Source organism: Asterias amurensis, chromosome 13 (genome assembly GCF_032118995.1).
Source record: "Asterias amurensis chromosome 13, ASM3211899v1".
In the NCBI taxonomy this organism is placed as follows: domain Eukaryota; kingdom Metazoa; phylum Echinodermata; class Asteroidea; order Forcipulatida; family Asteriidae; genus Asterias; species Asterias amurensis.
The window spans coordinates 4,840,867-5,076,940 of record NC_092660.1 but is presented as its reverse complement, the minus strand read 5'-3'; the positions used below and the strand labels follow the sequence as shown (position 1 = coordinate 5,076,940).

The 236,074-nt window shown below is 37.6% G+C and overlaps 8 protein-coding genes and 1 pseudogene across 10 annotated transcripts; 5 read left to right on the top strand and 4 right to left on the bottom strand.

The window, feature by feature from the left end:
- Positions 1-920: 920 nt before the first annotated feature.
- LOC139946427 (uncharacterized) lies at positions 921-12,112 on the bottom strand. Of its 2 annotated transcripts, XM_071944070.1 has the most exons (3): positions 12,004-12,112; positions 11,494-11,685; positions 921-6,524 (listed from the first exon to the last, which is right to left on the bottom strand). In XM_071944070.1, the coding sequence occupies exon 3, from the start codon at positions 6,507-6,509 to the stop codon at positions 4,884-4,886; it is 1,626 nt and encodes a 541-aa protein (XP_071800171.1). In that variant the 5' UTR covers positions 6,510-6,524; positions 11,494-11,685; positions 12,004-12,112; the 3' UTR covers positions 921-4,883. The 2 variants fall into 2 exon arrangements, with proteins under 2 accessions (XP_071800171.1, XP_071800172.1); XM_071944071.1 differs by lacking the exon at positions 11,494-11,685 and having other exon boundaries at positions 12,004-12,071.
- Positions 12,113-14,941: 2,829 nt separating this feature from the next.
- Positions 14,942-44,446, bottom strand: LOC139946180 (uncharacterized). The gene is made up of 32 exons (XM_071943801.1): positions 44,317-44,446; positions 44,064-44,139; positions 43,376-43,465; positions 42,168-42,425; positions 41,389-41,640; positions 37,470-37,592; positions 35,985-36,119; positions 35,014-35,328; positions 34,238-34,369; positions 32,475-32,612; positions 30,540-30,686; positions 29,911-30,216; positions 29,326-29,634; positions 28,674-28,967; positions 28,376-28,516; positions 26,994-27,152; positions 26,606-26,709; positions 25,462-25,675; positions 24,782-24,893; positions 24,304-24,450; positions 23,765-23,954; positions 23,530-23,572; positions 22,851-23,017; positions 22,118-22,334; positions 21,421-21,531; positions 20,716-20,879; positions 20,305-20,418; positions 19,487-19,557; positions 19,110-19,150; positions 18,650-18,746; positions 17,878-17,983; positions 14,942-17,507 (listed from the first exon to the last, which is right to left on the bottom strand). Exons 1-32 carry the CDS (start codon positions 44,353-44,355, stop codon positions 17,436-17,438), a joined length of 4,884 nt encoding a protein of 1,627 aa, XP_071799902.1. The 5' UTR covers positions 44,356-44,446; the 3' UTR covers positions 14,942-17,435.
- Positions 44,447-48,811: 4,365 nt separating this feature from the next.
- On the top strand, positions 48,812-122,594 carry LOC139946174 (receptor-type tyrosine-protein phosphatase S-like). The gene is made up of 44 exons (XM_071943794.1): positions 48,812-48,984; positions 57,372-57,476; positions 64,545-64,658; positions 65,402-65,518; positions 66,608-66,865; positions 67,658-67,780; positions 67,932-68,183; positions 69,716-69,838; positions 69,994-70,251; positions 73,630-73,752; positions 74,991-75,125; positions 75,987-76,301; positions 76,484-76,618; positions 77,743-77,880; positions 80,120-80,266; positions 81,118-81,423; positions 82,092-82,400; positions 85,013-85,306; positions 85,460-85,600; positions 86,472-86,630; positions 87,323-87,426; positions 88,309-88,522; positions 90,312-90,414; positions 91,637-91,786; positions 93,070-93,262; positions 94,626-94,668; positions 97,872-97,953; positions 99,419-99,504; positions 100,266-100,369; positions 101,391-101,481; positions 102,953-103,029; positions 104,073-104,109; positions 104,823-104,920; positions 105,477-105,596; positions 106,221-106,411; positions 107,638-107,773; positions 109,238-109,387; positions 110,592-110,685; positions 112,456-112,532; positions 113,866-114,000; positions 114,919-115,047; positions 115,917-116,068; positions 116,897-117,032; positions 117,885-122,594. Exons 2-44 carry the CDS (start codon positions 57,404-57,406, stop codon positions 117,957-117,959), a joined length of 6,297 nt encoding a protein of 2,098 aa, XP_071799895.1. The 5' UTR covers positions 48,812-48,984; positions 57,372-57,403; the 3' UTR covers positions 117,960-122,594.
- Positions 61,782-63,203, bottom strand: LOC139946068 (uncharacterized). Its single transcript, XM_071943667.1, has one exon. It carries the CDS (start codon positions 62,808-62,810, stop codon positions 61,782-61,784), a length of 1,029 nt encoding a protein of 342 aa, XP_071799768.1. The 5' UTR covers positions 62,811-63,203.
- Positions 122,595-125,985: 3,391 nt separating the features above from the next.
- LOC139945932 (beta-1,3-galactosyltransferase 5-like) lies at positions 125,986-135,785 on the top strand. Its single transcript, XM_071943453.1, has one exon. It carries the CDS (start codon positions 126,568-126,570, stop codon positions 127,645-127,647), a length of 1,080 nt encoding a protein of 359 aa, XP_071799554.1. The 5' UTR covers positions 125,986-126,567; the 3' UTR covers positions 127,648-135,785.
- A 6,880-nt stretch (positions 135,786-142,665) lies between these two features.
- LOC139946009 (dual specificity testis-specific protein kinase 1-like) lies at positions 142,666-188,983 on the top strand. The gene is made up of 11 exons (XM_071943591.1): positions 142,666-142,805; positions 152,137-152,737; positions 156,815-156,936; positions 157,583-157,631; positions 168,155-168,304; positions 175,796-175,875; positions 177,265-177,349; positions 178,814-178,897; positions 179,703-179,789; positions 180,846-180,948; positions 181,393-188,983. The coding sequence occupies exons 2-11, from the start codon at positions 152,222-152,224 to the stop codon at positions 181,935-181,937; spliced, it is 1,821 nt and encodes a 606-aa protein (XP_071799692.1). The 5' UTR covers positions 142,666-142,805; positions 152,137-152,221; the 3' UTR covers positions 181,938-188,983.
- Positions 188,984-192,041: 3,058 nt separating this feature from the next.
- Positions 192,042-196,410, top strand: LOC139946066 (uncharacterized). Of its 2 annotated transcripts, none has more exons than XM_071943665.1 (5): positions 192,042-192,153; positions 192,988-193,296; positions 193,851-194,021; positions 194,517-194,664; positions 195,850-196,410. In XM_071943665.1, exons 2-5 carry the CDS (start codon positions 193,019-193,021, stop codon positions 195,964-195,966), a joined length of 714 nt encoding a protein of 237 aa, XP_071799766.1. In that variant the 5' UTR covers positions 192,042-192,153; positions 192,988-193,018; the 3' UTR covers positions 195,967-196,410. The 2 variants fall into 2 exon arrangements, with proteins under 2 accessions (XP_071799766.1, XP_071799765.1); XM_071943664.1 differs by having other exon boundaries at positions 192,043-192,162.
- Positions 196,411-196,559: 149 nt separating this feature from the next.
- LOC139946063 (hydroxysteroid dehydrogenase-like protein 2) lies at positions 196,560-205,710 on the bottom strand. The gene is made up of 8 exons (XM_071943661.1): positions 205,674-205,710; positions 202,915-203,078; positions 202,274-202,487; positions 201,277-201,380; positions 200,666-200,767; positions 200,145-200,348; positions 199,402-199,611; positions 196,560-198,732 (listed from the first exon to the last, which is right to left on the bottom strand). The coding sequence occupies exons 1-8, from the start codon at positions 205,685-205,687 to the stop codon at positions 198,485-198,487; spliced, it is 1,260 nt and encodes a 419-aa protein (XP_071799762.1). The 5' UTR covers positions 205,688-205,710; the 3' UTR covers positions 196,560-198,484.
- A 145-nt stretch (positions 205,711-205,855) lies between these two features.
- LOC139946067 (aminopeptidase O-like) lies at positions 205,856-225,498 on the top strand (annotated as a pseudogene).
- The last annotated feature ends 10,576 nt before the right edge of the window (positions 225,499-236,074 follow it).

The following is a 236,074-nucleotide window of genomic DNA, read 5'->3' as shown; positions in this document are numbered from 1 at the left end:
GGTAAAGCTATTTTAAGGCACAGTTTTACGCCTTCTCTGAATGTCCACAAAGAGAGATCTGTTATATAAGATTGTTAATGTCAAAAAGAATGTGGGTTGTTTCTAAAACTTGATGCACCGTTACTGACCGTTACACTAAGCCTTTACAATCATCGTCTTACGTTTTCCATAGTGGATTACTGTAAAACTATCTAGCCATGGCTTCCCTTGAAATACAACAAGGGGGATAATCCCATGGGATAAGAGGCTCAGGGATTACCAGTTTTAAGGAGCTTTTATTTTCCCATCTCGCCCTTGGGTAACAACGCCCCCCCCCCCCCTCTCTCCCTCTTTCTCTCTTTCAAAAAGAACACTTTATTTGTGTTTAGTTCACAAGGGGTTTGACTAAACAAAAAACACCCGTATGTCAGTGGCCTTTCGCGTCTATTTACACCCAAAAGTGTGTGTAATAGATGTAGCAACCATCACTTGAAAACGTAACAAATCCTTGCGTAAATATTGCCTTATTTTGGTTGGGTTTTTTTTGTTTGGGAAAATGGCATGCTTAGTTAGGTCATTGGGTTGCAAGTGGATAGCACTACTGAAAAAAAAACCTTTTACCAATCACAAAGATGTACCTTCTGTGTGTGGAAGATTTTCCCCATGAAATTGGTCCAGTTTTTGCCATCTGTTCTTTTCAGAAACACCACAACCCATGAAGAGAGTTATATGCACATTGTGTCTCCACAAACCTAACTAGAAAACGAAAGATATATTTTTTGTTCTTCTTCAAATTTGCTCGCTAATTTGAAATACAGACTGCCTGACCGATGTGTTCATCTACTCGCCAGCCTTCCGGTATTGAGACATGGTTAATTATTAACCCTTTATTCGACAGCAGCTCCATCTCTCTTACACAGACAAAACGAGTAAACAAGTGATTTAATTAAATTTCCACATCAAGTGTGGCTTTTGCAGTATGGACGAAGTTCTTTTATCTAGATATAAACAAGCCATATTCACACGTTGTTGTTGGTTCATTTATGTTTTGTAAGTTCATTCCAGTCATCTTAGGTTTTCAAGGAACGCTACAGTCGACCCGTGAAAATATCATACATCACTTTAAACATGCACTGTGTATTTTGAGCTCACTAACGTTTTGAAGCCTTATTCAAATGTTACCAATAACAAGTGTCACACCATTACGAATCTGTATTTTCACAATGTTCTACCACACTTGTGCCTTTGATGTTACAAGCCTTGGATTTGTCAAACGAAGTATGCCACGAGAATATTTGCAGATTATTTTGTTCTGTTTGCAGGTCAAGCAAGAACGACCAAAGCCCTTTTCACACGAAAGCAATTTAGCTGGGGTTCCTTGCATTACCTCTCATCGTAATGGTTTTGTTGCTACAACGTAGCATGGTTTCGGTTATTTTCCCACACATTATTGGATTACTCCCATAAAGGCAGTGGACACTATTGGTAATTACTCAAAATAATTATTAGCATAAAACCTTTCTTGGTGACGAGTAATGGGGAGAGGTTGATGGTATAAAACATTGTGAGAAACGGCTCCCTCTGAAGTGCCATAGTTTTCGAGAAAGAAGTAACTTTCCACGAATTTGATTTCGAGACCTCAGATATAGAACTTGAGATCTCGAAATCAACCATTTAAACGCACACAACTTCGCGTGACTAGGGTGTTTTTTTTTCTTTCATTATTATCTCGCAAGTTCGATGACCGATTGAGCTCAAATTTTCACAGGTTTGTTATTTTATGCATATGTTAAGATACACCAACTGTGAGAGCTAGTCTTTGACAACTACCAATAGTGTCCACCGCCTTTAAAGGAACTGGACACTATTGAACTTTACTCAAAATAATTGTTAGCATAAACGAGCAATAGAGAGCTGTTGATAGTAAAACACATTGTGAGAAAAAGCTCCCGAGGAAACGTAGTTTTTGAGAAAGAGGTAATTTCTCACTCAAGTAATTAAATACTTCAGCTGAAGCCTTTTATTATGCATCTTAAAACACACAACGTAATGCAACAAGGGTGTATTTACTTTTAATATTTTCTTGTAACTTCGATGACCAAGAGCCCAAATTTCACAGGTTTGTTACTTTATGCATGTTTTGGGATACACCAAGTGAGAATACTGGACGTTGACAATAATTACCAAAGGTGTACAGTGCCTTTAAACACTCTGATCAGCTAGCCCCCACAGCGTGACTTTAAGTCAACTGTGCCACACTAGAGCCTGAATCGTTCTCTGGTTAAATATTTATTTATCCCTTGAAATGGACCGAACTAAAATCGACCGTCTGCTCACATAAACGAAGCCAAACAATTCTTAATTTGAACAGCCAGGGAGTCTAAAGTGAAATATTACACATGAAAGACACCATTGAATTTACATTGGCAAAACAAAAATGACCTCATGATTCGACCCTAGGAGAGTCTTTTTTTCAAAAAGGAGTCTTAAAAATCGCTAAAATTATTTTTAAATAAATTACTAGATAATTAAAGACATGAATTTCATATTATGTTTTAAAAAAATCATGAAAGAACACCTCATGTTCCAATACAGTTCAGTACAATTCAGTTCAATACGGAACATTGGATAGTGCCAAAGTGGCAAAATGCATTCTGGAGACCTAAAAACTGATTCACAATAAATCTGTTCAATTCGTGCCAGTTACAATTTACTTGTACCATTATTAGAATTATTTATATCAAATAATAAACCACATGATGTTATACACTTGAGAACATCAAAACAAAGACACATGTTGATATTTAGCAATAGATACATTGACTCGAAGACTGTTGTTATAACTTATTTACAGTATTTACAAAGTTAAAATGGAGAACGAGACCAGTGTTTTAAAGACAGTGGACACTATTGGTAATTGTCAAAGACCAGTCTTCACAGTTGGTGTATCTCAACATATGTATAAAAAACAAACCTGTGAAAATTTGAGCTCAATCGGTCATCGAACTTGCGAGATAATAATTAAAGAAAAAAATACCCTTGTCACACGAAGTTGTGTGCGTTTAGATAGTTGATTTCGAGACCTCAAGTTCTAAATTTGAGGTCACGAAATCAAATTCGTGGAAAACTACTTCTTTCTCGAAAACTATGTCACTTCAGAGGGAGCCATTTCTCACAATGTTTAACACCATCAACCTCTCCCCATTACTCGTCACCAAGAAAGGTTTTATGCTAATATTTATTTCGAGTAATTACCAATAGTGTCCACTGCCTTTAATTATAAAGTGACCCATCAAAGCCTGCGTCCAAATCGAGCGAATTCGGCTACGGCTAGAGGCTGTTGCGGCTAATTCTATGGCAATTGCCTGCAACAACAACAATGGAAATATTAATTTTTGGTTTTTACCCATACACCGATGTGTGTTAGCACTGTATACTCAGTACTTTCCCGAGTCCTGTAAAAACAATATCACAGGCATATGATACTCGGGTGGGATTCGAACCCACGACCCTTGCAATTCTAGAGCAGTTGAAATATGATTGACTTTTTGGCGTCCCCACTGCCGAAGGCACTACTGAAGCCGTCTAATTGGACACGGTCTTTCAGATTGCAAAATGTAAACGCCCCTGATGGATGTTGGTAACTAGTTTGAGGAATTGTTCCTTTGATGATACATATTACAAGCAATGAATTTGTCACACGAAGTATTTCACGGGATAGATACTTGGCTACATAAAGGGCCATTGCAGATTTGTTCTGTTTGCAAGAATTTATGAAGACCTTTTCACACGAACACAATTTAGCAAGGATAACATGGTTGAACATTGCAAACTGAACTTCGTGTGAACGAACAACAATGGACTGTCAAAGGACCCCAGTGAACTCTTCTCATTGTCAAAATGGCCGACCCTGTTTGTTATTCTATACCTTATATTTTATTCAAAGAACAAATCTGCAATGGCCCTATAAAGCAATTTATCTTTCTTAACAACTGTGTCAAATTCCATGCTTACCACAAAACGCACAACACCATCACCTATGGCCTATATACTACATGTATCACTGTTGTAATTTCAATGTAAATTTTAAAGTTACATTTCCTCTGTCTTCTTTGTTGCTGTTTTAAATATAAACCATGAGTAATTCAGCTTTTTGCTGCATTTCATGTTCTTTTTTAATAAATCATTTTGAAATGAAACGAAATAACATTTCTGTCTGTGCGGACGCGTGACACGCGCGGCCCAAGCAAAATGGCCAGATATCATCGAGACTAAATACATATGTTTATTGTCAGAAGCCCTCACTAATAATACAGAGATATAAATTTTATCTTATCGAGTGGTTTTTATGACTGTGTGAACAAATATAGCCACCTCTAAAGGAAAGGTTTTAGAGCTTTTACATCATCACAACAACATTACACTGCGTTGCCATATTTCTCAGTAAACATAAAGTTACTTGTGTCGGCAAGGCAATAGGTTGTTCTTTGCTAAAGTATCAAAGGTAATTTAGGGAGCAGTTTGAGCTCTTGAAATTGATTTTTTTTTTAAATTGGACGTACATCTCGACAAAGGTGTTATACTTTTTGAGTACTATATTTGTCAGTAAACATATCAAGCTACTTGTGGTCTCGGCAAGGTAATGTTTTGGTTTTTTTTGCAAAAATATAATTAAGAGTAACACTTTAAACTCTTTAACTGTGAAATATTGAGAGCTCTGAAATTCCATTGTGACAAAAAAAAAGAGTGACAATGGCAATATTAATAAATGTGAATTTGAGTCAAGCTTAAAAGACACTTTTTGTTTTTACATCTACATTGATTATAAACTTGCCGCAAAGAACCACAGTCACACTGCAAACTTACTGCACTTCACATTTATATAAATTATACAAAAATTCGCTTCAAATACTCCCCGATATTCCACCAAGCTTTCGTCTGTTAATCACTTTAGTTCCTTCGGGTTTTCTCTGATTCTTCTCCGAAGCAGCAGCGTTTCCGTCGCCGTTAGCTCTGCCGTACCTACGGTATAAATCCTGCTTGGCCTCCTCGAATTGAAACCGGCCGTTCTCGATGAAGCTCGCTCGTCGTTTCATCATCAGTCTGAACTCCTTCGCCTTGACCAAATCGGCAATGTTCTTGAAACTCAGGGGTTTGGAGTCTATACTGTCTCTCGGTGACATGTCTGCGATCGACCCCAGATTGTCTTTGATGAAGATCCAGCCCCGGCTGCGCGGATGCTTATCGAGGTCGTTGTTGTTCCGCTCGCCCGCGATGATGTCCGGAGTACCGACCCCAGACCTCGGACTTTCCTTCCCGTGGCTGATGCCCGATGATTCCTGCCCGTCGTCACCCGACGATCCACCGTCATCTGCGGGGTTCTTCGTGAGTATTGAAGTCTGAAGTGAGCTCCATCTTTTACTGAGTAAGCGTTTTCCCATTTGAGCGTTCTGCTTACCACCAGCCGGGACTTTCAAGTCGCCCATGACTCGCTTATACTCCATACTCACGTTAGAGTTGATCAGTTTTTTCCTGTTCAACACGTGTGCATTTTCACCTACTACGTGCACATATTGACCCTCCTCTGGTAGGGAGCGGGTCTGTAGAGCCCCCGGTGCACCGAGGACTCTACGGGTATCTGGCCCGAGTTGAGACGGTGTAGGGAGAGACATCTCCGGTGTAGCAGCCTGTGAGATGGACGGCAAGACAGATGTGGATTTCCTTCGGTTTCTCGCACTCGAGCTACTAATCAATAGATTGCTTCCGAGAGATGAGGACACCAGACTGACAGATTCTCCTGCATAGCTTAGTCTCCGCCTCCGGTTCTCTGCTCGACTTGGGTTGGTGTCGGGTAATGACGGCGGTGACGATGATAGTGGCAGTGATGGCGCATGTTGTGACGAGAGCAGCACAGTCGAGTCGACGATATTCAAGGCAGGTGTTCTCTCCCGTTGTTTCAACAGTATGGGCCTCTTCCTCTCCCGGGCCCCTGGCAACGCTGCGTCTGCTGCCAGCTGCATAACTACGCGTGGTCGATGCAGCCCGATGTCAGAGTGTGACGGTGGGGATGATGACGGTGAGCTCAGGGCGTCGAGCCCGGTGCGACTACATCCTGTCCTTCCCCCGCTCGAGGCCGGACGACGAGTTAAACTGCTAGGGTTGTGTTTGCCCAAACTCTCACTCTGCACTAAATCCGAGCTCAAGAACCTCTTACTGAGCGAGGGCCTTTGATGTGACCACTCTTTGGGATCCTCGTCACTAATCTCAGTATAAGCCGACTCCTGAGCGGGACAATCACGTCCACTACTATCGTCCCACCACAACACCCTCCGCCCCGTACCAGGGACATGTCGACCTAGCTGATTAGCGTAATCACCCTGTGCGTTGCTAGGTAACCCTGATTTCTCATCCAGTTGTAAATCTGTCTTTGTGGAGTAGACCACCGATGGGACGGAGAACCTTCGTGCGGGCTTAAGTGAAGGTGGCCTCGGTACGTGGACCGGGTTGGCCCAGCGGGCTTCTTCGTCCATCCGTATAGGGGGTATCTTTTGAGAGAAAACAACCAAACACAAAAATGGGGATAATCTTACACTGATTCGCCAAGTAGTGACAAAAGCCGTGACAGGGAAGCGTGAGTAATTGGCTTTGTAAAAAGTGACACAGACAAACTAATGTATAAAAAAAACCAATCCGTTTGTATTAGGGTTCCTTTTTGAACTAGTGGCGACAGGAGCTAATTTGAGAATCTCTACAAAATCTTTTGTCTAACAGCCTAGTTTGAGTTGCAGAAAAGAGTACTACAAATTCCATACGCGCAAGCCAACATGCACATTCCATGTGCAGTAGGTTGGCTGTATATTTAAAGGAAAATCTGTTTGTTGTTACACCCATTGGATACGTCAACAATCCTTGATTTTTGACATGTACCTTTCAGTGTATTGTGAACCTTAAACCGCTCATGAATAGATTACAAACCAAAGAATACTTTCATAAAATGCTAAAACATGATTCAAAACTGCTACACTGTGAAACCTTTTTAGCGAGTACGCTGTCATAATTTGGTAAAGTGCCGCCATCGTATAACAAACACTCTGACTTATTGACGCGTTATCCTTGGGTAAATTATGCAACCCCCGCTAATGATTTATGACTGATCTTTTAACAGATACTTATTGAAGGAGTGTTGACAGCAAATACTTTGTCGTTTTAAATGGTTCAAATGCATGCAAGGCAATACATAATATTGACAGTAGGGGGGGGGGGGGGGGTTTGTGTTGAGCTGGAAAGTTATTTAGGTTGTTGTCTGTTTGCTTGTTAGTTCTGTTGTTTTAATGCTACTTTTTTACGAAGTGTGGAGTTGAGAACAACACTGAGGTCCACATAATGTAGGGACTTGAAACACTTTGTGGACCTCAAAATCCCCATCACACTGTAAATTTACAGTGTTGGAGAATAGAATTTTCCTTAAAGGCACTGAATGGACACCGGTGGTAATGTAAAAAAAAAAAGCCAGTAGTCTTGGTGTATCCCCCAACAGTGTACATAAAATAACATCTATGTGAATATTTTGGCTTAAAGGAACACGTTGCCTTGGATCGGTCGAGTTGGTCTTTAAAAGGGGTTTGTAACCGGTTTTTTATACAATGCATATGATTGGAAAGATGTTTTAAAAGTAGAATACAATGATCCACACACATTTGCCTCGAAATTGCGTGGTTTTCCTTTTACTGTGCGAACTAACACGGTCGGCCATTTATGGGAGTCAAAAATTTGACTCCCAAAAATGGCCGACCGTGTAAGTCGACGAGGTTAAAGGAAAACCGTGCAATTTCGAGGCATGTTTGTGTGGATCACTGTATTCTACTTTTACAATATCTTTCTACCCATATGCATTTTATAAAAAGGTCATCGTAGTTGCAAGAGAGAATTAAAGAAAAACCACCATCAATGCACACACTTCTGTGCTTTCTGATGCCTGTTAGAAAAATGCTTCAGAGTTGAATTATTTAGTTTGTTGAGTGAGAAATTACCTCTTTCTCAAGAACTACGTTACTTTAGAGGGTGCTTTTCTCATATTTTTTGGTATTATCAACAAAACTCCTTTGCTCGTTACCGATAATATTTTATGCTGAACATTATTTTGAGTAATTACCAATAGTGCCCAGTGCCTCTAAGGCTAACCACTTAACGAACCAAGGTTAAATAAACTGAAACATAACTGTTTAACTTTTCACTGGCTTTAAAAAGCATTATTTTTTTTATGGCAGGATTTAGTCTTGCTATGGAAGGGTTTTCGAATCATCTTTATGTAATAGCTGGTCCGGATTTGGTGGTGCGAATTCCAATGTTGTCTGCGTGTAAACTAGCCATGAAGAGCTGTTAGTATCAAACATCATGAGCGAAACGGCCTGCCTCTGATGTAACGTAGTTTTTGAGAAAGAGGTAATTTCTCACTCAAATAACAAAAAACTTCAGCTGAAGCCTTATATGAAGCATCTGGAAATACACATGCAACAAGGGTGTTCTTTTTTCTGTCTTTCGTTATTCTCTTGCAAACTCGACGACCAATTGAGGCAAAGTTTTCACAGGTCGGATACACCAAGTGAGAACACATGGTCTTTGACAATTTCCAGTGCATTTAAAATGAAGTTGCAAAGGCGGGTCCCGTGACTCAACGGTAAGGCAACAACAACCCAAGCTGATTCCATAAGATCTGTTGGGGTTTCATGCCAAGCGCTCAAATGTGCATTACGCAAGAATCCTTTACGATGTCCGTTTTTAAGGGTTCATAATTGGTCAAGGTGACTCATCATTATGAGAACTTTAAGTATGATACTGCCAAAGTAGAAAAATAAAGAGAGAGGGGGGGGGGGAGCAACTTGTTGTCGGTGAAATTTCTATTGCATGTCTCAATTATTATGTAATTAAAATATCCACGCCAGTATACTCAAACTACAGTATGCAAAGTTCTCTTGTGACGTTTATGTTGTTGGGTTTCTTTGAGCCTCATTAACCTTTCTGAGATAATGGTGGATACTTTACGAGTGCACTGTTTTGGTTTGGGTGTATACAGTCGAATTTAGCTAAACCTAAGTGTCGTAGTAACGGTGTCCACCATACCTCAAAATGGCTCATGGTATAGCAATGATTTGACTTCGGCTTATTTACTCCATTGGTTATTTTGAAAGGCGTGCGCTTTCGGTACGGGATTTGCCACATGACCGACGGAAGCCATGAGCCAAGCATGTTTTTGAAAAAGGAGCAAAATCTTTCGGCCAATGATGTTGAAGCCAGAAGCCCCAAACCCTCGGTTCAATACGTGCACGTGTATTTTTGATATATTTTTATGTAAACTTTTCACATCCAGAAAAAGGATATGACCAATATAACATTGAATTGAATTGAATTGAACATCTGCATCACTAGCAACGGGGACAATCTCAATACATGGTCCCCTTTTGTAAGAGTCGATTTGGCATGATTAACACTGTACGAGTAGAAGGTTTTTAATAACATCCACAGAGCAATAAATTTCAGACAAGCACAGGAAATTATTAATTTGCAGCCACCGACAACGTGAGCTAAACAACCGTTGTTTTCTGGCTCGTCACGCTAATGACACACATTATATTTGTGGGTGATAAATTACCGTGGAGCAATATTGAGCATGATTAGTTGTGGGGAGTCGAAAGTACACATACTGCACGGGACACCCAGCAAGGCTGTATTATAGACTATGGTCCTTATACCATCCAAGCAATCAGTGTAGACTCAGAGTTATTTTTTCAGAGAGTGGTTTCAAGTAATAATTCATTACAAGACGTGTTGGGGAGACGGCATGCTACTAAGATCATTCTTAGAACGGAGCGATTATGTGTAAATTAAAAGCTTTGAGTTATCGTCAGGATCACATCAGTATTACACGTCCATCAATCATGTTCAAAAAATGGCATGCTCCATGTTTTTGTACGCAGTGTCGGTGGCATGCGAATTTCTTGTTTCATACTGTTCATTTCGAAACAACACAATCAATCGAAATTCATTGAAAAATCATATAGGTAATCTAAAAAAAATTATATTTCAAGGAAAATCTTGCCATTTTTAACCTTGTCACTCAAATTTAAAACCAATATTCAGCAACTCTGCCATTGAATTTCACATGCTTGGTATTATCACCCCAACAAGGTCAGTCAATATAGTATGTTGATTGGAAATCTGACAACTTGAAAAAGTATGTATTCATCGTATCCAATGCACACACGGACGGGTGAAGTTCTTTATGGTGTTTTAAAAGCTGGGGTTTAAACTTTTTTTTTGAAAATAATTTTTTTGTGTGCAATATTGCATCTGATCGGTCTCTGTGCAGTGATTTTGGTAGATAGATAAATCAAATCAAAATCACAAGGACAGTCTTATTTCAAATTTACTTAAAAGGATTCGGGTACTTTTTCAAAATGTCCACAGATTTACATTAAACTTACAGGGTTTGAAGATAATGATAGTGGAGAGCTTCCTCTGAAATATTACTAACTAAGATTGTGTAGTTTTTGAGAAATGAGTAAAACAAGTCACAAAATAATTTTGGTCTCATGAGACCAAAATTATTTTAGCATGTAAAATCCCCTTAACCAGTTATGATATTATACCCAAACCATAGCATAACTGGTTAATACGTTTTTACATGCTAAAACTGAGACGAAAGTTATTACTTTTACTCATTTCTACAGCACCTTAGTAAGTAAAATTTTAAGGGAAGCTTTCTACTATCATAATCTTCAAACTGTGTAAGTTTAATGTAAATCTGTGGACATTGTGTTTTTTGTTAGGAAAAAGTACATAGACCCTTTAATGTATTTTCGACACCAGAGCTTCCAGCAGCGACTCCAGGCTTTGGCAATGTCTGCCTGTGGGAAGCCCCGTATTGAAATCGCAGCTTCTCGCACATACTGACGAAGCCTACAGTCGGAACTAAAGCCAAATTGTAAGCCATGGTATCGAAATAAGTTTTAATTTTTTATTTGTATTTAATTATTTAATTATGATTATAACTTTGTTCCGGTGGATAGTTTGGGTTTTTTCAAGAGGCGATATATGTTTTCCAATAACAACATTTTTTTCATTTTTTTTTTCTTTCTATAGATTTACACAATATTCAAAAACCATCGCAACACTAATAGTAATAGATGCAACTACGTGGGGAATTTCACAATGCTTACTGGTTCGCAAAATTCATAATCAGTATAATTTTCTCCAGAGAAATATCCGCCTGAAATTATTGTTGAGATAAATACCCAAAAATCAGACATAATTCCTAATTTCGATTGTCACGCTTTTAGCTGTGACCCAAATCACATCCCCCTTAAAAAAACATGGATATTGCTCTAAACCCTGACCGACGAATTTTGTGAATTTTTCTCAGGGTTGTTCGTATCGTATGTTATGTTATGTTATGTACTTAAAAAATGTTTTTTTTTTATTTGTTGCATCTATCACAAAAAAGGGTCACAAACTCACCTTTTGTGTTCGACTTCAAATTCAACTTCGATTTCTGAAACGTCGGGCAACAAGGCGAGAGTGCTAACCACAAGTTCAACGTTTTGTTGATAGAAGTTGTTTCGATGAACTCAAAGCGAGTTCCGCATAATCAAGTCCACCGTGATCTTTGTCCTTCATCCACGGTCTCAAAATCACATACTGCCCCATGAACTGGAATCAGCAATAAGCAAAACGAGATCTACATTGAGTGTCCACACAAAGTAAAGTCACACCTGTCCATGTGTTTCAACGCGCAGAGGTAATGATCACTTTATTAAAAGTAAGTTTCACTTCACAGCAATTATTATTGTCACAAAATAGTCAAATCACATTCTCCTTACTAAACAACACAGGAATGCAGAAGCTTACATCCAATAATATTATTTCAGTTGACCATTTCCAACTTGTATTTTTCGCACAGAGCGAGCCCGTGTGAGCCAGAAAACAAAACTACAGACGACTGTTTAGTTAATCCTACTAATTACTTACTTCATTAACGAGATTGGTCTGTAACAGTACACCAACCAGGAATCAGTAACTGCACTGTACATCTGAATGGAACGGATTGGCTGAAACATGGAATCTACCAACTCAAGAGCCCCGCTCCAACATTCAAGTAACACTCAAAATTACTATTGAAGTAGCCAAAAACTGGGTTAAACTGATAACTTGAAATGTGTAGAGAAAATTTTTTTTTTTAGAGAGAACACTTTTTTTTTTCATTATTTATTTTATTTTAAGCGGTTATCGTTGATCGAATGCTGGATATTGTCGTCATCAAAATACAATTAATATTCCGAACAAAATGTTTGTTTACATTCCAGTCAAAGTCCCCTCCGCCATTGAGAAAAAAGCAAAGGCTATCTATATTCTGTAAACGTTTCTTTGGAACTTCTAAAGTGGAATTTGAAATTGTGTAAACAAGGTATTGTAAGGTATACGCTGCCGACACCCCCCCCCCCCTCTGCCACCACCCTAGTCGCAAGAGGGCGCTGGAGCTTAATGATGGAGAAAGCACGCCAGAAAGAAATTTTCATGGCATTGGTTATGGCAAGAACGTTAAACACGTTTGTGGAATCTACCTTCTCTGTCACATTCCAATACATTCGCAGACCTACCACACTAGGGACTTATGCAAGGAGAATTGCGAGAGGAACACTATTATGGCTACATACAATATTGGCAAATTCAGTTTATTCAGCTTCATTTTCCATAAAAATTATCTATTTACTTTTATAGAAAAAAATATACTATAAAATAAAAATAGTTTCACTGGCCACGACCAACATGCTTAGAAAACTCGAATAATAATATTGGCAAATTCAGTCTATTCGGCTTCATTTTCCCCAAAACTTTCTTTTTATTTGTAGAGAAAAATAAAATGATAATATAACAATAGCTTCACTGGCCACGACCAACATACTAGAAAACTGGAATATATCAGTTATGGTCAGTACTATGAACTGTACCGTAACTGGTCGGCAATATCGGGATGAATTTGTCCTCGTTGCGAACTTGAGAACTCGGCAAAACATTTCCCAAACAACCCTATAAAGCAGAGCAACTGGGCGGAGCCAAAGTTTTGCCGCCGAAATTCTCTACATACTTTTCATGAAGGTGTCTATTGATATGCAAATGAGTTTCGGGCGCTGTTGTTCGAATGCTCTTTTGGCACAAGAGAAAGGATGATGTACTGTGTGTACATTACGTTTGAAAGTAAGTAAAATGGCGACTGGACTGCAGTGGATTTAAACGGCTCCTATCTCAGGAATTATTGTGTTTCTCTCGACGCAGGACAAACTCATTCCAGCATTGTCAATTACGGGACAGTTCATAGTATTGACTGGCACCTATAGGGACAGTAACCTTTACCTTGGAAAGACTTAAATTTGCCGAAGCTGTTGTGGTGGTTTTAGAGAGGTCTTGCACCCGTGAGCATGGCTGGCGAACACGGTACGCCTTCGCGCTGAAGGGACCCCAACGAGGGACATTGCCCATCGCCTCTGCTGTCGAGGTAAGGTATATAATAATAAGCTTGTGCGTGACGGAAAATATTGTTAAAAGGCAGTGAAAACTATTGGTAATTACTCAAAATAACTTTTAGCATAAAACCTTATCTTGGTGACGAGTAATGGGGAGAGATTGATAATACATGTATAAAACATTGCGAGTAACGGCTCCCTCTGAGTTAACGTAGTTTCGAAAAAGAAGTAATTGTCCACGAATTTGACTTCGACTTCAGAATTAGAGGATAACTTTCCGTATGGCGCCACCACTTTTTCACTCATTTTTACAAAAAGGGATATATCAATCAGGTAAATTAGATACTATATTATTTTATTTCGAATGAAAAAGTGGTGGCGCCATACGGAAACTTTTCCGATTTGTTAATTTATGCACTTGTTGAGACACACCAAGTGAGAAGACTGGTCTTTGACAATTACCAATAGTGTCCAGTGTCTTATAAAGGAACGTTACATAATTGTCTTTGCTAACAAACCAGTTGCTGGCAGTGTAAGCACTTTATGTTGTCCACCATTTACATAGTTGGCTATTTTATCAGGAATTTTACCGACTGGGCTATCTAGTTTTGAGTTGGCGGTCTCCATTGAATTTTCTTCTTGCGCACAAAACCCCCCAACAGAATCCATAGTGATTTCTGAGACGCAGCACACAATGAAGACATGATGTTGGGGGGGGGGACACACAATACCTCATCTCAGGACCAAATGGGTTGAAATGTTAAAATAATGTGCACTGGACGCAAGCAACTTTTTTTATATGCCTACAAATGAAGACCATGCTCTCTAACATGAGCGATTCCCTGCTGAAATGGAGCCAGATAATATAAGCGTATAACGTCCAGCGAATACTATACTCGTTGCTCACAACAGAACCCATTGCTTGCCCAGTAGTCTTTGACTGTAGGCTCTATAGATTTGGGCAAACCACGTGATCATCACACCTGCAAAACGAGATACAGGTTGTATACGAATGACTCAAATACCTATTTAGCCCAACGAAAGAAACGAAATGAAAAGACTTTGGTTACGTAATGTTTTTAAATCTTGAATTCCAATATGTAGAATACGTAGCGTGTAATGTTGTTCGTAATTGAATGGCCATTTATTGTAGAAGAGATGAATCTTAGCGGGCATCTGTGTTTGTCACTGTTTGAGGATGATATGAGACTTTTTTACATCGTATTTTTCTTTCCAGAACGGCTTATAAAAAAATTAACATTTAAAAAACACTCTTCGTGCTGACAATTCGGAGTAGGCTTGCTTGCGTACCAACCATTTGCAGAAGTCCGCCCCCTTGAGTTTCCAAACCTTGTCCAAACCTGTCTTCCAAACTCCCATCCCAACCTACCATCCAATGAACTTCTCTTTCAACCAATATCGACTTTTGTATTTGTTTGTTTATTTGTTCAGAAATATATTTAATATTCATATTTTGATTCCTATTTCACGGCAAACGAACAATTGAATAAAAATATTTAACAAACGAATTACATCAATACAATATTAATTTTAATTCTACATTCTTTCTATTAGGCCTACTGGTAACACGTTTAAGGAAAAATGTATTGTGTTTTATTAGTTCCCCACCATAGTATTATCGCGAGAATAGAATAGTTTAAATAAAAAGTATAAGTTATATTGTTCATAAGAGTACTTTATTAGAACTACATCTTAACCATTAAAACTATTAATTTAATAGTACAGTTCATCGGCCTCTATGTCATGGGAGTAGTTAAATATACTATAGATCGCCACCGGAGTATAATGTTTAGACTGAAATTTTCTTAATTTTTATTTTTTCAAAATGGTAGTCATTCTTAAGAATATTGTATTAAATATATGTTATCTAAATCGACCCATTAAAGTTGTAGTACTTAGTAGTGTAACGGTTAATCAGCCTCTATGTTATTTAGGAGTAGTTTAAAAAGCAGTGGACACTATTGGTAATTACTCAAAATAATTATTGGCATAAAACCTTGCTTGATGACGAGTAATGGGGAGAGGTTGATGGTATAAAACATTGTGAGAAACGGCTCCTTCTGAAGTGCCATAGTTTTGGAGAAAGAAGTAATTTTTCCACGAATTTGATTTCGAGACCTCAAGTTTAGAACTTGAGGTCTCGAAATCAACCATCTAAACGCACACAACTTCGTGTTGCAAGGGTTGTTTTTCTTTCATTATTATCTCGCAACTTCGATGACCGATTGAGCTCAAATTTTATGCATATGTTGAGATACACCAAATGTGAAGGCTAGTCTTTGACAATTACCAATAGTGTCCACTGCCTTTAATAAACTAGATCGACGCCGGATTAAATATTGAAAGCGAGACTAAAATACTCTACATTTTTCAGAATAGACGTCATTTCTTTCATAAGAACATTGAAACATTGAATATACATTATCTACATCGCTCAAGTTGTAGTAGGCCTACACTTCATCAGCCTCGTTGTTGATTTATTTTCTAGATCGATTTATACAAGATCGCAATTGATAGCGATACTATGATAAGCCATATCTTTCATAATATCATTTTATTCAGTCTATATCTTAACTAAATAAAACTATCCAAGTTGTACTAAACATTATAGCCATGTCCTTCTATATAGACCGCGTATTGTATTAATTAGTTCTTATGCTAGATATAAACTGCTGAGTATATGAGATTAATGCAATATGTACCGATTAAAATAACACAACGTTGTACTTGTTATACTTTAGGCTATAACTTGTATATATTTTCAAACTTTTTATACATTAATGAAAAGATAAGTCATGGGTCATTATATTGGATTGTTAAAATTCCCCAGTCGCCCCTCCCCTAACCTATTGTTTATCATCCGAACGTATCGCTGATCATTCTTGTATCATTAGTGTTGTAAGGTTTGTGGTAACGCCATGCATGCATGTAATGATATTCTCTAAATGAGTTGGGGTGGTTCTGAAAAGAACCGTTGGTTTCAACTCGATTTAGATCAGAAAAAGAAAAAGAACAACAACAATCTTGTACTCGTTCTACCTTATGGTAGCTTGTAGACATTTGTATATACATTAATGAGAAGTTAGGTCATTGATCACATGTTGATTTGTTAAAGTACCCCAATCACCCTCTCCTATCCGAATTTCTCGTCCCATTGTATAATTTAGCATTCTTATATCGTGTATATATATAATGAATTATATCTTATATCGTATATATAGTATAGTTAGGTTATATAGAAGAGTTTGCGGTAACACCATGTAATGACTATCTCTAAATGAGTTGGGGTGGTTCTGAAAAGAACCGTTGGTTTTGATCGTCTTATAGTTAGGTTGGCGGTAACACCATGTAATGAAAAGAACCGTAAATTTCAACTCAAATCTTACATCACCAACCCATAATATCGACGATAATAACAAACAGAATATCAGCAAATTACAACTATTACGACAAATTGTGAGGAGGAGTGATGTATGGTTTAAAAGAATCTGAGAGTTTTTTTAATTGTTTTTTTTAATGAAAGTTCGCCCAAGTTCAGGCTGAAAGCCACTCTTATATAGGGAACTACTAGAGGAACATATTTAAGATGAAATAACCTATAGGGGAGCTGGAGGTAGGCATTGATATTCCTCTGAGAAAGCAGTCTAAATTAGATGCAGGATGAGAAGGAACATGTATGCACCCGTCAAGGAGTTTCAAAGAGATGCAGCACGTGGAATAAAGCTGTTGGGACACCGGCTTTCGGCTCCATCTCTTCGCGGTCAATACTCTCGCTAGTTAGTGCACACAGCTGAAGAAAATGACTTAAATTCAGAAACTTGAGTAAAGAAGATGCTGATCTGCTTCATCTATGCCCGGACGCGATTGTTGAGATCCAACGGGAGAAGTTGTTTTAGTTGTCATCTACCTCAAGTTGTTTTAGTTGTCATCTAACTCTGGTCTGATGACGCTGAAATTCTCGTAGTGTGGTCGCTGGAAGGCCATGTAGGTCTGCAGTAAATCATAAACCATTACATAACATTCAGCCGTTATTGAAATCGCCTGTTTCTTTGTACAGGAACAAGTATATGGCTTGCCGGAACAATTATGTCAAGCAAGAAAAATGTTTATTGTTCAACGACACCGTAAGCATATTTACACCATGGGTGTTGCCACTTTAGGTAGTATCGACTAGCATCTTCAGGGTGTAAAAATAACACAAAATTTGACGTTTTTGCAAAAATTAGTATTATTTTAACACCCTACGCTGTTAATTTTGAATCTCTCTTCGGTATTTATATGTGACAACATCTATGGTGTCAATTTGAACACCCCATTTTTAAAACTATTTTTTTTGTGTGAACATGATTGAATTACTCACGTGGTTAATCTGGCTTTCGTTCATTCCACTCAGGACCGTCACCAAGTCGGAGAAGGAGGGTCGGTTGGTTGGATTTTCTTCCCAGCATCGGATCATCAACACGTATCTGCAATCACGTTCCAATATTGAAAAGGTAACATTAATTTATTCATATCCCAAAAAAAATCCTGGGGTTTGAGGCATTGCATGGTTAGGTATTAATATATATTTGGTTTGCGGTAACACCATGTGTGTGTCTATTTGCCAGGTAGAGTTTGTTTCTTTAATAGAGAACTGTCTTGATATTATATTCTACTACCGCGAAGTAGATTTTTCGTATTTTTCGGGTGACTTCTTAGTTCTGAAAATAACTGTCCTGCTTTTTAACTACTACCTGGGCGGAAGGTAGAAAATCGGTTGGAACCCGACTTTAGCTTAATATAGGATCGTTATTTAATAACTTGTGTACCACAAAGTGAGTTCTTAATAGGTCTCATTGTTTCGACTAGATTGCTCTAGTCATCGTCAGGAGACTGAATGTAGTGAAATATTATTTTCGATTTCTTTTATTTTTGTATCTTGAATTATCTTCGCAAATTGACTTCATCCCCAAATAATTATTGTTACACAGTTGACATCAGCATACTGTGAACATCCAATTGTGAAAGGTAACGTTTCATTGGGTGCTTCAATTAGTATAATACAATCATCTTGTAAGAGACACATCGCTGTTTTCCCCCATTATTTTGTCTTTCTTTTATTGATCTTTCTCTTCATCATTAAAACTACGTACATTTTCTCGTCACAATTTTGTGGTTTTGACATACGATATCCATCGGTAAGTTGACTTGCCAAGTCTTTGGTTCTAATAGACGGATATGGTGTGCCACCTGCAAAATAGACATGATACAAACAAACAAGACAAATAAGTATATTAAAGCACTATACACAAATAAATTAAATTTATAACTGTGAATGTGAAAGTTTCAACATCCTTCACTCGTCATGAATAATAACAATAAAGAACAAATAAAGCGCAAAACATTAGCAGGTCGATTCCACCTCAAGGCGCTGGAACAAGTAAATAAAAGTCTGGACCAGACAAAAAGTAAAAAAATTAAATAATGAGTTTTTTTCTTGTTGTGTTGATGGTGGGAATTACTACACAAAAGAGAGGGTTTGAGCTGTCCAGAACAAACAATAGCTATAATGCACGTTATGAAAGGAAATTTAAACTCGATGTCTCATCTTACCCAAAGTTGCGATTTCCCATAAGAGAATGCCATAGGACCATCTGAAAAATAAGTAGTTAAATATTGAGGTTAGTGTTGGAAATCTGTTATTTTTGAACAAAATTATTTCTAATGGTAAACCTGGGGGCCCGGGTACAAGTAATTGTTTTCATGAATTGTGGTCCATTATTGTGATTTTGATAGCAACATCCTTTGTAATCGGTGCAAATTGTCTGCTAATTTCGGCGACCCCCGAATGACGAAAGATTTACTAGCATTGTTTATTTGTTATTTTGTGTTGATGTAATTATTTGTTTGTTTTTATAGTTAGCCCCTACGGACATAAAGCTGTTAATAATTTCCCGAGGAATTCAACTCGGTGCTGAATGATAACTTACACATCGCTCTTGGTGGTGTACGTCTTCAGCAAAATAGACTCGATGGATAACCAGCGAGTTGGTACTCGTCTCTGTTTAAAAAGAAATAACGACAGCATGTTCACCTTTAATGCAATTTTTTAAAAATACTTTTTACATTTTCTTTTCAAAAAGAGAAATTATTTGTATGTGTTTTTCTCATTCAACTTACTAATCTTTAAAGAACTTGTAAACTTCCTGAAGACGAGCAGAGGATACTGTTCGTAACGTCGAGACTAAACCGGCTGTATTCAGAACCACCACTCCTTCAACAGAGTTTTTGCCCATGGTTGTACCCACAAGTTTACTATTAATATATTATTTTATAGTTGTTCATGAAGTAAATGGTGAATCAAACTGAAGATTTTGTGGCCAGTTTGAAATAAAATGCTTGGTGGCCGGCTCTGAACAAAAAAAAGGCCCTCATTTTCCTCTTTTTTACTTGGCCTAACTTTTGAGATACAGCATTCTGAAAACATTTTATGAAGTGGCCAAATCATTTTTTGGGGTCGTTTACTTCAACATGGGCGACTTTGGGATGGGGGCGACCGTACATGTTAGAATCTAAAATACTTAATTAATCTAAATAAAAAATCTAAATAAACATTGGATAACTGGCCTGAAGCAATAGTTGCGTTTACTTCCGGAGAAATTAGTCTTATTTTTGTTTATTATTCACCGGAAGAGGGCGCTAAATCGAATGTTTTTTAGGCTAAATTGGAAGGACCGTGCTAGTATTTACATCTTAATCAAAACAGGGTCTTGAAATGATGAAAACTGAATAAAATAAACAATTATACCATTGATGTTTGAACATAGATGTCCTCTCCCCGGGAAAGTCCAAAATCTGACACTTTTGCCACAAATCCACGGCCGAGTAGGATATTTCTGGCGGCCAAATCGCGATGGATGACCTGAAACTCAACAAAACACAAACGGCTCACTCTAAAAAAAACTCCCATTGACCTTGATTTCAGATAACACGGGTCCTGCAGTTTAACCCGGATTTGGGGTCATTGAACTGACGCAGATTTTGAATCCAAATCCCCGACCACGGGTCAAACCCACCGCCGGGACCCAAACTCGAGTCATTCTGACCCGCAAGTGTTCAGGATGCAATTCATGAACACGGCCATACTTAACCAAAATTAATAATTTATTAGTAATTTTTTGCCAACGTTATCATTAATAACAACATTATGATAATATACCGCTGATGACGCAAGATGTTCCATTCCCATGGCAACGTCAAGAGCAAACTTGATGAGTTGCTCTGACGTCAGAGATGGTTCAGAGTCGGTGTCCGGACGAGATGATCTTAAGTGTTTACGCAAGTCACCGTTGGGAAGGTATTCCAATGCTACGTACAACACATCTACAACAAGTACACGTTCGAGAATATAAAAAACGTTTAAAAAGTACATAATTTTTATAAAAATTCCAGTCGGCAAAAACAAAACACAAAATCCCATTTTGGTTGACCAGTGTCCGGGTTAGAGCAGGCCAATCAACCCAGAATCCAAGTCAATTCTGACTCTGGAGTTTCGGGGGGTGTGACGAGTTTACCCATGTAAATCAATTTTGAGAAATCTGATCACTGGGCCCTGTACTCTTTTGGTAATGACTCAAGACAAATTAGCATAACAAATTACTAACTATCAAGCTGTGAAAGTGTAAAACTTTGTGAGAAACGACTCCCCCTGAAGTAATAATGGAGTTTTTAAGAGACAGATAGCCCTCTTAAACATTTTTTTCTAGGGATCTTAAAGCACACAAATAATGTTCAACAACGGTGCTCTTTCTTTCATTTTCTTACTTGCAACTTCGATGACCAAAATGAGCCCAATTTTGCACAGATGAATTCTACTAAATGTGCACAGATTGCACTTGGGACAAATTCAAGAAGCTTTGATTACCTTGGTGTTGGCAAGCCCCTATGAGCGAGACGACATTGGGATGATATCCAATCTTGGTCATGGTTCGAAATTCCTCCAGAAAATCCTGTCTGTCAGTCGGGGAAGCTTGACCTTAAGATGAATTTCAGGATAATGGCATACATAAACAAGTGTCATTAGGTAAAGGCTCCATCGTCAATATTGCTTAAAAAATACTTAAATCATGCAGATATTTTATGTCTTCATATATTTCGTTCCTGTTATGCTTTTGTACACTCTTAAAATGTCCTGGTCCCTGATCAGAACCAGGTGGAGCCGGACCCATTTTAAAGTATTTACAACCCGGGGTCAAAATGACCCAGAAATTTGTCAAAATTACGTATAATCCGAGTTAAAAAAAAAAACCACTATGTATCACTTTCAAAGTCAGTCTATCCCGACATTATGGAGGTTTAGTTGCACGTTCCGTGAGCAACGTGAACGTCAGCAAAATTATGTCGTAAAAATTTCACGTTTTTAGCCTAAGTTTTTCACGACAGGTACGTACGTGCGCTTAGACGTCGTAAGTTAGCATGCAAAGTGCATCCAAAGTGGTGACATCACCTAGAAACAACACAATTTGTTGACGTTCACGTTCGTTTGCTTGCAGAAAGTGAAGCTAAACCTCCCTAATGAGTCAAAGTATAAAACACTTTCAACTTTCCAATACTTTGTATACCTTTCAATATCTTGATGGCACACTTGGTCCTTTGGCCGCCTTGGTCTACAGTTCCAGACCTCACTTCACCGAAGTTTCCCCTTCCCAGTACCGTATCGTCAACGTCAAGATCGCGCCGGAGGATCTTCCATCGGACAGCCCATGAGGGCAGTCCTACATCCTCGTAAACAGCAGCTTCCGTACTTGAATCCATCGTTACTTCATAATCTATTGAGTTCTGATTGGAATGTTAAAAATGGAAGAACACATTATCAAGCCTTACAGTTTTGCAGGAATGTTAAGGATAAGGATACCAAATACATTTAAGAAAAATGTAAAAAACGAAAAATGCCCCAAAATGCATAATTTTTGGACGGATTCGCCACTTCGTGAACACGGCGACAATATACGGCTCACGTTGCGTTTGATTGTGAGATATTAGCTTCAAAAAGTATTTGTTATCAACAAGAATTGAAATGAATTGGAAAGATAATTTTGAAAGTTAAAAAAAGTGTGGTTTTCCTGTTAGATTTATTCTGTCAAAAACTAAAACGACAGTGTTAGTTCACAAAGTAAAATAGAAACACACACTTTGAGGCATAGGGCCTATTTGTTTGGATCATTTTGTCATTATTTACAAAACATATCGAACCATAGTTAACCAAACGCAATAATGTCCTTAAACCTTTGTGCACCTTGCACTGTCTGAAATGTTTTAAGCAAGCTAGGCCTATTGTTAAGTGATTATCTTTACCATTTCCACTGGAGCACCAACTGTTCGAGTGTCTTGCGCATTGTGTGATTCACGTTTCACCTTTGACCTCATAACAAAAACAATCACCACAGCAACGGCAACTATCAGTAGCGTGCTTAAAAGGCCGATTACAGCGAAGATAGCAACATTGTTCGATGGCGTTTCCCCTTAAATAGAGCCAAAAAGTGAGAGCAAAATGTGCTTCTTGAGACAGAACAATTTGCATAATTTTTACAACAATGTTTGTTTTTGTTATTTTTATACAGATTCCACAAAAAACTATCTGGTAAAAGCTGGAATGTGTCAATGAAAAAAAGTGTTCTGAGAGTCCAAGTTAGTTGGTAAGTACAGTACTTCAAGAACTGATTATGTTTCAATCTTTTGTCTAACCCTAGACGGACAAAGAGTTATGTCCGAAGATTTTAAATACTTCCAAAGCTCCTGACAAAAATTAGCTGTTTTCACTGAAACGTAGTTATTTATACCCCCGTACTGCGGCACAACTTACTGCCAAACTTATGGTACAACTGTTTATCGAATGAATTTACACTTCAACCAACGGTTAGTCCGTTATAGAATGATTGCTATTATAGTCCGCCTATAGTTTGTGACGCATCACAACGGTTCAAAGCGATCAATTAAGCAATGTTTAAAACTGCCACGTGCTGCGTTTCCTTACCTGTTATGATTGACTGCATCAGTGGACTAGTAGAATAAATTTCCTGCATCGAAAAATACGGTGGTCAACTTATCATTAACGTCTCATACGAAAATTAATTTTAAAATGTTAAGTTCCTTTGTATCACTCAGCCGTGTAAATCACTGTCTTCGATTTATGTTTTTAATTCCAAAAGTAAACGGACTTGTAGAAAAAAAGTATTAAATACTTTTGAATCACAAAATCCATTGTTTACCGTTCCATTGTCGAATACACTATAAGCTCTCAAGAAAGCTGTGTATCTTGTATTTGGTTTCAAAGCGCCATTATCACCGACATGTTCCCGCCTCGACTGTCTTCGTTTCCGCCTTGAAAGGTTACCTCCTCCGCAAGACGTCAAGCCCCCTACTCCAATCTCAACCTCCATACTGTTAATAATTTCGCTTCTGGTGTCCAAAAATAAGAATAACATTATGAATGGAAAACATGAATTCTTGCAAAATGCTGTAAAGATTAGGCCACTATGACGGCTCTAATACTTTACACGATACGGTGAGTTGTAACATGAACGTCTGAAACATACATTATTGAAAAGGTGCTCATTACTTTCGGTTTATTCCTTACACGATGTTATGTGTTTCATTTAAACACAACTTGTCATAAATAAGCATAGTGGCGGTAATCGTGTAGTTTATATTTCGTTTTAGGGGGCAAACAAATTATGGATAACTAAGTCACCCTGAAACATTTTATAAGTGATACTGATGTTGAATATTAAAACTTGATTTGAGTCACCCTGTGAACACCACGGCAACGTAAGGCGCCATTGACTCCTGTGCTTCCTGGTAGGTTCCGAGTTGATCCGGATGGTACAAGATATCAGGATCCTTTCCATCGATGCCTTTATTTCTGTTGAGCTGTACCAAAGTTAACTCCAAACAGCTTTTATGAGCAAGAAAATGAACACCAACTAATAAGTTATACTTGGCTAAGATGTCTGAATATCATACTGGGTGGTTTTGAGTTTGAAAATGTTGTTGAAACTTGTTGACATGAACAACCATCGGTGTATGTCTTGATGTGTCCAAAGTACCTCCATGATGTGTCATAGGTGTTTTGTTTTGATTTTAAGTTGTTTTCGTAATAAGTTTTCGACTCGGAAGTTGCCACCCCTTCCCTGCGTTTATACCTTCTGTTGATTGAAGTATAATTTGTGTAATGTTGGTTGTGAACCATGATCTTTGGTTGGTGAACCCTGACCTGGGTCAATTACCTTATTGGTCCATTGTGTTGGCTGGTGGGTGCAACTACTACCTTGAATGAACTGTCGGTTACCGAGTCCAGTAAATAATCAGATACCACTGGACGTGCTGGTGCTTGAGGTGCTGAATTGTTAAAACGGAGATAAAGTGAGTAATTATCTCGTCCAAAGACACAAGTGCAACAACCGGGACTCGAACCCACACCCAGAAACACCAGGGCCCAATGTTATGACTCTGCTTACCGTAAGCACAGAATCGGCGCTTACGGAAGCAGGGGATTCTGTGCTTACGGCAAGCCTATTTCACGGGTTATCGGCGAATTTTGGCTTCTGCGCGTGCGTACTCCATGTTACTAGGCATTCTACGCTTACGAGGCTAGCGCAGAAATTCGGCGTTTGCACGTAAGCGCAGAATTCGGCGGTAAGCAGAGCCATGAATTTGGGCCCAGATTAGAAACACTAGAGGTTAAGTCTGGTGCTCGGCAACGACACGGCACTCCACAAAGTCTCTTTAAACACGTACAAACTCATAACAGTTAATGGTCCAAACATGCAAACAACAATCCTCTGTGCATTTCGAACGAAACAAATATTTAGAACACAACCTCTAAAACACAACTTGTTGCACAAAATGATGAATAAAACTATACACTAACTAAAACCCTTTGGTAAAGTTTTCCTATTTGATTTACCTGAAGGTGGAGAATTACATGTGGCGACGGTCGTTACACTTTGGGGTCCCTTTCCAACGGTTGTTGAAGCGGTGATTGCAAACCTGTACCGAGCGTACGCCTGAAGATCGATTTTGTCGATAGAGTATGACCTTTGATCTCCTAAAACTTCAACTGTATCAGTCTTACTCAAGTCTGGATCTAGACCATCATAGAAGTGCGCAAGCCTAGAAATCTGTCAGGAAAAAAGTAAAACATGAATACAATTCTTTAGAGAGACACTTCTATCATCATCACCATCTCATCCCTTTGTTGTTTTTGGGGTTTTTTTTGTTTTTTTAATTCAAAATGCAATTTGGTCATATGACCGATATTTGTTGAATGTTTTTAAATAAACCATAAACCAACCATAATCTAGACGATAACTATTAAAACCGACCATAAGTTTGGCTTCTGTCACAATCACCAATGTAAGACTGGGATTAAACTGAGTGTCCTGCGGGGATAGCAAAGCGCCAGAAAGAACAATCCAGTGCAACAGTTTCCCAAGTCAGGCATTTAATTTCGTTCTTGAAAGGGCACAGCAAGTTTCCTCTGGTAACGGGCACTTCTATGAATTGAGTGAGGACAATAAAAAAATTGTATTGGAACTTTGCCAAAAAGGCACCAGAGCAAAAGCACAGGGCACCACGGCAATTGATGTGGGTGCAGTGAGTTATTTTAAGGCCTGCCAGGTGGCAACCGGGTTGGTGGAAGCAGCCTGGTGTGGCGCTTTAGGACGTCTTTGAAGGGCTGCCTAGATGGGCAGCCTTGAAGGGCAGCCATGAGAGCATGGGGCATCAGTTACAATGTAGTTCCCATTAAAGATGTCCTTGTGCAGGCGACCATCATATAATAATGCTATAGTAAGTGTTCATCTACATATTGCAGTCCAGTGAGACTAGACAGGGCAAGATGTCCATATTTAACGTACAGTATAGAGCAAGCAAAATGAAAGATCATAAAGTTTGAGATTCGCAGAATATACAAGAAAAACAAAATTGATTGTCAGTTCTATAGTTTGCGATTCTATCAAAACCAATTCCATAACAAGATTTTCTGTTGTCAAGCTGATAAATATTTGTTTTTTGATGACAACAATCTATAGCAGACAATAATACCTTACCATGTAATTCAAGATGATGCCATTCTCCCTTTGAGGTCGATCCCAAGTGACGACACACGTCTTGCCCGTGTTGTTCAATTCAACATTGAGTGGAGATGTTGGTGCTTGAAAAAAATAAAATAAAAGCAATCAGCTTGTTGTAAACATGAATACCAGACAACAATAATCGGCGTTGTAAAAATTCTAAAAAACGATTCTTCCAATCTGAGACTATCTTCTTCCATTATCAGGCCACAAACGCCAGGTTGTGGCTTCATTTATTCTCCAAAACTTTGTTATTATTCAGATTGGGGTCTACTTAATTCACACTACTCACGCGTGTCATTCTTTTTCTCTTCTGTTATACTCTTTGGTTTTATTTCCTTGATTTTCCTGAGTTAATACTTACTGGATTCAGCCGTTTTCCCGGTAATTGTCATTGAATCTTCTCCCATCAGCTGAACTAAATCTTCCTCGTTGAACGCAGTTACAAAAAGGTTGTAAGTTGTGAAGGGATTCAGTTCAGTCACCAGCAGGGAGAGAGGCGCTGGATTGCCAGGACCTGAAGCTACAGATTCAGTGTAACGTGGAAAAGATTATTCTCTGTAAATGACATTTACTCATGATGAGTATTCAAGAAACAAAGTCATCTTGACAAAATAAACCACCTGTTTACTTCTCTACGGATTTCACAGGGCTACTTAAAGGCTGTGGACACTATTGGTAATTGTCAAAGACCAGTCTTCTCAGTTGGTGTATCTTAACAAATGCATAAAATAAAAAAACCTGTGAAAATTTGAGCTCAATCGGTCATCGAAGTTGCAAGATAATAATGAAAGAAACAACACCTTGTCACACGAAGTTGTGTGCTTTCAGATGCTTGATTTCGAGACCTCAAATTCTAAATCTGAGGTCTCGAAATCAAACTCGTGGAAAATTACTTCTTTCGCGAAAACTACTCCACTTCAGAGGGAGCTGTTTCCACAATGTTTTATATTACCAACCTCTCCCCATTACTTGTTACCAAGTAAGGTGTTATGCTAATAAATATTTTGAGTAATTACCAATAGTGTCCACTGCCTTTAAAAAGGCACTGGACACTATTGGTAATATTGTCAAAGACCACTCTTCTCACTTGGTGTATCCAACATGTATAAAATAACAAACCTGTGAACATTTGGGATCAATTGGTCATCGAAGTTGCGAGAGAATAATGGAAGAAAAAACAGCATTTTCGCACAAGTTGTGTGCTTTCAGATGCCTTGAGTTTGAGACCTCAGCTGAATTCAATTAAAATATTTTAGTGAGAAATGATTTCTTTCTCAAAAACTTTGTTACATCCGAGGGAGCAGTTTCTCACAATGTTTATACTATCACCGGCTCTCAATTGATCAAGTAAGTTTTTATGCTAACAATTATTTTGAGTAATTACCAATAGTGTCCAGTGCCTTTATTGCTTAACAGTTTTCTGTTTAGGGAAAAAAGCAGGATACCAGTTACAATTGGTACACGTGAAATGGTATTTTGGCTGGTAACTTTAATTTAGTAAGCAAAAAATTGTTTATTAATTTTGTTTTTTACCCATACACCGATGTGTGAATAGCAATGTATGTATACTCAGTGCTTTCCCCGAGTCCTGTGAAAAAATATCATAGGCATGTTACTCGGGTTGGATTCGAACCCAAGACCCTTGCAATTCTGGAGCAGTGTCTTACCAACTAGATAATTTGTTCGTGCTTTAGGCAGCTCTATGAAATCAGGCCAAGTGCCCAGCAAGGAGTCATGACTTACTCTGGTAGGTTTGTGATGAACCTTCAACTGATACACGATACGATGCTATAGTTCCTCTCTTCATTTCAGGTTCTTCCCATGCTACAGTAAGGCTCTCAGACGTGGCTTCGGTTACTTCTGGGTTTCGAGGCGCACTTGGGGCTACAAAAAATGTAAACAAAAACGGGTTAATGAAAATGTTTATTGAATTGTACTTCAGATTGTTTCCCTGTCTGTTCAACCCTGTGGAATGTAGCGGTAACTCCCAATCACAATTCTAATTTTGCTTTGAAAATGATTATACTGTGTGTGTTCTTACCAGCTTGCTTGGTTGTGACTGAGGTGATAAGTACAGACGGTATACCATTTCCAACTCTGTTCCGACAAGTAACTCGTATTGAGTATAAAGTGAAGGCTTCCAATCCAGTTACTTGATGTGATTGAGACTGTTGGGAAGGACCTGGTGTAGATTCCATCCATATGCCTCTTGGATCTTCTCTATACTCCACTGTACATGTGAATGGTAGATTACCATCATATGTTACTACCCAAGTCACATCAATTGCCTCGGAGCTCACAGGAGTGGCAGCCACGGGGCCCACCTCTGGAACCTCTGTGAAAGCACAAAATGGGAGTGGCAGATCAAAAATCAATATCAAATTCGAAAATTAATGAACCATTTTTTAATACATTCGGCAAGAGAGCACGGGTGCGCCGTCACCTTCCTGACTTGAAGAATTCGACGTTATTGTGAAGAAAAAAACATCTCAGCAAGAAGACACAGAAACTTTCACATGTGACTTTAGTATCCTTTATGACAATTGTAAATCACTATTTCATTGACAATTCCAATCTATGGCCATACATTTGATGATCATCACACACAGCTTCATAGTCAGATTGGTCATCATTATTAGTCTATTGTCAGCCAATCAATTTGATATTTAAATTTCATCATTAGTTCTCCTTACCTATGATGACAACTTCTGCAAACCTTTCGTCCTTTTCATCTGTTAAATCATTTTGAGTCTCACACGTGTAATTTCCACCGTCATCTCTGATAAGATTCCTCACGGATAAAGAACTGGTCAGTCGCCCCTGGTCGACGTCCGTTGAGCTTGAAACTGTGTATTTCATACCATCGTCTACGATCACCACCGAGTAAGGATCATACCAGTTAATAGTTGGAGCAGGATCTGCATACACTATGCAGTCAACTGAGACAGTTGCCATCAATTTACCTTCGACCTTTTCAGTTACCGAAATGATCCGTCCAGGTGCTACAAAAGATGAGAAGGGAAACTTTGATAATTCATAATCAACTAGTGTTGCTGTAATATTCGATCTGAGGACAATACTTTGAGCTTCAAAGAACTGATTGTCACTATAGACAGTCTGGCGGGGTTGCCCAGGGCATAGAGAAACAAGTTGCTACATGGTCAAAAGGAATATGATATACCAAAGCTTCATTGAGATCTCTTGAGGCCTTTTCGACAACTGGTGCCTGAGACCCATGGCCCCTAATGACTTTGTCGTGTTAAAAGTGTTTTGCTTACTAAGAACATCCAAGGTGACATCTCCGTGTTCTGTCAAAGGTACTCCATTAATCCTGGTTGTAGCTGTGCATGTATATGTACCACTGTCTGCCAGAGAGATGTCATTTAGAGTCCGCTCATATTTGCCTTCAGAGGGATTTCTTAATGTGGTGCCCCGAATCTGTGCGCCATTTTGAAAAGTGATATCAACTGACCCATCAAGATCCCTTGAATGGAGATTGACGGAACAAACTAAGGCTACGTTGTCTATTCCTTGTGTGTCCAGGACGGGAAAGGGGTCTGATGTCAATGTAACAGTAAGAGCATCTGTTCCAGAGAAACAATACGGCAATCACACTATGATTATTACAAGGCTGGTGATAATTAAATGGATGCTTTGCATAACTAAACATTGTATGACCGCACAATCATTTTACAGCAAAAAAATGATATGAAAAAGAGGACTATTTAAACATAATCTTTACTGATGACTGCATTTTCTTTGAAAACAAATGCACGTAAAAGATGTAATTTTCACAATATATTTTTTCTTTGGGAAAACACATTACTAACAAATTAAAAAATGATATGATTCCAATATTTTTTAGAGGTATATTTTATTGTAACAGATCACATTAAGAGTAACTTACTTTTATCACAAGATTTTCCTGGAAATTCTTGATTACAGCTGCATGTACCGTCAACATTGTTACACATGACATCGTTTGTTCCAGGTACTGGTGCTACACACGTACAAACCTCAATACATCCTAATCCATAGTAACCCTGATTGCAGACTGGGAAAGTTACAAACACATAAGTAGTTAATCTTTAGTAACTATAGGGAGCTAAGACATGATTCCAGACGTGCTACCGTCTGAAGCCGTCTAGGCCCAGATATTCATGGTGTTGTGCAAGATTGAGGAAACGATCTCATTTCAGAGAACTTTTTATGCAGAAACTAAAATAGGCTTCAATTTGTGTGCACAGGTTGAAACTGATGCCCGCACATTTGGGCTAGCATTTAAAATACACACATTTCCTTATTACAAAGAAGTGAATTTCTTGTCATGTTGATTCTATACCACACTGGGAAAGGTGCTCCAACATTATTACCCCCGGTCACTAATGGGCCAATCGATTCATTCCTTAAAGCCATTATACACTTTCGGTAAACAGTATTGTCCAAGTCCCACACTTCGTGTATCACAACTTATATATAAAATAACAAACCTGTGAAAATTTAGGCTCAATCGGTCATCGGAGTCGGGAGAAAATAATGGGAAACCCACTCTTGTTTCCGCACGTTTCGCCGTGTCATGACATGTGTTTAAAATAAAACCGTAATTCTCGCTATCGAAAATTGATTATTGCTTTAATGTTTTCTCAAAAAGTAAAGCATTTCATGGAAACAATATTTCAAGAGAAGTCTTTCACGACTTGACTTCTGCAATGCCATTCTCAGCAATATGCCAGAGTATCAGATCAAACTTCTAAACATTCCACGAACACGCCATTCATGGTGAGCCCGCTCCTTCTCACACTCTGGCCCATCACTATGGAACGAACTCCCCCCTAAACGCCGACAACTCACTACATATTCCAGCTTCAAAACCCATTTGAAAACTTATTTGTGTGCTTAACTATATTCTTTGCTATCCGGCTTCGGCATCTCTCCTGCGCCAGGAGTGTCTTTTAGACAGACATGGCGCATTATAAATTGCCACTATTATTATTACTATTATTATTACCTTCTGTAAACCCTGTAAATTCTTTGTAAATCTGTGAACTTTTTTTTTTTTTTTCTGTACCGAAAATGTATTATGGCTTTAAACCATGTGAGCTTCATTCAGAGTAACAGCCTGTGTTGCCAATATGAAGCGCACCAAACTAAAATCAATCACAAGAACAATCTCTGCCCTCCTCATTAGTAAACATTCAGTGTAGCTCACAGGCCTGCATGCTTCGTTTTTGAAAGGGCAAGGGCACCAAGGCATTTTCTCCACGGAAAAAAGGGGCACCCTAATTGTGAATTTCTACTGTAGCATCTCAAGTGCACCAAGGCAATGACCAGGGAGCATGGAGGCAATCGCCTTCATTGCCTCCATGAAGTATCAGGCCCGAGCTCAATATCAATCGCAATGATGCAAAGCCCACAGTTCAAATGGCGTATTCTGGTTGCACAGAGAGAGTTTTAAACTCCATGAACACCATGGTTTCTGAATGAATTGCATTTATTTCTTGTGTACAGAGTAAAATCACAGACAGTCATCCTACAAACATTGTACTCCTTATTACTTTAAAACAGCCAGTTTTTCGTTTGAGTATCTACCCTTTTAACAAGTTTTGCTCCTTTGTGTTTTGTTATAGTTTTTAACTGTACATGTAGTTTCTATAGTTAGTGTTGCTTTTTACAATAATGCATTTTTATTTCCGTGTCAAGGGCCTTGAGACCTGGCATACGGCGCTACTCTTTTATTGTTATTACCTTTATATTAAACTGAACATAAACATGAGTCCAGAGCTTTGAATGCTAATGCCTACATGCAAGGGTTATCATCAATAAAGATAAGAATACTGATTACCTTGACATGCATCATTTCCAGTTCCAGAGTAGCCAGGGTTACATGTACAGTCAAAACTGCCAGCTTTATTGGTACAAGTAGCATTCCCGACACAGTCGTGCATCAATGTAACATCCGTATCCGTACATTCATCAATATCTGTCAATGATAATCATATACTTTAAATTAACAGACTATAGACAATAGTGAATCAGTCATGATATGTATCAGACAGATTCGCTTGAATCAAATTCAACTCTTGTTTTATGATAAGTCTGATTAGTAACATAATGAAAGAACAATAGCAGTAAGAATGGAGGCAGGGACTCGACAAAGTGTGGTTTGAAGCGGGTCATGTAGTCTGGTAATACACTCTTATTGAAAACTCAAATTAATACTAGTGAGTATGGTAACCATAGAGGGCACATTTTGTTAAGTTGGACTGAACATCTTACGTCACTTAGCCTGAACATCTGACGTCACACAAAAATGCTCCAGAATAACGCCAGATACCTGCATGATCGGACGTTCGGATCTTCACAAATGTACCTCGATAGCGCATTAATTTCACATAGAGATTCAGTCAGTTCATGTATGTAGTACATAGTGAATAAATCAACACTATATGTCGTACCCCGCATTGTGCTTGCTTACGCTGCATGCAGAGGGTCAAAAGTGCAAGCTGACACTTCATCATCTCGAACCAATCAAAACACGGATAAGGAAAGCTTGTGTCACAGCATGTTTATCCAATGAAATCATTGTATCCGATGGAATCATTGTATCCAATGGAATCATTGTATCTAATGAAATCATTGTATCCAATGAAATCATTGTATCCAATGAAATCATTGTATCCAATGAAATCATTGTATCCAATGAAATCATTGTATCCAATGGAATCATTGATCAAATGAAATCATTGTATCCAATGAAATCATTGTATCCAATGAAATCATTGTATCCAATGAAATCATTGTATCCAATGAAATCATTGATCAAATGAAATCATTGTATCCAATGAAATCATTGTATCCATTGAAATCATTGTATCCAATGAAATCATTGTATCCAATGAAATCATTGTATCCAATGAAATTATTGATCAAATGAAATCATTGTATCCAATGAAATCATTGTATCCAATGAAATCATTGTATCCAATGAATTCATTGTATCCAATGAAATCATTGTATCCAATGAAATCATTGTATCCAATGAAATCATTGTATCCAATGAAATCATTGTATCCAATGAAATCATTGTATCCAATGAAATCATTGTATCCAATGAAATCATTGTACCCAATGAAATCATTGTATCCAATGAAATCATTGTATCTAATGAAATCATTGTATCCAATGAAATCATTGTATCCAGTGAAATCATTGTATCTAATGAAATCATTGTATCCAATGGAATCATTGTATCCAATGAAATCATTGTATCCAATGGAATCATTGTATCCAATGGAATCATTGTATCCAATGAAATCATTGTATCCAATGAAATCATTGTATCCAATGAAATCATTGTACCCAATGAAATCATTGTATCCAATGAAATCATTGTATCCAATGGAATCATTGTATCCAATGAAATCATTGAATCCAATGAAATCATTGTATCCAATGAAATCATTGTATCCAATGAAATCATTGTATCCAATGAAATCATTGTATCCAATGAAATCATTGTATCCAAAGAAATCATTGTATCCATTGAAATCATTGTATCCATTGAAATCATTGTGTCTGTAAGACCAGTGTCTGTCTTGGACTAACCTTCACAAGTGCCATCAGCAGTATATCTGTAGCCATCGTTACACACACAGTTGTATCCTCCATCCGTATCCTCATTAACACAGTAGGCATTGTCAACACATTGAAACACGTCTGTTGCACACTCATCCAGATCTGCAATGTGAATGATATGATGGTAAGAAAACAATATGAAAAGGATATTTTAAATAAAGACAAGTGTTACTTTGATACAAGGTTGAAACAAGTTTGGATTATTTCCTTTAATAAATTGTTATATTTTACTTTTGTTTAAAGACACTGGACACTACTGGTTATTGTCAAAGACCAGTCTTCTCACTTGGTGTATCTCAACATATGCATAAAATAACAAACCTGTGAAAATTTGAGCTCAATTGGTCATCAAAGTTGCGAGACAACAATTAAAGAAAAAAACACGCTTGTCACACGAAGTTGTGTGCTTTTAGATGCTTGATTTCAAGACCTCAAAATCTAATTATGAGGTCTCGAAATAAAATTCGTGAAAAATTCCTTCTTTCTCGAAAACTACATTACTTCATTGGGAGCAATGTTTTATACTATCAGCAGCTCTCCAATACTCGTCACCAAGTAAGGTATGCTAATAATCATTTTGAGTAATTACTAAATAATGTCCACTGCCTTTAATGTTAAATACTTTTATCCATCCTGTATGATTGAATGTTGATTAAATATTTTTTTCCCATCGAATATGGTGATCAATGACCAAAAAAAATGTTACATTAAATCTTTCTACACTGTGTTCATTCCTAGTGACTCACCTACAACGGAGAGACTGTAAACACTTGTTTTATCTTCGATGGAATCAGATGGTCGAGGCTGGATTTTGGTGAAACAGGTGTAGTCACCGCTATCTCTTGGATGTACATCCGTAACTGTCTTGCTATAGACATGATGATTGGAATCAAGTGTGGTTGGGTATTCATTCCCATCTGGGTATCTTAGTAATACAGAGCCAATCAGGTCTGTTGGTAATACAGTCACAGTGCAGATGAGTTCCACATCATCGATGGCTTGAGTGTCAAGAACAGGTCCAGTCATACCATCAGCTCGTGTCAATGACATCTGAAAGTCAACTGGAAAGCAATCATGTAACACTTCATTTAAGTATCATTATTGAATTATCATTTAATATTTTATTCTAATAATAACAAATAACAAGTTCTTATTTCACAATAACGTATCCTTTGCATTAGTGCCCTGGTCATTAGTTTTAAAAGTTGCATCCTCCAATCAAAATGACAAAGATCTACCTGGATGTTGTATAAAACAAAAAATGAATGTTTTTCATTCGTGACAATGAGAATATTTTCATTCGTTGATTTGAACATTCCATCCTTCAACTCATGAAAATATTCGGACCATTACACTCATAAACAATCATTATTTTTTATACTGACATTATAATTTAGTAATTTCTTTATTTAATTGCACTTGTTTACTACAAGGAAACTCGTTTTAAATATTGTTCCCTCCCCACCCAAAAACATACCCAAACTGGTTTATTGTATCTGTTCTGTGCAGTTTACATCATTTGAGTTCAAAATACCATAATTGCATTGTCAAAGATAGCTTGGTTGAATTCATGTCCAGATAAAATGCTATCGAGGAGGAGAGTGATGGACACAAAGATCAGTGGAGAAAATAAACTTCAAATCAATCAAGGAGTCTCTCAATTCTTCATTGTTCACCCACAGAGTCAAAGTGTGTTACAAACAAACCTAGTATTTACCTTTGTCACATAGAGCGTCATCGAAACCAGGTATAGCATCACATGTACAATCACCAGTCACTTTGTTACATGTACCACGTGATACACAGGAACATTCTGAGGCACAATTCAGTCCATATTTCCCTTCATTACATTCTAGAAGAAGTCAACAAAATTCAATAAAATTAAAATCTGTAGGTCATACTTAATTAAAGGTAATTTGTAACCCGCTCTGTGAAAATAAGTCAGATGTAGGCAATTTCAGGAATTGAGATATATGCATGGCTGGAAAGAACACATCAGCAGCAGTAATTTGGTATGTGTCTATGCTTTGGGGTGTATCGCGTTGCTGAGTTACTCCCGTTTGAAATTACACCATTTTTTTGAAAAACAAATTACAAGTAAAATGATACAAATTAGACAGAAGTATGATCATTTTTAATTTTTTTTTTAAATACATTTTCGCGTTGCTGAGTTACTCTCGTTTGAAATTAGTCACTACACCAATTTTTGAAAAACGAATTACAAGTAAAATGATATTTTAAACTACCAATGTGTGCAAAAGGATACAAATTATGATCATTTTTTTTTTTTTTTTAAATACATTTTCCACATTAAACTGTCCATAACTTAATATTGCATTGGGCGAGATGTGACTCATTTTCACAGAGTGGGTCACATTTTGTGTTATGCCTGAAGGCAAGAAATATTAGAATGTTTAAAACAGGCATTCAATCACGACTGAATACAATTATACAAAAGTTTGCTATTTGTATCCCTTTCTTATCTGCCTAGTTCTTTTCAAAGTTGTTGGTGTATGTGTGTGGGTTTTTTCTTCTTCTTCTTTTAAGTTGAACTGTATGGATTTTAATGCTGGCTTTTTATCCACAATGTGTCCCTTTGATTACGTCTATTTTTGCTAAGTCTCATTCTTGTTGGTTAAGTGATGGTTGATTGTTTGTTGTTTGATCATTTTCAACTCTTGCTCAGTACCGATTGTGTGTTTTAACTGTTTCACCTTGTAGCTCTTTTCAAAGAAATGTTTTATACTGAACATGTTCTAGTGCAATTCAACCATATGGTTAATTGTTCATTCCTTTATGTTTTTAAGAGATAATCCAATAAATACATTTACCGTAATTGAACATAAGTGGTATTTATTGACAGTCGACTCATCTACGAATGTCATGGCAAAAATAGTATGAATATGTATTGACGAAAAGTCAAATAGGTGCAATAGGAGTAAGCTACATTCCTCACTGAGAGATGGTCAATGTAATGCACATAAAATAACACTGAGTAGCGTGTGTGGTGAGGATGAGAAAATGACACAGGAAAGCTGGTCTTGGGTTTGAGTCTCACTGCGTCGCGTGACAAGAAACACCATCACCATTAATCTCTTTTACAGCCTTTCAAACTCTATACATCTTTATACATCCTCTTGTAATTATTAATTTACAAAGTACATCTAGGTTAATTAAGTTAAGAGGTGAGAGTTGACTCTACCTATACATGTGTCTCCATTTCCAGTGTAGCCAGCTCTACATGTGCACGTATGGCTGCCTGGTGTGTTGGTGCAGTCAGCATTCACGTCACAGACACTTGGATCAGCTTCACATTCGTTATAATCTATTTAAAATTAAAAATATAATAATTTGCTCTCTGCCTACCTCTAATTAATACTCTTTGACAGCTTTTTATCTAAATGTCACCATCGAAGTATTAGTGTTTGAATTACAAAAGACTCATCGGTGTGTTAAAACAAAATTTTGAAATGTTAACAAGTTAACAATATTTTTTAGTCGTTAGAATTAATAATCAAGTAGTAAAAAAGTCCTCCAGGTCATCAAAGCATGTATTTATTTCATGGTTTAGTGTTATCTAGCTATGTTTTTCTTTCTGAAGGGACATCTTCGAGCAAGTCCGACTGGCACATTTAGTTGACCCGTGATTGTCCACTGACCAGCACACATATGCCCAGTTCTGCACATATCTGTACATGTACTCAAACGACTCGTTTGGAAGTCTAGTCAACCATCAGTACCATGGTATTCAACACTCCATTAACTTACACCTTTTTGCTACATGTATAGTGTCACTGGTTCCCTTCTGTGCTTTACACATGTTATCATGGAAAAGGCTATCGGGACCAAGGACGAAACTGTGGTCCAGAGGCTGGTTCCAAATGAGTAGTAATGCTTGACTAGCCTGGGTTCGAGTCAAAGTAGTCAACCTTTATACATTTATGAATCTTCTTTGTCATCCAGGTTATATAATATTGATATTGTTATAATCGAAACAATTTTACTAACTATATATTCGTGACAACAGTTTCCCTTTTGCCGCCACAAGATCAGTTGGCCTGATGATGTGTTCAGGATAGGATGTGAAACTGTCGTCACAAATAAATAGTAAGTCCAGTTGTCTAGATTATAACCATATCAATATAGGTCAGGAAACTTGAACTGACAAACTACTCCAAAGTGAGCCAAGTTAGAAAAATAAGCAGATAATCAAAGACCAAATCAGGCTGGTCCTTTCTCACTGTCATAAACAAAAAACAAAATTAGTATTGATTACAATTGAAAGATGTAAATTAGGTTGAAATTATTACTAACTGAATTAAAAATCAATTATTTAAAGTTTGTTATCAATCTAAACAAATTAAAATGTTAATTACAGCACTGGAAACAAACAATTTGTTAATAATCAGGTTTTCATATCCCATAAGTTTGTTAGTAATGTTTCTGATAATTATTGACGTAAGGTAGACGTGAAGATGATTATGATCACGATGATTCTTGACTTAAGTATGATGACGATGACAATGGTGAACATGAATATGATTATGATTATGAATTCATGGATGATGAATAATGATTATGGTGATGAACTGTCAGCAAAACATGGTTTCAACTACGGGGCGTGTGTTGAAGATCCTCTTTAAGAAAGTGTTGGAATTTTCAGAAATTCAATTTATTTTTACAAGATCGTTTACGCTGTGATATGACAAAGTTAGTCCTTGTTTAGACGTTGCTTCAAGTTGTCAGTTTACAAAGTAACTCAAATTTCCAAAAACGAAACAGGTTCAACAGTAACAGCATTGGAGGATTACACTTTATAAAAAAAATAGGTAAGCTGTGTCCGAACTGCATCTATGACAACGACTGTTGTTAAGGGTGTTGCCAGAACGTTCCAATCTTCAACGTATGATGACGTCGTGAAACAGCCGTAGCCGACAATTCTGGAATATTTTTCAGGTATACGGTGTGCCATAAAACATCAAGCTTACTGATTATAGCTGTTTAAGGCAGTGGACACTATTGGTAATTACTCAAAGTAGTTATTATCATAAAACCTTTCTTGATTACGAGTAATGGGGAGAGGTTGATAGTATAAAACATTGTGAAAAACAGCTCCCTCTGAAGTGACGTAGTTTTTGAGAAAGATTTAATTTTCCACGAATTTGATTTCGAGACCTCAAGTTTAGAATTTCCCAGCTCCTGCAACTTCATCCATATCAGACGGACAAGTTCCAGCTTGAAATTGTGGAGGCTCGTTATCTAAAGAGATAGATTAAGTTAAATTTAATACTACTCAGAACTGATGTAAAGTGAATTCATTATTGCCAATTCAGATGAGTTGTAGCTCCATAAGTTGGCTAGCAAGCCCTGTTAATAATGGCATTGTGCTGAAAATGAGCTCTCACAGTTTGTAATGACTGCTGTCTTTGTCACATCCCTTGGCATCACCTTAAGATTTAAGGGCATCACCTTAAGATTTATGGACACTGAAAGAGTTTTGCTGGATGAGGAATTAGGTTGATGTTGTTCCCTACCAAACATTGATGATGAATATTGAGAAATTTACAATAATCTTGCCATGACACCAGATGCATGAGACCATTTAGTTGTCTTTCCAGCAAAAAAATCCCTGATGGCAACACGATGACAACAATGAACTAATTGCGGGTCTTCCTTTCTGGTCTATTCCAAAAACGAAATCTAATCTGATGATTCAAAAGAAATTGTGAAAAGGTTCAACCGGTTTTTCTTGATGAAAAATCTAAACTAGTAACGACAACCATTCCGAGAGAAAAGATACAGGTTTTGGGTTTGTTTGAAGAATGTGTTTAATTCAGAGAACAAGTAATGGAAGGAGAATTTTGAATAGACCGATGAGAAAGGCGGTTATTAATCTGAGATGCAACAAATAAAGTACAAATAAAGTAATAACAATGAACAATAAGATGGCAGCACGATGACATCGATGCTTTCATCCGAACTAATTGCGGGTCTTCCTTTTCTGGTCTAATCCAACAATTAAATATAATCTAATGATTTTTAAATATAATCTAGAGATATTGTGACTAAGGGTCCATCTGGTTTGTTCTTGATGATATAAAGAGAAATCTATACCAACAAAGACCGCCATTCAGAGAGAAAAGACTAAGGTTTTGGGTTTGAAGAATGTGTTTAAGTCGGAGAACAAGTTATGGTAGGAGAAGCTTGAATAATCAGATGAGAAAGGCGGCATTTAAATATGAGATGCAACAAAAGAAAAAGTAGAAAACAAAGTAATAGTTAAGTACAATAAGATATACTGAACAAGAAATGAAGAACTGTCCGTTACACAGGTACAGGATTTAACTTTTAAGAATTGGATTAATTTCTTGGGACATATTGAATAAGAAATGGTCAGGTCAGGGGGTCAGGTACATGTGTGCCAATGACTTTAACGATCCTTTTGGAAATAACCCTTCAAAAGGTGTTGATGAAGGTGGGATAAAACAATAGATTCAGTGAAAATTGAAGATGATGACAGAGATGATTATAAAGATGATGGAGATGATTATAAAAATGATAATGAAGATGATTATGAAGATGATTATGAAGATGATTATGAAGATGATTATGAAGATGGTTCTTAAGATTATAACAGAGATTATCAAGTGGATGATCATACAGATTGATTACGAAGATGATGATGGAGACGGTTTTGAAGATGATGATAAAGATGACTGTGAAGATTATAACAGAGATGATAGTAGATAATGATCGAGAAGTTGATAATGAAGACGATTTTGAAGACGGGATGATTATTATTGATTATAGAGACATTATGAAGATTATGATGAAGACGATTATGAAGATGATGATAGAGATGATTATGAAGATTATAACAGAGATTATTAAGTAGATGATAACAGATAATGATTAAGAAGTTGATGATGGAGACGAATTTGAAGATTATAACAGAGATTATTAAGTAGATGATAATAGATAATGATTAAGAAGTGGATGATGGAGACGACCTGAAGAAGGGATTATTATTATTGATTATAGAGACATTGTGAAGATTTAGATGAAGATATTTATGGTGATTAACTGTTGAAGAAGATGAGGTCAAACAAAACTTAAGTAACCTGTTACTGCGACTTCAAAAATGCAGTTTGGTGTAGCCTGATTTCTAGCTGCATCAGTAGCTGTACATATGACATCTTGAGTACCAATCATAAAGTCACTGCCAGACTGTGGTGTACATACAATAGTTGGAGCAACACCAGTATTATCAGTAGCTGATGGATTAATCCAAGTCACCATTTTGACTGCCATCCCAGCTTCTGCAATTTCATCTATATCTGGCGGACAATCTTGAAATTGTGGAGGCTCGTTATCTAAAGAGATAGATTAAATTAATTTGAACAAAAATACTTCTCAGAACTGATTCAAAGTGAATTCATTATTGACAATTCAGATGAGTTGTAGCTCCATAAGTTGGCTAGCAAGCTCTGTAAATAATGTCATTGTGCTGACAATGTGTTCTACCTGTACACGTTGTTCCATCTCCGATGTAGCCAGCTTTACACGCGCAACTTATAACCGCCGTCTGTGTTGATTATTATTTGCTACTTAAAAATGATGATGAAGATTGAGAAATTTACAACAATTTTGCTATGGCAGCAGATTCATGAAACAAGTATAATTTATTTTTTCTCACCACAAAGGTTTGACAAGAAATCAATGATGGCACCACAATGGTGAACTGAGTGGGGATGTTCTTTTCTGGTCTAATCCAAGAATGAAATCTAATTTAATGATTTAAAATATATATTGATAAGAAGGATCTATCAGTTTTTCTTGATGATATAAAGAAAAGTCCAAACTGTTAAGGAAGATGAAGTCAAATAAAACAAAAAGTAACCTGTTATTGCGACTTCAAAAATGCAGTTTGGTGTAGCCTGATTTCCAGCTGCATCAGTAGCTGTACATATGACATCTTGAGTACCAATCATAAAGTCACTGCCAGACTGTGGTGTACATACAATAGTTGGAGCAACACCAGTAGTATCAGTAGCTGATGGATTAGTCCAAGTCACCGTTTTGTCTGACATCCCAGCTTCTGCAATTTCATCTATATCTGACGGACAAGTTCCATCTTGAAATTGTGGAGGCTCGGTATCTAAAGAGGTTATAAATTAAATTTGGAAAACATAAATTTTGAAACCCCTCTCATCTTAGTGACCTTTAATCCATTACTGACAGCTCCATAAATTGGATAGCAAGTCATCCAAGCTTCTGCCACTTCATCTATATCTGACCATTTGGGTCCTAGCGCTATGATCTGACGGACAAGTTCTTGAAAAATATATATATATTGAAACCCCTCTCAACTTTTTGAAACCTAATCCATTATTGACAGCTCCAAAAATTGGCCAGCAAGTCATCCCAGCTTCTGCCACTTCATCTGACAGACAAGTTCTTGATATTGTGGAAGTTCAGTATCCAAAGAGATAGATAAAATTAAATTTGGAAGAAGAAAATATTTGGAAACTCCTCTCAAGTGATTCAAAGTTAATTCATTATTAACAATTAAAATATATTTGTAGCTCAAGTTACAACTTGAAATCGTGGATTCTGGTTTCTATATATGAATACCAATGACATAAAAATGTCAAATGAAACTGGCTTGAAAAACTTTTTAAGAAAAGATTCACAGACAACTTAAATTATGGCTGTATATCTATCAATCAACTTCCAAATCACCTTGAAGAAATTCATAAAAGGTAAGAGACAGGTTTTTTGTGTTAAATAAATGCATTTATTATCACATGACTCAATCTTCAGTGTAGTCTGTTTTATGTATGCATACATAGCTGCCATCTGTGTTGGTGCGGTCAACAAGTCTGCGACCGACCTTCGTCTATTGTCCGTTATTTTTTTACATAATTAACGAAAATTTAGGAAAATTCACAATGCAGTATTCTGTCACTGTGTGTCAACTCAGTCAGACAATAAACATACAGTAGGCTATGGTTTAGACAACTGGTTTCTTTCCTGAAAGATCTCACAGGAATTACAAGGGCAAACCGACATCACAAAAACACAATAAAAGTAAGAAAATTCTCTTACCATCACAAGTATATCCATCTCCAGTATATCCAGCGTTGCATGTACAGGTAAAACCTCCAATGTCGAAAAATGCATCGCTACTACACTGAGCTGTAAACAAACAAGATCAAAAACTTGCGTAACTGCATCGAGTATAGCCTCAACAAGAGAATTGATTCGAACTGAGTGTTCTTTTTTATAACTTGATGAGATTTTTGACCATGAGACGGTCCATCTAAATCTAGTAGGTGCATCTAAATCTCTTAAAATTATGGAGGCTCGTTATCTAAGACCAATGACTCTATCAAAATGTAAACTAAAACTTTCAAAACTGTTAAAGACAGTGGACACTATTGGTAATTACTCAAAATAATTATTAGCATGTAACGAGTAATGGGGAGAGGTTGATAGTATAAAACATTGTGAGAAACGGCTCCCTCTGAAGTGGCGTATAGTTTTCCAGAAAGAAGTAATTTTCCACGAATTTGATTTCGAGACCTCAGAATTAGATTTTGAGGTCTCGAAATCAAGCATCTGAAAGCACACAGTTTTGTGTGACAAGGGTGTTTTTTTCTTTCAAATTTATCTCGCAACTTCGACAACCATTAAAATATTGAGCTAAAATTTTCATAGGGAGCCGCTTCACCAATTGAGCTGTCTACTTATCTAACTGATATTCGACAATCAGGGACAACTTGACAATATTTACCTTGACATGTTGGAAGCAGTATCAAACAAAAGTAGACAAGACCTACCATCGCAACTTCCATTGCAGCTCGAGATTTCTAGAAAAATCAAAACCGTATGAAATAATTTGAATGGTACAACTTAACGAGTAGGCATCTCATGCATATTCTGCTGAATATATTAAGCATGGGTTTTTTTTTACGCAAAGACCCCCTTCCCACATTTTACTGAGTCGTTGTTCGGGAAAAAAGAAAAGTCAAGGGAGTTTTACTTACATGTACATATGAAGTTGTCGTGTTTTTATTCGACTCCATGGTGAAACAGACTCATACTAACACAATTTTTACCAAATTATTTAGTAATTTTATTTTACTTCCGCGTAAGACCATGGTTAGACATCAGACATTCAATATCACTAAAGCTATCGTATGTGGTGTCAGCACAGCAATTCACATAAAGAACTTTGTATGTATGGACCGACAGCCTGTTGCCGCTACAAAAACCCACCTTGCAGAACTTACCATTAGAATAGGTGGGCTTTGCGGAACCGCTCAACCATGAATTGTCAGTCCCCGAGTCCCTTGCCAATGAACTTGACACCCGCTTTCCACGCTTTGCAAAAATTAATGTTCTATAAGACAAAATTCACGGTTAATCTGTTTTACGCTGTGCAACAACTCCACTGCACATCCTGGAACATCACTTGTTTAATCATCACTTGTTTACATAGAGGTGGTTCCATCAATGTATTCTTTTATAAAGCTACCTTTGCTCAAAAAAAAAATGAAAGTGAAACTAAATCTGACGGATTGACTCATATACGGAATGAGTTTGTTCAGGCTAATGTATTCAATAATGATGTGAAACTTAGAATTTCACTTCAAATCTTTTAAAGGAACACGTTGCCTTGAATCGGTCGAGTTGGTCTCTGAAAAACTCGTTTGTTATAAAATGCATATGGTTAGACAGACGATTTAAAAGTAGAATACAATGATCCACACAAATTTGCCTCGAAATTGCGTGGTTTTCCTTTTACTTTGCGAACTAACACGGTCGGCCATATTTTATGGGAGTCAAAAATTTGACTCACATAAATGGCCGACCGTGTTAGTCGCCGAGGTAAAAGGAAAACCACGCAATTTCGAGTGATACTTGTGTGGATCCTTATATTCTCTTTTTAAAATATCTTTCTAATCATATGCATTTTATAACAAACGGTTACAAACGCTTATCAAATACCAACTCGACCGATCCAAGGCAACGTGCTCCTATAGTTACAATTGGCCGTTTTGAGAAACTATAGGATTAGGAGTTCACTGTTGGGTTCGCGTGTATACAAACAATTTTACCCAAACCTTACAGCGATATAGTATCGTGTCCACCATACCTCGAAATGGCTTATATGTTAATACAAAACAAAGTTGAAAATCAAAAATTGTGTAACCTATGTTCTTTTCCATTTCTAATTTGTTTCCACATAAATTGTATCTATCCACAAAGTATCATTATATTACGTTCTTGTTACCTTTAAAGGCAGTGGACACTATTGCTAATTACTCCACATATTTATCATCATAAAACCTTTCTTGATTACGAGTAATGGGGAGAGATGGATGGTATAAAACATTGTGACACTAAGAAACACTAACAGCTACCTCTGAAGTGACATAGTTTTTGAGAAAGAATTTTCCACGAATTTGATTTCGAGACCTCAAGTTTAGAATTTTGAGGTCTCAAAATCAAGCATCAGAAAGCACACAACTTCGTTGTGACAAGGGTGGTTTTTTTTTCATGATTATCTTGCAAATTCGACGACCGATTGAGCTCAAATTTTCACAGGTTTGTTATTTTATGCATATGTCGAGATACACCAACTGTGAAGACTAGTCTTTGAAAATTACCAATAGTGTCAAAAAATTGTAACCCGTAATTTACAACTTATAAAGTGCCGTGGATTGGTCGTGAATGTGTTGACTCCTGGTGTCAATGTCCACGACATAGGACACAAGTCTTTAAAATTAAGCACAGTATACCCAATACTTTCCCGAGTTCTGTAAAAACAAATGCACACAGATATTACAAAGGAACCTAAGCAAAAACTAATGTAAATGCAGAAAGTGGCAGGGTAGCCGCTAAAGCGAATAACTGATAAAAACAAGTTTTTGAAAAAAACTGATTGTCATAAATGTTGTATTAACTTGGCAAGAGTTTTTAAACATCAACTCAAAGCTGGAGTTGATGATGTTGAGACTGTCCCGGAATAAACCTAATTACTGATTGAACAGTCCTGTGTTAACAGTTATTAATTGAGAAGGAACTAAAGGCAGTGTTATTTTTTTTAGTAGGAAAATAACACTGACATGTTTGTTCTGGTTTTGTTTAGCAGAAAAGTTTCATTTCCTGATTAAAATAAAGTCTTTTCTAACGTTTTAATTAGCATCACTGCATGATGAAGAATAGACACATTGACGTCACTATCCATGGGAGAAAATCACTGTTCCACCAAGTCATTAACGCCATATTCATGACAATAATTCACGATGTTGGCTTTAATGTCGTCAAAAGTCAAGCCTTGTGACTCGTGAATTTTGTTAAAATTGCAACCCGTAATTTACAACTTTTAAAGTGTCGTGGATTGGTAGTGAATGTTGACTCCTGGTGTCAATGTCCACGACATAGGACACAAGTCGTGAATTTTGTCATGAATGGTGACTTAAATGTTTGGTGTCCCATTATCAGGTGCATTATTTTAACCCCTTTCTACTCGGGGGGGGGGGTGGCAAAGAATTATGGACCGTTAAAATTCAAACAAATTTATTATTGCCCTCTACGAAAATTTCCGCTTTGGGGTTCCACTTCGGTTTTTGGAAACGTATACACATGTCCATCACCCATCATTTAAAGAAATTAATTGGCTACCGAGAGGTTGGCTGACATAGAAGCGGCAAAGACCCAGCGGAAGGCGACGGACGTGAATCGCAAATCCTTGCACGCGTTGGCGGCAAAACGACGGCAAAAGGTGGAAATTAGCGAACGGCTAGGAGTGACCTTCAGCGACAACACGAATCCATTTTAAAATTGCTCTTGTTTTTAAATGCTTGGAAAAAATACTCTTCGATATATTTTCACTTAAACACAGCGGACACTATTTGTAATTGTCAAAGACGAGTCTTTAAAGTTGGTGTATCTCAACATATGCATAAAATAACAAATTCGTGGAAAATTACTTCTTTCTCGAATACTACTCCACTTCAGAGGGAGCCCTTTCTCACTATGTTTTATACTACCAACCTATCTCTATTACTCGATATCAATACCAACTAAGGTTTATGCGAGTAATTATTTTGAGTAATTACCAATAGTGTCCACTGCCTTCGTGTGACAAGGGTGTTTTTTCTTTCATTATTATCTCGCAGCTTCTACGACCGATTGAGCTCAAATTTTCACAGGTTTGTTATTTTATGCATATGTTGAGACACACCAAGTGAGAAGACTGGTCTTTGACATTTACCAATAGTGTCCACTGTCTTTAAAGGCAGTGGACACTATTGGTAATTGTCAAAGACATAGCCTTCACAGTTGTTGTATCTCAACATATGCATAAAATAACTAACCTGTAAAATTTGAGCTCAATCGGTCATCAAAGTTGCGAGATAATAATGAAAGAAAAATCACACTTGTCACACGAAGTTGTGTGCGTTTAGATGGTTGATTTCGAGACCTCAAGTTCTAAACTTGAGGTCTCGAAATCAAATTCGTGGAAAATTGCTTCTTTCTCGAAAACTATGGCACTTCAGAGTGAGCCGTTTCTCACATTGTTTTACACCATCAACGTCTCCCCATTACTTATTTATGCTAATAATTATTTTGAATAATTATTACCAATAGTGTCCACTGCCTTTAACTGTCACAATACACTCCTCAACGATTTCTTGAGCAAACAAAGTTCTAGGTCAAAACAATTTCAGTGTACATGTAGCTGGGCCAATAATTTGGAACAATCTACCTCCTATATATAGCCTACTGCCCTTTAATTGGGGAACTTCTTTTACATGTGATTTTCTTTTTACGATCTTCCTGAACATCGTGTCGGCTACTGTAGTAGGCATAAAAGGCACGACAAAGATGAGTAGGCCAAGCCTAGGCCTTACTTGAAGTTGATGATGTGGCCTATCCCAATTAACATTATAAATAAAACAACAAATCTGTGACAAATTTGACTATTATATCAGAGAATGGAAGTCCTTGAGACATGTATAATTCTGTAAAAAGCTTGTCAGTAATAATTAAGCACACAATGAAGCTCTAGGGAGTTTTCTCATACACATCTTCTGGACACGTTTAAATAATGTCAATACCTGTGTTCTCACTTAGTGTATTCCAACATGCATGAATAAGAAAACGTGTGAAAAGATGGGCTCAACATTTGTCAAAGAAGTCGCAAGAAAAAACCTCATTAAAAACACCATTTATTTTTTATATGCCTCATGTACAAAATGTGTGTGCTTTCACAGATGCCAGAGAAAGGCTTTTGCAGGCACGAAGTATTTCTCAGATTCGCATCATTTCAGTGAGATTTAACCTCTTTCTCAAAAATTACGTCACTTCCAGAGAGGAAATCGTTTCTCACAATGTTTTATACTCATCAACAGCTATAATATAAAAATAACTATTTTGAGCGTTACCAAACGTGCCAGATACCTTTAACGAAATAGCGCCCTCTGTTGTTTATGTCGCGAAACCAACAAGGAAGTAAGTAGTCGCCCAGCGCCATAACTTGCGTACGTTCACGGCACGGCACACACTTTTTCATACATTCTTGGCCTTTTCACTTTTATTTCCGTGAGTTTGTGTCACCATGTCTTCCTTGAGATCGGTCACATTTTAAAGGAGTCAGTCATTTCAAGAGTTTGTGGTGAGTTGATGTTTAATAAGAAAGATAGGTAAGTATGTTTTGTTCATTCATGTTCATGTGAGTGAGTGAAGTTTTATTTTGAACGTTCAATTCATGCATGATTTGTTTTGCGTTATTTTGTTGGGAATGTTTTGGGTAGGGTGGGGCGTATAGCGGGTACATGTAATATTAAAGCACACTCCTATAGTTTTTTGGTTTTTTTTTAACACCAACCATAACCCTTACTAAGGGTTATGGTTGGTGTTCATCGAATGGGAAAAGTTTCCGTATGGCGCCACCACTTTTTCATTCGAAATAAAATAATATAGTATCTAATTTACCTGATTGAGATATCCCTTTTTAGTTTTTGTAAAAATGAGTGAAGAAGTGGTGGCGCCATACGGAAAGTTATCTATCGAATGTTCCCTGGAAAAGATTCCGTATCCTGCCACCACTTCTTCGTTTATTATGAAACAAAATATCGTAGCGTCATACGTTATCGACCCTCATATGTTTTCGGTCCCAAACTTTGATTCCCGTTTACCGCGAGATTGTGCAAGCTGCACCGGTAACAGAAGCTATGCAGTTTACTCACAGTCTGTATTTTCATCAGACTTGATCTAGCCCAGGTTGGACTCCTCCGTTGCAGGCAACGCGACGGAGTCCAGGGTATAAAGGTCCCGTACCATTAGGAAAATTTTTCAGAAATCTGTTAAAAATATTTTTACCTAAGTCGGGAGTCTGAACTTTTACTCACATGTTCCTTGTAGTTGGAACTCAAAGTTCGCATTATTTAAAACTGTTGAATTTTCTCTTTTGGTGTTAATATTTTGTCAAAAGAAAATTGAAATTAGCGTGTTCAGATTCCACGTCGTGCACTAACTTCCGTGTAAACACTTTCTTGCACTGATCACTAGCGGCCTACTATTATTTGCAGCCAAATCGCTGTCAACCTGCGTTAACCGAACACTAAGCAGATGGATAATAGTCGGTGAGCAATTTACACTAAGCGCAGAACTATGCGATACCGAGCATTGACGCCTTGTGCCAAGACTCCATGAGCCGGAAGCGTATTTTTTTTCCTAGGACAAATGAGGCCACCTTTTACCATAAATTAGCGCAAGCTAACCGTCCCAAGAAAAAAAATATACGCGCGCAGGAAAGCGCCCTCTGTTGTCCGCACATGTACAAGGAGCACTGTGAAAAACAAGATGGCGGCAGACGATGTTGCTGCACGCTTGGATTTTTATTTATTTTTTGCAAGAACTTGATATTTGTAACCGAAATTCAACCCGAAATTTATTAAAATTCTATTTAAGCTGGAATATGCTATGCCTCCTGGATTTTAAAGTATACTGGAGGAGTTGAACATTGAAGGCGAGTTTAACGGCACCTACCCTGTTTTGACAGCGAATAGCGGCAAGATAATGCATTGTACTCAAAGCCATGCGCACTTGGGCTCACAATATCAAGTGGTACACGATGATCAACATCGCCAGCTCAGAACTTCGACATAATTTCGGATATAATTTCTTCCATGTATATATTTGTTAGCTTTTTATTTGAAGAAGAAAAAAACACGATCTACAACATGGATAGATCTGCATCATGAAACTTACCGATCTAATGCTTTTGAAGTTGTGGCCTTACACACCTGGATGGATTTGTTCTTTTATAAACAAACATCACACTTTTTGGGTAAAAAATCAAATGTATTTATTATTATAGTGTAAACTTTCTCAACGATCTTGACAACTTGTTTTCGAAGCGCGCACACGTTCTCATAATGAGTTGGGTTCCGTCAATTGTAGTTGCGATAACGTAACCCCCTCCCGTGTCGCAACTACGTCAATTGTGGCAATTGATCCTACCATTTATTGATAGGCCTAAGCAGGCTAGTGGTTAAAGGAACCTGACAAAATAGCGAGTATACTCCAGAGGAGGTTTCTGCACAGTATAGGAAGATGAAATCAATGGTGCTGGGGCCAAGGATACGGAGTGTTGAACCAATTTATGGGGCTAGCTTGACTGAAGTTTCATCTTTTGACTGGACAAGGCCAAAGGGCAAGGTAAATAGACCTTTATCACGCTGTCACCATCTTGATCATGTTCCCAGTTTCCAATAACAGTAATGAATGCTAACATTCATTGCGCATGGCACCATACTATTATTTCGTCCAGCCTCAGTTTGGTTACAATGAGTTGGAATGGAGTAAAATCAAGATGGCTACACTGTGATAAAAAATCTATTTGCAACCTAAGGGAACTTCCACCAGATGTTTTAATAACTGGCATTTGGTCAGCAGACCAGTGTTACTTGGGAGCATCCTGCGATTGGAAAAAATTTGTTTCGTAATCAGTGAAGCCACTTCCTCTCAAGAAGGGATTTAGTTTGTGTTTCAATGGATGTTGGACTTTATTTTCCATTATGTGATAGAGTGTAGCGAGCAGTGTTGTTAATAGCCCTGGTAGGATGTCAGTACAGTTAAAATATAAAGCTTACTTATTGCAAACAAAAATTTGACTTAAATTGTCTATAGTTTTTTATCACCTGATTTGACAAATGTTGTCATCCAAACAAGGATAAGAGTTAACAAATCTCAACCAATCAGGCTGGTAGTTCAGGACACAATGAAATAATATGTCAGTTAAAGTGCAGCTTCCACAATGAGGTTAAAATATGAACAAAATTTGTTATCAATATTTGTTTGCAATGGTACTGGGACCTTTATACCCTGGACTCCCTCGCAGAGCAGTCCAACCTAGACTATGTTGTCAACAGCCCATCTTCGTGGGCTGTAGTGTTATGGCTCTCTTATCACAACTATGGTTTGTTATTAAAGGCAGTGGTGGACACTATTGGTAATTACTCAAAATAATTATCATCATAAAACCTCTCCTGACTACAAGTAATGGGGAGAGGTTGATAATATAAAACATTGTGAGAAACGGCTCCCTCTGCAGTGACGCAGTTTTCAAGAAAGAAGTAATTTTCCACGAATTTGATTTCGAGACCTCAAGTTTAGAATTTGAGGTCTCCAAATCAAGCATCAGAAAGCACATAGCTTTGTGTGACAAGGTTTTTTTTTTCTTTCATTATTATCTCGCAACTTCGTTGACCGATTGAGCTCAAATTTTCACAAGTTTGTTGTTTTGTGCACATGTTGAGGATACACCAACTGTGAAGACTTGTCTTTGACAATTATACCAATAGTGTCCACTGTCTTTAAAGACCGATGATAAAAAAAAAGAGACAATATGGGGGTTTTCGTTTTCAACGACGCATGGTTCTGCCATTGTTAGTAGTTTTCAGCTCAAATGTGTCGTTTTCAGCACAATGCAGATTCATCCCAAGTACTGTCGAAGAAAATATGGGACGACGGTCCTCAAAGCCGACACATGCGCAGATGAAGCAAATTAATAATATAAATAATAATAATTTGGGGGGCTAATCATCCTTACTCCACTCGCAGCTAGAGCTGAGTTGCGAAGGAAGTGGCTACAACTTCCTGACTCTTGTTACATGTTCGTACAATATCTTATAAATCTACAAAATGCCTTTTTCCACGAAGCTACAATGTATATGAGGAAATTGTGTCAAGGAACATGTACGTTGTAGCATGCTGACATTTCAATTTAGAGTTTTAGAGTTTGAAGGAAAGAGAGTATTTTGTTTTTAAAAGCAAATTTAACCAATCGTGTCTGGTAGTAGGAACCAGGGCCAAATTTGATAGAGCTGCTTAGAAGATTGATGCCAGACACACCCAAAAAAAAAAAAGTAGGAAAAACCTCCAGAAAACCAGGAACAGACTTTTTGCTGATAACATTTCTTTTATAAAGGAATACTACATAGTTGTTTTTTGCTTACAAAACAGTTGCTGGCAGTGAAAGCATTTTATGTAAACCACCAACTACTAAGCTGACAAACCTGTAGAAGTTTTAGATCAATCGTTCATCTGGCTCATGAGAAAATAGTGACACAAAAAAACGAATACACATTTTGCATGACATTCGTTAAGATTTGTTTTTATATTAAACGCCCACTGAGTCAACAGGAAATTAATTTTATTTATTTCTCATCAACCATGACATTTCAGACAGAAACAATTCAAGGGAAGTTTTTTACTATCATCATCATTTGACTGTGTGCATGTTTTTCGATGTTTTTCTTACAAATTCTGTATTATTAAAGGAACAGGATTGCCTTGGATCGGTCGAGTTGTTTTTTGAAAACGATTTTAACTGTTTGTTATAAAATGCATATGGTTAGAAAGACGCGCTGTAAAAGTAGAATACAATGATGCACACAATTTGTCTCAAAATTTTGTGGTTTTCGTTTCACTATGCTAACTAACACGGTCGGCCATTTATGGGAGTCAATTTTATGGGAGTCAAAAATTTGACTCCCATAAATGGCCGACAGTGTTAGTTGACGAGGTGAAAGGAAAACAGTGCAATTACAAGGCATGTTTGTGTGGATCAAATGATCTCGCAACTTCAACGACCAATTGAGCTCAAATTTTCACATTTTTAAAATTTTTTTTATGCATACTGTATGATGAGATACACCAAGTGAGAAGACCGGTCTTTGTCAATTACCAATAGTGTCCACTGCCTTCAACCTGAATATGGAATCCGGATTCATGTTTTGTTAAAATTATTTGTTAAACTTAATAGGATTCCAAAATACCCACTTTTAATGGGCTTGATGGGCACCCGGGTGTACACATCCCGTATAAACTTGTACACACTACAATTGTGCATGAGTAAAGTTCTTAATATAATTTTGTGCACGTATTGACATTCATTGTAAGTGAAGCGGTGCCAGGTACAACCCATGTTCGGTTTACAGAAAATTTCAGACATACAGATTTTCAGCCGACTTCCTTGTACATTGTATTTGGTTTTTCAGCTGTGCCGTTTAAAGTTGAAAAAACACAGAGAGTCTATCCGTGCCTGGCCGTTTTCTCTCTATTTTCCTTTTTATTGTTTACAAACTGTGGAACATTTGTATGATTATTGCAGAACAAGTGTCAGAGTTTTAACAATAAATTTCACAATTTTAAGAACAAATCTAAGAAATTTGATGTACACTGATCAGATTTGACCAAGTTTTATAGCCTTAAATTTGTCAGCATATTTTTTTCTAACAAAGTGTTCACATAATTTTAAGGTGGCAGGCATGTTTTTTTGTTTTTTTTAGTTTATAATTAAACATGGTTGTCGGAAAGCTAGACAGACAGCTCCCTTTTCTACTGTGGTTCACTTTTGTACCATTATCCAGATGAAATAAGATATAATGAAAAAAATCAAACTCCACAAATTTAAGGAAGTGGTTCTTTGCATCTTCGCATCAATTGTTTTGAGGCTTTAGTCATAAAGGAAGTTTTAAAATAACAATGTCTGGAACCCAAACCTATCAAAAAGAAAACCGGGTAACATTAAAAAATTGCTAACTTCCAGTTCCTTATTTTTAAAAGTGATAATAATGACAGGCAGATACTTCACGGAGGCAACAAAGGCAATGGGAGACTTTGGAACGCTAGGTGGCAGCAGACTTACCAGGTAAATTTCCATTGTTGACGTAGTTCTGAGCGTGCGCACATAACCGAGAACAATGGATTTTACCTGGTAAGTCTGCTGCCACCAAGCGTCCCAAAAGTCTCCCATTGCCTTCATGCCCCCTGGTTATGCCTTATTGCACCTGAAATGCAGTGGAAATTTATAATTTCCTCATAGGGTGCCATTTACCAATGGAGACAATGCATTGGTGCCCTTGCCCTTTCAAAAACGAGGCATGTAATAATAATTTTTTTTAATGTAAAAAAAAATAAAAATTAAAGCTCTATAAAAGAGAGAGGCAAGTTTTTAAATTTAAATTTCCGATGATGAATCATGCTGGGCAAATAAAATTTCTTCAAATAAAAGACTCTTCATTTCTGTCTTTTTGTAGATAAACTACACAATGTATGCATTTTAAAGAAGCTTTATCTACTTGCATTCTAACAGTTGTGTAGTCATGATTTTGAAAGTACAAGTTTTCACATAATTATTATTCATAAAGATTGAAACTAAATATTGTAGTGAGCAGTATTAAAGTCAACAGTGCAACGTGAGTGGTACTTTTTAGGTATTTCACAATCGTATATTTTATCCCAATTCAGTTATAAACAATTATGTAGTTTTTAAAGATGCTTTCTGTCTCAAGTGCTTATAAGGGTTTTGTTAAGACAGGTTTCATAAGTTTTGATTTTATGAAACCAATTTTGTGGAGCACCATATAAGGGTTCTCGGATACTGTGGTGAATTTGACAGAAATTCCGGGCAAACCCCTTCTTTTATATAGAAGTACATGTAAGTGTAACTGGATTCTTTTACATTCGTTACACAACACATGGGATGTCTTTTTTCCGTCCCATCTGAAGGACAAAAGTGTCTTGCTTAAAGACACTGAATACAACATGATGAAATAACAAACCTGAGAAAACTTGGGCTCAGTCGGTCATCGAAGTTGCAAGAGAATAGTGAAAAAAAAAAAAAAAAACCCTTGTTGCATAAATTGTTGTGCTTTCAGATGCGTAATAAAAGGCTTCAGGCCTGAAGACTTAAAATTTTTATTTGAGTGAGAAATTACCTTCTCCTCCCGCTATGAAATGGTAAAGCCCTCCGTCGCCCTCGGGTAAACAACTCCTTATAAGGAATGCTGTGCGCATCGCGCGTATCACGTGATGTGTCACAACTGTTTCAGCCGTTGCTCTCAACCAATAGGAATGAAGAAACTGTCTTAAAAGAACAGGTGCAAAGTTGCGTGTCACGCCCATGAATTAACACTTTTTACCGGTCATAAACAAAGGTTTATACACACCCACATGATGCGTATTTATGAGTGTACATTGTACATGTACATGTAGCGCCTGCAAGCTGCTTGTGCCAAAATACCAAGTGTCCGGCAAACGGCCACAATATTTGACCAACTTTTGGTCCAACAATCGGGTCAAAGAAAAAGTTTAGGATTGAATTGCCTTTTTTTTTTTTACCAATGTTTCCCATTTCCCATGTAAACATAGAAACTACAACTCAAAAGCAAAACCATGTTATTCTGTTTCCGTGTTATTCTTAGTAATTTTTCTTGAATTTTACCTGAAAATAACCTACCAAAAAAACCCAAGATTACAATGTCTGGGCTTATGGTCTGATGGTATGGTGACGACTATACAGAAATGAATGGCCTATAAAGGGTTATACAAATTTAAATTACGGGTGTTATAAGATTTGACCTTTCCTTACTCGAATAGTGACTTTTCCCAGTGGATGGGGGTTTCCCTCCCTTCTTCAAAGCTTAGTTCTTTTTGTTATAATTCATCAAGCTACACATCTACATTCTAGTGTTAAAATTTAGTATTAATATTTATATTTATAGTTGCTCTTAAAATTTAAATTACAAAGCGGTCATTGCAGTAGCTCTACATGTCTGGGTAGAGATGCATTGTATCCATATAGCTGCTGGAATGTTCATTCAAATCCATACACTGAGAAAAAAACAACAATGGATAAGGAAGTACTGCTTTTAAAAAAATAACCTGCAAGTTTGCAGTATCATGACAAACTGTTGAGTTCCGACCTGTTTTATATGCTAAAACTGGATGCTGTAGTCACGCTATTTCTACTACTGATAGACATACATGTAATCTATGAAGTTTCATATGGTTTTATGGGAGGGTATGAAGTACATGTAGAACTAAAATAAGAATTATTTATTCAGCCAAACTTAAAAAGTTAAAAACCAAAAACTTTGGGAATTGTAGTGCACCTCAAGCTCTCTAGTAAAAACAATCCTAAAAATTACATTTTTTTTAAAACTCTTACGAAGAAGATTTATAACAATTTATAAATATAAAGGGGCCCACATTACTGTCCATAGGCAACAGCAATTTTTAGCAGTAGTTCCCTCTAAAAGTGAGGACAAAAACTATCGGTTTACCGCTTACTACCTTTAAAATGCTTTTAAGACGATGATTAGAAGGGAGGAATTGGACAAAATCTGCTGTGGGGTGAAATTTGTGCTGCATTATGGATCTAGTGTGTTTACACATTCTGTCATAATAGATTGATTCCAATAATTTTGACTGGTCCTCGCATGTTTAAAACGGGCATTTGGCAAGCACACCAGTGAAAGAGATAATGCTGATGTAGCAATTGAATTGGTGTTCAAATTAAAAGTAAAGTTTTGACTCCAGGAAACACTCATTTAACAGAGCGTCAAGTCGGCAAAAAAACAATACATAAATGTGAAGGTTTTTCCTGTATTTGTCTAAGTTGTATTTACATGTATATTATTACAGAGGTGCTGGTTGGTTTCGGTTCTCTGGACTTGGAATTGTTTTTTCCAGTTTGCATGATTCAGTATTTTTTTTCTCTAATTTGTTGTTTTTCCAGATTTCTTTGCCTGAGATAGCGGTTGGGTGATAATGGCATCGTTGAAGTGGTGGGGGCGGGGGCTTGTACCACTGGCGTTAATTCTGTTTGCAGTAGGATGTAAAGGTAAGACTCTGACATTCAGAAATGGAAGTGTCGTGGCCGAGCGGTTAAAGAGCACCGAATTCAAACTCTGGTGTTTCTGATCAGCAGAGTGTGGGTTCGAATCCCCAGCTGTGACACTTGTGTCCTTAAGCAAGACACTTAACCATTGCTTTCGTCCTTCGGATGGGACGTAAAGCCGTTGGTCCCATGTGTTGTGTAATGCATGTAAAAGAACCCAGTGCACTTATCGAAAAGAGAAGGGGTTCGCCCCGGTGTTCCTGGCTGTGGCTGCTGTATGCGCCATAGCACCTTGTAAACCCTTATAAGGTGCTTAATAATAGGGTCTCAGAATTCATCACTGCAATAACCTATCTTTCTGAAAGTTTGTATATACTCAGCGCCTTGAGTACCTTGTTTGGTAGATACGTGCACTATATAAGACTTCGATATTATTATTATTATTATTATTATTATTATTCAGGAAGTTCAAGGGACACGTTGGATCGGACAAGTCTATAAAAAGCTTTTGAAACCTTTGTTATATGGTTAGAAAGATGTTTTAAAAGTAGAATATAAAGATCCACACAAACATGCCTCAAAATTACATGGTTTTCCTTGTACCTTGGGAACTGAAATGGCACACCCTTTTTTTGGTAGTCAAGTTTTTGACTCCATAAAATGGCCGACCGTGTTAATTCACAAAGCAGGAAAACCATGCAATTTCATAGCATGTTTGTGTGGATCATTATATTCTACTTTTAAAACATCTTTCTAACCATGTCGAATTTCGTTAAAAAAATGGTTTAAAACGCTTTTCATAGACCAACGTTACCAATCCTAGGCAGTGTTTTCCTTAACCCCGTCTTTCAGAGATGCAACTTTTAAAAATTAAACCGGAAATCTGATTTGCGTCATCATACCCTCGGTCTCCTCTAGGTTCCCTCACTTTCCCCGCGCTTGTCACCAACTGATTCAGTTCAGTGAGCACACACTCCATGCCCACTCCCTGTGGGTTTCAGTTTAGGACTTAGTCCCACCACGGACACCAATCTAAGCCCAGCTTCTAGTTCCCGCCTTCACGCACCACTGAGCCAAGTACTCAAGCAGCATCCATCAACAGAGTCCAGCGTTCTCCTAAACATGATCCGAGCAAACTGAATGAAATGTTGAGATCACATATTCATGATGGTGTCACTGCAAACCCCCCCCCCCAGTAAATACTTCCACCATACAAAAAAAAAAAATTCTACTTTTGAAACATTTTTGACCCGACTTGTGTCCGGATATATGTTTTATATGATGACTAATGAATGGCAGAAAACCAATCAAACATTTGACTTACTTGACTTACTTGACTTACTTGAATCCACCGACGCCATCACACAACTGGGGAGGAGACGGTGGTTCTGGTTACTGGGGCAGACAGCTTAGAAAAGCTTATGTAGAGCCCCCCGACGTTCTTTAGGAATTTGTCCACATGTCCCTTGAAAATGTTCACACTTGAAGCTTCAATTGCCTTTCGAGGGAGAATGTTCCAGTAGTTGACCACTCTCTGGCTAAACCAGAACTTCCTGAGGTTAAGGTTGGATCTTGATTTGTACAGTTTAAGTTGGTGACCCCTGTGCTGCACGGTTGACAAATCGAAGAAGTGATCAGGGTTCAGGCCCTCAAGGCCCCTGAGTATCTTAAAGGTCTCGATAAGATCTCCTCGCAGCCTCCTGCACTCCAGGGTGGTCAATTTCACTTCCCTGAGTCTGTCAACGTAGTCTAGGTGAGATAGACCTCCAATCATTCGCAATGCTCTCTTTTGAACTCTTTCTATTAGGTCAATGTCCCTTTGAAGATGAGGCCTCCACGCCTGTACACAGTAATCTAGGTGAGGTCTAACCAGTTCTTTGTACAGTCTGATGATTGTTGTTTTATCTTTGTTCGTGATGGTTCTGTTGATTAGCCCCAGGGCTCTGTATGCGCTTTTGACTGCCTTCGCACAGTGGGTACTTGCATTAAGTGACTGGTGGATGATTACCCCAAGATCTCTTTCTTCACTTACTGTCTGAATTATACTGTCACCAATGGAGTAGTTGTGCTTGATGTTACTATGTCCGAAGTGGAGGCACTTGCATTTGTCGATATTAAATAACATTTGCCAGTCATCAGACCACTGGTAAAGGCGATCGAGGTCGTCTTGAAGAGCGCGAGCATCTGCTGGGGTTTTCACTTTTCTGAAAACTTTGGTGTCGTCAGCAAACTTCAGGACCGAACTCAAGATATCCTCGTCAATGTCGTTGATGTAGATGATGAACAACAACGGGCCAAGAACAGAACCTTGGGGGACACCGCTTTTAACTCCTGACCACTCCGATTGGGCCCCGTTCACCACCACCCTCTGTTGTCTGTCGGACAGCCATGCCTCAATCCAAGCAGCAGTTGGGTCACCTATCCCATGTGATCTAAGTTTCGCCAGTAACCTCTGGTGTGGAACTCGATCGAAGGCTTTACTGAAATCGAGGTACACTGCATCAACAGGGTTGCCATCATCAACGGTCTTTGTTACAAGCTCCAGAAAAGTTAGTAAATTGGTCAGGCAGGAACGACCTCTTAAAAACCCGTGCTGTGAATCACTGATCAATCTGTGTGCTGTCAGGTGTTCTATGATGGCATCTCGGAGGATGGTTTCAAACACCTTACTGACCTGTGAGGTTAGGCTGATCGGCCTGTAGTTTGCTGCTACACTACGTTTGCCCTTCTTGAAGATGGGGGTGACGTTTGCTCTCCTCCAGTCTAGTGGAACCACTCCTTCTGCCAAGGACTTCTGGAAAATTTGGCTGAGGGGTACAGCTATCGCGCCCGAAGCTTCCCTTAAAACCACAGAATAAATATCATCTACTCCGGGTGCCTTGCCAGGCTTCAACTTCATTAGCACTTTGAGAACGTTCTCCGCTGTCACCTCTACAACTCTGAGCATGTCGTCGTTCGGTCCGCCAAACATCCTCTTGGGATGTGGTATATTGTGTAATTGTTCAAGTGTGAACACAGATGAGAAATAGTCATTTAACACCATAGCTGTTCTCACGTCGTCTGTAATGACTTCACCATTTTCTTCCATCAGAGGACCCACATGGTCCCTTATTTTCGTGTTGCTTCTCACGTATGCATAGAAGGCTTTTGGGTTCTGTTTGATTTTCTTTGTCAATCTTGACTCGTACTTTCTTTTAGCTGCTCTAATTTCTTTAGTCGCAAGGTTCAAAGCTCGTTTGTACCGCAAGTGGTCTGCATGTTCTTGGGATTCTGTAAACCTCTTCCATAGGCGATATTTGCTCCTTCTCACTTTCTCTACTTTTTTGGTCCACCACAGAGGCTTTTTCTTGCTGGTTTTTCTCGTTTTCTTGGGTACAAACTTCACCACAGCTTCTTGGAGCAGTTCTTTAAAGATGACCCAGGTTTCATCGGCTCCTTTGTCACAAAACAGCACATTCCAATCCTGTTCAGACAGATACTTGTTCATGTTCTTGTAGTCCCCGTTACGATAGTCAAAATATGATATCTTCCAAACCTTTATTTGCACTGATGTCACAAGGTCGAAAGTGATGGCGTTGTGATCACTGGTTCCGAAGGGTTCATTTACAAGTAGGTTTTCCACCAGGGCTTCGTTAGAAGAGAGAACCAGGTCCAGAATGTTGTTCCCCCGTGTCGGTTGGTCAACATGCTGGACGAGAAAACAATCCTGGACGAGATTAACAAATTTAACTCCCTCGGCTCCTGAGTGGAATGATCCCCAATTGATGGAACTGTGGTTAAAATCCCCGCAGATGATTTTTTCTCCTTGTCTATCACAGGCCATACTGATCATGTTATGCAGATCAAGTTCTTGTTCGGAGTTTGCTGAAGGGCTGTGGTAACAGACTCCCATCAGTATGTTACCATTGTCTGTAGTAAGATTGCACCAAACCGCTTCAGCGTCATTGAAATTTGTTAGTTCAGAATCCATGACTGCAGTTAGGTAGGATTTGCAGTATAAAATACAGCCTCCGCCTTTCTTCCTCTGGCTGTCCTTTCTCATAATGTTGTAACCATCCAATTTAAGCACGACATCATCAATCTGGTCAGACGCCCAGGACTCGGTTATCATCACAAAATCCGGGTCTAGTTCGTAGATATAACACTTCAGTTCTTGCATTTTGTTTATAATGCTTCTTGCATTAATAGAAAAACATTTTAACTTGCTAACATTGTTCCTGTTACTGGATGCATCACTTGTGCTCCTATTTACAGTAATATTTACAGTTATTACCTCATCATCTTGGTTGGGGTTCGCTTGGGAAGTATTTACTTCCCCCGAAGCGGCCGAGCCTGGGATGTCCTCTGGGACGACTGTCTGATTCCTCTTGTGATCATGCTGAGGGGGGGCGCATCCCGAAATTTTGACGTATGGGCTTTGTTTGATGACTCTTGATCTGCGTTCCTCGGGAGTTGGGCTTCTCCTTCGAGGGAGATGATCTGTCCCTTTTTTATCACGAGGTTCATTTCACCACTCTCACGTCTCCCCCGTAGTTCGTCTCTTAGGGTCTTGTCTTCTTCCCTTTCCTTTCTTGTTCGGTCGGGACCGATGAAAACGTCTTTCCAGCCTTTCTTCTCGCTAAGCTTCTTGGAAACTCTGAGCACTTGATGTTTCATGTCCTTAGTGGCTACAGAAGCGATGACAAGTCTTCTATGGTCAGGTATACGCACCCTCGGAAGCCTTTCCGCCGAGATGACCACAACATTCTTCAACCCTAATACCGTGTGAATCAAATGTTCGACAGTATGCTTATCACTGGTTGAGGGACCGGTGTTGGTTAAATCCTCTTCATCTGAGCTAGCGTCGCTATTGCCTTCTTCTTCAGGGATCTCTTTGAGACCTGTGATCACTAAATTGTTCTTCCTCAAATCTCTTTCCTTGGCTTCGTAAATTTCCTCTCTCACTATAGCCTTGATGTTTTTCTTGAACGTCAGTTCATCAATCTTGACCAGTTCTCCGACTTTATCTGACAACTGAGAAATCTCCGCTTTCATTTCGTCCTGCTGATCTTTCATACTATGGACCAAAATCAAAACATCCACAGCCTTGGCGTTGCATGCTTTGCAGAACCAGTGTAGCTGTTGCCCTCTTTTCGTGAGGAAGTTGTATTCTTCTTCAGAAATGGATTCACAGGAAATATGATGCCAGACTGAGCAGTACTCACATTGCAGTGCTTGGACTCCCTTTTGAACATTCTTTTTACAAAGTGGGCATTGGTTATTCCGAGGACCTCTGCTGGTGGTGGAACTAGAAGTGCTACCTGAGGCCTTATTGGTTTGGCTGATCGCATTGGCCATCTTATGAGTTCTTACTTGCAAAGTACACTATCCACTTTCCACCGTAAAAACTACTCCGATACTACAGTTATTCAAAGTTCAAAAGTAGCAGATGACAAGCTAGTAGTGAAGTATTTGTACAGCGGAGTGAATTACATGAGGTGTCGGAAATAGGCGACTATTGGTTAGGGCGCCTGTACGTTGAAATCCTATGCTGTCAAAACTATTTTAGAGTTAAAATTTGACATTCATACCTGGCAGGATGCGTGACACCGGTTACACCACTGAATCAGAGAGTTCTTGCAGATTCACAAAATAGTCTTTACGGGGTTGGATGACTTAACATTCATGAGAATTTAGTGGATTTAAAACCCCAAGATCGGAACGAAGGGAAAGAGCTGTTGCTATCTTGAAGGGCGCCCTCAAAGAATTTTAACACTCAATTGCCGTCATTGACAAAAATGATGCTTCACTGTTCCCTAATCAGGGTTCTCCACAGGGTAAAATTTTGTCCGGGCGCTAAACCAATCCTGCACTATCATCGAATTGCGCAAACCATTCCTGCAATGTTTTCGATTTGCGCACATAATTCATGCACGATCTCCAAATTGCGCAAATTAATCCATATCTATCAGCACATTGTGCACACTACTCCTGTACTATCGGCAAATTGCGCAAACGATTCATGCTCAATTAGCATTTGGTATTTTGAGAATTTTTTGGACAAAACCGCATGTGGAGAACCCTGCTAATACATGCAACACATCCCGCCGCATCCTGTTTTTTTCTTTCTTCTTTTTATCCATACTTTCAAAAGGACTGGCCTTGGGACTTTGCTCGAATCTAACTTGATGCTCTCGAACACGTGTAACCTTCTGTTTCATAAAACAAAATTTTTGAATGCCTAGAACCAGTACCAGCCAGTCTTTTTAGTGTAATAATCCGACCCTGTTAAAGGCAGTGGACACTATTGGTAATTACTCAAAATATTTATTAGCATAAAACCTTTCTTGGTGACAAGTAATGGGGAGAGGCTGATGGTATAAAACATTGTGAGAAACGGCTCCCTCTGAAGTGCCATAGTTTTTGAGAAAGAAGTAATTTTCCACGAATTTGATTTTGAGACCTCAGGTTAAGAACTTGAGGTCTCGAAATTAACCATCTAAACGCAAACAACTTCGTGTGACAAGGGTGTTTTTTCTTTCATTATTATCTCGCAAGTTCGATGACCGATTGAGCTCAAATTTTCACAGGTTTGTTATTTTATGCATATATGTTGAGATACACGTACACCAACTGTGAAGGCTAGTCTTTGACAATTACCAATAGTGTCTGTAATAATACTATATTGGTAGACATATATTCTGGAGTAATGTAATGATTTATTGTTGACGTGACTGATTCATACCATATACAAGATTACTGTTTACTGGAGACAGAGATTGACCTAGTGACGTATTGAGGTCACAGTATATTAATGCGCTGTGTGTATATAAAGTAGTACCTTCACAGTGTCCACTGCCTTTAACCTGGGTCCTCATGCAACACACTAAGTGTGCGGTGGGTTCAAACTGAAGAATTGGTGGTCTGTTTGATTTGAAATACTTAACGGCCATCTTGGAAAAAAATTAAAAAGGCCTTCATCCTCATCTTTTGGGGAAAAATGGACCATAGAATCATGTATGTCAGCTGAATGTATTTTATCTTTGATGAATTGTGTATTAAAGTCTTTCATATTATGTGTTTTGTTTACAGCTCAGTGTAGTACTTCACCATGTGCCAGTGATGCAACTTGCACGGATGGTGGCATTGGAGGTTTTACCTGTACATGCAACGCTGGATATATTGGAGATGGATTGACTTGTGACGGTAAGAGTGTATTCTTACTTTTATTGCCTTTTTGTGATGTCATTTTAGGCCTTCATTTAACATACCACCTATTTGCCCTTGTAATTCCTATGAGATCTTTCAGGGTAGAAACAAGTTGTCCAAACCAGGTACATGTACATGTACATGTAGTTTTATTGTCTGATTGAGTTGAGTGTAATGTGGACACAGTTTGACAGAATACTGCATTTTGAAGCTTCCTAATTTTCGTTTTTGTAAGTACATAGCAAATGGCGTTTCTGGACAACACTGTACACTGTGTTAAAGGGTCTATGTAACTTTTATAGGACAAAAAACACAATGTCCACAGATTTACACTAAACTTCCACAGTTTGAAGATAATGATAGTAGAAAGCTTCCCTGAAAATACTATGTGCTGAGGTGCTGTAGTTTTGGAGAAATGAGTAAAACAATGTCATGAAAATAATTTTTGTCTCATGAGACGAAAATTATTTTAATCATTTACAAACGTATTTTCATGTCATTGTTTTACTCATTTCTCAAAAACTACAGCACCTCAGTAAGTAAGATTTGGAGGGAAGCTTTCCACTATCATTATCTTCAAACCCTGTAAGTTTAATGTAAATCTATGAACATTTTGAAAAAGTACCAAAATCCTTTAATATGTTTTCATTTTCATTTTCCACTTTTTGAAGAAAGTCTATTGAAAGAGTATTTGGAACTTTTATTTGTTTTATTTCATTGCAAGTATTGTTACTCCATAGACGAATGTAACGACTCAAGTGTCTGTGGCGTGAATGCTGACTGCACCAACACAACAGGCATCCCTGTGTGTACATGTAAAACAGGCTACACTGGAGATCCAATGACCATGTGTACAGGTACAGCACATTCTCATCAATATTTCATTTATTGCTTTTATCAACAATAGGCCTAAATACCCTCATCTTGAACCTTTTGGAAACTTTTCGAAGGCGATTTGATGAAAACTTTAATAGTGACTCATTTCTTTAGATAACCAAAAGCAGAAAAGTATTTTTATTATTTTTTATTATTACAGGTGTAAAGGTAAAACACATTCTCATCGTTATATCATTTATCAGGGTTTTTCAATGATACCCTAAAGGTGTTTTTTTGATTGAAGGTTATTTCAACTGATCTCCCAAGATACCTGACAAGAATTTTTAAATGAACAACTTTGATGCAAGGATGATTAATAGAATGATGAATGTGCTCCTGGTTCAAATGCTCCTGGTTCAAAAGAAACTGGCTAGACCTGAGATTGAACCAAGTATGCTGGTAGAGTAACAATAATAATAATAATAATAATAATAATAATTAAAACTTATAAAGCACCATCTATCTAAGACTAAACTTATTCCGAGTACATTCTCATTGAAAAGAAATGTATTGCTTTTAAAAAAATAATAAATACCCTTGTCATGTACCTTTGTGAACTTCTTAAAGGTGATTTTGATGCATATTAATGAATAAACGATCATGTATCATTTAAACTTACATTCATAAATACCTTGGGCAGTTTCGCTATTCCTATTGGTGGAGAGCGCGTCACGTGGGTGTGTATAAACCACAGAGGGCGGCGGAGGGCCTTATCATTTTATAGCTGGAGGGGTGTTGTGTTGAAAGAAATCATTGAACAATTATAACTTTTGCATTTATTTTACTTTTTGACCAAAAGTGTGCATGTTTTTTGACCGAAAAGGTATTTATTATGGGAATCAAAGTTTGTTGGATCGGTTTTCAACTAGTGGTTTAAACCCGCCGAGGCCTGGATCTGGATAATTTATCTCGACTTCGTCTTGGTAAAATTATCAAGAACCAGGCCTTGTTGGGATTAAACCACTAGTTGAAAACCTCTTTACCACACATTGATTCCCTTATTGAAATTTTTCTTTAAGTTTTAAAGTAAGTTTGTATGACAATGATGTCATTGGTCTTCCTACATGTAGATACCGAGCCGCCACAATTTCAAGATGGAACTTGTCCGTCAGATAGAGATGAAGTTGCAGGAGCTGGGATGTCAGTCAGAATGGTGACTTGGATTAATCCATCAGCTACTGATACTACTGGTGTTGCTCCAACTATTGTATGTACACCACAGTCTGGCAGTGACTTTATGATTGGTACTCAAGATGTCATATGTACAGCTACTGATGCAGCTGGGAATCAGGCTACACCAAACTGCACTTTTGAAGTCGCAATAACAGGTTACTTATATTTTATTTTACTTCATCTTTATTCTTTTGGAACTTTCTTTATATCATCAAGTAAAACTATTGGATCCTTCTTATCCAATATATCTTTGAAATCATTAGATTATATTTAGGTTAGATTTCATTCTTGGGGTGTCGTGGCGGAGTGGATAAGAGCACCGAACTCAAGCTCTGGTGCTTTTGTTCAGCAGAGTGTATGTTCGAATCCCGGTCGTGGAACTTGTGTCTTTGAGCAAGACAATTAACCAAAGCTTCTCTCCACCCAGGGGTGAATGGTACCTGTGGGGACAGAGATGGTTCTTGTCATTGATTTAGCTTTAGTGTGCTACATATTTGGCAGCACAGGCTGCATACATGTACTCCCCAGGGAGCTGAGATGGTTTAAGCATGGAGGTAGAAATAAAGGAATGATTTAAGGCCCAGTGACCAGGGGTAATAATGTTGAACCACCAAGAGCGTCACTATAAGAAGCAACAATTATTATTACTAGAGCAGGAAAAAACACACTCGGTTCAATGAAGACCATTGTCACCATTGTGGTGTCATCATGGATTTCTTTCTCAAACTTTTATGCTGGAAAGACAACTGAATGGTCTCATGCATCTGGTGTTATGGCAAGATTATTACATGTAGTTTATAGTTATTGTAAATGTCTCAATCTTCAAGATCATTTTTTTTAAAGTAGCAAACAACATCGACCCAATTCATCATCCAGCAACTCTTTCACCGTTAAAACTGTGACATTTAATAATATTGTTATTGTGATAATCAATTATTATTTATTAGATTTTGATGAGTGTACTGAAGGTCCAAATACATGTGACGTGAACGCAGATTGCACCAATACAGACGGCAGTTATAGTTGCGCATGTAAAGCTGGCTACATGGGAGATGGAACAACGTGTACAGGTAGAACACATTTTCAGCACAATGACGTTATTAACAGGGCTTGCTAGCCAACTTATGGAGCTACAACTCATCTGCATTGTCAATAATGAATTCACTTTAAATCAGTTCTAAGAAGTATTTTTGTTCAAATTAATTTAATCTATCTCTTTAGATAACGAACCTCCAGAATTTCAAGATTGTCCATCAGATAAAGATGAAGTTGCAGAAGCTGGGATGTCAGTCAAAATGGTGACTTGGATGAATCCATCAGCTACTGATAATACTGGTGTTGCTCCAACTATTGTATGTACACCACCGTCTGGCAGTAACTTTATGATTGGTACTCAAGATGTCGTATGTACAGCTACTGATGCAGCTGGGAATCAGGCTACACCAAACTGCATTTTTGAAGTCGCAATAACAGGTTACTTATGTTTTGTTTGACTTCATCTTCTTTAAAAGTTAATCAACGTCAATACCTTCATCATAATCTTCATAATGTTTCTATAATCAATAATAATCATCCCGTCTTCAAAACCGTCTCCATCATCAACTTCTTAATAATTATCTATTATCATCTACTTAATATTCTCTGTTATAATCTTCATAATCATCTCTATCGTCATCTTCAAAACCGTCTCCATCATCATCTTCTTAATCAATCTCTATTATCATCCACTTGATAATCTCTGTTATAGTCTTAAGAATCATCTTCATAATCATCTTCATCATAATCTTCATTGTCATTTTTATGATCATCTTCATAATCATCTTCATCATCATCTTCATACTCATCTTCATAATCATCTTCATATCCCCATAATCATCTCCCTCGTCATGTGTATAATCGTCTCTGTCATCATCTTCAATTTCCACTGAAACTATTGTTTTATCCCACCTTAATCAGCACCTTTTGAAAGTCATTGGTAAACCTGACCATTTCTTTTTCAATGAAAATATGTCCCAAGAAATTAATCAAATTCTTAAAGGTTAAATCCTGTACCTCTGTGTAACACAGTTCTTCATTTCTTGTTCAGTATATCTTATTGTACTTAACTATTACTTTGTTTTCTACTTTTTCGTTTGTTGCATCTCATATTTGAATGACGCCTTTCTCATCTGATTATTCAAACTTCTCCTTCCATTATTTGTTCTCCGACTTGAACACATTCTTCAAACCCAAAACCTTAGTCTTTTCTCTCTGAATGGCTGTCTTTGTTGGTATGGATTTCTCTTTATATCATCAAGAACAAACCAGTGGAACCTTCTTTTCACAATATCTTTTGATTCATTAGATTAGACTTAATTGTGGATTATACCAGAAAGGAAGACCAGCGTTTAGTTCAGATGAAAGCATTGTTGTCATCGTGCTGCCATCTTATTGTTCACTGTTATTACTTTATTTGTACTTCTTCTTTTGTTGCATCTCATTATAATAATCGCCTTTTACATCTGTCTATTACAACTTCTCCTTCCATTACTTGTTCTCCGACTTAAATACATTCTTCAAACAAACCCCAAACCTTTATCTTTTCTCTCGGAATGGTTGTCGTGACTGGTTTGTATTTTTCTTTATATCATCCAGAAAAACCGGTGGAACCTTCTTTTCACAATTTCTTCTGAATCATTAGATTAGATTTCGTTTTTTTGATTAGACGAGAAAGGTAGACCCGCAGTTAGTTCTTTGTTGTCATCGTGTTGCATCAGGGATTTTTGTGCTGGAAAGACAACTAAATGGTCTCATGCATCTGGTGTCATGGCAAGATTGTTGTAAATTTCTCAATATTCATTATCAATGTTTGGTAGGGAACAACATCGACCTAATTCCTCATCCAGCAAAACTCTTTCAGTGTCCATAAGTCTAACTGTGGTGCCATGGAATGTGATAAAGACAACAGTAATTAAAAAATATGACATTTAATAATATAGTTGTTGTGATAATCAATTATTTATTAGATTTTGATGAGTGTACTGAAGGTCCAACTACATGTGACATGAACGCAGATTGCACCAACACAGACGGCAATTATAGTTGCGCATGTAAAGCTGGCTACATCGGAGATGGACGAACGTGTACAGGTAGAACACATTGTCAGCACAATGACATTATTTACAAGGCATGCTAGCCAACTTATGGAGCTACAACTCATCTGAATTGTCAATAATGAATTCACTTTGAATCAATTCTAAGAAGTAATTTGTTTTGTCAAATTTAATTTAATCTATCTCTTTAGATATTGAGCCTCCACAATTTCAATCTGGAACTTGTCCGTCTGATATGGATGACGTTGCAGAAGCTGGGATGTCAGTCAAAATGGTGTCTTGGACTAATCCATCAGCTAGTGATACTACTGGTGTTGATCCAACTATTGTATGTACACCACAGTCTGGCAGTGACTTTATGATTGGTACTCAAGATGTCATATGTACAGCTACTGATGCAGCTGGAAATCAGGCTACACCAAATTGCACTTTTACAGTCACAGTAACAGGTTTGAGATCATCTTCCTCTTCCATCGGTCTGCCTGTCTTGAGGATTAACATCTTTTTTCCAACCAGATCTTGTCTATTTTCTTGCAAGTCTTCATCTTTACAAATCTTCCTTTTTAACTTGTAAATATTGAGAAAGCCAACTATCACCAGAAAGTGTATCTGTCATGCAACACAGGAAGGAAGTCTCTAAAATAGTTCAAACATTCAGACATACACTGTAGTGTGAAAGTTTTTACACATTAGTTTTAATTGAAGTGACACTTAAAGACACTGGACACTATTAGTAATTGTCAAAGATCAGTCTTCTCACTTGGTGTATTTCAACATATGCACAAAAAACACCCTTGTCACACGAAGTTGTGTGCTTTCAGATGATTGATTTTGAGACTCAAATTCTAAACTTGAGGTCTCTAAATCAAATTCGTGGAAAATCTTTCTCAAAAACTACGTCACTTCAGAGGGAGCTGTTTTTCGCAATGTTTTATACTATCAACCTCTCCCCATTACTCGTAATTAAGAAAGGTTTTATGATAATAACTATTTTGAGTTATTACCAATAGTGTCCACTGCCTTAAACAGCTATAATCAGTAAGCTTGATGTTTTATGGCATACCATGTACAGCTGTACGGCTACGGCTGTTTCACGACGTCATCATGCGTTGAAGATTGGAACGTTCTAGCAACTCCCTTAGCAACAGTCGTTGTCATAGATGCAGTTCGAACACAGCTTACCTATTTTGTTTATAAAGTGTAATCCTCCAATGCTGTTAATGCTGAACCTGTTTCGTTTTGGGAAATTTGCGTTACTTTGTGAACCGACAACTTGAAGCAATGTCTAAACAAGGACTAACTTTGTCATCTCAGCATAAACGAACTTGTAAAAATAAATTGAATTTCTGAAAATTCCAACACTTTCTTAAAGAGGATCTTCAACACACGCCCCGTAGTTGAAACCATATTTTGCTGACAGTTCATCACCATCATTATTCATCAACCATAAATTCATAATCATAATCATTGTTCATGTTCACCATTATCATCGTCATCATACTTAGAGTCAAGAATCATCGTGATCATAATCATCTTCACATCTACCTTACGTCAATAATTATCAGAAACATTACTAACAAAACTTAACGGATATGAAAACCTGATTATTAACAAATTGTTTGTTTCCAGTGCTGTAATTAACATTTTAATTTGTTTAGATTGATAACAAACTTTAAATAATTGATTTTTAATTCAGTTAGTAATAATTTCAACCTAATTTACATCTTTCAATTGTAATCAGTACTAACTTTGTTTTTTTGTTGATGACAGTGAGAAAGGACCAGCCTGATTTGGTCTTATTTTTTAACATTTTAATTTGTTTAGATTGATAACAAACTTTAAATAATTGATTTTTAATTCAGTTAGTAATAATTTCAACCTAATTTACATCTTTCAATTGTAATCAGTACTAATTTTGTTTTTTTGTTGATGACAGTGAGAAAGGACCAGCCTGATTTGGTCTTTGACTATCTGCTTATTTTTCTAACTTGGCTCACTTTGGAATAATTTGTTTGTTTTTCTGGAAGATTAACAATTTTGTTTTAACAGGAATGTCTCCAGTTGACAAAAAAGAGACTGTTTTATTGGAAAATGTTATACTACTGTTACTCATGTTAGTAAAAGGAGAAAGTATTATTCAATGTCTGAAAGGATTCCATCAAACAGTCGACTTCCACAACAACATTTCCAAATGAAGCACTCCACTGTTTTTATATTCATTTTAAAACCATTATACACTGTCGGTAAACAGTATTGTCCAAGTCCCACACTTCGTGTATCACAACTTATATATAAAATAACAAACTTGTGAAAATTTAGGCTCAATCGGTCATCGGAGTCGGGAGAAAGTAACGGGAAAACCCACTCCTGGTTCCGCACGTTTCACCGTGTCATGACATGTGTTTAAAACAAATCCGTAATTCTCGCTATCGAGAATTTATATTGTTTTAATGTTTTCTCAAAAAGTAAAGCATTTAATGGAATATTATTTTGAGAGAAGTCTTTCACCATTACCTTCTGTAAACCCTGTAAATTATTTGTAAATCTGTGAACTTTCTTTTTTTTTTTTTTCTGTACCGAAAGTGTATAATGGCTTTAAAGGCAGTGGACACTATTGGTAATTACTCAAAATAATTATTGGCATAAAACCTTTCTTGATGCAAGTAATGGGGAGAGGTTGATGGTATAAAACGTTGTGAGAAACGGCTCCCTCTGAAGTGCCATAGTTTTCGAGAAAGAAGTAATTTTCCACTGATTTGATTTCAAGACTTCAGGTTTAGAACTTGAGGTCTCGAATTCACCCATCTAAATGCACACAAATTCGTGTGACAAGGTTTTTTTTTTCTTTCATTATTATCTCTCAAGTTTGATGACCGATTGAGCTCAAATTTTCATAGGTTTGGTATTTTATGCATATGTTGAGATACACCAACTGTGAAGGCTAGTCTTTGACAATTACCAATAGTCTCCACTGCCTTCAAAAGAAGAAGTTAAGTTTCCTGACCTATATTGATATGGTTATAATCTAGACAACTGGACTTATACTATTAATTTGTGACGACAGTTTCACATCCTATCCTGAACACATCATCACGCCAACTGATCTTGTGGCGGCAAAAGGGAAACTGTTGTCACGAATACATAGTTAGTAAAATTGTTTCAATTATAACAATATCAATATTATATAACCTGGATGACAAAGAATATTCATAAATGTATAAAGGTTGACTACTTTGACTCGAACCCAGGCTAGTCAAGCATTACTACTCATTTGGAACCAGCCTCTGGGCCACAGTTTCGTCCTTGGTCCCGATAGCCTTTTCCATGATAACATGTGTAAAGCACAGAAGGGAACCAGTGACACTATACATGTAGCAAAAAGGGCGTAAGTTAATGGAGTGTTGAATACCATGGTACTGATGGTTGACTAGACTTCCAAACGAGTCGTTCGAGTACATGTACAGATATGTGCAGAACTGGGCATATGTGTGCTGGTCAATCGACAACCACGTGTCAACTAAACGTGCCAGTCGGACTTGCTCGAAGATGTCCCTTTAGAAAGAAAAACAGCTAAATAACAACACTAAACCATGAAATAAATACATGCTTTCATGACCTGGAGGACTTTTTTACCACTTGATTATTAATTCTAACAACTAAAAAATATTGAACTTGTTAACATTTCAAAATTTTGTTTTAATACACCGATGAGTCTTTTGTAATCCAAACACTAACACTTCGATGGTGACATTTAGATAAAAAGCTGTCAAAGAGTATTAATTAGAGGTAGGCAGAGAGCAAATTATTATATTTTATATTTTTAATAGATTATGACGAATGTGAAGCTGATCCAAGTGTCTGTGACGTGAATGCCAACTGCACCAACACACCAGGCAGCCATACGTGCACATGTAGAGCTGGTTACACTGGAAATGGAGACACGTGTACAGGTAGAGTCAACTCTCACCTCTTAATTAACCTAGATGTACTTTGTAAATTAATAATTACAAGAGGATGTATAAAGATGTATAGAGTTTGAAAGGCTGTAAAAGAGATTAATGGTGATGGTGCTTCTTGTCACATGATGCAGTGAGACTCAAACCCAAGACCAGCTTTCCTGTGTCATTTTGTCATCACCACACACGCTACTCAGTGTTATTTTATGTGCATTACAGTGACCATCTCTCAGTGAGGAATGTAGCTTACTCCTATTGCACCTATTTAAATATTCGTCAATACATATTCATATTATTTTTGCCATGACATGCGTAGATGAGTCGACTGTCAATGAATACCACTTATGTTCAATTACGGTAAATGTATTTATTGGATTATCTCTTAAAAACATAACAAAGGAATGAACAGTATGACAACCGATATGGTTGAATTGCACTAGAACATGTACAGTATAAAACATTTCTGTAAAAAGAGCTAAAAGGTTAAACGGTTTAAACACACAATAGGTGATGAGCAAGTATTACAAACAATCAAAACAACAAACAATCAACCAGCACTTAACCAACAAGAATGAGACTTAGCAAAAATAGACGTAATCAAAGGGACACATTGTGGATAAAAAGCCAGCATTAAAATCCATACAGTTCAACTTAAAAGAAGAAGGAAAAAAACCCACACACATACACCAACAACTTTGAAAAGAACTAGGCAGATGAGAAAGGGATACAAATAGCAAACTTTTGTATAATTGTATTCAGTCGTGATTGAATGCCTGTTTTAAACATTCTAATATTTCTTGCCTTCAGGCATAATAACACAAAATGTGACCCACTCTGTGAAAATGAGTCACATGTCGCCCAATGCAATATTAAGTTATGGACAGTTTAATGTGGAAAATGAATTTTAAAAAAATGATCATACTTATGTCTAATTTGTATCCTTTTGCACACAATGGTAGTTTAAAATATCATTTCACTTGTAATTTGTTTTTCAAAAAAAAAATGGTGTAGTGGCTAATTTCAAACGGGAGTAACTCAGCAACGCGATACACCCCAAAGCATAGACACATACCAAATTACTGCTGCTGATGTGGTCTTTCCAGCCATGCATATAACTCAATTCCTGACATTGCCTACATATGACTCATTTTCACAGAGTGGGTCACAAATTACCTTTAATTAAGTATGACTTACAGATTCTAATTTGATTGAATTTTGTTGACTTCTTCTAGAATGTGATGATGGGAAATATGGACTGAATTGTGCCTCAGAATGTTCCTGTGTATCACGTGGTACATGTAACAAAGTGACTGGTCAATGTACATGTGATCCTATACCTGGTTTTGATGACGCTGTATGTGACAAAGGTAACACACTTTGACTCCTCTGTGGGTCAAATTGAAGAATTTGGAGACTCCAGGGCCCAATTTCATAGAGCTGCTTCAGCACAAATTTTTGCTTAAGCAAAAAAATCCTTGCTTAGTAAAATCAGATTACCGATTAAGACTCCACTCAATTGTTATGCTAAGTAAACAACAGCTAAACACCAGTCACAAGCAATGTATATGGCATGACATTTTTGCCAGTAACATGTGAAAAATGAGCAAGCTATTTTCTTTGCTTAAGCAGCTCTATGAAATTGGCCCCTGGATTGATTTGAAGTTTATTTTCTCCACTGATCTTTGTGTCCATCACTCTCCTCCTCGATAGCATTTTATCTGGACATGAATTCAGCCAAGCTATATTTGACAATGCAATTATGGTATGTTGAAATCATTACACTTATGGATACAATAAACCAGTTTGGGTATGTTTTTGGGTGGGGAGGGGATATTTATAACGAGTTTCCTTGTAGTAAACAAGTGCAATTAAATAAAGAAATTACTAAATTATAATGTCAGTATAAAAATAATGATTGTTTATGAGTGCAATGGTGCGAATATTTTCATGAGTTGAACGATGGAATGTTCAAATCAACGAATGAAAATATTCTCATTGTCACGAATGAAAAACATTCATTTTTTGTTTTATACAACATCCAGGTAGATCTTTGTCATTTTGATTGGAGGATGCAACTTTTAAAACTAATGACCAGGGCACTAATGCAAAGGACATTGATACGTTATTGTAAAAGAAGAACTTGTTATTATTGTTATTATTAGAATAAAATATTAAATGATAAATTCAATAATGATACTTTAATGAAGTGTTAAATGATTGCTTTCCAGTTGACTTTCAGATGTCATTGACACGAGCTGATGGTATGACTGGACCTGTTAATGACACTCAAGACATCGATGATGTGGAACTCATCTGCACTGTGAATGTATTACCGGCGGACCTGGTTGGTTCTGTATTAATAAGATACCCAGATGGTAATGAATACCCAACCACACTTGATTCAAATCAACATGTCTATAGAAAGACAGTTATGGATGTACATCCAAGAGATAGTGGTGACTACACCTGTTTCACCAAAATCCAGCCTCGACCATCTGATTCCATCGACGATAAAACAAGTGTTTACAGTCTCTCCGTTGTAGGTGAGTCAATAGGAATGAACACAGTGGAAGATTCAATGTAACTTGTTTCAACCTTGTATCACATTAATGCTTGACTTTATTTACATGTTCTACTCTTTTGTAACATTGAGAATAAAAACTATGTATTACAATGTTACTATTTCCATATTCATTCTCTTACCATAACATCATTAACATTGCAGATCTGGATGAGTGTGCAACAAACATGTTTCAATGTGATGTCAATGCCTACTGTGATAATTTGGATATAGACGGAGGATACAACTGTGTGTGTAATGTTGGCTACAGATTTGCTGATGATGGAAGCACTTGTGAAGGTTAGTCCAAAACATGCACTGGTCTTACAGACACAATGATTTCATTGGATACAATGATTTCATTGGATACAATGATTTCATTGGATACAATGATTTCATTCGATAACAATGATTTCATTGGAAACAATGATTACATTGGATACAATGATTTCATTGGATACAATGATTTCATTGGATACAATGATTTCATTGGAAACAATGATTTCATTGGAAACAATGATTTCATTGGATACAATGATTTCATTGGATACAATGATGTCATTGGATACAATGATTTCATTGGATACAATGATTTCATTGGATACAATGATTTCATTGGATACAATGATTTCATTGGATACAATGATTTCATTGGATACAATGATTTCATTGGATACAATGATTTCATTGGATACAATGATTTCATTGGATACAATGATTTCATTGGATACAATGATTTCATTGGATACAATGATTTCATTGGATACAATGATTTCATTGGATACAATGATTCCATTGGATACAATGATTACATTGGATACAATGATTTCATTGGATAAACGTGCTGTGACGCAAGCTTTCCTTATCCGTGTTTTGATTGGTTCGAGATGATGAAGTGTCAGCTTGCACTTTTGACCCTCTGCATGCAGCATAAGCAAGCACAATGTGGGGTACGACATGTAGTGTTGATTTATTCACTATGTACTACATACATGAACTGACTGAATCTCTATGTGAAATTAATGCGCTATCGAGGTACATTTGTGAAGATCCGAACGTCCGATCATGCAGGTATCTGGCATTATTCTGGAGCCTTTTCGTGTGCCGTCAGATGTTCAGGCTAAATGACGTCAGATGTTCAGTCCAACTTAACAAAGTGTGCCCTCTATGGTTACCATACTCACTAGTATTAATTTGAGTTTCAATAAGAGTGTATTACCAGACTACATGACCCGCTTCAAACCACACTTTGTCGGGTCCCTGCCTCCATACACACTGCTACTGTTCTTTCATTATGTTACTAATCAGACTTATCATAAAACAAGAGTTGAATTTGATTCAAGCGAATCTGTCTGATACATATCATGACTGATTCACTATTGTCTATAGTCTGTTAATTTAAAGTATATGATTATCATTGACAGATATTGATGAATGTACGGATACGGATGTTACATTGATGCACGACTGTGTCGGGAATGCTACTTGTACCAATAAAGCTGGCAGTTTTGACTGTACATGTAACCCTGGCTACTCTGGAACTGGAAATGATGCATGTCAAGGTAATCAGTATTCTTATCTTTATTGATGATAACCCTTGCATGTAGGCATTAGCATTCGCAGCTCTTGCTTCATGTTTATGTTCAGTTTAATATAAGGGTAATAATAATCAAAGGGTATCGCCTTATGCCAGGCCTCAAGGCCCTTGACATGATATAAAAATGCATACTTGTAAAAAGCAACACTAACTATAGAAACTACACGTACAGTTAAAAACTATAACAAAACACAAAGGAGCAAAACTTTTTAAAAGGGTAGATACTCAAACGAAAAACTGGCTGTTTTAAAGTAATAAGGAGTACAATGTTTATAGGATGACTGTCTGTGATTTTACTCTGTACACAAGAAACGAATGCAATTCATCCAGAAACCATGGTGTTTGAGGCGATTAAACTCTCTCTGCACAACCAGGATACGCTATTAGAATGTGGGCTATGAATCATTGAGATTGAGCTGAGGACTGATACTTCATGAAGGCAGCGAATGCAATTGCCTCCATGCCCCCTGGTCATTGCCTTGGTGCCCTTGAAATGCCCTGGGAGTAGAAATTCACAATTTCCTCGGAGGGTGCCCATCAGTTTCTCTCTGTGCAACCAGAGTATGCCATTTGAACTGTGGGCTTTGCATCATTGCGATTGATATTGAGCTGAGGACTGATGCTTCATGGAGGCAATGAAGGCGTTTGCCTCCGTGCCCCCTGGTCATTGCCTTAGTGCCCTTGAAATGCCCCAGTAGAAATTCACAATTTCCTCAGAGGGTGCCCATCAGTTTCTCTCTGTGCAACCAGAGTACGCCATTTGAACTGTGGGCTATGAATCATTGAGATTGATAGTAAACTGAGGACTGATACTTCATGGAGGCAATGAAGGCGATTGCCTCCATGCCCCCTGGTCATTGCCTTGGTGCACTTGAGATGCTAAAGTAGAAATTCACAATTAGGGTGCCCCTTTTTACCGTGGAGAAAGTGCCTGGGTGCCCTTGCCCTTTCAAAAACGAAGCATGCAGGCCTGTGAGCTACACTGAATGTTTACTAATGAGGAGGGCAGAGATTGTTCTTGTGATTGATTTTAGTTTGGTGCGCTTCATATTGGCAGCACAGGCTGTTACTCCGAATGAAGCTGACATGGTTTAAAGCCATAATACACTTTCGGTACAGACAACAACAAAAAGTTCACAGATTTACAAATACAGGGTTTACAGAAGGTAATGGTGAAAGACTTCTCTTGAAATATTGTTTCCATGAAATGCTTTACTTTTTGAGAAAACATTAAAGCAATAATCAATTCTCGATAGCGAGAATTACGGTTTTATTTTAAACACATGTCATGACACGGCGAAACGTGCGGAAACAAGAGTGGGTTTTCCTGTTATTTTTCTCCCGACTCCTATGACCGATATACCGAAAGTGTATAATGGCTTTAAGGAATGAAATGATTGGCCCATTAGTGACCGGGGGTAATAAGTTTGGAGCACCTTTCCCAGTGTGGTATCGTATAGAATCAACCTGGCAAGAAATTCAGTTCTTTGTAATAAGGAAATGTGTGTATTTTAAATGCTAACCCAAATGTGACCCGCTCTGCAAAAAAGGGGTATTAAGGGACGATATGCTACTTACATTTAAAGAGGCGTTCAATGTAGAGATCCTGAAAATATGTTCACAACATGATTTTGTCTTTCTTGGTTTATTGGCTTCTATTGCATAAGTACTACCATTTGTTATTCACAGAAATATATTTCCATTTTTTGTTGTTGAAACAACAAAGGTTTTTGTATCAATTTCAGGTAACTTCCCTTAAATGTTGCTAGGTTTAAGGTGCTGTATCTCTGAAGGCACTTTCATTAAACTATAAAATATGAATATGCAAATATCAGTATATCTCCAGAACGCAAAATGCCACAGGGTTCAAACCTACCCAAAAATAAAGCTTAACATAACACCAATTCAGCTGTGTATGTAACTCAATTTACTTATTTTGTCCCTTAATACCCATTTTTGCAGAGCCGGTCACTAATGTGCGGGCATCAGTTTCAACAGGTGCACACAAATTGGAGCCTATTTTAGTTTCTGCATAAAAAGTTCTCTGAAATGAGATCCTTCCTCAATCTTGCATAACACCATGAACATCTGGGCCTAGACGGCTTCAGACGGTAGCACGTCTGGAATCATGTCTTAGCTCCCTATAGTTACTACATAGCTCTGGTTTAAAAGATTAACTACTTTTGTGTTTGTATCTTTCCCAGTCTGCAATCAGGGTAACTATGGATTGGGATGTAATGAGGTTTGTACGTGTGTAGCACCAGTACCTGCACTAAATGAAGTCATGTGTAACAATGTTAACGGTACATGCAGCTGTAATCAAGAATTTCCAGAAAAAGCTTGTGATAAAAGTAAGTTACTATTAATGTGTTCACAAATATTTGAAGCATACTTTGTTAATAATTTATTAGTTATATGTGGTTTCCAAAAGGTAATTATGTAGAGACACGGTAAGGGAGAGCCGGTCCTCTAATTAATAAAGGACGAGCAGTCGCCAAAATACAATCAACGATAATAAATGAACAAGCCAATGATGTCAAAGCGATAATAAACTTCTCCTGTGTAGGTTTATTTCATTTAACCCATAGCACACAAACAAACAGTATGCATATACATTACAGTTACACAATGCACAGTGAAAGTTCACAAAGAGGTCAAACATGTGGCTTCCATGCTACACACACTCGGACGGACGCACTACACACGATCTATAAATAATCCGATCCAAACATGACCCTAAAAATCACAGTGATTCAGGTATATGAGGGTTTAAGCATAAAACAATACTCAAAGAAAGCTCTACGATCCTACCGCTCCCATAACAATAGGTTTTTGGAGCATGGCCAGAGCCATGCTCCCTATAAAAATAGAGAAAATTACCACTCAAATAAAGCTCTTCCAACAACGAAGCTATTTAAAAAGAGAAAGATCATCACATGACAATCCCAAAAGTATACTTCTTAGAAGTTAAACAATGAGGGCGCACTTGGCGAATCGCTACAAATACATAAGTGAAATATATATTTTTTAGAGAAATGCTGCCATTTAGTGAAGATTTGATGGTTTGTTAAATAGTCCTCTTTTTCATTTTTTCTGTAAAACTATTAAATGCAGGTCATACAAGTTGACCCCAGCATATGTGCAATTAATACCAGTCTTATATTAATCATATTATTGTGATTACTTTGTTTGTATGCAACAGGTGATCTTATTGTTACATTGACACCGGAGCCCTTTCCCGTCCTGGACACACAAGGAGTAGACAATGTAACATTAGTTTGTTCCGTCAACCTCCATTCAAGGGATCTTGATGGGTCAGTTAATATCATTTTCCAAAATGGTACAGAGATACCGGGCACAACATTAAGAAATCCCTCTGAAGGCAGATATGAGCGGACTCTAAATAACATCTCTCTGGCAGACAGTGGTACATATAGATGCACAGCTACAACCAGGATTAATGGAGAACCTTTGACGGAAGACGGAGATGTCACCTTGGATGTTCTTGGTAAGCAAAACACTTTTAACACGACAAAGTCAAACTATGGTCCTCGGTCTCGGGCAACGGTTGTCTTGACCAAGGACGTTATGATGAAATTCAAACAGGACCTTTCAAGCGGCGCAGAAACCAGTGTCACAGAACTTTCGTCTTTTGTAGTGTTAAAGGTCAACTGATATCCGCACAGCCAGCATAAAATCACTGATGTATGTGTTGGTTACCAATCATTTTCCCTCGCTGTCATGAACCAGCCCCTAAACATTTTTTGTTTTCTGGTATAACAGGGTATATTGCTCCATACCCCGGCCTTCCAGTTTCACGTGTAACGTGCAAAGTTTAAAATTTCGGAAGGTTATTTTGCAACGGACAGCATGCACGCGCAAAGTTTACAATGTTATTTTTGCACTGTCCGTATGACCAGCATGGGGCCTTGACAATCACAATACATAGAGTGCATTATAAAACCTGGGAGTTGGTTATAGCTGTTTATACCACCCTCCAGTTTGAGCTTCTGATTGGTGGATTAGCGCAAACTGGAAGATAAACAAATTTAAGTACTGTGTTGGCCTCAAATTGATTATAACTGCACAATAATACTCAAAGTATGACAAATCTCTACCCAGAATGGCTGTCCACTGATTATGAATTATCAAAGTTTTCTTTTTAATCTTTTCTAGCACCTGGACGAATCATTTCGGTAACTGAAAAGGTAGAAGGTGAATTGATGGAAACTGTCTCAGTTGACTGCATAGTGTATGCAGATCCTGCTCCAAATATCACCTGGTATGATCCTGACTCAGTGGAGATCGTAAACGATGGTATGAAATACTCAGTTTCAAGCTCAACTGACGTTGACCAGGGGCGACTGACCAGTTCTTTATCTGTAAAGAATCTCATCAGAAATGACGGAGGAAGTTACAAGTGTGAGACTCAAAATGATTTAACAGATGAAAAGGATGAAAAGCTTGCAGAAGTTGTCATCATAGGTAAGGAGAACTAATGATGAAATTTAAATAATGACTAATAATTGTATTAATTTTGGTTTTTACCCATACACCGATGTGTGTTAGCACTGTATACTCAGTACTTTCCCGAGTCCTGTGAAAAAATATCACAGGCATGTTACTCGGGTGGGATTCAAACCCACGACCCTTTCAATTCTAGAGCAGTGTCTTACCAACTAGGCTACCGAGGTTGCCCGGCAGCTAGAGGCAGTTTGAATCCCATGTTTTGGCAGCGGGTACCGCAACGATATAATAGACGGTAAGACACTGCTCTAGCATCTAGAATTGCAAAGGTCGTGGGTTCGAATCCCACCCGAGTAACATGCCTGTGATATTTTTTTTTCACAGGACTCGGGAAAGTACTGAGTATACAGTGCTAACACACATCGGTGTATGGGTAAAAACCAAAATTAATATTCTTTATCCCCGATGCAAATTTAACATCTATTAGACTAATAATTGATTGATTGAAACTACATTGATATTAATTACCTATCTTACTAACAGAAAGTTGTGTATTATGACCACTGAAGATAAGGTCATTGATTGGTTTTGCACAACTTTATAGTAAGTTATAATAAAAGTCACATGTAAACCAAATCTGCCTCAGTGTTTATCCAAAAAGAATGTATGTGCCTAAGCGCCTGCACACACACTTTTGGAAACAGTTTTTTTTTCTTCACTTCTGGAAACATTTATCTAATAAATAACGTAATCGCTGACATGTACACGTTGTATTATACCATTGAAAAGAGGACAAAATTCTCTGTTGTATGATGTCAAACTCGTCTCACTTTATATTTGCCATAATGATTTACAGTTTTGTGGAAACTTGAACAACTGAAGAATAAAAAAGGGTTGCTTCTTGGACAATACAAAATACTGATCATAAACCAAATTTGAAAAGAGTATCATGGCTGGATTGAGTGTTTCCTAAGCTTCAAAATGATACATAACTTGTCGTCATGTAAGTGTACATGTACCATTTTACATTACATGTATAACAGTCAACAGCAAAACATTTTATTAGAAAATTGTCTCTGTCTTAACGGCAAAAATTCAGCTCAAACAGATCGAAATTTACATGAAACTCAGCGAAGTATGGCTGACTGTAGTGTCAGTTGAAGCAAAGGATTGTGGGATACATTTCTCAGTCTAAAAACTGTCCAAAGGGGTTTTCCAATAACGAGCGTAACAAGCAAACATTTCGCCACGGAAAATCACGTAGCTCTGCGTTTGTAGCATTTCTTTTTTTACCACGGTTTTCCACGCAGCTTGGCAGATGTGGGTTAAGGCATGTATATATGAACCAAAATATCCTTTGCACCAAACCAAATGTATTCTGCTGATTGGCAGTGCCTTGTTACATCCCAAAGTCAGTAGTATTTCTCGAGTGATAATGCCCTCTAGTGATAACATGTTAATCATTGATAAAACATGTACGGTACGTTTAATAACACTTTTTGAGTACATACTGTACTGTACATACCATATCATGGCTCTGCTTACCGCCGAATTCTGCGCTTATGATCGCGATTCCCCGCTTTTTACGTGCAAGCGCCGAATTTCTGCGCTAGCCATGTAAGCGTAGAATGACTAGTAACGTTGAGTACGCATGCTCAGAAGCCCAAATTCGCCACTAACCCGTGAAATACGCTTGCCGTAAGCACAGAATTCCCTGCTTCTGTAAGCGCCGATTCTGTGCTTACGGTAAGCAGAGCCATGCAATTGGGCCCTGTACATGAACCATTATGGTGCTTTCGGAATACATGAAATAAATCAAACATGTACGACTTTGGCACTGAAAGAGTTCAGGAAATGTGATTAACATTTACAAGTAACCAGAACAAGATCAGAACTCTTATGACATGACCGTGAGATAACATCATTGCTTTCTTTCACTAAAATAGAATATAGTGTTTGTGATAACAGGTTTGCAGTATCACAGTATACAAATATTGACTGCTTTTACTCGTGCAATGGTTAAAACTATGACTCCCGAGGTGATCCCTGGAGCGCAGCCGAGGGAAAATAGAACGCTACGGGGATCACCAAGGGAGTCATAGTTTTAACCATTGCACGAGTAAAAGCAGTCAATATTTGTTTTATAACACCCCAATATTTCTAAGTACTGTACTATTATTATTAAGTTACAGACCTGAATGCTACAATCCACGGACGACGCGAATACAGATTGCAAAAACTTTTACTGTGCTGCATGTAGTGTCGTGCAATCCGAAATGGTTACAGACTATTAATTAATCATCCTCGTACACTCAACGGCGTCTGGGTACTGCACGCCGTGTGCTAGTCTTCGGACTAGCGCACGGCAAACCGAAACACTATCACACGGCAGTCGTCTAGCAAAACTAAGACATGTCATGTGACGTGCTCTAAATCAATGAGTAGGCAGAATACTTGTAAGGGGTGTTATAATAGAAATTATGGACCTCAAAGTCAAAACTCTCACATGATTGTCCTTCTCATGGTAAAACAAAAACAAAATGCAGTTCAGGAATGTATTAAAATGGTTGATTAACTTTCGAAGTTGATGTTGATTTTTGTTCTGTCACTCCCATTTTGTGCTTTCACAGAGGTTCCAGAGGTAGGCCCCGTGGCTGCCACTCCTGTGAGCTCCGAGGCAATTGATGTGACTTGGGTAGTAACATATGATGGTAATCTACCATTCACATGTACAGTGGAGTACAGAGAAGATCCAAGTGGCAGATGGATGGAGTCTACACCAGGTCCTTCCCAACAGTCTCAATCACATCAAGTAACTGGATTGGAAGCCTTCACTTTATACTCAATACGAGTTACTTGTAGGAACAGAGTTGGAAATGGTATACCTTCTGTACTTATCACCTCAGTCACAACCAAACAAGCTGGTAAGAACACACACAGTATAATCATTTTCAAAGCAAAATTAGAATTGTGATTGGGAGTTACATTCCACAGGGTTGAACAGACAGGGAAATAGTCTGAAGTACAATTCAATAAACGTTTTCATTAACCCGTTTTTGTTTACGTTTTGTGTATAGCCCCAAGTGCGCCTCGAAACCCAAAAGTAACTGAAGCCACTTCTGAGAGCCTTACTGTAGCATGGGAAGAACCTGAAATGAAGAGAGGAACTATAGCATCGTATCGTGTAACAGTTGAAGGTTCATCACAAACCTACCAGAGTAAGTCATGACTCATTGCTGGACTTTTGTTCTGGTCACGATCAGGGCCTGAGTTCATAGAGCTGCCTAAAGCACAAACAAATTAGCTAGTTGGTAAGACACTGCTCCAGAATTGCAAAGGTCATGGGTTCGAATCCTACCCGAGTAACATGCCTGTGATATTTGTTCACAGGACTCGGGGGAAAGCACTGAGTATACATACATTGCTATTCACACATCGGTGTATGGGTAAAAAACAAAATTAATAAACAATTTATGCTTACTAAATTAAAGTTACCAGCCAAAGTACCATTTCACGTGTACCAATTGTAACTGGTATCCTGCTTTTTTCCCTAAGCAGAAAACTGTTAAGCAATATTTGTTGCTTAAAGGCACTGGACACTATTGGTAATTACTCAAAATAATTGTTAGCATAAAAACTTACTTGATCAATTGAGAGCTGGTGATAGTATAAACATTGTGAGAAACTGCTCCCTTGGAAGTAACATAGTTTTTGAGAAAGAAATCATTTCTCACTAAAATATTTTAATTGAATTCAGCTGAGGTCTCAAACTCAAGGCATCTGAAAGCACACAACTTGTGGGACAAGGCTGTTTTTTCTCACAGTTCTCGTGCAACTTCGATGACCAATTGATCCCAAATGTTCACAGGTTTGTTATTGTATGCATGTTGGATACACCAAGTGAGAAGACTGGTCTTTGACAATATATCCAATAGTGTCCAGTACCTTTAAAGTAGCTCTTATATGAAAGTAAACCTTGGTTTGTAGAGAAATAATCAGGTGGTTAATTTTGTCAAGTTTCTTGAATACTCTGTGTGAGCTCGCAGTGTGCTTAGTAAATGTTTTTTTCCCTTTACACTGAATCTGTAGCTTCAGGTCCTGGTAATCCAGCGCCTCTCTCCCTGCTGGTGACTGGACTGAATCCCTTCACAAATTACAACCTTTTTGTAACTGCGTTCAACGAGGAAGATTTAGTTCAGCTGATGGGAGAAGATTCTATGACAATTACCGGGAAAACGGCTGAATCCAGTAAGTATTAACTCAGGAAAGTCGAGGATATAAAATTAAAAGGGTGAAACAGAAGAGAAAAAACATGACACTTGTATGTAACTACGTAACTCACATTTGTTTACAACTCCTAATATACATACCAAGCGACATGCTAATAGTGCAATTCTTTACATGACCAAACTCCTTAATGATAATTTTGTGTAATTAATTTTTAATGTTTTTTGTTTGTTTTCATTTTGCAGTAATATTTTTCTGCTCATCTCGCCTAGTTGAATTCCTGTGTACTTTTTATGCCCCCTTGTTTTAATGTCAAACCTAATTTTGATATGTCTGTAATTTTATTGTTTTATCTGTAAATTTTGTAAATTCAATGTTATTTTGCCTATGGCAACTAATTTGAATGTTTTAATAAACCATGAATAATAATAATAATAAATGTAGGGGTGTGAAAATAGCAGAACCATATCTGAATTAAATTAAAGTTTTGGAGAATAAATGAAGCCACAACCTGGCGTTTGTGGCCTGATAACGGAAGAAGATAGTCTCAGAAAAAAATAACTCAGGAAAGGCATACATGTAGATGAAGGAACACCAGGAATCGTCAAAGTACCAGGCTGGGAGAATCGTTTTTAGAATTTTTACAACGCCGATTATTGTCGTCTGGCATTCATGTTTACAACAAGCTGATTGCTTTATTTTATTTTTTCAAGCACCAACATCTCCACTCAATGTTACATTGAACAACACGGGCAAGACGTGTGTCGTCACTTGGGATCGACCTCAAAGGGAGAATGGCATCATCTTGAAATACACGGTAAGGTATCCTTGTCTGCTATAGATTGTTGTCATCAAAAAACAAATATTTATCAGCTTGACAACAGAAAATCTTGTTATGGAATTGGTTTTGATAGAATCGCAAACTATAGAACTGAGAATCAATTTTGTTTTTCTTGTATATTCTGCGAATCTCAAACTTTATGATCTTTCATTTTGGTTGCTCTATACTGTACGTTAAATATGGACATCTTGCCCTGTCTAGTCTCACTGGACTGCAATATGTAGATGGACACTTACTAAAGCATTATTATATGATGGTCGCCTGCACAAGGACATCTTCAATGGTGAACTGACTGATGCCCCATGCTCTCATGGCTGCCCTTCAAGGCTGCCCTTCTAGGCAGCCCTTCAAAGACGTCCTAAAGCGCCACACCAGGCTGCTTCCACCAACCCGGTTGCCTCCTGGCAGGCCTTATAAAATAATCCACTGCACCCACATCAATTGCCGTGGTGCCCTGTGCTTTTGCTCTGGTGCCTTTTTGGCAAAGTTCCAATACAATTTTTTTATTTTCCTCACTCAATTCATAGAAGTGCCCTTTACCAGAGTAAACTTGCTGTGCCCTTTCACTTGGGACTTGGGAAACTGTTGCACTGGATTGCTCTTTCTGGCGCTTTGCTATCCCCACAGGGCACTCAGTTTAATCCCAGTCTCACATTGTCGATTGCGACACACGCCAAACTTATCGTCAGTTTTGGTTATTTTTCTAGATTGGGTTGGTTCGTGGTTTATTTGAAAACATTCAGCAAATTTCCACCAAATTGCATTTTGAATTTAAAATAATCAAAAACACACAAAATAGGATGAGATGGTGATGTCTCTCTAAAGAATTGTATTCATGTTTTACTTTTTTCCTGACAGATTTCTAGGCTTGCGCACTTCTATGATAGTCTGGATCCAGACTCGAGTAAGACTGATACAGTTGAAGTTTTAGGAGATCAAAGGTCATACTTTATCGACAAAATCGATCTTCATGCGTACGCTCGGTACAGGTTTGCAATCACCGCTTCAACAACCGTTGGAAAGGGAAACCAAAGTGTGGAGACCAAAGGCACATGTGATTCTCCACCTTCAGGTAGTTAAAACAGGAAAACATTACGTGGAAGTGCCGTGGCCGAGCGGTTAAGAGCACCAAATTCAAACTCTGGTGTTTCTGATCAGCAGAGTGTGGGTTCGAATCCCCAGCCGTGACACTTGTGTCCTTAAGCAAGACACTTTACCATTGCTTTCGTCCTTCGGATGGGACGTACAGTCGTTGGTCCCATGTGTTGTGTAACGCATGTAAAAGAACCCAGTGCACTTATCGATAAAAGAAGGGGTCCGCCCCGGTGTTCCTGGTTGTGGCTGCTTAATGCTCCGTAACACCTTGCAAACCCTTATAAGGTGCTATATAATTGGGTCTCATAATTCATCACTGCAATAACCTATCTTTCTGAAAGTTTGTATATACTCAGCGCCTTGAGTACCTTGTTCGGTAGATACGTGCGCTATATAAGACTTCGATATCATTATTATTATATTACCTAAAGTTTTTAGCTACTGTCTAGTTTTACTCTTCATTTTGAACAACAAGTTGTGTTTTAGAATTTAGGGTTTATGTCCAGTGTGTCTGGCAGTGGCTGCCAAATTTGCCACAGCACCTTGTAAACCCTTCAGGGAGGAGATTTGTCAATCTTTTATCGAAATTCAGACTTTTTATGTCGGCCTAGTAAATCAGGCGGTATATTTTCCACCTTTCAGAAATCTTGCTGTTTGGTCTACTTCTCTCGTGCTGTGAACACTGTCCCCAAAAGCTTCTTTAAAGCCACTGGACACTTTCTGAACAAAAATTAAAAGTTCACAGATTTACAAATAATTAAAAGTTCACAGATTTACAAATAACTTACAGGGTTTACAGAAGGTAATGGTGAAAGACTTCCCTTGAAATATTATTCCATGAAATGCTTTACTTTTTTAGGAAACATTTAAGCAATTATCAATTCTCGATATCATGAATAACAGATTTATTTTAAACACATGTCATTACGTGGCGAAACGTGCGGAAGCAAGGGTGGGATTTCCCATTATTTTCTCCGGACTCCGACGACCGATTGAGCCTAAATTTTCACAGGTTTGGTATTTTATATATACATGTACATGTAAGTTGTGATACACGAAGTGTGGGCATTTGGACAATACTGTTTGCCGATGTTGTGCGATTGCTTTAAATCTATAATAACTCCTTGGTTTATTAAAAGATGGAAATGGCTTCATTCCATCAAACCTTGGAATTTGTGTCCCAATTTCAGATTTGTTTCATGAGGAATGACTCTCACCCCTGATCTTATAAGGGGCTTCAAAAGTTGATCTCAAAATCAAAGATCTCAAATATTTTAAAGGAAGCTATTTACCATCTTTATCTTCAAACTGAGTAAGTTTAAAGTAAATCTGTGGACGTTATGTTTTGCTTTATGTACCCAACTCCTTTACAGGCAGTGGACACTATTGGTAATTACTCAAAATAATTACAGCATAAAATCTCACTTGGTAACGAGTAATGGAGAGAGGTTAATAGTATAAAACATTGTGAGAAACGGCTCCCTCTGAAGTGACGTAGTTTTCGAGAAAGAAGAGAATTTCCACTTATTTGATTTTGAGAACTCAAGTTTAGAATTTGAGGTCTCGAAATCACGCATCTGAAAGCACACAACTTGGGACAAGGGTTTTTTTTTGCTTTCATAGTTATCTCGCAACTTGGATGACCAATTTAGCTCAAATGTTCACAGGTTTGTTATTTTATGCATATTTTGAGACACACCATGTGAGAACACCGATAGTGTCCAGTGTCTTTAAAGTATATGTCTTAAAACACTCCTCTTTCACAGCTCCTCCCGATCCTAAGACGCCTGGGAGAACCGAAGAAAAAACCACTGACAAAACTTTTGAGATGACCTTGAAGAACGCGTCTTCAAGATATGGTCCAATAAGGTAAACAATGAGGTGTCTTAAAATCCATCTCTATTATTTGCACGATTTTCTTAGACGTGGGGCTCCGCTCCAGATTCTGAAAATCTATCTTGTGAATGTTTGATAATGGTGTTATTTGAATACATAAAATCCATCTCTATTATTTGCACGATTTTCTTAGACGTGGGGCTCCGCTCCAGATTCTGAAAATCTATCTTGTGAATGTTTGATAATGGTGTTATTTGACTACATAAAATCCATCTCTATTATTTGCACGATTTTCTTAGACGTGGGGCTCCGCTCCAGATTCTGAAAATCTATCTTGTGAATGTTTGATAATGGTGTTATTTGACTACATAAAATCCATCTCTATTATTTGCACGATTTTCTTAGACGTGGGGCTCCGCTCCAGATTCTGAAAATCTATCTTGTGAATGTTTGATAATGGTGTTGTTTGAATACATAAAATCCATCTCTATTATTTGCACGATTTTCTTAGACGTGGGGCTCCGCTCCAGATTCTGAAAATCTATCTTGTGAATGTTTGATAATGGTGTTATTTGAATACATAAAATCCATCTCTATTATTTGCACGATTTTCTTAGACGTGGGGCTCCGCTCCAGATTCTGAAAATCTATCTTGTGAATGTTTGATAATGGTGTTATTTGAATACATAAAATCCATCTCTATTATTTGCACGATTTTCTTAGACGTGGGGCTCCGCTCCAGATTCTGAAAATCTATCTTGTGAATGTTTGATAATGGTGTTATTTGAATACATAAAATCCATCTCTATTATTTGCACGATTTTCTTAGACGTGGGGCTCCGCTCCAGATTCTGAAAATCTATCTTGTGAATGTTTGATAATGGTGTTATTTGAATACATGAAAAAGATCATACATGTTCGACTTTGGCACTGAAAATATGGTTAACAGCAGTCCTGGTAAAAAATGAATGAATAAAAGAAGTTGTATCTTTTTTTCTTTTTCTTTTTCTCTTTTTTTCTCTTTTTTCAGACACACCAGGCCTGATGGCCACTTCAAGGTGTGGGCTACAATTATTTTTTTTCAGAGGCTGTTGCAACTATTCCTTGGGCTGATACAGGGTTACCCCTTTTACAGTCCATACGGATGTAGGCTTGGGTACCATCAATTCAAAGCCTGGTCGGCAGAGCAGAAAGCACTACCTTTCCAATTCAAGATCTTATTATGTTGTATCTTATCTTTTGTGTTATGTTTCAGCTGCTATGATATTATAGTTATTCGAATTGAAAAGGATGCTCCGTTCAATCACTCCGTTGACCCCGATGAGATGTATCCTCCAGATAGCATAATGACATATGAGGAGTCCGAAAAAATGGCGGTCCCTTACCTCGCAGTGGTGAAAAACGGGTAAGGCTCACAATATTAGATGTTCAATTTACATCAAGGATATGGATTTTTATTTTATTTATTTTTTATTTTTTTGTGGCCTTTTGCAGACTGTCGTCTAATTTCTGTTGTTTGATTTTATCTATCGTTCTCGTAATTTTCGTTGTAATTTCCATTTTTAAACTATTGTTAATACCCTTCCACCGATGTGTGTAAGCACTGTATACTCGGTACTTTCCCAAGTCCTTTGGAAAACAAGTCACAGGCATATTACTCGAGTGGGATTTGCACCCAGGACCCTTGCAATTTTAGAGCAGTGTCTTACAAACTAGGCCACCAAGATTTCCTGGTAGCTAGAGGCAGTTCGCTTCCTCTGTTTTTGTAGTGGGTACCGCAACGATATAATAGATGTTATACACAATGTCGTTTCCTCCAAAGAAATATCATTCCCCATGGACAAGGTTGATGTCTTGTTGAAGACCTTTTTGCAAATACCCATTGCGCAAGCGCTAACTGTTTAATAAGGTTCATGCTGGTCTAGCTAGCGATCTTGTCACTAGCTAGACCAGCATGCACCTCATTGCATACCTAACGCGGCATACCGAATATTTGTGATAAAGTCTATGCAAGTGTCCACAAAATTATTCTTTTTCTTTTTTCTTTTTTTTAAAGCCATTGGACCCTTTCGGTTCAGAAAAAAAAAAAAAGTTCACAGATTTACAAATAACTTACAGGGTTTACAGAAGGCCATGGTGAAAGTCTTCTCTTGAAATATTATTCCATGCTTTACTTTTTGAGAAAACAGCAAAACAATATAAATTCTCGTTAACAAGAAGTACGGATTTATTTTAAACACATGTCATTACATGGCGAAACGCGCGGAAACAAGGGTGGGTTTTTCCGTTGTTTTCTCCCGACTCCGATGACCGATTGAGCCTAAATTTTCACAGGTTTGTTATTTGATACAGAAGTTGTGGTACACAAAGTGTGGGCCTTGGATAACACTGTTTACCGAAAGGGTCCAATGGCTTTAAGGTTTTGAGAAGGCTTACTTCTTTGACTTCATTTATTTTACACAAAAACAGAAGAAACAAATTCTAGTATAAACCTCTTTTTTTCTAAACTTGAGTAGTTTTTTTTTTAACCGCCAGCCCTTGATAGACTCAATTGGGTTTTGAGCCCACCACTACAAGTGGTCTAGCTACAACACTGTTATTATACCAGTTGAGGTTGTCTGAAAATGAAATCTACATAAACACAGCTGTCTCTAAATTGAAAACATTTTCCATCTATTTGGTGTTTAGGAAAGAACTCCCTCCGACTGTAGAGATAGGTGGATCAAGGGGGTCAGATTGTGGTGGTAGTAGTGGTGACGGCTCATCAAAGAGGAAGAAAAGGAATACGCAAAGACTTCATAGGGGGGATAATGGACCACTTATACCAGAAACAAGATATTCAGCTTTTTTGCGAGCTTTTGTCAAGCTGGATAATGGATCGGTAAAGATGTTCACCTATTTCTCACATTGCTACACATTCAGTTTAAAGGATTTGGGTACTTTTTCAAAATGTCCACAGATTTACATTAAACTTACAGGGTTTGAAGATAATGATAGTGGAAAGCTTCCCTTCAAATATTACTTACCGAGGTGCTGTAGTTTTTGAGAAATGAGCAAAACAATGTCATGAAAATACGTTTGTAAATGATTGAAATCGTTTCGTCTCATGAGACGAAAATTATTTTCATGAGATTGTTTTACTCATTTCCCAAAAACTATAGCACCTCAGCAAGTAATATTTTCAGGGAAGCCTTCTACATGTACTATCATTATCTTCAAACTGTGTAAGTTTAGTGTAAATCTGTGGACATTGTGTTTTTTGTCCTACAAAAGTTACATACATTGTGTAGACCCTTTATACAGGCACTAGGGCACCTTTGGTGAAATGTCAAAGACTCGGTCTATCTTAAAATATTCTTAAAATAACAATCCAGTGAAAATTTGAACTCAATTGGTCTTCGAATTTATGCAAGAGTAATGAAAGAAAAAACACCCTTGTCGCACAAGCTGTGTGCTTTCAGATGCTTGAACTCGAGACCTCAGCTGAGGTCTGGAACTCAATTCAAATATTTCAGTGAGAAATTACTTCTTTCTCAAAAACTATGTTACCTCAGAGGGAGCCGTTTCTCACAATGTTATTTACGATCAATAGCTCGCCTTTGCTTGTTACCAAGTAAGTTTTTATGCTAACAATTGTTTTGAGTAATTACCAATAGTGTCCAGTGCCTTTAATTTCTTTTTAGTTGGTAAATCTGACAAATATTTTTATAGATGTGTTTTTTTGCATCGGGATAAATAGTATAGTTTGTTATTACTCTTACACCGATGTGTAATAAGGACTGTATATTCGGTACTTGCTTGAGTTCTGTGAAATCAATCCACAGGCAAATTACTGGGGCGGGATTCGAACCCAAGACCTTTGCATTGCCGGAGCAGAAGTCCCTGTAAATTGTGGCCAAAATTTAAAAAAAAAAAAAAAATCAACAGGATTCCTACTGCCTCAATCCTTCAAAATCAACCAATAACATGAATAAGATCCAGAATAAATATTGTTTTCTAGTTACTGAATCAGAGTTTGGCTAATTCATAATCATAGACGTTAAACCAATGTTTGTTTGAGAGAGATTGGCTGTTGCCAGCTAGGTTATTATTATATCCCTTTGTGGGAGTTTGCCGAATTCCCTTGATGGGAAGATCATTCAAACAAATAAACAAACAAATAGAGAAACAAAATCAACCGATGTGGATTTGTTTAAAGCTTTACACAAATGTAAATTTCAACACAACAAAATTATTTTTTACAGGAAGTGTTCTCCTCAAGCCCCCTCATGGTGCCTATCACAACAAGTAAGTTACTTTGACCCTTTACCCCTACGCCTGAAAGCCTTTTGTAGGAATGTTTTTTGTTTATTTTTTAATGACTGATTAATTTATTGACTGAAGTTGTTGTGATCATCTCCCAAGTATACAAAATTCCCTGCAACTTTTGGGGCTTTTTGTATACGACCACCAAATCTATATTATCTAAAGGAACATTACGGCCATCTGGATTCTGAGTCACAAGAAAAAATAGTTTAAAAAAAACGATTAAACTTTTTTGCATGACATCGGTTAAACAAAAGAAAGGTAATAAAATGCTCACTGAGCAATACATTCCAATTGGGAAGTTAGCTTTATTTATTTCTCATCAAATATTACTTTCAGACAGAAATATTTTAAGGGTTGTTTTCTGCTATCATCATCATTAGATCGTGTAAGTTTTATGTAAATCTGTGTTCTTAGACAAATTTTGTTCTTACCAATTCCGTAATGTTCCTTTGAGTTTGATAGAGCTTACCTGCATGCAACGAGTTTCTCCCTCATATATTTAAGCCGCCCTGAATGCTTGAAATGGTTTTAAATCTAAATTTAAACATGTATATTTGGTTTGCGGTAACACCATGTGTAAATCTACTTACTGGGTAGATTATGCTCTTTCGAGAACTTGTCTTTCTGTGTATTCTACTACCGCGGAGACTTCTAACTAGTCAAACAGTGGTAGTGCAGTTTATAATAATGATAAATACAACATTTATGGAGCGCTAAATGCAACAGTTTCTAAGCACTATAACCAGATTGACAGAACAGATGAGTTTTATGTAGAGATTTAAAAGTGTCCAATGAAGGAGCTGTTTGAATGTGGGTGGGTAGCTTGTTCCAAAGTGTTGGAGCTATGACTGAAAAGGCACGATCGCCATAGGTGTGTCATAGTGAGGGGTCCCGGTGAAAGCTGGAAATGAGCGATTGAAGAAGAGCGAAAGCGTCGGGTAGCTGATGAAAGTTAAGAAGAACAAAGGGCTATCAGGTCTTCTTGGAGATATACAGGGGCCAAATTATGAACAGCTTTATTATGAGAAGTCCCCTTGATGTACTTAGCGAAAGTGGTAGTCCCAGCCGATTTCCTTAGTTCCACCTAGGTAGCAGTTAAAAAAGCATGAAGGTTCTTTAAAGAACTGAGAAGTCTCCTGAATTCTGAAAAATCTACTTTATGTAGGTAGTAGAATACTTGATATGGCAAGAAGAAACACACATGGTGTTACCACAAACCAACTATTGAGCTCTCGAATGCACGTCATACGTGGCGACTGTGCCACGCTCACCATTTTGGTGGTTTACATGTAAATGCTGCGCCACCTAAAAGGTGTACTTCACTGAATATCGCACAGTGACATTGCCCACCAGTATGACGCATCCAAGATTATTCTGATCTTGACGTCAGGTGAACTGGATAAATACATTGAATTTAAAAAAAATCTCAAAGTTAATCAAAGCTAGAACAATAAAAAGTCCATACATTAACTTAAATCAGAAAACATACTGTACATTGCATTTACTTTTTTTTTTAGAGCTTTTTTCGTATTTTGTCCTTGCATTTCCTACTAATGAGACTTTGTATTCATTTACCCCTCCTGCATGGCGTGATAACCCTTGACCTGCTGTTGAATATTCATGACTCATCAAAGTACCTGGAGGTAGGTGATTTCATTTTGAAGCAACAAGTCTCAAAAGGGACAGTTCATGTGTGGCCATGTGTGGCCATTTCTTCGTTTTATTATCTTTCCTTGAGTGTTAGTTTAACTATTACTTTGTTATTTCATGAGACATCATTGCGTTTTAAAGTTGTGCAACAAGTACAATTACGAACAAAAATTTGTATAAAGATTTTTTTCACTGATCCTTTATTTGGGAAATTATACTACGACAATACACATACCAGGGCCCAAACTCATTCAGCTGTTGTTTAAAGAAAATATTTCTTTAAAAGTTTCTGATAAGCAACATTTGGCATTAAATTGAAGGAACACGTTGCCTTGGATCGGTCGAGTTGGTCTTTGAAAAGCGTCCTGTAACCGTTTGTTATAAAATCGATATGGTTAGAAAAATGTTGTAAAAGTAGAATACAATGATCTACACAAATATGCCTCAAAATTGCGTGGTTTTCTTTTTACCTCGTAGCCAAACACGGTCGGCCATTTATGCGAGTCAAAACTTTGACTCACATAAATGGCCGACCGTGTTAGTTCGCGACGAAAAATTAAAGCCGTGCAATTTTGAGTGGTACTTGTGTGGATCATTATATTCTATTTTTAAAACATCTTTCTCACCATATGCATTTCATAAGAAACGGTTTCAAACGCTTTTCATAGACCAACTCGTTCGATCCAAGACAACGGTGTTCCTTTAAAGAGTAATTACCAAACGTATACCTTCCCTTTAAAGGCCTGGACACTATTGGTAAATTCTCAAAATAATTTTAAGCTTAAAAAATGTTTGGTAACAAGCAATGGAGAGAGCTGTTGATAGTTAAAAACATTGTTAGAAGCGGCTCCCTCTAGGGGTTTTTGAGAAAGAGGTATTTTCTCACTCAAATAATAAAAATATTCAGGCTTGAAGCCTTTATTAGGCATATGAAAGCACACACGCAATTAGGGTGTTTTTTTCTTTCATTATTCTCTTGCAACTTCGATGACCAATTTGAGCCAAAATTTTCACAGGTTTGTTATTTAATGCATATGTTTGGATACGCCAAGTGAGAAGAATGGTCTCAGACAATTACCATAGGTGTCCAGCGGCCGATTTCACAAATCACTAGGATTAAAGGCAGTGGACACTACTGGTAATTACTCAAAAAAATGATTAGAATAAAACCTTAATTAGTAACAAGTAATTGGGAGAGGTTGATGGTATAAAACATTGTGAGAAACGGCTCCCTCTGAAGTAACATAGTTTACGAGAAAGAAGTAATTTTCCACGAGTTTGATTTCAAGACCTCAGATTTAGAACTTGAGGTCTCGAAATTAACCATCTAAACGCACACAACTTCATGTTGCAAGGGTGTTTTTTCTTTCATTATTATCTGGCAAGTTCGATAACCGATTGAGCTCAAGTTTTCACAGGTTTGTTATTTTATGCATATGTTGAGATACACCAAGTGGGAAGATTTGTCTTTGACATTTACCATTAATGTTCAGTGTCTTTAAACATGAATATTTGTTTTTGTTTACCACTAGCGAGTGCGGTTACAACAGTCGTAGGTGTTATCCTAGCTATCCTGGTCATCGTTGTCATCGTTCTTGTGGTCCTCATCTACATGTAAGTATTTATTCACTTCACTCCTTATTACCCACTGATCAGTAGACTTGGCCCCTGTATTTATCCGCAAGGATAAAGACAGATCCCTGCTGCTAGATCCAGTGATTCCATCAGATACAATGATATCATTATAATCGTACAGTGACATAGATGCCTAAACAGTCACTGCTGTCACGTCCGTAAAAGAATTTGAGTGCGTATCTCTATGTGAAATGAGGGTAGGTCAAAGGTGAATATACACGCCGGTCTAGAGGCAGGTCTTTGGCATTATTCACGAGCCTCGAAGTGTGACGTCAGATGAACCGGCTAAGGCTGTGTCCGAAACGACGACTTCGGCTACAGCTACGTCTAGATCAGCGCGTCTACCAGTGTTGAAGAATAGGCAGACGCGGGCGATCTAGCCGTAGCTGTAGCCGAAGTCGCCGTTTCGGACACGGCCTAACTCATCAGAACCTCAGCATACCTTCACTGATTGTGAACTCTTGGTGGCAGCAGACACTTGTGGTACCTACCTGGAATATTTCCTTATGAGTTGATCAGCACGCTTTTGTACAAGTGATTGGTTCTGGTTCACGTAACTGGTTCTATGTAACGCATGTAAAAGAACCCAGTGCACTTGTCGAAAAGAGAAGGGGTTCGCCCTGGTGTTCCTGGTCTGATCGGCAGCAAATTGCGCCACAGCACCTTGTAAAACATTACATGGTGCTACCAGAATTAGGTCTCATACTTCAAACGTAGTCCCACATCTTGCAGGATATACTGTATGTTACAGCGCCAGGAGCGTCACTGAGTGACGAACATGTGCGCTATATTAGAAGCCACAATTATTATCATTATTATTATTGATTCCTTTTTCATAGAAGGTGAAGGAACTCATTGCCTTTCTTGTGAGCTGTGGTGGTTTTTGGAACCACCAGTTCTTCTTGGAACCACCACAGCTCACAAAGAGAGTTCATTCACATGGTTCTAGTTCACTCATGTTGTTTAGTTTTTCATAGAAGGTGAAGGAAGTCAATGCCTCTCTTGTGAGTTGTGGTGGCCCTTGGAACCACCAGTTCTTCTTTGAACCACCACAGCTCACAAAGAGAGTTCATTCACATGGTTCTAGTTAACTCATGTTGTTTTCTTTTTCATAGAAGGTGAAGTAAGTAAATGCCTTTCTTGTGAGTTGTGGTGGTTCTTGGAACCAAAATTTCTTTGGTTCTTCTCGATCTCTGGTTCTTCTCGACCACCGGTTATTCGATGTATTCAGAACCACCACAGCTCACAGAGAGAGAGACTTCATTCACATGGTTCTAGTTCACTTATGTTGTTTTCTTTTTCATAGAAAGTGAAGGAAGTTAATGCCTTTCTTGTGAGCTGTGGTGGTTCTTGGAACCACCAGTTCTTCTCGGAACCACCACACCTCACAGAGAGAGTTCATTCACATGTTTCTAGTTCACTCATGTTGTTTTCTTTTTCATAGAAGAAAAAGGAGTGAAATACCCCTGCTCCACGACAGAGAGAATGGCTTCTCTATGGAACCAGTGATGGGCCGTGAGAAAGAACCGGGTAAGTTTATTTACTGTTATTAATTTTTATTTTAATTCGTTGGACAATCAAACACCTTGACCACAAGTAGTCCAGGGAAAGAACAGCAGTGAAAAAAAATTGTCATCAAAAGAGGTGTACTCAACAGTCCCCATGGTCATAAAAAAAAACTAAATATACATGTATGATAATTATACTGAAAACATTATCAACCCGCAGGCGAGGAGACAGGCAAGATGATAAATAACCGGCCGCCAATTTCACCAAACTCTTCCTACGAAGGATTAATCCTACGAGTTTAGTTTCGTACCCAAAGGCGTAGGACGCTGTGGCTTTTAGGCATCTAAATAGACCACGATCTTGAAGGTTATCCTCTCCCTAACCGGCAGCCAGCGAAGTTGCTTTAAATAAGGTGTGGCATGGTCATGCTTTGAAGCACAACCATAGAGTTTTATAAGACCTAGCAAGGAGACACGCTTGCTATTTTGTAAGATGCAAATTATTGATGTTTTGAATATGAGGTACATGCCGGTGTGTGTATCATGATAAACATGCTATGCCATTGTTGTTTTTTCAATTTATAAAATGGTCGCTTAACTAAGCCAGTGCGCCCTTTAGTTATTATATGTAACTCTATGGGCGTAACGCAAAGTATAGCAGCCAAGTTCTGTGGCCTTAGCACGTCATGGGGTAATGACTTGGGTTTTTTTGTAACCAAAATCACTCTTACTTAAATATTTTATTTTAACCCCTTATTTCTTGTTTTGTTTCCTTTTTCACAGAATTCACCCACTTGGTTGTTCTTCCCATCCCAATCGAAGAACTGCCTGAAAAAGTCCAACAGAAGAGCCAGAATGAAGATGAAATCTTTAAGAATGAGTTCAAGGTAAGTATTAAAGCCATTGGACCCTTTCGGTACAGACAAAAAAACAAAAGTTCACAGATTTGCAAATAATTTTCAGGGTTTACAGAAGGTAATGGTGAAAGACTTCCCTTGAAATATTAGTCCATGAAATGCTTTACTTTTTGAGAAAACAGTAAAACAATATAAATTCTTGTTAGCGAGAATTACGGATAATTATTTAAAACACGTGTCATGACACGGCAAAACAAGAGTGGGTTTTCCCGATATTTTCTCCCGACTCCGATGACCGATTGAGCCTAAATTTTCACAGGTTTGTTGTTTTATATATAAGTTGTGATACACGAAGTGTGGGACTTGGACAATACTGTTTACCGAAAGTGTATAATGGCTTTAATAATAATAATAATAATAATAATAATAATTGTGTTTTTTCTTTCATTATTATCTTGCAACTTCGATGACCAATTGAGCTCAAATTTTCACAGATTTGTTATTTTATGCATATGTTGAGATACAGCAAATCAGAAGACTGGTCTTTGACAATTACCAATAGTGTCCAGTGTCTTTAAGCATACATGTAAGCATATTTCTCAGTTTTAGCTTGAAAACCAGGCAGCCAGAATGCGCGTCACCTTGGATTTGCATTATTACATCATTAATTTCATACAGTTAGCACCGGATGGTTAGCATGCCTTTTTTGTGTGCTTGCGGTAAGCAGCACTATGAAATGGAGACTCGCGCAGTGAGCACAATATCAGCCGTTAAGCAACTCTATAAAATTGGGCAGAGATAGAATAATTGAAGTGAATAATCACCTTTTTTTTAGTGTTATGACAATAACTTGTAATTAGCTGTTCCACCTACCGTCGGAACAGGTTTTGTTTTCGTCGAGATTTTTATTAGCTGTTCCGACGTAGTTTTTCAGTTATAGACTCCTTGGTCATTTTAGCACATAATCCAAGCAAAAGAACACGGAACAGCTTTGTGTTTGTTCACAAACACCTAATGTCTAGTTTTTACTTGATTTTTCGTCCATGCCCAGTCCATACCTGAATCGACAGGAGCAGTCACAAGAGAAGCCAGTCAGATGGAATGTAACAAGGAGAAGAATCGCTACATCAACATCACAGCATGTGAGTAGACACCATAGAGTTATATATAAGAACTAGAGAGCGCACTTGCCTATATACGCGCCCCGGCATGCGCCCAGGCGGCCATTTTCTAAGTTGACAAAACTGGCATCTCACAGCGTGTGTTTGTGCGGCCATTTTGTAAGTTGAACAAACAGCATCGCGTGAGCGTTCAACAAAAAAAACCTCAAACGTGTATTTCATATTCAACGCGGTTGCAGAATGACGCGCTTGTCATCTTGCGGTCCCGTGGCGTTTGTGCACGAAGCATCACTCGTGCGCCCTCTAGTTCTTATATATAACTCTATGGTAGACACAGACAATGTAGCTACCACTCTAGACTGAACATCTGGCATCACACTTCTTGGCTTATGATTTATGCCAGATACCTGCCTTGAGCCGACGTCAGAAACCGTACAAATGCACCTTTGACCCTGCACTCATTTTACAAAGAGAGTTGCAGTAGGGATTCCCATGAACATGTACATGTTTACGTATTAAAGGGGTGCTGCAGTGAATTCAAATTAAGCAGTTAATTTTGCTGTCATTTATTTCTGATATATGTATTGAACATCAAAAAAATGTGTTTTTTTTTATTCCCGACATATCTTACTTGCGTAATTAGCGAATAAGTCATGCCCCCCCCCTTCTGTGGATTGTTACCGCCCCCCATCATCGACGTCACATCGGGAATTCAAACATATCGTCGGCAAAAAGAGTCTGGTCCCTAACTACACGCCCCTAGGTACCAGGCCACACAGTGCACACGTCACTATATGAACACAGCCAGGGGGCCCGACGGCTCGGGCTACCGACATGACGTCACATTTATGCAAATGAAGGCTCCCTTTTAGGGGCGGGGTGGCTTCCCCTAATCTCTTGAAAACCATTTTTAAAATACTTGCGCATTTAATAAAAAATTAAAAAATATGTTTCAGGTTTAAAAAGTCATGTTCAATCGTTTAAATGAATAAAAAAAAACACTGCAGCCACCCTTTAAACAACATTACAGTCATGTACAATTTACAAGTACAATATATACAAACATTATTCAGACGATCGAAAGTGCAGCTGACTAACAACGCATCTGAACAATCAAAACACAGATATGGAAAGCTAACATCACTGCATTGCCCGAAAAAGAAAACAACTTCACTGTTTTCAGATTCTCTTTCACTGTGTTCAGATTCTCAGGTTCAAATTTGTTGGTGAAATGTTACCTCGTTCTCTAAAATTATATTACTTCAAAGGGTGTCGTTTCTAGCAATTTTTTAATATCAACGGCTCTCCAGTGCCCTGTACCACAAAAGCTTTGATGGTCATTCATTTTGTTTGAGTAATTACCAAAGATATACCCTCCCCTTAAAGGCGTACTTATTTTTCTGAAAGGTGTTGTAAACAAAAATTCAGTTTTGGGACTGAGTTGGGCCAATGGTGAGATTAATGCACAGGTATTGTTCCTTAACTTCTACAGACGATCAGACAAGAGTAAAACTGAAGGAGACCAAAGGTGTGGAGGGATCAGACTACATCAATGCGTGCTATGTCAATGTAAGTTAGTTTCCGTAATTCTTTCAAGTGATGACTGGTTGCTTGCGACCGGTTTAAATTGTTGTTAAACAAAAAAATTAGACCGCCCTGCCACAAAGTTTTCAAAATGGGAAACATGACTTTTGAGGTTTTTTTGAGTACATATGAACACTTTGTTTTTTCTGTTTTTTTTTTTTTTTTCACAAAGCTAAACAAAATGGAGAAGATTAAAGCCATTGGATCCTTTCGGTACAGAAAAAAAAAAAAAGTTCACAGATTTACAAATAATTTACAGGGTTTACAGAAGGTAATGGTGAAAGACTTCTCTTGAAATATTAGTCCATGAAATGCTTTACTTTTTGAGAAAACGGTAAAACAATATAAATTCTCGTTAACGAGAATTACGGATTTGTTATAAACACATGTCATGACACGGCGAAACGCGCGAAAACAGGAGTGGGTTTTCCCGTTATTTTCTCCCGACTCCGACGTCCGATTGAGCCTAAGTTTCCACAGGATTGTTATTTTATATACAAGTTGTGATACACGAAGTGTGGGACTTGCACAATACTGTTTACCGAAAGTGTATAATGGCTTTAAAACACATTAAATTTATCGCTAAAATTAAATGTGCATGAAAGGGTAACTTAACAAAGGGTTTACTTTATAATGTTTGCAGCCGTTGCCGCCAATTTAGACACGGCCTAAATATGATACAAAATTGGCATAACAATAATAAGAAATACTTATACAGCGCAATTCATTACTGCAAGTACTCTCAATGCACTTTACAAAACAAATAAACAAATTTATACAAGAGAAAGCATAAATAAACTAAACAATAAAGATTGAGTGAACAGTGTGGAAAGTGACGTCATCCAAAAATTGACTCGCATGAGAACCTCATGCAAAATAATTAGCACAAAGTTTTTGTTGGTTAAAACTGCCCAATTTTATTTGTATTTTAATAAAGGCTCATTATTTGTCCTTCATTGTTCAATTAATAGACAAGAATGAGTCCTCTGGGTTGTTTTGCTGATTTTATATTTGTCTTTTGTTCATAGGGCTATGAGAAACCGAAGAAGTTCATTGCTGCACAGGGTAAGTTGACTTGGCATGTCTAAGTACAAAACATACTTGTGAGAGTTTTGCAAGCAATGTTTCCTAAATTGTAAATTTATAGTTTGACGAGACGAAGTGTGAACTAGTACTTGCTCAGAGGAAGTGTCTATTTTGGGATGGGTGACTAATATTTTGGTAGAACTCTTTAAACGTACTCTCTTTTTACTTCATTAAAGACGCTGGACACCAGTCTTCTCACTTGGTGTATCTCAACATACACATAAAATAACAAACTTGTGAAAATTTGAGCTCAATCGGTCGTGGAAGTTGTGATATAATTATGAAAGAAAAACACCCTGGTCACACGAAGTTGTGCGCTTTCAGATGCTTGATTTCGAGACCTCAAATTCTAAATCTGAGGTCTCAAAATCAAACTCATTGAAAAATACTTCTTTCTCAAAAACTTAATTTAATTTTATCAACCACTCCACACTACAAGTAAGGTTTTAAGCCAATAATTATTTGGAGTAATTACCAATAGTGTCCACTGCATTTAAACAAAGTATTTATGTATGATGTGAATCATAGCCTAGCGTAATAAAACAATGTATTAAGAACTTAATTTAATTGAATTCCATCACTTTATTTCAACATAAAAGTACATGAGAAACAATTAAATAAAATGGCAAATGTAGTTCTGAGTTGATGCATGCTAGAGTAACAACATTGGATTGTTTTTGGTCGCCCCACAGGTCCACGGGAAGACACTGTTATTGACTTCTGGCGCATGATCTGGGAGCAGAACTGCTCAACTGTCATCATGCTGACTAAGTGCCTTGAGAATGGCAGGGTATGTACAGCCTCTCGACATCTGACCCCTGACCCCTCCAATACAGCATCTAAACCACCTGTAAACATATTCACATATTCTTCTCCTGACTCTGCTTATCAGAAACAACAGGGCCCAATTTCATGGCTCTGCTTACCGTAAACACAGAATCGGCACTTGTGGAAGCAGGCAATTATGTGCTTACGTCTAGCGTATTTCACTGGTTCGCAGGAATTCACTGGTTAGTGGGAAATTTTGTCTCACTGCGCTTGCATAGTAGTTGTAGGCATTCTACGCTTACAAGGCTAGCGCAGAAGTTTGGCGCGTGCATGTAAGCGGAGAATGATGATCATAAGCGCAGAATTCGGCGGGAAGCAGAGCCATGAAATTGGGCTAGGAGCATGTGTTTGGTCCTCATATCCACTCGGCCACAACACACCTTTAAAGCATACACCATGTGTACATGTACTTGAAGGTCAGCCCGTGTCCTTGATAAAAATAGACGAAATATGATTCCTGTCGTCCCACGTTTTTGTAAAGATTAATTTAATAATTTGTTTTGGGTTTTTTTTAACAGGAGAAATGTGCCGAGTATTGGCCTGAGGAGGATGCCATCATGTATGAAGACATCATCGTAACCCTTGACGACGTTGTGACATGCGCTGATTATGTCATCAGAAAGTTCACCATGCAGAAGGTAAAGACATAAATTAGATTTAGATGGAACGTGACTTGGACGTGATGAATTACAATTAAAAAAATAGCACTATAGAAAAACAACATTAAAGGCAGTGGACACTATTGGTAATTACTCAAAATAATTATTAGCATAAAACCTTTCTTGGTGACGAGTAATGGGGAGAGGTTGATGGTATAAAACATTGTGAGAAACGGCTCCCTCTGAAGTGCCATAGTCTCCGAGAAAGAAGTTATTTTCCACGAATTTGATTTTGAGACCTCGGATTTAGAACTTGAGGTCTCAAAATCAACCATCTAAACGCACACAACTTTGTGTGACAAGGGTGTTTGTTTCTTTCATTATTATCTGGCAAGTTCGATGACCGATTGAGTTCAAATTTTCACAGGTTTTGTTATTTCATGCATATTTTAAACTGTGAAGGCTAGTCTTTGACAATTACCAATAGTGTCCACTGCCTTTAAGCAAATAGCAGGTATGATTAAAACATGTAATCAAACTCAAAAAACACACATGAACAAGACTGGATGAGGAATACAATCAATAAAACTAGTGGATTGAGCTAGAATTTTCATCTTGTATAACTAAACACAAACAATATTTGAATTTTTGTTCTTTTTGTAGTCCATTGAAGGTGAAGACGAAGATGATGAGCCAGTCCTGGGTGAATCTCGGATCCTGATGCAATTCCACTTCCTGGGTTGGCCGGACTTTGGCGTTCCCAAGTACCCACATAGCCTGCTGTGCTTTCTTAAACGCATCAGGCACATGTCTGGTAACCGCACTGACCCTGGTAACACCGTCATACACTGCAGGTAAAGATACCAGTCTACTCAAAATAACTATTGGCATAAAACCTTTCTTGGTGACGAGTAATGGGGAGAGATTGATGGTATAAAACATTGTGAGAGACGGCTCCCTCTGAAGTGCCAAAGTTTTCGAGAAAGAAGTAATTTTCCACGAATTTGATTTCGAGACCTCAGATTTAGATCTTGAGGTCTCGAAATCAACCATCTAAATGCACACAACTTCGTGTGATAAGGGTTTCTTTTTCTTTCATTATTATCTTGCAACTTCGATGACCGAGTGAGCTCAAATTGTCACAGGTTTGTTATTTTATGCATATGTTGAGATACACCAACTATGAAGGCTATCTTTGACAATTACCAATAGTGTCCACTGCCTTTAAGGCTTAAAACTGTTTTCCTTACATACATTATCAAGACTCCGCATACTGAATAATTCTGCACTTTAATCACCAGAACTTGGGCGCTTACTGAATGTGCAAGCGCCAAGTTTCTGTGCTAGCTGGGTAAACAAAGAATTCCTAGTAACATGGAGTATGCAAACACACAAGCGAAAATTCCCTGCTACTCTGAAATACGCTTGTCGTAACCATGGAATTCCCGGTTTCCAGAAATTCAGCGCTTACACAAACATTTAGTAGACTAAATGTGCATGCGCTAGCTGTGTAAACAAAAAGAATGCTTAGCAAACACACAAGCAAAAATTCCCTGCTAACCTTTAAATAAATGCTTGTTGTAAGCGTTGATTTCCCTGCTTCATTCCCTGCTAACCTTTAAATAAATGCTTGTTGTAAGCGTTGATTTCCCTGCTTCATTCCCTGCTAACCTTTAAATAAATGCTTGTTGTAAGCGTTGATTTCCCTGCTTCATTCCCTGCTAACCTTTAAATAAATGCTTGTTGTAAGCGTTGATTTCCCTGCTTCATTCCCTGCTAACCTTTAAAATAAATGCTTGTTGTAAGCGTTGATTTCCCTGCTTCCATAAGCGCCCATACTTTGCTTACAGTAAGCAAAGCTCTTGCATTTTTCACGTTGCTCTTTCACTTTTGGCATGATTTATTATTTTTTAAATTTTATTTCAGCCACAACCAAAAGCGCGAGCGCCAATAATAGGATGGATAAAAACATTAAATTACATTTTTTTTTAAACACAAAAACAGACAGACAAAACAATTTAATTTCTCAAGTCTCCTTGGAAACTTTTACTAAATCTGTCCGTTTATATTTTGTGTTTAGTGCTGGTGTCGGACGCACTGGTACCTACATTCTGATTGATTCCATGCTGGATATGATGAAGAAAGAGAAGAAAGTGGACATCTACAACGTCATCTACGAACTCCGCAGCCAGAGAAACCTTCTTGTCCAGTCACTGGTACGTGCTAATAAAATATATTCATAAACACCTCAGACAGTTTCGCTATTCCTATTAGTGGAGAGCGCGTCACGTGGGTGTGTATAAACCTTTGTTTATGACCGGTAAATTCATGGGCGTGACACGCGACCTTGCACCTGTTCTTTTAAGACAGTTTCTTCATTCCTATTGGTCGAGAGCAACGGCTGAAACAGCATTCCCTTATAAGGAGTTGTTCACTCGAAGGCGGCGGAGGGCTTTTTACCGTTTCGTAGCTGGAGGGGTGTTGTGTTGAAAGAAATCTGGGTTCTCTTACATGCGTTACACAAGGGACCAAAATCTTCCAAAGCAATGATGGAAGTGTCTAGCTTAATGACAGAAGTGTCAAGACTGGTAGCTTAATTAAGTCCAGTGCATTAGATCAATCGGCCACAACATACCACATGCTGGAGTTTTTAACCTTTTTATAAGTACCCTCTTCACCTTGAAAATGTGAAAAACAGCATCTGTACATCCCTATAATAATAATAATGTGGGGTATGTACATGTACATCAGGTAGTTAAGATGAGGGATGGGGAAGTGGGGTATGATGAACTGGTTGATCCACCTCTTAGCATGCAGTGGAGGAGTTCAAACGATGATTACTGTTACATTTTGGTCAATAACCTTTTGAAATACTATGAAGCGTCTAGGTTTTTAAAGCTTTATTTGCTGGATGTGGCTGAGGCTAGATCAGGGGTGGATTGCACCAAACTGGTCTATGCGCTATAGCCGGCTAACTTGAGACGTGCTAAGACAGTCTTTAGTTATAGACTGATTGCAATAGCGTGGTCTATAATTATAGCCAGTCTTAAATCTTAAGCCTGCTCTGAGCTGGCTATAATCGGTCTTTGTTTTTTGTTTTTAAAGATGGCGCTGCATTTGTTAGTTGTAGATGATTTGAAAGAGCTCTAGGATTAGATTTTATTTTAGAAATAGATTACACCCATGGGAGGCATTATGATGATGATCAAGGTGATTGTATCGTAAATGTATGTTCCCAAGAGTTAAAATGATACAACTCACAGATATGATATCCGATGATTTAAACCAAAGCAATAACAACAATGCCGTACCACCAGTGCCTGCAGAGTGCTAAGTTTTATGGGACATTTGTTCGTATTTCATTACCTTTCCGCGACTTATCTAAGACCGTCTTATTGCAACAGGCTTAATGACTGACTAAGCTAAGACCGTCTAAGACAGACAGCCGGCTATAACTGACTGGTCTTAGACTGCTGACTAAGACCGGTTTATTGCAATCCGCCCCTGATACTTTGTGTTGAAATCAGTTGGGTTTTTTGCTTGATAGTTTTAATCTTAGTTCTTTGCGCTACCTGCCCTTACTCCAGTCTATTTTAATGTTCCTAAAGCTCTTCTAAGGATCATGGTACTTATCTAAGATTCCAAGATCCTAATCCTTATTATTTTGTTTATGATTTTAGGTGCAGTACATTCTGATCCACAAGGCCCTCGCCGAGGAGTATCTGTTCGGCCACACTGAGGTGGGCATTGAGAGCCTTCGCATCTTATACCAGAAACTCTCCAAGAAGGATCCGGACAGTGACTTCACTGGAGTTGATCAAGAATACCGAGTATGTACATAGTAATAATAATAATATCGAAGTCTTATATAGGGCACGTATCTACCAAACAAGGTACTCAAGGCGCTGAGTATATACAAACTTTCAGAAAGATTGGTTATTGCAGTGATGAATTCTGAGACCCAATTATTTAGCACCTTATAAGGGTTTACAAGGTGCTACGGCGCATTAAGCAGCCACAACCAGGAACACTGGGGCGAACCCCTTCTCTTTTCGATAAGTGCACTGGGTTCTTTTACATGCGTTACACAACACATGGGACCAACGGTTTTACGTCCCATTCGAAGGATGAAGCAATGGTTAAGTGTCTTGCTCAAGGACACAAGTGTCACGGCTGGGGATTCGAACCCACACTCTGCTGATGTACATCAGGGACTTAGGACTTAGAAAAAAAATTGTTTAAATTACCGGGAAAATTTATTAAAAATTACTCCATGGGTGCATGTTGGTCAGCCCTCGGTGCTCAGTGAAATGTTCCTACTTTTTCCAAGGATCAAATATCATGTATGTTCAAATAACATTGTTGTCTACTTAGATTTGATGTTTTTATCTTGTAAATTGCCATGCAGTTTGACCTTTTGATCACCATGTGAATTATAGCATTAACAAAATTTAAAGAAATAAAAAAATTGTACTTGGCAAAATACAAAGTGGGTACCAGTCACAACGAACCTGTCCCAACATCTGACGATGACTAGAGCAAGCTAGTCGAAACGTTGAGACCAATTTCAGAACTGACTTTGCGGCAGTACAGTTAATTACGATCCTATAAGCTAAAGTAGTAGTCCAGTCTAATTTCTATACCATTCGCCCTGGTAATAGTTAAAAAGCAGGACAGTTCTTTTCAGAACTGAGAAGTCTCCCGAACCTCCGATTATCTACTCCACGGCAGTAGAATAAAGCAAGACAGTTCCCTAAGAACAACTCTACCTGGCAAGTAGATACACACATGGTGTTACCGCAAACCAAATATACATTGATACCTCACCATGCAATGCCTCAAATCCTATATATAAAATTGTACTTGGCAAAATACAAAGTGGCTAACAGTCACAACTAATCCGTCACAACATCTGAATGATTAAGCAATTTGGTTGTTAACTGTTTCTGCTTAGCCACTTTTTTGTTGTTGCTCATTAGCTTTATAAAATCAGTTTCAAACTTTTGATATTTGTATTCTTATTTGACTTTCAAGACGTTGGCCAGCCTGCCAGTAGAGAACAAGGATCAGAAAGGAGGAAACATCGAGGCCAATAAACACAAGAATCGTCTGCGTCAAGTCATTCCATGTAAGTACTAAGAATTCAGTGTCTTAAAGACTCCAGTCACATGGGCTTTGTTAGTTTAGAATCCATGGATCTGTTCCAAACATAGGCTGGGGCTCTGGCTTCAAATGAAGCCAGAGGCTGGAGCGAAAGCCTTAGCCGATGTTTGGTAAAATCCCCTAATAGAACTTCAATATTGCTTTTATTTTATGAGATAGCTGCTAACATTGCAAGGCCACGGACGGCCACTACGCCATCGACCCAGATCAAATGCCACCGGGGTGGATTTCACAAGGAGTTAAGACTAGTCTTATCTATTACTAGCCTTAAGATTTTAATATCTCTTAGGACTAGTCCTAAAGTCCTAGCTCTTTTTGAAATCTACCCCAGGAGTATGTTGCCACCTAATTATGGGGCTCAAATAGGGTTATCTCCCTTCACAGTTCGTAAGGATGTAGGCATGGGTTCTATCCACTGTGATTCTGGCTGGTAGAGCAGGATGCAATACCTTCCCAATTTATGATGAAGTAGTTATGGTTAATTGCCTTGCTCAAGGGCCAAATGTCAAATTTTTACCCACATTCTGCTGCTAACAACGCCAGAGCTTGGGTTGTATGAACTTGCCTATTCGGCCGCAACATGCAGATTGAAAACGCATAATGAAAGTCATTGTGTCTCAGATTTATTTGTTTCTTTCTGTTGTTTCTCTCTATTCTTTTGATTTTCTGTGCATTTTCCATTTTTAATAATGGCTGCTTACTCTTGGCATATTTTACATGATTTGTATCACATACTGTTTCTGTTTATATTTGAAATTGTTTCTGTGGTGGTTTTAAACTGCTGTTATAATTATAACTTTTTCCCTATTAAGTGCCTAAATACTGTAATATTGTTTTTATTAGATTGTTTCCCCGAAGTAACAATTGTTAAGCTATTTACTAATAAATGTATGGCTATGTTAGTTATTACTAATAAATTTAACAACTGTTGAGATAAATTGCAGAAATGCTCTTACATTAGCAATTAGGTTAGCTTTTCAGGCGTGATCAGTGTTTTTCACATTTTCGCGTGGACTTTCACCACCTAAAGTTAATTGTGATGAAATGTATTAATTTAGCTTGTACACACATTTTTGTGTTAAACAAATTGTTTTAATGTCAGGCTTCTCTTATTATTGGCTTTTTTAAAGGCACTGGACACTATTGGTAATTACCCAAAATAAGTATTAGTAACGAGTAATGGCGAGAGGTTGGTAGTATAAAACATTGTGAGAAATGGCTCCCTCTGAAGTGGAGTAGTTTTCGAGAAAGAAGTAATTTTCCACGAATTTGATTTCGAGACCTCAGATTTAGAAATTTAGGTCTTGAAATCAAGCATCTGAAAGCACTCAACTTCGTGTGACAAAGGTGTTTTTTGAGTCATTATTATCTCGCAACTCCGACAACCAATCGAGCTCAAATTTTCACAGGTTTGTTATTTTATGCATATGTTGAGATACACCAAGCGAGAAGACTGGTCTGTGACACTTACCAATAGTGTCCACTGCCTTTAAATATATTGTCCTTGAGTTTGATTACATAACATCCTATTTGTATATTAAACTCTTCCTGTAGTGTTTTTGTACTGGTACTTTTTAATTTAACTACTTCCTTAATAATTTGTTGTCATTCACGCAATCTTTTTATATATATATATGTACATATAAGTGCCTTATAGAGCTTGTGATAAGTTTTTCATAAATTTGGCGCTATATAAATATTATTATAAAAAAATATATTTGATATTTTTTCCCAGATGATTTTAATCGAGTGAAGCTGGAGAGGTTGACTGGGCAGGAACATTCCAACTACATCAACGCCTCCTTCATTGATGTGAGTGTTCAAACACCCGACCATGATATCCGTACTAAGCAAACCCTTAGCAGGGATGTGAATTCCCTGTTTTAACCTGAAATCTTTGTAGTATTTTTACCCCCCCCCCCCAAAAAAAAAAAAAAAGGGGGGGAGAAAAAAAAGGATCACGCTTTCTCCAGAAGAAGATCAGAGCATACTGGTCAAAACATCAAGTTGAAACCAACGGTTCTTTTCAGAACCACCCCAAGACATTTAGAGATAGTCGTTACACAGGCCCAATTTCAAAGAGCTGCTTAAGCACAAAATTTTGCTTAAGCAAAAAAAACCCTTGTTTTGTAAAATATCAAATTACCGGCCAAGACTCAACTCAATTGTTATGCTAAGTCAACAACTGCTAAAAAACAATCACAAGCAATGTATTTGGCATGAAATTTTGCCTAGTAAAATGTGTAAAACGAGCGAGCTATTTTCGTGCTTAAGCAAATTTTGTGCTTAAGCAGCTCTATGAAATTGGCCCCTGATGTTACCACAAACCTTTTCATATCACTGTAGAACAGCCCAGATTGCAGAGTGAGGCTTTAAAAGCAAATATGTGACCCACTCTGTGAAAATGAGTCACATGTCGCCCAATGCAATATTAAGTTATGGACAGTCCAATTTGGAAAATGTAAATAAAATAGAAAATATTATAAACCCTTTTTTTTTTTCTTTTTAGATATTTAGTTGCATGGTTGACCTTTAGAACACTTACATGTACTATTAATAATAATAATAATAATAATAATAATACACAGTTTTTATATAGCACTTTTTCACGGGGTGTCTCTTCGGTGCTTTTATCCACTCGGCCACGACACCCCACATCAAAGCTATGAATACAACAATTTTGTATCATATGTCTAATTTGTATCCTTTTGCACACAATGGTAGTTTAAAATATCATTTTGCTTGTAATTCTGGGGTTTTTTTTTAAATGGTGTAGTGGCTGATTTCAAAAGGGAGTAACTCATCAACGTGTATGGTGATGATCATACAGAAATGTAGGGTCACTGAAGAAATCAATCATTTTCAGGCATGCAACTCATCGCGTTTCCACAGAATTCCCCGTTTTGGGGGTTTTTTTTAAACGTGAAAAAAAAAAAAACTAAAAAGAAAACGGCAAAAAAAAATTTCTAGGGTATCTTGTCCCGTGGCGCTTCGGCTGCCTCGCTCCGCACTTGCGTTGTGCCTTTGAAAATTTTCCTCTTTTTTTTCAACAGGCAGTTGCATGCCTGCATTTTGGAGAACAGTGAGAAGTTCTTGATTTACCAGGTTGTCAAACATGTTTGATTTTTTATTACTTTTTTTCTAGGGCTACGAGCACAAGAAGGCGTACATTGCAGCCCAGGGTCCTCTGCCGAACACAATGGGTGACTTCTGGCGGTTGGCGTGGGAGAACCAATGCTCGACCGTTGTCATGATGTCAGAGTGCGAGGAAAGAGGACAGGTAACCTTTAACCTTTGACCTTTAGGTGCCTAAAGGGACAAACGCTTTTCCTTTGTGGGGTCAAAAAAACATTTGGGCTCCACGCAAGCTAAAAAAATAATTAGAAGTTTCATCTTAGTCATGTTTTTGGGGACAAAAGTAAGAATCACAGAGCAATGTTTTTTTAGGAGAGTCGCCTAAATCCTATGAATTGGCTAAAATAATTTTCTTGAAATTGTTTAACTCATTTCTAAAAAATATCAGCACCTCAGCAAGCAATATATTAAAGATGCTATGTCAGAACTTTGGCCGATTTGACCCCAAACTTTTGATTTAAAATTCAATAGGTATTTCGATGGGGGTCGAGAAAGTTACAAGCTTTCATTTGAGCCATTGCTCAAAAAAGTCCGCCAATTATTAGTAGCAGTGAAGTAAAGTGCTCAAAATAACAGGAAAACCCACTCCTGTTTTCGCGCGTTTCGCCGTGTCATGACATGTGTTTATAACAAATCCGTAATTCTCGCTAACGAGAATTTATATTGTTTTACTGTTTTCTCAAAAAGTAAAGCATTTCATGGACTAATATTTCAAGAGAAGTCTTTCACCATAACCTTCTGTAAACCCTGTAAGTTATTTGTTAATCTGTGAACTTTTTTTTTTTTCTGTACCGAAAGGGTCCAATGGCTTTAAGGGAAGCTTTCTACCATCATTTTCTTTAACTGTGTTAAAAAGTTTAATGTAAATACGTGGATATTTTTGTGTTGTATGTTTTTATTTACCTTTAACCAACATTTGATCAAAAGTAAAGTAATTTTAGTGTCACTACCATGGAACAGTTTATTTAATTTCACCCTTTAATGACACTGCCAGGAAAACTTCAACATTGCAAGATTGCTACATAGCTGATTGATTAATCAAGGATTGTCTTTGAATCTCCAGAATGTGTGTTCCCAGTACTGGCCAGGGCAAGGGGACACAGTGAACCACGCCTTCCTCACTGTCACAGTCAAGGACCAGAAAGAAGAGGAAGACTTCACTATCAGAGACTTGGAAGTGTCTACAACAAAGGTGTAACATCATCTCTTAGTCCAGGGGTCGATTTCACAAAGAGTTCGGACTAGTCCTAACTTAGGACTAGTCCTAGGAGATATACAAATTGCATGGATAGTCCTCAGTTAGGACGAGTAACTGGTTCTAACTCGAGATAAGACTAGTCCTAACTCTTTTTGAAATCCACCCCTGCAAAGAGTTAGAGACTAGGAGGTATTATGAAATTTAAGGCTAGTCCTAACTCGAGATTTTAGACTAGTCTTAACTCTTTGTGAAATCTACCTCAGGAACTCATCAGAAAAAAACATTGACAAAAAAATCATCAACTGGTGACTCTTTTCTGAGCCGCCATCTTTTTTTATAATTATTATTATTAAATTATTGGTAAGATTTGGTTTTACTGATTCAGTGATACCATTGGTTACAACGTACTTGTTTTTTCACGTAAATCCCATATAATGATGTTAAACGTGTAAGCAGAATTTGACTGCGAATTAACGAGATCAATGGTACATACATAACATGTTACCGTCAATAAACTGATGTTGGCTCAAGACCACTCTCTAACGTAAGAGACCGATCCAGTAGGTTTCGCCCACAAGGCACGTGTGATCAAGAACACGTGGGGCTCTCCAATGCCCTTCAGCACAACTCTGCCGCGCGAGCCAAGATACGCGCACGTATGTCGGACCTTTGTGTCGGACCTTCGTTGCGTTGTGATTGGTCAATACGCAATGGGGCGGAGCTTAATGGATCGGTCTACTCACAAGCCTCAAAGTGTGACATCAAGACGTTCAGGCTAGCGGGGCGCTCATGTAAAGCGCATTGATACGGTTATTCTGAAATGCGCTATATATTAACTAGTTATTAATATTGTGTTTTTGCAGGGAGGTGGTACCAAGTTGATTCGTCAGTATCATTTCCACGGTTGGCCTGAGGTTGGATCTCCAGAGACTGCGACGTCATTGATTAGAGTCATTGGATTGGTCTATGACTACCAACATGACATCGGACGCTTCCCAATCCTGGTCCATTGCAGGTATATATTTTTTTTTTTTTTTCTTTTTTTTTGCAAGTGGCCAGACACACAAGGCCTGAAGGCCACTTCAAGGTGTGGGCTACAATTATTTTTGTCCAGAGGCCATTGCCACCTACTCCTAGGGCTGAAACAGGGTTTACCCCTTTTACAGTCCATACGGATGTTTATATTGTACAGGTTCTAGTGCAATTCAACCCATCGGTTGTCATACAATTCATTCCTTTTTTAATGTTTTTTTTTTTAAATAAACCAATAAACATAATGAGTAGGCTAGATGGCCTGTACTTTCGACCCATACCGGACTTTCTTCAGAGGCATAAATAAGTACAATATCCATTTATAAAAAAAAAAGAGGGGAAAGGGATTAAAGAAACGTTACTATTGGTAAGAAACAAGAACTGTGAAGATCACAGATTTACATTAAACTTACACTATCTAATAATGATGATAGTGGAAAACATCCCTTGAACTATTTCTGTCTTAAATGTCATATTTGATGAGACATAAATAATCGAATATCGCGTTTGAAGTTTATCGCTCAGTGAGCGTTTTATTCATTTTTGTTTTGGCATCGATGCAAAACTGGTTTTTCACTAATCTCTCGTGAACCAGATGACTGATCGATCTCGACCTTTGACAGGTTTGTCAGTTTATGTATATGGTGGATTACATAATTTGCTTACACTGCCAGCAACTTGTTTGCTAGCAAAACCAATTCTGTAACGTTCCTTTAAGGGAGGGATTAAACAGTAAACTTAGTATGAATATATAACAATATTCGGCTCTACCATTCTTGTATTAACACCTTTTCACTATATGGTTTTTCAGTGCGGGTTCCGGACGTACTGGAGTTTTTATCGCATTAAGCTTCCTACTCCAGAGGGCCAAGGCAGAGGGGATCGTCGACATCTTCCAGACAGTGCGGTCACTCAGACAACAGCGCCCTCACATGGTCCAAGATTTGGTACGTACTATTTGGTTTATATCAGACTATATCTCCTCAACTGTTATGGTTTTCTTCCTCTGTTGTTGATGTAATTTTTTTCTGTACAGATCAACCATGCAACTCTTCCACGTTGTTTTCTTTAAAAAGAAAATTTCTAGCCTAGTATATGCCTTGCAACAACCATGTACAACTATAATAATGCACCTTAGAGCATAATAAACTTCAACATTTTCTAGGGTACCATTGTGGGTCTCATGTCCCGTGACGTTTCGGCTGCCTCGCTCGGCACTTGCGTTGTGCCGTCGAAAATTTGAACTCAATTGGTCGTCGAAGTTGCAAGATAATAATGGAAGAAAAACACCCTTGTCGCACAAAGTTGTGTGCTTTCAGATGCTTGATTTCAAGACCTCAAAATCTAATTCTGAGGTCTCGAAATCACATTCAAATCTTTTAGTGGAACATGACTTCTTTCTCATAAACTACGTTGCTTTCATCTTTTAGAGGGCAAGGCCATTTTCATTTTGAAAAGGGCAATTCCATTGGAAAATCTTAAAATCTATGGGAATTTTTGAAAGGGCACCAAGGCCATGACAAGGGCAAGGGAGGCCGTGGCGTGCTTCAGAGGGAGCCGTTTCTCACAATGTTTTATACAATCAGCAGCTCTCCATTGCTTGTTACCATGTAAGTTTTTATGCTAACAATTATTTGGAGTAATTAAAAATAGTGTCCAGTGCTTTTAAGACACCAGTGCTACACTGCTCATCACACAACCTTAAGTGGTAAAACCAAATATTTGTTATTAAGTTTTAATTATTCAATTTGATTTCTTCATCAATTAAAATTATTTGTCTCTGATGTGCTCACGCGCAGGACCAATACCAGTTCTGCTACCGAGCCATGCTGGAATACCTGGACTCCTTCGACCACTATGCCAACTTCAAGTAGACGAAGCAACTCTGGTGAGCTACAATCTATAAACTTATCTCATAACAGTAAAGACTCCCCTCTTTAGTCTAAGACGCATCTCATCCGATTGTTTAGCTCGTCAAGAAATCAAACCTCTTAAGGTTGAGGCTGATGTCTTGTGTTCGGATCGGATGGATTTTAACCGTTTTTGAAATGCTGAGTACTCCTCATCCAGAAATAACATTATAGAAGATATACTTTATTATTTAGTATAGAAATAACTGAGTTATATATATATGATGTTAAAATACTCTATGGTACTAGAATATCCAATAAATGTTTTTTATTTTTTTATTTTTTATTTCCAGGGTGCCATGAATATGGTGCAGAATTTTTCTGTATGTAATCAGATTGTACAATTTGTTTGCGACTTATCGGTTCATTTTTATAAGATATTCAAAAAGAGCAACGAACGTATACACAATTATATTTGTATCATAGCCTTTGTATATGCTGAGTTTGGGGTAAAATAATGTTAAATGATGATGTATTAAGATCATTGATGATGTATCAATGAAAGTGTTTACTGGTGTGAGCATCCAACATCAAAATTAGTTCTCGATCAAATAAGCATTGATTAAGTAGCAGAATCTTTAACTGTAACTTAAACTCAGAAGATTTCCGCTTTGTATATATACCCAGAGACTTCAGCAGTGGCAAGAAACTAAGGCTAGAATGCATTCACAGTGCAGTTATTATTAACAGGAACGGCAAGGGCAACTTGAAATAAAACTCGAAATCATGTCATTGACTAGCACTCTATAAGACCCTGGTTTTAATTTTGAAACTTAAAAAGGACCTTTTTTTGTGATATTTTGTACTTATTAGCACTTTTAAACATGAATAAGGAAGGTGGACAGATATAAAATTAAGGTGTTATTTCATAAAGGTCGTATTATCCCTGAAAGAAAATGAATTTGATAGGAATGGGGAAAGTTTGTAAGTACGTAAAGATGGTGCGCAATATGTAATAGTTTTTTCTAGTTTTATTGAAATATATATTTCCATGACATGTTTTATGGAGAGTTTGTTTTTTAAGGACCTTATACTGAACTATTATCAAAGGTTACAGCACTTTAATGCTGGAGGCCGCTTAGTATGAGCAGGGAAGAGGAGGTAAGGTGAACCGATAGTACTGACAAACAGTCACTGGTAGATGTGTATTTTTGTATCAACATCACGGTTCCAAATAGACCGTATTGAATATGACGTCACCGTTCAAACATCTGCCGTACAACATGGTGTCTGTATGCGTGCGTGTGCGCGTGCGTGTGCTGTTGAAATCAAACCGGGAATGCTGCGTGATGCGTGCTTCATTGATGTACACGTTTGGATGCGTATACAGTTTGACCTACAAGATGGCGACTTTCATAGCAAAAAAAGGGGTCATTCAATACGGTCTCTATAGACCTGGCTTTACAAGACTTTTCAAATTTGCTTATAATTTTATAGTTTTTTTGTAAATATGGAAAACTTGTGACTCTTCAGGAACTCAATTGTAGAAGTCGAATATCCATCGTTTTTTATTTTATTTATGTTAACTTTCTTTTTACTCAGATTAACTTGTATTAAATAAATGAATATATATTTTTGTGATGTAATTTAGACACATTTGTAGTGATGTATTTGTTGTGATAATGAATTGTATCAAAGAATAATACTTAGAGTATTACTTTTAATAGTTTGTGTATTGTACTATTGTAAACGTAGAACATTTTTGTAAAAGATTTTTTTTTATAATGGCAAAGAATACTTGTTCTTCCCACATATTATATGTGTTGTTTTTTTAAGATATTCCACCGAGGGAAATATTAATGGATGTTTAAAGCTTTGCATGGTGTGAAAAAAATAGGAAGTAACAATTACTAAATAAGACTTAGAGCCATGCATAAATATGAAAACAAGAATTTTTTAAATTTTAGACTGCTCAAATGATTGTCAAGACAGAAGTTCAAATGAGTTAATTTCAGTTATGAAAGCAGTTGGGTGTGAACCAGTGGTTTGTCAGTCAAACGTGAGGCAGCCCACCTAGCAACTTCCAGTGACCACTACTTCTTCTTTTTTGCCAATGTCACAAGTTGGCTGTGAAGATTTGCCAAAAAGGAGGTTTAATTATTGTTATTAAATTTTTTTTTCATGTGGTCAAGAACCTACATTTTAGGTGGACGAATTGAGTTTTTACACATTTTTATGAGTGCTGCATTCTTGTCAGTTTCCTGCGCATGTTTTTGCATCAAACACTCATTTGAATGTTAACCATCTGACTTTGTTCACCAGCAAATTGAAACACTAATATGAACAGGTTTTACTAGGTTTGTAATTTCTTGCAGAATCAAGGTTATTTAAGTGATTCATGTATATTTTCTGTTCAGCATATTCAGGCAAATATACTTTTTGAAAAACTACAAATGGTAATGGCTTCCAATTTGGAAATTTTATACAAAATAAAAGTGATGAATATTTTATACTGCTGTCTATTCTAAATCAAAACGATCAAGACTTAAGTAGGTTGAACCCACTTAAATGTACTATGCATGTTTTTGTATTTTTTAAATTTTGTTTTATTGAATTATGATCTGATATAATCAGATGCAGCTGTCTTTCAGTTTAGTATTTTTTTTATTTGTATTTTCATGTTCCTTGGATCTGGTGTACTTATTTTCCCCAAGATGTGAATCATTTTGTTCAGATCTTTTATATGAGTCTATTTCTGTCAGCCATCTTTGTGTTCATTTTGTTGTAGTAAAAATATGCCAATCTGTAGTTGTGAATGTTTTTTTATATTGCATGTGGTACCAATAGTTAACCATTTTGGTTTGTGTTTGTTTCTTTTCATCTTGGTTATGTATTTGTTTGAGACCGAATAACTTGGGATCAGGAAGTTATACCCTACACTGTAAAATAAGCACTGTGTCCTCCGTCATTCCAGAAGTTAGGCGGGGAAAAAATAGAAGGAAAACAAACAACAGGCAAGCTGCTCGCTAAGGATACAATTAAAGTCACCCGTAAAAGTTCCAGCTGAACGCGTGGTCAACTTGTTGAGAAAACCTGAAAAACTATCTTGGTATTTTCAAGAATGTTGAATCCATCCATGCTGAGCAAGGTGGCACAGCAGGTACAAACCGCATTTCTAGGCTCGCAACATTCGCGAAGCGGGCACCTCTGATTAAGAAATCTGAGAAAAAATTCATGCATGAGTTGTTTCTCAAAATTAAATTGTTTTGGGGTGAAAATCTATTTAAACCATTTTACTTTAGAGGGAGTTCTTTCTCAAAATAGTTGATACAATCCACAGCTGAAGTGCTTTTACCAAGTTTCAAATTGCTTCCTTCTTGGTTGTTATTTTTTGGAGTATTAACAAATCTTTGATCCTACAAAAATGGCTAAAATGTACGATTGAATGTGGATCCCAGAAAGGATTAAATGACATTAATGAATCATGTTGTTTTAATTGTCATCGATCATCAAGTTTGTCGTTTCACCAACCAACTTCGCAAATGAAATATTAAACTTTTTTTAACGAAATGTAAATAATGCTATGCATGCAGTACTTGTGCCTCTGTGCTTGTACTATTTTTTATACGGATGTATTTTTTGAACAAAATTTTAAATTGTAAAAGTAATATGTTCATGTTTATTATCCTACTTATCATTTTGTTTCTTGTGGTCTTTTGGGGTAAAATCATGTCTTTAATTATGTCTTTGGTTAATTTGTATAGAGTTTGTTGCTGTGTAAGACACTTATGATGATTAGTGTTTGTGAAACATTCCAAACTATTTCTTTAATAAGTTGGATTTGAAATTTTGCATGGTGGGCAATCCAATCAAGTGAGATTTGCTCTGACATCATGTCAATTACGTAAAGTCTCTTCTGAGTAGTGGTGGTCTGAGAAGAACTAGTGGTTTGACAACTCGATGTTACGCTCTGGGCCCAATTTCATAGAGCTGCTAAGCACAAAATTTTGCTTAGCATGAAATTTCTTCCTTGATAAAACCAGGATTACCAACCAAATTTTCATTTGTTGCACATTGCCTGATACTAGTATTCAGACGTTTGTTTCTCCTGAACATCATGTGGAAATTTGGTTGGTAATCCTGTTTTTATCAAGGAAGAAATTTGACTGCTAAGCAAATTTTTGTGCTATGAAATTGGGCCCTGGTCATCTTGATTCTCCTGAAGACAATCAGAGCATGTTGTTTGAAACATTAACTTGTCATTTGTCAAACAACCGTTTTTTTCTCAGATACCAAAGCCTCCATCCGTATGGACTGTAAAAGGGGTAACCCTGTTTCAGCCCTAGGAGTAGGTGGCAACGACCTCTGAAAAAAAGTTGTAGCCCACACCTTGAAGTGGCCTTCAGGCCTTGTGTGTTTGGCGACTTGCATATTAAACAAATTAAAAAACACCACTACTCAAAAGAGATTTCACTCATCTCAGATTGAACTCACCATTAATCTCATTTGTAATGTAGGTAAAATCACATGCTTAGCAGCTCTATGAAATAGGGCCAAGTCCTGTAGCTATGTTCTCATGTTATGAACTATTTTTTGTTAAAATATTACTATTCCAGATATTACTTAAAATAAAGCTGCATTTAGTCTTTGCACACTGGAGTGTATTGTAATTTTGTGTATGTACATATAATGAAGAATCGAGATCAGGTGTGCTCAGATGTTTTCTTTCCCTGACTTTCACCCTCTGTGGACCTCGGTTCGAATCCCACTTCAGACTGGGGTCTCCTTGCCGTGGATTGGGTTTTCAGTCCCTACCTAATTGCGTGGGTTTTCCCTCCCACATCTAAAACTGAACATTTCTTCATGTTCCCTACATATCCTGTTAATGGTGCTAATTGTTCAGTTGGGTGTGTAATAAATAAATAAAGAAAACTTTTAGGGAAACCACCTCCCCCCCTCCCCCTCATCCCCCCCGCCCCCCTCATCCCCCACCCTTAAGTCTACCAATAGATAAAGGACCTTCTTTATGGTCGACCTTCTCTATTTTGTCCTTTCTTTTTCAATGGATGTCGCGTACTTCTGGCATATTGAAGAGTACAATGTAAAAGACCATGTTATGTGACTACAACTACATGAAGGCCAACCCGTTCACTTGTTATCGTGCAGTTCATATATTGTTTACTACAAGGCCAAAAAATGTGGATTGTTTGTCTAATACGTCCTAATGTATAGGTTATAGCTCTATGGTTTTAATGACCCATACATTTATCCCAGACAACTCCCTCTAATATAATGGTTGTATGTGAGGAGTGGGGGGGGGGTGATGGAGAAGGCCATGTTTTGTTTGCTCTATGGTTCCCTGTGGTTTCCCAATGCAATTTCATGACGACTTCAGACATGGCTCGCTGTGACATGCCAACATGACCATGAATGCGATGCTTCCCCTGTAGACTTCTCAAGATAAAATCTCAAGTAAATATAGACCTCCACACACAAGAGGGAAATGAATAATCAGAAACTATATTAACAGATCACCAGACCTCCGCACCTAAAGAGACAGCCTACATTTTGTTGATTAATCATGAGAAATGGAAAAAGCTGCTGAGCTTTGTTTACTAATCTTGCCAGTTAACACCTTCCTGTCCTGTCCTTAACCTCTCCATAAAGTCCTTGCGCTATGCCCCCACGCACAACTTATGAATGTTTTTCAGACATTAGGTCAAGGCATGGAGGAAGGACATACTGAGAGATGCTGAGAGCACTCAGTGTAGAGCAAGGACTCTCGGCAATGGTTAATAATAATAATAATAATAATAATAATAATAATAATAATAATAATAATAATAATAATAATAATAATAATAAGCAATGGTTAATAATAATAATAATAATAACAATAACCAGTTTTTATAGGCGCTTTTCACACCCGGAGGGCGTCTCAAAGCGCTTCCAACATTGTTACCCACGTCACTGGGACTTAATCCATTCCTTAAAACATCTCAGCTCCCTGGTGAGGAGTATGCAGGTTAAAATAAAATCATGGATGTTTCTATCTCCATGATCTTTGTCCAAGCATAAAATATACAGAGCAGGAAAATGTTTTCTTAACATGAAAAATACCAACGTCACGCACCATCTGCTGTGCTGTCTCATTTACATACACATGTAAACAGGAGAAACGCATTGCTGTCGTGCTGAATGACTCTTGAATACGTCTTTAATTTCCAAGAGGAACACAATTTATTATTTGACTGGCTACCCGGTCAACAAACTTTACATGATTCACTGTATGTAGAGGCATGGTAGAGGTGACTAGTCTACATGGATCAATGAGGTTGTATATTGATACAATTTTCCATCAAGTTCATGAGTGGCAGACGATTGCTATTAACATGTGGTTTTTAACGATTTAGTATAAATTTATCACACTGCCAAGATTTATATTGTTCATCCTTGATATTTGACAATGACTGTTTGATAAAAACTCTAGAATTAGCAGAGGTTTCTTTATTGTTGCTCCATATGGTTCTTGCTAAGTATCCGGTTCTCTATTTTGTCTATATGGTTCAATCATGAATCATGGAGAAAGGAATGAATTTACTATAGTGGAGTTGAAAAGAATTCATGTGAAAATATGTAATAATACGGGGCATTAATTATAAAGCCCATAATAGCTATGAGCAAAACAAAAACATAAAACAATAAAATGAAATATATGAAGCTATTTGTTAAAAAAATATAGTGACTCAAACAAATGAGTCTTTAAAAAGTCCCAACGGCACTGTACACATTTCGTAATTGTCAAAGACTAGTCTTCTCTCTTGGTGTACTAAATCTCAACTATATTCTCTCGCAACTTCAATGACCACATTGAGTTCAAACTTTCACAGTTGTGTTATTTAATGCATATAATAACAAACCTGTGAAAATTTGAACTCTTGGTCATTGAAGTTGCGAGAGAATAATGGAAGGAAAAAAACACCCTTGTCGCACAAGTTTTCAATTTAGTGAGAAATTACTTTTTTCTCAAAACTATGTTACTTCAGAGGGAGTCGTGTCTCACAATTTTTTTCATAGTATCATAACAGCTCTCCAATGCTCGTTACCACAAGCAGTTTTTATGCTTACAATTATTTTTGAGTAATTACCAATAGTGCGCAGGGAGCTTGGCAAAAATTAATAAGCGGCAGCCCGGCCATGACAAATGTGCATTGAAATTGAAGGTTTTCTGTACCATCATGGAGGTAGAATTAGTCCTACCTCCATGGTACCATATAGAAATGAGTATGAAGCAACTGTTTCATCAAAGGTTCATTAGGATGAGCATGTGAAGCAACTGGTTTGATTTTTACTGCCTCACTCGATCAAGTATATTTGCCAGCAGACTGTCTCAGTGATTCCAATTTTTCTATGAAAAGAATTTATTCAAAGTTATTAAACCTCCAATTATTTTACATGATAAACAACACAAGTACTAAATATTAGACCTTTGGTCGCAATAAAAACATAATTTCCTTGCCAACAATTTCTCATTTCATGAAAATGAAAGTAAGTCTACCTAAATTCACCAAGTGATAAACATTATTTAATTTTCCACTGGCTTTGGGTCGACAAACTTTCCCATCGTAAATACCATATCATGGCCGACTGCAAAGTTTGTTGCCCTCAAAACCAGCCTGAGACATACCTCCCCAAATAAGCCAATCAAAATGCTTCCTTTTCCCAGCCCCTATAAATATTCTGACGTCAGTTTCGTTCGATAGTCTTTTATTCTTAACGTATGCTTCGTGTCAAACATAATTGTGTAACAAAGGCCAAATCAGTGCTTAATATTCAAATAAAATTATTTCCCCTTCTATATGTAAAGTATTTGGTGATATATACAGTATTTTAAGACGTTTTGTTATTTAATTTGCAATAAATATAACAACAACCATCTACACGTTGCGATATACCCATCACGCGCTTCGTGTTTGTATGCATAATGCATTTTTTCATGAATGCCACGTTCTTCAACGTACGTTGTGTGTGAATGGTGTGTATTTTTTTATACTCGCGCCATCCAATCCACACAAAACACTCGGAGCTGAAGTTGAATGTGTCGTGCGTGTGCCGAAAGCAGTGTAAATACCACAACTTTACCTGCGGTTAATTCATATCAATCTTCGCCTACTTCAGTCAGTCTGTGTAAAAATTATCAAATTTATCAAGCAGATAGTCATCTCACGTGAACTCTTAAACTATCTGTCGGCGTAAATGACTTGAATTTGCCCTTTTTATCGGCGAGAAACTCAGCTGTGGCGGAGCAAAAAGCGGACCAACTCGAGTTCTATGTGGAGAGCATGGTGACCGAGTTAGCAACGTTGGATTGGTGATGGATGGAGTGTGATATGGTGAAAACAACTGGGTAAAAAACACATAGCTTTTGAAACCATTCTTTCTTTTTCTGCGTCATCGTTGTTGTTAAGGTCAGGAATAATGTGTGCTATTCTTTTTCCTGGTTGTAAATTAGCGAAACATTTCGAACTTTATGAAGGAAACTGATTATTGACTGGGCCGACCGAGTTCCTGATTTTAGGGCAAATGAAACTCGACCGTGCAATATTTTGATCGTGCAGTCTTCACCCATGACATGCCGTGCGTCAACGCCAAAAGAATGCAGGTGATATTTCTCAAAATACTGAGCTCATCAGCGGCCATCGTGGCTACTTTCATGACGCTCAGTACGTTACTTATGATGAACCTTCTAAATAGCAGTCCACATCAGCATAACTTACACAATGACGACGGCTCAACTTCAAGCCGTCGCATCAAGACAGTTCCAAATAGTTTCGAGGAGCAAACGCAGAATGCATTTGATGCTTTCACCGTGACTGTCTGGAATCCGAAGAGTTATGGAAGAAGTTCCGTACCATCGCCCTCCTGTAAACCCGGCCTGACCCTCATGATTATGGTCACGTCGGCTCCAAATCATTACGAGAGAAGAAAGGCCATCAGGGAGACCTGGGGAAAGGATTGGGTTGATCCCAACAACACTGAATGGAGAACGGTGTTCATGGTTGGTCGGACGACAAACCCAACCCAACAACTCTCACTGGAGAAAGAGAGCCAGGAGCACGGAGACTTACTGATGGGGAACTACATTGACAGCTACAAAAACCTAACCATTAAAGTTCAGCATGGAATGAGTTGGTCCTTAGAAACTTGCCAGCCGCAATATTTACTCAAAACGGACGACGACTGCTTTGTTAATTCCAAGCTTTTCACAAAGTTCCTAAATGCGCAAAATAAAAAACGAACGAAGCTCTATGCAGGGTATGCTGTGAAAAATCTGAATGTTATCCGAGACAAACGGAGCAAATGGTACGTCTCCAGAGAAACTTATCAACCATCTGAGTTTCCCGTCTATGCCAGTGGAGCTGGTTACGTTATCTCACATGATGTCCTCCAGTCAATGGTAACTGCAGCTAAATTCCTCCCAGCATTCGCAGCTGAAGATGCCTTTACAGGTCTACTCGCAGAGTCAACTAACATCCCGCTGTTAGACTCTGCCCGTTTTGCCTTAAACAACATGAACTGGAGATTGTGCAACTACCTTTATTTACTGGTCGTACACGGCGTCACACCTGAGCAGCAGGTTCTAGGATTCCGTTATTCTGTGGAGTGCCACAAGAAATGTAACAGTCAGGCGGAGGCGACAGATTGGAACTGAAATCCAAAGGAATTACTCTTTTCAAAGTTCATGCAAGTCAGGTTTATTGTCCCGTGGTTCCTCTGTAAAGTTTCACACAAGTCCATTTCTTTGTCGTGGAAATTTACCTGAAGCCGCTGTAAATGATACTTGCCAGGAATGCCACTTTGTTGCCACTCACAAAATTTAATCTTTGATCGAGTTTTGTCACTGGACTGGATCATGTAAATAAGTTGCCGTTTACTGATCCAAAAATCAAGGCTCTGAGGTGTTTTAAGGGGCAATTCTGGGCCTCCTTTATAAGTTACCACACCCAAGGCTGCCACACCCATTGAAGGTGATGGGTTGGTTCGTAAAATGTTACACTCGATGCATGGAGGAACATCCTCTATGGTTAACCGATGATTTGTTTGCTTTTCACAATTTATGTGGTCGCTTTTAAAAGCAAGAGCGTCAAACTTTGTAAACCTGCAAGCTTCAGTATTTTTTTTTATCAAAAGAACTGAGTTGAAATATTCTTCTGTGAAACTTTACAATGTTTTTGATTGGTTTTGATTTTTTTCTTTTTTTTCCCTTTTTTTTTTAAAACAATGCTAATTTACGGTTTTGCTTTAAAAACCTAAACAGGCTTTTTCACATGAAATTAACACTAAAAACCAATCAGAAATATAGGTATCTGAACTTCTTCCAAACTGGACTTGCAATGAACTTTTTTTGAGTTATTTCTCATTATAAAATATTGTCTTCGATTAATTATAAAGTTTTTGTTTATAATCTTGATTTTGTATATAATGCCAAGTCAATGCAAAATTTAATATGGACAGGTGACGGATTTATTGCATGGGAATCCCTAAAAAGGGTTCTGCACATATATTAAAATTAATCTGATTTGCATGCTTTAATTTAGAAAATTATCAAAATTATTCAATGATTTATCTTCCTCGTTGGTTCTACTAAAGAAAACTCATCTGAAATAATTGTTGTGCCCAGATCATATTGAGGGTCAAACCTGCTGACTTTTGACCTTTAACCCTTAACCTGTTATCAAAGAAATGCAATGAACTTATCTCTAAAGTGCTAAATTTGTAATAATTTGTTTTGGTTCACTGAATAGCACTTCTTCCAAATGTTTTGTATTGGCAGATCAGTATTATATCTCTTCTAAAGTTCAACTGTCAATTTATAGGAACATGTTGCCTTGGATCGGACGAGTTGGTCTATAAAAAGCAGGCCTACGGCTGTCAATGCGCGCCCTTCTCTTTATAAAATCTATATACTGTAGAGAGAATGGCCTGCGTGCAGTGACTGGGTGAGAGTTTATAACTCCATGTACATGTACAGCCACAGGCTTTCTTTGTTGATCGTGACAACAAAGCCCTTTTAAGTGTAAAAGCCCTTTTTAAATGTAGTTATTTAACAACAAAAACTGCTGTTGTAACCATACCAGATTGTTGCTCTTTATTTACCAACTTTCTACTGTTAACATTTGCGTAGGCCGTAGGCCTACATGGTTTGCCAAAGGCAGGTGTTATCGAAAGAATCAATATTGTTTTATTTAGTAATACCTGAAGAAAAAATAATCAAATTTGTAGTAACACCTAAAAGCAGAGCATTTGACAAGTGCGTCATTGATTGAGTTGAACTTTGTGATTTGTTTTTTAATTTAATAACCTCAGCTGTCATGGTCATTGTTGACAATAGATTTTGTCTTTCAGTTTCACTTCAATGGGGAGCTTTCTGCCTCTGAGGTTATGTCGCTGGCAATCTGCCCACTTCGTTTCGTTTCACTTTGTTTTTAAAGGCACTGTACACATTTGATAATCGTCAAAGACTAAGTCTTCTCACTTGGTGTATCCCATCATAAGCATAAAATAACAAGCCTGTGAAAATTCGGGCTCAATCGGTCATTGAAGTTGCATTAATTTTATGAGCTTTCAGGTAAGAATAAAAGGCTTCTAGCTAGAAGTCTTTTATTATAGTGAGAAAATACCTCTTTCTCAAAAACTACGTTAGTTCAGAGGGAGTCGTTTCCCACAATGTTTTATACTACATGTATCAACAGATCGCCAATTTGCAAGTCAGTGTTTAAGTTAATATTTGTTTTGAGTAACTACCAAACAAGTACCTTCCTTAGATTTTCAACTTTTTTATTAACAGTTTTGGAGGAAAATGGTTTCCATAAATCAATTGAGGTATAATTGCTGGCAAATTTGCCCACTTCATTTTTTTTTTCAGTTTTGTTTTAACTTTTGGTCATTCATTTTGGTTTTGGAGTTTTGAAGAAAAACAAAATTCCAAAACAAATTTGAGGTAATGTTGCTGACAAATGTGGCCACCTCAGTTTTTGTTTATATTTGGTTTTTTAACTTTTTGTTTTTTGTTCAATTACATTATTGAAGAAAAAGATGTTCAAAACAAAATTAATTTGAGGTAATGTTGCCAGCAATTCGTCCACCTCGTTTTCTTTTAATCTCGTTTTCAAATTTGGATTATTTTGTTTTAACTGTTTTGAGGAAAATCACATTTTTGCAAAATTTATTTTGTTTGTGGGTTTAAAGTAGATGTTTGTAACAACATGTATTTCTTTTTAAATATTTTTTCGGCAAGAGTGGCTGCAAGCAAAGAACAGTATCACAGATTGGATAATAACTTTTTTTTTTAAACTGCTTTACAAAATCTCATGTAGCACCATATTTCTTGTGATGTGTATCTGCATAATTATATTGAATTTCATGTTGTCATCAAATTAACAAAATACTTGCACTGAAGTCTGATTGAACATATTTCAATGAAACTCATGGGCCCTGTACTTTCTTGATAATAGATCAAAACTTGGCAAGCTGTTTAGTCTGGGTCACATAACATTCACCAAAATGTGTTTGACATTTTGGGGTTAACATGTTTGTTTTCACTTTAAATATCAACACTAAATTCACCTCAATCCACACACAGTGAAGCGTGAAGAGCAAGAATTGACCCACTTCCCACTGACAAGAAGTTTAATGCTTAACTTGCTTCTCACATAAGAATAAGTTGGATTTGAAACTCTGGGTGTGGTTGTTGTATTTAGGAGAGGGTTGTGGTACTACAATGGTAGCACCATGTGTAAATCTCTTTTGAGTTGTGTTCTTTCTAAAATGAGTGGGTGGTTTAGAACTCAAAGTTTCGATCAGTATGGTCTGATCAGCGTACCGATCGAAATGCTGAGTTTTCAACTGTATTAACTACCTGGGTCCAATTTCATAGAGCTGTTTTAAAAGCACAAAAGCATGAAAATTATTCCTTGATAACAAATGGATGACCAAAAAAAAATCCATTTGTTGCATAATTGCCTGTTACTGGTATTCAGCTGATGTTTGCTTATAAATCCTGAAAATTATGTGGAAATTTGGTTGGTAATCCTGTTTTTATTGAGGCAGCAATTTCATGAAGCAAATTTTTCTGCGTAGCAACTCTATGAAATTGGGCCCTGGTAGTACATGCTTATCAGAATAAGGTTACCAGTCAAACTACCATACAACATGTAAGATTTGTGACTGGTATCCTGCTCATATCTGCTAAGCATGAAATTATTAAGCAATATTTTCTGCTTAGCAACTCTATGGAATTGGGCCCTGGTAGTACATGCTTATCAGAATAAGGTTACCAGTCAAACTACCATACAACATGTAAGATTTGTGACTGGTGTCCTGCTCATATCTGCTAAGTATGAAATTACTATAATAGATGTGAAATTACTAAGCAATATTTTCTGCTTAGCAATTCTATGAAATTGGGCCCTGGTAGTACATGCTTCCCAGAAAAAGGTTACCAGTCAAACTACCATACAACATGTACAATTTGTGACTGGTATCCTGCTCGTATCTGCTAAGCATGAAATTACTATAATAGATGTGAAATTACTAAGCAACATTTTCTGCTTAGCAATTCTATGAAATTGGGCCCTGGTTGTACATGCTTCCCTGAAAAAGGTTACCAGTCAAACTACCGTACAACATGTAAGATTTGTGACTGGTGTCCTGCTCGTATCTGCTAAGCATGAAATTATGAAGCAATATTTTCTGCTTAGGCAGTTCTATGATAATGACCCTGTTCAGTACTGTACATGTTCAGTACTAACTGCAAACCTCACCTGATTATGCCCCCAAGAGATTTACACTTTGCAAACATCACCTGACTCCTACCTACTGTGCAAAGTTTCAAATCCTACTTATAAGCACAAGAAGTTAATGATTAGCTTGCTGTTCCCAATAAAATGATAGTCTAGACTATTATTCAACAAGGTCAGATTTCTCGATGCTGGATACATGTGGAAGTAACCAGCTCATGAAACATAAAGAGACATTATTGATGCTCAATCAGCCATTACAGCTTAGCTTTTCAAATGGGTCCGATCTGAAAGCTTATCGATCAAATGATCTGCTGGTCATATTAAAATGCTGCAGACAGCTCAGAACCAAAGTGATGCTTTATTTTTGTAAAATGGCTGCAAGAGTCACAAAGTTACTTTCAGCTCCAAAAACCAATCGAAAGGGATGCATTTTTTTGTTTAGATAATGTTCCTGATAGTATACAAGCGTAACTTGCCCATGGAGCATCTTGCCTGCTATATTTGGGAAATGGCTTTGTTTACTTGTTGTTGTTGACTTTTGAAATGCTGCATTTATTTCAAATTATGTAAAAAGTTATACATGTAGGCCTAAGGTTTGAGTCATCCATTTTAGTTTTTTCCCTACATCATGTATACAATGAAGGAACATGTTTCCTCTTTGAGGGAATTATCAATCTGAACTATAACATTTCAAAGGGCACACAGGGTAGAGGCAATTGCCTTCATGAAGTATTTAGGCCTGCATGGACTGGAATGTAATGTAGGTACATTAGGCACTTGTTACATGTGTGTATGTTCATTTCGTTTTGTCACAACTTGAATTAGCAATCTCCTTTTTTAATACTAGCTGTTCTATTTTTAACAGTCGAGTCAAATTGCAATTGTTATGTTCATATTTGTTTGTCACAACATGAAACAGCACCGTGCTATTGACAGGTCAGTGTTACATGAGCTCAATTGCACAGTTTAATTGTCAGCTTCGGCATGGCAGGGTTTGTAAATGAGTCTACATTATTCATGGTGATCTTTTTTTTTATAATGTCAAACATCATGACACAATGAATGGCTCTGTGTAAAGGGTTTGTATACGTTTAGTAATGACTCTGAAAAACTTACTTGGTAAGAATTACAGCAGCTTCGGAGAGTACACACTTTGAGAAACGTTTGACTTTGAAAGACTGTGATTATGGAAAAACATTCACTTTTAATCCGCAACATTTGAATCTGAGAAGCTTACTGAAAGTAACGTTTCTCAGATTGAGTATTCAAATTGCAGATTATTCTTCTTCCTGAGTGGAAATCACCACTAAAGATTGTTGACATGTCAAAATAACTACCACCTTTTGAGAAAATCACTATCACCTTTTGAAATTTTCACAGGGTGGTTTTATGGTATGTCTACAACTTTTAAACATGTAAGTGTATGGGATTAAAACAAACAGTGTGTTCTTAGTACTAAATGTATACAATCCCTTTAGCTTTTTAAACAAAGAATTCTGCACTTTACAGCACCCTGTAAAGCGCATCGTTCTATACGGGTCATAAGGGCAGAATTCCAAGGTATAACAGGGTTCCGATGATATGGGTCCATATCTGTAATGGGTCTATATCTAGAGAGACGTGTATGTATGTCATTGGGTATTGGATGCTGACAGTGCAACAATGATTCAGCGTCTAGAATCGGACAAGGTTAAATTAATATCAGGAAGGGCACTTCCATTAAAAAGTCCAAAGTTGGGGAAATGTTGGGGGGGGGCTGAGGGGGTCCCTGGGGGAGCCAACTGAGGCCAAGGACGAGACAATCGGGGTCAGACTTACGTGGCTTCCCTTGAAATCACTGGTTTGTTTTGCTTAAAGGGAAGGTACACGTTTGGTAATTACTCAAAACAAATTTTAACTTTAAAACTGACTTGGTAACGAGCATTGGAGAGCTGTTGAAAGTATAAAACATTGTGAGAAACGGCTCCCTCTGAAGTAGCATAGATTTTGAGAAAGGTAATTTCTCACTAAAATGATAAAAGACTTCTGGCCAGAAGTCTTTTATTCCTTTCTGAAAGCACACAAATTTTTTTTTTCTGTCATCTTTTTCTCGCAATTTCATTGACCAATTTAGCTTAAATTTTCACAGGCTTGTTATTTCATGCTTATGTTGGGATACACCAAGTGAGAAGACTGGTCTTTGTCAATTACCAAACGTGTACCTTCCCTAAAAGATATACGGGTTTGGTGAGGATGAATATGTGTTTAATTTTAGTCTGAAAGCTCACTGATTTAATAATATGAAGAGCATACTAAGACCATTTTTTTTCTGTGAAAGGTTTCACTCTGAAATAAGCCGAGTTTGAGAAAATTATCTGAAAACCAGGAAGACTCAAATCAGCTGAATTTGTTGTTATAACCAAAATTAAAACAATGTGTTAACATGCTGAAAATTGTGCATGGTTTTTCTCACTGTTTTCTTAACGGATTAAGTCCAAATTTGCAGGTTTTTTTTAAGTTCATGTAATTGATAATCATGTAAAACATGAACACGGTCTGCGACTTGTCAGCTCTACCAGTCCTCTTGCCCAGGGGCAAGGGGACTGACCAAGGCATTTTCTCCTTCGCAAAGGGTACCCTATGAGGAAATTGTAAATTTGCAGGGGGCATGAGGGCAATCGCTGCCTCGCTGCCTCTGTGGGTCTGAATCCTGTATTTAACACCTTTACTCCATTATTTGTTATTAAGCAACTTTTCTTCTGCAGCACAACAAATGCAATTTATGTATAAACTTGTACATAGTATTAAACTTACAAGATTCTACCAAGATAGTGTACTATTACATGTATGTCATCAAATGAGATACATTTGGTAAAAACCTAAGAAAAGGAAATACCTTTATTTTGGGTATGAAACGGGCTATAGCTTTATTGTGAAGATTGCTGCACAGTTACGTGAAAAGTACCAAATAAATGTTTTACAGCTTAAAATTATTAAGTGCTATTACATGTTTTGTTTCACCAAAATATCATAATGATGAAAACCCAAACTTACATATTTCAGTTGTTGCCTTACTTAAAACATAATTAATGTACTGATAATTGTGGAAAGACAGTGCTTTTCCAATATTATTATACTGTTTTGAAATGATCTTTTAAAATATTGACTATAAGCAAAATGTGTATCCACTGCTAAACTCGAATATTTGCTTGCAGTGGTATTTGTCAGAAGAAATGTTAAAGGTATTAATACATGATTGGAAAGGATTGACAAACAATGCTCAGTTTATAAGTCTAAAAAGTTACTGATTATAAGAAACAATTTTTTGTGAAATCTTTTCCCCTGAATTGATGTCAAATTTGAGAAAACTGTTTATCTGAAAACTTATTTAATTTGTTTTTTTCTTTAAACAGCTGATTTCGGTTGTTATATCTTAAAGACTTTGGACACTATTGGTAATTGTCTAAGACCAGTCTTCTCAATTGGTGTTTCTCAACATATGCATAGAATAACAAACCTGTGAAAATTTGAACTCAATTGGAATCAAAGTTTGGAGATAATAATGGAAGAAAAAACACCCTTTACACACGAGGGTGTGTGCTTTCAGATGCTTGATTTCGAGAAATCAAATTCGTGGAAAATTACTTCTTTCTCAAAAACTATGTTACTTTAGAGGGAGCCGTTTCTTACAATGTTCTATCACTTAGAAAGGTTTTATGCTAATAATTATTTTGAGTAATTATCAATAGTGTCCACTGCCTTTAAACACAGGACAATAGGTTTTCATTGCTAAAATTAGTTTTTTACCGTTTTCTCATGACTCACAACGGATTATAAAGCCAAAATGTTCACAGGCTTTGTTATTTTAAACATCTTATGGTTGATCACACCATATGCTCTATGATAACACAAAACATGAACACTTCAACTATTTTTGTCAGTGCCACCTATCATGCATTAATACCTTTAAGTGAATGGTACTGGATGATGTATCTTCCATATGACTGAGGTATCCGGGTATAAATAAACTTGATGTGAAATATCAGAATTTATTTAATAAAAATGCTGTGATGGATTGTAAATCTTATGAAAACAGAGGTGGTTATTATTTTTCCATTCATTTGCTTTTTTTTTCTTGGCCCAATTTCATAATGATGCTTACTAGCACAAAATTTGCTTAAGAAATTAAGCTGAACAAAAGCTTGCTTAGTACAATAAGATTACCGGGAAAAAAGGGACTAAAATAAAATCTCACTGTACAACTTATCTCATTTTTTGTCAGCCTATATGGTTACATTGTATATCACAAGAGGCAATTTACAGGAACCAGTTCCAGGAAATCCATTTACATTTCAATATTTAACTTGTTTGCTTTGGGATCGTAAGGACCATCATAATCCCACCTCCATATGGAAAGAATTGTATGCAACAATGAATCCTGTGCTACCAGAGTGTTCACAGTTGGTTGCCTCAAAAGTGGTTGCCTTTTGTGACAAGGCCGTTCTTAGTTTTCACGAAACAGTGTTGAAGGTGTCGGGACACTTCGTACCTTTGCCTCTTCGTACCCTGGACACTTCGTACCTTGAAAATGTACGAAGTGACTTTGGACACATCGTACCTTGAACACTTCGTACCTTCTTTCAAGACACTTCGTACCTTCTCACGAGTCACTTCGTACATTCTCACGAGACACCTCCTACCTTCGTACTAATTCGGGATTTCTGCATCGTTTATGATTTTTGTTGTGCTTTGTGTTGAAACATGCATGGAGGACAATTTAGTCCTCCGTGGTTGAAACGAGGCCTAGTTGAAACATCTGTCCACCATAATTACACGCTTCAGAGAACAAGACTACGTTTTGTCAATAGAAAGCCTGCATAATTTTGACTTTTACTGGCAGTCATAGTTTCACAATGGAGTCAAGACCCACCCACACACTGTATGTTTTCCTGCTGTGCCCCAATAGAAATGTACTAGACTAATACCAGCTTATAAATCATAATCCAGATGGTCCAAAACCTTGAACTCATGCGTACCATCGCTGTGAATAATTGGAACTCCAAATATAAACGTCTACGAGTTTTGTCATGGGACGCGGAAGCTGTACAAATTGCTGGTGACGTTGTGTATTGGTTTTGTTCTCACATTGTACAAGAGTATTTTGACAAAACGGAGGCTAGAGGCAGTGTTTTTAAAATAGTCTGATCAATGTTGTTGGTAATCAAATTCAGTGCTTCTTTATGGTGTTGACAATCAGTCAACAATCTGGCAAGTAGATACACACATGGTGTTACCGCAAACCAAATATACATTAATACCTCACCATGCAATGCCTCAAATCCAATAGACAATCAGTCACTCATAACAAATCTCAAAAACGCAACCACGATATGAAATGTTCACTTTCTTGTAGCTTTTAGATGTCTCCTTTTAGTTTTTGTTTGCATGCACCTCTTCATTTTTATATATGATCAAAATAATCGAACGGTTCAAAAAAACAAAATGAAATTGGGGGAATTTGGATAATCTGCAACTCATTGATTGAATTTTAATACCGGATACTCGTAATCCTATGAAGTGACATATTTGCTTTGTAACATTTATTATGAAGTAGGCCCTATTGGTTGAAAACATGTCCTTAATATTTTTTTTGTTAAACGGTTCCATTTGGTGGGTAATTCAGCGTAAATCAACTTGTAAACCACCGCCGCTGACACGTTGTGGTTTATTCATGTCATGAAGAGTGTCGTAAATACTAACATAAAAGTAACCGCAATCTGCCAGATTTATTACAATAACAAACAATACAGATTGTGTCAGCAATCTGATTTCTAAACTTCTTGGAAAAGCTGAAACATTGGCCTGCCATCCAACGTTGTTTGTCCACTGCAGCTTTCATGCCAGACCAACTTAGATTGGTTGGAACATGGTTGGAGCTATCATAGAGGTAGACAACATAAAAGAAGACGATCAGAGCATACTGGTCGAAACGTCGAGTTGAAACCAACGGTTCTTTTCAGAACCACCTCAACTCATTAGAGATAGTCATTACATGGTGCATGGAGGTAGCCCTCCATGCATGGTGTTACCGTAAACCTTTCTATATAGACAACAGGCTGCGAACCGCCTTCTAAAGCCCTTTCCAAGCAAAGACTGTTAATTTTCCTTCCTCCCAAGATCATTGCAGAAAGAAACGATTACCACAATTTATTCGCAATGCCATGTTTGTATTTTCATAGAGACTGTTCCTTGCTCTATGGTATTTAAAAAAAAAAAAAAGCAATTCAAGCTTGGGCATGGGTATTCGTCAGGGGCGGGGCACTTTGTGTCTTGCGTTTTACTGCTCGTAATGTGGAGATCATGCAGTATTTGAACAAACCGGTGTACAAAGAAGTCATCCGCTTGTGCCCATTGATCGCTTTGTTATGCTAATGATAGACTGTTTTGTCAATTGACCGCGATAATCGGTCACTGCAGTTTCTTTTTAAGTCCCCTGGACAGTTTCTCATAAAAGGGCGATCCGGGGGGTGGGGGGAGACAGAAAAACAAGTGAAAAAAGGAGAGAAGAGGGGGGATGGGGGTGAGAGAAAATCATTATATAGACCTATCTGGGGGATTTTCCCAAAAAACTAACAATCCCGTTTCCAGTTTGTAGAATATTTCACCGACAGACATTTTCTCGTGAAGATTATTTGGAGTTGTGTGTGTGGACAGCGTGTTGTCGACACTGATCCATAGAGCATAACGCCCAATAATTGGAATGGCTCGTTCGAATGATCACGCCCAATCCCTGTAATGCACGCCTTGCCCTATGTTTCCGGCATAACACAATTTGTGTAAAAAAAAACTTCGTACATTCGTACATATTTGTTTCAGTAATTCATAGAAGTTTACCATTTGCAAGTTTACCATCTGCATGTGTATTTTGTATCTGAAATCAAAGTATTTCAACATCACAATGTGCAAAGTTTTAGGTAAAAACTGCCGCTAAGTGCATCTGCAGCCAACACTCTGTATCCGCGCAATAATCGAACACTTGGAATTCGATCGATATTTTCCTTAATTAGTTAAGCGGTAGTTACGCATAGTTGTTTAAGTTACTGCTCACATGGCGTGACGTCAGATGTACAAACATTATGCCTTATAGTCACAGTGTACGTAAGTTAGTGTATTATATTTATAAGTATGTACTGTTATTCAGTGGAATGTACAGTAAAATTTTAAAATGCAATAATATTTCATTTTTCGTATTTCAGTCCATATGCGCTTTGATTAATCGTCAACCACTACAGTGTGGACACACGTCATGCACATCATGCGCTGCACATAAAAACACCATTTAAAGTGTAGACATAATAATGTCAAGGGTTGGTTTGGGGCAAAACAAATAGTAGACTCACAAAAATGACTCAAAATAACTTCCACAGTTAGAAATATTTTGTTTATATAAGCTACCGTATGAACAGCCGGTTCGTTGGGAATTAAACAAAAACTTATTACCGTGGCCGTCCAGAGGGCAAAAGTTAAAGTTAAACTGTCGTTGACAAAATATGTGCCCTCCCATAACAAAAGAAAACATCAACAAATTAAAATTCATATAGGCCTACACGAGCCAGAACTGCTGCCCGGATAAATGAAGTCTGAGACCCTTCAGACCCAAAGGGAAACACAACGGGCCTCATTACGTTAATGTCTCGGTTTTTTCGGGGTTTTGATTGTGCCGTTGAAAGTTATGGTTTCTATTATTTCGTCTCACAAGTGGTAGACCTATTCTCATGTTGATATCAATGAAATATTCAAATTATCATCAATATTATTGTGCTGGTGGTCCTAATGCATCTGTTATTTATTTATTTATTCATGGTTTATTAAAACACTAAAATGAGCGGCTAAAAGCCGAAATGTATGGTGTTCTACAAAAATATTAATTAAAAAAATTACATTAGGATACACTCAAAGGGATGAAATATCAAAAATATAAACACACAAGCAACATATTTGTGACAGATTTTGTTTTAAAGATGATCAAAACAATTTGATTAGATTAAAATTCAACCGTTGCTCATGATCCAAAGAAAACATTGTGTTGTTGTTGTTGCTGTTGTTATTTTTCGTTGCCTGTTTTCTTTTCCATCGCACATGTTGTAAACATAAAGTGGCCTATGTTTACAACATGTAACATGGGGAGGCTAATACTGTGGGAAACACTATAACAGAAGAGGAAATCAAAAGATAGAAAGATGTTAATCACCACATTGTGATATTGTGTTTGAATTGGGACTAGCCTAATTATTTTTATTTTAAGAAGCAGGCCGGACGGCTTTGCTTCTTCATGAACAAGAATAGTGACGGTATACTTTAAAGGGAGGGTACACGTTTGGTAATTTTCAAAGACCAGTTGTCTCACTTGGTGTATCCCATCATAACCATAAAATAACAATTCTGTGAAAATTTGGGCTCAATTATTAGTCATCGAAGTTGCGAGAAAATGATGAAAGCAAAAACCCCCCTGTTGGACGAAATTGTGTGCTTTCAGACAAGAATAAAATACTTCTAGCTAGAAGTCTTTTATTATTTTAGTGAGAAATTACCTCTTTCTCAAAAACTACGTTCTTTCAGAGGGAGTCGTTGCCCACAATGTTTTATACTATCAACAGCTCTCCAGTTCTCGTTACCATGTAAGTTTTTAAGTTCATATTATTTGCTTTGAGTAATTACCAAACGTGTACCTTCCCTTTAACACATGTATTGCCAGATAGTGGATATGACAGTGGCCCTATATACTGGATGTGCTTACATTATTCGGTAAAATGTTTGCATTTTCAGAAGTTCCAGTGAATCATGATTGTGTGAATATCTCGTTCTTAGGGTAGCCATGAGCTGTTCCGACTTTTTTTTTTTTTTTTTTACAATACACGTAGGCCCTATGTAAAAGTTATCACCATTCAGTCACGAACTTTGTATTAATTATCCACTTAAACTTTCGTTTTTCTCATTCAAATCAATTCGTTTCAGTCATTCTATTTCATAGGCAGCGGGACTACACTTTGACACTTCTTAAGTTGAGTTTCTACTATAAGTAACATTGAACTTTTTAACTTCTGTCGTGTATTTTGTGATATTTTTAATAAACCTGAATTAATGAATGAAAATGAATGAATGTTTGAAATTTGGATATATGAAATTTATGGATATATACGACCAGCTCTTTCCGCTGACTTTGCCGAAATTGAATGAATCCTGTGGGCTGACTAGTCAGTGAACCTTACATGAATTATATTTTGGTGGCTACCATTTGACTATTGAATACTGATTCATTGGAGCGTTTCTATATCGTAATTGGAAGATCCGGGTGTTAAAATGCTGGGCTTTTATTGATATTGGTCGGGAAAACCACTTCGAATTCAGTGTATGATGGAGGTCTCCACAACGCGGAGCAGAACCATGCATCTATGATGCCCCTGTAGTTCAATTATTTCCTTTTAGGAGCTCGGGAAAGTTGGGGGGGGGGGGGAGGATATTGAGTAAAACCAAAATTAGCATTCACTTGTTTTATCAACTAACAACGTGTTTAGTTCGTACCAGACGGTACAGACGTGGCCGACGTCATGAGTTGACGTCATTATATAAGAGTCCTGTTGATCACATCACCATCGAGTCCTTACTCTATGATCACACTGAAGCTCCAAATCATCTCAGTGTCGGAATTGACTAAGGCTTCGACTCAAACACATTAAGCCAGGCCGATGGTTCGATCGAGCAAAAACAAAACCCCAAAACAATCAGAGCAAGTTCGCAAAATCGATCCAAAAATTTTCTCCAACCAACTGCAATTCGGGAGAACGGAAATTATTTCCTTGTTTACGTTTGCGTGAACTTGAAGCCGGATATCCGTGTGTTGTCCGAAGCAGTTGAAAGCAATGACTATAACATGCCTCAGGGGGATTTTTCCATACTGTAACCCCTCCACAATAGAGCATAATGTCAAATGTTGGGCGTTATACAATAATGCGCTTAAAAGGGACATTGTTGGGGCGGTTAAAAAAAAAAAAAAAACATACACAAATATTGTGAATTATGATTACATGTATTTTTTCATAATCGCGGGTAAATTTTGGGGCAACCGTCATGATTATTACACGTAATACTTATAATGTTCGATGTCCCTTTAAAGCCACAATGATGATAATGGAGACACGTATATACAAGGCTTTTAGCAGATCACACGGGTCAGTCTTTTATGATCTGCTGCTAAACATTTTTTTTATCAAGCTGTAGTGAGGTAGAGGGCGCTGTTTAACTTTATGGGCTTGCTTGTAGAGCAATCAGTGACGAAGCTGGAGCAGCGCTATTAAGTCTGCTGCTAAAAAGTTAAAAGTGGATGAGGAATCTATTTTCTTTTATATTTATTTTTGTCATTGTGGGGGTTTTTGCAGTGTACTTTTTTTTCTCCGTTGAAGTGGGATGATATTGGTATGGGTTATGCAAAGTACTATTTTGGTACCAATAAAGTACATCGACTCCAGCTCATGATGAGAACTTTATGACATCGTTTGATTTGTATCAACCCAACTAAACGTCATGACAAAAAAGTTCTGGGCAATTTATATATTATGTAATTTTTTATTGGAGGGGAATGGGATATAATTGGGGTATGGGCTCAACATAGTGTTGGTATTTGTTTCTTATTCTCACAAAAACGCGGTAAGATTTTTGCACCCATATGTGGGCCAAATAATTGTTTTGCATGTTAAAATCAGTAGTCACTAGTAAGATAGAAAGATCTAGAAAGATGATATTGTGGTAGACAAAAAGTCGGTTACACATTTTGTAACAGCGCCCTCTTTCATAACAATGTTTTCAAGAAATAGTCGGTTTCCAATCAATTAGTTCTCGTCACATAAACTGGCCTGGCATCCAGACGTGCGATTTGTTACCCATTTGTTGACAAAAAGTTACCGAATATGGCGAACGGACGAACACAAGGAAATGTGGGTCAGAATGCGTTTCATTTCTGTCCAAAGCAGGACGGTATGTTAGTCTGCTGATCGAGGGAAATATTGATAGATAATTGACTTCACTAGGAAGGGTAAGTTGGTTTTGTTTTCCTTTTTGGGTTACGGTTTAGGAGGGTGGATAAACAGTGCCCAAGTTTTGCTTTTGACGACGCGGGCTGTACTACTACAGTTATTGCAGTTGTGGACACTGGACAGTCATGACATTGACAGCATGCATGCAGCGTTAGCTAGCGCACTGACTGCAGTGATTGGCGGAAGTAAACATTGGAAAAGCATCCAAGTCCAATCATTTTAATAGATATGGCATTAAAATGGCCTAAGGAAAAAGGCAAATGCCACTTCTTCCTTGTCCTTCATTAAAATTTATTGACAAAAATGTTTTGTTATCATTTTTTATCACTACTTCCTTGATAAATATTGATTAATGATTGACTTGAGTGTGAGTGAACAAACTTTTGCACCACTGACCACTGGCAGTCAGATTTGGCTTCTTAAAAAATATTGTTCAATGTATTCCTAGTTTTACAAATTATTCTACTAGACCAGTAGAACTACATTTGTTTTTATCTGTAGGCCTATGTACTGTAGTGTTACTCATTTATGACAACTTAAAATTAAAAATATACAATTGATATTTTTTTCTGCAGATTGGATAAGATCAGTTTCCCCAAAAATTACCACTCAATTATTTTATTTTTATGTGATTTTGATATTTTAATGTCAATTTTATTGTTGAAATATGTGAATAGATGTTAATTATATTTTAAAGTCGTGTTCAAAAATGTGTGTATTGCGAATCTTTCTAAATTCTACCGTTTTTCAAGCTTGGTGATCAAATTGACATCTTGTTTTAAATGTTTATAAATTACAGATTTTACAAGTAATCATGTTTTGAAGAAAACAAACAAGTTAAAGGTACTAACTGAACAGGCTGCTTGTGCTAGAGAACTTAAGAATCAGTGAGGGGTGTTGGCAAACAGAACAATGTACATTGTAAATAGAATATTATTCGGATAACTTTCCGTATGGCGCCACCACTTTTTCACTCCTTTTTACAAAAAGGGATATATCAAATCAGGTAAATTTGGTACTATATTGTTTTATTTCGAATGAAAAAGTGGTGGCGCCATACGGAAACTTTTCCTATTATTCTTTCATCAACCATGTAGCTTATCGAGCCGTTAGGTGTGAACTTCGTGCTGATATACTCATGTAAGGTTAATGCTAAATATGCAAACTTTGGCCGATACACACAACTGGCTTTATCTTGATGATTTTTGAGAAACCTGGGAATTTTAATTTGTTTTAAATTGCCGTGCTTCAGAATGCACATGTAAGTAGTAGAAAACAATCCAAACAATTTTCAATAATCCTTTGTTCAAACGTAACAAACTTTGGGCCAGGATGGGGAGAACCCTACATGTAGTACCAGTATAAACTTGCTTTATACAAAAATCTGCTCAAATTGAATCTGCATTTGAAATCATACAAAATGCACTCTAGAAAAATCTTATTTCTAAGCAATTCAAAGTCAAACTCAATTTAACTTAGAGAAGTGGGATAATGTGTACAGTGTAAGTGTTCGGAAGAAGTCGACAGTCCTCACACTTTGACGTGAAGTGAGTGTTACATTTCAGAATCTTAACTAAGCCCCACTCCTGCAGAGACCTGATTTCCCTCAGGTAGAACCATTTAAGAAGAAGCAGCAGAGTTTACTGCAGTGGGGTGGCAGTCATGATGGTGTTTTGTCAAAGTTTAACATTTGGTTGTCAGAAACAATCACACAGTCCTGAGACATGTTACAAGTAATTTGGATCTTAAAGCTACACGGTAATCATGCGGTAGCATGCTTTCGGGCTGACAAACAATATATTTTTGCTGGTAAAACAAAATAAAGGAACACGTTGCCTTGGATCGGACGAGTTGGCAGTATAAAAAGCGTTTGAAACAATTTTTTATAAATTGCATATGGTTGGAAAGATGTTTTCAAAGTAGAACACAATGATCCACACAAGTGTGGCTCGAAATTGCATGGTTTTCCTTATACGTCGCGAACTATCACGGTCGGCCATTTATGGGAGTCAATAATTTGATTCCCATAAATGGCCGACCGCGTTAGTCGACGAGGTAAAAGGAAAACCATGCAATTTGGAGGCATTATATTTGTGTGGATCATTGTATTCTACTTTTACAACATCTTTCTGCCCATATATGCATTTTATAAAAAACGGTTACAAATGCTTTTCAAAGACCAACTCGACCGATCCAAGGCAACGTGTTCCTTTAAGTATGGCTGTGCGATGTTATAGTTTTTTGTACCACAAGGCCCCATTTTGTTATGAAAAACTACAATATCACTGCGCTTGTAAGTTGTATTCTACTTTTACAACATCTTTCTGCCCATATATGCATTTTATAAAAAACGGTTACAAATGCTTTTCAAAGACCAACTCGACCGATCCAAGGCAACGTGTTCCTTTAAGTATGGCTGTGCGATGTTATAGTTTTTTGTACCACAAGGCCCCATTTTGTTATGAAAAACTACAAGATCACTGCGCTTGTAAGTTGCGTATGTAGCTCAACATTTGTATTGAACCAGAGGTGTTTTTACACATGACCAGAATCAAAATAAGAAGAATTTTCCTGACGCAGCTTTAGCATCTTCATCCCCAAGACCTGCAGAGAAGATTTATCTCCAATTTGTAATATGGGTTTTTAAAAACTTCAGGCCTTGAGTTTTGTTCTTGAAGGGGCACAGCAATTACCTTCCGGTAAGGGGCTCTTCTACGTCGTGGATGAGTACAGTTTCAAGTTGTATTGAATCTTTGCAAAGGGCACAACAGGAAAAACCCAGAGCACCTTAGCAATTGCTGCGGGCAGAGTGGGTTTTTCCAAAGCATAAAAGTTTGATTATCTTTCCAGTAGTTCGTTGTGAGAAACTGTTGAGTTTATCGTTGGTTTGGGGGCAATAAGTCAATGGCAAATCGTTAATAACTTGGAGATGTGTTTGATTGCCTGCATTTAACCTTTGGACCTCTTCAACAACTGAAGCACAGTATGAGGATCGCTGTTATTGGCAGAAGTGTCCAATGTACATGTACCAAAAATAGAAACTGCTGTTGAATTTTCAATGAATTTATAGTGTGTATAGATTGTGTTCGCTTTGTAGTCGTTTGTGCTCATTTCAGAATGTTGTGTTGTTAGACAGAAAAGTTTTAGAAGCAACAGCGTCAGTACACAAGTGTGTGCACAGTCTGATTCATATACGATGAATGGAAAAAGTTCAGAGTGAATACCATTTTTTATTGGGGTATTCAACACACTATGACAGTTTTCCATTTCCTTTATAGTGGTTGAAGTAGAGTGACTTCCAGTGTAGACTGCAAATAGTAAATACATGTCATGCAGTAGACCTTTGAGGTCAACTTTACGCTCAGAAATTAAATTTTGATGGAGAAATGCATAGCATGCTATTGCTAATGGACAGTGAATGATTTCCCTTATAAAAAATATAGCACAGCAAAATGTTACACAAAATGTCCAGGGCTACTCAAAAAGTATCATTTGCTCAGGCCTACATTTTTTGTTTCAGAAAGGGCAAGGGGCACCAAAGCATTTTCTCCTTGTAAATTTCTTCAGCTCTTGGGCATTTCATGGTACTGATTTGCTGCTAACTCTCAGTATGCACAAACAAATGTTACACGTAGGGGTAGGGAGTCTAAAGATTTGAATATCATACAATTTTGCTGGTTGAAATCGTTCTCTGTATGCCTACGTTACATGAACCTGAATCACAGCTTGATAAAAAGCGTAGTGGGGACCCAGTTCCACTCCTTAGTTCAAAGGTTGATGTTCGTGTTGGTGACACAACTCTGTCATGCAGGGTTATGATTGATGCAATTCAAATCATCACAAATGACTTACTCTCTAGATCTTCCTGACCCACACACCTACAGTAAATATCAGACACCAGGGATAATGGAGCTGGAACAGGAAACTTGTGACACGTACACATTCAATCCTTGCCTCATTATTTCATGACTTGCCCCCCAAGTCAGCCAAACATTTGACTAGCCAAAATAAACTTTGACGAGCTTGGTTTGTTTTGGTGTTTTTTAAATAAGGGAATCAATGTGTGGTGAAGAGGTTTTCAACTAGTGGTTTAATCTTAACCAGGCCTGGTTCTTGATATACATACGTGTATAAAGAACTCGGCGGGTTTAAGCCACTATTTGAAAACCATTTTAACACACTTTGATTCCCACATAAATACCTTTTTCGGTCAAAAACATCATCACTTTTTGGTCAAAAGGTAAAATAAATGCAAAAATTATAATTGTTCAATGATTTCTTTCAACACAACACCCCTCTAGCTATGAAATGGTTTTGTAGCCCTATGCCGCTCTCGGGTAAACAACTCCTTATAAGGGAATGCTGTGCGTGGCGCGCGTATGGCGTGATGTACAACTGTTTCAGCCATTGCTCTCGACCAATAGGAATGAAGAAACTGTCTTATAAGAGAACAGGTGCAAGGTCGCGTGTCACGCCCATGAATTAACACTTTTTACCGGTCATAAACAAAGGTTTAAACACACCCACGTGACGCACTCTCCACCAATAGGAATAGCGAAACTGTCTGAGGTATTTATGAATGTTAATTATATGATCCGTGTTGTTGTTTTTTAAAAAGTTGTTTCACACACACATAATGTTTGTCTATGTCAGGTTAGTTGAGGACTCGTTATTGAACTCGGGCTGTTGTTTAGAATAATTTTCTTTAGAAATTACGTCCCCTTTGGTTGTGTACATGGATGCACATTGAGAACGTGCTCATTTCAAAACTACCATCCTTTATTTTTACAACCCTCAGTTTCAACTCGTTTGTATACACTCGTTTGTATACAAAAGTTTGTTGACCTAGTAATTCGAGGGCTTAGTGTTTATTTTCATATTGTTTGAACTTGAATTGTTTTTAGCGCTGTTCCCACATGAAAGCAAAGCGAGGATGGCCTCTCTCTGTCATAAACACCTGGATCCCTTTGTATAAAAATAATAAATAAAAAATAACTCAATTTTGTATAGCGCCTTTTCCCATGGTTGCAAAGCGCTCGGTTTCAATGAATGGATGCCCACACATACACTGAACAGTAACTGAGGGTTTCCCTATTTTTTAGTGAGGAGCAGGGATTTCACACTTTTGTCAACTGATTTCATGTCGCAGAGAATCTCATTGCTTTTTGTGCCTGCATACTTCACGTAACCAGGTATTCTTTACCCATGGAGCAAACAGCTAACGACATTATGAACGAGTGCAGAAATTCAACGCTTGCACAGTACTTGCATCTTAGAATGGTGATCCCCACGTTTCATGACTCTGCTTACTGTAGAACAAAGAATCGTCGCTTATGGAAGCAGGGAATTCTGCGCTTACGCCTTTGGTTAGCATAGAGTCTCTTGCTTTTGCGCATGCCCGGCATTCTTTGCTCACACAGCTGGTGCAGAAATCCAGCGCAGGCACAGTAAGCGGAGAATGGTGAGTGATCATAAGCGCAGAATTCTGCGGTGAGCAGTGTCATGAAATTGAGCCCTGCTGAGTATATTTTTCCTCCATGGACATTGATTCAGACTCTTAGTGTAAAACATAGACCAGGGCTGGATATAAACACAATGCACTAGAATCATCGTAAATTGAGTTTCAATGGACCCTTCCCATGAAATATGCTAATTACATTCATGCATGCGTACAGACCCTGTTGGTTGGCAAACGCTATAGAGTTGTGCACTAAGCAGACACGCAGTCGCGTCTGCGTCACGCACCCATTAGCCGTGTACAAAACAGCGCGATGTTCCCTCATTTTGCCAACCAAAACGTTAGTGCGCACGTGCTACGTGCAATTTACATATTTCATGGGAAGGGTCTATTGTACTGTGACATCATGCGTTGCTTAGCAATTTTCGCCAACGATCAATCTACGCTCTTTGTGAAATCGCCCAGTGTCCAAATCTACTACAAAGTGATTCTAAACACCCAACTTGTTCCATTGGGAAAACAAATTTCCTTCCACTGAAATACCGCAAGGGATAATGAATGTATTGTACCGTCATACTTGCAAAGCAAATTTGTTGTGTTTGTTGTCAGCTTAATTTTTGATTGCACACGTACCTGTATGTAGCATATAAAGTTGCCATTGAATGGCGACAAGGAAGTGCTTGAGTGTGCTTTAGAGTGTCTGTAGGTGGATTGTAGAATTATTTGTGTACAGGTTGTAGTTATTGTGATTCTAAGCAATGCTTGTGTTCAGACTCATTTTCTTAAGTTATAACCAGAATGGTTTTGTTATTAGCTCTGTGATGGGTGGTGTGTTTCTTTTGAAACTTTGTACTCCATCAGCTTGACTTGACAGATAAAAAATCTCTCGGTCTGTGGTGTAAAACATGGCACCAACTGCATGACTTTTATGCAGCTGGTCACATACCAGCGGACTGTCAACTTTCCAAGATTTTGCAGAAAGTTATCAGCAATCAGCAAGCCAATCTCTCCATTTCTAAGACAGAGCTCTGCCAACCCTATCTGATTCTGCAGAAAGTTCCCTGAAAAATAAACAAATCTGTCCATGTTCTGAAGGACTGTAAATGTAAATGTTTTGGTTGTCTGACCTAGGATTGGGAGCAGGGTGTTAACAGGAACAGTTACAGTGATTGAAACAAAGATTGGAAAACATTCATATTTAAAGTCAGCGTACTCCCTTTAAAGACACTGGACACTATTGGTAATTGTCTTAACACTTGGTGTATCCCATCATATGCTTCAAATAACAAACCTGTGAAAATTTGAGCTCAATTGGTCGTCGAAGTTGGGAGATAATTATGAAAGAAAAAAACACCCTTGTCCCACGAAGTTGCTTTCGATGCTTGATTTCGAGACCTCAAATTCTTAATCTGAGAACTCTAAATCAAATTCGTGGAAAATTACTTCTTTCTCAAAAACTGCATCACTTCAGAGGGAGCTGTTTTTCACAATGTTTTATACTACATGTATCAACCTCTCCCTATTACTTGTTAACAAGTAAGATTTTATGTTAATAATTATTTTGAGTCATTGCCAATAGTGTCCACTGCCTTTAATAACCGTTGTCCGCTGGCCAAATGCCAGTTAAAACACTTGTGAACCCGTCCACTCCACTGCAAGTGGTCGGGCTACGTCTGTACGTTAGTGTTGAAAATCATTCCAATAATAATTCATTAAAACAGCCTTGTGAAAATACTGATGGACGAGTGAAATGACAAGCTTGTTACATGTCCTGTTTGCCAGTCACTAAATAAAGCAAAGGGCCAACCCTGAAAGTTACTCTAGTGTAAACGTAACGCCTGAACGGTCTGTGGATACTTTTTTTTTGTTCATGGAAAGTGAGAGAATTTCCTCTCTTGCGTGTCGCCACACATGGCTGAGTATACATTGTAGAGTGTTAATTTGAAGTTTACATTTGGATGTTGTTTGTTGACTGGCACCAAGCTAGGGCTGTGAGGTCACCGGCCTGCCCTAGTGCCAAGGTCTGTGTCACGAACTTTAAATAACTTTTAAAAATAACAATAATATAGACTTGTCATGCGCACATACCCACCCTGCTGGGTGTTCAAGGCCTTTTTTGTTAAACCTACAATCTATTTGTTGTAAATATGGTTCTGATGATGGTGTACTTTGGGGGAAGGTTGGGGAATACCCTCTTTACTGTAACTCTAGGTTTGCCAAGATTGCCAAGGTTGCTAAAGGCAGTGGACACTATTGGTAATTACTCAAAATAATTATTAGCATAAAACCTTTCTTGGTGACGAGTAATGGGGAGGGGTTGATGGTATCAAACATTGTGAGAAACGGCTCTCTCTGAAGTGATGCAGTTTTTGAGAAAGAAGTAATTTTCCACGAATTTGATTTAGAGTTCTCAGATTAAGAATTTGAGGTCTCACAATCAAGCATCGGAAAGCAACTTCGTGTGACAAGGGTGTTTTTTCTGTCATAGTTTCGTATCTCCCAACTTTATCTCCCAACTTCGACGACCAATTGAGCTCAAATTTTCACAGGTTTGTTATTTTATGCATGTTGAGATACACCAACTATGAAGGCTAGTCTTTGACAATTACCAATAGTGTCCAGAGGAATATCAATTTTCTACTTTCAGCTCCTGTGTTTTTTTTTCTCATCTTAATATTTGTTTTATACTGAGCTGATTTCAGTCAATATTAACAAGTGTATGTAAGGATGAGGCTGGATTAATGGGTTTTATTTGTACTTTAAATGAATGATCTGGACTGGATTACAAAACATTTTTTAGCTTAAAACATTTTGTACCATTTCTACAAAAATAAGGCTTCTTTTGAGACAGCTGTTGTGTAATTAGAGTAAAGTTAAATGAGGCGACAATGGTAAAATGCCCGCCTTCATTTTCCTGGCAGGCTGTTTTCATTTTGTCCTCATTCAGTCATCTTCAGAAGAAACCATTACTGACTTGGCAGATTGCCCAGATGGAGTCCAATCATCACATCACACCTTTAGTTACAGTGACAGAACAATCTCACACTGTTAAGGTGTGAACTTGTTTATGATCCAGAAACACACTTGTTAGCTAGTTTATGATGGGGCCCACAGTTCCGTTGATGAGTTTTCAATTCAATTCTTGAAGGTGATGAATTGTTTCTTCGCAGCCTTGTAAGGTGTATCACAAGTTAACTCTGCTCATTGGTGAGTGTCATGCACACACACTGTACTTGTATGGAAGTAGTGATTGTCAAATTTGATCCACTTCAAACTTCATATTGTGTACTTCTGCTTCATTCAGGGTACACGTCTACAATGTATTATTTTCCTGACGCACAGAGTTACTGTAAATTTGATGACTCGCTGCTCCTAGTGTGATGTATGTTTGCAAGCAGTGAGGGATGTGGGTAGAATCCTATTCCAAGTAAATGACGCTTGTGCCCTTTTAAAAGCAATTGTTTTATAACCATAATTGCTTCGTACAAGTTGAGTTAGGTCTGCGCTATACCAGCCAAGCTACTAGTGAATGATACCCACGCTAGGCTAACCCATGCCTATAAAGCCTTATAGACTGTGAAGGGGAAATCCCTGTGTTCAGACCCACAAGTTGGTGGCAAAGCCCATGTTGACAGTTGATTTGAGTTGACTTGTCAGCCCAAAATAGTTTTTAAGGTGTAGCTCTCACCTTGAAGTGGTCGTCCAGCCTTGTGATTTTAGGTGAAATCTCATGAAAAGAAGTATTTTTTCAAACAGGGTACAACCACAAGATGTCTGGAGAAACGAAACTGTGGATGTTTCTTTGAAGATGTGCTTTATTTACAGTAGGCAGATGCCTTTATAACTGTTTATCTTCTTATTTTTTATTTCAGGGTTGTGTTCATTGAGGTGCAGGGTGGCTTGACCATGAGTCAGCCAATATTCCCACATTACAGTGGCTAACTATCGGTAGTGAAAATGTCGCAATGTGAAAGGCTCGCCCATCCCTCGTCACTTCCTCTCTTGGTATCCACCACCGGTAACCCACCAGGACAGGGTACCAATGAGCCAGACAATGGATTGGTTGCAACCAGTTGCCCCGCCCTGTCGGAAAGGCTTAACTCTGAGCGCTGCGCCGAAGTCGGCGGTGGCGGTGGCGTACGAGAGAAGAGGAATATCCCTACAGCGCTTGATCTCCCATGCGAGCAGACACGCCCTCCACCGTTGGCCGAGCCCAGACCACACCCATCCAAGTCGAGAATAGGACGCATACATCATAACAGTGATGGTTATGGACACGGCGACGGTCATGATCACATGATGTGGGGCGATGGAAGACACAGGACTTTTTCCAGAACTCAACTGGATGACTTTCGACCACTCAGTCCAGGGTCGTCGGCTGTTGCCATGAAGACGTTACTTTCAAGAGTCGCCAAACTGGATGATTTTGTAACGGAGAAGATCGGAAGTGGTTTCTTCTCTGATGTGTTTAAGGTGAGGAAAAGTCCATATTCTCAAACAATTAATAATAATAGTGGCTTCGTATATAGCGTGAATATACGCCAATCAGTTTATGTAAAGGTGCTTGTAACATACAGTGTACAAGATTTTCCTGCAAGGTTTGTGGGACTATGGCCGTGTCCGAAACGACGACTTCGGCTACAGCTACGTCTAGATCAGCACGTCTACCAGTGTTGAAGAATAGGCAGACGCGCGCGATCTAGCCGTAGCTGTAGCCGAAGTCGCCGTTTCGGACACGGCCTATGTTTGAATTATGAGACCAACTCCTTACAGCATCATGTACATGTAATGGTTTACAAGGTGCTGTGGCGCAGTATGCTGCCAATTAAAGCAGGACCATCGGGGCGAACGCCTTCTCTTTTTGATGAGTGCACTTGGTTCTTTTATGTGCGTTACACAACGTACAGGACCAACAAACATTTGTACACAGGTGTTAGGCCTGGGACTCGAACCCACACTCTGCCGATCAGAAACAGCCAGTGCTCTTAACCGCTAGGCCATGACACGGACACGCCACATCACCGAGCTACACATGTACTTGTCAATTGACAGTTGTTAATTTGTAAAGCTGTAAAGTACAGGTTTCAAAGAGGTCAAGGGATTTAAAATGACAAAGGGATGTAGTTCCATTTTTTGTAAAAAGATGGATATTGCAAAATCATTCAGTTATCATTTTTAGGGTTTGAACACTCAGTTTTCTTTTGGTACTTAGTGTGTCATGGTCGAGGGATCAAGTAAATTTTTATGGCTGTGTTTCATCAGCCAAAAGGGTTCAAAACCCAGTCATTACTCGTTTGTTCTTGGGAAAGACACTGACTATAATCATGATAGTTGCGTAAAATTTTAGCCCTGATGTTAGAGCAGCTCCTTTTTTTACTCAATGTTAAAGTGAAGTGAACAAATCAGGAAGGTTTTGTTGAACTTGCGTTACGATAGACCGACATGTATGTTTTACGTTAGAGAAGCTTGCTTGATAGATTACTCCAGGGGTGGATTTCACAAAGGTAGTCCTAACTTAGGACTAGTCCTAGGCAATGCTAAGAGATAGGACCAGTCCTAAGTTAGGATGAGTTACTGGTCCTCACTTAGGACCAGTCCTATCTCTTAGCATTGCCTAGGACTAGTCCTAAGGTAGGACTACATTGTACCTTTGTGAAATCCACCCCCGGCATGATACTTTACGAAGGCAGCGAAGGTGGTTGCCTCTGTACCACCTGGTCATTGCCTCGGTGTTGCCCTAAAATTCTCCAGTTGAAAAATACAATTCCTTATCAGGGTGCCCTTTACTACTTAGGAGAAAATGCCTTGGTGCCCTTGTCCTTTCAATGTTAAAAAACAAAGCATTTAGGCATATTAGGCCAAATAACAAAAAATACCAGTTGATCAGCCGGATTTTTCAAAAAAGAGGAGGATGAGGGCCTTAATATTTACTATTCTTTTCAAGATGGCCGCTAAGTATTTCAAATCAAACAGGCCACCAATTCTTCAGTTTGAATCAACCGCAAACTTATTTATTGGTTGCATGAGGACCTGTGTTAAAACTAACAATAACAGCGTGCGTCGGATAACACTATAAAGATTTGCTGGTAGGCATTCACTTATTGTTTTATGAAACAAGACGGTTACAAGTGTTCGAGAGCATCAAGTTAGACTCTGGAAAAGCTCCTATGCCAGTCTTTTTGAAAAGATGGATTAAAACAAAAATGCGGCCCCCAAAAAGGATGCGGTCGGGGACGATCAACTGGTATTTGTTTTTATTTGGCCTTACTGTACATAATTTCTCCGTGAATCTGCACATAAGTTGAGAGTATGTTCAACCATCTGTACTAATGTGTACTATGTTTCCCTTCAGAATCTAATGTACATGACACTGCACTGTATACCGAACCTGCATTGTCAAAAGAAAAAATGCCAGCAGCTCCCAGAAAAATCAATTTTCTTCACTCAGACCCATCCACGCGAGTAAAACTCATACTGTATAATCTCATTCCTCACACCAAACTGTCCCTGGGATTCATGCCTTGTGTTTACCTCCCATTAATGTTCACAGCTTGCCGCCCTGCGAAGGCCAACAAAATCAAGGTCTCCTTCTGTTATAACCAGTGCGATAGGGTTGTCAATACTTTATAGTATTGCAGTATGATTGAAAGGTTTACCTTTCACAGTGTTTACAGATTGTCAAATACATTTGAGGACTACATGTGGTACATCACTACATGATGTGTGTTAGCACTGTTTATATAACACCCAAGCAGATCCTTGCCATTTGATTGGAGGATTGTCCGTCACGTGATAGCAAATAAAAGTACCATTGCACGCTGAGTCACTCACCGTGCTTTTTCGTTCCATCCGAAAAGTACCATTGCACGCTGCTAGCGTGCAATGGTACTTTTCGGATGGAACGAAAAAGCTGAGTAAAAACATCACTGCGTGCGCGTGTCTTTGGTAACGCAGCAGTGTTACCGCAAGGCATTAGTAAAATTACTAGCATTCGGCTTCTACAATTAAAAATTGTAGGCCAACGCTTTGTTTGTTTTGAAAGTTGTATCTTTCAATCAAAATGACAAAGGATGTTATCTACTTGGATGTTATATATTATAAAATAAATAATGAATGTTTTTCATGCGTGCAATGGGTGCAATGTTCCATTCAACTCGGCTCCGCCTCGTTGAATAGAACATTCCATCTTTCAACTCATGAACATATTTGCACCATTGCACTCATAAACATTCATTATGTGTATAATACTCGGTACTTTCCCGAGTCCTGTGAAAGAATATCACAGGTATGTAACTCGAGTGGGATTTAAAATTTGTACTTCACGGTCATTGCTTAGGTGCCGCTAGTAAAGTGCTCAAAGAAAGTGCCCTTTACCGAGGAGAAATTGCCTTGGTGCCCTTGCCCTTTCAAAAGCGAAGCAAACAGGCCTGTTTCATGTACGACTAGTGAACAATCTGCCTGGCGTGGTATGTTATTACCCAACATGCATGAGAGCCGACAATAGCCGAATCCCACCCGAGTAACATGCCTGCTACTGTATACTATTAATGTACACTATACTTATCTCTACAACTTGTAATTTTTGTGTCATCTTACAACTGCTTGCCAGCGTTTGGCAACTTCAAAATTCTAGTCCAATTATTTGGTCGGGTTGGTGAAGTGGTACCATGTATCTTCCTCGTCTTTCACATCTAGGACTCATCTAGGTTTGCATCACACCGTGGGCACTAAGCTTGGGCGATATCGATTTATTTTATTCATGATATATCGCCGACAATATATCGTGATATTCGATATAATCACGATTAATTAAATTTGATATCATCAGTCTTCAAACTCCCAGTGAAAGTTGTAGAAGAGACAGTCATAGCACTTAAGAGAGGTGTTCTAATGACCTATTCTTCTGGTTTTACTCCAAACCTATGGGGTGCAAGATGTCTCAGCTTGGAAATACATCGCGATATTGCGATACTTAATCGATATCGTGTTATATCGCGATATATAGATATTTCGATTTAAACCAAATCGATCCGATATCGAAATCGTTTCCAAATTAGTATCGCGATAATCGATAATATCGTGATATCGCCCAAGCTTAGTGGGCACTACTATGCTGATTGAGTTTTCAGTACCTGAATGTACCTGACTGCGTGGTCTTTCCCTGGAATAATCTCTGGGGTTTTCCTGCCCCGTGCATCTAAAACTTAAATGCTTTCCTTCTGTCTTCTCTATGTAGGGTTCTTGGCTAGTATAGGGCAGGCCTGTATGCTTCGTTTTTGAAAAGGCAGAGGCACTAAGGCATTTTCTCTTTGGCAATTGGCACCCTATGAGGAAATGTTAATTTCTACTGGAGCACTTCAAGGGCACCAAGGCAATGGCAAGGGGCAATGGAGGCAATCGCCTCCGTTGCCTCCGTGAAGTATCAGGCCTGACAGGGAATAAGTCAACTTTTCTGAGAGTCCTTGGCCCCACAACCAGAATAAATCCAATGAAATGAAATTGACAAGCCAATAATGAATGAATTAATTACTGTTATTCGTTGGACTTCAGGTGCAGAGTAAAGCAACAGGAGAGATTATGGTGTTGAAGATGAACAACGGAGAATCCTGCATGGCCAGCGTCATCCAAGAAATACAACTTCTTAAGAAACTCCAACATCCAAATATCATCAAGTAAGACAATTATGGTTAAAGACAGTGGACACGTTTTTTAATTGACAAAGACCAGTCTTCTCACTTGGTGTATCCCAACATTTATATGCATAAAATAACAAACCTGTGAAAATTTTGACTCAATTGGTCATCGAAGTTGCAAGAGAATAATGAAAGAAAAACACCCTTGTTGCACAACTTTATGTGCTCAGAGATGCATCAGAAAAGGCTTTGGGCCTTAAGTGTTCTGTTATTTGAGTGAGAAATTACCTCTCTTTTTGAAAAACTACGTTTCTTCAGGGGGAGCCGTTTCCCACAATGTTGTATTCTACATGCATCAACTGCTCTCCATTACCTGTACCAAGTATGTTTTTTATTCAAACAATTATGAAGTAATTACCAATAAAATAGAATCCTGCCGTCGATGTCACAAAACTCTTCCTAACTTAAGACTAATCTTAGGACTAACGACGAGTTCAAACCCTGCACTGTAGCATGCAAACGTTAAGATTAATCCTAACTTAGGACAAGTTACTCGTCTTCTTGAGATAAGACGAGTCCTTACTCCTTACAAATTTAATTGTTATTATTATCATTATGTTGGTTTTGACTTCAAGATTTTCTCCAAAGTTTTAACTTGTATGCTCTCATTTTACTTTTCTTCCAGGCTTCTTGGGGTATGTGCTCACGAGTCTAACATACATGCTCTAATTGAGGTAAGTCATCAACTGTTCTCCAATGCATGAAATTGATAAATAACCCAAATAACAAACATAATGGGATTAAACCATCTGAAAAAACATGTCTGACAGAAATGTTTCTCAGGTTCAAATTTGGGGGTTAAAGACACTCAACACTATTCGTAATTGTCAAAGACCAGTCTTCTCACTTGGTGTATCTCAACATATGCATAAATTAACAAACCTGTGAAAATTTGAGCTCAATTGGTCATCGTAGTTGCGGGATAATAATCAAAGAAAAAACACCCTTGTCACCCGAAGTTGTGTGCTTTCAGATGCTTGATTTCGAGACCTCAAATTCTAAAACTGAGGTCTCAAAATCAAACTCGTGGAAAATAACTTCTTTCACGAAAACTACATTACTTCAGAGGGAGCCGTTTCTCACACAGTTTTATACTATCAACCTCTCCCCATTACTCGTTACCAAGTAAGGTTTTATGCTAATAATTATTTTGAGTAATTACTAATAGTGTCCACTGCCTTTAAAAGCTGAAATATGTGTACATAACCACAATAGTTCAAAGTCAAATGATTCTCAAGAGGCTTTTTATATAGGCCTGCATGTACTCTCGATAGCTGCTCCACTTTTACTAACCACAGTAAGTTTTTATTGCCAATAAATGTAAATGTGATTACCAATCGCATACCTTCCCTTTAAAGGAACACGTTGCCTTGGATCGGACGAGTTGGTCTTTGAAAAGCGTTCTGTAACCGTTTGTTATAAAATGCATATATGGTTAGAAAGATGTTGTAAAAGTAGAATACAATGATCCACACAAACATGCCTCGAAATTGCGTGGTTTTACTTTTACCTCGTCCACTAACACGGTCGGCCATTTATGGGAGTCAACAGTTTGACTCCCATAAATAGCTGACCATGACAGTTGGCGCGTAAAAGGAAAACCGTGTAATTTTAAATGATACTTGTGTGGATCATTGTATTCTACTTTTAAAACATCTTTCTAACCATAGATGCATTTCATAACAAACGGTGACAAAACACTTTTTATAGACCAACTCGACCGATCCAAGGCAACGTGTTCCTTTAAATTGTATTTTGGATCATCCTTTAAATGCTTGTATTTCTACATGTGACACAAATCAGGTTTCGTTTAAAATAGATTTTAAATACAAAGAAAACGACAGTTGGCGACGTAAACGGAAAACCGTGTGATTTTGAGTGATACTTGTGTGGATCATTGTATTCTACTTTTAAAACATCTTTCTAAACCATATGCATTTCATAACAAACGGTGACAAACGCTTTTTATAGACCAACTCGACCGATCCAAGGCAACGTGTTCCTTTAAATTGTATTTTGGATCATCCTTAAAATGCTGGTATTTACACATGTTACACAAATCAGGTTTCGTTTAAAATAGATTTTAAATACAAAGAAAACGAAACCAAAAGGAACTGCACTTATCTCAAGTGACACCCAAACACTGCGAACAAAAATCCACACAGAGATACGATTGTAGTAAAAAAAGAATACTGAACTTTAACACTGGATAAAATGTGTCCTGTTGATATCAATTAAATAAAACGTGGTTATCGGTGTATGTACAGCAAGGTCAACTGAATAAGGGAAAACAATCAGAATCTCTGTGTTGGGGGAGTATCATAATACATGTAGAGTGCCATTTAATATACTTCTATGCAAATAGGGTGTAAATTAATAGTGGTCGGTGTCCTTGTCTTTACAAAGAACCTTTTGTGCGGAAGTTTTCAAAAAAAAAAATTTTTAAAATTACGAATCTGTTTTCAATAGAATACCCATTATGCTCGATCGTCACAACAGGAAGTATGTTACTTATTTGTCATTTTGTACTTTTCAAGTGTATTTTGTAAACATACATTGTACTTGCATGGTGAGGTACATGTATCAATGTATCTAGGCCTTATAAACTGTATATTTGGTTTGCGGTAACACCATGTGTGTATCTACTTGCCTGGTAGAGTTTGTTCTTAGAGAACTGTCTTGCTTTATTCTACTGCCGCGGAGTAGATAATCGGGGGTACGGGAGACTTCTCAGTTCTGAAAAGAACTGTCCTGCTTTTTAACTATTACCGTGGCGGATGGTATAGAAAATAGACTGGACTACCACTTTAGCCTATAGGATCGTAATTTACTGTACTGGCGCAGATTCAGTTCTGAATTGGTCTCAACATTTCGACTAGCTTGCTCTAGTCATCGTCAGGAGACTTTACATTGTACTTGCATTCAGATACTTTACATAAATCCACATGTACAACTATAAGTGGTACATGTACGCATTCAGGTCTGATTATAAAAAAAAAAGGAACTAGACTCTTATTTTTTCATTCAGCCTTCTTGATGGACTACAGGCCAAAGCATATAAATCTACACCAGATAGCTACATACACATTTTGCATTGTTTTACTTCAGGCTTCATTTGATCTGGTGGAAATCTTTTCACTCACTCCATTAATTTTGTTTAGATGTTGGCAATTCACAGTATTTTTGATCGCCTGAGGGCGTGTGTGGACTAAGTTAACGTAATGCGAAAAAGTGAAACAAACCTTGTTTTCATTGTTATTATGATTAGTTATTATAATAATTTAATAATTAAATTATTATTTATTAGGCCATTGATGCCAATCTGTAACAGGCAGTCCAAATAAGATAAAAATGTGGTTATGATGCGAGGAAATTTGCCATTGAAAGTGCCCTAATGCAGTAAAAAAATATATATGTTAAATTACAATATTCTGACCCGCGATATAGGCCCCGACACTTAATTACCATGTTATGGAAGTCGCATGATCAGGTGCCCTAAACACACACTGACAATAGAAGTTTAGGGCTTCTGACAAGGAGACCAGACTATTCTTTGTCATACAAGCCTCATTTCGGTTACATTGAGTTAATGAAAGAAACACAAGACGGCTCCATTGTATATATTTTGCCTCTCAGTCTCACTTTGGTTTACATGCATTTGCATGTTAAGTAACAAACAAGATTGCCCCAGGCTTCTGGTCACATTTCGTGTTGTTTATATTCCATGCTTCATTAAATCCATTAATCATATATTCATCCCTGTAGTGTTGGAACACACAATGAATAAATAATATCAGATCTGGCAATCATCAGTTGACCATACTAAACCATAAGCTGTGAATCTTAAAGGCACTGGACACTATTGGTAATTACTCAAAATAATTGTTGTCATACAAATGTCCTGGTAAACAGTAATGGAGAGTTGTTGATAGTATAAAACGCCCCCGAACAAAGATATTGATGAAATAGGGACACCGCCAATATAGGGTTAGATAGCTCAGTTGGTAGAGCCCCGGCAAATTAAACCGGAGGTCGTTGGTTCAAATCCCACTCTAGTCAATTCTTTGTTCAACCCCAAAAATCAGTATAAAACATTGTGAGAAACGGCTCTCTCTGAAGTGAAGTAATTTTTGAGAAAGAAGTAGTTTCTCACTAAAATATTTGAGTTGATTTTTGAGACCTCCATTGAGGTCTCGAAATCAAGCTTCTGAACCCACACAACTTGTGCGAGGTATGGTGTTTTTTCTTCCATTGTTATCTCACGAATTCGACGACCATTTGAGCTCAAATTTTCACAGGTTTGTTATAAAGTGCATGTTGAGATACACCAAGTGAGAAGACTGGTCTTTGACAATTACCAAAGGTGTCCAGTACCTTTAAGGAGCAAACACAGAACGTTCTCCCCGGGGGCTATATTTTCACAGGGATAAAACCTAACTTGTTCATAGTTTTTTCGTCTGGTGTAATCTCTCACAATTGACATCTGTTCCCCATCTGGCATATTTGTAAATTGCAATTTTATATGTTTCTATTACGAGTCATTTGCACAGCTATAGTATGCAATTACTGTGTACTTTGTTATTATCAGTATTAATTTATAGCAATGTGATTGTAATGGAAGTGCTTTTAAGCAACCTAGTGGAAACTGGGATGTGATTTTATATTTGATCTCCATCACTTCAAGGGAGTGCTCATTCAACATTCGATCATAGCAAAATCATAGCTCCTTAAAAACAATGGACACTATTGGTACCGTAATTGTCAAATATTCAAATATTTTAGTGGAAAATTACTTTCTCAAAAACTATGTTACTTCAGAGGGAGCTGTTTCTCACAATGTTTTATACTTTCAACAGCTCTCCATTGCTTGTTACCGAGTGTTTAGCCGTCGATTAACTAAACTCTTCCTAACTTAAGATTAATCTTAGTACTTAGGACGAGTCAACACTGCACTGTAGCATGCAGACCTTAAGATTAATCCTAAGTTAGGACACTTGAGATAAGACGAGTCCTAACTCTTTGTGAAATCAACGGCAGTGCTTTTAAGGGAATGTTCTTGCAACGTTGATGGAGAAATCATAGCTCCTCAAATACTCTGTTTGGCTAATAAAAAAAAAGTGATTGGAATTTTGTCTGTGAATAAAATTCCGATCTTAGGTTATAAAGTTTACTCGCCTCAAGTGCTCTGAGTTTCCTCAAATCAAAGATAACACAATGAGCACGCTTGTGTCGATATTATTTTTAATAGTTGCCTGGAAAAATAACTCATTATGGACTCATGGTCAATTAAGTTAGTTTTTAAGCGGACCACCAAGGAGCCGCTTGCCTTTTAGTTGTGTCAACATCCGATGAAAACCCGACCTACGCCAGATATTATTAAATTTACGAGATGGTTGATGTTATTTCACCCACGCGAGACCATCTTAAAGAGACGAAATACATTTACTGAAAACATTTTTTTAATTAAAAACTTTGACTCTGTGGACCAATGGAATAACACGAAATAAGGGTACAATCTTAGATAAATATTTTTTAGATGTAATCTTTTATTATTTTATGGGTACCCTGGCCTTTCAATAAAGTTTTTGTTTACGTAGCATTGTTTTGAATATTTTGGTTATTATTACGGGCGAAGATAAAACTGTATGAATGTGTTTTATTTAGGTTTTTGTTTCGCATGGTCAAGCATTGGCTTGTCACACTTTAGGGTGTTGTTAAATATCTTCAATATAACCTTTTCTTCCTATATTTTGGGGGTATTCAGGCTGTCAATTCAGTCTTTGTTTATTGTGGGTTTTTTTTTATTTTGATTTATTGCTGAAAAGTTTATCTGTATAAATGTGTTTTGTTTAGGTTTTCGTTTCGCATGGTCAAGCAGGGCTATGTCACTCAATAGGGTGTTGATAAATATTTTCAGTATGATCTTTTCTTCCTATATTTTATGGGTATTAAGGCTGTCAATTTGGTCTTAGATTATTTTTTGTAAATTTTTTAAAAACTATTGCTACAAAGTTAAAAACTATCTGTGTATTATAGATGTTAAATTTGCATCGGGATAAAGAATATAAATTTTTGGTTTTTACCCATTTCACAGGACTCGGGAAAGTACTGAGTATACAGTGCTGACACACATCGGTGTTTGGGTAAAAACCAAAAATTAATATCTGTGTATTATTCAGGTTTTCTATTTCACATGATCAAACACGGCATAGGGATGTTGTTAAATATTTTTGAATAAATCCTTTTCCTTAGTTTTTTTTAGGTACCCTGGTCTGTCAATTTAGTTTCTGTTTGTGTTGCTTCGAAGTTAAAAAACTCATTGATGTGTTTTAGTTAGAAATTGTTTGGCATGATCAGGCATGGCTGTATCACTTATTTTAGGTGTTATCAACTTAGTGCCACTATACACTCACAGCTTTCACAGTGTACATGTAGGTCGGTGACTCCATCGGCTGCACTTTGAAGGGACAAATTGCTAATAAGGTCCTTCTGGACCATAGTGACCTTTCTTTAAATCAATTTTAAAAGTTATGAAAGAACTCAGAGGGGCCCAAATTTAAAAAATGGGTTGAGAGGACGATAACAATATAAGATGGTGGCTCGGGAAATTACCAAGTATAGACGATGTGACCTATGTTTACATTCAAACCGCCCTCTGTTGACAAAACACTCTATACGTCATGTTTCGCCGGGCACTGAGTTGCGCAGTCACAGTAAGATTGCGTACACTTTCTAGCTGGCTGCCAAAACACAAAGGTTTTGCCCGGCGGTATGCGCGCGAATCATGTTATGGTTTTCGTGTGACGTTAGAGGTCACATCGTCTATACAGTGCTTACACACATCAGTGTACATGTATGGTTAAAACCAAAATGACTGTTCTTTATCCCAGATGCAAATTTCCATCTATTATAAATATTATTATTGTTATGACTACTGTCAATGCAACTCAGCGATCCTTAATCAATATCCCAATCCCTATGGATGCTATGTGTACTATGGTAAATCAATCCCCCGCTTCAAAATGTCACCTCGTCTCTTCGGAGAAGATTGGAATCCTGGTCATGTGATATGAATCATTCCTCGGCTATCGCATGTCTGGTGTGGACTGAGGAGTTATCACATCTTTATCTGACGTGTGGTGGTTCTAGTTGAATGTGACTTGTCAATGGCAGGTTCAGTTATCAGTGTATGATACTGTGAGGCCTGTAATACGGGTAGAAAATACTGCAAAGTGTCTACAAGTATGTCGCTACTGCTTGCCTGAAAAAAAAAGGCTGGTGGAAAGTTTGTGTTGTTGGTTAAAGGGTTTAGGGAACTTTTTGTACAATAAAAAAACACATGGCTTGGTATCCTTTCCCTTATAGGAAAGCGTCAGGTCTTACATCCACGTATAATGTGTACATGACTTTCTGTAAATTACTAAATAGATGCTGAGATACATTCCAAAACAAAATTGTTGCCTAAACTAAAATTTACACCGATGTTTAAATCGAATTAATACATTTTTAGGGTTGGCGAGAGGGAAAAAAGGTTCATTGTTAATTCAGATTTGTCACTGTCAAATTCACAAAACTTTTGAGTGGGGACATTTCGGCGTTTGAAGCATTAAGTTTATGCGTGTTATCAAACTGTACTCTTATGGAGTAAAGTTATGCATGTATATTAAATTAATTTCCCTAAAAGCGTGTTGGCCCAGGGACTTGTCAATCGGAAACTGAGAGTAGATCCAAAGTTGATTAATGTCCGTTTCCGTCTCCCCCCCCCCCCCCTACAAACAGGAAGTGCAGACTTGTAAACGATCTCCCTTGGAATTTCAGAACGCTAACAAAAGACGCTTCTGGCAATTTATATACAAACAAGTACTGTAGTGCAATGCCTTTGGTTGTTGCAGTGGCATAACAATGAGCTGGTTATAATTCAAAAGGGCATCAAGTTTGTGAAAAGTTTGTCAAGTTGTGCTCTCATGGAGTCAATAAATTTTGCAGCATTTAAATTGACAATGTAGTTTCTTTAGGGTGTTTGTACTTTTTGTAGGACAAAAAACACAATGTCCACAGATTTACACTAACCTTACACAGTTTGAAGATATTAATGATAGTAGAAAGCTTCCCTGAAAATATTACTTGCTGAGGTGCTGTAGTTTTTGGGAAATGAGTAAAACAATGTCATGAAAATAGTTTTCGTCTAAGCATTTATGGTACAAACGTATTTTCATGGCATTGTTTTACTCATTTCCCAAAAACTACAGCACCTCAGTAAGTAATATTTTCAGGGAAGCTTTCTACTACTATTTCCACTATTAGCTTTCCACTATCATTATCTTCAAACCCTGTAAGTTTAATGTACATGTAAATCTATGGACATTTTGAAAAAGTACCCAAATCTTTGGAGTGAAAACATAAATATTGTCACATATCCAAAGTTTTGAGTTTTATTTTGTAATGAGGGGATCAGGGAGGCCTCATAAAATCTTTGGAAGATAGTTATATTGGTGCAATCATCAAAAGCAGCATGTGCGAAACTAATTACGTAGAAGGACATGGTCGCAAAATCATTTGTTTCTTCCTGATGCAATGAGATCATATTTGGCATTGTGCCATTTGAGATATTATTTTTAGCTTTTTCTTTTATTGAAAACCAGCAAAAGCTATATACACATATGCATTTCTAGGTCAAGGAAGACCAACATTCGTAGCGAACTTTCCGTGTGTCACTGAACCCTACAGTGCGGCAGCCGATTTCACGAAACTTTACGCAACTGCGTAAGTCCACTTGCACAACATTTATGGCGCTGCACAACATTAATGGCGAGATTTTAGTTATGACGCTTTGAAAATTTTCCGCACCAGAAACGGTCCCTGATATCTAGGACGTCACTGTAGTACGTATAATACGAAAGTGTAAGGCCGCCAGGGCTAGGGTACAAGGCAGATCCGTGCAAATTGTGTGCCGATCAGTAAAATTGCTTGCCAGTACTCGCACATTTTGGCTGATTTGTTAAATAATAGTATAGAAAAATCAGTATATGATCCAGAATGCACATTAGGGCATTTAAAACCCAGATAAACACCAAGGAGAAAAAATTTCTGAAGACCTCGCTTTATTTCAGCATTCTTCGGCCAAACTTAAAAAAATTTGCTCCAGAATTCCCAACAGTTTTGTAAAAATTCTGGGAAGAACCCTGCAGGGCAGAAAGTTTCTCAAAATGCTATATTTGTTAATGGTTTGTAATTCTTTATGCAATAAGAATAATTTGAGTAATTTCCCATTGGTATGTTTACAGGGTAAACACATTCTGATTGATACAACTTTATAAACACACTGGTAATATGACTACGTGTGCTGAATATGGTACGCAATAGCATGGCCACTGATAAGTGCACCCGGGGTCTTTTTCCTGTTTTTATCCTCCGTTTGGAAGTGATTGTGACAAAACCCAAGGTCGTGTCTGCTCAAATCAGACAACCACTTTGGTTCCGTAGTTTTTAAAAGTAAATTTCACAACATTGGAGATCATAAGGCCAAATAAAAAAAAATACCAGTTGATCGTCCCCGCCCGCATCCTTTTTTTTTTTTTTTTTTTTTTTTTATACTATTTACTGTTTTTCGATTTTTTTACTATTTACTATTTTTCGATTTTTTTTTTTTTAATCTTTTTTTTTATCCATCTTTTCAAAAGGACTGGCCTAGGAATCTAACTTGATGCTCTCGAACACTTGTAACCGTCTGTTTCATAAAACAATATTAGTGAATGCCTACCAGCAAATCGTTTCGACCCTGTTAGTGTTAGTGTTAACACAGTTCCTCATGCAACTAATAGGTATAAATAAGTTTGCGGTTGATTCAAACTGAAGAATTGGTGGCCTGTTTGATTTGAAATACTAAGCGGCCATCTTGAAAAAAAATTGTAAATAGTAAATAGTAAGGCCCTCATCCTCCTCTTTTTTGAAAAATCCGGACGATCAACTGGTATTTTTTGTTATTTGGCCTAATAGAAAATGTTGAACCGCTTTTAAAAGATTCAGTTTCATATGACCGTATTTTTTTAACCACATGGAGTCACTTTCAAAGGTGACTTTCCTTGCAACACATACACACCCGAGTGACTTTTGCAGAGCTTAGGAAAGCACCGAATACACAGTGCTTAGCTTAAAAAAAAACAGCTTTATGAAATTGAGCTAGAAGCAGCTTTATGAAATTGAGCTTAGGGTGTCACAAGAATTATTTAAGAGGATTCCTAAAAATAGGGAGTGATGCGGCTCCCTGATGTTGTCTGGTTAGAATATTTCTCACAAGTTGACACAGTGAGTGGGAAATAGTTTCTTAAAATGCCCTCAGGCACTAGACCTATGTTATCGAATCATTGCTGTTATTATGTTTTAACACAAACTATTATGGTGTCAATATTCTTTTTGGTTTTTACCCATAAACACTGATGTGTGTTAGCACTGTATACTCAGTTACCCGAGTTCTGTAAAAAAAATCACAGTCGGGTGGGATTCGAACCCATGACCTTTGCAATTCTAGAGCAGTGTCATACCAACTAGACCACCAAGATTGCCCGGTGGCTAGAGGCAGTTCGAATCCTATGTTTTAGCAGCGGGTATTGCAAACGATTTAATTTAAAGGCAGTGGACACTATTGGTAATTGTCAAAGACTAGCCTTCACAGTTGGTGTATCTCAACACATGCATCAAATAACAAACATGTGAAAATTTGAGCTCAATCGGTTATCAAAGTTGCGAGATAATAATGAAAGAAGAAAACACCCTTGTCACACGAAGTTGTGTGCGTTTAGATGGTTGATTTCGAGACCTCAAGTTCTAAACTTGAGGTCTCGAAATCAAACTCGTGGAAAATTACTTCTTTCTCGAAAACTATGGCACTTCAGAGGGAGCCATTTCTCACAATGTTTTATACCATCAACCTCTCCCCATTACTCGTCACCAAGAACGGTTTCACGCTAATAATTATTTTGAGTAATTACCAATAGTGTCCACTGCCTTTAATAGATGTTAAATTTGCATCAGGGATGAAGAATATATTTTGTTTTTTTACCCATATATTCGTTATAAAATGTTTGAGAGTTTAAAATGAAATCGTGGGTGTACTAAAAGATAATGTTTTTCCTACAGTGTAAGTTTGTTCTATTTCATTAATCATCCATGTTGTGTTGTATTCTTTTCATACATGCAGTACATGAATGGTGGTGACCTGAGCAAGACCTTACTGGACATGAATATCTACCTGTCATGGCCGGCTCGTATAAGAATAGCTAAAGACATTGCATCCGGAATGAGCTATCTACACATGCACTGTATAATCCATCGAGATCTTACATCTATGGTAAGGATTATATCCAATCCGCAAATCCTCCATGCCCTACCCCCTTTTAATTTTTTTTACAATTTTTTTTATGCAAGTGCGAGACACACAAGGCCTGAAGGCCACTTCAAGGCTTGGGCTACAATTTTTTTCTCCAGAGGCCGTTGCCACCTACATTTACTCCGGGGCTGAAACAGTCCATACGGACCGGATGTAGCAAGTGTCATGACCGGGATTCGAACCAACACTCTGCTGATCAAACACCAGAGCTGATCATAACCGCTCGGCCATGACATGCCACGATTTGATTTGACATGATACTGACATGATACTGGTACAGATTCTGTACTGTGGACAACCTAAACCCTTTTCAAACTGTTTCTCTTATCCCCATAAACTACAACCCCAGTGAGGCGTCAAGACTTGTTTTACCTCTGGGTTAACCCAGGGCACTTTCACACTGTGTCCCTGTTCCACCTGGTTCAAATGTTTACAGCCCCGACGTTTCGGCCCCAAAGCAGAGGCGTTCTTGAAGGCTAAAAAATAAAGCTTTCAAAAAAGACTCAAACCTTAAACTATTTTTTGCATTTGTACCTTGTTACATGTAGGTCACCTTAATTTGCAACAGGTATTTATATTTTCTCAATATGTACATGCAGTGAATTATTTCCCTTGTTATGCTTCACAATTGCAACAGAAAGCATATCCTTTGCTACAAACAAATGTCATCACTACTCACTATTTATTTACTTAATTTGTTTCTTTATGATGTAAGCTTGGATGAATTTGTTCCCCGAGCTCCAAATGCTAGAGATAGCTCACTTCCTCTTCAAAGATTTGTCATAAACAAACTTGGCCAAAATGTTCAACATGACATATCTTTATGTTGTGCCCTTTTTGTGCCAAAAGTCACAATTCACTTTACAACATGTATAAGGATCAGTACGTTGTGTGCTGTGTTGGAAAGTGGAGCTGTGCCAGCACCACACCAGGGCCCAATTTCATAGAGCTGCTAAGCACAACAATATGCTAAGCATGAAATTTCTTCCCTGATAAAAACAGGATTACCAGCCAAATTTCCATTTGTTACATAGTGCTTGTTACTGGTATTCAGCTTTTGTTTGCTTATCCTGAAAATCACATGGAAATGTGGTTGTTAAACCTGTTTCTATTAAGGAAGAAATTTCATGCTAAGCAAATTTAGCAGCTCTATGAAATTGGGCCCAGAACCGGTTGAGATCGGTTCTAGTCTGAAATGACCACATTGGGAACACTTTCCCACACATGCGGAAGTATAGACTGCCCAGCCAATGCAGCGAGGAAATGACTTCATTTCTCGTGCCAAAAGTACAAACTGCATCCTGGAATCAGAAATTTGTATTCATTTGAAGACATCATCAGTAACTTGATCAGTTCCACAATACATAATAGTAATTTGTAAAGCAGGTTGTTTATCAATTAGCAAGAACAGTTTGAGTTTTTAATTAGCATGACGACACTGTCATGTGATTGAATGTGTGTGGGTATACATTGCTTTGGTTTTAAAGCATGTTGATTGAAACAAAATATGGCAGAATCCAAATGGTCGAAATCAATTTCATAATTTGTTGATGGTCGGGTTGGACTAGTGGCAACCTCGCTACCATGGGCAGCGTGCCGTATCACGCTAGCTCTGTGTACGTCTCTAACCCCTGGGAGGGAAACTCCGATCCGTGTCTTTGATTGGCTATCATATACGCACAAAATTATACGCCGTGCGTATAAAGATGTACCCAACGCCGAACGCCACGAGGCAAGTTTATGACTTTCATTACACACAGCGCATCCAGCGTGTGCGCGACTAGCTGCTTATGCTTATGCCCAGCACAGAACGGATCAACCACAGGACTAATTGTAATATCCCTTATATTTGGATACTTTCGAGTTACACTTCCAGGGGTTATGATCGAGCAAGGCATGCTGGGAAAAAATGGCGCGGCGAGATCGATCACCCCTTTGGAACGAGGTTGATGTAGTGGTATCTTTTCTTGCCTTCCACCATGACCACCTCGAAGACCACCTCGAAGACCCCGGTTTGAATCATATGCTTGGGAACGATGTGGATTAGGCTTTCAGTCTACCTGACTTGGTTTTTCTCTGGAATACACTCAGGTTTTCCTTTAGATCTGAAACTTCCTTCAGTTTCTTCTTGGCTAGTACAATGATTAAAAACTTGACATCTGAGTGTCACTTGCTTCACAAACGGAATAAATTAAAAGACATCAAATGAATAAATGATAATTTTTTGATTGTTTTTTTTTAACTGTGTACAATACAAATCTTGAAGCTACTTGTATATACGTACATTAGTCCCATGTGAATGTCTGAGGTCTTGCAATGTATGATTAAGGCTAGGTGATTGATATATTTATGAATATTCCCAGCTAGTTGATTACACAAAACAAAATAGAACTCTAACTGTTCAAATCCTTTTCATTTTAAGTTCCTCTTTCGTTACAAGATATCTTAGTGCAGGGTTTCAGTTTGTGAAAACAGAAGGGAATTTTACAATGTTTTATATTATCAACCTCTCCCCATTACTCGTTACCAAGAAAGGTTTTATGCTGATAATTATTTTGAGTAATTACCAATAGTGTCCACTGCCTTTAAGAGTGATTACCGAACGGCTTCCCTGTAATTTATGCTATTATAAATCATACCACTGCTTGTGTGAATACGTTCTACTGAACAACAAGTCATACATGTATAGATGAAAAATAAACATCCAGGAATTTAGTTCTTTAAAGTGAATAAACTCTGTTCTAGATCTGTCCTGATGGCTTGCGTGCTAGTAGAATTGCTAATCTGAAAACCAGATAGTACATGGTGTTCTGCTTTTCCAATAGGAAGTTATACTCTTGCTAGCAGTCAAGGATTTTCCCCTTCCAAGTTTTGCATATTTGCTAAATAATGAACCATTTTTGTAGAGTGCATCACGATCACAGAGAAGTCCCTATGCACTTTGAGATGAAAACAAAAGAGAAGTAAAAGTTCTAAAAATAGAGATGTGAAGTAAATACAAAAGCAAAATTTAGTTGTTACAGAAAGAAGTACTGAAGGCTATTGCAAAAATAAATGTGTTTTTAACTTTGTCTAAAATAAATTCACTGTTTGAGCTTGTTTTATGGAATCCGGAAGACTATTCAATTATTCTGCTGCTGCTGCTACAAAAGCTCTGGCCCCATAAAATTTAGTAAAAGTCGAGGGACAAACTAAGAGAGACCTGGAAGAAGAGCGGAGATTTCGAAGTGGATGATATTTTTGGATGAGTACGTGGAGATAAGTTTGGCCTAAACCTTGCAAACATAAGAAAGTTAATGAAAGTATCTTATACTATAAAAGTGATTTTTATTTGATTTTAACACTGACTGAGAAGTAGGCATGAACTTCGTATGATTGAAGTACACTGTACAAACTTCAAGTGTCTGCAGTGTAATTCCAATGCAACACGTTCATGTGAATATATCAACTTATGGCCGAGTGGTCAAGTGCATTGGACTCAAGCTCGGGTGTTTCTAATGAGCAGAGTGTGGGCTTGAGTCTCGGACAAGACACTTAACTGTTATTGCTGCATCCTTTGAATATGGCAACTGTAGAATGAACATGTAGCTAGTCTGGTGTACTGCATGTATATTAGTCTTGGTGCAAGACGACCCTGTTCTGTATTTCCAACAGTTACTGCTTGTAGAGGGCGCTATTACTCCACCACCACCTGCTATCACCCACGAACCGTTATCACAGGAAGTATATTAGTCTTGCACCAAGACTATGTAAAAAAAAAAAAAACAGTCACACTTTTGTGAGGAGAAGGTGTTCTGTCAGTTGCTGCTGAGTACGCTGTAGCACTTTGTTAAACGTTCAAGATGTCAATAACCTGTTTTATTTTCGGGTAATCTGGACCAGGATTGCACCTGACCTCCGACACGGCCAACGCGTGCTTATAAAAGTAGTCAAGCTTTGCCAATTTTTAATGATGTTTTTTCCTCAAAAGTTTAGGGATTTTAACAGCCCTCTCTTTCACTGTAAAAATGTTATAAGCCCATTTAAAAAAAAGCAAACCTTAATTCTGTATTAAAATGTTTTTCGCGTTTGTAAAAGCAAATTGTATACTCAGTACTTTCCCGAGCTCTGTGAAAACAAATCACAGAACTCAAGAAAGTCTGGAGTTAAAGCCATTGGACCTTTTCGGTACAGAAAAAAAAAAAAAAGTTCACAGATTTACAAATAATTTACAGGGTTTACAGAAGGTAATGGTGAAAGACTTCTCTTGAAATATTAGTCCATGAAATGCTTTACTTTTTGAGAAAACGGTAAAACAATATAAATTCTCGTTAACGAGAATTACGGATTTGTTATAAACACATGTCATGACACGGCGAAACGCGCGAAAACAGGAGTGGGTTTTCCCGTTATTTTCTCCCGACTCCGATGTCCGATTGAGCCTAAATTTCCACAGGATTGTTATTTTATATATAAGTTGTGATACACGAAGTGTGGGACTTGGACAATACTGTTTACCGAAAGTGTATAATGGCTTTAACAGTGCTTACACACATCTGTGTAGGGTTAAAAACCAATGATGCGGATGCAAATTTAACATCCATTAAACTACATTGTGCTGGTACTAAAGTTGGGAAGATGTTCTTGTAATTAGTGATAGATGCGTGGGTAAAGAATGGCTTCTGACAGTTGACATCTGTTGTCACAGCTTGACAGTGTCATCTGTGGAATATCTCAAGAACCCGCAAGCAACATTTTTCTTTTCGATATTGAATTTCCCCCATGAGTACATGTGATTGCTGCTTGTAGTATTTGTACTATGCTATGGTTGATACACTGTAAGGATAGAATGTGTCATTTGCATACTACAAGCTTATATAGTGCACATGAACTTCAAACAAAACGTTTAAAGGCAGTGGACACTATTGGTAATTGTCAAAGACTAGCCTTCACAGTTGGTGTATCTCAACGTATGCATTAAATAACAAACCAGTGAAAATTTGAGCTCAATCGGTCATCGAACTTTCAAGAAAATAATGAAAGAAAAAAACACCCTTTTCACACAAAGTTGTGTACGTTTAGATGGTTGATTATGAGACCTCAAGTTCTAAATCTGAGGCCTCGAAATCAAATTCATGGAAAATTACTTCTTTATCGAATTCTATGGCACTTCAGATGGAGCCGTTTCTCACAATGTTTTATACCATCAACCTCCCCCCCCCATTACTCGTCACCAAGAAAGGTTTTATGCTAATAATTATTTTGAGTAATTACCAATAGTGTCCACTGCCTTTAACACCCACGCTGACATCGTTAGTAGATACAAATTTATTGTATGGAAAAGTTTGCGGTAACACCATGTAATGAATATCTCACAATGAGTTGGGGTGGTTATGAAAAGAACCGTTGGTTTCAACGTAAGCTCTGATCGTCTTCTGGAGAGCTTTCTCCAGAAGACGGTCAGGGCATACTGATCGAACTGTTGTGTTGTAACCAACGGTTCTTTTCAGAGCATACTGATCGAAACGACGAGTTGCAACTAACAGTTCGTTTCAGAACAACCCCAACTCATTTTAGAGATAGTCTTTACATGGTGTTACCCCAAACCTTTCCATATCGTCTTCCCACCCTGCAAAGTTTCACATACTACACAATTTATTGTTTACATACTTTTGAAAGTTTTGACCAGGTGTTTCAAGGTAACAGTTTGAAAGATCACTTGATTTTGGAGGACCATCTAAACACTACTCAGATTGTGCATTCCCATTAGAGAGTACTTTCCTGCATGGTCATATTGTTCACTCCGGAAATGCGACAGGTTTTATTGTATACATACATTTATACTGGATTGAAACAATCGTACGATTTCAAAAACCAAAGGTAAACTTTGCCTTTAATAAAAACATGGATGTAAATCAGTGCGTCTATGCGAGGGAATAACATGACCTCTGTTGTCCTGCTTTCTGGACATTGATGTTTAGGCAAAACAGTCATTTATAGTTTAACTTAAAGGAACGTTACAGAATTAGTAAGAAACACAACCGTGAAGATTCCAGATTTACATAAAACTTACAGTCTAAAAATGATGATGATAGTAGAAAACAACCCTTGAAATATTTTTGTCTGAAATTTCATATTTTGAGTAGAAATAAATAATCTAATTTCGTGTTTGGAGTTTATCGCCCAGTGAGCGTTTTATTCATTTTTGTTTTGCCATCGATGCAATGCAGAATTTGTAATCGTTTTTTTCACTATTCTCTCGTGACCCAGAGGGCCGATGGATATCAAACTTCTACAGGTTTTGTCAGTTTATGTATATGGCGGATTACATAAAGTGCTTACACGTTAGCAACTTTTTGCTAGCAAAACCAATTAATTCTGTAATGTTCCTTTAAGCATTTTCCAACAGGGCTTGAATTGGTTGAAAATCCACAAGACCACAGGAAGGGCTCCAAATTAAAACTGGACCACAGGATTGAGGCCAAGGATTTTAGCCTCAGGCCAGTAAACTAATGACTGGACAGGTCAAGGGATGTTGTGTTTTCAATTGACCAAAAGTACCTTACTGTTTAGTAAAGGAAGTCTGTTTATCATCTTTCAAAGCACATTCAACCTCGTTCCCAGGGGTGATCGATCTTACCGCGCAATTTTTTCCCCAGCATGCCTTGCTCGATCATTACCCCTGGAATTGGCAAATTTAAATGTGCTATATGCTAGCACATTTAAATGAGCCATGAATCAGCGTACATATTCAATCTTTTCTACGCACGCACGTATGTTTGTCTTAAAGAATGTTTTTCTTTTTGCAAATATCAACTACGCGCGCACGCACTTCACATCTAATGCATAACCAATTTCCTGAGCCAATCAGCATTGTTTCCCAGTACATCCCTCCCAGGGGTTAGTGACGAGAGGTATCGATACGGCGCGCTGCCCATGGTAAAGCGAGGCTGAAGCACCTTTAGGACGAAGCAATGGTCATGTGTCTTGCTTAAGGACACAAGTGTCACGGCTGGGGATTCGAACCCACACTCTGCTGATCAGAAACACCAGGATTTGAATTCGGTGCTCTTAACAGCTCGGACACGACACTCCCAGAAAGACCTTTCTCATTAGGTTTTTGTCTTGTAAAATAAATTCTGGTCCATTTAAAATGTTAAACTAAAAGGTCCAAATGTTTTCTTCTCAATTCCCCCCCCCCCCCCCCCCCCCTAAATTTGATGCTTTGGGACAGCCTTCGGGTGTGAAAAAACGCTTTATAAAAACTTAATATTATTATTATTATTCTTTTTTATTTTGCCATTCATTATTAGAGTCATTACCAGACGCATACCTTCCCTTGAAAAATGTATACAGACCCTTTAAGAGATTAAATTCCAGGCCATGGTATCTATCTGAGACTGTCTCTCTAAAGAATAAATAAATAAAAATTCATGACCATCATTTTTCCCCTTCTTACCTCTCATTATGCAGAATTGCCTGATTAGGAAGAATAGCAATGGCATGTTGCACGCTGTGGTAGCTGACCTCGGTCTCGCTGCCAGAATACCCAGGTAGGTCATAGGTCAAGCTGGATGGGTCAAAGGTCGGGCAGATGAACGTAAACATGGGAGGTCTGTGTTGATGTTGGGCTGTCTAATGCTGTTTAGTTAGCTTCCTGGATGAGAAGATGGATGAGTTAATAGTGTGGGAAATTCTGTTCTGATTTAAGGGATGGTAATAAAATTTGCAGCCGAGAAACTTTTTTGTACTTTAGTCTTATTTTCGAAAAAAAGAATTGCCCAAGGAAAAAAAGTCTTTAAAATTGTGATGACAATAGTCCATTGAAGCCTACCCATGTGTTCATGTTGGTCAATCCTTGTGATAAAAAACAATGTTCCTAGTGGAAGAGTCATACTTGAGTTTGAAAATAACCGTGTATGAAAAAAGATAATTATTTTGAACTTTCCTTGGTGAATCTGATGTAATAAGTTTATAATTGAAAACTATGTAGATTATCGGTTAGGATTTTAACTGTTTAACTTTTAAATGCACTATTAATTTCAGTGAGAAAATGATCATATGGACACAATAATTGTTTACCTGTTAATTTTACTTATGGCCCAGAACAAACAGGCGACAATAGCACCATCAAGAGTCCTGTTTCCCATTCTGAAAATTGTGTGACTCTGCCAAGTTAATTTTTAATTTTACAACTATTTGTTTGAGGGATTAATACAGTGACCCTAGCAATTGGTTGGCACATGAAAGAGTTCACCATAAAAAACCACATTTTATCTGTTTTCAAATTTCTTTTCTTTTCAAACAGAGCCAACAGTTTGAACTATAACCTTATAATTCTACTCCCGTTTTCTACTTGTTCGGAAAGAAATATTCTTATTGTGTTTTAGATCTTGCTAAAATTCAACGTGTACAGAACACTGCTGCTCGCCTCTTTTCTTGTCTGCCTCTTTCTCACCATATTACACCTGTACTAATGCAATTGCATTGGCTCCCAGTTAAGTTTCGAACAGTTTACAAAATTCTTCTGTTAACTTTCGAGGCTCAAACATGTCAATCTCCTGCGTATTTATCTGAACTTGTTCATCATTATTCCCCTACTCGGACTTTACGATCATCTCAACAGTCATTGCTTTCTGCTACTAGAGCTTCTTCCATTTTTTATGGCCACAGATCTTTTTCTTATGCCGCACCATTTCTTTGGAATAGTCTTTCTGTGCATATTCGCCAAGCTAATACTTTACAATGTTTTAAGTCCTTGTTGAAAACTCATTTGTTTAAAGCTTCTTTTTTGTAATTTGCCTATTTGTATCTTGTATCTTTCTCTAATTGTTTATTTAATTGTTTCTTTAATGCGCTTAGAGGCTTTTGCATTAGGCGCTTTACAAATGTCTTATTATTATTATTATTGTAAGTCTTCATATCTATTTTTAATTCAACAGAGACAAGTCGGAGCAACTTGCAACGGTTGGGACTCCATTTTGGGTATCGCCAGAGAATCTTAGAGGAGACTTCTACACAGAGAAAGTGAGCAGTCGTCGTGTTATTCATTTTCCAATCTCCGAACAAAGATATTGACAAAATAGGGACACCGCCAATATATGGCTAGATAGCTCAGTTGGTAGAGCGCCGGCACGTTAATCCGGAGGTCGTTGGTTCGAATCCCTCTCTAGTTAATTCTGTGTTCAACCCCAAAAATCAACTTATTAAAAGTCAGGTTTCACTGAATGATTATTTTCTGTGACAATTCACTAGCAAAATCCAGTCAGTGTTTCTTTTATACGTATACTTAGCTCATTTAGATCCATGTCTTTTTTCTTTTTATCTCAATAAACACAAAATTTGATGAGTCATGTATTATGTTCATCTGTCCTTTTTGTCTGTCTGTCTGGTTGTCTCGTTTTATTGTCTGTCTGGCTGTTTTTTACAAGCTCATGCTTACCAAAACAGCCCCGTACTCTATTTATTTATTCATGTTTGCTCTTACTTAAAGAAATGTTTTGCTTTACTCCGTAATACATGTAACTGTCATTATTCTTTTATGAGAGTATGGAAATAAATGTATTCTTGCATTGAATTGAATTGAAAATAGACACAGAAATTGATCCAACAGGCATCGACTCGGGGTGCCTGTCACATGGTCATTCACACTCTAACACGTCAACTTCTTCAATAATATGCAATACAAGTTAAATTGGATCGAAGTGGCAGGCTTGAAAACTAAGCTTTCATGGCTGCCATTTCACTGGGGGATACCTAGCTGTCTCTTTGTGAGACTGCAATTATTGAGATGAATTCCCACTTACTAATTAATGTAATTAATTTCGAAGTCTTATATAGTGCACGTATCTACCAAACAAGGTACCCAAGGCGCTGAGTATATACAAACTTTCAGAAAGATTGGTTATTCGTAGTGATGAATTCTGAGAACCAATTAAGTAGCATCTTACTAGGTGCTAACTACATTATTAAGTTTGATTTTGATTGACGTTGATTTACAATTATGTTCTAAGGCTTGATGTTGAAAACATGCTTTTGAGAAGCCCGTTCGTTCTTGAAAATGATGACAAATTGCTACCCTAAACCATTTAAAAATAATTACCCTGTCAGTTTCTCATTAGGGCTTATCATTTGATATCTGAAATAAAAAGTCACGCCTAATGTGATCCCCTGGCTGTCACAGCCCTGGTTGTATCGTTAACTTGGGTGCAATCCCAGCTGGCTACATGGCAGCTAACGGTAATATGATTTCTGACTGGCAACCCCTAACAAAAATAGTGACAAATGGGAAGACCGGCAACCCGGCATGTTAATCTAGGGGTCATTGGTTCAAATCCCACTTTAGTCCCTTTTGTCTTTGGTCAACCCCAAATCAAGCTTATTCAAAATAAATATTTCAATTCAACAGTCGACCCTACATATTCTTTTTCTGAGCGTCACCCATCATTCATGATTTTAAGTTAATTCTTTAATATTCATGGTTCGTTTCAGACGGATTTATTCTCCTTTGGGATAATCTTGTGTGAGATCATAGCAAGAGTAACAGCCAATCCAGATGAGCTGCCAAGATTAGGGGTAGGTAAAACCCAATCTATCACGTTAGCCCCATGCTTACAGTTTAAAGGCAGTGGACACTATTGGTAATTGTCAAAGACTAGCCTTCATAGTTGGTGTATCTCAACATATGCATAAAATAAACCCGTGAAAATTTGAGCTCAATCGGTCATCGAAGTTGCGAGATAATACTGAAAGAAAAAAACACCCTTGTCACACGAAGTTGTGTGCGTTTAGATGGTTGATTTCGAGACCTCAAGTTCTAAATCTGAGGTGTCGAAATCAAATTCGTGGAAAATTACTTCTTACTCGAAAACTATGGCATTTCAGAGGGAGCCACTTCTCACAATGTTTTATACCATCAACCTCTCCCCATTACTTGTCACCGAGAAAGGTTTAATGCTAATAACTATTTTGAGTAATTACCAATAGTGTCCACTGCCTTTAATGTGAAACTATTCAAGGGGTGTAACAGCGTTCTTCCGTGGGTCGCCCTGTTGCTAGGTTAAAAACCTCTTCAGAAAATTGTAAAAAAAATACTAAAGTTCACTCAGTCACACAGTGTATAGTTTGTGCATGCGTGATCATTATGCAACCGCTTGTGACTTTGGTATTAATGCCTAGCATCATTTCACATGATTGAACTCGTTAGTTCTAAACAGGAGGGAGTTTTTGGAGGAGGTCTTGATCATGGTTGTTTATAACGAAGGTCTGGATCACACGAATTAGTTCACACAATGCAAACTTGTGATTTTCTTACATCAATCAATTGCGTTAGAAATGTTGTGCGAAACGGATATAAGTTCCGTCTTTCTTTTTTCCCCAGGATTTTGGACTAGACAAGGAAGCATTCCGTATGATGACCGGTGAATGCCCAGAGCAACTTCTTCTTGTAGCTTTCAGCTGTTGTGACGTAAGATTTTTTATCCTTTGGTTAGGTTCCCCCCACCCATTCCCCTTCTCCGCTGACCTCCTAGCATGGAACCAAGTCAAATTTGTTGCACTTGATGTTTAAGAATTGTTGTAATGGTTGGTCAGCTCGTTAGCAAGTAACACCAAGGAGTGTTTAGTACCAAGTAGTATGTGGTACCAAATAGTTCTTTGTATCAATTACTACTTAGAACCAAACAGTACTTTTCAGTACCAAGTACTACAAGTACTTAAGCTGGACATTGTGAAGTAAGATGTTGATCCTTTGGTTAGGTTCCACAACCCCATTCCCAATCTCCCATGTTTTGCAATGGTTGGTCAGCTTATTTGCAAGTAGTGCCAAGTACTGTTTATTACCAAGTAGTATTTAGTTTATGTTTGGTTTGCGGTAACACCATGTGTGTATCTACGTGCCAGGTAGAGTTTGTTCTTAGAGAATTGTCTTGCTTAATTCTGCTACCGCGGAGTAGATTGTGCGGGTGTTCGGGAGACTTCTCAGTTCTGAAAAGAACTGTTCTGCTTCATAACTAGTACTTAATGTGTGTACCGCAAACCAAATATATATTGATAGCTCACCATGCAATGCCTCAAATCCTATATAGTATTTAGTTACAAGTAGTACTTTGTTTCAAGTACTACTAAGTACCAATCAGTACTAGGTAATAAGCAGCACTTTATATTGACAATAAAAGCTTAGCAGCATGTAGCAGTTTGTACCAAGTGATACTTATTTAGTACCAGGTAGTACTTAGTCCTAGTAGTACTTATTGCATTGCTATCCTTTTATCTTTTCCATTTTGGGAGTTTTTAGAAATAAATAAATAAATAAATAAAAAATGCTAAGGCTCATAGTATTTAGTACCAAGTAGAACTTAATGCATGTACCAAGTAATATCTTGTTATCCTTTTATCTTCTCCACTTTGGGAGGTTTTAGGAAACGAACAAATAAATAAATAAATAAATAATACTACATTGTTACTTTTTTAGTGAGCTTTATGTATCTTAACTTTACTGTATTGTTATCCATTTAAACCAAAGATGGTGCCAAGTAAGCGACCTGCTTTCACGGATGTTGTCCTCAGTATCCGAAACATAGAGTCGGACTTTGAGAGAATGCATAGAAGACCGCCGTCTTTGTCAGGTATGAAATATATTCATCTTTCTGACATAATCAGTGTTGAACTTTAATGTGATCAAGTTTTGAGTTACCTCAAAAACTCACCCTACTTCTCTGAAGCTGTGAATCTAATGGTAGGTTTTAGTTGATTTTTGGTTGATTGGTGCTGCTAGGTCAAACCAATCATTGCCAAGCGGAGCTCTAGTGTTTCTGATCAGCAAAGGGGGGTGTGCACTTAAACAACCCAGTGCACTTAGCGTAAGGAGAAGGTGTTCCCCCGGCATCCTGGTCTGATCGGCACACATAGTGGTATAAAGGAATAGGTCTCATATTTCAAAAATTTTACTCCACATACCTTGCTGGACAAAATACTGAGCACTTTAATACACCCCTAGGGGTGTGATGAAGCCCTATAAAAGAAACTAGTGCTTTTACTATTATTATTATTTGATCATTACATTAATCCAGGACGTATGAGATCTCAATCAACGGCCAGCCGCAGCGCGGAGAGACAGCCAGGTTCCAAGAAGCCCCTGGTGCGGTCCCCCCGCAACTCCGTCATCCGCAGCAACTCTGACTCGGGTTCACGTCCTGGCAAGATCGTGTCCAAGAAATGGGTCAATCCCTTCGACACGCCCCACCTGAAGAACGGCCAGACGAAGCTGACGCAGCAAACCGAGAAGGCTCTGTTTCAGCTACCTCCCGAGATTGTGGAATCTCTTCAGGCGATGTGCATCGAAGACGAAGAGGAAGAAGCTGCTGAGAAGGAGAAGAACAGCCACATGAGACAGAGGTCTCAGTCGCTTCCAAACTCTCCCGTCGTCCATCGCTGGAATCTCAAAGTGGATGAGAACACAAACTTAATTGAATGTCCCGAGGGGGACGATGTGGATGCAATGACTATGGACGGTCGCAGGAATACCATGTCGCCAGGATTCGCTCCACCACCTAGCAGGGGGCAGGAGTACCGCACTAGTAGAGCTAGGAGTAAAACTACATCAGTTGTGTTGTAAGTGGGGAAGGAAAACTGCTAAATTTCTGTCCATCACCTGTGCCAAATACTTATTTCCTTGTAGATCTGCTTAACCCCATGCATTGCTCCCGAAAAAATGGAAGTTATCTTGGGTTCTGATATGATTTATCGAACTTGAGTTTTTCTTAATTTGAACAGATATAAAATTTTGCATGAAATTAGTTTCAATAAAACATGCTACTAAAGTTATCTTAAGACAAAGATTAGGTATAGTATACAAATATTGACTGCTTCGAGTGCTATGGTTAAAACTATGACTCCCGAGGTGATCCCCGGAGCGTTCTATTTTCCCTAGGCGAAGCCGAGGGAAAATAGAGTGCTCCGGGGATCACCGAGGGAGTCATAGTTTAAACCATTGCACGAGTAAAAGCAGCCAATATTTGTTTTATAACACCCCAAACATTTCTAAATAATGTACAGACTTTACAGACCTGAATGCTACAATCCACGGATGACGCGAATACAGATTGTGAAAACTTTTACTGTGCTCTGCATGTAATCCAAAATGGTTATAGACTGTTAATTTATCATCCTCGTACACGCAACGGACGTCTGGGTACTGCACGCCGTGTGCTAGGCTTTCGGACTAGCGCACGGCAAACCGATGCACTATCACACGGTCGTCGTCTAGCAAAACTAAGACATGTCATGTGACGCGCTCTAAACCAATGAAAAGGCAGAATATTGGTAAGGGGTGTTATAATATTTAATATGATGCCATTAATCAAAACTAGCTGATTTTTCTGCGAAGCCTTAGAATAATAGGAGTTTTTACATCGAGAGTCGTATAAGAGATGTAATATTACAAACTCTTGTTGGTTGCGGGAAGTGTCAAAACAATTGTGCTTCCCTTTGGAAAACTAAAGTTAGGACAATCTCAGGCTGGTTATATACACTTGACGGAATTGGGGAAAATGTTTTCCTCTTCTGTCGGCGATAAATTCAAAGCATTTCAAGAGATGAATGTTGAAATTTTTCTTCAGAGATTCAGAACTTTACCATGGAATGAAAGAATGAAACCAAATTGCTTGGTCATCAAACATTGAACATGACTATTCAGTATATGAAAAAATAGTCCTGATTATGATTGGTTGAAAATAATGACATGGGTGACATTATGCTTTCTTTGTCCAATCAAAATGTCTATTCTTACTTTGTGAGGGACAGATACAGAACATTCTTCAACATTTGTTATTTAAGAACCTTTTCAGTGTGAAATGAAGTTCAAAGAATATAACATTTTTAGAAAAAAAAAACAATCTAAAAGCCATTAAAAAAAACAACTAATGATGATCTTTTCAAAGACTTTGCTAATGTAATCGTAATATACTAAGTTGTAAGGAACTAGAATCATTTGAATGTTTTATTTTCATTGGTATGCCATGTACGTGTTTTTTCCATCTCTCAAGTCTTATTTGAAATTTATATGTTGTACATTAATTAAACAAAAGTTTGATGCATATGGATGCATTGTCACAGAATATAATCACGATCCATTTTGGAGGCAGTGCCAAGTGAAATGGAATAGCAAAATTTCACTGAAATACGTTAACAAAATGCACCCAATAATAACTCACACAACACCTTGTCATTTGAACAAACGTCACAAATAAACACAAAATAGACACTGAAATGCATCCACCTCACACTCTGAAATTTGGTTTAAAAAAATTCCAAATAGCAAGGACAATTCGATGTAGACACCAGCTTTGTCTGCAGTGACACAACCTTGCCGTGTTTGGATAAATTGGACAGGCGCCCGTCCAATATGGATAGTTATTGGACACTTTACAGTGTCATTTCTTAACTCAATTATTGGACACTGTAAAGTGTATATTAATTATCCGTATTGGATGGGTGCTGGTCCAATGTTAAAGTTTGGAGTGTCATGGCAGTAAACACATCAGTGAAATTGGGCTCTGATTTCTCAAGATTCATGTCAGAACTTTTAAATCAGGAAATTTCTTGGTAGGAAATTTTACTCTAGAACTGTTTGCACATAAATTATTTGTACTCGCTGAATGACCTTACACATGTTTGTTCACAGTCTAGATTTTTCTTTTTTTAAGTCCTGAAACTGTTTAAAATAACTACAGATATAGTGTAGCTATTATTATTGTTATGTTCACTTGTTATAAATATGTTATTTTGCAATACTAAGTTGAATTTTGTTGTGGTGTGTTTCTATATGATTAAAATCTAATGACGGTATTTTATGCTATTTATATTACACGGTTACAAAATATATTTGCATGATTTTCATTGTTGAAAAACTACTTACTTTAAAAAAGAAAAGAAAAGTGAGAGCTCGTATTTGTGTTTCTTTCGTAATATGCAAGTAGATTTTTTTCACAGATGGAACTATAAGTAGAAGGTTTGTTCTAATAATATGCAATTAATGACTATTTGTGGCTTAAAGACAGTGGACACTATTGGTAATTGTCAAAGACTAGCCTTCACAGTTGGTGTATCTCAACATAAGTATAAAATAACAAGCCTGTGAAAATTTGGGCTCAATCGGTCATCGAAGTTGCGAGATAACTATGAAAGAAAAAAACACCCTTGTCACACGAAGTTGTGTGCGTTTAGATGGTTGATTTCGAGACCTCAAGTTCTAAACGTGAGGTCTCGAAATCAAATTCGTGGAAAAATGTTTCTTTCTCGAAAACTATGGCACTTCAGAGGGAGCCGCTTCTCACAATGTTTAATACCATCAACCTCTCCCCATTACTCGTCCTCAAGAAAGGTTTTATGGTAATAAATATTTTGTCCACTGCCTTTAAACTCAAGGGACTCTGGGATGGTGTTGTCACACCTGCGTTTCAATGAACTTGATTAGAATTTATCAGCATGTGGGAAGTCTTCGTTCTGAACTCTTCCATGCGCTGAATGGTCGCTCTAGCGAATAGCTTATAGTCTCTTCAGAAAAATAGTTGTAAGATGAAAATCGCATGACCTCAGAATACTTCCAGGTTGTACTTTTATTTTTAAATGTAATTCAGGAAGAAACTTAGTATTTGGTTATGTACTTAGTTATCAATGACGGTTTGTTTTAGAACTAATCACATTTTGGTAAGATACGTGTACATGAAAGTACCAATGTCGTCTTGAAAGTGTAACTTTACAATACTGTGTTAAAAAGATTCTCACTGAATAAGTTTTAATATGACAGCAATAGACCTCTGTGCCACAGTCTTTGTCATGTCTCCTATATATGCAATACAATAAATCAATACTGATTTGTTATCAAACAAGAAAGGGGACAGACTATTTGTTGCTCTTCAAACCTCTATTTGGTTGAATTAATGAATACAAAATGGCTGCACCAGGTCCTAATTTCTGCAATAGCAGAAATAAGCATGATACATACCAGTACACAATGTTTGACATGGTGTACATATGTTGGTAGTCTGATTCTGGTATGCATAGTATTGTGTTCCTCTTAGCGTCTTAAGCTGCTTAAGCACAAAAAGTAGCTAAGCACTACAACAACCAAAATTGAAATTAAGCTTACCAGAATAAGGTCACCAGCCAAAATACGATGTCACGTACAATATATGACTGGTATCCTGCATATTTTGGCTAAACAGTAAATGTTTAAGTAATATTTTTTGCTCAAGCAGCTGGATGAAACTGGGTCCTGGCTTAAGGTTTTCTAGGCTACTTTCTAAATGATGGCTGTGATCACATAGCTATGTGGCTGTAATGCCATGAGTCATATACTTCAATGTGCCATTGCAGCCAAGAGACAAAGCTGTAGCCAAAGTCACTTGATTCAAATGCGGTCTCAAACCACGACTTTCAAAAGCATTTTTATTTTTTATTTGCACAAAACGCATTTCCATTTTTTGTGTTGTAAGTTACCTACTCAAAAAAAAAAAAACATTAGGTTTCCTTGCACCTGCAACTTATCAGATGATTTCCTCTGTTTTTCTTACATAATAATGACATGAATTTAGAAAACTGTAAAGAGAAATTTTTCTTATTTTACAAGTTGCACGATGATAAGAAAATGATTATATACGGGGAGAGGTCATGTATAAATGTAGACAAATTGTTCTTCCAACTTTAACATATTTCATTCGTGGTAGAAGGCTCTGTCTGTTTTTTTTCTCCTCTCCTCCCTCCGCAGAAAAGATTTAAATTAAATACTTTTTACTGAATGTGTGAGCCCAGAAAAAAAGATGTACTTAAAGAAGAAATAGTTTTTTGATGTTTAAAAATATATTTTAGTATATTTCTGCCAATTGAAAAATGCATAAGCGAAAAATATGAGAAGTAACAAATACAGACAGAAGATGTATTTTTTTTTGCATCGGGTCAAAGAATATAATTTGTTTTACCCTTACACCGATTTGTTTTAAAGGCAGTGGACACTATTGGAAATTGTCAAAGACTAGCCTTCACAGTTGGTGTATCTCAACATATGCATACAATAACTAACCTGTGAAAAATTGAGCTCTATCGGTCATCAAAGTTGCGAGATAATAATGAAAGAAGAAAACACCCTTGTCACACGAAGTTGTGTGCGTTTGGATGGTTGATTTCGAGACCTCAAGTTCTAAATCTGAGGTCTCGAAATCAAATTCGTGGAAAATTACTTCTTTCTCGAAAACTATGGCACTTCAGAGGGAGCTGTTTCTCACGATGTTTTATACCACCAACCTCTCCCCATTACTCGTCACCAAGAAAGGTTTTATGCTAATATTTATTTTGAGTAATTACCAATAGTGTCCACTGCCTTTAAGGAAGATTCCCTTTAAGCACCGATACTCAGTACTTGCCCGCCCAAGTGATTTGCCTGTGGGTTGTTTTCTCAGAGCCCAAGGAAGGTACTGAGCATAAAAAACAGTGCTTTAAAAACACAAGTAAACGTTAAGACTAAATTAAAGGCAGTGGACACTATTGGTAATTACTCAAAATAATTATCAGTATATAAGAGAGGTTGATAGTATAAAACATTCTGAGAAACAGCTCCCTCTGAAGTGACGTATTTTTTTGAGAAATAAGTAATTTTCCACGAATTTGATTTCGAGACCTCAAGTTTAGAATTTGAGGTCTCGAAATCAAGCATCTGAAAGCACACAACTTCGTGTTACAAGGGTGTTTTTTTCGACCAACCGAGCTCAAATTTTCACAGGTTTGTTATTTTATGCATATGTTGAGATACACAAAGTGAGAAGACTGGTCTTTGACAATTACCAATAGTGTCCAATGTCTTTAAGGGTAACAACACAATTATAAATACAGACGAAAGGTTTGTAGGAAATATTTATTCTTTCTTGTCTTATTATTTGTTTTGTTTGCTTTGCTGATTGTAATGTAAGGATGGTACATACATGCACTTTAATACAGGTTGTATCATAAAATTCCGTATTACTAAAACTTTTCACATATAAAGTAGGAATTTGAGTGTCATGTGTTTAAAGGGACACGTTGCCTTGGATCGGACGAGTTGGCAGTATAAAAAGGCATTTGTAACCGTTTGTTATAAAATGCATATGGGTGGAAAGATGTTTTAACAGTAGAATACAATGATCCACACAAATTTTGCCTCAAAATTGTGACTCCCATACATGGCCGCCGACCGTGTTAGTTTGCAAAGCAAAAGGAAAACCACACAATTTCGAGGCATATATGTATGGTTCATTGTATTCTACTTTAAAAACATCTTTCCAACCATATGCATTTTATAGCAAACGGTTACAAACGCTTTTCGAAGACCAACTCGACTGATCCAAGGCAATGGGTTCCTTTAACAGAAACTGTGGAGAAAATATTTTGTCTTTCATATGGTACAGATAGCAACAGTGTTTGAGGTTTCAATTCTTCAAAATGCAATCCTTCAGATGGATTAATGTCTCAGGATCTTTGCCTAATCCTAATCCAAATCCTAATATTAAAAATTAATAATAACCCGTTTTTATTTAGCCCTTGTTACGCCCGAGGGGTGTCTCAAAGCGCTTCTGACATTATTACCCCCTGCGGCCGATTTCACGAAACGCTAGGATTAATCCAAACTCGAGTTAGGACGAGTAACCCGTCCTAACTTAGGATGGTTCAATGCGTCCTACGTATTTGGATACGGAACTGAACCCGTCCTAAGTCCTAAGATTAATCCTAAGTTAGGAAGAGTTTGGTGAAATCGACGGCTGGTCACTGGGCCTTAAATCCTAAAACCAAAATTAAGGGCCTTAAATCATTCCTTAAACCACCTCAGCTCCCTGGGGAGTATACAGCCTGTGTGCAATATATGCTACTCGGCTAAACCAATCACAAGAACCATCTCTGCCCTCACAGGTCCCCATTTACCCCTGGGTGGAGAGAAGCAAGTATAGTTAAGTGTCTTGCTCAGGGATACAAGTGTCACGACCGGGATTCAAACCCACACTCTGCTGAGCAGAAGCACCAGAGCTTGAGTTCGGTGCTCTTATCCACTCGGCCTCAACACCCCTTAATCCTAGCTAAACAAATGAAATGTTTCCCAGGAAACGGTAGTGTTGATATCACGTACTAGTCATGCACACAGTCACTAAAAACTCCAGGGAAGACAGTTATAGGCAGCGCACCAAACTCAATGTCAGTTGGTAGCGTTCCCTTATTTCCACAAGCGATTACATTGTAATTATTATATTAAAACCTATATTCCTGGTTTGTTTGCGTTTGTGTGTGTTTTTTTGTTTGATCTTTTGAAATGAAATAGTAAGCTAGTAAGGGACTAGACTCGGTTCCAATCATTACAACTTTGAGTTGTTTTTGTTTATCAATATACTTATGTAAACTTGTGTGTGTAAGATAATGGGCGCTGTGGAGACAATTGTATAATTATGTAAGATTATCAACACATTGTAAAGTAATGTACAGTGTATAAAGAAAAGATAAATTTAAATTGCTGATTGATTTGAAACTAGTACTGTTATTAAAATGGTTTGAAAAATTATATTTTTCTCTTGTTGCTATAATATCAAACTTTGGTTGATTAACTCAGTCTGCACTGGTGAAATGTCTTTAGTAGTCTGTTTTGTGTCATTTGAAATAATAAAATCACTGAAAACCGTTTGTCCTCAAGTCTAAAGATTTGCCTATGCCGGTATGAGCAGATTTTTCTACTGTTTATCAACTTCACACAATTCTCAATACATCTCAAATTTCAGTTGAATGCTACTCAGTCCGAACTGATGACGTGTCTTCACTATGTCTGTTGGATCGGTATTGTTTGAAACCATAAAATTACTGGAAATTATTTGACTTAATCTGATAATTTGCCCGTGCCGGTGTCGCATGCAATTTTGTCCTCTATGCAATACTATGCGGAGGACATTATTGCATATGCAACAATGTCCGCCGGACGGTTTTGCACATGCAATCGGAACCGCCCGGACGCTGCTGCATAATCCATCAAATTACCGTAAAAACTCTTTACCCCCAAATCTGAAAATTTGCCCTTGTCGGCATGGCAGATTTTTCAGATTTTTGACTTAAAGTTTAACGGGGGGGCACATTTTATTTAACTGCTGTTATGGGATGGGATCAACGGAGGCAGGCATTAGAGCAAGTGGGACGGGGATAGGAAGTTGAGGGGGGGGGCACCTTTTATTTAACTGCTGTTATGGGATGGGATCAACGGAGGCAGGCATTAGAGCAAGTGGGACGGGAATAGGAAGTGGGGGGGGGGGGGGCACCTTTTATTTAACTGCTCTTATGGGATGGGATCAACGGAGGCAGGCACTAGAGCACGTGGGACGGGGATAGGAAGTTGAGGGGGGGGGGGGGGCACATTTGATTTAACTGCTCTTATGGGATGGGATCATGGAGAACGGAGGCAGGCATTAGACCCCTAGTTGAAAACCTCTTCACCACACATTGATTCCCTTATTTAAATTTTTGGGGAGAATAAAAAACGACTTTTTGTTTTCCATATCCATACATATTATAGCCTACCAAAGCTACCGTGCAATTTTAGTCCACAAGTTTTTATTGCATTTAATGTTCAGGATCTAATATTATGTCCAAATAGGAAAACTTATCCCTATAGGAATACGATCTAAGAAGCATTACCGCGGTAACACCTGTTATGATCGTTGGGTGCATTGTGTATAGGGCCTACTATCCAACTGCTGTTTATACCATACTCCTTATACCGCACTTATATTCCAGAGTTGAACGCGGTCCAAGTGGAAAGAATATAATCAAAATAGGAAGGATTAAAGGAACACGTTGCCTTGGATCGGTCGAGTTGGTCTTTGAAAAGCGTTGTAACCGTTTTTTATAAAATGCATATGGGTAGAAAGATGTTGTAAAAGTAGAATACAATGATCCACACAAACATGCCTCGAAATTGCGTGGTTTTCCTTTAAAGGAACACGTTGCCTTGGATCGGACGAGTTGGTCTTAGAAAAGCATTTGTAACTGTTTTTTATAAAATGCACATGATGTTGTAAAAGTAGAATACAATGATCCACACAAACATGCGTCGAAATTGCACGGTTTTCCTTTTACCTCGTCGACTAATACGGGCGGCCATTTATGGGAGTCAAATTTTTGACCCCCATAAATGGCCGACCGAGTAAGTTCGCGCTGTAAAAGGAAAACCACGCAATTTCGAGACAAACTTGTGTGGATAATTGTATTCTACTTTTAAAACATCTATCCAACCATATGCATTTTATAAAAAACGGTTACAAACGCTCATTTATCGACCAACTCGTCCGATTCAAGGCAACGTGTTCCTTTAACCTCGTCGACTAACACGTCGGCCATTTATGGGGGTCAAAATTTTGACTCCCATAAATGGCCGACCGTGTTAGTTCGCACAGTAGAAGGAAAACCACGCAATTTCGAGGCAAACTTGTGTGGATCATTGTATTCTACTTTTAAAACATCTTTCCAACCATATGCATTATATACAAAACGGTTACAAACGCTTTTGTTTTGACCAACTCGTCCGATCCAAGGCAACGTGTTCCTTTAATCCCTACAGGAGTACAATCTGAGAAACGTTACTGCGGTAATGCTTTTATCTTACGAATCCTTTGACTCTCATTTCTGTTATATACAACGCATTCTTAAGTTGGTTTCTTTTAAGAGAACAAAAGTAGGGCCTACTACAAATCTTTACGGGAATGTCATTATAGTTGAGTCAAAGTATCATTTCGTCGGTCTATCATTGATTCAATTAATTAAACAAAAAAAGTAATTTTTTTTTTCAGCGACAGTATTTTTAAAACTTGAACGTCGTGTTCAAGGCCTGTTAGGTTTTTTTGAAAATCCTATAGTATATATGTAATAGGATTCCTATAGGATTTATAAAAACGTATTTTCATGACATTGTTTTACTCATTTTCTCAAACACTACAGCACCTCTCAGCATAGAGTACTCTATAGCTCTCAGCAACCAATTACGCATTCTAATATTATCATTATCTTCAAACGGTGTAAGTTTAAAGTAAATCTGTGGACATTGTGTGTCTTATGTTACAAAAAGTAACCACATCCTTTAAGCTCGCTCAAGAAATTTGATAATCTTATTATTATTATTATTTTATTCTGTCAATGTGTATGTCAACACATAATGTGCCGCCAAAATTTTGTAGCAATTTTTTTAAAGTTCAATTAAAGATGCTATGTCAGATTTTTGGCCCCAAAATAGATTTTTTGTGAGTGAATGGTATTTCAAAGAGTATCACCCGCTAACGAAAAAAAGTTTTACTTTTACTTTTAATGGTCAGGAACCATGACAAAAATTTAAAACGTTTCTTATAAAACACATAAGAATTAGTCACGTCATATATTATTGTCGGGATCCCGACAAAAACTAATTCTGAGCACTTTATTTCAGTGCTACTATTAATTGGCGGACTTTTTCGAGCAATGGCTCAAATGAAAGCTTGTAACTTTCTCGACCCCCATCAAAACATCTATTGAATTTTAAATCAAAATTTGTGGGTCAAACCGGCCAAAAATCTGACAAAGCGTCTTTAATTCACAGCGCTAGCGGCGATCTTGATTAGCCCCCTCAAGAGATCACTTTGTGACTCTACTACCTCACTAATGCAGACGACGCAAAACGGTCTGTCTGTCACACAACACACCGCACACACAAGACAAAACTTCTATTCCAGTTGTCTACGATTTTACAACTTTTCATCATAGGAAAATAGTACTACATGGACAGGAATAGCCCGGACTATCTACTGGTTAGTAAAGTGAGTAAAAAGCTATCTGTTCCAATTCAATAATTTTTACTTGAATTTAAAATCAGAAGTCGTCTCGCTCGGTAGTGCGCGGCCATTCAATTTCATGTCGGTGCGGTGACGAGTCATCCAGGGTCAGCTAGTCGACTGTCCTGTGGAAAGGAAATCCTTCTTCCATGGTCGTGCTACTTACTACACCACTACTGACCTGACTGTCTGAACATAGAGAAAGGACAACAGACCATCAGGGCGTTAGCTTTCAGTCCATCCATTTCTACTTCTACAAACTTATAGTTTCTAGAAGTAATCCATTTATACCTCCATGGTTCATCGGTGTAGTCATTCGTTGTCTGCTCTGGTTTGTTGGTTTAAAATGATAAATTTGTGTAGGCTGTGTAAAAAGTTGTTGAAGGTGAAATGTCAACAACGCGTGCCGTAGCGGCCATAAAACGGAAGAAAGTTTGTCCCTCATTAACATTTCTGTGCAAAGTTGAATGTCTGAACCAAAATAACTGGTACTTGTTTGACATTTGGATGTCAACCTTCAGAACGAGGAATCAACTTCACACCACCAATGGTATGGCTTTTTTGTGAAGGAAGTCGGGTTGGTGGTCAATGCATGTTTTGGAAAACTTTCTGTATCCTGCCACCAAATTTTTTTTTTTACAAAAAGGAATAACGTTCCTGTTGTAAATCAAATACTCTTCTATTTCATTAAGAATTCAAAAAGTGTTGGTAGGATACCTAAACTTTTCCTATGTTTTTATCACTGGGAATCTTTCATGTCTTGTGTGCCTGATTGCTTTTATTATTTTCTTATTTATTTATTTCCATTAGAAATTGGAATTGCCGGTTGACATCACACATCATGAACAGTCCATCACTCACTGCGCTAAGCTTGAAGACACAGTTCTTGAGTTTATTATCAACCAGCAACCACCCTACCCAGGAGGAGCGAGTTACACAAAGCGGCCCAACCCCTTCCCTAGCTGAATCCTGGTGGTTCCGATTATGTGAACACTACGCTGAAGATGGAAGACACTACCACACATTGGATCACATCGCAGCAATGTTTAGGCTCTTCAGCACATATAAGAGTAAGCTGACGTCACATGAAACGGTTGGATGGGCGATCATCTTCCATGAGTGAGTATAGATCAGGGTCCAATTTCATTGCTAGCTGCGGAGGTATCATTGGATGCGTTCAATTAGCTTCCCCGCGTAATCAAACAAACACTCGCCCTTTCGTGGTGACGTCATGCCCCAGGTTTTAAAGTCGGTTTAAGAACGAGTTACTTCTCTTTTATTCTCATTCATAAATGTTTGGTTAAAAGGCGTAATAAAGTAAGAAAGTCTGTAAAACTTGTTTTCCGACTTCCTTGAGCTCCGTACGTTTGTTGCATTTTTATGACCGAGACAGTTTTCGGATATGCATTCGTGTGTGTAGTAGAAGCAGTAGTATGCATCCTCATATTCCTCGGCCAAAATGGCACAGCAATCGATCACCCCTTGGAGCAGGTTATGCGCTAGCCCACTAAAGTTCTGAAAACAACTGGTTATAAACAGCTCCAGCTGGTCATTATCACCCGTTTAAACCCCCCCCCCCAAATCCATGTGACACACTCTCCACCAGCAGGAATAACGAAACTGTCGGGTATTTATGAATTTATGACTAAAACTGTTTCCTTCTTTGAAATCAGTGTGATCTACAACCCTAAGGCAGGAGACAATGAAGAGCAGAGTGCTGAACTGTTCAGATCGTTTGCCAGGGAATCTCTGACGGACAGCGACACTGAATTGGTGCAAGAAGTGGATAGGTTGATTCGCCTTACCAAGATGCATTGCACTGAAGCACACCAAGTGTCTGGCATGTAAGTTTAATCTTGAACTGTGAACCCTTGAATGAAGGTGTGTAACGTACGTTTGATCTTGACAAGAGTGCATTTTTGTTTTTGTGGCCCTTTCCTGTGGAACAAGCTCCCCCATCTCCAAATATTATATTTCATTCGACTCATTGATAATGTTCAAGAAACTACTAAGAATGTAACTATCGAGCTTGTTAGCCATCTGCAGAGTGTGAGTACTGGTTGTTGTCCGGCATGGTTACCAGTTCTTTCTCATGAAACAGGGCCAACAATGTACTTTTTCAAAAACCAAAAGTGTGTAGGCTGTCAGTTTGCTAAACGAGAATGACGACATCATAACCAATTTAATTGATACAGGTGACTGAAGTAGAACGCTCGTTGATGAGAGAAAAAAATTGTGTCTGTGACATCACACATCTGTCACAATACCGACAAAAACCCAAGATAACTTAAAAATAATTGCTTTTTCATAACATGCGAACTCTAACTTTTCCCCTCCAGGTACGCTAGCAGTGATGAGCATTACTTTCTAGACTTTGATATGCAAGTGTTGGGATTACCAGAAACGGAGTACGCCAGCTACGCTCAAAAGATTAGAGCGGAATACATTCATGTACCTGAGATGCAGTACAGGACGGCTAGAGCACAGGTAAAGAGATACTACAGCAGAACAAGGCATTAACGGCAGGGTATAGTTTTAGCAATTGTTTAAGACCAGTCTCCTCACCCGGTGTATCCCAACATATCCATAAAATAACAAATCTGATAGTGCGAAAAATTTTGCTCAATGGGGGCCTTTGGGACGCTTGGTGGCAGAAGATTTGCCCAGTAAATCTATTGTTTTCAGTAAAATGTGCTCCGAACTGTTTAAACAATGGAAATTACCTGGCAAGTCTGCTGCCACCTAGCACTCTAAGTCTCGCATTGGGCATCGAAGTTGCAAACAACGGCTTCATACCTGACGCCTTTTTATAGATTTAAAATCTTTGAGTGAAAAAGAACCCCTTGCCCTCTAAAACTCTTGGTGTTGTTTTTAACAGTGTTTTTATAATTTAAACAGATCTCCATTGTTCTTTACCAAGTATGTTTTTATGTCATTCACTTATGGAGTAATTAACAAAAGTATACCCGGCTTTTAACCATTTAGCAGCTGTACCACCCAGCCGCATATAGCAATACACTGTATGCGGTACGAGGAAACCTCGCTAGCTTGTGTTTGTAGAAAAAAAGGAACATCAAAAGAAAACTCGATAGTCATTAGTAGGTCTACGCATTTGTTAATATATCTAGTTGTTATAGATCGTTATTAATTCTCCCTTCACAGTTGACTTGTCGAAGCTAATGATGATGAAATAATTTAGCTTTTACGAAAAATAAAACGCTCATTAGTAAACAGGAAACTGTTCATCATTTATGATGATATTGTCGAAAATTAACGCCTTCGCATTTAATCAGTGTGAGCATTGAGCCAGACAAAAGCCTTGAAAAGCTAGTGTGTTCATTTTATCCGTGCACAAAAATATTCGCCATAAAAATTACCGTAGCCGTTTAACGAGAGGCATTTATTGTTCCCATGAGAACTTGTTCTTTTATACAAATATTACCGAAAGGGTAAAAAATTGTGCATACACATTAAGCCATGGCTATCTTTTAAAATTTGAACTATGATTCCAGTAATTTACTGCAAGAATCTTGAGAAATTGGATTTCAGCAAACTCGGGCGGTGCAGGGACTAAAGGGTTAATAAACCATTGAATAAATAAATAAATAGGCGATGCAGCGTTTGCATGCTTACTATAACTTTTACATGTTTTATTTTGTTTATTTTTGCAAGATCCTGAAAGAATTTCTGAAGACACCCAACATCTTTGCTACACAAGACTTTCGAGAGCTTTACGAGATACAAGCAAGGGACAACATAAAACGGGAAATACAACAACTAGAATCATGACCATCGTTGAAGTTAAGTAAATTCACGACAATAGAGTTGCTTTTTCGACCTTGTATTTATTACATAACATAATTACAAAATCTATTACAAATGTATCAAGTGTAAATAGATTAGGCATTAATAATATTATCATTATGTTTTTAGCCTAAGACAATGTGTACTAAGCACTGTATACTCAATACTCCCCCCCCCCCCCCCCCCGAATTCTGTGAAGGAATCCACAGTCAAATCACTCGGGTGGGATTTGAACCCACGTCCTTTATATTGCTAGAGCAGATGTCTTACTGTAAGCATGCTGTAAGTATCGCTAGATCACCAAGATTGCCTTGAGGCTGGAGACAGTTAGATTCCTATGTGTTATTAGCAGCTCGATGGTCTAGTGGTAAGACATCTGCTCTAGCAATGCATAGTGTATGCGTAGTGTGGATTTCTTTCACTGAACTCCGGAAAGTACTGAGTATACAATGTACAGTGCTTAATAGGCAGTGTAATAAACAAATGACATTTTTTATCCCTGAAAAAACTAGTATCAATTAATAGTAGTGTGATGATTAATTCCACAAGTAGTGTTCTCTTTATCCCATTTCATTCAGTTAGTATTACACATGCATCACCAGGAATCAAAAGGCCTTCAATTTCATATTTGTGGCGGCAAGGCCTTTTTCTAGTCTATGAGAAACAACGACAAATTTACTGAAATGGGATTCGAACCTGAGACCTGGAGCAATCTGAACTTGAATGTGTAGCTATTAGTTAAAGACACTGTACGCTATTGGTAATTGTCAAAGAGCTGTCTTCTCACTTGGTGTATCTCAACATATGCATAAAATAACAAACCTGTGAAAATTTGAGCTCGATCGGCTGTCGGAGTTGTGAGATAATAATGAAAGAAAAAACACCCTTGTCACACGAAGTTGTGTGCTTTCAGATGCTTGATTTCGAGACCTCAAGTTCTAAATCTGAGGTCTCGAAATCAAATTCGTAGAAATTTTCTAGTTTCTCGAAAACTAGGTCACTTCAGAGGGAGCTGTTTCTCACAATGTTGTATACCATCAATCTCTCCCCATTACTCGTTTCCAAGTAAGGTTTTATGCCAATAGTTATTTTGAGTAATTACCAATAGTGTCCACTGCCTTTAAAATGAAATATTTCCTCTTGGTCCCAGGATGGAATGGTGAAGTACAGTACCTTTTTACACCTTAATAACATTTAATTGCATTGCTGTTTTATGTACATGTCTTCCAAAGGTACTGCAAACTAATAGTTGTATATAGTGACTCTACCTTTGAAAACTATTAAACACAACTGATAACCAAACACATTTCAAAATATCATTATTTATGTCAACTGCAATTCATTACACCTGTTTTTTCATACAAAAAAATATTGCAATGGTAAACAAATATATTGCATTAGAGTCATCGCTTTTGTTGACAACGCTCCTAAGAGTTTGAGACAAACTGGATAGAGCCCGGTTCATACTTCCCGCGAATGTGAGTTAATACAGTTTTGGAAGGCACAACACGAGAAATTCCCAACAGTTGACTTTTGTTAAACTCCTGTGAAACATTTGCAGAAAAAACATTACTGTGATGTCAAAATTGGCTTTGCATTCTCACTAGCAGGAACTATGAGCCAGAGTTAACCCTCTTAATAGTCATGGGCCCCCATCGCATGGCTCTCCTTACTGCATAATATTGTGCTTACAGCTCATAGAATCATATTAAAGGAACACGTTGCCTTGGATCGGACGAGTTGGTCAAAACAAAAGTAGAATACAATGATCCACACAAGTTTGCCTCGAAATTGCGTGGTTTTCCTTCTACTGTGTGAACTAACACGGTCGGCCATTTATGGGAGTCAAAATTTTGACCCCTATAAATGGCCGACGTATTAGTCGACGAGGTAAAAGGAAAACCACGCAATTTCGAGGCATGTTTGTGTGGATCAATGTATTCTACTTTTGCAACATCTTTCTACCCATATGCATTTTATAAAAAACGGTTACAAACGCTTTTCAAAGACCAACTCGACCGATCCAAGGCAATGTGTTCCTTTAATTTACTTGGTGTTGAAGCAGAGAATTCTGTGGTAAGCAGCTCCATGAGGCTGTCATTGCTCAGTTTGTCTAAACCACTTTGTTCCAGGGCCTAATTTCATAGAGCTGCTAAGCACAAACAGTAGCTAAGCAAAGCAACATTATGCTTACCAGATTAAGGTTACCAGTTTAAATGCAATGTAAATGTTCCATTTTGACCGATAACCTATACTTTTTTTCGCTAAGCAGAAAACTTTTAAGCAATGTTTTCTGCTTAAGCAGCTATATGAAACCTGGCCCTGAGGACAGGTTAACGTGAAATTAATTTGAAAGACACAGCCTCGGGAAGCTTGTAAACACTTGGTTTGCCAGTTAGCATGAAAACCTAAATTTTTTTGATGCCAGTTTGAAACATTAGTATGAAAACCTTGATGCTCTAATGCAATACACTTAAAGAATACAGACTCTGAAGAAACCCAACTAAAGTTTAGAAGATGGAAGTTTCTTCATAAGCGTCTCGAGCTTCATGGCTTTCATCAAGTCACCGTCCATCTTGAGTTTACCGGACATGAAAGCTGCGGTCGGTTTCAGCTCGCCCTGGAACATCTTCAAGAAGTCTGCCGAGTCCAGCTTCATGATGACATCTGGGGAACCACCTGGAGCTGCTCCGCTGCCGGCACTGCCTGAGCCGTTCTTCAGATCCACGTACCATTCTCCTGCTTCAGCACCTTCCAAGACAAACAACCACAAGGTGAAGAAATAATAATAATAATGACTACTGTAGTTCTTATAAAGCGCATTTCACAATTACGTCTCGATGCGCTTTACCTTAGCGCCTTGGTCATTGGGGCAACAACATTTTGTTAAGCTTTCTCATTTCCCTTGGGAGTATACAGCCCTGAGCTACTGTGGTGCTCCAATAGTTTGTTCATTCACAATATCAACCTTTCCCCTTGCAGGTACCCATTTATACCCCTGGGTGGCGAGAAGCAATTATAGTAAAGGATCTTGCTCAAGGACACAAGTCTCATGACCTGGATTCGAACCCACACTCCGATGACTTGACCATCAGAACTAAACCACCAAGAAACCAAAGACTTTTTTAAAGGAGAGTGAACCATCAAACTTTTATTTTATTGCTCTCGCCATGAATCCTACAAACAAAGATTGCAGTCTAGGCATGACACACATTTATTTTGGTCACAGCTTGAATTTTCAAACAGCTTGGGGCCGATTGCCAACACAGAGCCCTAATACTTGGCGATTTCTGCTGGGTTTAACTTTGAAGTTGAATCATGAAGTTGGATGAGTTTAATAATGACCTCTGTGAATTTCTGTCAGTTTGTAAAAATACCAAAGTTCAGATTAAAACTAACTGGAAAACCCTCTCTACTTACCTTTAAGTTCAAACTGATAAACAGCCTTCGTCGAGTTGACAAATGATTCATCGAGCAATCCTCGGATGTTCTCAAACACCTTCTCAATCTTCCCGCTGCCGGCTGCTGCTTCTTCAGAGAAAGCCGGCTTGCCGCCTCCTTTCTCTAGCTGGCTCTTAATGTCCATTGGTTCCTCATCAGGCAAGAAGAAATCTGGTAGAAGGTCATTACCTGGAGGTATATGAGATCGAAATAAGGTATTCATTACTCAAACTCTTCGGGCTTGATTTTTTGTATAAAAGTCCACACGACCACAGATTTTGTAGCTCAAAAGTTTACTTCACCAGAAGTTGTTTTCAAAGGAGTAAAATGAGAGCAAAATGCCTACACAATCTGTTCAACTGTAAGTTTCAACAAACAATGAGTGAAGATTATATCATTTGTATCATACATGTTTGAATGTATTTTTCAATACTAAACAGAATTGCAAGAGATTTATCAGACTGAAGGTCATTATTTGAACAAAAACACAAGACTGCCAAACTTGTCCAGTCATGAGTGTACAGGCCCGAGGCTACCAGTACTCGCCTCTGGCCTGTGATCTAGTGTATGTTAAACATGCTTGGTTATAGGTCAAACCTCAAAAGTCTTTGGAGGCGGTATTTCCACCAGCCACACGGGAGTTTGACGCCTATACCACTCGGCCATGAAACGCCACAAGTCCAAAAGTAAAAATGAACAATAAGTCTTTCGACCCGACCTACCAGGCTCGCAAGCATACTTCTCCAAATCTGTCTCTCCGATTTCCTTCAGGACGTCTTCATCAATACAGAAGTTTCCAGTATAGGATTTGCTATCTTTGGATAGGATGGCGTAAGCTGCATCGGCCATGATGTCCGGGGTGCGACATTGTTTCATGATGGCGTCTTCCCCACCTCCCAACATGCTCATGGCTGCAGTCCAAATTGCTGATGGGTGAATAAATTTCAAGAAGTTAATTCCAGGTATGATATTTGGTCCTTTGAAATCAAGTAGGATTGTTTTATTGAGCACAAGTGCTGACCTACAAATACGCATGGTGTAGGCTTTTAATAGACATTTTTCAGATTCTGACTGTCAAGTTAGAAAACAGATTAAGCTGTTGCAAACTGCTTACCAACAAAAAGTGCCTATGGTACAAATGCAAAAAATGGTTAATGGTCTGATAATTCGACCCTAGCAGAGTCTTTCACAAAGACTAAAACCGTTAAAGTTGTCAATTAGATGAAAACACCAAGATTCGTACCTGTTTTGGGCCACAGAGCGTTGACTGCCACACCATCTGGTTGGAACTCTCCCGACATTCCAAGCACACACATCGACATCCCATACTTGGCGATTGAGTAGGCTGAAGAAAAAAAAAAATAAAAATGAAGAAAAACAAAAAGGAATTATTAAGAACTATTCCTCACTTCTCAAAGCACTTGTAGAGTGTTGTGGCTGAAAACTGCTTAGTGCACCGGAAGCAAGTCCTGGTTTTGACCCAGTGTGGGTGCAGTTTCTGGTCTTGACTTTTTTGGGGTGCAATGGTCGAGTGGTTTAGAGCATCAAATTCAAGTACTGGTGGTTCGGTAATCTTAAACTACACGTAGTATCATTTTATAACCATTAGTTTTAAGAGTGACCACCAAGCGTACACCTTCCCTTTAAATACATACTTTTATTAATAGCATTTGGCTTCTTGTCATTTTGCCAAAAATTGTCATTCTTAAAGGGACATCAGACCCAAAAGGCGTGGGATATGAGCTGCCACACCTTAACCAATCTGACAGAACAATTACCCACAAGCAGTGAGCTTTTAAGGAACACCTCACCATCTCAACCTTTCAATTGACTCAAAAAGAAACAGTAACTCACCTACGTGACCTTTGAACCACTTTTGCTGCATGGTGAGAGGGGGGCTAAGATTCAGAATGTGAGGATTGACGCCTTTCTTCAAGTACGGTATACAGGCTCTTGAACTGAAAACGAAGAGAAGGATTATGAAATAATTTATATGTTCACAAGTTCTTAGTGAATACCTTACCCAGACAATGGTACAGTTTGGGAATTAAATTTGAACATAAAATAAGTCAAAAATATTGATATTTTTCAGTGCAATGTCGACAGCAGGTTTACTTTGTTTAGTCTATGGTAATCATTTTAGCGTACTTTTACTTTTAATAACTGTCTGTTTAGTAACTCCTTTTTCTTACCCTGTGAAATAATAAATGAAAAAGCCAGATTTCGCCAAGTGAGTTCATTGAGTTTAGAGACTAGTTTATAACATTTCTTTTTTACACATTGGCCTATCTCTTTTTATTAATGCTCTTCCAGTGAGCCTAAGACTAACGGACTAATGGACACTCTCTCCAGCTTCAAAACTAACTTGAAAACTTATTTGTTCAGTCTAAGCTTTACAGGCACTGTACACGTTTGATAATTGTCAAAGACCAGTGTTCTCACATGGTGTATCCCATCATAAGCATAAAATAACAAGCCTGTGAAAAACACCCTTGTTGGACGAATTTGTGCTTTCAGATAGGAATAAAAGACTTCAAGCTAGAAGTCTTTTATTATTTTAGTGAGAAATTACCTCTCTCTCAAAAACTACAATACTTCAGAGGGAGTCGTTTCCCACAATGTTTTGTACTATCAAAAGCTCTCCAATGCTAGTTACCAAGTCAGTTTTTAAGTTAATATTTGTTTTGAGTAATTACCAAACGTGTACCTTTAAGTACTGTCGTTTAGCAGAATTGTTTTTCATGTGTTAGAATTGCTTTCAGATACGAAGCACTAAAAATGTCCATATTAAAGAAGAGTTTTCTGGAAACAATAAAGTTATGACCCAAATCAAAAAGACTTCTCCACTCACACCAAGTAGGTTCCTCTTGTATTGACGTTGTTCATGAGGTCATACTTCTTCATTGGTGTCTGCAGCGTTCCAGTCAGTGAGATTGCGCTGGCGTTATTAATGAGAATGTCGATGCCTCCAAACGTCTTCACGGCCTCATCCACTGCAGCCTGGACCTGTCCCTCATTCTGGATGTCAACTACGCATGGGAGGCACTTGCCGCCCGCTGCTTCAACTGTTTAGAGTAAAACAATACAATATTGTTCAGTGAACGATTTCCCTTGTGAGTAGCAGAGCAAAACGCTACACAAAGCGCTACTAAAAAAAATCATCATTTGCTTCTACAGAGGTATGTCAAAAACAACAATTCTCAAAAATCATAAATTTGCGTTCCAATTTTCACACTTTCCAGAGTGATTGCGCGTCACAGCAGATTTGTGAAAAATTCAGTGTGTACAAAAACTGCTTGATGAAATCTTTCCCTGACATTATAAAAACCAATTTTCATTCATATCAAAACGAGACGGCATGCTTAGGCTAAGCTTTCAAATGCACCTGACTCAGTTACGGTGTGTCTGATCATATGTACTTTGGAAAGTAAAGTATTTTGGCTAGTTCCATATATCTGCTAAGCAAGATTTGTCCATGCTAAGTGTATTCACCTTCCTTTGCTGCTGTATAGATGGTTCCCGGTAATTTGGGATGAGCGGTAACAGTCTTAGCGGCAATGATGATATTAGCTCCATCCTTGGCTGCCTTCAGGGCTATGGCCTTGCCGATGCCACGACTGGCCCCTGTGATGAACAGGGTACGCCCTGCAAGCTTTCTGTCAAGTTAAACAAGATTGTCATTCATCAAAATGAAAGTCGTGTCACATGAAACAAACCTAGATTTTGGCTGGTTTATGTTTGAAGATGAATTTTATTACCGTGTTTTGAAAAGGCTCACGAGTTGTAACAATGTCTAATAAACTGATAAGTGATTTAGACGTTGAGACAATATCAAAACTCAAAAGCAATGTTCCTAATTTATTATGATCATTCATCAATAAAAAAATCTGACACTTGACTTGTGTTTTGCAAAAAGAAAAAACAAATGGCCAAGTTCTTAAAGGCAGTGGACACTATTGGTAGTTATTCAAAATAATTATTGGCATTAAACCTTACTTGGTGATGAGTAATGGGGAGAGGTTGATGGTATGAAACATTGTGAGAAACGGCTACTTCTGAAGTGCCATAGTATTAGAGAAAGACATAATTTTCCACAAATTTGATTTTGAGACCTCAGATTTAGAACTTGAGGTCTCGAAATCAACCATCTAAACGAACACAACTTTGTGTGACAAGGGTGTTTTTTTCTTTCATTATTATCTCGCAAGTTCGATTCAAATTTTCACAGGTTTGGTATTTTATGCATATGTTGAGATACACCAACTGTGAAGGCTAGTCTTTGACAATTACCAATAGTGTCCACTGCCTTTAATGCCGTTTTGTAGTTTCTTATGGTACTGTTTTCACACAAAAAATGATTAGGAAATCAGCTGATCAATATTCGCTGATCAGCTGAACTGTGTAAATTCAACACACGGACCACTGGACTCTGAATCAATCATTTCAATATTGCAGTCTCCCGGTCCAAAATGTATGTGTGCTTGGTTCTAGTGCTTTTTTAAATGATGTGCATTGTTTTTCTGTGTAAATTTTTAATATTGTATCTTAAGTTCACTTCTGTAGGTTATTAGGTGGGATCCACGGGAGATCAGTGAGTTTTTCTTATTGAATGGATTTCCCAGCATAAACAAGAAATAAATAAATAAATAAATAAATAAATAAAAACTGACAAAACATGCACAGAATACTGATTGATTGACGTGATTGAAAAAGTTCTGGATAAGTTTCATTAAAGCCATTGGACCCTTTCGGTACAGAAAAAAAAAAAAAGTTCACAGATTTACAAATAATTTACAGGGTTTACAGAAGGTAATGGTGAAAGACTTCTCTTGAAATATTAGTCCATGAAATGCTTTACTTTTTGAGAAAACGGTAAAACAATATAAATTCTCGTTAACGAGAATTACGGATTTGTTATAAACACATGTCATGACACGACGAAACGCGCGAAAACAGGAGTGTGTTTTCCTGTTATTTTCTCCCGACTCCAATGTCCGATTGAGCCTAAATTTCCACAAGATTGTTATTTTTTATATAAGTTGTGATACACGAAGTGTGGGACTTGGACAATACTGTTTACCGAAAGTGTATAATGGCTTTAAATCCTGTACACATACCCAGTATTCTCAGTCATTTTGTTTCAGCAGCTGAATGCAAAGTGGACATGTGGCAATTGAGTATCAATCCAAGAATCACTTTATCTGTTTGCTTTCAACGGTCACATAATGCACTGCTTCAAGCTAAGTGCAGTCTGGACACACAATGCTAAATCAAAGCTTTACTTATCAAGTCCAAAGGTTTACTTGAAAGTAAACAGGTATTTTTCCAACGTTTACCCACCCCCCCCCCCCAAAAAAAAGAGTTAATTCAAATGATTGCATGTTCATCTTCATGCAAGCTTCCCTGTCTTGGGACCGAGTTGACTTGGGGCCGAGATGAATTGGGACTGAGTTGACTTTGGACCGAGTTGACTGGGACCGAGTTGGCTTGTGACCGAGTTGGCTTGGGATCGAGTTGACTGGTACTAACATGACTAAAGTAGACCCAGTAACAGGGGCGCTGTACCCCCTTTTTTTGGATACTAACGTTTGACCAATAATGGCAAAACTCGAAAAAAGGAGTACAGTTTAACTGGGACTAGTGTGGTAGGATGGTTTTTACAGGTGGGTTCCATGTTTGCAGTGTTTTTTATTATCAATTAAATTTTAAATTAAAACCAAAATTCAATTCATTGCAGTGCAATCATGACAATCATTTTTATAAATTTTTTTTTTTTTAAATTAAGTTAAATTATTTCAATCATTAAAATAATTATTTCTGTTTTTTCTTATTTTTTGACATGTTTTTGGTAAGTTCAAATTCGTTTTGTTGAAATGTTGTTTAATTTCTACTTCCAAAAGACTCCATGTTTTATCAATATCAGAGTTTTGAGAGTAATTTGGGGTTACATAACGCCAAAATGTTGAGCATGGTACACTGGCAGAAGTACGCCCCCACACGTTCGATGACGAATAGTTAAGATGTCGGAAATAGAGGTCCCAAGGAGAATATTTTGCTATTCGTTAGTACACCGTTAACGAGAAGCCTCACAAAAACCGTCCCTTTTTACAACAAAATCACGTCATGTATTGTCCACTGCACCATTAAATACAGTCTACTCATCTAAAGTATCAATTGTTAGGCGTACAAAAGAGTACTTGTTTCTTTACAAGTAAGAAAACTACTCTTTTGTCGGTAAAAAAATCACTCACCCAGTGTTGATCATGATTAAAGAAGGTCAAAGGTCATTCATCCCTGGCGCTTCACTGGTGCCCGGAAAACATTTTCCCGTTGATAACGGTGAGAATTACGTTGAATAAACAGAACACCAGTCACTGTTTGAGTGCACAAATCTGCTGTGACGCGCAATCACTCTGGGAAGTCTGTGGTGCGTTATATTTGTTATTATTGATAAAACTAAATTTGAATGCAAATTTCAGATTTGTGTAAATAGTTTCCTTTAACATAAATCTGGAGGATTTGCTGTTTGTAATTTTGTTTACAAATGATTTGCATGTGGTTTGCTGCACCTGGTAGGAGCATAATTTGACAATAAATTAAATGCAATTTTGTTTAATTTTATTTTTTGTTTGGTATACATTTTTAAATTTAGATTGTTTATTTTTATTATCTTGTAATGCTTTCATTTTTATTGACTATAATCATCAACAGTTTATTAGTCTTGTTATAATTAATATCACCTGATTACAAAGTAAACGGTTGAAAGTGATCTTGCTTGCCACTATACTGTCAAATCCCACTGGAATTTGCAGTTATGAAAATGAATTTCTTATAAAAATATAAGTTATAATCATCAACTGTCAATTTTGACTTGTTTTTAACAGAAATTTTCCGATATTTATTCAGATAAATTCCATTTAAAAATGATTTTACAGCTCATAAAGAGCTAAGAAATACACTCGACATAGCAGTCCAATAGCATTGCATCATTATTTCTAACCAAGAATTAGTGCTGCTGTCAAGTCAAGAAAGTCTGTACAAACTTATTACAAAAATGTCAACATTGAACTATTAGACTATTTATTTCCTTCCTCAATGCTTAAGATACAAATAAGACAAGCTCTTCTCATTTTCTGTTACAACCCCTTCAAATATTTTATTCTTAAACTTTAGGTTTAGGAGACCTCCAAAATATTAACCTCATTCCCTTTCAGATTGTTTGATTGTACAAAGTGCCCTTTTTTTGCACTGGCCACTCCGACCAGTCTACTCGGACCCCGCCTCCCTTTTCAGTATAGAGGGAAGCCCAAGTACTGAACAAGCTAAATGCTTATTGCAAAACTTCAGCTTATGTTCCGGCTCTGGGCTCCATTTGACATTGGAAATACTGTGAAAAATTTTGACCCAGTAACTGGGGCGCTGTACTCCTTTTTTCAAATTTTGACATTATCGGTCCTATGACAGAAAATGTCAAATTTCGAAAAAGGAATACAGCGCCCCAGTTACTGGGTCTAGTGCAAAATGTGCACTGACTCCAAATTTGATGCTGGAGTCTAAGCCAGAGCTGCAGCCAAAGCCAAAGTTTTGGAAATGGGCTCAAAATTCTTAACTAGTTCTTTATTTTGTTATCCTTTTGGCTTTGATTTATTTAATCACAGCTAGGTTTCAAAACCTAGATCAGGATTTGACCAAAACTTTTTCAGTGACCAGCAGGACCAGTTTGCGTGTTATTTCAATGGTCCGTCAGGTTTGTTGAGTAGTTCATATTTCGTTTTAGATAGGGATGCTTTTCAGCTCTAAACTAGCCAGACGGACAACTGAGACTGAAGTTTGACTTGTCCTGGCATTTGGCCAGTAGACCAGTGTTAAGGGAAAACGTTTTTAAAATTTAATTTGATCAGAATTTCCATTTTGTTTGATCTTTAGAACGTTGCAATGCTCCTTCTATAATCTGGATGCTGTACAGCAGGTGAGTCGGACCAACTCGGCATCAAGCAACGATGGATCTCTCCAAGGACCTCCCGTTGATGGCCAACAGCAGTGACATCAGAGTGCGTCATTACGTCCTCGATCTGGCCGTTCATTTTGAGATGCATACATTTTCCGGCAGTGTCACCCTCTTCCTGGAGCCTCAAAATGATAAGAAGGAAGCCGGAGCGAGCTCGGGTGGACGAAGAAACGGACGTCTTGAAAGTAAAGCGTCGTATGCAACAGATTCGAAAGGAAACTTTGTGCTGATTCTTGATGGCTGTGATATCGTAGTTGAATCGGCTCATGAAGTGATTGTCAACAAACCAAAGAAGGACACGGCTTCGACTCAAAGCAATGCCAGCCGGAAAGACAGACGTCAGTCTAGTAGTAACACGGATGCAAGTCAGAACTCTTCTAGAATGCACCCCGAGAATGGGGACTACCACGACGAAGGGGCGTGTCAGGTCGGTCAAGCGTTGCATTTCAGCGTCGAGCCGTGGTGTGTGAAAGTTTGGAAAGACGGAGCGAGGAGTCCAGAGGATTTTCCTTCCACTGTTTGTATCAAGTATAAGACAAAGCCAGAAGGAAGATCCCTTATGTGGGCTTACGACCAGGCTGGAAAGTAAGACAATCGCATAAGGCCATAAAATAAATAAAAATTGTTGATCGTCCCCGCCCGACCATTCAAAACCCCCCTAACCCTTTTAAAAAAAAAAATTTTATCATAAAAAACACCCTTTTCAGCTGATATTTTTTTCAAAATGTACAGGTTTGAAAAGATGTTTAAAGAAGGTTTTTATTCATGTTGGCAAAGCAAGAACAATTCTTCAAATTTTTACTTGGGCTACACTGTGCTTTATAGTTTGAAAAAGTTTACAGAAAATGTCATCTAGGAGTTAAATTTGTTTGACAAAACTATTGAAAACCTCAAAAACACACAAACCCTCTGTTTTATAGTGAATGTGATGATTTCTTTATTCTTGATTTTCATATTTGGCATGTCAACTAAACTTAAAAAATTAAAAAAAAAAAAAAACCTCCTCCCTCCCCCATCAGCAAAAAAAAGGACAATCAACAAATTTTTTTAATTTGGCCTAATGGTTTTTATCTTGTGTCATCTAACAAATTCAAATCTTAAAATGGCATTTTATGTTGCAGCTTGTTTCTCGATAAATAAAATAAAAAAACAGTTAACAATATAAAAGTAGCTGAGTAAAGGCCGAGTGATAACGAAAACGATAACGAAAACGATAACGATAACAATGCAAAGAAAACTCGTTTTATTGGTTGAATTGCTCCATGCAGGCAACGCTCACGCTCATTCAACCAATCAAGGGCGTGCATTGTTAACGTTATCGTTTTCATTCTTGTTATCATTGCCTGTGTGACCGAACCTTAATAGCCTGTTAACTCTTATAAGTATAGTGATTTATACAGAGCTGGTACCCGTTATTTATTGTTAATGGTGCATTCATTTCATTTCTTAAACCATCCCAGCTGAGCTCCTTAGGGAGTATACATTGTTTGCATGGTTGGCTTGTGCGTAAAGCGCTCGCCTCTCACCAAGGTGACCCTGGTTCGATTCCCGGACGGGGCCATATGTGAGTTGAGTTGTGCGTTGGTTCTCTGCTGTGCCACAAGGGTTTTCCAGAACATCATGTTTTCCTCCCTCGGGGGAAAAAATATCAAACACTTTCAATCTTGGCTGTGCTCTGTGGTCATAATGGGTTGATGTGGCTGGCAGCCGAAGGTGCCCTTGCATGCCTACTTCTCGAACACGTTGTAGCTGCATCCTTTGCAATTCAGCTCTTAGCTGCGAGTAAGGATGATTTGCCCTGCAAATTATTTATTTATAACTATTTAGTATGTAGCTTTAGATAGATGCTAAGTATGTATGTAGCACACCCAGCTTAATCAATCACAAAAACCATCTCAGCCCTTACAGCCATTAGTGCTGGGCGAATAGTGAAATTTTGTTTTTCGGATACCGCTGGCCAACTATCCGAAATTAACCGGATATTCGAATAGTTTTTTCGCCGCTAGAGGGCGCCATTTAAAAAAAAAAATTAAAAATATTTTTTTTTTTGCCACTAGAGGGCGCTGTTCATTTGTGAATGAGATCTTATGGGCGGATTGATATAAGTTTTAGACTGTCACTCAGTTCATTCATAAAAATGACCGGATCTAATTTAAAGATGGCGATTTGCTTTTTCTTTTGATCGTGATTGACTCTACGTGAAGGAAAACTTTTGTAATCTTTGAACAAATTACGTCAGAAATGTCATTGTTTTAACTCTTCACGGAGGTGAGCATAGTTAAATACTTAATTTATGCTGTTTTATGCTGTCTTAATAGAAGTTGCATAAGGATTCAGACAAAACATTCATATCAGTTGTCGCCCGACGTCCGTGGATATTCGGTTAAAGAATATCCGGTTACTCGGTTGTAATTACAGAATTATCCGGTTTGTAAATAGGTATTCGCGCCCTATGCGGATATCCGGTTAAGAAAAAAAAGGCATTCGCGGTTACGGATAGGAAAACCTATTCGCCATTAACCGGATATTTGAATAATTCGCCCAGGCCTAACAGCCATTTACCTCTGGGTGAAGAAAGCAATAACAGTTATTGATGTGTGTTGCTAAAGAACACAATCAGGATATGAACCCACACTCCAATGACTTAACCATCAGACCGCTCGGCCATAACAACTGTTGTTAGTCTTAGTTTTAAAGGCAGTGGACACTATTGGTAATTGTCAAAGACTAGCCTTCACAGTTGGTATATATCTCGAAATAAGCATAAAATAACAAACCTGTGAAAATTTAAGCTCAATCGGTCATCGAACTTGCAAGAATAATGAAAGAAAAAAATACCCTTGTCACACGAAGTTGTGTGTGTTTAGATGGTTGATTTCGAGACCTCAAGTTCTAAATCTGAGGTCTCGAAATCAAATTCGTGGAAAATTACGTCTTTCTCTAAAACTATGGTACTTCAGAGGGAGCCGTTTCTCACAACGTTTTATACCATCAACCTCTCCCCATTTCTCGTCACCAAGTAAGATTTTATGCCAATGATCATTTTGAGTAATTACCAATAGTGTCCACTGCCTTTAAACAAGTTTCCAAAATAGTTTTTGTACATTGTATGAACTCTCACCTCATTTTTCTTTATTTTTCAAAGTTGAAAAATATCTGACTTGTATATGAAATCGGAACTTTTTGTATCTGCATTGAGAATTTTTTTATTATTTCCCCCCCCCCTTTAAATACAATTAATTTGAATGATCTTCAATCTACTCTGCTAGCAGAGCACTGTATTCTAAACCTCCTTGTAAACGGTAGACCCCTACTCTAGATATTACCAAAATTTGGGAATGCCACCATTTCAATGTTTTGCTCAAATTTTGATCACAGTTTCACATATTTTTGCCAACAAATGAATCTCAAGTCTCAACCCTGCCTTTGCTTAAAGCCATTATACACGTCCCACACTTCGTGTATCACAACATATATAAAATAACAACCCTGTGAAAATTTAGGCTCAATCGGTCATCGGAGTCGAGAGAAAATAATGGGAAAACCCAAATCTTGTTTCCGCGCGTTTCGCCGTGTCATGACATGTGTTTAAAATAAATCTGTAATTCTTGCTATCGATAATTGATATTGTTTTAATGTTTTCTCAAAAAGTAAAGCATCTCATGGAACAATATTTCAAGAGAAGTCTTTCACCATTACCTTCTGTAAACCCTGTAAATTATTTGTAAATCTGTGAACTTTTTTCTTTTTTCTGTACCGAAAGTGTATAATGGCTTTAAAACATTTTTACCGAAAAAAAGTTGGATACAGTACAATGTAGTTCAGCCTTTGGAACCGTCTCCCTCATCAAATTCGTTCTGCGGCGTCACTCGCAGTTTTCAAGAAACATCTAAAAACTTTCCTGTTCAATGACTTATTGCTTTGACTGTTTTCTTTGTTTAATTGTATAGTTTCTTGTAAAGCGCTGTGGTAGCTCGTGTAAGAGCGCTGTATAAATGTCTTTTATTATTATTATAGGTCAATTTCGGAAAATGAGCAGCTAATTTAACCACCAGCTTATTCTATTTGGCACGATATTGAATGCTACTGAAAAGGGTCATTCGATTTCGTTTTAAGACTAGTCAAATGTACTTTTACGTTATTTCATTTAACAAAATAATCATTCAATTTAACAATTCATCAAAACAGCATTCAAATTCACAGACGATTCTTGAGGCGTGTGTGTCCCGAAAAAGAATGACGATACGCTAAATTGAACAGAGGGCTGAGGGAATTTGACTCGACTCAAAACGAAATTGAACTTGAAACGCAGTAATAACTGGAGAGGCAAAACAGTTTTAATTCGAACGCATGAAAATGAAATTGACTGCTCATTTGCTGAACTTGACCTAGAAAACCTATACTATAATTAAGTTTCAGAACTTAGAGAAAGTCGTGGTTTTTATTTGAGATTGTTCAATTTCTTCGACAGGGATTGTGTATTTACACCTGGTGCCTGGATCAACAATCGATCGCTGTTCCCCTGCCAAGAACCCCCCCGGAGTCTCGTCAACATGGCAGGCTAAGATCTCAGAGCGCCCTCAGAGTGGGTCGTTCTGATGAGCGGAGATACTGAAGCAATCGTAACACCAGAACAAAATGGTAAGCAAGATGTTGTTATGCTTAGCAGCTTGTTGTGCTTAAAGAGGGACTCAAAACTCAGGGGTTTTTGCACTCATTTCCGAATAGATAGAGTCCATATGAAAGTCGGAAAGCAAATTCCAAGTCTCTTACCTCACATTAAAATGGTTGTATGTCAATTTATTTGGTATCCTCTCGGAGCGAAATTTGAAACACGATGTCATCAGACAGCAAAAAATAAATGGGTCAGCACATTCACAAAGAGGAGTTTTTGCACGAGTTCAGAGCTCAATTTAATGCAATTATAATTGAATATCAAAAGAATTCAGGAATGGACTGAATATTGTTTGTAAAAAATCCACAGACCATACAATAAATGCGAAAGCATTGAAGGATTTTGGATTTTGACGAAAATTGCAGTTAAAGGGGTATCAACCACTGGCATTTTTACACCATCTTATTGTGAGATTAGAGACACATGGATGTAGTTTGTTTTTCGATAGAGACACATGGATGTAGTTTGTTTTTCGACATAATCCTAAGGACTTTTGGAAATATTTGTGGAAGCCAAAACTAAATTTGTGACCCGCTTCGTGAAAATGAGTCAGATGTTGACAATTTCAAGGATTGAGTTTTATGCATGGCTGGAAAGAACACACCAACAGCAGTAATTTGGTATATGTCTAAGCTTTGGGGTGTAATCGCGTTGCTGAGTTACTTATGTTTGAAATTAACTAATACATCATTTTTTCTGAAAAACGAATTACAAGTAAAGTGATGTTTTCAACTACCATTTCGCACAGAAGGATACAAATTAGACATTTAAGTATGGTCACAAATTTGTTTTATCCATAGCTTTATTGCCGAAAAGTAAGTGTTCTAAAGGTTAACCATGCAAATATAGATCTTAAAAAAGTAATATTAAAAAAAAAGGATTTTTTTAATTTTAAAAATATTTTCCACATTAAACAGTCCATAACTTAATATTGCATTTGGCGACATCTGACTCATTTTCACGTAGCGGGTCACATTTGACCTTGAAGTCTCTCTTGGCAGTAAAAAAATGAGCCTTGTTGACATTAGACAATTTTTTGCTTTTTTCTGTTTCTTTAGGACAATCGTTACATCGATATCACAGCACCTTTATGCCTATGCCATGCTCAGTCTTAGCCTTAGCCATCGGTAAATGGAAATCCGTTAACATTCCACCGTTACCTGGTCAGCCTCCAAGCAACTCGGCAGACAAGTGAGTACTTCATCTTTGTGTTAAAAACCTTAAAGAAGAAAGGCCATGTCACATTAGGCAATTTACAGGCAACCAGTTCCAGTAACACATTTATGTTCCCTATGTTCCGACAGCCCTCTTTGACACTCCTATATCACCGAAGGTCTGTAGCCAGCCTTTGCCTGTTTTACAGATATTTCCGTAGTAAATGTTCCACCAGTCTATCCAACCTTGTTCCTCCTGTCAGCGTGTTTGAGCGCGAGACCAGGCTTTCTGCTTGTTCTCATCCTTATACTGTGGCTGTGCCGAGATGTAGAACAAAGAGCTACTCAGTAGCTTTTTTCCCTCGTACTGCATCTCTTTGGAACTCCTTGCCTGGTGCATGTTTCCCTTCATCCTATGATCTTCCATCTTTTAAGAGGAATGTCAATTCCTACCTACCTTAGCTCCACTGAGTTTCTGCATGTCTATGTTTTCTTCCTTGTAGCCCTTAACCTAGAGTGGCTTTTAGCCTTGTTTTGGGCGACTTGCATTAAAAAAAACAAAAAAAAAACAAACATACCAGCATCAACTCTAACCCTAACCTCAACCCTAATTCCTAACGGGAAAATTATGAGGAGATTTCTGAAACATAGCAATGTCAAAACATTGGGGACTGGAAAATAGAGCAGTCACCACCAGGCAATCCTCATTAATGCAGTGGACACTATTGGTAATTACTTAAAATAATTTTTTAGCATAAAACCTTTCTTGGTGACGAGTAATTGGGAGAGGTTGATGGTATAAAACATTGTGAGAAACGGCTCCCTCTGAAGTGCCATAGTTTTTGAGAAAGAAGTAATTTTCCACGAATTTGATTTTGAGACCTCAAGTTTAGAACTTGAGGTCTCGAAATCAACCATCTAAACGCAACACAACTTCGTGTGACAAGGGTTATTTTTCTTTTATTATTATCTCGCAACTTCGATGACCGATTGAGCTCAAATTTTCACAGGTTTGTTATTTTATGCATATATTGAGATACACCAACTGTGAAGGCTAGTCTTTGACAATTACCAATAGTATCCACTGCCTTTAAGACAATTTATTCACAGAAAATTTTGGTATTTTCTCAGGGAGAGTAATAAGATACTGTTAGAAAAATGGCTCTTGTAACCAAAAAGTTCCTTTTGCTTGTAGCTTGGATTGACGTAAAAATTGCCTAATGTGACATAAAAAATACACTTTCACCCCACCTTTAAAGACACTATTGGTAATTACTCACATAACTTTAAGCATTAAAACTTACTTGGTAATGAGCCATGGAGAGCTAATGATAGTATAGCACATTGTAAGAAACATCTCCCTCTAAAGTAACGTAGTTTTTGAGAAAGAGGTAATTCCGCACTCAAATATTTGAATCTGATAAAAGACTACAGGCCTGAAGCCTTTCATTATGCATCTGAAAGCACACACATTTTTGCAACAAGGATGTTTTTCCTTTCATTATTCTCTGGCACCTTTGATGACCAATTAAGTCAAAATTTTCACAGATTTGTGAAACAAAAACTACTACTCAAATGCATATTCCTTATAACCCTATAATTCATGACTTTAATAATACGAGTCCATTTAATGATGACTCGCCTTTGTGTTGTTTGTAGGCCTACACCTATCGTCTGACCATGTTGTCTCTGTCTTTGTCTTTGTTTGTGTTCCTTGGTATCATGTTTGTCTGTCAATAGCAAATAGGTAAGGGCACAAAAGTATTTTTGCTTAACCTTACACCTAAATGTTGTCTTTAAATACTACTTGTTTAATTTTTTTGAAGTATTGTGTACCTAAATCATACCTCATACTATATTGCTTGTTTTAATTTTGACATAAATGTACGCTATTGTATTATTGTTTTGTATGACAGCATTGAAATAAATGTACTGAATATATATATGTTAGCATTATGCTGGTATACACTAAGTGAGAATACTGGTCTCTGATAATTACCAAAAGTGTCCATTGCTTTGAAAAACTCCAAATAAAATGTCTATTTTGGTATTCTTTTATTTTCTCCACAGCTCTCAATCAGCCACACTGCCCTCGAGGCTGTTCGCACCCAGCATCAATCCTACACTTTGTGGAGGCAGAGTTTTCCCATCACTTACCCAGATACCAGGCAGCCTGCTTTGAGGTCCTTGGTTCACATCCATTTCACAGACAAGATGTTCTTGTGCTGCCAAAGTGCTTTGCTAGCCTTGGCCTCGCCAGGTTTGTGTTGTCCTTTCATCTCAAAATATAAAGAAATGTCATACGTAGTGCGTAAATGCAAGGTAAAACACCAGAGGACCCACTCAAAATTCACTCCAAGTGATATGGCTGGCTAATCCCGTCTTGAAAAGCATCCTTACTTATTTGAAATAGACTTCTGAAAAAGCTGACGTACTAGTGAAATTACTAGCAAAATGACAAGCAAGTACTGGTGCAATAATATACAAATTATTTATGTCTATGAGTGCAATAGTTGGCGTAGTTTTATGAAATATTGAATGAGTGACTTTTAGCTGTGTTTGGGTTACATTGCATACAAATAAAAACTTAACTGGATTTGTTGCCTCTTTTGTTAAAAAAAAAAAAACAACAATAACAACAACAAGCTTGCCCCTAACCATGTAACATTATCAGTAAATTGCCTTAAAAGTTGTTCTTGAAAGAGCTTGAGAGAGTTTTATGAAAATTCAGCTTCTTGTTATGATATTTGCCCCTCAATTATTTGAAAGCTCTTCTTTCAACAGAATTTTTAAATTAAGTTTGATCAAAAAGTAATACTTCTTATTTTTTCACACTTTTTTTTGTACAATAATTCTTAAATTAATATCTTTTTTGATTTCAACTCAACAGTCCAAGCCTTGTTTTTGTATCGCACACCTTACTGCCTGGCGACCGGAGTCTGTGTCCCAGACTCGCCCACGAGGTCACACATTCTTGGTTCGGATTGTTGATCGGTGCGCAGGATTGGACCGAGGAGTGGCTGAGCGAGGGATTTGCTAAGGTGAGATTAAATAATTGAATTAATGATAACAACAATAATAATAATTGTCTTTTTTTATAGCGCTTTATACACCAGAAGGGCCCATGCGAAGCGCATTAGTAACTTGGGGCTAGTACAAGGAGATTATTAAAAACGTATGGCTAGTCCTAATTTAAGACGAAGTAACTTATCCTAACTTGAGATAGGACTAGTCTTAAAGGCAGTGGACACTATTGGTAATTGTCAAAGACAAGCCTTCCCAGTTGGTGTATCTCAACATATGCATAAAATAACAACCTGTGAAAATTTGAGCTCAATTAGTCACCAAAGTTGCGAGATAATAATGAAAGAAAAAATAACCCTTGTCACGCGAAGTGTGTGCGTTTAGATGGTTGATTTCGAGACCTCAAGTTCTAAATCTGAGGTCTCTAAATCAAATGCCTGGAAAATTACTTCTTTCTCGAAAACTAAGCGATTCAGAGGGAGCCGTTTCTCACAATGTTTATACCATCAACCTCTCCCCATTGCTCGTCACCAAGAAGGTTTATGCTAATAATTATTTTGAGTAATTGAGTAAATAGTGTCCACTGCCTTTAAACCATCTCATCTCCCTGGGGAGTATACAGCCTGTGCTGCCGAATATGTAGCACACTACTCTTAATCAATCACGAGAACCATCTCTGCCCTCATAACAGGTACCCATTTACCTCTGGGTGGAGAGAAGCAATGATAGTTAAGTGTCTTGGTCGCGGACACTTCTCAGGGACCCAAGTGTCCCGACCTTGACTCATACCCACACTCTGCTGAACAGAAACATCAGAGCTTGAGTTGAGGTTGAGATGAGGGAGGAAAACCCCCACATGGGAAACTCATGCAACTAGGTAGGGACTGAAAATCAAGTCACAGCAAGGAAACTCTAGTCTGAGGTGGGGTTCAAACTGGGGTCTTTAGATTTTAAAATGCAGGGAAAGAAACCACTGAGCCAGCCCTCTTTCTGTTTTTCTTAACAGCTGCCTGAGAAACAGTTCAAGGATTGGTCCAACCTGAAGGGTTCTGATCCGCTTTAAGGTGTTGCAGCAGGAGCTACGGAATACAGCAGCTGACCTCCAGGTCATGAGACCGATGGCAGGGGTCGGTTCCTTAAACTATGCCGGTAGCGGAAGTAGAAAGCCGGCCGTTGTGAAGAACGGCATGAATCAAGAGAAGTGGTTCCAGCAGGTTCATTATCTAAAGGTGGAAAGTGTATTCATTTGAAGTTTTTATTCTTTAAACCTATGGTTTTTGGAACCGTTCGATTGTTATAAAAAATGTGTACCATAAACCTAACATGTGAAAATTTCATTTCAAAAGATGGCCTTGTTTTTGATAAAACAACAAATCTGTGAACATGTTGGCTCAATAGAAGTTGGAGGAAAGTAATGAGAGATCAAATACCCCCAAATTTGGGTGCTTTCAAACCCTAAAGTATTTCTCATTTTCAAACATTTGCGTCAGAAAATTACCTGTTTAAAAAAATAGATTATGTCAGAGTGAGTGGTTTTTCACAATGTTATGGCCGAGCGGTAAGAGCGCCGGATTCAAGCTCTGGTGTTTGATCAGCAGAGTGTGGGTTCGAATCCCGGTCGTGACACTTGCTACGTACAATTGGGGAGGTAGTTCTTTCTGCTCAACCGGCCAGGCTTCAGACTGATGATACCCAAGCCTACATCTGTATGGACTTTGAAAGGGGTAACCCTGTTTCAGCCCAAGGAGTAGGTGGCAAAGGCCTCTGGAAAAAATAATTGTAGCCCACACCTTGAAGTGGCCCTCAGGCCTTGTTTGACTGGCGACTTGCATACAAATAAAACTAAAAACTAAAACCCCAATAATGATAAAAATAATAATAATAGCACTCTGTCGCTCGTTACTAAGTAAGTTTTTATGCTAATACATATTTTGAGTGGCCAATTAATGATGAGTTTGTCATAATTTTCAGGGCTACTTCTTTCTGCAACATCTCTCCAACAAAGTAGGCTCAACTCACCTGCTGAGATTTCTCCGTGCCTACGTCCTGAAGTATCGAGGGCAGCTTGTTCTATCCGGCAATTTATCGACATGCTGTTTGAAACTTTCCCCGAACTCTTGTAAGTATACCTAGTACACCTTGGTATAAAACAGGTATCCGGTGAGGGCAGAGATGGCTCTTGCATACCCTTTGGAGATATTCGTTTCATGTCATCGTTCCATATTTTCCCCCATCTATTTACGTCAATCCTGTTCTATCACCCCCATTCTGAAACAACTACACTGGCTCCCTATCTCTCAACGAATCATCTTCAAGCTGATGCTCATTGTCCATAAAGCTCTGAATGGCAAGGCTCCCCACTATATTTTCTGAACTGCTTCAAGTTTACACTCCATCAAGGAATCTTCGATCAAGTTCCATGCTGCTCCTCATTGAACCCAAGTCTCGACACTCATGGGGGTGACAGGTCTTTTTCTTCAGCCGCGCCACGCATCTGGAACTCTCTACCACTTAATCTTCGATCTTGTCTTTGTACCGCAAAATTCAAGTCTCTTCTCTAAACTTATCTTATGTCACAGGTTTTCAATGACTAATTTTGTTGTGTTTTGTTTTTGGTTTTACTGCGCCTTGAACACCCAGCAGGGTGGCTATGTGCGCAATACAAGTCTTATTGTATTATTATTATTATTATTATTATTATTATTATTATTATTATTATTATTATTATTATTATTATTATTATTATTATTATTATTATTATTATTATTATTATTATTATTATTATTATTATTATTATTATTATTATTATTATTATTATTATTATTATTATTATTATTATTATTATTATTATTATTATTAATGCAAGTGTATGTGGAAGTTAGACTAGTCAGGGACCTTGTTGGTACAAGTTTAAAAGTAGGATTCTTCAAGATCATTACAGACATGAAATGGGACACCAATTTGGATAAAGAGTCTAGGGTCTGATCACCTTATTTTATGACCTTTGACATCACTCCCTAACCAAAATTTAAGTAGATTATGAACTGCATACATACTGCCCGGAATATTTTTAAGAGAGGCCCGCCGGTTTTGGATGTAAACGAAGGATTAAATATTTGATTGCTTTAACAAGACTTTTGTGGATGAAAAAAGAAGAAGTTCAACATTGTAATATTTTGTATAGTAAAAACTTGGGATTAACGCATTTACCAATTTGATTCCCCCCTCTAGAGAGAATGGAATGAGCCCAGAGGTTGTAAGCTCTGAGTGGTTAGACTGTGCAGGAATGCCTTCCGCTCTCAGACCAGAGACATTCTGCTGGGATAATAGCCTGATACAGCAGGTTGAATCAGAGGTAAGATAGGTGACATTGGTGGGAGGATTTACCCAGGCTAGGCTTTAAGACACTGGACTCTATTGGCAAGTTTACTATTTATTTATAGTTTCTTTCTACCTGTTGTTTTATACTGGATCTTTCATTTTGAAATACATTTCCTTTTCATCCTGTTGTATTTTAAAACAATTGTCAGTTATTGTTTTTCTGTGTATTGATGAATTTAACTCCTTTGGTCTAATATAAATGTATTCAAATATTACCCATTCCATTTGATTATATCTCCTTTTTGATTGACTTAATTGTGTTTTTTTAAATGGTATTTGCTAGGCCTTGTACGTATGAGCATTGTCTGCATTCGTGTAGTGTATTAAATTCCTCCTTTAAAGGAGCGTTACAGAATCGGTACTATGTAAGAAACAAAAATCGTGAAGATCACAGATTTACATAAAACTTACACGGTCTATTGATGAAAACATCCCTTGAAATGTCATATATTTGATGAGAAATAACTAAGCTAACTTCGCGTTTCGTGTTTATCGCTCAGTGAGCGTTTTATTAATTTTTGTTTTGGCATTGCTGCGATGCACTATTCTCTCGTGACCCAGATGGCCGATTGATCTCAAACTTGAATTAAATGAAGTGTTTACTCTGCCAGCAACTGTTTTGATAGCAAAAATCAATTCTGTAATGTTCCTTTAAGTTTTTTATTTTTTATTTCATAATTTTAAGGGTATACAAAGAAATTCATATTTCTGTTTCTGATCTTTAAAGCCAATGGACCCTTTCGGTATACAGTGTTGTCCAAGGCCCACACTTTGTGTACCACAACTTCTATATCAAATAACAAACCTGTGAACATTTAGGCTCAATCGGTCATCGGAGTCGGGAGAAAACAACGGAAAAACCCACCCTTGTTTCCGCGCGTTTCGCTGTGTCATGACATGTGTTAATAAATCCGTAATTCTCCTTAACGAGAATTTATATTGTTTTGCTGTTTTCTCAAAAAGTAAAGCATTTCATGGACTAATATTTCAGGAGAAGTCTTTCACCATTGCCTTCTGTAAACCCTGTAAGTTATTTGTAAATCTGTGAACCTTTTTTTTTCTGAACCGAAAGGGTCCAACGGCTTTAATCTGTAAAGCACCTTGAGCATCTTTATAGGCAGATTTTTTGCGATATATAAATACTGTTTATTTTTTTTTATTATTATTATTACTATTATTATTAATATTTAAATGAGTGGTGAAAGTTTGGCGGGAGCACGTTTGTTGTCACTTTCTCACAGCCTATGTTTGCTCCTGTTCTAGTCAGGCATAATATTCTTCCTACTTTGGTCTGATTTCCGATTTTTGTTGCCATTTGAAAAATTTAAAAAATTGGGATTGAATGAATAGCATAATGTACATGCAGGTTATCCCTTGTACATGTAGTTGTAGGCCTACTCAATAATGCCTGCGTAATATAAAATCTGAGATCAAAGAATTAAAAAAATTGTCTTTGTCATTCCACAGTGCAATAAATGGCTGGCCGCAGACAAGGCCATCAGACAAAGTAGTAAAGCCCAAAAGCGGAAGCACACCGGTGCCCTCCTGGCCAAACTGACCGACCCCACCAACACCAACTGGTCCAAGCTGACCCCAGACCAGCTGGTGCTCCTGCTGGAGTTGCTGATCGAGAAGGGTCATCGCTTGACCGGTAAGACCATGCAGCAGTTGAAGGAAGCCTACGGACTGGTCAAGCAGAATGCGGAGGTCAGACACCGATGGTGCGAGCTCGTTATCAGACATAGATATCTGGATGGTTACGGAGATATCAGAATATTTCTCATTGAAGAGCAGGTAATTTTCACTACGTAAATAACCCTTTAACGACACTGGACACTATTCGTAATGGACCGTTCCGGCTTTCCACTAAGCTCCGCCCACCGTGCATGTGAGCAAAACACGTGTGCTAACACTCCCAATGACATTCTGCACGATTCTGCCGCATGCAAAATATACGCGCACGCATGACCGAGTTTGTCTGACCACAATCATTGCTGTGATTGGTCAAATGGGTGAATGCGCACAGTTTGATTGATAGGCCGGATCGGTCCATTGTGAAAGACCAGTCTTCTCACTTTGTGTATCTCAACATATGCGAAAAAAAAAACAACACCCTTATCACAAGGAGTTGTGTGCTTTCAGATGCTAGATTTGAATCGAATTTGTGGATAATTACTTCTTTATCGGAATGTACATTACTTCAGAGGGAGCTGTTTCTCACATCGTTTCTCTGTTTTATACTATCAACAGCTCCCCATTATTCGTTACCAAGTAAGGTTTTATGCTAATAAATATTTTGAGTGATAACCAGTAGTGTCCACTGCCTTTAAAAGTGAGTTTGCCAAGAACACGTGGGGCTCTCCAATGCCTTTCTGCACAATTCTGCCGCGCGCGCCAAGATACTTGCACGCATGTCGGACCTTATTTGTTGGACCTTCGTTGCGCTGTGATTGGTCAATACGCAATAGGGCGGAGCTTAATGGATCGGTCTATTACCAACTGTCCAGTGCTTCAAATCCCATATTATTATTATTACTTAAAGAATATATTTTCCTTTTTTTTTTTACAACAGTCCATGGGAGTTTATCTGTATGGTGAGTTGATTGCGACTAAAGACCCAATACAGAGGCTGGTTGCCGAGGCCTCCCTACAAGCAGTCGAGAGTGAGATGGACAAAGGTTGCCTGGTCACAGTCCAGAAGATGCTCTTTGGTGACGTCTAAGGTACGGTTTCAAAACTCTTGGATCACTTACAAGGGGGAGTGGAGGCGGGTGGCTACACCTGGGCCCAATTGTATTAAGCCTGTAGGCACAAAAACCTGCTAAGCGCAGGAAATACTGCTAATAACAAAAACAAGTTACCAGCCATCATTTGATATAGTTGACATTTGTTGCTTAGCAAATAAATTTGTTTAGCAGTATTTTCTTCTAATTAACAGCTTTGTGAAGTTGGGCTCTGCTCAGTAAGCAAATAGTTTTGCAGTATTCTAGTCAGAAACTCAACCAATTGTATGTTACTGGCTTCCTGCAATATTAACAAGCAAATAAATTTCAATGGATAAGTTTGACTCTGCTATTAAGTTACAAACAAATAATCATATCAATGCAACAATTTTGTTAAGTCATGTGTCTATACCATGTTTGGATACGACCTTAGAAATGACCTATGATCCATTTACACTGTAGGTCATACTTTCGACATACCAGCTGAGCCGAGAGTTAAGCAAGTTGTCAGATCAATGCAACACGGTTGTAAAGTTTTGACACAATACGACCTTAGTTATAACCTACAGATATGTAGGTCGCATACCAGCCAAGTAATTATTTGATATGACCTTGATCATTATTGTCAATCTATGGTAATGTGACCTTTGACCCACACGCTAAAACCTTGGATATTAGCACCGAGGAATGACCTTGGTAATGCAATATGACCTTGAGACCTTGCTAATCTCAACAAACGACCTTTAAACTTTCTCAAGACATGACCCTAGTATGTTTTATATCAATCAGTATCACTTGACATAACATGCAAGGCAATGACCTGACATGAGAGTTGTACTTTTAGAATGGGGTGAAACATTTATTTAAATTTATGCAAATTTCTGCTCTGACGGACACAAGCTGTGGATGTGAGTTTGCTGAATCAAAGAATGTAGACTTCACGTTTGACGTCATACTGCCCCTATCTTACCACTTGGTAAAATGATAATCATCATTTTACCTGTTAAAAGATAGGTAAAAGACACAGCTTTGTTAAGCGATGCGCAGGTTTGGCGAATGAGCAACCTCCGTTAGACATCCACATGAGGGCGCTCTAATGCAGTGGCGTTATGCGCATTAAGGCCTTCTCTCAAATCTCCGAGACAGCCCTTTGTTTGATCGCACCATGTTTTAACAAATAACTTGATGGTGTTGTGCCGTTTTGCGTTTTGCATTTTCTCTGTAAATTGAATCGGAAAATGTATGGATGACTGATGTCTGGTGGTAGAGAAAATTTATCTTCATCTTCGTGGAATTTTTCCAGTCGGTGTAATTTTACTCCATGTTTTAACTTGTAGTGAATCATATTACATCCCTGTTTGGGGTGCTTATTTTTAAATTGGCATGCGTACTTGTTGTATATCTGTACATAGAAACATGTAGCTTTTGCAGCTTTTAACCTGTTATATATACATAATATAAGAGACCAATAAGAACCTATAAAGTTATCTGGTTTTCAGTGGGTTTTTTTTTCCTCATTTTATTAACAACACGTAGAAATTGGATAGATGTCTTGTCATAACTGCTTTGGGTATCATGTTTGGTCATCAAATATCATCCAACTTTTCAATCCGAATATTTATAAACGATCTCTCGGAAAAATAGTTTTGAACCTTAGGAATGGATGCCATTATTAAGTTATATTTCAGATCGTTGTTTTACGAAGGAATGACTTCAACTCTAATGACACCTTTTAGAAAAGCTCAGAAAAACTTTGGTAACCATTTTTGAACGTTGAAACTCAGATAATGCTGTTTCTCAAACAGACCAGGGGTTTTTTTTTTCACACAATTTTAGAACGATTCTTTTTTACTGTAGAAATAATCTTAGCAGTATTTGTAGGTTAATCTTTAAGCAGAAGGCTAATATCGTAGTATTTTGCATTTTTTAGTATTATTACAAGCTGACAAAATTTGAAATGAACAACTTTAATTATTTTTATATGCTGTAATAAGAAGGCACATTTCAAAAAGTTGCTTTTATTTATATATTTTTGTTTGAATATTTTAGTATTTATTAAAAATTCATTTAGAGGATTCGTACGTGCCTGAAATGACAAAAAAAAAAAACTGAACAAAAAACTCCTTATTAATTAATGTTCCAAAGAGAAATGAATTTCGAAACATTTTATGTTGATTTAAGTTCCCCACAACTGTCAGGCAGACTTTTTTAACATTGAAATATCAATTGTGTGACTTAAAAGGTGGGATGAAAGTGTATTTTTTATGTCACATTGGGCAGTTTTTACGGGCAATCCAAGCTGCAAGCGAAAGGAACTTTTTGGTTCTAAGAGCCATTTTTCTAACAGTATGATATTACTCTCCCTGAGAAAATACCAAAATAGTCTGTGAATAAATTGTCTTAATGAGGATTGCCTGGTGGTGACTGCTCTATATTCCAATCCCCAATGTTTTGACATTGCTATGTTTCAGAGATCTCCTCATAATTTTCCCGTTAGGAATTAGGGTTGAGGTTAGGGTGAGAGTTTATGTTGGGATATTGAAATATAGGAGTGTCAAAGTATAGGGCTGTTGGAACATAGGGAACATAAACTGGTTGCCTGTAAATTGCCTGATGTGACATGGATTTTCTTCTTTTTAGGTTTTAACGCAAAGATGAAGTACTCACTTGTCTGCGGAGTTGCTTTGAGGCTCAATTTTTTCATGGCGTGCCGTGGCCAAGCAGTCTAGTTTTTCATCATGGGCTTTATTCCCTGTCTGCACTGTCATGACACTTGTGCTCTTTGGCAAAGTACTTAATTGCTGCATAATAATTATAATAATAATAATTATTATTATTATTATTAATAATAATAATAATAATAATTATTATTATTATTATTATTAATAATAATAATAATAATAAAGAGAAATTTATAAAGCGCAAAAAAAATAGCAGAAAAAATCCACCTCAAGGTGCTGGAAAAGAACAACAATTAAAGTCTGGACCAGACAACATTTATACAAATCAAAGTAATACACAGTAAATTAATTTAAAGGAACACGTTGCCTTGGATCGGACGAGTTGGTCATAACAAAAGCGTTTGTAACCGTTTTTTATAAAATGCATATGGTTGGAAAGATGTTTTAAAAGTAGAATACAATGATCCACACAAGTTTGCCACGAAATTGCGTGGTTTTCCTTCTACTGTGCGAACTAACATGGTCGGCCATTTATGGGAGTCAAAATTTTGACCCCCATAAATGGCCGACGTGTTAGTCGACAAGGTAAAAGGAAAACCACGCAATTTCGAGGCATGTTTGTGTGGATCATTGTATTCTACTTTTACAACATCTTTCTACCCATATGCATTTTACAAAAAACGGTTACAAACGCTTTTCAAAGACCAACTCGACCGATCCAAGGCAACGTGTTCCTTTAAGGGATCTAGATACATAAAGCTGGTAAAAAATTAAAAAGTTAAACAACCATTTTAAAAGATGAGATTCACAAAAGTAAAAAAAAAAAAAAAAAAAAACGCGTCCAAGTCATAATTACTGATCAATAAAATGGACAATACAAAACAGTGGATGAAACAAACAAACACAAAGCAAAACAATAACATTTACACATACCAAATTTGATTTAACAAATAATAGGAGTAGACATGAAAAACCATTATACAAAAAGAAGCTCACAAATTTGCTTAGCATGAAATCTTTTGCCTTGATAGAAACAGGATTACCAACCAAATTTCCACGTGATTTTCAGGGTAAGCAAACAACAGCTAAATACCTGTAACAAGCAATGTGCAACAAATGGAAATTTGGTTGGTAATCCGGTTTTTACCACTGGAAGAAATTTTTCTTGCTAAGCAAATTTATTGTGCTAAGCAGCTCTATGAAATTGGGCCATGTACAGTCATTGTATACACTTTGCATTTCAGCGATGCTTTTTAGAGGTACAATAAATTTTGGAAACATTTGACAGAGACAATTTTAGTGATCACCGTGGAATGGTTGCGACTGTCAAAAAGTAGGACATGCAAAATTGTTGGTTATTGAATGACTTGATATTTTTTTTTGGGGGGGGGGACATTAAAGAGCATTCACCATTATAAGTGATATATCGGATACTTAAAAAAACGACTGTTCTTTTAGTGAACGTCTCAGAATTGCACATTTTGGGACCATTTTTAGACTATTTGTTTTCAAGAGGAATTTTTAATTTGGACGAACGGTTTCACAATGTTTAATCTCTGTAGTGCTTTAAAGCGAATCCATGTGTTACCTGTCTTCCTTTTGTAAATACTGTATACAAAAATGTGTAAATATAGATTCTGAGAAAAAGTAAACAATAAACAAAACACTTTTTAACAGTGCCAGTGATTCTGTACATACAAATTCTCCCAAAAGAGACACCTGCGCCGTGAATGGTGTGAAACGATTATTGATTATAACACAATATTTATCTGGACTAATAAACGTAGGTGGACATCTTGATTACACAGGGAGGTGTGTGTGTACTTGCTTACAAAGTTGTAAACTCATGTATGCATTTGCCAGCTTTTGCAGCTTTCTGACATTAAAATACAACACTGTAGTTGACCTTTTAGCTTTGACCTTTGACCTTTTTTGATTCTGTGGACATAGTGGTTTTATATAGCTGTAAATGTACAAAGTTAAATTTGGTTTGTCTTCAAATCTTCATTAATCTTGTGTGTTCAATGTGTTTGTAATAGTTTTTGTTTTGTTTATAATTCTAATCCCTTAAAGGGACTGTCCTCATCATAAAATCTTAGAAGTTTGGGTTTCTTGGGGTGGAATGCGACAGCACTTCTTTAATTGGTGATTTTGTGTGTTTTTGTGCTCTGGCTATTGCTGCTTCAATTTGTTATGATGTGTGAAGCATAAGCCTTACCTTAGCAATACTGTTAATAACGGCCGTTGTCGCCAAGTCAGACATGGTCTATGGTTTGCAGTCTAGCATCTGGTCCAAATATTGCTTTAAAAAAATTGTTAGTAATGAAAAAAAAGGGCAGGATACCAGCCAAAGGTGATACATGTGACACTGTGTTTCGGCTGGTATGCTTGTTCTGGTGAGCATATACTTTTTCTGCTTAGCAATTTCTTGTGTATATCTTGCAGCTTTATGAAATTGGGGCCATGGATTTTGTGGAAAAGGTTCTGCAACTATACATAACAGTCTTTGAACCAAGATATAAGGAACAATTGAACAATTTAGCGCTCTTTTGCTTTATTCTTAAAACCAAGATAAGCAGTGGACCACTAAGATAACATGAAGAAAAGAAAACATACTCGTTGAAAAAAAAGTTGTTGTATTGTTTTAAATTCAATCTTGAAATAATATTCAGTTCACTTTAAAGGTTTGTATTAAAAAAATGTTTTTAGGACTGCTCACATGTTAAACAGCCAATAAAGGATGATCTCAAATATGTAGATATTACAGTTTTCTAACAGCTGCAGTCCATCTAGGAAACATAACAAATATAACAAGTCTCTTACCTCGCGTTAAAACATGGTAAAAATGGGTTTTTCTCAACGCTCCAAGGCAAATTTCTGAAAAACGTGGGGTCAAACAAACCCGCGCGACAAAGGAATCGTGACGCCACTGGCAGCTATTTGGTGTGGAAATGCCAAAGCTGGAGAACTGTGTTCAAAACCAATAGGGGAAAATCGTCACTGGCGTCCAGGGTCATTATAATAGATAAGCCGTTTTTGACTCTCGACTGAAAAAGCCGCGCTGCCGGGTGCATTTTTGACTCGAGTTATTTATTACTAAATGCAAATTTTGAGAGTAAAATGGTTATTAACCGGTTTCTGCGATGTCTATTTTGGCCATAAAAAGGTAATAGTTGACATATTGAGATCATCCTTTATTGGCTCTTTAAGCAATGAGAATTAATTTGAGTTAGGCACATGTTTTATTACTGCTTTACGTACTTAGGACTTTCTTTGAATGTACACCCTCACTTACTTGGTACAGTATTTTTATATGCTTTTTTAGCAACGATGGCTTTACGGAAAAGAGTTACTTTTCGGAAAAGTTGGCTGTGTTTATTTTTTAAATTCTTGTAAATAGTAGACGATAAGCTTTTTTGTAATAATATATAATTTAAAGTATTCAGTATATGCCAAAGGCATTGACAGTAAAAACAATGAAATAATAGACTGACGTCAAGTACATGTACATCGCCTAATGTTATGATTAATAATATCATCGACTTAATAAGTTAGTGTTGTGGTAATTATTACTAAAATAATTTTAATTGTAGAAAAATTCTAAGTTTTATTTGTGCACTATAGACTGTACATAATGCACATGCTACTGTTATATTTGCATTTTGCTTTCTTTGTTTTTGTGTTATACACGAGACAGACAATAAACTTACATTTAACAAATTGGAAATACTGAGGTTTTTCTGGTGGTTTATTTTTTGTAATACTAAACATCAAAGGAAACTGACAGGGTTTTCTCTGTTGTTTATTGATTATTTAATGTCTGAAATATAAAGTTGCATCCCTTTTAAAATGATCCCCTGGCTGCTGCTTCCCATGTTGTATGGTTAAAGGAACATGTTGCCTTGGATCGGTCGAGTTGGTCTTTGAAAAGTGTTTGTAATCGTTTGTTATAAAATGCATATGATTAGAAAGATATTTTAAAAGTAGAATATAATGATCCACACAAGTTTCACTCGAAATTGTGTGGTTTTCATTTTACCTCGTCGACTACCAGGGTCCGCCATTTATGGATGGCCGACCGTGTTAGTTCGCAAAGTAAAAGTAAAACCACACATTTTCGAGGCAAATTTGTGTGGATAATTGTATTCTACTTTTAAAACAGTTTCTAACCATATGCATTTTATAACGCTTTTCAAAGACCAACTCGACCAATCCAAGGCAACGAGTTCCTTTAACCTGGGTTTGATCCTTGCTTCAACGCGGTTAACGGTTTATGGCTTCTGACTAGCACCTCGGAACCAAGATATTGACAAAATTGGGAGACCACAAACGTAGGGCTAGGAAGTTCAGTTGGTAGACATGATAGAGCGCAAACACGTTAATCGGGAGGTCGTTGGTTCCAATCCTGCTCTTGTCAATCTTTCTTTGTTCACCCCCTAACGATTTATAATTTTGGATGAAGAGTTTTCTACTGCCAAAGCTGAGTCGTAAGTCACAAGACTTTAGCTCAGATTCCTGAGTGGGTTGCTTAAAATAAATACTGCCATCGTGTAACATGTGCATGTTCAGCAAACTATCTCACCATAATTACTTCTCTTCATCTAGGAGTGGAAGTTACATATACATTAATGCACTTGCTCGACTTAAAGGAGTACCATTTTTTTAACGTTTCTGTTGAATTATACAACAACTGTTTTCAAGGTTAGAATTTACCAATTTATCATATCCTTGCCCAGAGGAAATCACCTCACCATAGTTACTTCTCTTCATCTAGGAGTGGAAGGTACATGAACACACATGCTTTATCTTTGAGGTTTTTTTTGTTGAATTTTATTTTTATTTTTACAATAATTGTTTTTAAGTTTAGTATTCACCAGGTTGTAACATTCCTTGCCCAGAAGGAATTCACTTCACCATAATTGCTTTCCACAACCCAGGAGTAGAAGTATTAAAGTATTACTGTTTCATTTCTGTTTAGTATTACTGTTTCATTTGCTGCGCATTTCCTGTTAAGACAATACCAAACCTCTTTACCAGATAATTTTGTTGTTTTGTAGTAATATTTTTTAATACATTCATTTAATATCAAAAATTACTCTCAAATGCAATCTGGGGAGTTTTAAGGAAATGGACAAAATTGCCAGTACAAAAAAAAAAAAATAAACTAATTATTTGACGATTGACCGTCTTTAAATTAAATTTCCTGACTTTGACAAGAAACAAATGCAGCCATTGGGTTTAGACGCATAAATGGGTTTTATACACCGTATTCTCCAAAGACTGCACTGAGTCTTAAAGTCTTACTGTAGTATAATATTCTTTTTCAGGGTTCGTTGATAAGCCAGCAATGCATATTCCTCCATGAAATCATTTATTGAATTATAGACAAAATTTAAAGCCGTAAAATACAATGATTTCCCCTAAGTCACGAAAACCACCCAGAAGCATCTTACGTTGATAAGATGAAAGCTTTTAAACGTGGACGTTGCATTGAAAGAATGGTTTACAGAGAATTAAGAAACCTCGAAAGCAGAAAACAAAACTGCCGTTGGAGGTTGCAGGGATTGTTCAGACTTTTGCCTGAATTCAGACTTTTCATGTCGGCCTGGTGAAGAAAATCAGACAATATTTCTTTTCACAAATAGAGAAATCCTGCTCATTGGTCTACGTCTCTAGTGCTTTGGATACTGTTTCCAAAAGCTCCTTGGAAGCTATAACTCCAGGGGTTACCATTCGGTAGGAATGTCATCATTTCAAAGTACCTTTGAATTTGTATCCAAGTTTCAGACTTGTTCGTTAGTGATAACTCTCACTCCGAGGTTTCCAGGCAGTCAGTCTGGCTCAGTGGTTTCTGTCCCCGCTTTTCAACTCTGTGGATCCCGGTAATTGTGCGGTTTTCCTCCCACGTCTAAAACTGAAACGTCTTCGTTGTCCTCTTACACAAAAACTTGGTGTGAAGTTTACATTTCATTAATTATTTTTCTTCACCACAGTTCTTGACTGTCTTTGACTTAAGTCATTGTAGGCCTATATTTATTTGTTCTCTCCCTTTTTTCACCAATTTGGAAATAAATCTTGACTGAACTGAATTTAATTTAATTTAGATTCAGACGTGGAATGCTGTGTTGTTGGGCTCAAACCCTGTTAGGGAAATGCACATTATTTGTGCATCTTATGTTCTCAAAGGAAAGATAGCAACAAATATTTTAATCAAAATTGTGTATAAATTGACGTTTATGATAAGGTGTGTTTCACTACTGTTATAATTTAATTCGATGGGGATTCAGTTGTCACAGCAGGGCGCCCTCTGTTGACTTTATGATCAGTCTTATTTTATTTTGCCCTTCCAATGTGTCAATGACTGGCTTTTAGCTGCCAAAGTACACCGATCAATTTAAACTGCATTTAACCCGTGTATAGTCGGTTTGTACAGTTGACATAACAAGTCACACACGTTATATGATTATTATGCGTACTTTTTTGTCGAGTAATGAATTTGGTTTTTAGAAAAGCTGTTTTAATCTCACGGTTGTGTTGTTCTATCGCCCGACGGAGAAGAAAAAAAAAATACACGTATAAATTGATTTCGTTCCAAATGTCATACAGCTGTCTGTTTGTCCATATCAAAATACAAATTATGTTTAAAGGCTCTGGACATCTTTGGTATGTCAAAGACCAGTATTCTCACTTGGTGTATCCCAAGATATGCATAGAATATCAAATAATGTGATTAATTGAGCCCAATTGGTCATCGAAGTTGCAAGAGAATAATGTGTGCTTCCAACTGCTAATAAAATCCTTCAGCTAAAGTATTTTTATTGTTTAATAGAGAAACTACCTCTTGGTCAAAAACTATGTTACTTCAGAGGGAGCCGTTTCTCACAATGTTTTATACCAACAGCTCTCAGTTGCTCGTTACAAGCTTTTATGCCAATTTTTTTTTTTTTTTTAGTAATTACCAATAGTGTCCAGTGCTTTTAAAGGAACACGTTGCCTTGGATCGGTCGAGTTGGTCTTTGAAAAGCGTTTTGTAACCGTTTGTTATAAAATGCATATGGTTAAAAAGATGTTGTAAAGTAGAATACAATGATCTACACAAATATGCCTCGAAATTGCGTGGTTTTCTTTTTACCTCGTCCAATAACACGGTCGGCCATTTATGGGAGTCAAAATTTTGACTCCCATAAATGGCCGACCACGTTAGTTCGCGACGTAAAAAGAAAACCATGCAATTTTGAGTGATACTTGTGTGGGTCATTATATTCTACTTTTAAAATATCTTTCTAACCATATGCATTTCATAACAAACGGTTTCAAACACTTTTTATACACCAACTCGTCCGATCCAAGGCAACGTGTTCCTTTAAGGATAGCAGCACCAGTTGAGACCATCAGAATTTTATGACCTGGAATCGATTATGTGTAATCGAATCCAAAACAAACACTTCACATTCGAATACTTAAATTTACCTTTTCCGAATACATTACTTTTTATTCGATAATGATTAATGACACTGACACTGAAGCGATGATCTTGTCTCAGTTTCTATAGTGGGCTTTTATTTTAGAAAGGTAACATCATGTTCATCAAATAATACGAGTCAGATGTTTAAAACATTACTGGTTTTACACTTTAAAGGCAGTGGACACTATTGGTAATTACTCAAAATATTTATTAGCATAAAACCTTTCTTTGTGACGAGTAATGGGGAGAGGTTGATGGTATAAAACAGCGTGAGAAACGGCTCCCTCCGAAGTGCCATAGTTTTCAAGAAAGAAGTGGTTTTCCACGAATTTGATTATAGAGACCTCAGATTTAGAACTTGAGGTCTCGAAATCAACCATCTAAACGCACACAACTTCGTGTGACAAGGGTGTTTTTTCTTTCATTATTATCTCGCAACTTTGATGACCGATTGAGCTCAAACTTTCACAGGTTTGTTATTTTATGCATATGTTGAGATACACCAACTGTGAAGGCTAGTCTTTGACAATTACCAATAGTGTCCACTGTCTTTAAGCGTTGGACACGTTTGACAGGCTTAGACCACTATTCTCACTTGGTGGTATATTATACCAACACGAATAAAATAACAAATCTCTGAACAAAAGTTGGCTCAATATTGGTTTCAATTGCAAGAAGACACGAGGAAAACACCCTTGTTTGTGCTTCATATGTATGAGAAAATATTTTAGTGAGAAATTACCTCTTTCTCAAAAACTACGTTACTCCAGATGGAGTCGTTTCTCATAATGTTTTATTTTCAACAGCTATCTGATGCTTGTTATCAAGTTAGTTTTATGCTAATTTTGAATAATTACGAAAGTACGTTTCCCGTGCCTTCAATACTTTTTACCGATTTCCACTTAAACAAGTACATCCCAACAATAAGAAAAATCACTTGAAGTTTAAGTACTCCACCAGGAGCAGTCTGGAATCCAAAGAACGAGTATTTAAGCATATCAGCCTACAACTGTCAACATGAGCACGCGTCGTTAAAGTTTGGATTCCGGTGAGATTCTGTCGAACAGCTCTAAAAGGAGTGTTGTTGTTTGACATTCCTTGAATGTTGTCGAGATTTACAAGCGACTTACCACTGCCCGCTTATAGAAAAATGGGCTGGAGAAATAGAACAGTTAAATATATTGTACTGTATTGGTAGACCTGACAAAAATGGTCTTATAGACAGTGTTCATGTGGTATGTGATCAACCATGAAATTACAATTGTGACAAATCGGGATTCATCCGTCGGTGCGAGTACAGTCAGGAGAACATAGTGAAAACCATGCCATTTTTTTTTAGAATTGTTTGTAAACACTTTGTTCTTAATTTGCTGATGTAGCAATCGAAATCAGCTGTTGTGTTTTTGTTCTATTCTTTAAGATTGGCAGATATAGTTTTCTGTATGATTAAATTTAAATAATAATGTTTTTCATCCTTTCAATCACGTATTATTTATACCTTTAAATGGCAGGTGCAACCTTTGAAGAAAGTTACCCAATTCCCTCGAACTGCATCACAAACATTCTCTTTGAAGTGATCCATCACTGCGGACTTTAATTCTTACAAAAACAATTTAAAGCAGATTTTATAACAACGACAAGTTTAAATGCATTTCAATGTATGTAAAAAGAAAATGGAAAAAAGAGTCTATTGCAAAATGACGGTGTTGGGTATGGCTTCTAGCTTGGGTTCCGGCCACCTATTTGAAGCACCCGTAGGCCCACAGAGAGTACACTCTTTTTGTTTTTCTGACAAAGCCTATAAGCTGGAGCCAAAGCCGAAACCATGGTCTCGAAAAGGCCCAGTCACTCGATTCAGACGAATGTTATTAAACTCTGGAAAACATTAAAATATATTTCTTTAACAAAGTTGTGTTGTACACTATTGTAATCCGATCCCATGTTGTCAATAATGATGATTGAGAATTTTAATTGTGTTATCACTCTCTACTCAGCCGTGTTGCCGGATAGTTAATCCGATGGCCCTAACTCTGGAAGCTATCAATAACAACATTGAAAACATAGACCACTTTTGTTCTGAATTATGGTATAATTTGTCTCTTTTCATTCCGATAATGACCTCATTTCCACAAGGTTTTAGAGTTTCTTTATGAGTGCCGAGTTTCTTTATGAGTGCCACTTAAAACAACATCTTCGTTGACAGTTGTGTTCCGCAGGGGTTTGTTTTGTGACCATTGGCGAGGAACATTCATCCTTTTAAGTAAACCAATATGGAATGTGGTGGTGTTTGGGGGTTCTAAACGTCTGCTGATGGCAATCATAATATTTGTTCATCCGTTCTACTCTCAAATGTGTGAAGAAAATTAGCGACCGTGGATTGACCTTTCTGAATCTTAGCCTGAAGAAGCATATCTTGAATTTCTTTCTGATGCGTCAACCAAAATAACAAAATATAACATCTCGAGTTTTCAGAAAGCTACTCCAATACATCAACGCCATGTAAAAAAAAACACCAGTCAGAGTTCTTAATGCGTATAACTAATTGTGATTGATTCATATACTCGTCTAAACAGGTCAATCTTTTTTCATTTTCGTCGAGTTTTGTAGATGGCTCAAGCGACCAAACCAAGTTCGGAGAAAAACATACGTGGAATCCAAAATATCCCAAGTTAGCCATAAACTTTCTGTAATATTAGTTGAAGGAGATGAATTACCTATAAAGATGGGGTAGGTGTCCTTTTCAGTTTGAAGGTACAATCTCATCAATGGATCCACCAGGAGTGCTTTCTCTTCCTCCAGGGATACTAATCTTAAGATGACCTGTCCAAGACACCCGTCATTAACCTCCAACTAGCCGTCAACACCAATCAACTCGGAACAGCAACGACTGCTGAGATGACGTTATCGCTCGTCTTTATTGATGTTTTTTTCTTATCTAGAGTAGAGTGTTTCAAATGAGGTCACGTCGTTTAGGCGAGCGCTAATTGCGATGTTTTTGTCAATCGAGATCACTTACCAAAAACATGTACGAGAGCTCTGCGTGATGGGCAGCCTCGTGGTGAAGGATTCATCTGACTTTTTAGTTTCAGATTTCCTTTACTTGTGCATTTGTGAATTGAAGCTGAAATTGTAGAGATACTAGCCTATAAAACACTCTTGACCCAATTTCATAAAGCTGCTTAGCAGAAAATACTGCTTAACAAATTTATTTGCTAAGCAACAAATGAGTCGGGCACCAGTCACAACAATATCAACTCATTGGAATGGTGGTTATAGCAAGTTTTTGTGCTAATACAGTAACAGGCTTTATGAAATTGGACCCTGGTCAGAGTTGATTCGGATCCGGATATGTGTGGCCTGACCCATTTCGGAATCACTATGACCCGAATAACAAGTAGGTCAAAACTGACACAGAATTTGAGAAACAATTTTTTATATTTTTTATTACCTACAACAATACTAAAAATTACTTGGGAATTTAGTAAGATCGATTCCATCTCTGAAGCAACAACTATTTCCCAGAAATGATTAATACTTGATA

Excerpts from the sequence above, each read along its gene's own strand:
- LOC139946180 (XM_071943801.1), bottom strand. The coding sequence starts at position 44,355 with ATGGAGTCGAATAAAAACACGACAACTTCATATGTACAT. Across the intron at positions 37,593-41,388 it reads TTTTGAAGTCGCAGTAACAG|ATTATAACGAATGTGAAGCT; the intron begins GTTACTTAAGTT and ends AATTTTAAATAG. Across the intron at positions 17,984-18,649 it reads CAAAATTGTGACGAGAAAAT|ATACGTGTTGATGATCCGAT; the intron begins GTACGTAGTTTT and ends ACGTGATTGCAG.
- LOC139946009 (XM_071943591.1), top strand. The coding sequence starts at position 152,222 with ATGTCGCAATGTGAAAGGCTCGCCCATCCCTCGTCACTTCCTCTCTTG. Across the intron at positions 179,790-180,845 it reads TAGCTTTCAGCTGTTGTGAC|ATGGTGCCAAGTAAGCGACC; the intron begins GTAAGATTTTTT and ends TTTAAACCAAAG. Across the intron at positions 180,949-181,392 it reads AAGACCGCCGTCTTTGTCAG|GACGTATGAGATCTCAATCA; the intron begins GTATGAAATATA and ends ACATTAATCCAG.
- LOC139946427 (XM_071944070.1), bottom strand. The coding sequence starts at position 6,509 with ATGGACGAAGAAGCCCGCTGGGCCAACCCGGTCCACGTACCGAGGCCA.
- LOC139945932 (XM_071943453.1), top strand. The coding sequence starts at position 126,568 with ATGCCGTGCGTCAACGCCAAAAGAATGCAGGTGATATTTCTCAAAATA.
- LOC139946063 (XM_071943661.1), bottom strand. Across the intron at positions 202,488-202,914 it reads CTATACAGCAGCAAAGGAAG|TTGAAGCAGCGGGCGGCAAG; the intron begins GTGAATACACTT and ends TACTCTAAACAG. Across the intron at positions 199,612-200,144 it reads GAAGTATGCTTGCGAGCCTG|GTAATGACCTTCTACCAGAT; the intron begins GTAGGTCGGGTC and ends ATATACCTCCAG.
- LOC139946174 (XM_071943794.1), top strand. The coding sequence starts at position 57,404 with ATGGCATCGTTGAAGTGGTGGGGGCGGGGGCTTGTACCACTGGCGTTA. Across the intron at positions 80,267-81,117 it reads AGAAAAAGCTTGTGATAAAA|GTGATCTTATTGTTACATTG; the intron begins GTAAGTTACTAT and ends TGTATGCAACAG. Across the intron at positions 117,033-117,884 it reads CTCACATGGTCCAAGATTTG|GACCAATACCAGTTCTGCTA; the intron begins GTACGTACTATT and ends GCTCACGCGCAG.
- LOC139946068 (XM_071943667.1), bottom strand. The coding sequence starts at position 62,810 with ATGGCCAATGCGATCAGCCAAACCAATAAGGCCTCAGGTAGCACTTCT.
- LOC139946066 (XM_071943665.1), top strand. The coding sequence starts at position 193,019 with ATGAACAGTCCATCACTCACTGCGCTAAGCTTGAAGACACAGTTCTTG. Across the intron at positions 193,297-193,850 it reads TGGGCGATCATCTTCCATGA|TGTGATCTACAACCCTAAGG; the intron begins GTGAGTATAGAT and ends CTTTGAAATCAG. Across the intron at positions 194,665-195,849 it reads ACAGGACGGCTAGAGCACAG|ATCCTGAAAGAATTTCTGAA; the intron begins GTAAAGAGATAC and ends TATTTTTGCAAG.